Raw genomic sequence first — 265,335 nt, forward strand, 5'->3', positions numbered from 1 at the left:
ATCTGTAAAATCTACAGAGATGGAAACCGATTAACATATATTTGCTATGGTAAAGTGATAATTATGATCCGTTGGCACCAGTTGTAAACCAGTACACCAATGCAGAATCACTCATTACGTCTACTAAACTTTTGTCCACGGGCGAATTTCCCTCTATTGCAATTCCCTTTAGCCCTTCGCTACTAACAATATGCAGCAGGATGTTACTTGACCCGGGAGACTGGTGATGTATGATGGTCGCAGGTTCGCCAAGTCTTAGTTTCGGGACCCAACAAAGCAAGGCTTGGGCTGTACCCTCGAGATCCGGGAACAGGTACCCGGACCCCTCGTCTTACATTACCCCTCTTTGTGGTAAGGGACCACGGTCATTCAATTGTTCATTCAGTCAGGTTTTTAAATAAATATTTGTTCCTATCTCAATAAATATGCACTAACAATTGAAATCTTTGTCTTTTGAGCAGCGTTTATAATTTTTAATCGAAATTCTACGATAAATATTAACTTATATCTCCATTTCAGTATAAGCATCAACATGGAAATTGTTGCTGCATTAAATGTGTGATATTGCCAGTAGAGCTTCATTCAGAATTTGATAATTATCAGAATAAAATGAGGAATTCAATTGGAAGTCTGCAATTTACATGGAAGCAACAATTGTTGAAATAGGTAATTCATATAAACAAAGCATGATTGACCGCAAACCAATGCTGCTGGTAGGGTTATAAACCCCAAAAGGAGGGAGCCCTACTACCCTCAGAATCCGAGATAATGCAGAGTCTAGAGCTAGGAAGGGTCGAAAAAGGTTGGTGCTGAGAAAGCATGATTATCCACAAGACCCTTCTTAACAAATGTCCTGCAAAAATTTTCCGTACGGAGGAGACTGAAGAGTCTCTTGGGGCTCAGTCCAGCAGTGATGCTAAGGCGAGAAATCCAAGGGTTAAAATGTAGCCATTGTTAAGAAGGATTCATCAACCCCTTCTAAATTTTGAACTACTATATGACTCATTACCATTTAAAAAAGTATACAAATCAATTGGAGCGAATTTTACGACAAGTATAAAACAATAAATAGGACTTAAACAAAGGATTGAGCTGAAAAAATATTCAAATGGAAATATCCCATGATGGGGACCCGGCCTCTATCCCATTTCCTTCACCGAAGCACACGTTGCCCACTAAGCTACTGCAGTTATTTACAGAAGTTCTCTCAGAAAACGTCAAATGCAGACCAACAATGAAAACAGGGTGGAATATGTAGTAAATGCCTGGGGAATAATCTTCAAATCCAACAGGACTGGAAAAATAATGATAAATCTGTAACATAAATTATCTTTTCTGGAAAATGATTTTGCAATTCTCTGGGAGTATCTCTGCCGTAGCGTCAGCCCTTCAAGTGAGGCTGTCACGTCGCCTCATATCTGTCTAACCATGATATGGTATATCTGATGTCTCTCCAAGTCCCCTCGATGCTTCCACATGCGTCTCCTTCCCTTTTGATGATCCCTTAAAATATCTATCATCCCTTTCTCCATCTTCCTTTTCATATTTTTAAGCTTACCTGCCCTCATCATTGTCCTAACATTTCATGTCCCCATGTTCACTGCTGTCATCTTCTTCTCCATCTTCTTGGTAATTTTTCGAGCCTGCAGTGTGAACGGTACTGAAACTAACATGAATGGTTACAAGGAAAGAATTCCCCTGGACTGGGAATCGAACTACACGCCTTTGGCTTGCCAGACCACTATGTAGAACACTGTGTTATCTGGGTTCCTTAAATTCCAAATTCATTGGCATTGGTGTCCGTACCAGCAGTAATAGGGTGGTTTCCTATTATTTTTTATTGCCTAAATCAAAAGATTATTACTCCTGGAGTACGTATTTCATGCTTTTAGATTTTTTAATGACGATATCTATTTTTTGCGATTAAATGAAAAGTGAAAAATTTCAAGCGCACAAAAACGCGACGGCTAAGTATGAATGCTGGGAAAACTCCGTGTGACGTCATTGTGATTCCCGCTGATGCCTTTTGAGGTGACCTTGGGGCGAGACTTTGAGCGCTGACACGATGCAGGCTGCTAGCAGGTTAAATAAGGCAGGCTGCTTGGCTTAAATAAGGATTATTAATACCATATCAAACGGAGAAAACTTTCCGACCTTAGCCAGTTTTAATAGGTGATTATTAAGACAAGTCTCCCTGAGGTCTGTGCCTCATGTATGTATTGGTAATCTCAGACCATGCAAAACTCCTATCTACTCGTATAGAAACTAGGTCCCTGTGACGTCACGTGGAGTGGCATCGCATGGGTGCCAATCTGGATTTTAAAAATATTTTTTTTTTTTTTAAATAACAGAAGGAATTCTGGGCTTATAGCTTTATCACCTTTTATTTACTAACTTTGTTTTTATTAACACTAGAAATCTGTTTAAAATTCCACAATGCTTAAAAATGTTAGCAATTCTTTTAAAAGTGTAAATTATTTGAAATCAAATACAATTATTGGCTGAAAAAACATTGGTAACGCAATAAGTTGACCGTGGATTCGGGCTATGATAGTGTTAGAGGGTGAAGTCCAGTGACTGGGGTAAATGACAGTGCCCGTTGAGCTGAGTCCCAAATCTGAGGGACGAAAATACCAGCGTAACTCCACCCCAAAAAAGAGCTCCATACAGAGAGGTTTAAAATAACCTCATGCAACTCGTAGCACAGAAAACATTTTCCAATTATAGGCGCTGGCAGGAAAGGATTCAGGGACGGTTAAATGAAGCAAAATGGGGAATTCCTTGGCCTGTCCCTTATCCGTCTTTTATGCTTCCCTGATTAGGTAATTCCCAGAACACCCTAATTCCCTCCATTCCACCCATATTTCTTTTCCTTCCACCTACCCAACATCATTCTCTGCATCACGGAGTTCAGCATCCCCTCCTCGCTTGGTCTATCAGTCCAATCAAACCATCCATCTTTTGCCATCTCCTCCTCAAGTTTCCTCTCCTCACACATCACAGTGCAGCACTTCCTCTCCATCCATCTCAACCTACCCATTCTCCTCTGCACCTACCTCTCGACTGCCTTCTCTTTGCCTCCTCCTTCGCCAGCATTCAACTGCCGCATTGCTAAGTGCTATGCTTCATATCAGACATGCACCATAAACATCCTCTATAACCAACTCTTGACTAAATACACATACAAATTTTGATACAAGGGAGAAAAAGTAAAAAAAAAAAAAAACAAATCTCTCCAAAGAAAAAGTGGCACTTCAAGAGCCATCAGTAGAAAAAGAAAATAAACACTAAATAAAATAGGTATTTCAATCCTATGCAACCTGAAGCACCTCAACATCATTGGATCAGAATGGACACTGCTTGAAAATATTAACTATGTTTTTAAAAACTTTTATAGGTCCATTAAAAGTTCTGACAAATGAATTGGGAGGAGAAAATTAAGTCACCCTTCCACTCATACCATTCATTTCCACTTGCTGTTGGATAAGCTAGAAAAAATTATGGATACACTGGGCAACAAGCCTGGAAGGAATGAAGGTGATGAAAAACTGTTGCTTGCCCATCAAGCTGCTCAGGACAAGATGCTAAAGCACCACCCACTCACAAACTGGATTAATTGCGTGGTATTAATGTGGGATCCACATGATAAATGCGAAAATTTCTCCATGACACCATGGGGAAAAGAGATGCAGGAAAAGTCCTTATTGAAATTTGAGGAAATGTTCTAAGTCTTTTGCGAAAGGCATCCTACTCAGATACAGTCTCAGTCAATGGATTTAGACTCTCTGGAGGAGTTTGTTTTGGTAGAAAAAGATGAGGAAAACCTTCTACATGTCCACATACATGCCAGTCTTGACTGCTTCTCACCAGAAGCAGTCAAGACTGGCATGTATTTGCTTTTTTTCGACTAATTTCACTAACCTTAACTATTTTGACCTAAGAGAGAAGTTCAATTAGTCTCAGAACTTTTATTAATTTTTTCTTAATATTAGAATTTTAACCCTTTCTCTGTTAAGAGCTAATGATTTTCATATATTTGCTCCTAGTCAATAGGGTAGTTTCCGTCATCAAAGGAAACGAAAGGCATTGATTGCGATTCGTTACCCACCATTAGTGTATTCATAATAAACAAATTATTTGGTTTTTGAAATACCGGTTTAGACGAATGGCAAGGGTCAAATTTTATCCTCATTTGAAAAAGGCCAGATTGGCGCCCATGCGATTCCACTCCACGTGACGTCACAGGGACCTAGTTTCTACACGAGAGGATAGGAGTTATACATCGTCTGAGGTTACCAATGCATGCATGAGGCACAGAGCTCAGGGAAACATGTCTTAATAATCACCTATTAAAACTGGCTAAGGTCGGTAAGTTTTCTTCGTTTGATAAGGTATTAATAAACCTTTTTTAAGCCAAGCGCTACCAGCCAGCAAGGTACTCAGCTACCCGCTAGCATCCTGCATCCTATCAGCGCTCAGAGTCTCGATCAAGGTCACCTCACAAGGCGGGAGGGGGAACCAGAAATGCGTCGCACGGACTTTTTCCCATCATTCCTACTTACGCGTCGCGTTTTCGCGCGCTTGAATATATTCACTTTTCATTTAATCGCGAAAAATAGATATCGTCATTTAAAAATCTAAAAGCGTGAAATACGTACTCCAGGAGTAATAATCTTTCGATTTAGGCAATAAAAAAATAATAGGAAACCACCCTATTGTCCAAGCATGCAAGATGGAGGAACGTGGGAAGGTTGTTATCAAGAGCAGCCTTGAAAAAAAAGGAAGCATAGAAACCACAAGTGTTTTCCCACCACAAAGATCATCTAATCAGCAAGAAGCTTACTTTGTGTGAACATGTGGGTGACATGCAATTTGGCCAGTCAAATAAAAAACTTATGTTAATTAACTTTTTTAAATCTGAAAATTATTTAAACTACTTTATTAAAGTGAAAATTATCCCTTAAACCACTCACATTATTTTTGCAATTATTTTCTTAAACCTTATGTGGACCCCATGTGATTGCAAGCCTCAGTTGTGAGACTATGAGAGGCCCAAAAGTATCGAATTCAATCTTTTGTTTTCAAAATCAATTTCAAAATTCTCATCAAAATGCAAAAAAATAGCATGAGCATTCCAAAAGTTCTGAATGAAGAAGTATGCAAAATATAAAATCGCATTAATCTTAAAATTTTTGGAATGGTAATTATTCCAATCTGCAAACAACTGCTGTTATATGTGAATGAATGCAAATAGGGAAGACATTGATCCTGGATTTGACTGTACGTATGTATTACAACTTCAGGGCAATGGCTGAAACTTCTCCAATGATTTCCTTGAGACAAAAAGAGGTGAAATTTCACAGGTTTAGGGACAGAAACTTAAAATTTCAATACAACTATCAACAAAAATACTTTAGTGTGTTGAAAACTTTTTACTAAATAACAAAAAAGAATAGGAGTCGTCATTTTGCCATATTTTCGAACAACAGTCGCTGTTACTTTAAAAACATTGGTACAAACTATGCAAATTTTATTTTCATAATAAATTTACCATATACATGAACTTTTGTTTGTTGCTTTAAATCACTTAAAATTAGTATGAAAAAATCATCATTGTAAATTAGGCAATTATGGTTAAAATATTGAAAAAATTCTTCTTGACAGATACTTTTGATAAGTACAGCCAATTATTCAAAGACCACACAAATTTGAACAGGACAAAAACCAGACAAGACAATTTATGCTGTAAATGTAGGAAACGAACATTAAAAGCAGGTAGAAATTTTTGATACATTTCTATACGACAGACTGTAACATAAAATCAGATGATCCTCCATATATACATCAAAATATCTTCATGCAGTCATGAGCTGTATCTAAATTACTACTAACATAAAAGATCATCTAAACATATCCAGGTAGAAATAAATATTGGAAGAAACAGGTAGGGATGATGTAATGATTACAAATAAACTTCCTGAAATCTATAAAAATGTTTATGCTCAAAGCAATGAATTTTACATAAAAATGAAACAATGTCATGAAAAGGTTTAAAAAAATTGTTCATTCATGAAAACATAATTAATAGGTACGGCATTGTATGTACATGTGGATTTTTCTAACAGTAGTAATAAATGTTCATATTATGGCACGTGTCAAGTATTTCAGTCAGTGCATGGATGGGCTTCCATGCCCACGATTGAATTTAAGCACAACAGTATACAACTCACTCATTTAGCAGCACTGATTCCTTTGCAGAGAATTATTGTTGTTCTCACAGCTGTATCACTATCACACATTTTTGAGGACTCATTCAATGTGGCATCAAGGAAGTAAATGGCAAAGTTAATTCTTCTCCCAGACTCCTCCATCAGAACCATGGAAGCCAAACTTAAGAATCGTAAGAGGTGGTATTATGAAACACAGGATCTATAATAATCTGATTTTTCTGTTATGTCATTCAGATGTGCAGCCATTTCTGAGTTTAATCTCTGCACTTCTGCAGCCAAGGACTTCATTGCATTATCATGATCATTGTTTTCCATGCCTGAAAAATAGGAGAAATTTTTTTAGAGGACTGTTAGCCTAAAAATCAGTGAGTGAATAGTGCTACCTTGATTTTCATATTCTATTACATTATTTAATTATTATAGTGCTTCTGCTATTGTTAAGTTAATAAAACCAATGCGATGCAACGCTCATAACCTTCATAAAAACAACAAATACTTTAGATATGAAATAATTGTAACCATGTATAAGTAGTTTAGTTATGAAATAAATACAAAACATGCATAAAATAATTTCTATTAAAATGAGTGAGCCTCGGTAGGAGCAGGTTAACATATCTGTCTGTCAACCCTAAGGTCTCAGGGCATTTTCCACTTCTCTCTTCACATACACGGCAATGATTGCCCTACTCATGAACCATTTCGTTTAAAAGCTCTTGTAGCTCTTCACATAACTGGATTTCAGCCGCGGAAAATTTTAGGGCAAAATATTACAGGCACATAGCGTGAAACTTCCGAAGAGATAGAACAATCATGGGGGAGGCTCAGCGCTGTAAGATAATAACCACTACTAAAGTAACTATGTCGCAGATTTCACAAAACCACTAAACCCCCTTCCTCGACCTTCAATCAGCCCTCTGCCCATGCCTCTGATGGTTTATTTTCTCTTTGAGAGCGAACAGGCCATAAATCATTAGCTTTGAAGGAAAATATCAAGTTACAAGAGCAGTTCAAGAAAATATAAAGTTAGAAATGCATCTAATTTGGTCTCATTCTTTTCTGAATCTCGTTCATGTCATCCAATTGGCGAAAGCTATCGTTATAGACCTTTGTGTCCAATAGGTGACACACATACCAGTAGCCTCCAATAAATACAACGTTGGGATGAATTTGAAGCAGGTAGACTGAAAAAGGTCAGTTGGTGAGACAGGGGAGGGACGAGTAATGTTTCCATTGTTCTCACGAAACTTGATATTTTCCTTCAAAGCTGGTTCAAAGATTTATGATCTGTTCGGTCTCGGAGAGGAAAAAAACATCATAGGCATGGGCTTAGGGCTGAGGGAGGGACCAATTTATCCGATGAAGGGCAATATCCACGGATATTTGGATCCGACCATCCCTAGTATTTATCATTAATTCACTACAAAAAGTCACTAAGAATACCCCGCACAGTAATATTGATAAGAAAATTGCTGGGAAGCCTACCACCCACCACCTCATTAATTAGCTTGGAGCCATACTGCAAAATCTGCACCTTCAGAGCGAACAGCCATCAGCTGCCAACTGCAGCATGCACTGGGATGGCTAGAGTAGAGCTTACGCAAAGAGGTAAAGCAAGAATCATTCAAATTCCTGCAGCATTGCTAAACACAAAGTAATTTCACCGTCACTCAGGGCTCAAGCATTAACTTTGCAATCATTTTCTGGGATTTTTTTCAACTCCTGCATGCGGTCTGGTAGACTAATCAAATAAATATATACATAAAATGTTGCAACTCCATTTTTATGCCTTAGTTTAATGTTTCTTTAACTTATTAACTCTTCTACAACTTATTTTTAATTTTATGCATTACCAATACGAACCAATTTTTAGCAAAAATTATTATTTGAAACAGAACCAAAAAACTGATGTCGATAACAGTTGAGTTGTTATTATCGTTTTTCATAGTCAATATTCCGCCATATTTAAAAATAAGGCCTTAAATGTTAAAGTGAGAAGGCTAATTAATAAGAAAAAATTATATTTTTATCACTTATTCCTTTTCTTAATGCCAACTACAGGCAATTGAAATTACATTTTTTCACAACAGCTCTTGTATCTGTGTTTCCAGTCAGTCCATTGAAAGAACAAAATGCCTGATATTTCTGATAAAAACAGGATTTCATTTGTTTTGCTCTCTCCTTCAGCAACGACGTGAATAGTCATTTATTTTTGCATAATGTATTTTTTTAAAAATAAAGTACTTTATAATCCTGGTTGTGTAACTAAATATGCCTCCTAACAAATTATTAACTATTCTTATACTTAAAAAGTCACTACGAGTTGTTTATAACAACTTTTTGAATAATATCTGCCAGCATCACTTTTATTGATTTTTCGAATCTAGTGACGTGAGGTCTCTTGAACAGCTCATCGAATTCAATCGCAATTTGACAGAAATAAATAATAATAAAGTTAAATTTTACGAGTGCGATATCCTTCTGATACAAAAATATGAAGCTAACGAGAATTAACATTTTGAAATGGTATTTTTTTAAATATTCATAATTTTCAAAATACAGTAGTCTCTCAGATTGCACATCACTGGCTAAGGGTTAACAAGATGTAGACAACTGAGAAGCATGTGCAGGAGAAGAGCCACAGTCTTATTCACTTCTGTTTGCTTCTATTTTTCATTTTGTATTCCTACTCATCCCTTGTCGACCACCATAGGTAAATGTGCCTCCCTTTCCCCAGAAGCACAATGAAAATCTGTGCTTCCCAACATCACTCTCTGAAATGCCTGAAAATTGTTTCCACGTGACCACGTCACAATAGGTGTCAATGTAGTTGGGGCACTACAAAATGTATGAGAATTTAATTAGTGCAATGCCATTCTGTCACGTTTGTTCCCGGTCCTCTGCCAGACATTCTGTAATTTCCATATTCTAATCATTCCATCCAACGCGAGATGCAGTATGTAAAAATACACAAAATTAAGTGCCTTCCAAAATATGTTGTTATCAACAGTTTTGTAGACAAGTTTCTATCCTTCGTCGTAAAAATGAATACTATTTCTTCCTGGGACTGATGTTGCGGTTTGTAATTTCAAAGAATTTTGTATAATCCAAAATTTGTATTTTTACATGCTCCATGCAGGCTTTTCATTGGGACCAACAGTTCCACTTAGTATTATCGAAACTTCATATTATTCTGCCTAATAAAATTGAGAGTTTACTGTACAGAGATGAATCATATGAAAGAAGGACAACAGCTTTACAAGTTTGACCTATGGAAGAAATAAATTTATCAGCAATTAATAATTACCCCTTAATTCCTTCAATTTTCCCATTGTGCTGACAGACAGCTGACTGGCCTTTTGCAGCAGAGCCATTGCCCTCTTCTGAGCTTGATCAGATTGGCTTTTACGAAGGCTTAATTGGTCATTGGCTCTGGTGTAATTGTCGTGCAGGATATTGGCTCTCTCATGGGCTCTCTTGGCTGCAGAGGCCGCAGCTTTCCCTTCATCATCAACTTCTTTAGCGTCTCGCTCATTTTTCAAAGCTTGAGTTTGGAGTTTTCTCAGCCTGTCCTGAAGAATGTCCACTTCCTGAACTGTTTCGTTCGCCTTTTGATAAGCTGTGGTAGTTTCACTGGTGATCTGCAAAGATATAAACAAAAATAAGGGTGAATAAATTTAAATTGTGCCAAATGATACATAATTACACCAAAAATATAATTAACTACACATATTCCAACACAGCAAAAACATGGTACTCACTCCAAATTTTGAAAAGCTCAAACCAAGATATGTGCTCACATTATATACAAAATCTATGAACTGTATGAATTTAATGCTCTAAGGCTGTTATTATACATAACATAATAACATACCCTCATAATACCATATCTTGAGTGTTTTGTTCCCATAGAATATGTCCTCCATGATATTCATTCACTTCCAGAAAAACAAAACAGCAATTGGATATAGATATCTCATAAATTGGTACAGCATAAACACCTAACTAAAGCCTTGATTTAACAGCAGTTAAATTTACATAATTTCCTTAAATTTCTAATGATTTTTCTACCATTTCAGTTTGGTACCTCACCATTATTTGTGCTGGCAAAATTTTAAATAGCCCATTTTTTAAGCATGACAAGGCATGTACTTAAAATATCCATATACTTAGACAAGTTGACCATCATTGCTCACTTGTACTCTTCACCCATACAGCAACAGAGATTAAGATCAATTGAAAAATTTACAGTACATAATTATTGATGCTATACAAATTTAAGGATGGGTCGGATCATCTTTTTCATTGTTTCTGATTCTACTTTTGTTCCTGACAATATGGTCTTTATCAAGTATTTCATTTTCATTGCATAATTTTCTGGAGCCGTTAATGATTTTCAATATGGGATTAGGAAACCTGCCCAAAATAACAAATAATTTATCTCACAAGTGATTGGACGCTTTAAAAAAACAATTTAAAATGTATCATACATACATGCTAACCCTGAGAAAAGTCTTCAGCCTTGGGTTTAGTGCAAATTATTTTTGCGTCGATTCTTTTAAGCTTTGCCTCCAATACCAGTTCTAATGCAAAGAGCAGGAACAGGTGGAAGCAAGACCAAAGCACCAACCCCAAAAAAATCATTTCAAACTGTTGTTTTTTTAATTATTCAAAATTCAGTTTCAGTCATCTGTATCTCACTTCAACAAAGGCTGGATCCCTAGGCAGAATAAGAAGCAATTGTAACCTGTGTCAAATCCCTGTTGGCAGCATCAATGTCATCATTTGCTTTCTGGATGGCACGCTCCGCTTTGTCCTGCGCTTCTTTCGCTTCGTCCAACGCCTCCACCACTTTCTGCGCTGTGTCCAGGATCCTTTCAGCAGAATCCCTGCAGTGAACACAATCCGAGTTGTCATTTTCATTAATACTTATACCCTTTGTTACTCTGTCTTTGAAACATTAATTTAGTTGTAACTAATGATAATATGAACATTGAAGGAGAGTGAACTCATGCATGGATAATCTGCAACATGGATAAACCGCACCCGGAGTCTGCTGCATTGTGCTGAGGTCGAGTCATCCTGGTGTTGATGTGAAATGGAGGGTACTTTAAAAATAAATTATTCTTTTTAATTAATAGTAAATTATACAGAATAGACAGGGTTCTCACCAGAATTCAAGTGGTTAGGTTAAAGTCAGCTGACGCAGTGTTGCAGATGGCAGCACTGTCATTTAAAGGGGGGTTATTAGGTTAGCTAGTATTTGAATCTACAGGCGGCTTATCTAAAACCTATATCTGCTCTGTTGTTGACAACTTTTATGCTAAAATTGACGGTACTTTGCTGGGTGCTTGATGTCATTTTCCTAGCCGTACATTTAGTCCATAAATAGACATCACTCAGGGTTTTCACTCAAACTAGATTATAAAATTCACGGTTTTCCCAGCTTTTCATGGTCCAATTGCACAATGCAAAAAAATCAGTTCGGAAACAGGCAAAAGAAAAAGGAATAAAATGAGGGTCCATCAGAGGCATATGTAATTACTATTTGATCACACAAATAAAATTTTTCATGTCTTTAACAAGAAAACAAGATACTGGGGTACTTACTTGGCATCATCTGCATCCTTTTTCAGCTTGTTTGCCCGGGCCAAGTCATCGGCCGTCTCTTCCAGTATAGTGTCAATGTCTGTTAAAGATGCAATCGTGCTATTGATTTCTTGAGCCAACTCCATAATTTGGGCTGGTTCCAAATAAATTCCTTTCTCTATGACCTATATAAAAACATGAACGCATTCAATAATCCATTTTGATTTGAAAACTTGACTATGCTATCTCAGAAAATAAGAAGAAAAAGCAGAAATACCTTATTATAAACTTCAAAGATAATGAATTAAGAATGGTCTCATCAATGAAAATGTAGCAACAAAAACTTACCGATTCAGCCGACTCCCGAATTTCGGCTGGCCTCGCTCCTTCTTTGCCCATAAATTCTTCCAGCTGCATAAGAATAACTGATGCATTTTGCATGGCAGCCTCTGATGACATTTGAACTTCTGATATATCCTCGTAGCTCTCTTTGGCTTCAGCGTGAGCACGCATGGTCTCCAACTTGGCTTGTGCAATCTTAACAGATAGGAATCCACACAAACCAAATGTGAGAAAATCATTTTGAGATGCCATAAAAAAGTGGTAAAAATAACATGAAATCGAAACCTTCAAGTAAATACATTGTTAATGTTTTTAAGACACATGATTCTGTGGCTATTTTTTTGGAATCTTGATTTCAACCTTGTGAAATATGCTAGGTGGTTAATAATGAATATCCTTAAAAAATCAGCCTGATTGAGTAATATTTAGAGGCCACCCAACATCCAAATTCAAGTTGCCTCACTTGATGACAAAGCATAATTTATAGGGGTTAAATATGGCATCAAAGGTTTTTAAAGTCAAAATCCAACCAAGGAAACCATTTTCTTTACCTAATATTTTAATTTGGGAATCAGTCCCTCCCCCCCACCGCGATTGCCATGCTAGAGGCTCATGGGGCACACACACTGGATGAATAGAAGTGAGCAAATGCTTACACTCGTAGAATTTGGAGGAGTTGCTTCATTTTGTATGAATAAAAATCACGAGCATAAGTATTATCTCAGCTCTGCCCATGGAGCACAAGCAAATGCTCACTTAAATTGCAGAGCATAAGCAAATGCTCAATTTTCAAGTATTTAGTACAAATAAAGAGGAGTAAATGCTTCAGCAGGTGATCAAATACTCAGAAATTAATCACTCTCTTCAGACTAGATGCATCAAGGAAATATTTCATGGTGGAGAGATTATTTGACACGTGTGACTCTTAATTAGCATGGAATCTGTCTTTATCAATCTGGTAGTGATTTTGATTTTAAACTGTTTACAACCACGATTTTATGATAAATATACAAAAATATAAGAGGTGCTCTCATCAGAGGCACAAATTAAAACTTTCTGAAATGTTTCCAATGCCCAGATTTCCACAAAGGGATGGAAAACAACAAACTGCTTAAGCCTTCCTTAGCAGGAGCCAAGGGAGCAATATCCCATTGGCAACACTAACAGACTGCTAGTTCATGAGCTCCTGGCCTGGCAATCACAGAGGAGCAAGCTACCATATTCCCCACTACAATTTTTTTTTCGCGGACGACAGTCGCATGTACATAAAAATGGAGTGAGAGCTTGCTTTTAAGACTCTTAAATAGTGAAATTAAATATTTCCCGCTGAAGTTGTACAAAAAATGCTTAATTGTTTACCAAAATTTAAGAACTTTCTTTGAATTTGGTGTATTTATAACATGGCCTGCCACTACTAACTAGCCAGCACAAAATGCTACTGTCCAGAGGTAAATTACCCCTCTCAACACTTCCTCGGTTTTTTCTTCCTTGGTTGCAATGATGTCTCCAGCGTCCACAGCATACTTGAGGGCCGCCTCAGACTTGGACACAGCGCCATTCTCACAGGGGATAATGCCACCACATTTTCCACAGCCAGCACCGCCGCACAGCGGATCACACGGCTCACCTCGCTTGTCACACACCTGCCGAGAGGAAAGTCACCATGAGCACAACACACAACAAAAGCACGCAAATCAGTGGCCAAACTCAAGGGTAATCTAAGATGCTTTAAGGAGGCAACCAATGACAAGCAATTGTGTACTTTAACGTAGTCACCTGTAAGTGTAAGTACAGCAAAAAAATTGTTATAGACAAAATCATTAGTTTTTACAGGGACTGGAACCCAGATCTCCTGAGTGAATTTTTCTTTGTGGAATTAACAGAAACATGAGAGACTTAAAAAAGAAACTATGATATCAGTAAAGCATTCAATATGCACAATAGCTTACATATCCATTTTGTATATTTCAGAAACTGCGAAAAAAAGATATCCAACTAAAATTTTCATGTAGCTGGTTGTATCAAGGTTTACAGCGATTTCTGGGTAATTGCTATGCCTGGAAAGGCTAAAATACCTTTGAAGGCAGCAAAGAATATTTTATTAGATTTTTTCGAGCGACTAAGGAACTAGGGAGACACTTCTGCCAACAATGAAAACTGGCATTACAGAGGAGAGGTTGTAGTGGCTTAAAGCCACACACCAAATTAGCAGGTGATATAACATTGTCTACACTGCCTAAAAAAATATAAACCAGCATATAGCTACAGCCAGGGAGCATTTATTAATCTGTTCATAGTTATACACAGTTATACATAGTTATTGATTGTGACCTCTTCATTCCTCGTGGCCACTCTATCAGCAAAGTCGAGACAAAAATTTCGTTTAGACTGTGCTATCAGCACATATTCAAGTGTTCTTCTTCCTCGCCTAAATACTATTATGTTATCAATTATTTTGAATATTAATCACCAAATTCAACATATGTATTAGGGATCGAGCCTTGCTATAATTTTTCCTTAACATAGTTAATTTTGGCATGTGTACGTATTCGTATTTAAGCAGAAATTCCACAGAGAAATTGTCTATTGTATATGACTAACTTTTTCATTGTGTACCCTCAACTCTTATTCGCAGCTTTAAATATATCTTTATCCTTGATAAGTTAGATCATACATACTGAATGAGTGTGATTTTTGCCCCTTGCAATGCGCCAAACTGTAATCGATCATCAATTTGCAACTTGCTCTCGGACCTCTTGGATCAGCACGTAATATCATGAAATCTAAAATTGGCTGGCGCTGACCACTTTTTAGCAGTGAAAGAATTTAAAAAATATATTTTAATTATTATTACATCTAATAATTATATATTTATAAATAAATTTCTGAATTACTCGAATTGTATCATTTGCCCTACACTAATTTTCATACCGACAACAGATTTCACCAGGGTGATATATTACGCCCTCAAAATCAACATAATATAACATGGTGCAATTTACAGAATCAAAATTGATGCTATTTGAAAAAGGGAAATAGTGGTGGTGCAATATTGCACCCCAAAGATACAGAATAGCCCTGTGTATGTAGTGATTATGGACAACTAAGCAGAGTGATGACAGAGTACTATATTAAATCGTTATCGAAAAATTATATGTAATCTCCATTGACAACTACATATAATCACTACCGAGAACTACATATAATCGCTATAGAAAATTGCATGTAATCAATATATATATTTCTAAAGTAATTTCTTATGGGAAAGTCAAAATAATTAAACAAATTTTCTAAAGAAGAATTTTTAGGAAATATCTGTTCCATTTCAAACATTTGGAAAGCTTAAAAAATCTGGATTAAATCGATCCCACAAAATGCAAAATTTTTTATGATGATTGTGAAATTTCACACAATAATAAAAACACATTTATAAGAAATACGGAGTGATACCGAGGCAAGAGTGTCAAAGATAATTATTGCAGAATTCTGCGATAAAAATGCTGAGGATACTCACATGTTCATTTAAATCTGGAATCACATTTTCCAATTCTGCCAACTTATCACCAAGAGATGCCAATAATTGCTCATTCTCATTCAGATTGTCTTGGAATTGGTCCTGGTTCCGCGACAATAGTGCTTCTGTGCGTCGACACTGCCGCTCTGCATCTGTAATCACTAATTCTGCCTTTCCAATTTTGTCTTTAGCTTCCTCAGCTTTTTTAAAAGCCTCTTGAGTCAAATTTAGGGCTCCTGCAAATAAAAGATATTATCATGAATAGAAAAATCAAGCCTGGTTGGCTCACCACAAATACCATATAAACTGGTGCAAGAGATGCACCCTTATTTTAAGAATCAGAGCTAAAGAAAAAATAATATTTTCTGCCATTTTTCTTTCACCCATCATCAGGTGTTGCTAATATATGCCTAGACTTTCGGCCATTCCAAATTTTACACTTTCAATACTAAAAATTTACGCAGAATTTTTCAGCTAAAGTTACACGACATGCATGGTATATTCCTGTGGAGTCATGGTGACCCACTCATTTCTGCTTATATGATCATTTACAATCAATTATAATCATAATGTCCTCTTCTTACGAACAGTCTATTCACAAACTTTCAGATAACAAACATTATTGATAAATTTGTGGTAGTAGCGATGAAAACTACAAGGAATTTGCAATTTCTACTTGTTGAAAAATATAGTGAGGCAAAAAATTGATGTTCCTGTTGCAATGTAAACATTTTTTACCTTTCCATTGTTCCATTTACAGGTGATCTTCAGGTTTTAACTACCTTTGGGATTTAGGAACAAAAAACTTTTTCAAATGTTTGAATCTTTATGATCACATTTTTAATCATAAATTTTATGAATTTCATTGTGTTTTTCCTCAATGCTTTGCCCTTTACTCAACGATGCATCATTTCCACTGATGTCAATGCACGTTCGGGAAAAAAATCTGCGTTGCAGTGTTGCCTGCATCTAGGGTACTCATCAATTCACCTGAAATATCATTAATCGAGAAGGCGTCTAGTTCCACGCATTCAGGATTATCGATCCTCTACTGTTTTCAAAATTAATGAAATTATTTGTTAGATAACACTAATAGCATAATTATTACCTTCAACGTTCCCTTCTTGAAGTCTTGTAGCATTGTCCTTCAAGTTTTTGGCTAGGTTTTCCAGCTGATTTGATGTATTCTGGAACTCATTTAGGGCTAATTTGGCCAGGTAAATTCTCTGGGTAGTATTTTCCAAGAATTTCTCAACTTCATCAAGTTTTCCAGTTGACTGCGTAATATTTTCCCTGAGAAAATATACATGCTTTTGTATCAGTTTTTCACACAGTTTAGCCCAGATAGATCACCCTTGCTTTTTGCCTATGAGCACCATCAAAAGCAAAATAGGATTATGCCTGGACATTTGATTTTAAGTACTTCATGCCATTATCTCATGATAACAGGATAGCAAACCAAAGAGTTGTGCATCCCATAATATAATGTAATCTGGCTGTCTCCTGCATAGTGGTTACCCTAAAACTCGAGATATGGCCGGAAAACATCTGACTCTGCCCAAATTTTTGATAATTTCCCTGAAAATGTCATACACAGGCCTTGGAATTGAGGAAATCCAAAATTTTATGCAGAAAAACTTCAGATGCAGGAATGATATCCATGAGAATTGTAACAAAGAATACATAGAAATTTATAATTTGAACTGGTGACTAACCTCATAGGCAGGGAAACGTTATATGTATCAGGTGGATGTTACACCAGCATTATACTGTACTTGCATCTACATTTGAAAATGGTCAGCAGCTCACCTGAGTCCATCAATCAACTTCTGCATACTTTCAAGGTCCAGAGTGCTGACCGTAGTGTTCTTGAGCAGCTGCCTCACCTCCTCCAGCCGCTTCTCCATCTTCTCAAACTCGCGCGTGTACGCTCCCGTGGCCCCCGTTTGCTTTATCTTGGATGCCGCTTCAATCACCGCATTTGTTTCATCTAAAATTTAAGACTCGACTTTAATACAAGATGAGTAGCTCTATACAAACCATTTTACAAAGCAACCCGGCAGCATTTTAGTCTAGAAAGAGAAATTTTTGTGCCTCTTGTTAAAAGCAAAAAAATGACAAAAACAAAACATTTTATTAAAAATCATTAAAAAGACATATGAAGCAATTTGTTGTTGTTATCAATGCCATTTGTTAATTTTTACAGTAATTGTTCATCAATGTAAATTGCCTATTTTATTTCAAAACCTCTGGGCATTCAACAATACTTACAATTAGAGTGAGGATTATGAACATATTTATTTTCTACTATCTTAAAATGGTGTGCCATAATGAGGCACAACTTGCACCAGAGGCACTCCTACTTCATTTCATTCAAATTAAGAGTTTTGCTCAATTATCATCGTACAGATTTTATAATATCAAAATGGCTTTTGAGTAATGCAATAAGTGCATTTGCACAATATACATTATAGTACAGGGTGTTTAAAAAAGAATATGTACATGGATTACAAAGTATTTTTTTGTCCAAACTATCAATTATGGCACCTCAGAGCGGCTAATGGAGAAAAGAATTCATAGTCTAGTTTACATTAACAGACACCAAATGTTAGTTGCCTTCTGTTTCGATTTGTAATCATCATATGTTTGAAATAGCTACTCTGCAGCAGAAATCATTTTGTGTCCTCGAGTGTCTGAAGTGCAATTCCGTGATTACAGTGAAAAGACATTTCAGGCTGAGGTACCCAATTGGTACTCTAAATGGGTGGAACATCCGCAGATAGTATCAACAGTTTGTGGATACAAGATGTGTACAAAAAGGAAGGAGTCCTGGCCACTCTCGTGTTTCTTAAGAAAATGTTGCACAAATTCAAACTGCTTTCCAACGTAGTCCTTCAAAATCAACTCATCGTGCCAGTCGGGAGATAGAAATGCCAACAACAACACCCTGTGACATCTTCCTGTGGGGTTTCGTTATAGACAACGTTTATGTACCACCACTCCCACAACACCTTGAAGAGGTGAAAAACTCGATCTGTACTGCCATAACAACAGTGATGAAGGACATACCTGTTAGAGTAAGGGAGGAATTTGAGTATCGATGTGATATTGTTCATATTGCTAATGGAGGACGAATTGAACATCTGTAATCTGAACTTGAGAGCTTTGTAAATATGTGTGTGAATTTTCATATCTGTACGTCTTAAAAGTTTAATAATTAAATGCAATTGACATGCGTACATTCTTTTTGAAACACACTGTATAAACATGACGCACAAGAATTTCAATCACACTTTACCTCTGAGGCCATTCAAAATTCTGTCCCAGTTGTCGAAGCACTCTCCACAGGACTCACACGCTGGAGCACTGCCAATGTAACCCCTGGCACACTGGTCACAATTGTATCCACCGATACCAACTTCGCAAATACAGCTTCCATTTGTGCGATCACACTGAAGTGTTGCTGAGCCCTCTTCATTGCACTCACAAGCTGACAATAGAAGACATTAAAACACATTAGAAAAAATATTCTGGAACTTTATGAAGCAATTCAATTTATATTCCCAAATAAAGTTCATTTCCTGAGCATCTATTCTTACAGAATATACAATTGAACTACATTCTAGATGGCTCTCATAATCTCCCTGCTTTTATAGTAACTATCAGCATTAGATTCATGGTACCTAAAGCAATGCACATAAATTATCTGAATCTATATTCTCACTCATGTCAGCATCTTCAATGTCCAACAGAACCTTCAGCTAGATGAGCAAGAAAACAATTTTTCCTACACCAGTACACAACAACTGTTAATACCAAGGTTTATATGAAAATAGGAAGACATTTGGAGGAGGGGGCTGACAGCTTAAGAGAAGGGTAATGACAGAAGGAAATATAGAAACCCGGCTTCAGCATTAACTTGCCCACAATGAAAGGTGGCAAGGGGATCATGGTTTAACGTCCCATCCGATGGACAAAGTGCCCTAAAAAAACTCGAGCAAGGATCCGGCAGTCTCGGAAAAACTAACACTGCCATTTAAACACACTTCCATGGTGTGAGAGGTCAACATTAAAGTCAATACCTAGGTTTATATATGGTGGTGATTCATTAATGCTGGCAGCATGAGGATTTTTCCAACATGCTGGTAGATTTGGCAGACAACAGCACTACCAGCTTCCCTGCAAGGACTTCTAAGTTGTAGAGGCAAGAGACTTCCCAGCCAGCAAAGGTTGTCAGCTATCCAAAAAACCCAAGGTAGCATACTGTCATTGACAGCTTTTGGTGTAAAGAACAACATGCCTCCGATCCAGCACCAAAATTTGCTATCAGATCAGACCAATGCTGAACTAAACTATCCTGTTTGTATGATGGTTTCTATCATGGCTGTTAGAATAATGTTATTCATAGTACAGTAATTGGCATCGCAACTGCCCCAGTTTTGTATCCCAAACCTCACCTCTGACATTAAAAATTATAAATAATAAACAATATGAGTAGTTTCAAGTCCTTGAGTATTTTGTTTTAAAAATATCAGCCCTTCCAAAAATTTGTAAGAAACATTGACTGCAATGAATATACAAGCCAAATATAAATTGTAAGTCTTACGAAGAATACAACCCTAGCAAATTAATCAGATACTTTTTCGCACTAAAAGTATTCAAGACATTTACAAACCGCATAACCAAAGAAAGGCTGAAAATTACTTTACCTACAATGTGAATTTTTGAGCACAGTGTAAATATTATTGATATCCTTTGCCATCCCTGATGGATCCATGTTTTAGATCCCCACTCTACTCAATATATCTTCTGCAAGCTGGAATGGCTACGACTACAACTGTTGTCTGCAAAGCCAATCAGCAAGGTGAGGAATTCTGAGAGCCATGAGGCTTATTCATGTCCCCCCTCTTCCACATCCTCACCCCCCCCACCTACCCCTGCTGACCCCTATCACTCTCAAATTGCTGAGACACTCACCGTGGCACTCAACAGTTGGATTTCCCCAATGGTTGGCTTGACATTCATTGCACTGCCTACCCCCAAATCCAGGCTTGCATTCACACTGGCCATCATACTGTAATTACGACAATAAAACATTAATCGACTTGAAATTTTATATTCATCGTGAAAATCTAAAATAAACGTACACATAGAGCTCATTCAACAATATCACTATTACAGAGAATGTAACTTTAAAAAAGTAGTGGTATTTATATAAATTAGATAAATGGAAATAGATAACAAACAAATAGGAAAAGCAATAAGTGCAATACTCCTATGGCAATTAGAATATTTAAAGAGAGACCAATTAGTCCTTTAGTTGTTAACAGTGCTTTTACTTGAATTTACTTAATGACAGAGAGACTAATATTTTTGGATACATCGCTCCATGTTAGAACCGACCACTGACCCTGATTTATGATACAGTGTGAAAAAACATGGGCTCAAACTCATTATTATGAACAAAATTAATAAATATCCAAGCAGGCACGGAGCAACACAAGGGTAGGAAAGAAAGCAGCCATAGTGGAGGATGTACCACATGGCCCTGAATCTATTCCCCAGCCTTTTGTTCTGATTCTCTGACAAAAAAAGCAATATTTTAATGTTACACTTTTTCGAAGGCCCATTGAAAATTTGAGGACTATACTTGAGGTAGGTACCACATTCAGACAAGAGGGCGGGTGAGTGAGTCCAAGGAAATGCATACCTGATTGCACTGCTCATCATAAGAGCCCACGGGATCACAATCACACGCTTCACAACCTGCCCCGCTGGCAATCTTCCAGTGATTCTCCTTACATTTGTCACACGACAGCCCAACAACATTTGGTAGACAAGGGCATTGTCCTGTTTTGGCATTGCATGGACCACCTTTAGCATCAGTTCCAAGAATATCACAAACACACTCTGAAAAAGATGAATAAAGAGCACCATGATAAACCTGGGCACGATAAATTAATTATTATTAACACCCCTTAATGCCATAACAATTGCAGAGGACCAGAGGTTGCTAATATTAAAGCTACACAAACAAAAGTCACAAGTGAATGAGATTGAGTCACAAACAGTAAATAGCAATAATTTCATACCATAAACATATTTTGTATTGAATCCCCGATGAACTTAAACAGTCTCCCACTAGTGATTAATGTAAATACTAGGACCAAAAGACATTTAAGCTATTTTCTATCTTGTAGTTGAAGGATAGTGACATTTATACTCCACAGTATTTAAATACTAGCCATGTGCTCCTTATAAATTATTTTTTACCCTTCAAAACCAACACAGGGCATATTAGGGATTTACTCCAAAATGAGAAGGAATGAAAATAAAAATTAATGGCATCAAATTAACAAATTCTACAGCCATTAAAAAAACAAGAGTGCAAATAAGTTAGATAGAGTGGACAAAACATGCATTTATTGAGTGCAAATAAGTTAGATAGAGCGCACAAAACATACATTCATTGCAGACTATTTGACAAAACATATATTTCACACTTACCAATACATTGCTGATTGACAGCATCCCCGTAGTAATTTGCTTTGCAGACTTCACAGTTGAAACCCTCAGTGTTGAATAAACAATTCAAACATTCACCAGTACTAGTGTCACAATTTCCAGGATGAGAGATGTCAATGTTATTACTACAATTGCAAGGTCTGCATGAGCCTCCATGGATTTCGGGATTGCCGAAATAGTTGTCAGCACAAACATCGCATCTGGACCCTGTGGAAGTATGTTTCAATAGTAGCCCAAATGTAACCAATAATTATTAAATGGAGTGGTGACTTAATACATGTCAGGGGAAGAGTTCTCGCAGAATCATAGAATTTATTGGTGCCTTAATCTTAAACGGAATCTATGTATCTTGTAATGGAAATCTATAGTTTTTAAAACAAAATCTATGGCAACTTAAAATGCATTAAGCAAAATATATGCCACAAATCCCTACACTACTTTTAGTTCAATCAATGTTAAAAATACCAAGACAAAGGTCAAGTAATGCTTGTGTTTCTAGGAGTTACGGTGGCTGAGAGAAATTTGGTTCACATAAGACAAAACAAGCTTAAAATTTCATTAAACTCAAAATAATATTTATGACATCATGGTCCAGCAGTGGATATGATTACTACTTCCACGGCTTTGGTTTAGCCATCTGCTTTCATTTTAGAAGGATGCCAAGTAGGTCATGGCACAGGAAAAAGTATTCACTCCTATTCACCAAGTAAATTAAAATGGTAAGTAAAGGGATGTAAGGGAGCTGAGGGGCTTCATCCCTTGGATGCAATGAGCACTCAATATGGCGAGCGATTTCACAGGGATGGTGAGCACTCATTAAACTGAGCTTCACTGTATTTGGTGATGGAATTTAAAAAATGTTTTCAAGTTTGACCTCATTTGTAATCACAAAATTATGCAACATCAGAAATTTTCTACGCATACTTCTTTGTATGCCTATTTACTAAAGAGACTGCAAAAATAATTCATTATAGTCAAATTTTGTTACAGTAGAACTTCTTTAGTACATTCATGAAGGGTCCACAAAAAATGAACGTGCCACCCAGGAAAACGTGCTGACCAGGGAAGTAAATAGAAATTGGGGTAATTGCTTTGTAATTCCTTTGAAAAGTTGCCAATCCTTTGAAAAGTTGTCATCATTACAATTAGGTTCTGAAGTTCTTGTAGGATTGCCTACCTGAACTCTGTACACATTTGTTCTTGGAATGAAACCATATCGATGATTGATACGACAATTAATGAGACATTTAAAGATTATTATAAGCAGATATTTATAACCGACAGTGTAAAGTTTCTTAAAAATTTGTCCAATGTAGTCCACTCTCTACTTCTTGTACCGAAATAAAGTATTTTTGCGGTCAGTTTTGCGTGGAGATCCAAAGCATCGTCTGCTCCCACAACACTTTTCAAGTAATGATGCACGTACTCCTCGCAATGAGAAATGCATCACGGTCATAGAAGGAAAGATGTGGGATGAATGTGAGAAGGTCAATGGCTGATAATAATAAAATAACTAATGAATTTGGAAGTTTACACACTCAGAAGATACTAGGAAACAACTTGCGGCTTGCTTCATGGTAAATAATTGAGCTTACAACCGAGGAAAGCACCACCGTTTAAAGCGTACTAACCAAATAGTTTTACCTGTATTTTGCTCGAATGGTAGGTACCTGGACAAATCACCGTGCTAAGGAGGAATGTACTAACCACTGTACATGAAAGTATATTATATCACAATGCTTCTGCATTTGATTTTTGAGTAATTGAATTTGTTCATTCTGCTTCAATGTCTAAGAAGGATAAATGTGGTTGCTTTAACCATTACTTGACATTGGCAGAGTCAAAAGAGTAAAAATCCCTCATCATTAAAAAATATTATGAGTTACCATATCTTGTACTTTACAAACCCAGCATCGCATTTCATATGATATAACAACTACTACTTAAAATTTAAAACAAAGACAGTTGATACAGACATGCTTTTACCCTAATAAGGTGGACTCACCAGCATAGCCTGTGCTGCATTCACACACCACGTCTTGAGTATAGGAGTCAAGGGCACAGTGGGAGGCGTATGAGTGACCAGAATCTGCAGTGTCTGGGCATGGGCAAGGACGACATGGGATCCCTTCCTCAATCAATGGGTTGCCATAATGCCCTTCAATGCACCTGAGGGAATTTCAAATACCATGAGACCCAACGATCTCAAAGAAACACTTCAAGTGCTGGATAAGGAAAATAATAACCGCGCATTATCACAATAATAAACTAATTCCTTCATTTTCCTTCCTTCAAGATAAGAATCAATTCATTAAATCTGGATTCCCTCCGCTGCAACTCATCTGACTTCTTGACACGGTGGATACAACCTTGAGTATGAGAGGAAAATTTAAATTTGGTTAAGATGCGTTCTCTGGGGCCTTGAAGCAGGTAGTCTCAGGATGGGTGTGGAAAACCCTCCAAAGGGTCATTAATCCGCCACCCTTTCCTTGACTCGCTCACTCTCACTCGCCTCTCTCCTCGACCCTCCGAGCAGAGGGCCTCTCTCCCGAAAAGTAACCGCTCTGACTGCCAGTTTAAAACCAATCAATCAATTCAATCTTGAAAAAATTGTGGTCTCCAATGTACTCCTGCCAATTGTGCCATCAAGTACATCCTTGAACCATGTTTCTACGATGAAAAATAATGATTTTGTTCCCTTTGCTAAAAATGTGGCGGGGAAAATTTTGTAATATCCTGCTTTGTATAATTGAAAGTTTATTGTATTAACAAAGTTACAAAACTCATACTGACTCACTCAACCGACTAACTGGCATATTTCAACAATGCAAGTTTTCTTTCATTTTAAAAAAGACGATCAAGATTTTTGAAACTACAGAAAAAATTCTAAAATAACATATACAATTAAATAGGGTGTTTGCATTCTTTAATAATTTCCATATACCACCACAATCCATTGAATCAACTACATTCTAAGGGCGAAATGATGAACCATAACTAAGTAATCACTCACCGCTCACAATTGTAACCTTCAGTGAAATTTCTGCAGTCAATGCATGTGCCTGTTTTGGCGTCACAAACATCAGCATGACCATTGCAATCACAGCGCTGACAATTCGGGAAATTCCAGAAGCCAAGCTGACACTGGTCACACTGGCGTCCATAAGTGTTTGGTCGGCATTTGCACTGGCCCGTCTGAGCATCACAAAAGTTATCAAGAGCTCCGATAGAGTTGCAGTCGCAGGCTGAAAAAGGAAAGAGCTGACTACAATGGATGTGTTTCACTGGGATGAGATTCAACAGGCACTCGGATAAACAGTAAATAAACAATGCTAAGAATGAAAAAACTCTCAAGTACCTCGACAACCGTCTGGTCCAAATCCAAAGGTTCCAGGGGCGCAACGATCACATCGTCTCCCGACAACATTCGGCTTGCATTGACACTGCCCCCCCAGAGAACTGCACAAATTACTCACAGACCCAGTGGAATCACAGTAGCATTCTGAAAGAAACACAGAGCACAATTAGTACTTGAACTACCACTCCAAATAAATGATTACATATTTTAGTGCAAGCTGAAGCACTATTAAAATTAGATAAATCACTCTTGATCACTGTTACACATCTCTCCCTAAGTGTTTATTGAGTGTACGTCAATAATAAAATGTACTAATTTCAGCAACTTTAGATCCTCTTCACACCTGAGAATTTATTTACTAAACTGGGGAAAAAATCAAACCCAGAGTAATAGGGTGGTTTCCTATTATTTTTTTATTGCATAAATCGAAAGATTATTACTCCTGGAGTACGTATTTCACGCTTTTAGATTTTTAAATGACGATATCTATTTTTCGCGATTAAATGAAAAGTGAAAATTTTCAAGCGCGCGAAAACGCGACGCTTAAGTATGAATGTCGGGAAGTCTCTCCGCGTGACGTATTTCTGGTTCCCCCTCCCGCCCTGCGAGGTGACCTTGAGGCGAGGCTTAGCGCTGATACGACGCAGGCTGCTAGCGGCTAGCCTAGTACCCTGCTGACTGGTAGCGCTTGGCTTAAATAAGGATTATTAATAACTTATCAAACGAGGAAAACTTTCCGACCTTAGCCAGTTTTAATAAGTGATTGTTAAGACATGTTTCCCTGAGCTCTGCGCCTCATGCATGCAATGGTAACCTCAGACTACGTATAACTCCTATCTTCTCGTATAGAAACTAGGTCCCTGTGACGTCACGTGGAGTGGCATCGCATGGGCGCCAATCTGGCCCTTTTCAAATGAGGATAAAAATGGACCATTGCCATTCGTCTAACCCGGTATTTCTAAAACAAAATAATTTGCATATTATGAATACACTAATGGTGGGTAACGAATCGCAATCAATGCCTTTCGTTTTCTTTGATGAAGGAAACCACCCTATTGAACATGCATTAAAAAACAATTCATTAATGAAGCAATTGCTCTTATTATATAATCTATGTGCAAAAGCATAGCAGTTGGTTATTTCTGCTTCATAAATAAAAGTCACAGCCCAAAGAAGACAGTAAATTTGCTAATACATTGGCCAGGAATAAAATATAGATAATTATTTGACCAACAATAAAGAAAAATAAAAATAATAATTAGAGTTAAAATCTGCCATACCCTAGTTGTGATAATATACTTAAATTATAAGAAACAAAATTATTATTTCCATGAACCTGAAAACTGCTTTGATTGGTCATTCAGATCAAAGCCAAATGACAAATAACAACAGAAAATTACAAACACTCATGTCCTGGAGAGGAAAATCTTGGTCAGGCAGGACACCAACCTGCAACCTTCAGCTTGGCCAGCAAGGATTTAACCTCAATGTCACTGAGCTCAACTATGAATAAATGTTGAAATCTTGGAGATGTATGTTGAGATACTCACCATAGGCTCCCTCATACACATAAAGACCAATGCTGTGGTGGTATTTCTTGCACACATCCGGGATGTTGCCTTTCACTACAGTGTAAAATGCTTCCCCACAGTGATAACGCTCATACTCCTGCCTTTTATTCTCATTAGTCTGGGTATTACGGAAGAATGGCAAGCTGTCAATACGAGGCACCAATGCAATCTGAAAGAAAGCAAGAAAAATAATCAGTTCAGCCTTTGAGTTAATAAGAGTAATAATCACCGGATATAGAGAGCAAGTGATTTTATACAATTGTTTTCAATAATATGAAGACACCCATGAGTCTCACTTAACTGATGGGGTCAGGTCGGAGGAAATATGGGAAGGTTGGCACATGAAGCAACCTGCATTCTTTGTCTTCACGGCACTAAGAGCCAATGAGGACAGATGCAGACATGACTGAGCTACCAGAGCTGGAGTCAAACTCTAGAAGCAAAATCCCTATCAGAATTAAGATTAGCAGATGGAATGCACTGAGGAAACTCACATCCACACTCATGTTAGGCTATGGGAGTATTTTCTTTTGGGCCCTGTGGCAAGGTTTTCCTATATTTAGATCATATTATTACAGAATCTGAACTCCAATGGGGTATCTAAGTTCCAAATTATACATGTATTACGAAAAATTGTATTTATGTGTGGAATAAACATTTCATTATTATCACATTTGGACTCCTTTCAGTCTCACTGAAACATGGCTCTGTAGCCAAGTATGTAGGTCTATTCTGTGCAGTAGTTGCGGTGAAGTTCTGGCTTGGTCCACAATAATCACACTAATTTCATTTTTTAAAAGAAGCATTCTTTATATCAGCATAATCAATGCAGATGACTCAAAAATGTTTATAAAGATTGTTTTGAAATGACTTAAGTTATTCAAATGATGGCTCTATCTACATTAACACATTCATGTCCAAACAGATTCTTTCCAAGAAGGAAATGAGGAGGGGAGGTGGCAGCGGTTGTATCTTGGTGTCATCCATTGAGTAAAATTCCAACTCATAGTAACTACCATTCTCACTAAATAACCAGATGCACTCATGGTTGAAATCATTTTGATAGAGTAAGAAAAATAATTGTAATTAGATCGATAGTCAAGAGTTTCCAAATTTCTATCACTTGGCCACAAAAAAATGTGGGAAATTACAAGATTAAAAGCACCGATGCTTTCCTTTCAGTGTGTGCGTGAAACACAATTAGCTCTTAGGACTAAGTGAAAATGAATTAGTTTCTCCTATATAACTGATAACTTCAGCCTTTACTTTGTGAAACCTCTCCATATTGGAAATAAAGAAATAAAACTTTGTAAGGTTCACTATTATTTTAACAATATGGGCACGAACCTGGTTTCGTAACGTAGTTACATCTTCAGGTGATGTGACCACATTACGAAACCTGGGCCGTACCCATGTTAAAATACAGCAGACTCCCAATTATCCGGCTGCGGTTTATCTGGGTTGCGGATTATCCGTGCATGATTTTCACTTTCGCTCAATTTTTTCCACAATCTTTTTAAAAAATTGGACGAAAAATCATCGGAATTATGGCATTAATGCTAGGATACACCAGGCTTATTATTTGCGTTAGAATCCACATCGTAAAACGGAAGCGATCACGGGCTAGCTGCATTCACGGGAGCACCGTGTTCCTGTTTTCCAAGCCTCGTAGTGCACGATTGCGGTCCTTGATCGCCGATACACGTCGCGCAGCAGTTGCAACCAGGAAACTTGTGCGAGACGCGACTACGTGGCGTGGTGCCTGAAAGTGTAGTAGTTTCTGACCCCAAGCAGTGCTTTTGAAGCATTCTTGCTAACCACTTTTCTGAATCCATGATTACACAGCCATGGATGTGTGGTTTTCGAAACCAGGCCTTACATGGAGCATTAATAATACGAGTAAAACCATGCTATCACCGCTAAAAAGATTGCAAACTGGCGAAGAAAACTCTCAATGAGTCCGGGAACCCCCCTAAATAATAGAATAACTGCATAAATAATAATATATTGTTTGTTTTAGATAAATTTTGAACATTACTAGACATTTAAGAGAAAGTTAAGATTATCCGTATTTTCCGATTATTCGTGCCGTCTCTCGCCATCATTAGCCTGGATAAACAGGAGTGTACTGTAATTAAGAACCTTATGAAGTTTTATTACTTTATTTCCAATAGTTTCTCCTAATTTCACCCCTGGCAACTTAAGAACCACACTGTAGCCAGCTCATTCACCCCACCTCAATGCATCACAGCAAAATCATTGGTGAGCATGACTATTTTGTTTCCAGGTATGGGTGACAACTACTTCACTCATAAGTTAATAATTAATAATAGTATTTCATCACCCCTTTAATTCATCTACAGCTACATGCTACCCCAGAAGCCAACTCAATAGGCGTGTGGAGGGGACTGTTGGGACACCAGTCGTTAACACATAAAAAGGAGAGGCTCAAACTAAATTACGATTAGCATTTATTAACACATTCAATGCAGGCCCAATTTTCATTAAAGTCGTCAAAATCAGCCATTAAAATAAGAAAGAAAAATAGAGGGAGGTTTCCGTGCTATAACTTCTGTTCAAATACTGCTATTTACAAACGGCGCACACAGTTCGAAAGAGGGAAGGCCGTTGCTGAAGGCCCTTCACATGATCGGAAGACTCGAAAATGGGTATTAGTCACGTACGAAGGCAAAGAAAGGGCTCCCGTCCGACCGGCAGAGCATGTTAATTGACATGCTCCGTATCTCAGCTTGGACGGGACCACGTCAATTGACGTGCTCCACACTGAATGTGTTAAAGTCCTTTATTGTTCAGGGGAAAAATGAATTCCCATATCTATCCATGCAGCAAAACATCTCTCTAAATTTATCCTTTCTGCTGAACCTGGAAATGCAGCGAGGTTCTAATATGATGTTCTCCAAGTTTGCTCTGGTTTTATAGCAGGCAATTAAAAATACATTTGCAACAGAAAATATCTGAAGATCCGCCACCTGAAATCAAGTATTCGATCTGGATCCATCCATCCCTAGCAAGCATTGTAGACACACTGGTAAATATTTCGGAATTCATCTCGTGCTGCACCACATTGTTGGCTTCATTCCCAAAATGTAAACAACTTGCTTCCCATTATTAAGGCCTGTTTATTTCACCCTGTCAGACTTCACACCATGAAAATCGGAAGCAAATCATTCCCTGAAATGTCAGCAGGAATGAAACCAAGAATCTGGTGCAGAGCCCGAGAACATTTCCGTAATATAATCCACATATCATTCAATCCAGGAACAAATTGAATCCTAAATAGAGTGGTTTCCTATTATTATTTTATTGCCTAAATCGAAAGATTATTACTCCTGGAGTACGTATTTCACACTTTTAGATTTTTAAATGACGATATCTATTTTTTGCGATTGAATGAAAAGTGAAAAATTTCAAGTGCGAGAAAACGCGACGGCTAAGTATGAATGCTGGAAAAACCCCGTGTGACGTATTTCTGGTTCCTGCTGTCGCTGAGTGAGGTGACCTTGGGGCAAGGCTTTGAACGCTAATATGATGCAGGCTGTTAGCAGGTAGCAGAGAACCCTGCCAGAAGGTAGCGCTTGGCTTAAATAAGGATTATTAATACCCTATTAAACATAGAAAACTTTCCGACCATAGGCAGCTTTAATAGGTGATTATTAAGACATGTTTCCTGAACTCTGTGCCTCATGCATGCATTGGTAATCTCAAATGATGTAAAACTCCTATCTACTCGTATAGAAACTAGGTTTCTGTGACGTCACGTGGAGTGGCATCGCATGGGCGCCAATGTGGCCTTTTTCAAATGCAGTTAAAATTGACCACTGCCATTTGTCTAAACTGGGATTTCTAAAACCAAATAATTTGTATATTATCAATAAACTAATGGTGGGTAACGAATCACAATCAATGCCTTTCATTTTGTTTGATGAAGGAAACTACCCTATTGTTAATATGTATTTAATTATCATGCTATAGGCATAAAATAATATTGGTACCTAAGTTGAAATGCCACTGCCGGACAATTAGAAAATTTTGTTGTAATAATGTGTAAAAGGGCTCGAAAAAAATTGAATTTGTCCATTATTTTATATTGGTTGGTAGGAAAATAACGCTGCAAAGGAGTTAAGGGCAGTTAACTCTTTTTCAGGAAAATCACCTGAAAGAGGTGTAACCCATAGTACATATTTCAATTGAAGATGGTTAATCCACAAGAGAGGCTGAGGCAATCAAGGACTTTTGATTGGCAGGGAAAAAAATGCTTCAAAAATTCTCGACATCACATCCAAACACACAGCAAAAAATATTTCAAACAACAGACGAAGGCATTAAGATTATTCATGTGCATTTGGAATTTATTTATGACTGACAAGAGAAATAACTCACCGAATCCACCAGCACAGATGCCGAAGGAGTGTCAATTTGGCTGTCAGAACGTTTGAATTCAATGCGAATTTTGTATGTTTTCCCAGCTTCCAGGCAAACTGGTGGGTACACTGTGATTCCTCCAATTCCTAAAATATAAAATAGATGAATTCCATGGATCAAAAATGGCAAGACAATAACTAATACAAGTCATAAACTGACTTTCTTGGGAATAAGGGAACTTTACCTCCAGGAAAAGATTCAAATGGTGGAGATCTTGTAGCATGAACCCAAACGCAAATATGAATGAGGCTTATATAAGTATTTCATGGGTATATCCGTGTAGGGGGCTAAGCTTTCTTCCCTTTCCTAATGTTTGAAACTGATTGGTATTATTCAAATGGGTTGTCATTACCAGTGTTTGATTACAAGTGGTTGGCAACTTAATTGAAATTTTGACGCTTGAAATTTTTCATTTCAACAACTCATTAAGAGGGTTCATTAGAATGAAAATTTTCACACCACATTCCAACAGTAGATCCAACCACTTGGAATCAACAGATTGTAATGATAACCAATTGGAAAAATTAAGAATTGAAGGAAAATTCCTCGGGTTTCCCACAGGGTGCAGTATTGGGTTATTTCTGCCAACCACTAAAGTCGGCGGTAGTGGAGCATTGCTTGGACCTCTGTCATAGGATGGACTTCAAAAGCACAAACGTTTTGTGCCAAAATAATGACTATTGGGATCGAATTGTGAAGGAGGGAATTGAAATTAACCTTGAGGAGAGGAGCATAAATAGAGATAAAGCCTTCCAACTGAGCAGTGCCTGGAATTTCATAATAAATCGCTACATCCATAAACAACAATAAGGGCAACCAAGGGTATGAATAAAGAAATATATAAATAAAAATTACTTTAAGGAGTATACCCTTGAAGACGATGGCAGACTCAGCCGTTGAAACGTAAGGAGAAATTACCCAATTCTACACCTGGAGTGAAAACCAAAAAAATTTCCTTCAAAGTATACGCCAGGAAAAACTAAAATTCTACACAATTAAGAATTGTCAATCACATCCCTTACCCGCAAAAATTCCACATAGAACAAATCCTAAGCTGACTGGGATTGGAACCTGGATCTGCCTAATTTGCCACATGTTCCAGCTCATGAACTACCAAGGCATCTTACTCCATACAATTTTTTTGGCTTTTGAGGATAAATTAGGCTGCCAAAATGCTGCTAGGGTGCACTTGTGAGTATGGAGCCACAAACCTGAGGCTAAAGCCATAACTAGGGCATTCTCCATAGTGGTCATTCAAGGAAACAACCACCGACTAGCCAGTGGCATTCCAAAATGGAGTCACCCTGATGTGCACCTGTTTCGTGGGAAAATTCAAACTTTGGAAATTCCATGGAGGCAAAATCGTGGATTCCGAAGATCTGGATTTGTATTCCAGTCAAGGTGAATGACTTTTCCCCAGGGGAATATTTGCACTAGGCAGTTGACTCCATAAAACTACTGGTTGGCTAGTATGTGGTCATTTCCTTGTAAAATGCTCATGCTGGAAATGCAAATCCACCCCTCATGTACACAGGTGGAAAAAACTAATGCAAAGCTCATTGGCGTCTGGAAGCGGCCAGCTCAGGAACTACTTGAAGACGTAATTCTTCCAAACTTTGCCCACTTAGTTTTCTCATACAAGCAGGAATTTTCAAACCACAAACCCCTTGTGCATGGGAAATTAATCACATCCGTCTCAATTTGACATAAATACCCAGCTGCAAAATTCTTTCTCATATTTTCCAAGGTATGCTTCACCAATGAGCTTTGCATTAATTTTTTCCACCACTACATTATTATATTGGATATTTTGAAGGTAACCTTGCTTCAAAGAAGTCCTCTTGATGTCATCTTGCGGCCTTGTATTGATGCATGGTGAGTCAGTGCCAATGGGATCTTGTCTGTCCACAATCACATTGATATCATCCCACTTGCCTGGAAGCTGAAAGAGTAAAGAAGAGGATCAAGATCATGATTTCCTTCTAAGCAACTGTTAATAATAGCACATAAACTACACCCAAATACAGGAAAGAAATACATATTTTGAGGAGACCACAGCTAGAGCCAACTTTTCATAAAAAGCTGTTATATACAATCAGTTCAACAATTTTCACATCCATAATTGTAATCCAGACTTAAAACTATGTTAATTGACCTCATCACCTGCACTAGGGCTACAACTTCATCACTAGCCATCCCATCCCAAATAAAGATGCAGGCCGGCAGAGAAGCCTCTCTGCAAGATGCCCCCACAAAATGGGTTGCACACATGTCACTTCATGAGCTTGGCTCCTGAGCCATGAGGGCACAGGGAGCACTCGTTCTTAGACATGGCACACCACTGTCCTACCAAATTTGAACAATACGGGAGGGGGACACTGCGTGATTGCTCCTTGTCAGTCTATTTGAGGGCAATTTTGAGCATACACATCAAAGTGATTTTTGAAATACAGATTTAAATTTTTGATAGTGAAAATTTTTAACCACGAAAGACACCTAAGGAGATATGTGTGTCAACCAGAGATAGACTATTTTTTAGTACCACCTAGACTCCCCACTTTAAATCATCACAATGAATGTATCATAATCGGAGGATAGTTACCTGATTTTCATATCGAATCACAATATCATACTCCATACTTGTCTTAATGTCATTAACAAGGAACTCCAAATGTGAATCTTCAAAAACCCTCATAAAGCCAACACCAGTCCACGTCTTCTCACGTCCATCTCTGAAAGGTTCCCTGATGATAACTTGGCATTTCTGCAAATGAAAAAAAATTATTTTGATTTTATAGAAGAAAAACTGCATGATCACATTTTATTCACTCACCAATTACTAGAAAAGCACCCAACACCAAGGGAGCCACTACCACCTTCCATTAGAATAAGGCTGTAAGGGCTCTTTACACTAACCAGAGGAGAAAATAGATTAATGAAGGTTTCATGAATAAATCTATAATAATCTAAAATCTAAAGGCTAATAAATCATGTAAATGAAGCAGCATGGTAGCAATGCAATACCAGGAATCCAGTGCCTCAGATCATAAACTTTTGAACTACACTATGCATGCATAAGGAGTTATTGAACACGTGTAATTTCTTCTTTGAAACTTTGCATTGTTGTGCAAGGCCACAACGGCTGCCACTGCCAAGTATGCTTTCTGGAGTCCTTTAAATGCCTTATATATTTCGGAGGGTGGAATTATCTATGGTGGCATGTCAGGGTACACGACTGTGTATACAGCTGGAAATTCTTTTCCGGAAGCCTAGATAAACTCATTCAGATGTATGCAAAGTGGCTTAGTGGCTCTCATTCTTCTATTAAAAATTATTAAAGCTCTAAATTAAAAACAGTTTGTATTAAAATATCGGTGATCCCGTAAGGCTAAGATTTTCACTGCGTAGTTGCACATTAAGATATTTCTCCAGTTCTGCAATGGCAGCTTTCCAGCATCGGCATATACCTATACTGATCATCAGGCTGGTATGGAAGGCCCCAGCTGATATCCAGAGTCCTGCGTTATTCAGTGTTGTTAGTGTTCTTATAAGTGACTCGTGGCCATACCAGTAAATAAAACATCAGTAATCTAGTTTAGACCTCACAAGTGTGCGATACAATAAAAGCACAGCTGCGTTTGGCACCCCATGAGGAGAGAATTAAAAATGTTACAATATTTAGGGTCCGAAGACAACTATTTCTCAACGACTGAATATGTTGGTGTACCTCCACTGTCATTGAGATCTCATGCAGCAGCTTCAAAGAGTATTTTACGAATCAACAAAGGGGACAATTTCATCGATGTTTCCCCTTCCTTCTGGCATTTCATCAACCTGTTTGCCTTCATTTCTCCCCTTCCCGCGTCTGGGCAGAATCTGTTGGGTGGTGGAAGAGTACCACCAGCCATACTCCCTTTAGATTTCATCTCCCAAGCTCCACACCCACCATGAATCCACACATACAGGATGCCGCAGTGTGGGCTAATGCGATTGCCAGGGCTACCCCAAGAGATATTAGCATACTTGAGGAGGTTGCCTATTATGAGGTGCAAAGGCCCACCAAACCCATGCACCTCCGACCTCCCTACACATGACCCCTCCCCCCAAGCACTTGCCACCGACACAGATCGTCAATGTGAGAATCCATTGAAAGGACTGGTGCTGGTCACCTGACACCAGCTATACAGAGAAGCCAATTGATTAGACTGGCTAGATCATCACATCCTGTTCACAGTGAATCTAGGGCCGAAGTCGGGTTGTATAACTACAGTAAAACCTCTATGTAGTGAACCTCTTTACATCGCAAACCTCCATACTTCATACCACCCCTACGGTCCCGTCTGATTTACATGTAAATTTATAGGCAAACCTCTTTGTAGTGAACCTCTTTATATTGTAAGACCTCCACTTATCATACCAAGGAGATACCCTTGAGATGGCCAAACTACCTCCGCAAATTGTGCCGAGACAACAAGAGACCATTAATAAATGTTTCACGCTTATATTTTTTCTTTTACACCTTTAATATGCTGTAATTTTCACGTTAATCATTAGTTGTGGCCATTTGGTTCAATGCAAGAGCATACCTAACAGTAAATAAGAAAAAAGGTATCCAACTATCCTGATCATTTTAAGTGACTGTTGAATTGAGAGAGATCACATCGTTTCCTCTCGCATCATGGTAAAAATCATGCGATAGTGCTCGCTCTCTGTAATTATTAAATAATAAATATATGTTCACTGATGCATGCATGTTTGTTCAAACACATAAATATAATGGTTTAAAATACAGTAGTGCCTTTCATTTCCGAAGGATATGAAAAAATGGTGCCTATCACTAAAACCTCTCTATGGTGAACCTCCATACATCAAATTGCCTAAAGAGGTTTTACTGTACCAGGTATCCCAACCCATACCAGGTATCCAACGCCCAGGTGGGTGCTGGAGAGTTCACCCAGCAGGATCCCCCTCTCCCTCTTACAGTTATCAATACACGGCAAACATGTGGGTGAATCTGAATGCCAGGTGTTGTGGCTACTGAGAACAGCAGAGTCACATGCTGTCTGAACACAATGCAAGTGTACGACATATTTTTTAACAAGGTTGTCTCCCTGGTGGGCTTAGGTCCATGGGGATATGGCTCCCCGAAGAAAGAGATAACACTCTTCCCCCATGCGGGGTATCACACCAATTAGTTGCATTTGAAGCAAATATTTTTTCTTTAACAAATCGTGGCCATGAAAGTAGAGAGAAAATATTTTCCCTACCTATCCTAAAATGGAAAAGACTATCCCTACACACTACATTTTTAATTATGTACATGAAAACTGGTTACCAATTGATAATAACTAACTTTCTCCACTTTCCACCCATGTAAATTTTGAAACACTACTCAGAGTTGCAGGACTTGTCCATTGATCTTTTAGGTGAAAATTGTTTTAACTAGGGTGTTAATGAAGCATTTCTACAATAACATGAGCATGCATTCCTAAAAGTAATAAATATTTTGATTAATAGCCAAGCCCAATTAAATATATTATCTGAATTAACCAAAATAACAACAATTACAAAAAGAGGACAGTATATATAATACTTCGCAACACCCGCCACCAATCTAAAATCAATCCTTCTATCTTACATTTTCAGAAGATATTAATTCCTTTCCATCACTGCAGTTCTGCAAGAGAATATTTAATTATCAGAGACCACATAAGGCATTAAATCATTTCAATTTTTAAGCTCATCAAAAGCTACGGTTTTCTAATATTTTGTGAGAAAAAATAAGTAGATAACATAAAAAAATTGTCAAAATTCTCTTTCTTCCTCCAACGACTGATCATGAAAATGAAAAAAAAAATGATGACTGCAGCTGTGGATAACAATATATAAATTATCATTCAGCTACAGATGACTCATTTCAATGAACAACTTCAATATGAATTTTCTATAATTACAAAGTAAACTCATGATCCCGACCAAAGGGCTAAGTTTACATTTGGTAAAAGGTAATAATACAAAATTTTTGATGCTACCAAATCACGAAACTTAGTAGCAGTCCAAACAGTATCAGAAATAAACATTTTATATAGTTTGACGTGCACACTAAGGCATCTAAAACGTTTGCTCAACTACAAATCACAAAGTTTTTCCACATGACAGGGGTTCCACAGAGGTCAGAAGATTATTCTTCAATGCATTCAACGTCTGAGGATCCTATGAATAACTACCCTCTAAAGATACCAAGAGATGTCATGTGATAAATATAGGCTTGGAAAATGAGAATGTGTCTTCCTCAACTTCACATCTTAGCAAATAAGGATTCTCAGACGACTTTAAACCAAAAAGTATCTAGTAGAAGATCAATAATCAGGAATGCTTGGAGCCACACGCATTCTGGAAAAATGTTATTTTTGGTGAATAGATCAGTAGGATATAGTCACCCTGTAGTACCAGGATGTAAGCAACACTACAACATGATAAATATTTTTTTTCCAGAATGTGCGTTGGCATTCACAAAAATGATAAATGGTTGAGTAAAGGGTCACGTAATAAGAAAACCCCAATCAAATTCATAATATTCATGATTAAACATGATTAAAAATTATTCCAAACATTTGATAAAGTTCTTGGCCCATAAATCATAAGGTAGATAAGCCGAGAAAGTAATCTTTAAAAGACCACTCGTAAATGGAAGTGAAATGCCACAACAATTTTAAAATGCAACTATAAAACAAATATTTCAGCCCTCCATAATTTTCAACGAGTAAATGTTGCAAATTCTATGTCATTTTCATGACTACTAACATAAACTTATCTGAAAAAATCAAATCCTACTTTCAGACGAAATCCCACTTAAAATACGTTACCTTAAATAACACTGATTGTGAATTTTAACATGTAAATTTAATATTAGTAGTCACAGCTAACCTTATATGTGCAGAGAACTCAAGTAATTTGAAAAAAGCTATTCGGCATTAGCTTCATAAACAATCTTTGACTAGTCCGCATGACTCGTTTGGAGAGAAGCCCTACAGGCTGAGGTCTTTGTGGCGGGGGCTGTCCGCTTAACAACTAGCGCGAGATGTAATGCAGGGTGGCCTTTCACTCCTCTCATGGAACTGCTTGTCTCAACCCCAGGTGTCAGGAAGGGTTAAAACTGTTTTGAGAACATCCACTTATGAAAAGGGATTGACCCATCTGATATGAAAACTACTGTAAAGCTCCCATGCTTGAAACAACTGGCTTTTCCCCTCATGAATTTAAAAAAAAGATGAACTTCTGATAAGAAAAGAGTGCTTTCACCCGGGAAAATGGAATCTGAAGAAACGTGCTTTAAACAAAATGTTGATTCTCACGGCTGCAAAATGAGAGCATTTTGTTAGAAGATGTCGAAGATGTAGAATGAAAGTCTTCATGAAGATAGAAGCTAAATGAATGAAAAAGTAGGCAAGCATTATTCAAGGAGGAAAATAAACAACCTGCTCTGAAAGAATTTATGTAATATTGGGTGAGCTTCGCACACAATGTGAACTTCAACATAGCACACGCTCTGAGACAACAATTACACCACATATTAGCCATATTTTCAGCCATGTACTTTAAAAAAATAGAAAGTTTGAAAAACACCGGAAAATCTACCATTGTTTACATCACTCTGCTATTTACATTTCTGGATCATCAATCATCTACTGTATGTGATTTTTTTCAATGTTTCCATTAGCTTGATAAAACGAATTTCCAAAGTTTTGGTTTGGCGAACCTCATAATAACGAGAGACTACTCTTTGCAGTATAACTTGGTTATAACGTCATTTGAGGGAAACACAATTATTGACGCAACATGAGAGTGACACTATAAAAAGGCTATGTATTTAGCCAACTGAAAAATAACACATGAGAAATAAAAAGTTACAATTTTTCGTGAAATACGTATTTTAATGAGATTATTGGTGTAAATATTTACAGCTTAATTTATGAATAATAGTGTTGTGCTATTTACATTTTATGTAAAAAGTCATCCAAAAGAAGTGTTTTTATTAGAGATGGGTCGAATAGCAGATTTCTCGAATTCGAATATCGAATTCGAATATTAAATCATTGCTCGAATATTCGAATACCTCGAATTTCGAATACCTCGAATACTAAATGATGAATGCTGGAATGTTTGACTCGGTTACCTATGCAGCAGGCAACACAAGATTTTGGGGAGTAATTTTGATTTCCTTTAAATGATTCGAACAGGAATTTAGCTGATTAATGAATATTTTAATTTTATGGAAACAATTGGGCATATCATTAATTCAACTAACATCGCTTTACCCCCACTTCTGCTGCCAAGTGCTAGCTGACAATCTGAGGCATTTTGCAAAATACAAGCTCTATTCCACCGGATTTTCTTCAATTATTTTCAGTCCATCTTTGGGAGTTCTCACGAGATAAGAAGATGAATTGGAATTGCTATCAGGGAGAAACCAAATATTCTGAGAAAATATCCCTTTGTCTGGGACTGTAACAATAAAGATTTATAGCACCACTCATTAATTGTAACTTGATATATGCTTTCGGAAAAAAATACCGCATCAACTTCCGAGAAGCTCTGCTGCTCATATCGAGTTTCGCCAGAATGCTAAGTCTCCGTCGTATTTTGAGATTTATTTCTTTGCGTAAAATGCTTAAATAAACTCAGAAATACGTCGTGTTTGGTCTTATTCTTTTTGAAATTACGCGCACATTACTAATATTTCAATTCAATAAAGGTGTAACATCAATCGACGAAAGTCATTCTTAGACACCTTTTGTGCTAATAGATGACTCATGCAGCGGTTGACCTCCACAGAAATGGGGAACTTCGAAGCTGGTAGGAAAAAAAAGGTCAGTGGGGGAGAAAAGGGAGGGCCGGAAACACGTTTCTATTGTTCTCGTGTAACTTGGTATTTTTTCGAAGCTAAGGTCTTCGTAATATGATCCCTGCGCGAGCTGTGACCTTTTTTTTTATTTCGAAGAAGAGGAAAGCCTCAGAGGGGGGGGGCTAGTGCTGAATGGAGAGGGATACCGGATCTTGGGAAATGCGCTAATGTAAGTATCCCACGGTACTCGCACAGCAGTTGACCTCCAGAAATGGGGAACTTCGAAGCAGGTAGCCAGAAAAAGGTCAGTGGGTGAGAAAAGGGGGGAGGGCGTGAAACACGTTTTTATTGTTCTCGTAACTCGATATTTTTTTCGAAGCAGGGGTCTTCGTAATGCGATCCCTGCGCGAGCTGGGACCTTTTGTTTGATTTCGGAGAAGAGGAAAGCGTCAGAGTGGGTGAGGCGAGTGCTGAATGGAGGGGGATAGCGGATCGTGGGAAATGCTCTAAGGTTGCTATCCCACGGCACTGAGGTTCTCCTGGTGGGGGGAATCGGGGATTTTCGGATTTTTTCACCCGACCATTTTCGGTTCCCCTCTTCGAACTCTTTTCACCGCTAAAATCCACGAATTTGATGTAATTCGTCAACTTGCGTAAAACGGCGCTGCGAGCACTAAATGAATAGTTCTCTACATTTTTCCGAGTCAACTACCAACGACGTGCGTGCGACAGTGTATGACGCGAAATTCAAAGTATTCGAGGTATTCGAGGCGGTACTTTTCGCATAACTATTCGAAACCTCGAATATCGAATACTTTCTAATATTCGAGGTATTCGAGTATTCGCGGATACTATTCGCACATCTCTAGTTTTTATGCAACAAATACAGTATTGTGTTTAAGTAAATGCACAATACTGCATCAATGTCTCAATGAAGTCCTATAGCTGAAAGAAGTCAGTAATTTTCTTATGGACAGTCCTCTGTTGCGTGGAGCTGGATTTTGTTGATGTTATATACGAGATTTAGGATTCTATTGCCGATAAATCAAATGTTTTATCAAAGCTGGCATTTAAGTTTGGTGGGACTTAGGAACGAATGATATTATATCCATGAATTAGTCTTGGCCGAGGCCATAATAACCAGGCTTCACGGTAGTTGAGAGACATTTCTTTAGACTTGTGTGCAACTCCATGCAGAGAAAAACAGAGTAAATTGATTAGTTATTAAAAATCCGCAAAATTTTCCCCCTCTAAACATCAATCGAATTGAATATTTTTGCCAGTTTAAGTAAAAAACGTTTGAATGTGAAATATTAATAAGAAAACCAATAATACCTTACAAGAGATTTTTACTCCACCAAAGAATAAGATCCATACTAGAAAAAGGGAAATTCCAAGCAGATAACTATGAATAGAAACTATGCGTATAGAGCCATTATTAAGAGTTGACGGCAATTTGCTACTACAATGTAATCCATTTTTATTTTTCTCATTACATACATAAGGCACAATTTTTTAAGCAATTATTCTTGAAATATTTTTGGTTGCCAACACCATTCTCTTTTGCTGATATACCTATTTTAATATAAAGTACAGTAAAATCGGGTTATAATGTGGATCTCGGTGGATGGAGTGTACACCCACATCATGGGGAATCTGCTTTATTACACAACTCATTTTGGGAAGCACTGAAAAAACTGCTATTACTGAATTTTACCAAAAATTTGTTTGCATTGTACAATTTAAAAAATTGTATTTTGTTGTTAAAGGTATCATCCACAACCTGCTTTTATGGGAGATGCTAAAATAATTTGATATTTTCTTTCAGAAAGGCAGCCCGATGACTTTAGCCAAAATGTCACCCAGAAAATGGTATCAAATCATACTGTGATGACTTTCGGGGACACAGTGAGACCAGCAGTGTATCCAAAACCACTGTTTAATTTTTAAGCAGCTCTTTCTGTGAGCACCATTTTAAGCTGTTCTTTCTGTAGTTGACAATGTAACTACTAGCACAACTCAATGTGGCAAAACATTTTCCATTCTCCTTGTGCCAATGCCTAAAAACTAACGTCTCCGTGATTCTGGGAGTAATGAGGTTTAACTACCAACCCTAATCTAAGACATCATCTTCCAAGTCAATCATGATAAGGGGTGCATGAAGGAAGGTCATCGGGGGTAAGCTCCTCTTCAAAATGAGGACAATAATGAAAAAATAACCTACCATACTTAGTTGGAATGAAATGAACATTATGGAAGCTATTTAGAACAATTACAAAATTTAAAATCAAAAGGCATCTGAAGCCATTCATATATTTCCATTAACTCCTTGTCATCGTCATCTACTTTATCTGCTCTGGGCCATTCAAGGAGCCAATCTCAGAATATTGGCCACTGATGAACTTTGTAAATCTCAGAAAATTTATACTTTGGGACTGTGTAAAATAGGCTTGACAAAATAAGGAAAAGTGCAGCAAAAACACGAGAAGTGTGACTTTATTTGATAGGTAATTAAATAATTAATGCTACTTTATTTTAAACGGATTCTGATCAGAATTATATTTAAAATATAACCATATGAGGCAGTTGCGGGTTAACCTTATACCATTTGCCTAGGCCAATTTTTTAAAAGACTTATGCTGTACTGAAAGCCCCGAAACTATGAGCGCTGCATAAAATCAAGACTGTTTTTATACTTTCAATTGGAGTTGTTAAATGCACGCAAGAACGAAACTGAATAAAATAGGTTAAACCAAAAACCATTACATGAAAACAAGAAATAGGAGGTATCAGAATGAGTCAAATCAAATTTGCACTGCACTATATTTATTGGTACTTAAAAGAGCACACTCCCTCAGTGGAAACCTTAACTCTTGAAAAGTAATTGCGGCAATAATTACACTTTCTTAGAGTCTCTGTATTCACTGGGTGGAGAAAATTTGTCACCAGGATATTTGATGCCAGTTGGAACCAAAATTACTAATGGTGTATTGGTCGAAAACTCACCATTTTCAAACGACAGAAACTTTGAGCCAATCACTCCGATTGGTCACAAGTTTGCCGGATGCTTTGGATGCATTGCGATCTCTGGCAGACAAAGCATTTGAAGGCGTGAGTTGTCCAGAGCATCTGGTAACAGGGCAAACTCACAGCCAACCAGAGCGCTTGACTCACAGTTTCTGTAGTTAAAAAATGGTGCACTTTCGACCGAAGCATCACGAGTGATTTTGATTCCCACTAGCATCAGCTATCCAAGGGTCTATCAGCTATCGTAACGTAATTTTTTTCCACCCCGTACAATCTTACCTTTTGCATACTACCCACTGCAGTTTATATCCATAAATACATTGGTATATCTTTCATACAAGAATAAAGACCTTTGCATCTATTGAGAGGTATCTTGAATAAATGTTAGGAAACAAAGAAAAACGTTAAAAGAGCATTTTACCTCAGCAACAATGCAAAACTGACCAATGCCCATTAAAGACGGCAGAAATCTATCCTTTCCTTCAGTACCTTGAACATTTTAAGAGAACCAGAGCCTTGGCTAAGCTAAAGAAAGTAAGTTGTGAAAGTGTGAGGTGACACTTTCCGAAGGTGTAACGCTTCCCCTTACAAGATCAGTGACAATGCAGTATGTAAGGACTAGGGTGCATTTTGCAACTCAAAGATTACATACCTCACTTCCTCGAGCAAGTTCAGCTTCGTAAAGTAAGAAATCAAGATGGCCAGTGAAGTAACCCTGCTCCGGCTGATTACATGTCCGCCCAACAACATGTGGACGACATCTGAAAAAGGAAAAAAATGAGAGATATGAAAATGATATTCTAAAACATGATACATAATTGTCAACCTTTTGCGGTCCAATGTCGTGACTGGATCAACAGGCCTTGTGAAAGCATGAGGTCCAACGTCTAGTTGAGCTCAACATCACGAGGTTATATAAGGAGATTATACAAGGGCAATGTTTCAAGAGATGCCACACACAGATAATTTTTAAATAATAAACTCTTTAATTGAACCAATAGCATAATATTACAGTCACTAGAATCTTACTTTAAACAACAGAATAAAAATTTTAAAAGGCACCAATGAATCCTATAAATTCCTTTTCTCCTAAAAATTAATTTGGACCAGACTATTTGAATCTAAAAAAATGGACCGCAAAGGCTTGAGGCTCTAAATGGTTACAACTCTATGCAGTTAATATTAGAATAAATAGATCTGCTACATAAATTCAAATTCACATTCACAATCAAAAATATAATAAATAACAAGTAAATTACTACTCACTCATTTTAAATTATAATATTGAATTGAAGATAAATTATACCAATCAATGCTGTCATTACTAATTCAAGGGTTCAAAACAAAATAATTGATTGCATAGTTAAACAGTTACTCTTAAATAACTGATAATAAATACCAACCTGCACTGTCCAGTGATCACGTCACAGTTGCTATCATATGAGCCACCTGGGTCACAATCACAAGGCTTGCAGCCATCCCGATCTTCGGAGAGCCCAAAATACTCAGGAAGACATTGGTTGCAATCACGGCCAGTAACATAGCGTTTGCAAGTGCACTCACCCGTTAGCATGTTACAACCCTGATTTCCAATTGTGCCTGATGTATTGCAAGTGCACGCTGTTGGTGAAAATGAGGAAGTATTGCACAAAATGAACACAACACATTTACTTAGAATAATACACATAATTATGAAAGATAAATACGGGCACAGTTTGTGGAAAGAATTTTTTACCTTGGCAACCATCAGGGTTATCCTCACTGAAATTCCAAAATCCATTTTTACATCTGTCACAGCGACGGCCATCCACATTGGTTTTACAGTGACATCGGCCAGATTCCAACCCGTTGATAAGATCAGTTCGGGAGTCACAAATGCCTTCGTCCAAGGATCCACTGGGGTCACAATCACAAGCTAAGAATGAAAAAGAGGTTGTTTCAGAAATTTGCAGAAACAATTTACCAAAGAGCTTTGCCAAACCAAAGTTACGATGGAAAAAGAGATCAAAAAGCTGTCAGTTAGCATTTCCCACAGTTGTTATTCTGACTTTTTCAAACAAAAACATCAATAGATCCGTATCTGATGATTACCTAGTACAAAGCAGTAAAGAAAATTTATCATGAAATTGTATGCACTGAGCAAACTAGTATAAGGTCAATGAGGGATACTAATGCTAACTCTGACCACTATTAGCGAGTTAAACTGCTAAGTCAGTTAATGTTTCAGCATTATTCATCATAATCTATATTTAATAGAAAAAAAATTCCACACTAGTCATACTCATCAATGATACATGAACTATCATTTCCAAAAGTCTGTGTGCATCTATGCTCCACACAGTAGTTGAATGGATCAGGTGAATTTCTGATAGAAGCTCTATAGGGTTGGCACACAATGCACAAGAACTTTGACCCTCCCTGGAAGGGGTGTGTGTCGCGGTGAGCCAATGAGGTTGGTTTGTGATGGAGCTAGAACACGTGCAGTCAAACAGAAGGACTGGGAGCCCCAAATGAAGGATCTGGAACTGAGGAACCTTATGCCCATGCTCGCACCAATTGGACCTTATTGAGTAAAAATCAATGCCAACACACAATCATCAAAGAACGAACAAATGTTTTAAAAAATCAGCATTCATGTAGCTTTGATCCAGAGTCACAATAATCACCAAAGATTTGCAGTGTCCGCAGCATCAGTCATCTTATCCGAAGTGTCAATTGTCCTTCATTGATGAGAAATTCAATTTGATTATGAAGATGGAGTGAGCCATTGTAAAGCCACTGAGGTAAAACTCCGATTGGTGTGAGCATGGGCCTCAGCTCCACATCCTCCATCCTATGTGGCAGGCACCAGAGAAAAAATCACGAGACTCCTCAGAAAATTCGACGTTACAACACTCTTCAACTGTGGTAAGAAGATTGGAGAACTTCTTCCGACTCCTAAGGACCGTATCTCACCTCACGCCCACGAAGGAGTTTATGAAATTGAATGCAGTTGCGGTATGTCATACATCGGACAGACCGGGAGAGCCGTGAAGTGCCGCATACAAGAACGTAGAAGAGTGGTGAAAAATAAACAATTCCATCTGTCGGCTGTGGCTGAGCACACTCTGAGTGAACCTGGACACGACATCAACTGGGAAGAAACAAAAGTTATCGCCAGAGAATCCCGATATTTTCCGAGGATCATCCGAGAGGCGATTGAAATATCCAAACATCCTCATAATTTCAATCGAGAGGATAGCTACCAACTCCACAGTACATGGAAGAGACTCTTCGCCCCATACCCCTACGCTATTGGCCGCAAGGCGACCAATCAGGGAGAACCTACACCACTGGGCTGCCTATATAACGACGGCCAAAACACGGCATAATCACTTCGACCTGAAGACGCCTGCTGGAATGCAGGAGAAACTGTTGTCCCCAACGCAACCATGATGCGGTGAAACCCAGAAAATGCAGCCTACATTACCAGCGCACCGCAGAAGCCTTCGCACCAACTTCCTCCACAGAAGTTGGGGCTCCCACTAGTGCTATTTGACTCTTGGTGTACTAGCCCCATCCCAAGCCTTCACTGTTGGTCCTTGGAAATGCAGTCTCTTCCAGCGAGGGCCAAAGTTCTTGTGCATTGTGTGCCAACCCTTTAGTTTTTACCAGAAATTCACCAAATTCATTCAACCACTGAGTGGAGTATTGATACCCACAGACTTTTGGAAATTATAGCTCACGTGTTTCACTAAGTGCATAAACACTCACTTGCATTGAGCATAATGAGCGTTGAATTACAATTAGCCAAAAACCATGCATTTCAATCAACATTTTAGTCTAAACTTACATTCCTAAATGATGCTTATTTTTTTAATTAGGAGCATGATAAAAATATTAAAAAATTTTAAATATTCAAAGTCACTAATTTCACTAAATCTGACAATGGAAAATTAAAAAGAAAAGTTGTGATGCACAGTTTTATTCTTTTAAAGTGTTCAGCAGGGTTAAATGAGATAAATTATAAAAATAAACTTACGTTGACATATTTCAGGATCAGTAATATCTCGTCCAGGATCTTGGTAGTAGAATGACTTGCACTGCTCGCAATTTTGCCCCATAGTGTTGTGCATGCATCCGTCACACACTCCACCGCTCACGTTGCCACTCAGCCGATAGACAGCCTCATCAAAGTGACACCTCGTGGCATGCTTGTTACAGTTACAGGCTGTAAATGCAAACAAATAGAGAGGGCTTAAACTCAGTCACTGCAACTGAAGATCAACTGTGTCAGAAACAGGAAAAATGAAAAGTATATCCACACTTCACCGCAGCTTCGTACTTTGTGCTTGGGGTGCTTGGAGATATGCTGCGGGCAAAGTCATTAACTTGAGTACGTAATGAAAATAAAAATTGTGATAGTATTTTTTTTACTTACACATGGTATTTTTTAAATTGTTTCAGTTGAAATGGGTGGCAGCGATAAAAAATTTTTACACTGTCTGAAAATAAATTTAATGATTGCAGGATCATAAAATTCAACACTGGAATTGGTAAAAAAAAACAATAAATCAGCCTGCCACACAAAAAGGGTTTACAGTAAATATGTATGTATGTACTCATAGGCGTATCCAGAATCAAAACTAGGGGGGGGGGGGGGGGCAAAACTAGCTGTGGTCGTTCAAGTTGTAACTTTTTTGCACAGGAAAGGTTAATGAAACCAAAATTTTAAGGAAATTATGTCAGCATCCATGTCTTATACTATTATCAGTTTTCTTCAAAACAAAAATTTGTTCATTTCTTTTGAACTGAATTTATTTTCGCAGGTGCCCCTCCCCCAGTCCCCCACTGGGCATACCCATGTATGTACTAATGGAGTAATTTATTTAGAATGACAAAGAAGAAGGGCAAAAAAAAGGGAAAATACCAGACTTTCAATAGCATAATTCAGATGACACAAGTAATAGCAAAATAATTGAGGTTATTAGTTCCAAGTTCATAGCAATCTACAACTCCATTTAAAAAGAAAGGAAATTAAAGATCAATTGTATTGAACGTAAAAGATAATAGTTTATCATCTTAGAAAAAGCATGACATGAACATGATATTTTGGTCATTGATTTTTCTGGTGCCTGTTTTTTATGCATACATTTGACAGAGATACTGATCAAATTGACGTACACAGCACGTCAATTGAAAATATAGCCTAAATAAAGGGGCATAAATCCATTCAGGTATTTGGACAAATGTACTCAGACACAAGAATACCCAAAAATCTGCAGAAGAAGCACATTACACATCCTGAAAGAGAATCGCAATAGACATGTAAACATAATATAAAATTGAACATTGACTGTCATGTCAATGAGTATGTCTTTGCTTCCCTTGTGCCCACGTCCTGTTCTTATTCTGTAGGTGAGTGGTGAGCTACCCTAGTGCCATCTATTGGTCACTTGTGTGGGCCCAAGCAAGAAGAGCTTTCTGTTCCATACCCACCAATATCAAGGTATTGTACTGTGGTATGTATGTATGGTGGTATGTATCATGGTAAGGTATACATATGAGTGGCCTGGAAGTGCTGCTGCTAGAGCATCCACCCAGTCATTTACAAGTTCTGGGATTGAGTCCCAGTCATCCATGTTCTGAAATGTGATCCTATTCCCTACTTTTGCCTTCTGTGAATTCAAATTAATGTACACTATCCTTATCATGTATTCAGGCAATGAAATCTGACAAGCCCGCAAATATTCACGCTTTCATAATGTTGGTGTTGTTTCCCTTACCCGACAATATTTTGGAGTCATGGTGGCATTCCTGTTACTTTCGATGATTGAGAGTCATAAAGCAGCAAGCACTGCTCTCTTCCAGAGGCAGAAATATGTCACAGAAAGAATGCTGCCACAACAAAGAATAACATACCTTTACAAGCATTTGTTTGCTTGAGAAATGCTGGTTTCCAGGGTAGGTCGTTGTAGAAATCTTCACAATTCTCACAGTTCAAGCCTTTGGTGTTGTGCTTGCATTCACAACGGCCATGGACCATTCCTTCCCGTGACTCTGCGTTGGGCATCGGGATACATTTGGAGGCATGCCCATAGCATGAACATGACCCACGCACTATCATCTTGTAAATTGCATAGTAATACTTTTCCTAAAGAAATAATGGACAAAAATTAATCATAAATACTTATTACTAGGACTAGAAATAATCCAGGTGCAAAAAACTTAAGTGTAAGACCTTAAGTGTAAGTGCTATCAGATTAATTTAATATTAACCATAAATTTTTTTAACCCATAGAAATTAAACTAAAAATAATTTTCCACAAGATAATTACAGAACTATGGGATTTCTAAGTTGTATTTTGAAACTAGCTTGCTTCAATCCATGCCTATAGAACATGCATGTTTTAGAGGTAGGTAAAGTCTCCCTATATTTTTTTTTTTAAATACAAATATCTTCTGCACTGGCATGCCATAGTCCGATGGGCAGATGTTGAATGATTTACAGAGTTACTTATGCCTAGGGATGGGTGAGTACATAATACTTTTTGATCTCGACTCAAGTTAAAAACTACTCCTGAGTATCGAGTCAAGTCGAGTTTGAGTATGGTAATTTCTGGATTAGGCAATATAACAATGCATGCACCAACATATTCTCATTTCTCCAATCTCCTAGTGAATTTTCTCTTCTGAACCCTTCACTTGATGTAAAAACGATAAGACGATGTGGAACGTAAATGATAATTTTTTCAGAATTAGGAGATGAATGAAATTGATGTGTCTTAAACAGTTCCATAAGCAAAATTGAAATGAATTAACCTCTAGTAATATGTTGACATTTCAATTTAAATAGCATCCAAAATGATGAGATTAGTTCCTGAGATCGTATAATTTCATTTGCATAGTCATAATAAAGATTATATATATAAATGAATCATTTAATCTTTCAAGTTGTCATACATAAAAACCATACATTCTAATACATAAAAACATCAAGAAAGGAATGAACAACAATTAACATCTGACATATGTAGTACTCAAATAGGCTCATAGATGACACCATTTGTGCCATCAGATACAGGAAAACCAGCAATGTCCGCAAAAACCTAAAAGTTACATATTTTTTTTATAAAAACCATAACAAATTTTACATATTCTCTTGGCATTTGAGTAAAGTATATACCGTTGGGCAAAAAATCATCACATAACAAAGTATGAGCAATGCAGCGGTCCACTCCCAATATGCCGCCAGATCAGAAGATCAGATCGGCCACTGCCGCTGACAAAAAGGGATTTGGCACCCACGTCTAGTGCTATAGAAGTCGACTGCAAAGTATAAAGCAAGCTAAAACTTCCAGGCATAGGCAAAAGAACAATTCATCAACTTTACAAACGACATTCTTGCATGAGATTGAAAATAGTGCCTCCTACCGGCAGATTTATGAACCTACTGGTCTCGACAGCTCTGCAACTGAAACTCCTCAACTTAACTTGATATTCCTAATGGTACTCAACTCAATCGAGTCAAGTACCAACTACTCGACTCAATTTGAATTTTCGAGTGGTCGCACATCCCTACTATCAGTGACTTTTGATTGCATCTCCCATTAATTGATATGTGTGGTATCTATCATCAAAGCTTTCACTGGTCATTTAGAATTTTGTTTTCAATGAAAACTCTTACTTTTAATAATTACATACATTTTTTTTCAAGGAACACAAGGATGATTAACTGACCTTGATTTCTTGCCTGTTGTCTAGATGATCATCTCCCAGAGTATGAAGCTTGGTGAAGTTTATTCTCAATGTAGTCATTTTCAAAAGATTCTGGACTTCTTCAGAGTATGGGTCATCAATTCGCAGATTTGGGGGTAGCACCCTGAAAATTACCTAGGCCCAAGGATAAAAGTAAAAAATTAGTTCATCTTCACAAATCAATCTGAAATATTGGCCAGGAAAGGGGGAAAATAAAAGACATTGTACATAAGATAGAAAGTAAATCTAGATTCCATGGCGTTTTGGAGTGTTTCCTTAAGAAATTAAGTAAATAAAAATTATGCTTAGCAAAAATTTCAAAATATGTATGTACCTCTTGCTTCACTCAACCAACTGTGAATAAAAAAGTTGGACTTTCCATGAAGTTTAAAAAATGCAAATATGACCAGAGATTATGGCTGTGCTTGCATAGGCACAGAGGACATAAGGTTTAAACTCAAAATAAACATTTTATTTACAAAAACTGACATACATAATAACCTAAGACCAAACCAAATTGTTAATTGAGGAATATATTAATGAAACAAACCACTTTGTATGTGCCTCATTTTTTATTTATACATTGAGAAATTCTAAAACGATGTTGTCTCAGGCATGACTCAGTGGAATTAGCTATTCACATTGAAATAGAAAAGTCGGGAATTTTTCAACACAAATTTGCAAAAAAATTATATGGCATAAGAAGTGCTCAAAAATATTTTTTTGCAAAATGATCTCGGGAGATTAAGTTTAACGTGGATGTAGACCAATACAGAAATTCCCGACTTTGGTTTTTTTATAAAGTTTTACATTTTATACTAGATTGTTTGGGTTTTCAAGACTACTTTTGCACCCTTTGGAGATCGCACTGCATCCTCTATGGGCACACCTAAGCCAATGAAACTGCGTTTCATTAACTTTGCACACCAAAATAAGTAAGATTTATCACATAATTAAGCATAAAAATATTGTGTCTTTGAGTTCATCTCTCTACATAAATAAGTCAAAGAGAAATCAGGGTTCTTACCTCTCCCTCTGTTGAAGGAGCCACATTGGAGTATCGAGATTCACACACAACATCTGTTAAGGATCTTGGGCTATGCTTCGGCACGTGAGGAAAAGACTCCTCACAATTGTGAGCAAAGTATCGGTATACCTGAAAAAAAATTCAGAATTCGACATATGTACTTCAAAGGAATTTTTAAAAGACATGTTATACTTCACTTTTATAGGAGTAAAGTTCTTGAATTACTTCATTTGAGTGATAAAGGAATTTTTTAAATGAAATTCATTCTCAATATGTGGTGAATATCAATATACTGAGGAAAAGGTGTGTGAAGCATGAGAAATTGATGATTTTAAGTCCAAAACAAACATTACAAGGTCCAAATGATCCTTTAAATGGAGATGAATATATGGCAATTTGATCTTGACATCATTTTCTCCAAATGTTAGGACAACATATTCTCTTTCCAGAAGTGCTGTCTATATTTATTGGAATCCACAACTGTTGTCAGGTGCCTAGACACTTAGGACCTTTCTTGGCCCACTGTGTGAACCCCATGCTTACCCTGCCTGTTACTAGCGGGCAGCAGACAGGAAGACCACTGTTGGGCCCAGCAATGCTTAATTTTGGTAACCTTTTTGGAATAGGAGTGTGTCAATTTGTCTAGCACTTGCAATGAATGTCTTTATAGTTAATGGGCTAATATTTGCTTAGTGACCATCTTAACTCATACTCTGAAAATTTTCAAGCATCACTGATCTAAATTTGGCACCATTGAACAAGCAATGAGTGATGATGGCCCACCATTTGATTCCCATGCTCCAGAAAAATTTTGCACAAAGCATAGTTCTGCCATGGCTTAAATTATTGACGAGAGATTTCTGATCAGGTGCCACACAGAAGAAAAATAATTCAAGCCATACATTTTCAAGAAGATCTTTCAACAAATATTAACTGAGGACTTTACAGCAGAGTTCCAAATTGACTCACCTGCCAAGTTGCGCCAAAGTCATAAGACCTCTCGATGAGCATAGCAGCTGGACGGAATGTCTTAAATGTAATAATAAGATGAGTAAAATGAAACTCAGCACCGAGGTCTAGCTGAATGGTCACATTTTCCACTCCATTCTCGGACTGCCACCATGTCTTGGCTTCCCTATTGAAACAAAAAAAATAGCACGAACATACGTAAAAATTTATCTTAAATCACACCAATTACTCAGATTTTACTTTAGCACTCACAATCTTGAAGCTGGAAGCTCCAACTTTTCATGGAGAGGAAATGGTTTGAATATCAATATTCTGCACACTTGTGACAAAAAATGCTTTCAATAACCACCGGTGAGAATACTACAATCCTCATGGGCAGATTCAGAGTTCATGGGAAGTTTTCCTTATGAACAGTAGAGAGGAAATAGAAAATGCTTCCTTAGGTCATTGGAAGACAAAAAATGGGTGATTGGCACAGCAAAGAGCAAGAATAAAAAGATAAGTCTTACATATCCAATGAGTATGGCCCGACAACAAGTAACATCATTTTACTATTACAAGTAAGCACAAAATAGCAAGAACAGAGATATTCGTGGCTGTACTTCTCTAAGGTGTGCACAGATGCAGGTATCCATTGTTCAAGTTTTTATTTGCTTTGTTGGTATTGCTGCCTTGCAGCTAACACTTGCAATATGAAAATGTGAGATATTACTTAACAATCAAAGAGGAGAAATAATCCTCCATACACGAGATACTGACTAGGCAAATCTGCCAATGAGTATTTTGTACGGAGGTTTTCTAACCTAAGGTTATTGAAAGCATATTTGTCATAAACATGCAGATTGTCAATATTCAAACCATTTTCTCTCTTACAGAAATTAATGAGGGAAAGTTGTAGATAGAATTTGAAGGTCAAAAGCCCGAAAGATGGTGAGCAGGGTAGCCAAGTAGGTAAAATAAAAGAATATTTTGCTCTTTAAGCATTGTTCCCTGCAGTCACTGACCAATATTCAATTAGCTACCATCTCCATCATCATAAGTCAACAATCATAAGATTGGTACCAAGTAGCTCTCTATTCGGCTCTCTTATCCACTAGCCTTTTCATACTAACATAAATATTCTCTTTTACATTCTTAATAACCTGCTCAATGTAACTTCTTCAGGGCTGTCTCTTGCCCTTTTCCCCATTCACCTCTCCTTCAACAACTGTCTTCATAAGGCCGTCATGTCTCATGATGTACCCAGGTTGTCCCAATTTTCTTCTTAGGGTTCATACAGTATGGTATTTCAAGGAGGCGACCCCAAGCAGACGTCATTTGTGGAATTAGGAAGGGTGAGTAAGGAAGGGTGGAGAGAAACCTGGCATCGCTCTTAGATTGCTCTTAATGAAAAGCACCAAGGGGACCACTGCTTAACGTCCCATCTAATGGATAGAAAATTGTACTTGAAGTGCCCTCAACAAAGGATTCAAGTAGGGAACAGGCAGTATATGAAAATTCACCGCCACCACAGGGATATGAACCTAGGTCCACAGGGTGGGAAGCCAAAACTCCAGCCCCCACACTAACCCAACCCCTAGAGTGTTTTCACAAGGCTTCTATTTACTCCCACTCTCCTCAGCATTTCTCATTACAAACATTATTATTACTTAGTCGATCCATTTTATCTTCATCATTCTTTGAGTATTACATGAGGTTACCTACCAAAGTTTTCCTAATAAACAGCAGAAACTAGCGTTATTTTAATAAATGCCTAGACATAAAAAGAAGAAAACAATTTTCCTATATTTAACTTAAAACTTATGAAATTTTATCAAATTTTATTCATGCCTCATTCCTTATCACCATATACATTAGTACAGAAAGGTCTTTTTCTGTAATTCTGAGCATGCTTCTTTAATACTGCACTTATAGTGATAAATGAGGTATCATTTCCCAGACGGCACAGGAATTTTACGTATCTGAATACGAAGGTTGACCATCAAGATATAAGTGGATACAAGAAATCGCGATTAGGAAGTTACTAAAAAAGTTTTGTTTCTTATTTCCTTTAATGAAGAAAAAAGATACAAGAGGACTGGCAAAATCATATGCACCTACAAAATTGTATCTCATCGATAAAACTGTATTCAGTCTGGGACTGTTTTCTTTCGCGGGTGGTGCCATATCCTCCTAAAGAAGCCAGAAGATCACAAGCCAGCACAAGCCTTTGGGGGTCGCGTCGTTTAAGTTACGTCTCACCACATTTCAGGGATTTTTGTGGTTAAGTTGGTGAAAAATAGAGTGTCTCGTAATGGTGAAGTTTATCTTATTCTTTAGTTTCATTCACTGGGCTTCAGAAACGTGTTTGTGAGATATTTTTGTTAAAAATGCCTTTCGTGTGTGTATTGCCGGGATGTAAAGGCAACTCCGGGACATGGTTCAAGTTTTTAGCTTTCCAAAAGATCCTGAGTTGAAGAAGAAGTGCATTTGGGCGATAAGAAGAAAACATTTCACCCCTACGAAAAACAGTAAGGTATGTACTCTTTCTCGCTGTAATTAAAGTTAGTGGCGTCGGGATGTTGATGCATAACTTCAGTACTGAAAATGGTGATTCAAAATTTTATAGCAGCAATTCATTCGAAAATTCTTGCATTTTAGTTGTCTTTTTTGCATTAATTCATTCGTTAAACGTGTGGCTAAAGGAGAAAATAGGAATTAGCAGCCAAGTTTATAGAATCGAAAATTGTTTCTTAGCCCAATGGCACAGTCTAAACATAACTTGTTTGTTTAGACTGTGCCAATGGTTTGTTATATGTCGGCTTTCATCATTTCAAATTATCTTATGCTATAGTTTGAAAAAAATATTCAGATATACAACTATTTACTAAATTTACGAGCCTAGTAATTTGATTTCTCATGCAGAAATACCAAAAATTGGAAATGATGTTGTTGGAAAGTATTTTAGGTTGGCAATAACCTCAGTGGATAATTTTGTATAAGTAGGGTTGGTAGCACTATTCTAGTGTGTGTTTTGTTTTACAATGTTTATCAGTGCGTGTTTTCTAATAAAGGAAGTACACTAGTGAGTTGTTCTCTATAAGTGTGTTGTGACTATTGCCCTACCTTTATACAATAACTGTGACAATTATCAATAATACGACAGATGTGACCTAGTAAGTTACATTGTATTTTATTATTTATTAGTTTCAGGTGTGCGAGCTTCACATCACACCTTGTGATATCAGAAAATAATCTGTGGTCTTGGACGAGAAGACGGGGAGAAAATTCTTGTTGAAATGAAGGCGCCCAGATTGGAGGAAGGTGCCATTGCTTCGCAGTAACCTGTCGTCAAGAAGAAAGACATCGTGGCAGAAGTGACATATAGATCTAAAGTGGGTGTGGATTTGTTTTTGTGCAAGTGGATGCTGTGATAGTGAACGTTCATCGGAGAAGGTATTGAAGGTAGTTATTGTGTATCGGCCGGTCCTCTTGTAAATAATTTTCTTTTCGAAAGAGAATATGAGTACATAATTGTTTCGCCAAATTAGATGTGGGTTGGAAGAGAAAATTGGAAATATTATTGTGATTGACTAAAGAAAATAAATAATATCGGTAATGTATTTCTGTGGTTTTTTTCTTTCCTGCCTCATAAAAGGGCCAAGGGTGTAAAAGGGCCATGGTAGGTAGTTATCGATTGTGCTGAGTTCGACAAATTTTTCGATTGTGCCAGTTACAATATATATAATTTTCGACCTAATCGATTGAGATTAGCCTAAGTGCTGTGTTCCTGCGTGCTTCGTATCCTTTCGAACGCGCTTCGTAGCGGACATTCACATGCTACGTACGCCCTTCGTCGACAGGCCGGGAATGAATATTATCCATTACCGAAAAGTGACGGAGCAGCCTAGTATCCCCGTAGTCAATGGGTACCTACATACGAATTAGATACTAGTTCTGTGCCGTCTGGGTTTAAACGTTGACTCACCGGCTTCAGACGAAAAATACAATTTCAATCTCAAATTTCACTGTTTACCGATTAAACTTAAATGTTTCTATGAAATACATGTAAAGTTAGTTATTAATGCTTGCAGACCTTTTTCTTTTGTATATTTAAATTAGCGATAATGGTCACATAGAGTTGAAACATATACCATTGGAAAGAAAAATACACATTCTAATCCTTGCATTCAAATTTTGTTTTCCATGTGGTTTGCAGTGAATTTTGAAAAAAAACATACATTAAAATGCTGAAATTTCAGTGTTTTTGGCTTATTGTTCCCTTGACGACTGTTAGTATAGTTTATGTTGTTTGACGTCTCTTTTCAATCACAAAAGAAATCCTTTATACCTATATTTCAACAGAAAGGTCTTTTTTGTCATACCTAATACCTACATACATATTTCTGTTTAAATGTGATAAAAGGATTAAGGTTTAAAAACATATTAAATCCATATTTAAACCAAAGAAACGTAACATAAGCAGGCAAAAATATTTGAAATAAAATCTAAGAAGTATGAAGAAAGTTTAATATTCTCTAAAAGAGACATCGTGCGTAAGAAACTTGAAAGATAATGTGTACATATCACGAATAAATAAAACTATTGTGTTAAAAGTATTCAAGAATTACCAGCATGGATTGACAAATAAAATTATAATAGTACCAGATGCAAATAGAGATTGTACATGGGTGAACGGTATAAAATTGTTATGAATAAGAGTGAGAGACATGTTTTTTCGCATGAACAATTGTACATACCATTTTCTATAGTTTGCATTTTCCTTGATATTTGTGTGTGTGTTAAAGAAACTCATAACAACTAAATTACAAACGACAACATTGTAGCTTCTAATATTGTATTTAAAGAAGTTCCATTTAGGCGTGCCATTATTCAGCAGCAGACGTCAAAATTGTTCCTGCTAGTACCAGACTCTCTTGCCTGTATTTTATTCATATGTTTTGTATATTTTTGCAAGAAAAGTATAAAGAAAGTACTTTATGATACACCTTCTTCTTTATCTAAAATCCAATTACAGCATATCCTCAACATCACTGTATCCCTGATAGCGTGAAAGTGCAAAATTTTCGCATGGGTTACCTTGTCAACACCATATTCACAAAACAATTTTAGTAATATAAAATAGCAATTAAGCAAAGTAAATAAATTATGCATGGGCACCCATTTTGGCAGGGAAGGCCACTTTTTCAAACAGTTGCCAAATTTTTACTTTTTATCTTCAATTCTATCTCTATCTAGCATTTCACAAGTTCTCAAGTTTTTTTAAGGCTCACTCGCAATATCTAAAGGTAAATGTCAATTAATAAAATCCAGTATATCAATTCCAATAAAAGGTTGCAAAATATGATACATACCCACGAGTAGGGACCCTATCAACAATGTTTTCCACACGGTGACTTTGAAGCGGATATCTAGACTCTGGCCTCGAATCACACCAAAAACACTTCTTCCTGTTTTCCAGGTGAGATACAATACAAAAGCGTTCCTGCAAAGAATTCAAATAAGATCCATAAAAATCATGATAATGCTCATCATAAAAGCTTAAAATACTTTCTTTCATTGAAAATATAACTAAATGGCCTCAAGTAATATCAATGTGTGTAACTTAGTTGAGGGCAATAAATATAATCAGCATATTTTCCTCTGGTCCATTAATTCCAACATAGACTTATCCTCAAAAGTTAGGAAAATTTACTGTATTAAGAAAAAAATGTTATACATTATGATCATAAAATTCTATTAACGTTGCAATGGACAGAGATGTAGCAGATTGAAAATTTTTAATACTAACAAAAGTTGAAAAAAGAAATATTTTACACAAATACCAATCATTTGCCTTATCATAACATTACAAGGATGTCAATATGGATGCAAATCATCAACCTAATCATGAGCCTGATAGAGGTGTGGTGATACTTTTTTTTACACTTATTAGGTGTAAGGTCAAGTAACACATCCTTGAAACATAACCAGGTAACTCATCTCCACTATGATGAACAAGGTAACAATAGTGATAGGACCATGTTCTGATAGTTTACACAGTAAGTCACCATTAAATTGTACGTATTGCATTAAAATGTGTACATGAATATATAAAAAAATAGAGCTAATACTGAAATTGCCAAGAGGAACAAAGTGAGATCAAACATGGATGTGCATCGACTCGGACATTTCTTCACATAAACAAAAACCACAAGACATATCAGTAAATTTTCTTACTTTTGCATGCAAACCACACGTTGAAGATGCAGTAAGACTGGCTTCTCTACCAATTAGTAAGTCTCCAGTGGCTGGGTAACAAGAACTATCCTCACAGGGGTGCTGCCGAGTGTAAGTATAACCTTTTGGATAATAAATACAAGGAAATAAATGTAAATGTATCATTAACCCACAAATGTAAACATACCACCTCTAGTAAACATATATTTATTGTTATTTCAATTTCAATGTTAACAGAACCCACAATTAAAGGAGCATTAAAACAGCTTCAGTGTTTTTTTCAGCATGTTAATATACACCAATACACTAATGGAGAGGAAAAATGAGCCAAAATTAAGTAAAGATTATAAATACATCCCTAGCAGTAAAGGCATGCATGCAACATCAAGGAAATGTTAGCATGGGAACAGATACTTCAGTTCACACCACACCAACATCAGCTTTAGCAACATTGTATTTCAGTTGCTTCAACAACCACTTTATGCTAAAATAATGATGCAGCAAGTTTTCATCAATCCATGACAGATCGTCAATAACAAGTTATCATGGTTTTCGTGCAATAATTTTGACTTTAGACAAAAGAACACAAGCAATAAAAATTCAATCACAGTACATTCCAGACATTTATGCCATCAAATACTAAGGGCAGCTGCTCATTTGGGACAAAACTCCAAGAGCAGAACCCAACTGAGGAATGAGCTGACATCTTACCAGTGAATTGGGGCTAAAGTCATCTACACAGGCTACACATTGTAGCATTCATCTCATTAGAGGTGGGTTAAACTGTTCATTTTGATGAACCGTTCACTTTGAACATATTCAGTAAAATGAACAGTTCAAAATATCTGCTCATGGCGAAAAGTCAGGGTCATTCAGGTAGAAAATACTATTTATCGGTCATTTAGAGTAAATGAAAGCTTAGCGTGGTATCATATGGTGTGTGCAGCTTGTCATTGTAATTTCACGCAAATTCTGTCCCAGGCCTTTACTTAGCTATCTGTGTGCAGGACAATATCTGCTGTCCACTCGTAGAATAAGCCAGAATTGATATTTATCAACCCAGCTTCTGATGTTATTCGCATATTTAGCACCAGAAAAGTTTTTAAATGCTACTTATATGAACAATTTAGACTTTCAAACACAGCTAACTGTTCTTTATAAATATTTTTAGCATAAACATAATTTGTGAATCTCTCTCTTAGACTCCTTGGTAAGATATCGATTTTTTTCTCCTCATTACAGCCTGTGTCAGGTATCTATCCACTCCAACAATGCAATTAACTGTCATTAATAGCATGCGTGAGACGGAGGGAAATAATCAGTTTCATTGCTACATTAGTACTTTCGGTAAAATGTAAAAAAATAGTAAAATATGTTACAGGTGTGGTGTGGTGTGCCCCCACAAGGGCGGCGTCAACGAAGAGTGAACAAAGGGCTGCGGCAAAGGACGGCGATCTGGGCGGGAATATTTGTGAGTGAACCAAGAGTCACTTACATTAGAGAGCTCAAGGAGTAAGTTATGCGCAAAGACAACAGATTCCACACAGGGAAAGACATTCTTAAGCGCACATCATAGAAGGAATGGTAAATGACAGGCTTTCGTTAGAGTTAACCCACAAATACATGACAGAAAAATCGGCTACACGAGAAAGTCGATCCCGGTTTTCACGCTCAGGATTCGCCCACTGTAACACTTGGGTTGCGGTGGACATTGATTATACTGTACTCTAAAGAGAATTCGTTGCACCTTTAAGTACTGCAGCACCTTCATAGGATTTTGGTAGTCATTTTAGGAGCTTATCTCCATATTGAATTTTCTTTCTGTATATTACTCGAGATACTGCTCCCATCACAATAAAATCATAAGAATATTGCATTGCCATCTAGTTGTAAGCTATCCTGAAAATTTTAGCACTCTAGCTAATGAGTAAGTGGTCAAAAAATTTATTGCAAAATTTTGACGGAACAGTAAGACAAACCCCAAGTAAAGTTGAGAAATAAAAATGTAAACAATCCATTTAATCTACCCGAACCATGTGGACATGATTGTGAAGATTGATATTTTTAAGTGCCAACTTCAATAACGAAATGTAATACCCCATATTTGTTACCCTTGATAGTGAATTTCTCAGAAATTGATAAATATTTCATGCAAATGGCGTTTCTAGAAGAAAGCTCCATAAATGATGAGGTCCAGTGACTCCGACGCCAGCACTGAGTACACCCATACAGTGGCATAACTAGAGATATGCTTTGGGAGGGATGAGGGGGATTTTGGGGGGGGGGGGCTGAGGGGAATTAGTGGGGGCTACCCCCCCCCCCCCCACGAAACGGGGAGTTCAGGAAAATTTTGGAAACATAACATTTCTGAAAATGCATTTTACATCATTTTGGCACTTACAATTTACCCTTAAGCAGAGGAAGTTATTATGCATCAAATCCAGACAAGATTTTTAAACAATTTTTGTATTTCTCTGAGGCTTTAGGAGGCGGATAGATCCTCTTGTCCCCCCCATAGTTACACCACTGCACCCATATTTACGCTGAAGAATTGGGCGATATCATCCACCACATTCCACCAAGAATGATGGAAAAATGATTATTTTAATAATTGACCACCATGGGCCGTTCGTTGGTTTGGAATAATAGAAATATGATATAGGAAGGCAGGCTTTCCGGGCAGACTAATTGAAGCATTCCTTCTCAGGTTCTCTCCAGGTCAAGTTTTCCAAGGCCGACGATTGGTTGTTCTACTGGTGAAGATAAGACTCAATCACTCATCTGCCCTGATGAAAATGCGCGAGTCAAGCATCGAATCGTCAGCCATGAAAACTTGACCCGGAAAAGAACGAGCATTTTTTCAGTATTTAGAAGAACTTCTTCAGTAAATGCTGTTACACTAATTGGAATACACATGGGATGTATACAATAATAAAATTAGAATATAAGGTTACGGACATGTGGGACAGAAAATTTTTTAATTCACGGCTAAGTGTATACATGTTAGTATACTTTAAAATTGAAGATTTTTAAGCGCTTAATGTTTATTTGCAACCATCAACATTGGGTAAACACTTGAATAGCCTGACAGGATAGTATTAATACATAACGCTATAGAATACCACAGGAATACACATGAAATTTTCAACCAAAATCAGAGACGAAACTAATCGGCACCAATACTTGTCTCCCATTAATTATCCACCACCTACATACGAATATCCAGCGTTAGTGAAACTACTCTCTTAACTTATTCAAGTACTGCACTCAATAGCATTAGTGATGTTATCCACTCAAGATGTTAGCACAAAGGTTTCTCCATCGTTGGCTAGTACTCGCAGCATGTTTGAGGGTATCTGTCCTCGTATATAAGCTTCCGTGGGCAACAACAGTGAGTCTCATTCCACAACAATGACACACAAATATACAGCATACCATTCCAAAGAATTTAGATGGACAAGTTTTATTTTTAATGTACGCTGTACAAAATTGGAGATGTTATGGTCAGCAATACATCTCATTTAAGTTAAGCCAATAACAGGGAAGTTTCCTATTTTTTTGTTGCTTTAATCGAAACATTATTACTGCTGGAGTACGTATTTCACACTTTTAGATTTTTAAATGACAATATCTATTTTTTGCGATTAAATGAAAAGTGAAAATTTTCAAGCGCGTGAAAACACCACGGGTAAGTATGAATGCTGGGAAAAGCCCGTGTGACATCTTTCTGGTTCCGGCTTCCGCTGTGTGAGGCCACTTTGGTGTGAGGCTATGAGTGCCGCTACGATGCAGGCTGCTAGCAGGTAGCAGAGTACCCTGCTAGCAGATAGTGCTTGGCTTAATTAAGGATTATTAATACCCCATCAAACGAAGGAAACTTTCAGACTATAGGCAATTTTAATAGGTGATTATTAAGAAAATTTTCCCTGAGCTCTGTGTCTCATGCATGCATTGGTAATCTCAGACGATGTAAAACTCCCGAATACTCGTATGGCATCTAGGTCCCTGTGACATCACGTGGAGTGGCATCGCATGGGCACCTATCTGGCCCTTTTCAAATGAGGTTAAGATTGACCATTAACATTCGTCTAAACTGGGATTTCTAAAACCATATCATTTGTATATTATGAATACACTAATGGTGGGTAATGAATCGCAATCAATGCCTTTCGTTTTCTTTGATGAAGGAAACTACCCTATTAACTACTTGAGACAGTAATCCACATGGCTGACAGCAGGCATTAAACATTCAATATGAAGAAGTAATTATGAAGGTTCAGCCCACTTCATCCGTTGAAATAGAAATCCCATGATATGTGATCAGATGCCCGCCAGGGTTCCGGCAGCGTGAGAAGCCAACGTGAGGTTGTGGTTTATCAAGGTTCTTAGAGTACACTTACTTACTTACGTAAGGTTCTTACAGTGCTTAGAGTTCTTAGAGTATCAAGGTTCTTACAGTCTAAGAACCTTGGTGGTTAATAAGGGCATTAATAATCTATAATTAAGCCAAGCACTACCTCCTAGCAGGGTACTCTGCTACCTGCTAGCAGCCTCCACCTAGCGGCGCACACATCCTCGCCCCAAGGTCATCTCACTTTGCGGCAGCGGGAACCAGAATGACGTCACACGGGCTTTTCCTGGCATTCATATTTAGCCGTCACGTTTTCGCGCGCTTGAAAATTTTCACTTTTTATTTAATCTCGAAAAATAGATATCGTCATTTAAAAATCTAAAAGTGTGAAATGCGTACTCCAGGAGTAATAATCTTTCGATTTAGGCAATAAAAAAATAAAAGGAAACCACCCTATTGTCGAACCCAATCCCACCCGTGAAAACTATGCAGTACACTTCAACAGATAGGACGGGTACCTTAGCGCCTCAGATATAATTGTCAACGAATCAGTGCAACACCTACACTGTCGCGGTGTTAAGGAAGTTAGCTCCGAAGGACCGAGTGGGCACATTAAAGTATCTATGTTCCACAATCCAAAAGAAAAAATGACATATTAGCTTTGAAAAAAATTACACCCAGTGGTACAAAAGAATAATCAAACTTTGCGCTGAGTCACTTTATCTCTTTGGTGGCCGTCCTTGTCGGGCACGCAAAATGGGAGGGGGTGTTGGCGTGGAGGGCACTTGACTTAATTGCGTGCGCCATTACGACTGGCCTCTCCTCACCCGCACGCACACTGCGAGACCCCGCTCCTCCCGAGATTTGCCAAGACATTGAGGGGTTTTACAGGTGCAAGAACTACAATTATAACGCCTTACTCCGAAACATGGTACCTTTTTCTGGGCTTTCTTCGCGCGCTTAAGCTTTCTTTTGGAACCAGTCGGTGTTGCCCTCACGCCAATCGAAATGGCTTCGCCTCAAGTTTTCCTCTTCGCCCAATCAACAGACCTTCGCTAAAAAAAATCCACTGGATGGTAAAATAATACTAGATTTAGGTAACTTTCAGAAAAAAAACGCATTTTTCGCGGCACTGACTAAAAATATACCATAATAAAAAACTTAGATTAGATTATTTGTACTGAATGATTATGCTATTTACATTAAAAGATGAATAACCACCATTTGGAGCAGTGACGTGATATCTCTATTTTCGAGGTCGATACGGCATGAAATCATATAAATTTACTGGATAATAGCGTTTATTTTAGGCCTAATTTTTGTCAATATAAACTCTAAAATCAAAAATGTCTCGTGTTGAGTGGACTAATTCATAGGATATCCTTAACTAAGAATATACCGAATCACTCAGGTGCGCCAACGCCAATTTAAGAACCGGGAAATGGTTACGGTCAGCAGCACAGTGAGTCCCCTGAGAAAAGGGTAGGGATATCGACACCAAAACCTACGACGCACACACGCCGCGGCGTGTGTACGCATAGCCGACAGCATAACCAGCGACACAGTTATCTCCCTAAGCCAACATACGCGGAGGAATACCCGCAAACATGCAGTACCATCGACTCAAGATCTCCGACTGCTGCTCTCAGTGTTAGCCCGAGGCCCACCACCAAGGGAAGAGCTCCCCCTACCTCTGCGCCTATACGCCGGCTGGCTCAATGGGTGCGGCTGCGCTGCACCTCCCCTTTCGCCCGTGGCTGCCCGCCGCGCCGCCGCATCCGCTGTGGAGATGGTCGCCAGTGTCAACCCGGGTGCAGAACCTTCCGGGCACCACTGGGCCACATTGGCACCGCGCTTCCAGTGGCCGCGCGAGCCTCTGGCATTGCACCATGGGAGGACGGGTGCCCTCCCCCCACCAACCCAATCGACGTACTTGAGCCAATCGCGAAATCTCACCCACGACCGCAATCGGGCACTGCCCGCAAGTGCGACCGTCATGTCACTTCGCAAACAACCTCTGAACCCAAGGTCCCTTTGTCGCATTGTCTATCTCTTCCACACGCACTTACAACTTATGTCATCACCTTGAAATTTCTAGGATTATACTACCTACCAACTACATCTTGTGTTGGTCCAAATATATTTTCAGTCCCTAATTTTCATCAACTGAAAGATTTTACCATTTTTTATTGCGCCCAAGTTTCAGGTTCATAAAATAGTACAGGAAGGATTATTGAGTGATATATGTTGACTCACGTGTTTTTTGAAAGTAGTTTTGACTTCAGCACATTATCTACGGACCAGTATGTTGCTGAAGCTATAACTATTTTGGATTTACTTTCCCGCCTTGTTGTCATTAGTTATTGTGATACCTAGATATCATTTAAATTCATCAGCATGTTGATATTCATAATTCTACACTTAATGATTCACTGCCAGGTCATCTGCTCATTTAGTTCTCCAGACTCACGTATATTTTGTTTTATCTCCGTTATTTTTTATTTAACCTTGTTTGCTAATTGTAACCTTTGCTAAGCTCAGCAGATCGTTAATGTTCCCAGCCAGAAGTTCCACATCATCAGCATATGCCACATTTACTTAGGTATCAGTAGTTATCCCAGCTGATTGCTGTTTTGTTTCAAACACTACTATCTCTACCCTGAAATTTTCAACACGAGGACATAAGTTTGAAGCGAGTACTTCGTCACCAAATATTCGGTCGAGAGGGTGGAGTGCGATACGTGGGGTTCAATTCAATGGAGGCGAGTGTCTTCGCACAGTAATTAATTAAATAATTAATTAAATCTACCTCAACATAGGGAAAATAAGTTAAAAATTGAGTGATAAATAAATGCGCGGTGTCTACAACGATCACTTAAATGAAAGGTGAATCAACTGTAAACCAAGATGGTCAGTGAATGGAGGGCGTTAGAGAACGATGGGTAAGCCAACAAGCATTAGGGAGGCACTAAATAAACCCACGTAACACGGCGTCATTTCGAGAAATATGACTGGAACATGAAATGGACATTGACTGAGAAATTAAGTTCTAGAAACTTGATAAAGATGGTCCATAGACTCCGAGTAGCTGCAGTCAAATATATAGCGTCTTTACGGGGACGACCCACGACCCCTCCCCCAGAATGAGGAAAAGTTTTTGCGTTTAAGCTGGCTATAACACCATCTGTAACAACGAGGACTGTTAAATATTGAACAGTTGTATTTCCAGGATTTCTGAAGTTCAGATTTAATGTCGTGACTCTAAATGTAAAAAGTGTTGTGTTATTTCCTTCATTCGGAGGAAACTCTGTCGTCATTTTAGATATGTAATGTAATGAAATAATTCCAAGAGCTTCAACAGTGAAAGACCTGGGGGTTTATTTTGACAAAGCTCAGTCATTCAATGCTCACATTGAGCATGTCGTATCTAAGCCGCAGCTGGGTTGGCTACTTAATGTCACAAAAAAACATTATTTGCTTTTAGTTTGGAACTCGGCACTGGTACGATCTATTCGTAAATATAACAGTGTTAAATGGCATCCTTATTACCAAGGGTACACTAAGGATTTTTAAGAGCAATGAACTACTTTTAAATCCATATGCCGGCCTCGGTGGCGGCGGGGTAAAGTCCTCGCCCGCCAAACTTCGAGTCCCGCCTGGGTAGTTTTCCCCAATCCAGGGCATAGTTGTTCGTGTACGTTAGATTGCTACAATTTGTTGAATAACCCGATCTAAAATCGCCAATATGAGCTGTATTCGGCGATTTAGGAATAAAATAAAAAAATTAAAAAAATAAAATAAAAATATTCAACATAGCCTAAACAGTGAAACAACGCAAATATTGGGTATTCAATCGCTGTTACTTAGGAGGAAAATGACTGGTCTGAAATTTTTATATAAATTATGTCGTTACTCAAAAGAGCGTCACATGAAATTAGTACTCATATTTTCCATGATTCTTTTGATTCATTTAAGCAAAATATGATAGCTAACATTTTTGCTGTTAAATTGATGCTACAGTTTTACTGCTCTAGACCAGAGGCCTTCAAGTTGATAATGAAAAATAACTCTTCACTTTCACCCATTCTCTAAGAAACCATCCCGCTCTTAATGCTGTCCCTCAATAATAACAACCACCTTGGTATGTCCCCTTACGCTCTGCCCCTTTGCTAACATTCTGCACGGACAGCGAAACGTTAGCCCTCCGCTTTACCTTGATCCCCCACTTAGCACGAAAAAAATACCTCTTTCTACCCTGGTTTTCCCACTTCTTCCATATTCTTGTCTTAACTTCGTTCTGCGAGGTTTTCCCATCGTTCAGCCTTGCACACCCTGGCCAAAACGAAAAAAGACCTCACTTTCTTCTTTACAATGATTTCCCGTTTGAAATCCTCACCTCCTCCCTTAACTTGCCCTGGCCTATTCGCCTTTCGTTCCACCCACCATTGAGCTCATTACAAAGACCCAAAAAGAATCGTTGCCGCTGAACCTTACTAATCCCTCAATGGAAAACGGAAACAAAAAAAAACCAACGGTCCCCATTTCCTTACATGCATCTCCTTTTTATATAGTCGGAGAACAGTTTTCCCTTCCCTACTCACCCCTCTCCTCTCTCTCTCTTATACCCCGAAATGCTATACATATAACGACTGCTGTAAAGTTGGCATTTTCAAAATAGTCTTGCACCAAATGTGAAATCAGAAAGAAGAGTGCGTGCGAAAATGTCCACTTGAGAAGTGCAACTGAATTATACAAGTGATATAGCGAGTTGCTTCTGCAGTCAGACGTTAGCGAGTTTGCATCATGGAAGACCTGCGCTGGATATCATTCAACATTTGTTGACCTTCAGTGAAACCGCTCCCGATGTAAAATAAGACACCTGCACCGCGGTACTCAAAGTTTGGAGAATAAGTTGACAAATTTCCGGCTATAAATTCGTTATTAGCGGCTCATAGGTATCCTATTAAGAATTTATAGGTCTCAACTTTGCGTTTCCAACGACGTCAGATGACACTAAAATTCATTTATTAAATATGTTTTGTTACATGGGATGGCGGTATTCCCAATACTAATAAAAGCCATCAATGCCCGTTGTTTTTCCGATGATAATACCACCAAACTTCTGAGAGCAATTAAGTATGTAAAACATAGAAGTATTGATGGTTTCGGTAATGCGTTTGACCTGATATTTTGATGTAATATATTGATGGATTATTTTCTCCTTCGCTACTTTATTAAAAAAAATAATTTTCTTACCTTCAACTTCTTACCTGAATGGCATCGAATATTTTCACATATCACACCACGAAGCAGACTTTTTTCCAAGTACGCGAAAAAGGTAAAAAATTAATTTCTTAGCATTATTAAGAATATATTTAATACTAAATATTCAAATGGGATGCATTGGTTGGAGAACGGCTTCCATTGCCGCAATCATTTCTTCTAACACGACCTCTGAAGATTTTTTACATTGGGCATTCAATATAATTTTACCCCAATTTTTAATACTACTGGCCTATCCATTACCGTCTGCTTAGTCCCGTCCTAGAGCAACATCCGGAGCTTGGGCGGCTTTCATGTTTTAGAGACATTGTAAAAAATTGGGGGATGAGAGCTCAAAAGTTTTGAAGTCGGAAAATATGAGACACCCTACCGTGCATGAGCAGATGCAATCCACGCACACAATTACAGCGGGAAGCCAGGCTCGAGTGCATTAGACAAAGACAGTGACTCGAGATACGTAAGCACCTCAGTGACATGTTGCCTTCGACGTGAAAATGTAGCTTTCTCCTCGAGTAAATACCCACCCCAACAATAACCATTCATTGAGAGAAAATACGTATTAAACCGATGGTTGCCCAAAAGATGACACGCATAACACCCTCTACTGTCCGTAAAAAAAAGGAAGACCCCCGAGTTTAACGAGGAGGAGATTAGGCGGACTCCTCCTGGCAAATATCAATGAAAGCATACGCGCCTGTCTTTCGTTTATTTTGTGAGCAATTCGCGTAGCGCCTTAAGGTGAGGGGAGGTCCATAGCACTTCTCTTTAACAATATTTGCCCCAGGTTTTCAGTTATTCTCTTTACTATGGGAAAGATACGCGGTTGGGGTATTTTTTGAATCTTGCCTCTGTCCACATTGTAAGTAGGTACCGCCCAAGGCCTCGAGAAAACTTATCTCGGTAGACATGACCCCTTCTTGTAGCTACATTACGAGAGCCGCGTCAGTCTCAGAACCCCGTGTCGCGCGGGCTTTTCCCAACCCTTCTCTGAAGCCCTACTGTTACCTACGACGCACAGTGGTCCCAAATCGAAAAAAGCTGGCCAAAATTAATAACGTTGTAATTTTACCCAAATCAGAGACAAAAGTGGTAACACCTTACCGATTTTGATCGTCTGAATCTGATCTTGGCATTATTTTTACGATATCTCATCATTTTAGCATTTTTTGAGCTGTTATTATTTCAACAATTTTTAGAAAATCTCGATATAGATGCCATTGCGATTGGCGATAACTTGGCGTTCATGGAGAGCATGAAACAGTATAATTTCAAGGTAAAAGATATGAAAATTGTTGTTAAAATCCATGATAGAACTTACGACAAGAAATTGACGAGATTCGAACCTGCGACCATCAGCATAGTGGGTTAGATACCAAAATCGGGAAAAATACTCAACACTTATTCATTTTTGCCTTCCATGTATTTGATAAGTCACATTAGATGAAATAAAATGACTGGCGCAACGCCAGTCACTTTACCCTAACGAGTATTTTCGTACCTTCTGGTTCGAACCCATACGAAGCGAAAATAAAGTGAATGTGATCTGTAACTTTAAAAGCGAAGAGTTTCGTACCGGCCTGATCCGAAATGATTCGCAATGTTTGTTTTTTTAGGATCGGGTACGAAACACTAAGTTTCGGATCGTATCACATCCCTGCTGTCCACGTACTATCAAAACGATACCTAACTAATTAATGTGCTTTCTGAGAGGTATACAAAAGAAAGTTATCAGTTTTCAGTATTTTATAATTATCTTATTATTATAATTAAAAATAATTTTCCAACGCAGGTAAATTCTGATGTAATTGTACTGAAATTTTTTGAAATTGCTCTTTTTTTCTAATTTCTGTCAATTTAATTTTGTAAATTGCGTTAACCCCTGTAAAAATAAATTTATATTATTTCCTTGCAGAACTCATTTGTACGAGGCCTAATGGCTAGAACAGTTATGATGAAAAAATCTACTTGATAAACTTTTAGTTAAGATTATATCAAACCAGATTTTCATTGTGTTACGCTCATTATAAAAGTACAAAAATGACGAATGTGAGCACTCATTCTAATATATTGCTTATAAGAGCCGTACATTGTAAATTATCACTGCAGAAGCTATTTAATTAAGTTCGGAATCATTCATGAGAATTTTCTGTCGATAGGGTCTCACTGTTAAATAATATATACTTGGTGGCCGTATTCCACTGAAAATGAAATATACGTAGAATGCGTATCACAGACGGTTCTTTATCATGAAGGTGAAGCTATGGAATCTAAGGAACGAGTCTATTCATCCTTCTTGCTATTAATACATAACGTCCATCTTGAGGTACATTCAGCACCTTTAGGTAAAATGTTCAACATCATGTCGCGCCCAGAAAAAAATTATCAGAACCACACGGGCAAATACCATCCCATTAATAATCATGGAAATGAAAGAATTAATTAATTAGGTATATTGATTAGAATAATTAGAATTATTAGGTATTAGGTAAACTTAAATAGGTATATTATATCGTAAATCACAAAAACCACGATCACGGATACCTGGAAGCATTGAATATCAGCAATTTTTCTACTGTTGTTCTCCGTAAGCTTAACACATGAACGATTTTAAATTGAAAAAGCACTATTTTCATTGCTGTAACATGAAAAACCACCGTATCTCCATCAAAATCGTCCTAAGCAAGACCTTTCTGCTCCTACCTACGTGCGGAAACAACAGCCATAGCCTTGCTTTGTTGGCGAATCAATCGTGCTGTAGTGAATACAAAATTCGTAGAATGAAAACATAGTTAACATTAAGCAACGTCAGCACTTGCTCTGAGTAGGCATAAGTAGGCATCTCCCCGTAACTAGTTGATAAATCAGTGTAAAGATCTCATATACCTATTACACCGTTCCTCATAGCATTCGTACGTAATGATCATTGTTCTTCTGTTTCGAGCGTTCTGCGCCAGGTAGTCTCTCCCTTGGCTGGAATTGCGAATTTTGCTGGTTGGCAGGCAAGCAGTTTGTTGACTATTTGTGTTGTTCTTTCCTAATTATTTTCATTGACAACGTTCCGTGCGCAACGTTCATTATTTGATACCTTCAATGCTTGTGATATTTACAAAATAGAGATAATGAGTGACGAATTTCGTGATACATTAAACATAAGGGTGTTCATTATTTGGGACAAAATTGTCGCGGCAATTCTTGCTCTCACCCCCTAATTTAATCTTTTGATTATATGAAACCACAAATGAGTTTTTATTTCCATCCAATGACGATAACCCCAATAACGCCGAATAGAACGGTGAATTTAAGAGGGGATTAAAATGGAAAATTGGGAGTGAAAAGTTTTTTTTTGCTTAAGCATGGATGAAATTCAGTAACTAAAATTTTTCAACCTATTTTACAGGAAAAAAACAATTTACGTTGATTATAGCACAAATGATGCACTGTTAACAGCAGAAAACGTTTAAATTATGTTTTCCAGCGTGCGAAATAGTTATACTTCCAAGGCCTTGTCAACGTCACCAAGGAATCTGACTTCACCCTTCGTATTAAGATAAAAGTAAAAAAGCATTTTATATCTACTACTTCAGCAGATTAATTTAAACGTTTTTTTCCTTCTCCATATCATTTAGTGTGCTATATCCACTTCATGTACTGGCCAATAATGTCGAATGAAATCCATGAAGCAAACTCTTGCTCGTCAATGGGCGAGAAAATAGACCTCCTTTCCACTATCCCAGCAACTCTATTACTTGTTTTACGACAGGATGTCCCGGTTAATTGAAAATAGCATTCAGAAAAACAAATAAATTAAGATATGCAATAAAGGTTTGAAGAATAGTTGGAAGCACCACCGAGGAGTAAATACTTACATGCGGTAGAACTCAATTGTGCGCTAAGATCCTCCATCCAAAAGTTATCGACGAGGAAAATTCAATTGAATATCTCTTCCGAAAATTGTTCAAATATGGTAGAGTTAAAAATACCTAAGGTTTTAGGCATTATCAATAATCAAAAAAGGGCGATACCACCTCATATGGGTGTAACACACATTGAATTATTACTTTTAAACTATCACTGTAATCGTGAAAATCCTATTTCAAGTATTTTACAACTTTCCTACGCGTATGTCTTAAGGTCAACTGAAACCATCGTTATTTAGACTTGATTATCATTAGCGGATAGTATTCTATTGCATCCTTACATGAAATTTACTCAAGCTGTGAACTTGGCAGACACTCAATTAAGGCTTCCTTCCAAGGAATCAATGGTAACCTTCGTAACTTTTTTTTCAAAAATAGTTACGAAGGTTACCATTAATTCTCGTAATCAACTCCATTCGCATTATCAGGCTTTACGGCATTCTCATTGCATGCAGGTTTTCCTTAATTTTTGATTTACTGTTTCAAATATTTAGGGAAAATATACTAACGGATATTATAACTTCCTGCAAAATATGTAATACGGGAATGTTTAATAGTTTTTATATCAACTTTAGCAGAATGCGGCCCCGGAGTTATCACCTTAAAATTGTGATGGAATCTTCCACACACAACAAGAAAGGTGAACAGGAGCGGAAAAATGAAAATTTCTCCGATTTTCTGTTTTTCCTTCGTGCATCTATTTCTTCGAGGAGTTTAAGCAGTAGTCCCGCTTATATGCCCTTGTTTGTTAAAAATATTCGTGCAATGCAATATTCGTTTTCATACCTTTGTTGGAACGCCTTTTTCCGATGCTGTTTCAGACATTCCTCTATTTGGCGCCTATTGCAGTTTTAGCCAACGAAACTGCGCCTCAATTACTTCCCACGGATTACTTCCCTTAGCATAAATTCTACGCGGTTTTTTACGATATTATTATGAATAATTCACCATCAAAAATCATAACACAAATATACTATGGCCATTTTTTATTCCGTATGTTATAAAAAGATATTCCATCACTTTGACGATTTGTGGTATTTTCTCCAGTTTTCTGACCTTTCGTACAACATTTACAATTCCAAAATTTACATTCTTTGTGACAATTCCGAATTAATGTACATGATTAGCTTACCAAATAAGCATGGAAACAATTTAGCGCTACAAATGAACTAATCGTAACGTCCCTCCATCGGCAAGCCCAAGTGTGATTCAGGGTGGCACATACGAGCATGTTTTTCGCGCTAATTCGCGCACGAATCGGCGCAAGGAGGAATACTCCGATCTCTTTGAAAATTTGCATACGCATGTTTTAGAGACATTGTAAAAAAATTGGGGAGATGAGAGCTCAAAAGTTTTGAAGTCGGAAAATATGAGACACCCTACCGTGCATGAGCAGATGCAATCCACGCACATAATTACAGCGGGAAGCCAGGCTCGAGTGCATTAGACAAAGACAGTGACTCGAGATACGTAAGCACCTCAGTGACATGTTGCCTTCGACATGAAAATTTAGCTTTCTCCTCGCGTAGATACCCACTTCATCAATAACCATTCATTGAGAGAAAATACGCATTAAACCGATGGTCGCCACAAATTTGACACGCATTTCACCCTCTACTGTCTGTAAAAAAAAAAGGAAGACACCCGAGTTTGAGGAGCTCTGTTGGTGTTATTTTGTAATTTTTCGCGACAAAATATTCGTTAAAACCTTACACTATCATCTAGAGATGCTCAGTCTCCCCTTTCAAGGGATGGAAAATTAAAAATCAATGATTAATGTAAAATTTCAGCTCAATTCAGAGTGGGCCTTCGTCAACGCTTGTGCTTCAAACATTAAAAGTTTAAATTTGAGAAAATACTGAAGTGAAATTTCCAGATTTGAGATAAAGGTATGGCTACGACTATCGACTCTACCTAGGGGAGACTGGGGTAATGGCGGTCACTATTATTTATCCAAAAGTGGACAACGCAGAGTCAAACTGATTGGTGCTGTCAACTCAAGACAATTTAGGGATATACTTATGGAGCACTCGCCGTATCGCCAATCGTAAATTGCGTATTGTCTAAGAAAAACTGTTTTGACGTTTCGCCTTACCAGAAAGGCAATAGTTTAATCCACTATCAGCTCTTACCGTTTACTTTTCATAGGACGAGACTGATCTCGCAAAAACGAGGTAAGCCATATTGTTTGTATTACGTAGCGTTTCATTAAGATTTTAAGCAATGATATTTATTTTTTAGCCGCTGAATGAAAACATGCTGTTGGGGTAATGGCAGTCGCTTTGGCAACTGACCGGCATTACCCCATTAGTACTCATATATTTTTTTATTCTATGCTCCAGAAGTCCAGAAAATATTAAGGAAAATAAATAAAACTAGTTGCGTGTGGCAGAGATCTTCAATAAAAAATCATAGGAAAACGGCTACTATTGCTAAAAGAAAAGCACAAAAAGAGAAGCAAAGAAAATGAGCAGGAAACTCATTGAATCTGACTCAGACTCTTCAATTGATGAGAAAAAGACTTGTCAAGCACAATCAGAAAGTGAGTTACTTTTAACGGAAATGATTAAAGAAACCTCTTTCTCTTGCGAAGACACCGGAAAAGATGGAGAAATGTGGTATCGGTGCACTACTTGTGCATTATGGGCACATCAAGAATGTTCTAGATAGAACACTCCTGAGATGTGACATCTGCTCCGGAATGTAAAATTAACTTAAGCCTCTAATAGCTCATCAACTTATGTAAGCACACTGGAAGTGCCCTTAAATTTTTCAGCCCTTTTTTACCATGGAAAGATATTTTTTTTTAACCATTGACAAAGTATCCATCCAAAAACCTTAACAGAAAACCTGCATCGCGATTAGAAATAATGGCACGTGCAAAGAACCGCTTCAATAAAGGGAGAACAAAGAGGGCTGCGTATGGACACTTACCACCGCGATGGCCAGGGTATCGTCCTCGCTCCCTCACGCCTTGCCCGCTCACAGCGCCTGCAAAGATCACACCAGTATCAGCATGGATGGCACAAAGATAACAAACCATTGTCATTGAAATTGCAAAACATGGAAAAGGCGAGAGGTGTGACGCGGAGACGGAGATGTCATCCACTTGTCTGCGATCGGTTGATTTGTCATCGCAATTAACTCGAGACGCACTCCAGGGATAGAGAAACGAAAATTACGGATCTCACTTTTTTCTCAAATTAGCCATTACATTCGACGTAAAATAATAATGGGTGAACAAGGCCACTACCAGAATACCAAAAGGGAGGACTGGGAAAAGAGGTCACGTGATCACGAGGGCGACTGACAGCTGCAGATTGTGCGCCCTTGGATCCATCTCTCGAGGTCTATCAAAAAGGGTGACGGGATGCTTAAATGCGAAGAATGCAGTGATCGCACTCACGCAATTTGCGTGGAACGAGGGGAAAGAAACATTTGTGTCCACTACGCGTCTCAATTGAAAACCACCACACAAAAGTTCGCTAGAGTAACACACGCCATCTTAAATACGGCATGTAACCTAACCTGTACTGACTGTCATTACTGGTACATAATTCCGGACATACAACTACACAACACAGCAAATTCATTCACACAGGGACAATTTCTATGCTAGAGCCGCGAAAAAAAGCGAACGCAATGACGTTCAAAGACAATTTGACGAAATTAACCGCTAAGTACCCTAGGTTAAATCCTCAATGAGCCATCATAGAGTGCTCACTAATGGCGAAAATTCCATATGAAAAATATTTATCCAAGACTTGGATTCGAACCACGGCCCAAATAATCGAAATTTCAATCTCTTGATTTTCACCAACTATCCACCCATGCCTTTCCCCTTGGGCAACAACCTTGTCGCGGTGGAAAGTCTAGCGCGTTCCTATGACCCCTGGAGCTGCACTGGAGGGATTACGTTTAAATTACTCCCGGGCCACTAACGCCAGACTGGTCAAAGGGTGGGAGACAAACGAAGGACAGTCCACGTGATGGTGTCACGTAATAGAACTGTTGGAATGGAAGTAGGAACCCTACCAACTGTCTCTTCCCTGAAATCATGGAGTACAGCCAAATGAGCTTCGGAAGCTCATCGAAAGGGATCCGTCTGCAAAGGGCGGGTGTCGTTCACGGCATTGAGGTCGGCAAGGTCCTCATGGTCGTCAGCATGCGAAATCCTTGCCAACACTTATCATCATCATCATCAACATCATCAGAAGCAGCAATGAAGAAGACAGAAATGCACACAGGGACGTGGAATGTGACGACAATGAGGGGGGGGGGGGATGTTTGACGGAGGATTTCGTGAAGACGGTTATGATTCCGAAAAAGAAGAAAAGAAGAAAACTGTGGAATGCGGGGATAATAGGACTATTATCCTAATATCACACGCAGCGAAAGTGGTACTGAGGATACTTAACACACAAATGGAGGCGATGGCAAAGGAGTATTTGGGCGAAGATCAGTCTGATTTTACATAAGGAAAGTCAACTCGTGACGTAATAGCTAAAATGAGGTCCCTCGTGGAGAGGAACCTAGAATATGACCAGGACGTGAATACATGCTTCGTGGATTTCTAAAAAGCATTCGATAGAGTGAACTGGGTAAAGTTAATGGACATTATAAAGAAAATTGGTGCAAATTGGAGGGATAGGAGACTGATTCCTAATCTGTATATGGCCCAGACTGCACAAGTGAGGGTAGCGGACGGAGAATCTGGGAGGGCAAGCATTGGCCGAGGTGCGAGGCAAGGATGCCCTCTATCGCCGCTGCTTTTTAACGTTTATGCTGATAAGATGGTAAGAGAATCGTGGGATGAGTTGGAAGCTAGGGTAAAAGTGGGATGAATGACGCTTAAATAAGTGACGTTCGCGGATGATCAGGCGTTGATTAGCCAGTCAGTGAGGGGACTGCAGGTTCTTTTAGATGTGTTAGAGAAGCGATGCGAGGAGTATAGGATGAGAGTTAATCACAGGAAGACCAAGGCCGTGCGGTTTTTTTAAGCATCACGAGCGAGGAATGTGAGACTCAAAAGTAAGTAAGTAAGGACAAACTTGAGCTTGCATAGCAATTCAACTATTCAGGCTGCACGTTAGAGGAAAACGGATACATAAGTAAGGACACCAGGAAAGGAATTGCATTAGCAACAAAGGCGTTCATGAGCAGAAAGGAGCTTATACAAGGATAATTATGTAAGAGTTTAAAGAAAAGGTTAGTGAAGATTCTGATTAGGAGTGTATTATTAGGAATAGTAGGTATAGGAGTGTAGTAGCTATTTACGGTGCGGAAACGTGGACACTTAAGAAGAAGGACGAGAGAAGACTGGAGATGATTCGAAATGTGGGTGTGGCGAAGAATGTAGAAGGTGAAGTGAACTGAAAGGAGGAGGAACGACGAAGTGGTGAGTGAGGAGAGGCAGCTTTTAGATGAGATAAGGAGGAGACAGAAGGTATGTATTACTTAGCGGGGAGGAAATGTGGAAGAAAGTGTTAGAGGGTAGAAGGTTGAGTAAACGAGGGAGAGGAAGGAAGAGAATAGGGTTACTAGATAGAATGAAAGGGAGTAGGCCTTATAATGAATTGAAGAGGAAAGGGCTTGAAGGAAAGGGAGACTCCCAGGATGCTTCTTAAGTACTCCATGGAAACTTACCTCAATCGGTAGAATAATTCAACAATAACACATCTACGGTTTAAAAAATTTCGTCCTCTTTTTAGTAATTGTTCCCGTTTTTTGTGAAGACTTGTTTCACCACAAGTCAGTGTTCAAATAATTAAGTTGATCTGCTGATTGGCTAAATACAAAAAATCTAAAGACAATATCCGAATGTCAACGTTAGAAAAATAAATACCTCAAAAACCAATTTTTCAATGAAAGCAGAATATTTTGTGACATATACTGGGAAAATCACATTCGAATATTCTACTCCATTAAAAACAGAGCCCATCTGGAATACAATTAAATCTTTGAAAAAACTCTGATACAAATTTCTCTCCCCCGCTTTCTTTCAATTCAACTTAAATATTTGATCCTTTTCAAAATTTCGAAATCCAAGCTGTTCATTTACAAAAAACATACCTCTCAATTCTTTTTCTTCGTCAATAGAAGAATCAATTAACTTTTTTCCGATATTTTGCCGCCTATTCCTTCTCCATTTCCAATTTCAACCCACTCAGTATTCAATAAATTTTTTTTCCTCCAGCAGTTAAAAAAGGTCCCCGCTTGGATAATATTTAAAACTCTTATTTTTAACAGTTGAGACATTCCATCCGATCTTCACACTTTCTCTTATTTATTTCCAACCTTTAAAATCATTGCTTTTCTTTCCCATATACCCTTGCGTTTGTAAAAAACCAAAAGTCATTTCAAAATCAAAAGTTTTTCCCAAACCCGGGAAAGACCCGAAAGTTTCCGGAAACTGTCGTCCAATTTCTCTTCTTTCTAATCTTTTTAAAGTCCTTGAAATCCATGTTCTTCACCGACTTCAATTATTTTTAACTAATAACAATCTCATACGGGCTGCATATCTTGGATTTCTACGAAAAATGTCCGCTATTCATCAGGTTTTCTGTATTGTATAAAACATTGGCCTATTCACGACGGACGCGCTAATTTCTGGTCATTGCACCGTCGTTTGATAGTTTGCGGCACCGGGGCTTCATCTGCTAACTCCAGCCATAAAAATACCCTCCTTCCGAAATCCTCTCCATAACTAATACCACCAATTGCTACGACGCATAGGGGCAGGAAATCGGAAAAAGCAGGTCAAATTCACAAAATAGCCTTCTTAGCGATAAAAACTCGCAACTTTGCATGTATACACAAAAATGATTGAACTTGATGGAAATCTACTCGATATTAACATGTTTCTCACCCGTTATTGTGATACAGAGGCTCAAATGTGAGAAAAGTTCCATTAAAATGCCCGCGTTCAATTTTCACTGAAAATCTTCTGAAGTAAGTAGATGAAGAAGTTCATTAACATGTTTCTCACCCGTTATTGTGATACAGAGGCTCAAATGTGAGAAAAGTTCCATTAAAATGCCCGCGTTCAATTTTCACTGAAAATCTTCTGAAGTAAGTAGATGAAGAAGTTCGAAGCTAGCGAATATGTTCTGTTGGCGTTTGTAGTGTTGTTTGCGTGACAATGAAACTTAAAAACTAAATAGTTAACAAGAATTTTGCTCGCAAATTTAAATAGGAATTATGTAACATAAGGTTAAAAGTAGGATAGAATTTAACCAATCAATTTGAAAAGAATACGGTTTCACAAAAACACACATCGGTTCTTGAAAAGTAAAGTAAAGCAAGTGGTGAATTACAGATTCCGGAAATTATATAGATTCCGCGAAACAAAACTGTTATACAATATTAATAAACATTTTTTCCCCAATTTGGAGGGTTTTTAAATATTTTAAGTTATTACTAACCACAGATATGTATAAAATGGCGGAGCCTGTGTTCAGCCAATTTTTTAGTCAAACGTAGAGAAAAAGTGGACACTTACGCCGAGTTCCCCCTTGGGACTAATACCACCTCGTTCTATGAAGCTTCTACATTGTGAATCTAAAGTAAAATCTTGCTACAACTTGCAACCGCGAATTGTACATTGTTTTTTCTGCCGTGTGGTCAACTACGGTTCTGGCCGGCAGCGGCGGAGAGTACCGCGACACGGCAAGCGAGTGGATGTGATATGACCAAATTAATTGGATAATCTACATCATAGAGATAGAAAATAGTCACCACAAAGTAAAATATATAAAAATAGCTACGAATGACACTTATAATGTAATCGCGGCAGTAGCATGCATCCGCGACGTGGAGACGCAAACATTAATAAACTCAATAAAAATTCGGTCGCAAACACGGAAAATAAACATCGATGCTTCTAAAAGTACACACATTCACGCACACGCCGGTTTTCTCTCTACATACCGAACTCATACATACAGTTATACTGCGCTATTTGGTAATAATAAGACAAAAAATAAAAACATCGCACCGCACATTTCAATAAGCAAAGAATGCCACGAGCAACCTCTCACAATTTCTTCGGCGTCTATTTAGATGGTAAATTAAGTTTCCATAATCGCTTAAAATACTGCACCACCAAAGCTTTATCGGTAAGGCAGGCAATCTTTTCATTATCTTCGCGCACATCCCCAATATCCCGCAGCTCCAGAATAAAATTATATACCTCCATTGCCTGACATTCACTCCTCCACGGCAGCGAAATTATTGCTCATAATAAATTAATTCGTAAGAAACTTGAAATTGTTCGAAATAAATCCCGGCGTCTTCTCCTGAATCTTCCCAAACTAACTAGAATCCATAATATCCTTTCCGCTCATGAACTCCCCACAGTCAACCAGTTTATCTCCTTGTTAGTAATAATTCTAAGTCCAAGCTTAGGGAAACAAATAACATATTACTAAAAGACATTTGGAATTACGATCATTCAATCTCAACGACAACCACTCCGCCTCATCACACTACTCTTCGATGAGTCTTTGCTGTGTATTTTCTTCCTCTGGTTGTATTAAGTTTTCAATTGTTTTATAAGAGCATTGTTTAATGAATTATACCCAAAAATACAAAAAAGATAACTAAAAATTATATACTAATAGATAAAATTGCTGATTGCAATTAAAAAAAAAGAATTTTAAAAAGACATAAAAGAAAAATTGCAAAAACAATGTTGTTATTCGTGTTTATAAGAAAAATATTTCAATCAATGTTCTCAACAATAGAGAATAAGCTTCTGCTAACACAAAAAACACAATATACCCACAACAAAAACAAATGCGCTCACAAATTTTTATATGGTGCACTGGCTGGTTGTGGCAATCATGGTTTACCGGTACAGCTTTAACAAGCCTGCGGCGCGCCAAATAGTGACGTGAGTTTTCCAACGGCTTAATATGATAAACACCTCTTTAACCGTATAAAAGACAGGAAAGAGGCGAGTAGATTTATAACTACATGAATAATGAACACTATTGAGCAGGCATGGATCGAAAAACGAAGATGTGTGAGACCGGGAGGAGGATAGAGGTTAGAAGCACTTCGATAAGAACGAGTTCCAAAAGCCAAAATGTGCTCAAATAATGCGTAATAATTTTCATTGTCCTTTTCAAAATTAAAACGACACTCACATTTTCACGTGGTAGTACATATTCACGGCTTTTGAGTCGCCCAAGAATACATAAAAATCACCCCGCATCCTGCAGGAGTTCAGTGGATGACCAAAAGACTCGGGCCTGTCGTGGCAGGGGATCGGGTTTGGGGTGGAGGCTAGAATAAGCGTCCCCAGAATTTGGCTTCCTAATCTGTGGTCCCGGGTTCAAATCCAGGCAGTAGGAGAGATTGGGGCAGCAGTGGTGGCAAGAGCATTGGCTTCACACTCCATGGGCCACGGGTTCATATGGTATAGTATTTTTGTAGGAGGCGACCGACTGGCGAGGTAATTTGTGCCATGAGGGAAGGGTAAGGTAAGGAAGGATGGAGAGAAACCCGGCGTCGGCATTAGCCGGCTCTTAATGAACGGGGCCAAGGGGACCACGGCTTAACGTCCCATCCGACGGACAGAGTGTTGCTGCTTGAAATGTCCTCCACACAACATTCAAGCAGGGATCGCGCATTATCTGAAAAATCTCTGCCACGGGGTGGGAAGCCAACACTCTAGCCACCACATCAACCCGATCCCCACGGGTTCGTGGGATCCATTGATCAGAGGTTGCCCGCTCCCGGCTTGAACGCCTTGTGTTGGGCATTTCAAGTTCAGAACACCGACCATCGGATGTCAAGTTAAATCGTCGCACTCTAGCTGCCTTTCGGTTGGAGTAAGCTAATGTCAACGACGGGTTTCTCTCCATCCTAACCCTTTCTCATGTCGCAGATAGCCTAAGCTGTAGGAGGCCATTTCCAAATACCACCCTACATGCATATAAAACTATATGATGCACCGATAAGCACCTATAGGGTAACATGGGGTATTTCTCCCCAGCATGTGTCGGCGTCTACATGTAGCAGCTACCGCAATTGAACGAGCAATTACGAGACAAGGTTTAGCTCTTACTGAGCATCCACCATCCATCCTCCGTCGCATTTAGGCCCAGATGGACATTTATCCCGGCGTGGGCTAATGCCTATGCCGGGTTTCTCTCTACACACCGAACATACTGCGATACTGGGTATAATATTTGGTAATAATAAGACAAAAGATAAGAAATATCACGAAAGACCAAGCCTACCATCGTGCAGAAACTTGCTCCGCCATTCGACCCGGGGACAAGAGTGGGATTTGTGCGCGGGTGGCGTCAGCGGCCACAGTGGCGTCCAAGAGAATGGGATCGCTTTAATTGCGCTGCTTGTGCAGCTGCGGTGACGCAAGGGGAGCGGCAGCTGCCGGCCGTGGGTGTTGGAAATTGGAGAGGAGCGGAAGCAGCCGCGCCGCCATTTCCTACGATGAGGATGATGACCACGGATCGGCAGCTGACGGCCGACGCCACGTGGCCATGCGCGACCTCGTGGCCCACGCCTCGCCGATGTCTCACACTGTACATATAAATGTATAAAATATATGTTTTTATACCGGGTTTTTTTCCGGAAGATAATATTGCATTTTGCCCATCCCCAAACCTCTTGTAGGGGTCTCTAACATCCATCCGACTTAGGCGCGCTTTTAGGCCACCACAAGTATTGTTTAGTACGTAGACAGGGATGAAGAATACATTCTTCGATCCTGAAGTCAACTATCCGACTGACTTATCGCAATACTATATTAAAAGGTTTCACAAAAACCAACGCCGCAACAAAAGCTTTCAGTGCCATATTGTCGGATTGTAGGCGTTGCAATCTCCATGGTGTAACTTTGCCTTGGCAACGCGTCACATTATACGGAGGTTTACGGATAACTTATGAACCAGGGCCTTCATTCGTGCAATAGCATTTCATTCACAACGAGAAATTTACGGACAAATTAACTTGAACTTATATCGGAGCATTACTAACGCTTCCCAGCAAGAGGAAAGTATGATTTACACATCAAATTTGACCGCCATGATAAATCCTCAAAAACGATCTTTCACAACTATTATCAACACAGAAGTACCATTCGCTTCGTGTCGGCGGAAATCGCATAAGAAAAGAAATTCTGCATGCGAATGGGAAAATATTTCCATCCCCTCTTGGCTCGTCAGAAAATAACACAGACATTTAGCTCATTCACTAATGTCGTAGGTCATGAGGCCTTGTGGTACCCCACTCGCCTCTTTGAATAGTAATGAACTAACATCGATGGGCGATTTTCAGAAAAATAAAATTAAAAAGAACTTGGAGAGTTAGTAGGATTTAACAGTGAGAGTAAACCCTGTAACACGTTGAAGTTCACTGCTATGATAGTACCTCAAAAACGATATCTCGCAACTATCGCCGACACACAAGTGTCGCATGAAACGCTCCGTAGTAGGACAAATGGAAAAATATGCCTACGGAGACAGAGAAAAATTTTGATCTCCTCAGTTTGCGAGAAATACGAATACATTTTGGCATACGACAACTCCAAAATTCGTACATTGGTAATAAAATCACATGATAAAAAATATATGGACACACGTTGAAATCTTAATTTATATACATACATGACTAATAAGGGCTGGGAAACAGTATTAAAGACAGCCGTGCTTCACAATCAGTGCTAAGAAATTTCGCATATGCTGCAAGTAGTGAGCCATTGCTGGGCTATGATACTAGCAGAAGAAAAGATGAAATCCGAGCGTGGTGAGAAAGATAGCAATCTGAGCTGTATTTACGCCGTTCCCGTGAACAAATGGAAACAGTGTGGAATTCTCCGACCGTTTGCGGAGAGGACTGGGATCACTTATGAGCCGGCTCGAAGCCCCATGGCTCCTTCTCTGGACACTTTTCGCAGTGGTCGGCTTGCATTCGATCGGCAGCTCCTTTTGATGCCAATAGCTTTCGACGCCTCACTTCCGGCTCCATCCGCTACGCGACGGAACACTCATGGACACAGAAGCAAGGTTGTCGCCTTATTGAATGATTCGGTCACCTTTCTACCGTCGATGGCTTATCGTCTCAGCTAATATACCAGCCAAAAAAACATACCATATACTATCACATAATAGACGAGAAAAAAGAATGAAGTAGGTGTGCTGCTTACAAGGTGGGCTTCTTAACCCTTGATTCCGGGTTCAAATCTCAACGATGGCAGGGATTATTCAGAGCCTGCCTACATTACGGTCCGTTTGATTGGACGCTGAGCAATGGTCCTGTTGGCAACCTTTCGTTCAGCGCGAGCTAATGCCCACGCCGGTTTCTCCCCACCCTACCAGCATGGTATCGATTAGCGAGTAAAAATATAAATTGTTCATAAAATAAAAATTATGTCCGAAAAAAACTGAGAGTGGCAGAGAATTTCCAAATGCCCCGCTGCGGCCAATGCCTATTGTATCTTTCACACCTTGGGGACCACATTTCTTACACTGCTATTGGTTTACCAGGGATGTCCTCCACACTCATGCCCTAGAATCGAATCTATTCACTAACCACTCGGAGTAAAGGGATGCGTCCGGCAGACCTCTCCCGGGAAGCTGTTTTGGCGACAGGCCAGGACCCATTGGCTCATTCTTCCTCGCGGCCAGTCAGTCCGCAATCAACTAGGTCCTAGTTACGAGCAGGGACGAGGTCACCAAGATTTACTTAACAGAGCACTGTTCCTGTATTAAATGTAGGTGTCATGGAGCACCGAAAAGATAGAATAACCAGAGAATAAAGGACTTAGATAACTTTTAAGTGAAACACGGGCAGCAAATCTCTCAGGCATCGCAAATATTTTTTTTGTACTCATCGATAGGGACACGACATGTGTTACGACACCAACGTGCATACGTCCTCATATATATGGACCTTGCCCGCTACAAGACTACTGGGGCGGCAGACGGGGTACTATGATGATGCTTACACCCCTACGCAATAATGCAGATAAGCAGAAACTTTGTACGCGGTAGGAAATTCCGAGCTGTGGATGGGAAAGTTTCTCGAGCCAGATAGAGACCTTAATCCATTTTAAACAATTCCCACCTTCACATTATTTAACCATGAAGTTTGAATTCCCTGCATAAATTGCAGAGAAAGTTTTATAAAAAACTATTTCAAAACTCAATTTTTGTGTTTTATGAGTTGCATCTCAAAACCGCACCGAGTCCACACTCGACAGACACGTCCAAATATGACACATATATTTTCCCGATTCATGGATGGATTACAGGATTTTTCCACCCCAAACGAATGAACAGGAATTTGGAAATGCTACGCCGATCTCAGGCAGTCTTCTCTCACACACCGCGCACGTTCCTCTCTTTGCATTCCCGTGCAGGTGATAGGCTGGAGTCCTTCTTCCTCCCTCCACACGCCTATTGAGGCGGCTATATATGCACATGCATCTACAATGCATCCGTGGGATATTTTTCAGCACGAGAGTGTTCAATATTCCCCTCAAAACAGATCAAAGCGGTGAGATTGACAGCAAAGAACTCGTTGCGCGCGAAGTTTCGTTAACGCGCTATTTTGTGGTTGTGTCGCTGCATTCTCGTGCTGAGCCATTGTCAGCAAATTAAAAAAGTCTACCGTCTTGAGACGCAATTTCTCTCCGCACACAAATCACCCTTGCACCGCTGCACCACGCTCCGCTCACACTCCCTGCCGCACCAAGGAATGGAATCAATGCATAACAACGCCCCTCTCCATTTCGGTCCAACTCTCCACCACCAACATGGAAGCTTTTTTAGGTCGGCCTCCAGAACAAATCATATGAAGTACTTACATAAAATTAGCGTCTCAGCTCTGGTGTGACAATAAAAAATAACGCTCCATGGGCATCTATCATTCTCCTAAGAGATGGCAATTTTCAGCACACTTTCTTTTGAGTTATTTCGTATCTGTCTTGATGGCTTGTCCCGAGCTTAATTTTATAATATCCATGTTATATTTCACCCCAAAATGTCTTATTCCATGATTCACGGATTGTGTTACCAAAAATTGAAGGCAAGTACCATAACAAATGACTATTAGGGCACTGCTATTTCACGATGTTACAGATACGGCCAAACCTAGGGTCACTTAATCCCTTTTCCCCAGGTTTCGCAGCAGGGAAAGAGTAGTATACGGCCAACCCCTCCACAATTCCTGGATAAATATACAACATGGTAATCATTGAGGTGGTTCTTCTATGCAAGTTATTATTTCGTCAGAAAAACAACAAACGTTCAAAGATAATTGGATCATAGCGAACAGACACCCGCGTGAGCGGAGTCCTATCCGCTGAGCTGCATTGCAATGCGTCGTGGGATCAGCGAACCTCCCACCATTGACATTCATCATTGACCTCCGGGCAATTAAATTACCCTTAAGGATTCTTGATTATGAACAGATGGGAGTGAATCTTCGCGCGAGTGCTTCATCCTGCGATATTCCACTATAAAACCAAATACTATCCACCGTTTAGTATTATATCTGTTCAATGCAACTTTAACACGTTGTCTCATGGATTATATACTAATGAGAATTGTGCCTAATTAGCTATCCTCATTTGTAAATCAAACCAAATGAGAATTGTGCCTATTTAGCTATCCTCATTTGTAAATCAAACCAAATGCTTCATGGATGCGATGGTGATAAGGGTCTCGCACAACAATTATCACTTCCGCCGCCTTAAGTTGCGTCCAAATCCATGAGAGAGGCGCCTAATTTGGGGAGTAAGCCACCTTCAGGCAAGTTCTATCCCCAAGCGGTCGTCTGCCAATTGAGAGAAAACAAAGAGTCACATTCTCCTATCGCCTGATTTAGGAGGCCCTTTTATATCCCTTTCAGCTTTATCCAAACCAAACTATGAGGAAGAAACTAGAATAATAGCCGTTATTAACAACTTGCTTTCCTCATCTCGAGCAAGAAAAAATTACTTCTTAGTATGTTCTTCAAAAATACAAGCCGAAGAGCAGGTTGATTTTCGACGGGAAGGAAAAGATTACATGACTTTACAACGCAGAGCAGAAGTGCGTTTTCAGCCTGCTACATTTGCAGTGCTGTGAAAAAGACCCTTCGTTGATAAGCGAGAAAGTGGAGTCACTCTGTGACACTGACGCTTGGTCAGCACGAACCCCCTTCCAGCACCATCTTCAATGCACTTCAAATGCGATGCGAAACACCATGCTCCGTAAATCCCTTCAGAAATACTAAACACGCGGGAAAGGAGTGCGCACTTGCAGGATAAGGGTGCGATTCCTTTGCCAAGGCCTTCTGACAACGCGAGGGTTTTCACTGGGACCAAGGATTCCCTCAAATTCGAACCCTTCAGCCAGCAGCTACACGCTCATGCCCCCAATCCTTAAGGATATAACGGTGTACTAGCTAAACCCGGAAGATTACTACACCTCAGAATATACGTTAAAACAAAATAAAAAAATAATCTAAACGTAAAGCACAGAATGCATTACGAATTCTTTTACATTTCGAATTCACTCACCGATTACTAGTCAGTAACGTAATTCGTTATTTTTGGACCATTTTGACATTTTATTACGACAGTTTTCCTAGGAATTTACTCATGCCGTAGGCTATTGCAGATTTCTAAGAAAAGTATGAGCTTTTTCAGCTAAAAACATGATTTTCAGTCAATTAAGAATCCTGAAAGAAAATCGCCCGAGTAAATCAGAGACGCATTTTAAACTCTATAAAAACATATTTTATACTTCAACTCATTCCGCCACCAAGCCCTCTATCTTGAGAGGAAATACTTTTGAGTAGCACAAGAAGAACCCGCTCCTCCTGACCGAATGACTAGTAAATGGACCAACGAGGGAGTACCCTAAGGGCCAATTACAACCTATTGGGTAGTGTACAAACCTTTTTCGTTGGAAAATACAAAAAAATGTCTTTTTCATGGCGATCGGAGACACTATCTAGGGGTCTTTAGAGCTAGGATATCCATTTGTATGCGCACAATCCGCGCTCCCGCCTCCAGCATCACCTGGCTCGGCGTGGCGCTGCTGAATTCACGGGGCAGTGATACGCACTCGTCAAAGAATGCATCTGCCACACGGCCAGAGGGCCCCACGCAGCCTCCACTTGGTCGTGTGAACGCAGACTGGCGCTATCTCAGGCACATTTTTTTCGCCCAAGACTCATCCCCTTTGGTTGCAGTTTGGTTGGCACGTAACTTGCAGACATTTGATCATTTGCTTCGGGAGGGGGTGTTTGGAGGGTATATGGGTAGCTAATACCGATATTTCGCTCGCATCGGAAAAGCATAAATTTCCTTAAGTCAACTATACATTTCGTTTGCATGACGCTGAAAGTTGAATTCATCGTTTGTTTTTGGCACACATTATAAAATGAAAATATCTCGAAAAACGAAGCCTCAGATAATGGATGCTCCTGGGCTAATGGTTCTCTAAGAATGGGTATTCACCGTAAGAGAAAATATTCGGGGGGTGGGGGGGGTGCCGGAAGCCCCCCTGGTTCCAGTAACTGGCATTAGGACTGCATGGAACCGCAATGCTTTCCCTAAAACGATAAAGGAGGTTAACAAGCATATTGGAGCCGTTTACCCTCACCCTTTATTTCAATTCGTTCAAAAAATTATAGAAATGGAGGGGAAAGACACCACGAGGAAATTCTTCACATTCCTCCATTCTCTCGTGAGTTTCAGATCATAAGAATGCTACGAATGCGGCCCACCTTTTCTGAATTGGTGGTGTCATTGGAGTCCTCGTTCACGTATTCGTCGAGAGAGACGCTTACGTCGGGATCGCTCAAAGAGTGCGCACAACAATGAAAGGCGAGTGCGACGCGAGGGGGGAAGGAGGGGGAGCGTGCAGAAGATCGGAGGGAGCTTGTGACGCCATCAAATTACTCGTGAAAGGGTTGAGACCGTCGATTTTCCGTCGCGAAGAGCTCGAGGAGGCGACGCATTTAAACTCGGTCTACGATTTAAAAACTGGCCCTTCGTCAGCGGCAGCGCAGCTACTTCGTTTATTTGCGAATCAATTTCTACCAAAACAAGTTTCCAGAGGTATTCCTTGCGTGTACAAATTTTCCGTGTTTTAGGTCACGGGATATTGGGATCCACAGGATCTCTACTCCCGTAACGGACAAAATGATGCATGATTTGTGAATGCTAGCCCATGGCACATTTTGCACGGGTCTTTGTAGTGGTTCCCACTACAACTACGTGGCATGTAGTTTATTGATTATTTGGTCAACAAAATCACCTCCGTCATTTTCAATCACAAACTATCGTCACTTCCCTATCACATGATAGGAGAAAAGACAGAACGTCGCAATGATTTTAGCACAACTAGGTGGGGAGGCGAAAGAGTCGGAGGCTAAGCACACACTCTTTGAGCAATAAACCCACTATAACCCTATTTTGCCTCTAAGTAACATCAAAAATGTATACATTTTCAGCTCTATTCAGGAAAGATTACGTGTTATTTTGTGCTGTAACGTTTAATGGCGAATTGTGTGGCTACCACAATAATTAGGATTGAGTAGAAAATTTTCGCATTTTTACAATGAGAAATCTTGAAATTTAATTTCATCGAAAAGCAGCTCTGCGTTATAGAGGATCAAGAACAGATATAATCCTACCAGAGGGGTACGTAGGAAAGAGCACAATATGTCCAGGTCCGAAAGAGACGATACAGTGAGAGTAATATCTGGGCGAAAAGACAGGTACAGTAATTCCTTCCCAAAAATTACTAGTTGTAGAGGAGCACTTCTTAGATGACACTGAGGCAGCGCATCCTTTCACCCTGGATCAATCTTGTCCAGTGGCTGAAGTCTTAACATCCCCCGCCACGCGCCTATGGAGGCGAATCTCAGGGTAGCAGGTAGATGTAGTTATTAGAGGTGGTCAATAAATCAAAATTGGTAAGCTTAAAGCGCATGCGGACAAGCGGGAAAGTAAGCAAGTATACCTGTACATTGAATGAAAAGTTGAATAATTACGTAGACTGACGTATATAAGGAAGAAAATGGCCCATCTACCCTGCAACCGTGTGCCTCCAGGATGCCCTGCAGACGGTGACCAATCATCAGCACGCAGAGTGATATTGGTTCCCGACATGCACACTACAAGGTCATAAAAAGAAAATGATTGAAATAACACGAGCAAATTCGTAGAGGCGTTGAGAGCTCTCACCAAGCATACGTCAGTCCATGCGACCCGAGACTATAAATCGAATAATTTAGAAAGCTCAAATTTGCAAACGTCCAGTAACTAACGAACGTAAGTCCAATGCAAGGTTTATAATCAGTCGAAGGGTTTAATTCACAGAAATAAGTGTCAAACAATGCTCGATGATGACAAATAGTGGAGCCCTAATCACTCGTCTCGGCCGGAGGCTGAAAACGTGGCGAGTGGGCGGGATGCGAACGCAGCCGACGCGCTCCTCAAAGGGCGGCTGGGTAAAGGGCGGCTGGGAGCGATGCTGACGATGCGGGAGACGATCGCGTGTGCGCTGCAATTAGGGGGTGGTGCGCCGCGAGAGACGTCACCTCGGATCATCATTCAAGGATTCTACCGTTTCCAAGCAAAACGGCAGAAAAGACTTAAAAATTAGTCCCATTTAAACGCGAACGAAAAGCGCACTTTTAAAATTTGCAAAACCTTTTTTTCCTAAACAAACAATAGACCCCTAGAAAACCTTTGGGAGTACGAGCCTCCCATTAATCCTAAACAAACATTCCCTGAAATTGCCCAATACATTCCACGCATTCCAAACCACACTTAACACCCACCTTAATTGCAATATCATGACCGCCTGTATCCACAGCAAGTGATCATAAAACAGGGGTGCAAGACTTTTCTTTTCCGACTAATGAATTAGACTTCAGTCTAACCCCTGGTGTAAATATCCCAGGAGCGGCAAGCGTCGGTAACTACTTTCATCCTAGCATTAGGCAAATAAATAGCGAAAAACGGTGATATTTTAAACAAATTATGAAGTGAACACATAAGGGATTGATTATGACAAAATTTCGCTCATATTTAACAAAACGATTAGTATCAATAAATGATCTTTCATATTATGAATTATTAATTTTATTTCATACCTTGGGAAACACATACTGAAATATTTCTTAAATATTTCGCGTCGGGCGGTTGGACACTGGCGCAAATAACTTGATAGAGGGTGGCAGGTTGTGACAGGATTTTTATTTTGAGAATTAAAGTTGACACTTTGCTTTAAAATGCGGAGAAAACATTTTCCGAAGCAAAGTGGATAACAGAGTTTTCCTCTTCAATATGTTAAAAATACGTTAAAAAGTAGGACATTTTAATAATTTTTTACCTAATGCTAGAATAGCAGTAGTTACCGACCCTTGCCGCTCCTGAAATATTTACACCAGGAGTCAATTCTTAAGTCATTCCTCGAAAAATAGGGAATAAATTGAGATCCTTTTATATTAACCTGACAAACGTCTCCAGCTCTCCAAGAAAATACTTAGAAATAAACTGATTTCTCTAATGTCTTCACTGATTAAGCTATAATTAGAAAATACATTCGTTTTTTTTCCAAAATTAAAAGTGAAAAAATCATTTGGCCAGCTTTATTCGATTTCAGTACAGTGTGAGTCCCAAAAATTATCCGCAGAATATCATCATCTTTTTGCTGATCTAATTTAAAACCGTGCTGAATTTTCATCGCTAAAATTTCACCTCAAAAAAGTTAATATTTTGAGGAAAAAAAGCTCAAAAATAGAGAATCACTAAATTAATTTCGATACGTACGCAAAATATGTCCCGAAGTCCATTGACTCTATTACCATTCGGGAATTTAGAGAGAGACGAGAGAGCTTGTCAGCAGGCGGCGGTCACATGCTCGCCATTGGCCGCGGCCACATGCCTCCTGTGTACATTGAACAATTTTCCATTGAGCCTATCTTAACTGGATGCTTGGGATATCCCTTGGACCGACCCTACTCAAACAGAAACTTCTGGAGTGCTAGGAACTACTCAGCATAGAGGGGAGCGAGTGCGCTCATCACACACGTTCAAAACGCCGCAATATTCCCTCGCTTGTGTGGTCAGTGTAATCAGCATGTGTCTTTTGTTAGAGACAGGACGCAAACTAAGAGGATATTTTGGGTTGAGTTGATGTGTATTAAAGGCGCATTCATTACTTATTACTCGGACATCGCCGCCTTACGAAACACCGCTTATAAAAAGAAAACGAAAGTAAACGAATTTATCAACAATATACCTGGAGATTTTTTCCCAGAAAAGTACAGTTCCTATTAGTTCAAATATTTTTAATGGCTGGTGTTCCAACATCTTCCGCCACACGTCTATTGAGTCGGCTTGCGGGCAAGTAAGTATGGAGATGTAGAATTATTCTTAACGATCAGCTAATTTGGCAAGGGTAGGCATAATCACGTCTCATAGCCGATACCGATAAGGTAGACTTAACCCATTATAGCCCAATGTTGCTCCTAGGCAACATCAAAAATGAATAAATTTTCTTCTCTATTTATATATATAGTATATAAATAGAGAAGATATATCTAATCTACGCATTATTTCGTGGCGTAAATTGTAATGACAAAATATTTAGCTTCCACGATAATTATGATTGAGTGCAAAATTTTCATGTTTTCAAAATGAAAAATCTTGAAGATAGATTTCTCCCAGGAGGAGCTCTGGGTTAGAAAGGGTTAAAGACGGCCTGGATTACCGGCCTAGATTTGGGCTTCATGGACGTACTTAACAATGAAGTACGCAAAAATCTCCATTTATTGGAGGCTGCTCCACGGAAGACCAATTCAGCGTTCAAGTTGGCTCAATCATGGAACAAACACGGCTACAAACAAATCGCTCGGGAGATAGAAATTATGGATAGAAATAATAAGAGGAATAGATTTTAGCGATAAAAACTCCAAATAAATTTTTTCAGGACTTTTACAGGATTGTTTTGTATTGTACCGTAGACACAGATATCGAAATACTGCTGTGACGGGTATTTTCGCTACTACCGCTTGAGATTTAGGAAGAGCCCGGGTCAAATAAGGATAACTATTCCGACCGATGTGGTCAATGAAATCTCGATAGCACTAACAATAAGCTTCCGGTAAATAGTGTCATACGGATATTATAATATTTATCAGTTCAAATACAAGGTAATTATCATGTAAATAACTTCCAAATACTTCAGCACTCCTCAAATCCATACAAAAAAAAGTCGCCTCCTCGCACTTAAGCTTCGATATTCTCTCAAAATAGCTGACGCTCTTTCCGAAAATTCCCATTCCTTCAATGCTATGCAAATGCTGAACTCACCGTCGCACTATGCTCTGGGCTATTGATAATATATGGTCGGTGTGTCATTTCTCACTTCAAATAAAACGGAATTACTCTGTTATTCAATTCCACCTAGATCGGCGCTTATCCAAACCTCCTCCATTCCGCACACCTTGAAAGCGTCAAAGCCCTCCACTAAATCTCATTTTCCGTCGCCATCGCTGCTGCCAGAGGTGTCACCCAACACTCCGACGCTGTGCAGACGCCGGGTCGGCTGCAAATAATCTTGGGAATCTCCCAGAATACACTCAATACCCGGATGCGCACCCATTATATTTTCTTAGTTCTGCACTTGTCAATTCAGTGCAGTCAATTATTTAACGCGAGTGGCGTCTTGAAGGTCGTCGACGAGGACGCCGCGGCGCGGGCGTCAATCGTCCAGCGGAAGCTCTTTCCCTAAATGGGACGAGGACTCAAAGGGAAGCCGCCGCTCACTGGCCCTACAGATAGTTTCAAACGCACCATCCCAACATCCCGAACTTTTTCCGTGGACGCCCCTGCAACCGTTCCCTTCCCCCCCCCTCTCTCTTTCCCCCTCCCCATACCTCCGCCCACGCAGCCATCCCAAGTCGAGAAGAGCGACGCGACGCGGCAACTTCGACTCTTTTACGCGCTCTGGGGAATGAAAATGAAAACCGTTAGCTTCACGAAAAACCATCACTCACGCACGACTGTTCGCATTTTACCCTTATTCGCAAAGTTGTACAAGTTTAAATATGATGCTACCATACGGAAAATGTAAGGGTGTGACAGAAGAAAACTCAATCAACGTTTGCCTCTATTTACCTCAAAAAACAAACATTTTAAATTTGAGAAGACAGAGTTGCAAAACGTTAAATACTAGACATACGCCAGTGCTAAATACGATCAACTGTATATAAGCCGAAAACTTTAAGACCATAGCGTTAAGTATTAAGCTGGTTTCGCCGCGAAAAGAGACACCTATCGAGCGAGTGTGATACGTCCCCTTAAAACTAAATCCACGCGCTTTTCATGAAAATAACCGACAGTCCATGGAAAACAAAAAAAAGCAGGAAAAGAACGGAAAGTAGGGTATAAAAACCACTGATAAGAAAATGGGTATCAATTCATCTTTCCACGAAAGCTCTTTATCCTTACATTCTTGTCGGGAGTGGAAAATTCTAAAAACGATAAGGAAAAAAAACTTGGGGAAGAGGGAACAATTGAATTGGCCATATCATGAGAGGTGATGGACTGATTAAAACAATCGTCGAAGGACAAGTGGAAGAGAAGAAAGGCAAATGCAGGAGGAGAGGCAAGCGACGAAGGAAGTAAAACAAAAGAATTCTTTGAAAGACAGGAAAGGTGAGTGGAGAGTAGCGTAAAACCAATCTTAATGCCTCGTTCACATTACGATTGTGCGTGCGATCGTCCCAACGATATTTGGCCGAACTAGCCTTGTGAATGCGTGTCCTGACAATAGTTGACGTAGTTCCAAACATTGCCACTTTACGATGGTTGGGCGCTGGGAGACCGGGAACGGAAGCGACAAGAGAAAGACGAAATCTCGTGAAGCTCTATTTTTTTCATGGATTTGTCTTAGGAAGGAAGAATATGGGCGGAAGAAAATTTATTCGGTAAATACACGTTGAACACAGTAATATCTTGTCCGTGCATACCTCAACAGCTTTGCTAACCGTCAATTTCCCGTTCACTTTAGATGTCAGCACTAGAGGGCAGCACAGGTTTTAACAATCGTCGTGTGAATGCTAGTGATGATAGTTCCGACAACCGCTGGAACAATCGTAATGTGAATGAGGCATTCGGGTTGATGAAGGAAGGGGGTACTTGTTCGACCAAGGATACACCCCCACGGCCTTGGCGGCGGCTCCACTATTACATCTACACACTACCCTGCAAGCCGCCTAAAAGGCGTGTGGCAGGGGGTATTAGGACACCAGCCATTTGCACATAAAAAGGAAAACGCTCCAACGAAAGGCATTTATTGAAGACCTTTATGGTTCGGGGAAAAAAGGAATTCGCATGTCTATCTGTTCAACAAAATCTCTCTCTTAAGTTATCGCTTCTGTCGGACCTGGAAATATAGTGGGGCTCTAATTTTATGCTCTCCGTTTCGCTCTTAAAGATATCCATTTTCAATTGTTCAAGCAATCCAAGCCTAGCGCGCAGCTCCTCCCCGTTCTCTCCACAAGACCACGACAACCGAGAGTATAACCTCCCCACCTGCAACTGGGATTCCCAGGCCATTCTACCAATGCCACTCAATTTTTAAGCCCCAGGGGATGCCTTGACAAATACTAGGTTCATCAGGGTGAGCGTTGGCGTCTTCAGTTGGCCGGTAATACTATAAAGCTGAATAGCAACAATACTTTAGCAGCATACTTCAGAAAAACCGACACGAAATGCCGTTTCCTACAAAAGGTAGCGTATAGATTACATATTTGAATCGGTATTCAAATTAAGGTTCTACTTTCGTTAATTTTTATTTAATGAGAATACCTCATGATATTTCACATAACGATAATACTAGCTAATGGTGATGAACCAATGCGATATCTCTTAGCGGTGGCAGGTAGAAAAACTTCAACACAAAAAACTTCCCTCGTTTCGGGTCAGGGGCGGATTAAGGTCGTTTTTGGCTCCTTACCGCCTAGGTAGTATGCAATACCTCTCAGAAGCAATGCGTTTCCTTACAGACAAATAGCAAATAGATACTCGTCAATTATCTTAAAATATAATTTGTCGAGCTGGTGAAATAAACTATTGCATAAGAGGGCCAATTTAAAGGATTTCATATTTAATATTTTTATGGCTCCTGCCCATTTTCTAAGGTACGTATGTCCCTGTTTTTAAAGTACATTGACATAAATGAATTGCGAAAAATAATAGAACTCGTGCCATCAGACGGTTAACTCGCCAAGTTATGTAAGAAATATACATCTACATAATACCCTTCGAGCCACCTCTAGGGAGTTTGGCGGGGGGTGATCAATCACCAGCATGCAGCATACAGTAGGATACCCACATGGTACAAAAAAGGTAACGCATACTAATAAATTATACTACCACATTCATGCAAAGGTGAACTTGTCAACTTGAGGTAATATGCCAAAAATCTAGAACACACAAAACATGCTGTTAGAAACATTAAGAAAATTCAGAAACATGCATTTAGGTATACATAAGTTAGTAGGCTACACTACAAGTCATATTTATGAGTTCTAACACTGCCATTATAGTCTCTTATCGATCGTGAGAAAACGACATTCTGAATACATTTGTTTTACAGTCTATCTCTCTTATTTCATTTATACGATTTGATCTACCGTAGCATGTTGGCGTTCGTAAAATATGGCTAACTTCGTCGGAAAACTCACTGCTTTTGATTTGACCAAATAAGTTTAGTCTATTTTTCAGTATAGGGTCTGACATAGATTCCCATCCGAGTTTACCTAAGAGGTCAGTAACACTAACAAGACTATCGTAACGACTTTTCACGTAGCTGGCAGCTCTTCTCTGCACGTGTTCTATCTCTGTTTTTCAGCCTATTTCATGAGGATCCCAAACACTGGCAGCGTATTCTAAATGGAGTCTAACGATGGAGAAGTAGCTAATTTCTTTCACTTTGTCGTCGCACTTTCCTCATATTATTTTAACAAAACCCAATTTACGATAAACTTGACCTTTTATTTCCTGAATATTTTTATTCCACGATAGATCATTATTGAGTCCAACTCCTAGATATTTCACGGATTTTACAGTCTTTAATTGGGTACCCTGAATGATATAGCTATGTTGTGGCGAGTTATTTTTTTCCTAAATTCATTACTACTTCATTACTAATTTTTTTTAAATTGAATTCTAACTGCCATGCGTCGCACCACGCTTGGCAAGGTCGTTTATTAGTTCATCCCTATCTTTACTGGAAAGGATTTTCCTGTAAAGTACAGCGTCGTCTGCAAAAAAACGTAGCTTACCGTGTACTATTTCACCAATATCGTTGATATAAAGAAGGAATAGGAGTGGGCCTATGACTCTAACCTGAGGGTTGCCAGAAGTGACTCATATCTCGTTGGTGACTGCACCGTCTAATACTACTCTTTGCACGCAGTCACTCACAAGTTCTCTCATCCAAGTATGACATATTCATCTAAGCCGTAACATTTCAGTTTTAATTTTCCGCGGGCACTTAATCCTATGCCTTTTTGAGCTCAAGAAAAATCGCGTCCACTGGAATGTAGTCTCTTCGGAGATTAAAATATCGTGGGCGAAAAGCGCTTACTGGATTTCGCATGATCTACTTCTCCTTAATCCATGTTGAGTTCTCATTCACAAGTTCTTCGTATCTAGGAGTTGCATTACTGAGCTGACAACAATGTATCCAAGGACTTTGCAAGATATGAATGGATATACTGAATAGTAACTGCAAGTGCGGGGCAATTTCTTTGGTTAGTTCTCGTCTGGACCAGGTGATTTATTTGGACCGAGCGATCTCAATAAATATTTTATTCCGCGAGCACTAATGTCAAGAGGCGGCATCTTCCGTACGCAGAGATTGTCAATTGTCTCGGATTTTACTTTGATGTCAACATGCATACATAACGATTTCAATGCTAGAGACTATTCTCGCGGAAAGAGGTGCTGTGCGCTCAAAACCGAGACAGTGCTCCTTTTTACATGACTCCTCGATTAGCTCACGGAAACGAAAAGAATGCTCAGGAAAAAGCTTCAACAACCCACGCAGAATCACAAGCAATATTCCGAAACGCAGAGTGATTTTATGATCAGTGGACGCTCCAAAACGTATCGTTAATTCGATATGTCTAAGCATGACCTTCGATACATAATTAATGGCACAGAGGATTTTCACTGCAAGTCATACTCATGGTATGGGGAGTGAAAGGTGGGGCGGTTAACGTCCAGTTTCTCCATATTGTCATCTTGCGAGCCTGGCTCTCTCATTTTGCTTCTTGCAGTGGAATGCGCCACCTCGACACATCTTTCGCTCGCTCCTCCCTCGCCTTGCTTAGGGTGGCCTAGGTACAGGGTGGCAATGCTCTTTGTCCGGCAGCGGAAGCGGGCCTCGTTTATTGCCTTGGACGGCGGCGACGCCTCACTACTAGGAAAAGGAGTTGGATGTATCCCAAGTTAGAGACGGCCTCTTATTTTGACCGCATGCGCGAATTTGTCGAATTTTATCAAATATTTATGAAAGGAAGGGAGGATTTGTTGACTAATGTCAAGAGCAAAAGAAAATACAGAGAAGGAGACGTTTCACATGTCTAATAATCAGATATGATTAATAGGTATGATTTTTACAGAATTATTTCAACTATCAATAAAGGCGGTGGCACTACAGAAATTATACAATTATTTTTTTTACCCTGATGACTATGATACGGAGCTTGTCATCGACGCCAGAGTAGAGTGAAGTGCCATGAACGTTTAAAGCCTTACCGAGTCATTGTTTATCGAGAAAAAAATTCACACAGACTGAATTCCTAGAGTTTTCGAGCTATTACTTTCAAGAGCTCCGTCCACTTAAGAGGGCGCATCACTTCCACTCAACCTCGCGCAATTTATGCTCATTCATGAAGTATTGCTAGCATGAGACTTGAGCTATAATCTTGAAATTTTCGGGGTCTTTAGTGAGTCCACGATTTCCAGTATCTCAAGTATAAACAATTATTTTCGAAAAAAGGACCATTGTCATATATTCAAAGTTGAGATCCGGGGAAAGTTGATCAGGCTGTATCTTCTATACCCTGAAAATTTCAAGGGAGTAGCTAAAATTTTAAGCAAGTAATACGACATGAAAAAGTATTACTTACTATTAAGCCACGAAATAACGGTAGAACCAAGTCGGGAGATAATCCGTTCCATATGTAATTGCAAATGTACGTTCTTTGGTTGGAGTACTTGGTTATCCACACTAATTTATTACACATATGTTAGCAGATGGTGGTGTTACCTCATCCTCTGCCTAACATTGATCTCTGTCAGCATAATATTCCTCCATTACGAAATACACACTTCGGTCCAGAGGAAGCCCACTAAAAGCAACCTACTTAAAATAATACTTACCGACTCTCTACCCGAATATCAATAGGTCCCTTCCAAATTCACTCTCCACTCATATTCAGTATGTTTTTCCGCTCAATATCGCGACTATCCTCGAGCACGAAAAACTCACCCGCAGCCAAACGTGCTAGGGGTGGCCCGAGGGCCATTCAGTGATTGGCTAGCAAGCGACCGTGCATCTACACCGTGCATCCATGCGGGCAAGGCAGCAGCAAGGTCCACACACACGGACGGCTTACAACCCTCCCACTCCCAGCATTCCTACTTCCCCCACCACCCCCAAGCTACAAGCACATCCGCCCCTCATTTTCATCTTCAAAGCATTACTGATCTCGATCACACAGGAAGTGGTTGCAAGGCCCATCATAAAGTGGCCAACAGAGTCTTTTCCCATAATGATAGACGGGACATGCAGAATAAACAGCTGCACCTATCCGTCATCGCGGAGCAAACCTGAAGAGAAAGCGGCGGCAATGTTCTGCCTGACAGAGGAGCTATAGTAGTTAAACAAGGGTCAAACATAAAATCGAGGTAAATCAAGGAAGCTCTTAAGACTATCACGACGCCGAATGATATGCACAGAAAGGGTCGAGCTCTTCACAGCTCGAGGAAAAGGGTTCTACGCGAAAGAATCAAGCGACGAATCATTTTCACGCATGAAAAATTGGCGCCAAAAATGATACATATCATTTCCAAAGACCTAAAATGGCGTTCGACCGGAAGACACTGGTAGGGACACAAGCGACGCTGTCGTCACAAAATAAGTTCCACGCGAAAGCATAGACACAAACCCTTGAAATATATATGTAAATAAAACGCCGCAGACTACTACGAGTCAATTGATTTGAAGTAAATTAATTTACTTTTTCAATTAAGAGTACCTACTAATGCGTGACTCTCCATATCATTTTTTCCGCCCCTTTCCATAGTATGCCAAACGATCGCGTAGAAATTACCGTTTAAGGCGAACTTTTTCAAGGATGGCTCCAGCGATATCAATACCCATCGCCTTTTCCAATCAACTTGCACGAGTCTGAAAAGGCCATGCCGCATGTCCGAGCTTCAAGATCGCAAAGACAAGTTGTAATGCCGCGTAGGGCTTTGAATGGAATGAATGCGATGAACACTGAGGGGGCCGAGCAAGTGGTTGGAAAGGGGACAGCTAAAATGGCCGTTTTATCTGGACAATGCTATCTCGAACAAACACTATCACGATCCCTGTAAAATTATCGCGGATCCCTCAGATAGAAAAATTATCGCTAGATTCAGGCGTGGAAAGAGCGTTTTCTTGATTGCATTATATATATTCGTGAAAAATACTTCGCATAAGCGTAAGTTTTGCGATACTCCAGGATAAAAGAGTAAGGAAACATGCATAGCGCAATGAAATTTGCATAAATCCAATGAAATATTCGCAAACAGACTTATAAATCATGACGTACAGTGCTCTGTTCATCAATTGTGAACGAGTACAATTCTTCTTCTTTGACATGTATGATACTAAGATTTGATTACTAAGGATCCCTAGACAAATGGCGGAACCCTACCGATAACATGCATCGAGAGAATGCGTTTTTCACATTTTCATGACGTCACAGTAGTATTCGAATCACATATAAAAGAAGTATTGTGAGAGAAAATTATTTTTCGGTCCCTACTATGTCTAAATTATTTGTCCTTCTATGTTACCTTTAAGAACAGTGGCTCTCAAAGGCCCGTGATTACAGTTTCAAACACCTTCCCTGGCAACGTGGAGTATGGCCAGTTTGAAAATTCTCGGGCTTTGCGCAGAAACCAATTTCCGGTGTGGGCGATTTTGCTTCAAGGCTAATGAGTACTGTATATTCGTGCAATATATAATACTAAGATAAAACTTCGTTTCGGGACCTAGATGGTGTCTGATAGGAAACCCATTCCTCTCCCCACCACAACAATAGGGTACTTTCCTTCATCAAAGATAACGAAAGGCATTGATTGCGATTCGTTACCCACCATTAGTGTATTCATAATATACAAATTATTTGGTTTTAGAAATACTGGATTAGACGAATGGCAATGTTCAATTTTATCCTCATTTGAAAAAGGCCAGATTGGCGCCCATGCGATGCCACTCCACGTGACGTAACAGGGACCTAGTTTCTATACGAGTAGATAGGAGTTTTATATGGTCTGAGATTGCCAATGAATGCATGAGGCACAGAGCTCAGGGAAACATGTCTTAATAATCACCTATTAAAACTACCTAAGGTCGGAAAGTTTCCTTCGTTTGATAAGGTATTAATAATCCTTATTTAAGCCAAGCGCTACCAGCTAGTAGGGTACTCTGCTACCTGCTAGCATCCTGCGTCGTATCAGCGCTCAAAGCCTCGCCCCAGGGTCACCTCACTTGCGGTAGCGGGAACTAGAACGACGTCACACGGAGTTTTCCCAGCATTTATACTTAGCCGTCGCGTTTTCGCGCACTTGAAAATTTTCCCTTTTCATTTAATCGCGAAAAATAGATATCGTCATTTAAAAATCTAAAAGCGTGAAATGCGTACTCCAGGAATAATAATCTTTCGATTTAGGCAATAAAAAAAATAATACTCAACCACCCTATTCAACTTATCCTCCCTCACATACCCACTACTTTTGATAGCGCATCCAACCAGGTCAAATCGTCTTTATTTGTTAGCATTCATTCATTTGTAAAATCCACAATGCGAATGCAAAATTTTGTAAGGTGAGTAATTTCAAATTTGCCGCGTGACCCATGTTCACATTCGTACTCATTTCCACGGGAAACAACGCCCTTGGGCAGGGATACAAAATCGGACCTTGGCTTACACTGGCGGACCACACACCACTCCGTTCTCTGCATTCCGAAATGTCCATGGCAAAAGGCTCGACGTACCACGGTCCATCCAAGGGAGCAACGCAATGGAGAAAGCACAAGACTCGTGGTTCGATTCCAGGTGCAGAGGAATTTTCATCCAAGGCAATTAATGTGTGCCTTTTCTCATCAAGGCATCTCCAAACTGGCTCGCGGTCCAAATGCGAGCAAGGCCTTCTCATGCGGCCCGTGGAGGCCTAGTAATCGAAGGGAAAAAATACGGAAATGCACGCGTATCCTCCCAAGAATTCCCAAACTGCCGTCTGACTGCACCCTTCGGGCAGAAATATATGGATACCCCTAGTTTACTTGACAAGAGATACACTCGATGAATATATGTGAGATAAGGGCGCAGGCATTCCAGGATGGGCGGCGTTGCATCGAAAAGCCAGTCACTTTCAAATCAGCCGTGAGCGGATGAGACAAAGGATTCGATCCCTCAAACCAAAACTCGCTACTCATTACAAGAATTCGGAGCAATGGAAGGAAAAGTTAGGTTTGCAGGAAAAAATACTTTTCCGAACAGCCACTCCATCGTAAGTATACATACGAGAATTTTGCCGCCCACTTTTCGCGAGTTGGTGACGTCAAGCGTTACGCCTCATTCAGGCAAAACCCTTCCTTTATGGGAAGAATCGCTCACAAGAGTGTAAATAACAAAGAACCATGCGACGTCTGTCAACAATGCCGAGGGCGAGCTGGGAAGTGGTTACTCGCGCGATATGACCTCATGACGTCATCAACTCGTCTGCGAAAGGGTTACGACCGTCGTTTTTTCGTCTCGAATGACTCGAGAAAAAGGCGACGGATTGAAAAACGGAACATAACGGTCTCTTTCCTTTTCCAACACTATCAAAACCAAGAATAAATAGAAAAATGGTCGGGCCGTTGCATGCATTACTCACCGAGCGTGGCAAGACAGGCGAGAAGCAGGGCGGCGCAGTGGACGGCCGCCATGGTTCGCGGTGGGCGCGGCGGGTGCGGCGGCAGCTTCCTGCAGCTGTGTGAAGACGCGCTCGGCCCTCACCACCACATGTGCTGCGGAGAGACAGAAGGGGGGGGGCGTGAGGACAGCGCCCCAAGCGGCAGCCGCCCGAGGCTCCGCCCCCCAGCCAAGAAGAGAGCAGTGGGCGGACCTCACGCCAAGCAGACAGGGGCGACCCACACGAGAACGCCACCGTCAGCCTAGGCTTCACTGGACGCGTTAGGGCCCAACGTCACGCACGGAATGAACTGCAGGTCTCATAATGCAGCATGGAGAACGTTGGGCTGCTACTTAAGGGCCCCGTCTTCAAATCCCAGACGTATTCGGACACCCGAAACAAATCGCCTCGAATTTCCCAGGAAAAGGAACCCTACTTCAATGTGAAGGGGGTGAGGTCGACCCTCACCTATCCAATGTAACCAACGGGTTGAGACACTAAGTGAGTGAGGTTTAATATATGAAGTGGCTAGATCAACCACAACCCCTTGCGAGGACCTTAGTCTACATCTACTGGCCACCTTCAAAATAACGTAACTTAATTCTGCAGGGATATTGCCTCCTTCTCCAAAACATATCAACACTGATATCACTTCTGAGTGGCTGGTATGACGTTTCAGACTGGTATTGTATTTATCAGACTGGTAATGTATCTATCACGTTGGGCTCATGTACCCTTACTGGTCCTAATAATCCAGGTACACTGAACTCAATTGACTTAAGGGCCGGTTATTCCTTTATGCTTGGCAGTTAGAATTAAATTTGGAAAAATGCGTCGTAATGAATTTCTGGAAGAAGAATAACTCCCTACAGCGTAACTATGTCATTCGGGGCGCGCAGTTAAAGGCAGTTGAATCTGTGAAATATCTAGGGGTTAGACTCAATAATGATCTATCGTGGAATAAACATATTCGAGAAATAACCGGTCAAGCTAATCGTAAAATGGGTTTTGTTAAAAGAATATTAGGAAAGTGCGACGACAAAGTGAGAGAAATTAGCTACTTTTCCCTCGTTAGACCACATTTGGAATACGCTGCCAGTGTTTGGGACCCTCATGAAAAAGGCTTAATAACAGAGTTAGAACGCGTGCAAAGAAGAGCTGCCAGGTATGAGAAAGGTCGTTACGATAGTCTTGTTAGTGTAACTGACCTCTTACATAAACTCGGATGGGAATCTCTGTCGGACCGTAGATTGAAAAATAGACTAAACCTTTTAGATAAATTCAAGAGCAGTGTCTTTTCTGACGAAGTTAACCATATCTTGCGGACGCCAACGTACTACGGAAGATCAGATCATATAAATAAAATAAGAGAGATAGATTGCAGAACAGACAGATTCCGAATGTCATTTTTTCCACGATCATTAAGAGATTATAACGGCAGCAATAGAACGCGTAAATAGATTGCATGACTTGTAGTGTAGCCTACTAACCTATGTAAAACTTACTGCATGTTTCTGAATTTCTATTCTATATTCTATTTCTAACAGCATATAGTAGTATAGTTTGTTATTATACGGGACGTTTCTTGGACGGTGTGGTGTGCATGTGGGAGTCCAAATGCATGCTGCATGCTGGTGATTGATCACCCCCTGCCAAACACCCTAGAGGTGGCTCGCAGGGTAATTTGTAGATGTAGATGTAGATGTAGACTTCATACTATTTTAGAATATTAGCACACCCGAGCTAATTGGTGAATAGTATCCTTTTAGATTCTGCGCGTTGAAGAATAAATGTTGAAAATAAAAGTTGAAGAATACATGCTCGGTAAGATCATAACCCCTCACACATACGAGGAAGTTTCAATGAGGTTGCACATACAGCTATGCAATACTTACCAGTAGGTATGTGCACGCTGGGCAGCTAGAATAGCACAAGGTTTCAGGGTGGTACAGTACCAGAAATATCAAATTAAACCCAAATATATTCCAAATCATACGTATTTCTTCAAAAACAATTCTAAAAAACTTCACAGAACGCTTCCAAAATCTCATTTTACATCTTGTCAATTGAATACATCGTCGTTTTGACGGACCATAAGAATTTGCCTTGCCACAAATAAAGTAAGAATATTAAGCTAAAGGTTCGGGATTCAAGAATTTTAATGGAGATATATAGTAATTCCTTCCAAAAATCAATGCTAAAAATGTGTTATTCCACCTTGATTATAAGTATTAAGCATTATACAATAGCAAACTTCTCATCAAATGCGTAGCTTCGCGGCTCAATCTAAAGACCAGGTTACATGTCACACACAAGGAGTAAATGCATGTGCGCGAGAATGAACGCATAATTGTAACAATCTATTTCTTCATGTGACCTTTTTTAAAAATTATGTTCATTAACTGTAAAAACGAGCAAATTTAGTCGACTGCATCATGATTGGCTAGCTCTGTGATGCTAGATGGCGTTGTTAACAGATTTTCGTCTTCACGAACTTTCCTTCACTGCTAATATGTTAGGTAAAACGGGTTTCCGGGTAATAACGTTGGCTATAACGGATAAATTAACCCGGTAGGAATCCCGAGAAGAGTTCACCCACATTATTCGCCGGGAAAGCATCAAATCATATTATTGGGAATCCTCATCACTGGAGCTATCGCGAAAAACAATCGCGCGCGACGATCATTCCGAATAATCACTAGAGTGATCGCTAGAGTGATCACTCGAAAATGACAAAAAAAAGTGATCGTGCGATTCAGGCTTAAGGGACCTACGGGATGTCACTATGATAGCCTCCTGCCTCCTCTCATTCCCTCAACGAGCGGAATCAATGCTTATATTCTTATCACAGTTAATAGAAACAATCTAGATTTATGTGGCTACGTTGTAAACGACTGCTGACGTTAACAGTGAGAAATGAAAAATGTTAGCAAACGAAATACGTTAGATTCCAGCAAAATCCTCACATTCTTCTTCTTAGTGAGTCTTGCATTACATTAAAATGCAATCGAAATAAAAAGCAAGACAACGCACGGTATCGTCGTAGTCAGCCAATTAGAGCCATCGCGTGATCGCGGCAGCTGCTGTTTTCATCTGGGCGGCATGCGCAGAGGCAGAAAATCGCTCCAGTGTATTCACTCTCTGGAGTTTCGGTAGAGCCAATTCGCGCAAATGCCAATATAATTAGCAAACAATTTGCTCTTGCCCGGCATAACGCTTAATTCCTTCCCGTTCCCTACTCCAAGAGTGTTTGACTTCTCAGCTATTAGGATGTTGTGCTTCCTCGCTGTGAGGAGGCTCCGAAACCCCTCCAGCTTCCCTTCCATCCGCAATTGTTTTTCACGTGGGTTGCGTCATACGCATCCGGGTGAGGCGATGTCACATTTATACAGGGATTTAGCTGTTAGCTTTTTTTACACAGATGCACGCGAAATTTTTCGAAATTCGCAAATGTCGCAGACTTCATTGACCATTTCGTCAACAACGCTTAAGAATGGTACAAAACCTGAAATTTCAAACTCTACCCATGCATATAGGAAATTATGCGATATCCTTGATTCCCTTAATTATGCGATTTTCCTGATTACCATAACTTCAACTACAGCTCACATAAGCTTATTTTACGGATCCAATGTAAAATACGTTGTCGTTTCGATAGACTCGACAACTCCGAAATTACCCGGACAGTTTAATATAAGGCTTTATCTCTCATACCCCTCAGCCCCTGATTCATATAAATTTACATTCAATAGCATTAACCTAAAATTTTTCGACTACTGCCCATCCAAGCATCACGTTTCCCTACCCCATCCGGTCAATCTCAGCTCCATTCCAGATTTCCATTCCTTTGACTAATTTCTTCTGTAAAGTACAATATGCCGACAGTTGTTTTTTCTTCTGCAGGCATGACCACTTTCACTGTAAGTTGGCAAGTATGATTCAGGAGGCCAATATTAATAAATTAATAGCTTTTAGCCTGATTAACCTAAATTGGCAGTTACCCGCATTCGGTTACCATTTACATGGCTAAGCCTCTTCCAATCGATATCCTCCTCACCATCTCACCAGATAACCTCACGGACAAGCCCACGCGCCTACGCGGAGGAGTCATTGCTTACAATCTTGCAAATGCAATGATTTGATAATCAAACAATACACCGTCGGCGCCTGCCAGTGAGGCTAGAATTTTCAAACAATCACAATGCCTAGTTTTTTTCGTGCAGTATCATCAAGAAGCAGCGCCTAACTACGGTAAGTAATAAACTATAAATAGTCACCATAAATAAACAAGAAGCTGCTTAAGAACACACCAGTCGATTTGGAAAAGAATAATAGATGATGGAGAAAACTGATGAGTATTATTTTAGCAGTGGATTTATTTACTGTTTTTAAGATATGCCATAATATATTTCCATGAAGAACGATCCATAAAATAAAATAAGGCGGATATAAGTGTAAATAAGCGTGCACATTCAAGAATTCAACAGTCGTCGATGGAAGAATATCGGCAACTTTTGGTGCATTATGTATCGTAATTTTCAAGTGCAATTATCTTGAAAAGGACTTTGTCTGCTACTTACTCGTTCACCTACGCCTACAATAATTTTACTCTCGTGATTAGTAGAGACAAAATTATTTCTATTATAACTGATAACATCAGGCTTGACTTGTTGAAACCTCTCCATATCCCCTTACAAAGTTTATTCCTTTATTTTTATTAGTATTGTAACAATGTAAATTTCGGAGTGCATCTTCAGCCACGGCTTTGCCTTATTGTTCGCTAAAAGTCCACAACTTCCACAGTTTTAATTATTCAATTAGAAAACCTTATTGACGCTTTCTTCATATTTTGGTCTATTTGAAATAAATTCGTTGATAAAAAATACCGAGATTACGCGTATGTTATGGAATCATCGTGAGTGTTGTGATTGTGAACTCGTGTCACATACTTTACGCTTTCTGGTGTCAATTTCTTGAGTAATGATTACGGAAGTGTTAATGTTTTTTGTGTTGTTGAAACTTACAATTCTATTCTACGCAAAGCGAAGACAGGCATAATAAAGTAAACATAGAAAAAAGGTGTATTTAAGGAAGTTATATAAATGTTTCAGGCATCGACTTATTGATTAAACTCATACAAAAACCAAACGTAGCATAGGTTAATCGTTGATAGCCACAATTAGGCGTATAAAATCACTGTAATCAGAAACTGCAAATCATACTAAAATAAGTTTATGCATGTACCATCAAAACATATTTTTATAGGCATATTTGATTACCTTCCTACCTAAAAAATGTCGCCTTCGGTGGCGGCGGGGTACCGTGCTTGCCTGCCAAACAAGAGGTCGCGGGTTCGCGTCCCGCCTGGGTAGGTTTCCCCGGTCCAGGGCATGATTGTTTGTGTACGTTTACTTGTTACATTTGTTGAACACACCGGTGTAAAATGGCAAATAAGAGCTGTATCCGGTGGTTTGAAAATAAAATAAAATAAAGAAATCGAGCCGAAAGAAACTGCCGACTGTAAAAATAAGCGAAGCGCCATAATTAGAACGCTTAAATATTATCTTCACACCAATTTTCACAAGATAAATGACTTTCTTAAATCTACTTAAAAACATCATGTCCGCTCACCCTCAAAAACTAATTTCTCTATTGCCACTTTTTAAAATCATTGATTACCGAAAAACGTTTTAATAATTTCCACCCCCTTTGCAAAATTGTTCCTACAATTATACAAGCAGAAATACCTTTATCGCTTTGTTGTAGCAGAATTAAAACTGCACCACGTACTGAGCAACCGATAACGAAAAACATTATGGCGGGCGTCGACAAGTTTAAGACGTGCTCTCAAGCACCCGGATAGGCTATCGACATTTTTCGTTCGTGCTATCGAGAAAATATCGTTTAGCGAGCATTGAGAAACCCGTCGTTAGTTAAGATTTTCGATAAGCTAACGACGAAGCAACGTCAATAAGACTTGCTATCGAGATAGAGAAAGCCCCTACTGGTCGCATTCTTAGCGACGAGGGTATACACTACCCCGCCCTTCCATTCCTATCCCTACCCTGGAGGCGTCGACGGGCTCCTATCGCGGCGGCGCGGCGCCCCATCCTTTTTTCTTCCCATTCCCCTCCCCTCCCAGGGTGCGTGGGCGTATCAGTTGTATTACTGGGTCCCGGACCCGGTGCGTTGTAACCTTCTAAGGACCCCCCTTGGGTCCTCATCCCTTGCTTACAAAGCTCACCGTAATGGCCTCGCTCGCAACAGTTTGTAAAAGTGAAATCCCTAAATTTGATCGAAAATCCTTCAGAAGGTGTATTCTTTTGCAGAACGATCGGGCAGTCCCTGGAAACTCTCTGTTATCTAAGAAAGCAAACACACTAGCCACCAAATCAAAGGCATCCCCGCCACTGGGATCACACCAGAGAAATTAGCGGTTGAAATCAGCGTCAGTAAAATAGAGCAAAATTATACCAAGACCAAGAACTAGGTCCGAAGTTAAAGCATCACCATGAAATTTCGTGGTAGTTCATGAAAACCTGAATTTCTACGAGAAATAAAGGTATGCATCACAAGAAAGAACGGTAAAGAGATTATTAAGTCCATGAAAAATCTTATACACGCAAAATTTGGTAAGGGCAGCAAGTTAAAACAGAAATTTAACAGCACTGGGAACATATAACTGATAAATAATATGGAACAGAGATGACGACAGAAGAAGATCGAACAGCAGTCGATAAAGTCAAATTCTCCCACAAGCTCGCTCATGTGCGACAATGGCATGTTCCGCCTGAGTGTGGCCTGAAAAATCAGACAGCGACGCCAGCAAAACATGTTATCATCGCAACGTGGATGAGGACCAAGAAAACTATATTTAACTACAATGGTTGCTTCGAAGACGTGAAGCCCAGTAATTTTAAGTGATTAATGCCATTCCACGGGAAATTTTATATTTTGTTGGTTTTGCTGAGTACGCGGTGATACGTATAAACATATACATTACATATTAGAGTTAACGTTATGTTACTTTAAGATATATGACGGTTGATTTGCTTGGAAAACTCGAGGATATTATTGTTTGCCGGCGGTTCGTTCATGCATAATGTTACGCGCACAAGAGTGATTACGGGTGGTTAGGTTTCTACATCTATTACAAGTCGACCATGAACTATATATATGAGTAATGATCCATAACCAACCAAATTTGAATTTTCCCTTGATTAAACTCAGCATTGAGATTAATAAATTAAATTCATTTCGAAGCATCAAGAAGATTTATTTCGCCCACCATCTATTTAAAACAGCTGAAAAACAACACTGAAGCAAATTTTCTGCGCAAACAATTCGGAATAAGTAAATTTATGAGTATAATTAATATCAATAGCAGAATTAGATAATACAAGGAATTAAAGTCGTGATTAGTACGTTTTTAGCCGATATTAGAAAAATTGATCAAAATATGTGAAAGGCTGTATTGGTATAAGATAAAATTATTGAATATTACTTATTGAAAGCATTAGAGAATAGCAAACTCATCATACATAAAAAAGAAGTAATGATATATTTTTCCGGAAGAAATGTCTGCTGTCGATAATTTATGCTAACTTTCACTGCGGGTTGAACATTCGACATAGTGGTGGTCTGGGTTTTCAACACGCTGCATAGACGACTGATAGGCCAACTGCAATGCCGGCGAAGCATCACGAATGACAACACGAGCGCCACGTGGATCTCTTGCTTGCAAGAAAAGACACTGATCCTCCCCTAGAAAGCAACCCTAACTTCGGATGGAACACAAATAAAGGATAAGGAAGGTCCGAAGAGGATTTCCACGGAGCCGGAAATGTCTTCCCATTAAGCGTCGTAACCACTTCCGTTGATAACAACTATCTGCTACCGATGAGATAGACTTGATTCTTGATTATCAACGTCTATCTCGGCGATTGACTTGAAAGATAGGTGCTCACCCAAGTCCTTTGGAATATGGTTACCACTGACTAAACCTGATTCCACCAAATGGTGGGATGCATCTACATAATACCTTTAGGGTGTTTGGCACGGGGCAAATCAAAGAAAATTATAATGGCATTCGTTAACTCAGGCATTTCATAGGTATTTTCATTGTGATTGATTATTACCTCATTACGCCACGAAAGGGGCCACGAAACTATCAAAGAAAAATTTATAAGCTTGTATTAATTGATAATGAATTAATACAGGCTTTCTCGGTGGTCGGTGATGTTTATTTCGGGTAACCTTCCGGGGCAGTATCTCCATCTTATTCCGACACGTCGTGTCCTTTCGAAAACAGAGTTTTTGTGATAATGAAATCCTTGAGGATGACAAGAAAACTTAGGTTGTGGAAACGCTCGAAGAAGAAGGATGTCATCAAGTACCTTCGGTAAGCGCGGCAGCCTTGTGGGTAGATCACTTGCCTTCGCACTAATAAAGGGCCTAGTACAAATCTCGTTTGGATACTCCTTGCAAAAATCCTTCAATTGACATACTTACCCTGAATCTGAAAGAATTTTACACGCCTTCGTCTTAGTCAGGGGTGAGCTCTAACCTCACTATTCCAACCAATGTTCGGAGCTTTCGAAGGAGCCCGCAACATATCGGCCAAAATAAGGCGTTTCAAGGCAATGGCAGTATAGAGAATCGCTGTTAATGCAAGCAGGGTTTTTAACAAGCCGATTGCTTGACGAGAAGACGGCGAGAAGACAATTTCGAAGAGAAATCCGTTAGTGAAAGAGGATGTTGGCATGTTGGTACAGTGATGAAAATTAAAAGGCGCTAAAATAAATGCATGAAAATTAAAGCTGATGTCGAATTTTGCACCCTTCCAAGACGTCGACAGTCGCCAAGGGGAAACGTATGGGTGGCAGAGTTTGCGACCGTGGAACATTACTCCTTTTTGCTTTGTTCACAATCATGGTATTCATCGCAAACTAATATCCAGTCATAATAAAATTGCAAATTACGTTCAATGAAAAGAGAGGATCTCAGTCACTATATGCTTAGGCATAATTTAGTCTAATAATAAGAATACTTCGACAATTCAAGTAACTACATACCCTTGAATACAGAGTTAACCGTGCTGCAACGCGTTGCTTTGTTTGGATCGGTGAAGAGAGAGCTCACCCCAGACTAGGCCACGGGCTTGTGAATTCATTAATTCAGGGTTATGGGGGTCATTTCGGTTCCACCTCGCACCGAGGATTGCGAATTGCGGTATCCTAAGGCTTCACCTGGGGCGCGAACCTTCCATCACTGAACTAGTGCTTCAATCACTAGACTGCCGTGCCCCGACAAAGGGAGCGAGCGAAGGTGGGAGGGGGGACAAGGGTGAGATGGTTTGGAGCAGAGCTGAGCCGTTCATGAAAGAAATGCTCATGTTGAACGATTCATCGAGATGAACCGAATGAATTGAATCACTTTTCCCTGGTAAAGTCTTTCAAAATGAACGAAAGCTTTTATCTCGTCCGAAACGAACGACTAATCCATGAATCTGAAGAATCTGTAAAAATTAAATGATAGCAATCCAATTGCTGCGATGATATTTCAAACTGTAAGCCACAAAAAAACAGCACCAATGTTGGCTGAAGTGTAAACTCATTCCGAAATACGTTGTTCTGTTGTTCTCAAAGTGTGCTGAAGTCATGCCTAAGAATCGCATGTGTAATCCAAATGGAGGGATGGACATAGAGGAGACCATAGAGTTTATATTACTAGAGTATTTATGGAGGAGCCCCAATTCCATACAAAGCTGATTTCTGTTCCCACGTTAAAGCATTTTAATCAGTTTTCAAAAATATCCGCGGCGCGGTGATGTGTGCCATGCGGTCCACTTTTTTCGATATTTTGCATCATAACGTATGTAATTCCAAGGAATATCATTGAAAAGTTATGAATTTGAAAAATCACATCATCATGTACATAAATTTCGGTTAACACCTCTAATTATTCAATTCCCCGTGAAACTCGGATCACTTTATCAGTCAGCGACGCGAGTGGCGACTTTTGTAAACCATTTAAATGCGCGGCAGGTGGCAACACATTTAGAGGCACACTTGAGGATCCTCTTTAGTAATGCTCTTGACCTAAATAGTTGTGAATTTCTACGATTACGTTCATTATGAACGATTTTAAGAAAGAAATCACTGTCACCAATCAAATAACGCGAATCAAATCCTCAAAAATGAAGCGAAATTCCAACCTCTATTTTGAAGGCAGGAGGATTAAGGACATTGACCAGATGCAAGCTTGCTACAAAGCGTTTGATTTTGTCATTGATGATTTGCGTGGAGGGAGGCAAGAATTAAACTTTATAGCGATTTAGCGTGGAATCATAATTTGTGGAATTTTTCACGAGAAGTGGGGGGAAAAGAGTCACTTTTGGAGGATGGGGAGCACCGAGACTATTAAAGTGGCGGATATTAATAGTGATGTGGGGCACATTCCAATCTAGAAGGCAGAGAACATTGGGCAAGGAAGAGCGCATGTTGCTTGGCCGTCGGCTCAAGGAGGAGGTTGTAATGGGGGATCTGGACAACTGCAAACAGTTTTAGGATGAAGAATAGAAATAAGGATGAAGCATAAAAATACTTCAGGTCGTGTTGCGGGATATTGATGGGACGTTGGCTTCCATAAGACCTGCATGACACAAAAAACTTTGCACTCATTCGCGTGCCAATTCATTACTAAGTAATTTTCACCATGAATCCACTATGAAAAATCTACTCCTCCTCCCATCAATTTCGGACTACCTCACCAGAATTCAACTTAGATGAAGCTGGCTTGGAGCTGTAACTGGTAGGATACCTGATTGGCAATTGGGGTTCGTATTTTGGCTAAGCTAATTACGGCTAAATGATTTCCCAATGGTGTATTTCACCCTCTGATTAAAGAAGGTATTTGGAAAGATTTTGCCGGCCAACCATCATAGTACAGTAGATTCCGGTTAATGGGTCCACCGGTTACTTGGGGCAGCCGCTTAATTGGGGCAAATCTTGAAGAACCGAATCCAATTGAAGAATATCCCAGAGTTTTCTCCGCTTAATTGGGACAGCATGCCGCTTTATTGGGCCATGAGTCGGCGACATTGACTCTATGCTCGCGACGAAATTAAAATTTTTTCGTATCAGAATACTGTTTTTTATATTTTCCTTCTTTAATTTAGTCGTATTTTTCTCAAGTGTACCTATTCTTGCCTTAATCTTAAAACTCTTGTTCTTATATCATCCGTGTGAGGAATCGGATTCCGTTCCCCGACCATGAAACCTCATTCAACGTAGTGATGTGTTCAAGAGGAGAGGACTCCTGTGGCAGGCTATAGGTAATAGAATGAGCCCGGGATAGTTAGAAAGAACTAATGACACCCGTGGTGAGGGTGTAAGAGCGAGTACGGGCCAATTTCTAGGAATTACTGGCTGTTTTTGAATATAGGAGACGGTACGAGGCGAACAATTTCGCTTACAAAGAGCTTTTTGTTTGCAGCATCTTGAACAAAATTCAACTTACTCATGAAATCTATCCTTTTAATTCCTTTTCCTCTATACAACTGAGTAGTCACTATTGGAAAATTACGTTTCTTCGTTCCTTTCTCTTTTTCCCATCACTCTCCCAGTAGTCTATGCATCCACAAAAGACACTTTTCTCTTCACTTGTACCTAGTCATCTGTGAACTAACAGTCTAAAACCAGTTTAAATGGTGCGCATATTTGGTGGGATTTATCTCGTGCTCTACGATCTAAGTGAACCTAGGATAAGTGACATTTTTTTAGTTCTGAGATTCAGTGACGCTCCATTTCTTGAACAATATGCCACGTTAAGACCTTTTACTCGCTGAAATTTGCAATAGGTACGCGACAGAAATAAAGATAATTCCTCAATCCAGTCATCTCCGTTTGGCTGAGATTACCGGGAGGCCAAAATTGACGATAGCTCAGTTATTGAAGCAACAGGATAAACTAAGAGAGGAATGGAGTCAAAAAGGAAAGCAAGCATCGTCTATGAAACGCAAGCGTCAACGTAAGGATCCAGATGTTGAGGACGCTTTTGATCAATGGTATTCCATTGTAAGCGATCGAGGGATTTGTGTAAGCGGTCCAATATTAAATAAGAAGTCGGAGGAACTAGCTTTGAAACTTGGTCATGACCATTTTAAGGCAACAGATGGTTGGCATCTCGATGGAAGACCAAAAACGAAATAAAATTCAAGAGAGCTAACGGAGAAAAAAGTGCTAATGTCGTGAGTGCAGAGGAGTGGAAATTGAACAAACTGCCCAAGTTACTCCTGAATTTTTGCGCTGATGGCATTTACAATGCCAATGAAACGGGGCTGTAATACCGAGCAACACCAAATGGCTCTTCTTATTACAGTCATGTAGGACCAAAGGGCTTCAAAAAATCGATGAATCGCGTCACTGTTTAGTATTGTTTAAATGTTTCGGGAACTGACAAAAAACTCTTCTGGCAATTCTGGAAAGTGCTAAGCCTCAATGCTTTAAAGGGTTAAGAATAAGCAGTTTACCATCAGAGTGCCAAGTCAATAGCAAGGTAGCGATGACAGTGAGTCTCTTTACGCAATGATTGACCAGTGGGGATATAGAATTAGCATGGAAATCAAGAAAGGTTCTTCTTGTACTTGAAAACTGTACGGCACATGCTAATTGCCAAAATGTGTGTTAAAAAATTATCAGTTGGAATTTCTGCTTGGAAACATAACGTCCTTAGAGCAACCAATGGATATGGGGATCATAAAAAAATTTGAGAACACTTTACCGTGGGAAATAAGTAGATAATATTCTAGAATCTATAGAATATAACCTTCTGATATCATCATCCACCGCCAACGCGCTAAGCTCAAAGGTGAACATTCAGCAAGCAATATTGTTTCTGGCTAAAAGATGGCCCGATGTCAAATGTCAAAAAATTCAACATTGTTTTTTCATTGCGATTTCTAAAGTTTCAGTGCAGTGTACAACATTACAGCAGAATCTGAAAATGTATTCAACTCAAAACTGTGCCACATAACAAGCCATGAAGAGCTCGATTATATTCACTGCAATTTGGACCAATGAAAACTGTGAACTTGATATTGCTGAAACCATATTACACAGGCAACATTGAAGCTGAAGGTGAGGATGGTGATGGAGATGAAATCGCACCTGAACGTAGCTAAGTGATAACTCTGGATGCAAGAAGGTTCATTGAGGGTTTGCGACTCTTCTTCATGTGAAAGGCAATGAAGATAGCCCAAGGTCGTCATTGGATTTCTGTGCCGACTTGGGTCGTACGACGAGGATGACGAGAATGCTGCAGAGAACATTAGAAAAATTCCTTGAGCGAGGAGATACGATTTGAAATGAAAGTACTTGCATGTTTAGGAATTTATGGAATCACATATTATTAACTAATTAACCGTGAATTTGTCTTAAATAGAAGTTAATAAATGACTTTCATCCAGCATCGCCTGAGACTGTGAAAAATATTTTCAACTAAGATTACTTACTATCATTCTTAAAAATGTTAATAAATTAACTAATCTCGCTGATTTATTAAACAAATTAATAGTTTAATAAACATTGTTTGCATTATAACTTACTTTCTTCTTTAGTCTTCTTTCTATCATTTCAAAGTTTGTTTATGAACATGTATGGGATAGTTCGCTTAATTGGGGCAGCCGCTTAATTGGGGCAAAGTGTGCCTGTCCCGATGTGTCCCAATTAACCGGAATCTACTGTAATTGCCCTGAACTACGCACTATGGTTCACGTCTCCTGAGAGAGCCTGCCACTACACGGTGTTGCTAACATATTTCATCGAGAGAGGGCCACCATTTCTTTTCGCAGCCCACCCCTTGGACGACATTTGGCCTTCACCAAGATGAGCGCGCGAGTCGTAGAGTCCACGTGCCAAAGGAAAGGCAAAGCATGGATACGGCAAGAGAAGCACAATGTTAAACCCTTCCTCGGGAGTGCCAAGTGAAGTTCAAAAGACACGGCACACCATTCACGACGCCCAAGGAGCCTCCTGCGCTGAAATGTCGACACCATCCTATAAGCAACTATTGCTAATACCGAAGACTGCAGCGACTAGGGCCATCGCACGTTAAGGGCAGCCGTTCACCGAGCCTAATATACAGGTTCATAACCCAAATTGAGCCTATCACTATGCTTTCTACCGTTCTCTGGGTCATTTTAACGGACCCTTAATAGGTGATATTTGCCCGACAGAAGAAAAAAATGCCATTTCCTACGCATGGGACACCTCGCACTTCGAGGACTCTGATCTGTGGTTTCAAAGGCTTCATCAGGGAATTGAACCCACTGCTTTCCGATGAGAGATCCAATCCAATATTCACTGGGCCACCCACGCTGTCTTGCGGACGACTCTTTTCCACACATTACGAATATGGAGAAAGTAAATCACAATGAGGCGGCATTAGTCTGTGATAAAGTTGGAATGGCGGCTGGAGCCCAGTAGACGCATGGGGCAAATATGGTGGCGCCAAGTGGGCCCGGAAGTGCGTCACGGGGGCGATAGCAAGCAAGCGTGGACTCCGACCCCGGCAAAAAAAAGACATCGGCCGGGACGGCGACGATAACCGAAATGGAGCGACGCTTCCTTTGGAGTCTGCGCACATCGGACGAGGCAAAGCAGTGTTACGAAGCGCAGGGGGGTCACATATCACACCCCCCAGAATAAAGAATAAAGAAAAAAATCATTACCGTAGCCTGAATTAGTTTAAATAATCATGCGCGAGAGCATGACTGCGGTGTGCAGAGATACTTAGTCATATTAATATTATTCGTGTGTATGCAAATAGCAAATATCATGGGTTTCTCTCATTTAAATAAGTTAACCTACGCTTAAATTGGTCTAACTATATGCGACTCATTATCTAATGCAGGGTAAACGAGGGAGGGGAAGGAAGAGAATAGGATTCTTCGATAGATTGAAGGGGAGTAGGCCTTAGAGTGAATTGAAGATGGCAGTGCAGGAAGCAAAAGGGTGGCTCCCAGATTACTTCATTAGTACTCCATGGAAATTTACCTAAATCGGTAGAATACTACAATGTGCCATTTCATGCAAGCGCATCTGAGAGTGTAGTAAAGCCGTGTTTAGAGTTGCCTACGTTAGAAGGATAAGGAAGTGAAGGAGCATTGATACGCCATCGAGGGATTTCATGATATTAACCGAACCTACGGCCATCTCTTCTCAACGCCTATCAATATAAGCGGAAACTTTTCCTGGAACCGGATGTTCTTCCCAATGTAGATTCTACCTCATTTCAGCGAACACTTCATTCAATTCCCAGCGGTCATATTTTTTCCGGACATCGGCGACTAGCCACCGATTTTACTTCCGCAAAAGACTTAGCAATATCGATTAGAATATGATGTTTCCTCAGCCTTACGCCCTAAAGAGCATCTTAAGGGAATACTTCAGAGCTCAACTTTTATAAGACTTCCAACTCGACCTTTCGCTTTCAGATCGAACGCTTAACCACAGAGCAACATAAAGCAATATAACGTAATAAATACATGTCGTGAGAGCATTACGTGTTGCACGTTAAAGGGTAAACAATAGCCACTGGTTTTTACTTTTCATGATATCAGCCGTGAATTTGGACCTTTGGCGTGGGGTGGTGATTTAAGGGTAGAGCGAAGACGGGAGAGAGGTGGGGGGGGGGGGCAAGGATGGGCGCCGCCGACAACGGACACGTATTCCACGCCCACAAATATTACAAAAGAGGATCCTCAATTCGGCGTTTAAATGTGTCGTCACCCACCGCGCATTTAAATTGGTTTACAAAAGTCTCCACTCGCGTCGCTGATAGACAAATTGATCCGAGTTTCAGGGCATAATAAGGTAAAATTAGGGGTATTAACCGAAATTTATACACCTGATGGTGTGATCTATCAAATTCATAGCTTTTCAAAGCTATTCCTCGCGACGACAAATATTATACAGCAAAATATTGGAAAGAAGTGGATCGCATTGCACTCATCACCACGCCGCGGACACTTTTGAAAACTGATTAAAATGCGACCAAAAGGGGCAACAGAAATCTATCTTATATGGGTTGGAATTGGGCCTCCTCTATGCAGTCACCTTGTCCACGCCGCACAGCGGTCCCAAATCGAAAAAAGCTGGCCAAAATTAATAACGCTGTTATTATTTCGTTTATATTTCATGCATGGATTTATTACCATAACATTTGATCCGATAGTTCTGAATTTTTAACTATTTTTACGTATTATCAATCTTAATCCTTCAATTCCAATTTTGTTTAAACAATTAATACTGCAAAAAATCAAATGGAATTTTCAACTATTTCAGCGATACCAAATATAAATGATGCATCTTATAAAACTGAATTAGACATTTAAAAGCATAAATTAAACGAATTTTATTGTTTATTTTTGGACAATTTTTGAACAATTAATTATGAATGAACCAAGAGAAATATTCAACTTTCTCAAACGTTTGGTTGTACTTGGAACTTTGTATTATAATTCCATGAAAAATATTACTGTACTACATTAATTAAAAAATACAATAACTAGTTCTAATAAAGTAGACGCATTCAATTTCACAGTTCCTTGAGACGGGCCAATGGATTTGGAAGGACTTGAAAACTGGGTCCTTTCTTTCACAATACTCAAATAAGACATTAATACAAGCATTGAAATGTTGTAGACAATATTTTTTAAACTGCTATGAACTCAAGTTAAAAACCAAATTTAATGGTTCAATTGCAACAAGCTCTTGTCGCTGTGAGGGATCAAATTACCGGGCACATCATTTGGTGCTATAACTTTAATGAGATTTTCCATTCACTTGGGGTAATTTAACCGTCAAAGAAATAAATCAACAATTTTCCTTATCTTTCACATCTATTGTAGAGAAATAATTCTAAATACATTAATAACCATTATCTGGCAAACCCAAACTGCACTCCTCAAATAGTTTTTTGATCGAACCATTTCAACTAACTCTGTTTGACCTTCAGGAGTGCCGTTTTTATTTAAATACTGAAGTAAGTAATATGGATATAACTATAAACTTATCACAAATCCAGCATCATTTACTAACCGCATGTACTGGGAAGACATTTAAACACTTTTCCACAAAGCTTTTTAAGTTAATTGTAGCATTCGCATCAACATCTAACTTCAACTTGTCGCTTAAGTAGTCCAATAAGTATTGTTTTATAAACAACGTGGATCCTTTTCCACTTCCAAGAATTTTTTTCTGACAACGCGCGAAATTTCTCATATCCACTAAAATTTTAGCCGAAGAGTTATAAGGTAAAACATTGATAACTAAATAAAATGCCATTAATGCGCCGAAAATAATCAATATCTATCTTTTCTTTAGGCAAACTCTGAGTAAAACTTTTAGTGCCAAATTTTCGGACAAGCGATGTCTAAAAATAACTTGGATTTTCCACAGGAAGAGGTTCGTAATTCTTTCATCTTCACTTTCCAATAAAATTCGTATGTGGAGGGTAAAAAGGCTTACTCCGTTCATCCCCAGTTGCAAAAGTGCAATTTATTAATAGTGTACAGATAGCTTAATGCATTATAGTTATTGTAGCTCGTTTCGAAATTATTTCTTTCCGCAGAGTTCTTATGAGAGTATTTTTAGGAGGGCATCGGCACACGTAAATTATGAGTAACGTCAACTGGATACCATTTATAGACGCAAAATTGTCCTAATTAAGAGAAGAGATGTTTATTTATGAGGTATATATTTGTTACGGAAAATAAAATTGCAAAGACGTAAAAATAAGCAACAACGTGGAATGATACCCATTAGTATTGGATTTCCTTGAACCCTACCACGCGCCACCCCTGCCGCCGCCGCGTCAGCGCATTGCATTATTGTAGTTAAATCAATGCTGAGGTCAGGGTAGCAAATAGTAGCAAACATTTTATTTACTGAGGCGTTGCATATAATGTACCCTTTGTATTCATACAAAAGACACCGCGACGGAAAGTGACGCTCTAAACGATATAATACATTTTATTTTCAAAAATTCGGGTGGACACGCTTAAAGCTTTAAAATATATATATAATAGTAAACACGGTAGGATCGAATGAAATATATTTTACACTTTGCGCTAGTGTTTATATTTATAGGCAAAAATGTTTTTGGCTAAATATATTGTGTCAAGTTTGTCCTCCAAGAAGCTGAATGTCTCTGAAATAGTCCGATTTCACGCAATTGTAATTTTTACGCTGAATGATTCAAGCTTGACGGGTCCCTGTAGCCTCTCTGATCACCAAAAATTTCAAATAAGTGGTGTAATTTGTAGACCATATCCTGTAGAATCAGAATACAAAATTAAAAAATTCCTTGTAATAATTCGAAAAATTTACTTTTTGCCAGCTATTTCCGATTTGGGACCACTGTGCGCTGTGAGGTCGGCGCCGGGGCGTCTGATCGCGAATCTCCCAGAATACACACTTTACAATTGTACAATTAACGAAAACTTCTCGGCTTCTTTTAATCAGCACATGTCAGGAAGTCATCGGGAATAGGTGAATATGGCCTTTCAAAAACCAATTATCTAGCTGAAAGCTTCTCAATTTTCATTTTTGCATTATCGGCACTTGAGAATTTCTATGGATTAGCACATGACTACAAAGAATCTTAATCCTTCACCAAACTTGAAATGTTGATATTGACCAATCTCAAATAAGTTCGGTTACCTCAGTTTTGCACGTCTTCGTCCTAGGAGCTCAATTACAAGCCGTCAATGAGCAATTCGCGTCGCAGACACCACCGGTGTGTCGCGAGGTGCAATCCACGAAAATGGCGGACGGGCGCGTTGCCCATAGAGTCGTCAAAGGGTGGCCGCGCACGCGTGGACTAACATTCCAGCGGATTGAGGACTTCCGCGGGTCGGGAACCATTGACCTCGAGATAACCAGGGTTGGAGTACGACATCATCGCGACGCCATCACCATTCGCCAGCTTCCGCGACTGCATTTGGGTCCAGAGTTTTGAGGCTGACACACTACTCAACACATATTTGAGAGCGAGGGAGGGGGGAGGGGAGGAGAGGAAGGGGGCGTGGTCAAAGACCCGCAAGAAATTATACTCGGCCAATTTACTTCGATGACTCCTATGCTATGACCATTGGACGGTGTAATTCCTCAAATTAAAGCACTTTAACGTTGAAAATACCCTTTCTTTACTTAACGCCAAATATTTTCAATAGCTTAACTTAAGAGAATTTAAGTCAGCACGAATATGAAACTTTCCTGTAGTAAGTGAAGCTGTGACTATTTACCTGTGGAAACATGATCAGCGAGTTACGACAACAAAGGTCGCTTGAGAACAATATCCTTTGTTTTTCCCTTGTTGAGGTACAAAAATTACGGCAAGGATTCAAAATCTCCCGGCAATGCGATGAAAAGGTTTCTCGGCAGTCCAATATTACGGAGGCATTGAGGCAAATAATGTGGCGTAGCGCATGCGCCACAAACGAGATTAGGTGTTATGTGAACCACGCCAGATTTCCACGATCTTTTCATTTCATTTTTAAATTTTACATACTCTTCTATTTTGGCGATAAAGATGTCGCAATGTCGCGTATATTCGGTAAAGCAATGTCTACTACATAAGTTGAGGTAAGTACTATTTTTGGTCTGGAGAACCATATGTGGTCCATTGTTTTCCATTGCATTGTCGTTGGACCCCGAGGGGCCCGTTCAACTGTGCATGGGGCGCACGTGGGCCGAGGCGAGGGCGCGGATGGCCGGCTCCCTCCTCCCCTTTCTTTCGCCGCAGCCGCCAATGTGCTGCACATGTGGTCACCAAGGTTACCAACCCTCCCGATTTACCCCCCCCTTCCCACCCAGGGCTCCAAAGCAGAGGGTGGTTTTGACGGGTGAGGGTAGAGCTCAACACAGACTGAGCACCAGGCGTGTGAATTTCGCACATTCCTGGTACGGGAGGTCAGTTTTTTGCCCTAGGAGTGTGCCCCACGCTGATAGGAATTATTCCGATCGGCCATCAATGTGAGCTGTTGATATCGAACTGAAGATGTACTGAATATTCGATGGCGGCGCCCGCGTCCACGCCGATGCCCCCCCCCCCCCCCCCCCCCCCGCGCCAATTACTCACGATAAGTTGAATTCCAAAAGTTAAATTAAATTATACATAGAATATGCAACTTGGTGCTGGGTATATTCTGGCGCCGCGGCATGGACTGGTATTCGATGTCGCTTCTAATTCCGAGTGTTTGGCCACACAATTGGAATTTGAGCATTTGAAACTTTATTTTTCGACCCGTTGGGGGGCTATAGCCCCCTTTGATCCCCCTCCAAATAGATCCGCCAATGAATGCTGGCCTCTTATTTCCGGAAAGACTTGCAGAAATATTTCTCAGGCCTTTCTTTTCATAATAGATACGGGGGGTGTAAAGCGAAGACATTACAGAGGAGGTGGTCCACAACCAGCCTTTTCTTCTGGAAGTGACTGATATCTGAACTCTAGAATCCACTTTTTTGCGACCATCGCCATTTCCACAGATTAAATAAGAATTTTAACGACCCTAAGTCCATGTGACTTCAGTCCAAAGACACGGCTTTCATTGATGAACATGCTGCAACAGAAAAAAAAGAGAAAAACTCATCCCTTCGCTACTACGGATGAACGGGCGGCCACCATTTTTTGTCCCAGCCGGATCCCCATGACGGGCAAGAGACGGAGCCGACTTCTCTCCAATTCAATGGCCAGCCTGACTGCATACTTCGACATAAGGAAAGGGCTAAAAGCGATCAAATACACTAGCCGCTCCATGATTTCCATAACTACTCAAGTCCACTAGGCAAGAGAGTGGGAAAAAAGTTTTCATGTATATCTTTGAGGGCTATTGAAGCTGTTGCAACTTTTCTTCTTTCTAATAACGAATATTACATGTAACGCTGCATCAATTCGTCGGGAAAATTGAGGTGAATGGTTTTCTGCTGCTTTGAAATTCACGACTTTAATTGACAGCGACACAATAAATCTTCAAATTGACCATTTTACTAAAAATAGCGATAAAGAATGACAATAGATTGCACCTATCAAAGAAATAAAATAATAATTAGGTTCAATTTCGGATTAAAATGCACAATAAAATACGCAAGATAAAACACTTTACTTCATAGCAACAGCTTTTAATTAATCTCCAAGTAATAAATATAATTACCTTAGTGATTACTAGGGTATGACAAAGCTAATAATCCTACTATCCATATAAAAATATGGTTACATTCCAAGAGCAATGACTAAGAACACGAAATAATCTTACATAATAAACACTGTTCTGTTATTGCCTTTCTTTATACGGTGGGTTGCTTCATAATTCAACTTGTAACGGTGAATATCTTCGAATGGGTTACAGAAATACCCCCCTCACAGATATTGCGGAAAATAGCTCACGCGAAACCGCTTAAGATACTCAACAGTAAAATTCAACATTACTATATCAACTGATGAATAAATAATTGCAAAAATAGTTTACGGAACGCCAGAACGAACGGCTTTATTGTTGAATTGAAAGTTTTTTCTCGCTTGTGTAGCCTCTCCATTACGAAAAAAGTCATACTGTGTAATTCGGTTGCGGGCAAATAACTCGACAAAGAGAACATAAAAGAAATTTTATTTTTTGCAGACTAAGAGGCTGAGACCAAGTCAGACCATTTACCAGTAAAAAAACATTTACCCGCATCATCGATGATAAATTTTCCTCCGTGCAAACATCCGCCCCATGGTCTTAGTCTCTTATCTTCTGATTAGCCATGAGATTAAGTGGCGGACCAAACATACTCACTAACCCGAAGAGATTCAACAACACCCACCTTCATGTTATGCATGACAATTACAACCAACAATTTCTTCGAGTGGAGAGCGCTTTAAGAGTTTACATGTTTAAGGTGATCAACTGTTTAATAAAAAAATAATTAACGGACGAAAATAACGATTTTTAAGACGCATTCTTATTTTCACAGGAGTTACATAAAGCGGAACTCGATATGGATTAATAACCTCACTTGCGTATTATGAAACAGGCCCGATACGGTCCACAACAGGCCCACAACGTACAAATCTTTGATTGGATACGACAGGCAACTTTCGACCCTAACAGTGATAGTTAAATATTGGGAACGGTTATAAAAGAAACACAAGAAATTTAAGCATATTACTATGAATCCCTCAAAACTTAAATACACATACCCACGTCAATTTATCAAAAGCCTCAGCATAATAAATATGCACCTGTTATAACGATGCTATGACTGGCGAAAATGGCGGTGCTCACCATAGAAAAACATAATTACCTTCCACGAAGTATCGACTGAAACCATTAAATTCAATAATATTCAGAGTTCGTTTTACGAACCATCTTGCTAACAAAAAGGGTAGCAGTTCACAAATATAAAATATGATAACAAGGAGAATCGAGCAGATAAGGAAGTCGTAATGACGGGCGCTGTGCTCGTTATTAAACAACACGCTGGTGGAAAGCTGCAATAAATATCAATATAACAGTACACATTTATATATACTTTGAATAGACATTATGTTCCTCATTAACGTGACCTACAACAAAACAGCCGAGAAAGATGTTTACATCGTGACATTTGCTGCATGCATCACTGCGCTACGGCTCGCATATTCTACACACAGATTCCCACCGGAGCTGGCGGTGATGGAAGAATGTGACTACGCAGGCTTCCGCGGTGTTGGGGTTCCAATGTCTCCATTCTTCCGGTGCTACCGCGTCGGTTGTTGGTTTAAGACAACCGTTTCGCTGGCACTGCTGCCAGCGTCTACAGGTAGACGATTCTCGTCCTCGTTATATATGGGCCCAGTCCCGCAAGTTGTGGCTGCTGCTCTCTCATTGGCCCGTTCAATCAGTCTATTCTAATTGGCATCCAAGTGGTAGCCATCGTCCCTATTGAAAGTATCCGTCCGAGCTATCTCAATTGATTCTCGGATAAGTCTGGGATAATATCTGCCATCTTTTACTATTATCCTCGCTTCGTCAAATTTAATGTCATGTCCCGGGGTCCAGGCATGTTCTGATTCGGCCGACAGATGGAATGACCGATTCTTCGGTGGTGGGAGGAGTCAATCCATAAAGTCAGTCATCCGTAGTCGTTCAAGTTCATTGCAGCTTTCATAAAATCCGAAAAAGCCCATTACACTTCAACAGTTGTTGTCCCTTCAATGTCATTGAGCTTTCCTTCCGAGCCGACAAAAAACAAGTCTCCCCCGTCTTACCCCTCCCCCTCTTAAGCCAACATCCTCCCTAGAGCCGCCCACTCCACAATTCCCCTAAAGACCGTTCGAATGTCTCCGTTTTGGCCTTATATAACGCAAGGCTGCATCATTAGCTCTTCGCAATGCCACTTCACACCACTTCTACACAACGCATCCCACATCATTTTCCTCCAATTGTAACCAGTAATACATATAATTACTTTTAGTGTCTCAATTACTATTGCTATTGTGTGACAATACACGTGCTTGTCTCTAGCCTGTTTCCTCCAAATATTTTATTTTTCACCGTACACAGTTGTAATAATTAACATTTGCAATCCTCTAGGCCTTTCTAAGCCCACTCCTCTGCTTTCCGACAACCCCAAACTAAAATCCTATAAGTGTGAGGTGGCCCACGGAAAGGAATTGCTCTCCCAACCCTTAATGCATGAAATTCGCATGCCTTTCAGCGCAATACATTGTTCTCAAGTCGAAATCAAAATTCAAACGCCTATGAAACGTCTCTCCTGGTGGCGCCAGACCTCTCAAAAACATGAGCGAGTTCCTTTAACACATAATTCATACGCGTAGATTGCCCCAATTTTTTTCCTTCCGCTATAATTATTTTCCAGCTACCAAACAGCTGTCATTTACCTCAGCCCTTAGGACACTAGAGAAGACTTCTGGCGAAACGTAGACCAACATGAATAATTAAATATGCTGTACAACCCTAGAAGAATGTATAAGCTATGCGCGGCGAAAGCCGGAGATATCAGACAGATTTTATATGAAGGTTCAATTTAGCTTTTGTCTCCCAAGAAAATGGTCCGAATGGCTTTAGTCTCGCAGGTTATCTACGCACCGAATTGTTTGCATTGCTTGACTATGAATGCATCAACAGCTGCCGGGGAACGACTAAGAAGAGTGTGGGAGAGTGCAACCACCCGCCCAGCCGCTCCGACTCTTCCCATGCCTCGGCCACACATTGAAGGACCAGCCATCATCCGCCACCATCACATTCACCATCATCTGCCAGCCTCGCTGCAGCCGAAAGGCGTCGAGACGAGTGCCCAACCGGCCCCAAACAACCAAATTCCACTCTCCAAGCCCACTTTTTTTGCTCACTCGTGACCCGGCTCCACACAGCTTCCCGGCGCAATGTTACCAGAGTATTGTTACGTAATGGTCCATGTTTAGAGTTCTTTGTAAACACGGGAGACCCCCGCTCTACGAGGGGTTTCACTTACGATAGATTAGCCATTCAAACTGAGCTGATTTTTCGAGCGCCTAAAAATTTCAAATGTTGCCGATTTTGTTTACACTCGCACCATGAGTCTTCAATTATGTACTTCTACGCTTTATTTGAGAACGAAACATATCTTTTTACCACGAGTCACACTGACATTGTCACATCGATACAGGCTGATGCTCTTTCAACTGATTACATACGATAACGATACGATACCATACGATAGAGTTTGCTTTGCGATCGGTCCGTATCAGGATTACTATCGTCAAGCGTAGGTCTACTGGATTTAATATGGTTTTGGTCTGCTACATCAATGTGCACTGCACCTGATCACTACAGGCCTATTTTCCATTTCTCCATGGCTTGCATTGGAATGGTAACACAAGTCCCTCACATTATTTGATGAGCCATGAACCCCGAGGGCATTTGAGCACAACCAGAGCTGTCATTGCAAAATTAGCAGTGCCCGAACGCATTTTCCCTAACTTTTTTTTACAAGTGAAATATTAAACTGCGTATTTTCTTATTGCAAGTTATTATTGAGTTTGAGGAGCTGCATCGTCCAAACGATTCAATGCAATTTTGATACCGCAGAAATTGCAAGAGGAACAATACATTTCTACGTTAAATGAAATAAATTATCCTCGTCAAATTCTCAACCTCTTAGAGATTCTTACACTTAATTTTAATCTAAGAATTCAGCTTCTTTGAGCGTAACGTATGTTGCCCAAATTGAGCGTTTGGTACTCCCGTAGTTTCCGTTCTAATGACTTGTAATTTTAAAAGCTGGGTCCACCTATAACTGAATATAGCAAACACATTGCTAATCCGACTAAACCGAAGCCTTTGTTGTAAATAACGAAAACCTAAAATAACTTCGTAAGTATTGGCCATATTGAAAATTGATTAGTACGCTTGTGTAATGTATAAAATACGAAATGCAGGTCCTCACAAAAGTTAAATTTAATAATATTAGCAAGGCCAATACCGTTTGTTATGTATCTGAATGTTTTGCTTAGAGTATTTTTGAATACTGCTGACTGGCTGATTCGCGGAAGCAATTTGTTCATACCGCTTGAATCCCACTTAAGGGTTTACGACTCTGTGAGTCAAAACAAACAATTTTCGCCAATTTAGTTTAAAAATCCCTCTCTCCAATTGACGAAATTCATCTATTATAAAAAGCAACATGACGAGACATAATTTAATCCCTACATTTTTCAATCAACAGTTTTGCCAGCTGTTTCATTGTAATGCCATTTCCATGCCAACTACGTGATTAGGCTTGAAGTAAAGAATTCACCACCTAATTACTCAAGACGTTGCTCGGAGACGAGCATCAAATTTATTCTTATCATGACGAACATTACATATTTTTTTTTAAATGATACATCTATTAATTCTATCGTAAATCAACATTAGTCGCATGCTTAGACATGTATTGCCAGAAGAACCGGCGTCAACATGCGAATTTGGGAATTCTATTTCCATCAAATACAGACGAGAGAGCCCATTTTTGGTGGCCATTCGTCGACGAAGAATAAATCGTAGAACATATTTTGAAATGCTAATGAGAATGACATATACTTTTCGGGCCAACTCCCATAAATATACTTTTGGTTGGGGATGAAGTAACGATCTCTGAATATAATTTAAGAAAGGACTTTTATTTCACCATATTTTTACAGTTTCCACGATAAAATCGTCATTTCCCCGAAACAACGTTGCCTCAAAGCAAGCCTCAGATTCCAGATACTGCGCATACACTTTGAGGGTTTTACACGCACTCTCTTGCTCACGGAAAACACAGGTTAACTTAAAAAAAACCATCGCGAGAATACTTCATTCTATTGCTCATCAGCCAAAGCGCCAACTTGGCTTGTCCCCACTTTGCAATTATAACCTAGGAGACGTACAAATTCGAGTGTGGCAAAATGGTTTGTGGTAAAGACACAGCGACAAAGACAGCATTCAGATATCAAAAAGTTTCCCTCATTTTAAGGATTTTTTCAATCTGTATCCTTTACAAGGACAAGTTTTTTTACCCAAATGAGATCCACTACCTGCGATTTCCTTCAGATTCCATGTAATTTCCTGTTATTTCAGCCGCAGATGCCCTAATATTGAATTCGAGCACAAATTGCAGTAAAGTTTTCTCGGGTTTCGCACCGAGTCAGGTCCTCCCATATCTCCTTCCAACGTTTCGATGAACAACTCGCCCATCGTCATTAGGGATTCAGGAATCCAAATCCAAAATGGATGGATTCCTGAATCCCTGATGACAATGGGCGAGTTGTTCATCGAAACGTTGGAAGGAGATATGGAGGACCTGAGCCGGTGCGAAACCAGAGAAAACTTTACTGCAAGTGTTCGCCGGGGGAAAAAATAAAAATTATATCGAGTAAGAATTACTTTATTCGCATCACACTTTGTTCTAATAGCACACAAAGCCTATTTAAAGTGAACTTTTCGCGTGGCTGTCGCTGTGATGGCTATCGAAGACTTAAATCCCATTACTTACGGCGAGGACACTACCTTGGGAGCTTTCCGTTTCCTCACAACTCCCCCTCAAGGGTTTCCAATAATGCCCAAGTTCCACTCCGCCCCACTCCTCCACATTTCTCATATTCGAACGAAATTAATGTGCCCTCGCATTCCTTATCGTCTACGAATGCTCAGAGTTAATTCATCATGACCGCACCAAAAAATATTTCCTACTCAGTGATATTTCGTTTTAAAAGACATCTCTAGTCCACCAAGGGATCTAAAAAGTGATACATGAAGTCATTTAAACTCAACCACCCCACAATGGCCACATTCCTGATCAAGATAAACATGGGTGTCTTTCAGTGGACTTCTAACTGCACTGGCGCTCACACACTTGATTCTCTCAGGGCGGAAAAGCTGGAAAGCTTACTCGAAACAAATGAGCCATGGAGCAGAGTCGATGGAGTCAGACGGAACGATAAGTACCATAAGCATTTCAAGGATATTATGGGATTCGAATAAAAAATTAGGAGGCATAGACTAAAAAGTAATGGGATTTAAAATATTTTTATAAACCATGGTTTTCTCTAAAAACAAAAGATTACTTAAATAGGAAATATTTTAATGGGCAGTTAATCATAAATTGACTCTAAACATTCGTCAAAGGAAGCCAACTGGAGACAATTTTTTTCTTTGGTTCGACATTCCATGAGAAAAAGAATAGCGAATATCTACTAGGCATAGAGTCATGTATGGAACTTAGTCATTACGAAGTCATTTGAAATGATTACACTTGGTTTCCCAGCATTCCTTACAACACGCGACAACGGCAGAATCTAAGCCAGAAGCACTCGCATAAGTGTTCAATGAGAGATAAAAATCTTAGAAATAAGAACATGAAATGAATAGCGAAAGTATTACTACACGAGTCTCCAACAATGTTCTTTCAGCCAAAATCCGGAAGTACTTCGATAACCTTTTGAGCAAAAAAAAACTACTCTTTGCTCATTGAATAAAATTAAACTTTTGACGTATTTAATTTATCAAACCTTGGTGCGCTCCTAAGCTTCTTCGACACCCTGAAGCGTTTTCTAAAGCAAGCAAACACGTCCTCCCTCAACTAGCCTTCGCTCAAACCTTGCCCTACAATGCTCTTCCATGATATTCCTACAGTGAATTTGCCTCAAGTGATACACAACTAGGTTTTCTGCAGTCTTCGCAAATCGACGGCTTACTCTTTTTTGGTACAACAACTGGGCCATCATATCCGATGCAATCTGGCCACATTCCGTCATTTCTCATCATCAGGACAGCCAAAGAGCAGGATAGCATCACCCTCCATTCCGCTGTTAAGTCCGCAATTGCACTTCAATACTTCACCCGTTAGAACGCTGACCCACTACCCATCACCAGGTTTTCTCCATTCCAAATTTTATTCTTTCAGGTTCACGATTGTTCTTTTCCACACCAGCAGTTGCTAAGGCACCAGACGCCGATTCTGCTTCCCTCGAAACTCTGCGTCTTCTCTGGCTACGATCCTCCCCAAATCGATTACCATAAAGACTAATCTAGATCAGAAGATCTCATCCTAGAACAATATTAGCGGCACCGTTTACCCCATTGTCCCCTCGTTAGCCGCTCAAATTAAAAGGGCGCATCACTCCCGATCGACCGCTCATATTTCGTCTTTTTAGCAGGCTCATTTAAAAATCACATCGTCATCTTGAAATGATTCAAAGCACATACAGTAAACCTCAATTAACATTTTAAAAATTGAGACACAGTCAAATATTGACAAGGAACTATTTTCAACAGTCTGAAAATTTTAAGATGATAAAATTATGTTTACCAAAACCATATCACCAAAAGAGACGGTCAAGAGGGAGTGAAGCGTCCTCTTAAAATGCATAAAGTTGAACACGTTTCCCATAAAATGGCTGTCCAAAAGAGACATCAACGCTGGGTCGAACGAGCCTTTGAAAGGGAGAACAGAGTGGATGCATGCTATAAAATACAAACATGGACCGTATGCATTCATGGCCCACCATGGAGCCTTCGGATTTGCATAGCTTGAGTAAAACTGAAAATTACGGGATTCCCCACGGGTTAAAGAGTAACTTCACACGAACGAAGAATTTTAAAATGTTATCTCATATGTTAAATAAAAAAATAGCACCGATTTCAACATGTAGAACAACCATAAATACAAATCTACAGTTTCTATCCGAGGTAGCCGAAATTTTCACATCAATACTATATTTTATGAAATAACACCGAAGGGCATCGGCCGTTCAAAGCAGAGACATCGGCGACAGCTTCAATTTGAACAGTAACATAGATAATAATTTTATTCTTGGCCCACGATGATATTACCGTCGGCACTTATTATATCCAAGGATTTAGCGTATTGCGCACAATGATACTTCATTCTTCGGTTACTTAAACAATGGAGTATTACTCTGGTGACCACGAAATTGTGCGCAAGAAAAGGAGCTTAAGTCCAAGTAAAAACGGGAATATCATTGGGACTATACGTATTTTAGCTCTCGATTTCCCAAAATTTTCAGAATAAAGAAGTTTTTGCCGAGAATAAATAAAAACACGCAAGATAGTATCCGAAATAATTGGGACAATCTTCTTCTCAGAAATAATATAATGTATAGTCATCAAGGCTTTGCTAGCAACGGTTCTCCCCGCTATTGAATAACCAAATGACTCTCGCGCGGTAGATGGCTACTAAAAATTGTCACCAAGCAACCCTAAGGTGACCCTCTCAAAGTCTAAGCTCGCACCTCACTCACTCATCCATACGTTGTAACCAGGTATAAAAGCAAAATGCCGAAACATGAATGAAACCACTGATACAATTACCAATAACATTATGGCACAAGGGACAGCAATGCAATGAACTGGCAAACAAGGTAATCAGTTCACGAGCAAATGGGGATCAACATTTCCCAGACAGTACTCGATGCATATTTACTGCCCAGAAAGTGTTCTCACGTGCCCATATATTGCTGCCGATCTCAACAACACGCCAACCCATCCTTCGCGTCGATCAGTGGCGATCGGAGCACTCGCGCGATTAACTCATGCCGAGGGATGATCGCGTGTATGCGCGTTTTCGGATTCCATGGCATTTCCACTCAATGAGTACACCCACCGCATTACAACCCCAGGGACTGCTACACTGCAGTCCTCCGTATCTCCCGATCCTACGTCATGTATATCCACATCTATGTACCACCACGCAAGCTGCCTCAAGATATATACGCTATAAAGCTTTGTAATGCTTCTATTCGCTCGTACCAGTTTCTGACGACGCGAGACGAATGTGCTTCGACGGAAATTTTTACCTGCTTCAAAAATGGCCAATAACTTCAGGGCCGCCGAAGTTTCTCATCCTTCTGACTACTATGCGGTTTTTCCCTATCCAGTAACAAAACAATGTTTCACTACGGTCACTGGTTAAGCGCGTCACGTGCAAAGAGTGTAGCCGAGGAAGAGCATTGGAGAGATCTGGTAGAGTTGGAGGGCTGCGAGTTCGCTCTTCCAGCAAATATTCCGCATGTACGTCCGAACCTTCTCTTTCCAAATTCTTCGTTGATTGCAGATGACGCCCCAAATCCCACTTGCTCCAGTCCCTCCCGAACGTCGGCCACAATTCTCTTTCCTCCACGGAATTTAAGGAAATTTCTACGATTTTTCGTAGACATCGTGAAACAGCAATGTCCTGAGCAAAGACGCTTTTTAAAACAGCCTGACGCGGGGAATATGAATTAGGCACGCACATTCAACGAAACGAAGAACCACGTCGTACGTTATGTAGAGATAACGAGTACTGGGCAATCAAAACATTAGCGTTGCTGCAACCTCATAACTACGTGAATACATTCATCTGCAGCCCTTCATATCTCTTCAGTTGCATTGCTCAAACGCTTTCAAATCTATTCAGTGAATTCTGAACGTACGCCTAACTGACCGCTGAAACTACGATATCATGCACGCACATGCTGAAATCTCCTCCATCGACACTTACTCATTCACTCTTTCTTCCCATGGCTCCAGGCCCGTGCTGGGCCACTGGGATATATCCCTGTGCGCCATCCAGCCTAGAAATCTACCCTGCTGTTCCGAAACTGACAAATTTTACAATCAGAATAACAGCATTGCGCAATTAACTTGACTTCAACAATGTTTCATTTAACAGCATAATAAACACCATCTTGAGTAAGCAAAATTATAATTTAAAATAATATGATTCAATCGGGAAAGATTCATTTCAATCCGAAGAGGGTAAGGATTAAAATTTCGAAATTTACTTATTATACTCCGCACCCCCAGAGTCCTCCCCCTGGTTCGCTCTGGCGCCCTCTCGCCATGGCCGTCCATCGCCGTAAGAAGGGCTCTAGCAGGGGCCTACATAAATCCCCCACAATATAGAATAATGATAGGTTACATCGCTTATTGCTTTGTAAAGTTTGCCAAAGTGTTTCTTCCTTCCTTGCTGTAGTGTAACCCAGTACAGTACATGTATATGATTATTCTATCACGGCAAAGCAAGCTAAGTTTGCCTATCTTACTTCACTTGGCCATATCGAATTCTTTCCCGAATAAGGGCTCGAGGAGTAAATATAAGGTTTTCCCACGAGGGTCTTTTTCTCTAAAAGTAGTCTCGATTATAACATTGCCCCATATCGTGAAACAGCAGTGGATACGAAATCCTAGGGCGGGCTCGCGGGGTTACTCTCCTGGGCCGAAGTCTGAAGCATTAAAGCTTATCACCTCTGCACCGCAGAAAGGGGAGGACAAGGCAGGAAAAAGGTGGGAGGCGCCGCCGCGATAGGAGCCCGACGACGCCTCCTGGAACAGGATAGGATTGGAAGGGAAGAGGAGTCCCGCACCGTCTCAGAGGCGGGCGGGTCCTACTGCTAGCGAAATCATAATTTAATTTTTCGACAGAAATGAAAAAAATTCCTATAGGAAGGAAATTTCTACGATTTTTCGTAGATATCGTGAAACAGCAATGTCCTGAGCAAAGACGCTCTTTAAAACAGCCTGACGCGGGGCATGTGAATTAGGCACGCACATTCAACGAAACGAAGAACCACGTCATACGTTACGTAGAGATAACAAGTACTGGGCAGTCAAAACATTAGCGTTGCTGCAACCTCATGACTACGTGAATACATTCATCTGTCTAAGTCAAGTCTAAATTAACGTGGCCATTTTCTTCAATATGCGAGAAGACTTTCCGGTGTTCCCACCGGTTTAATTCGTTTAATATCACCAACGTTTCCACGGACGACCCCGCCATCGTCATCAGGGTCAAGATTCACCCTGATGACGATGGACGAGTCGTCCGTTGAAACGTCGGTTATATAATACGAATTAAGCCGGTTGAAATCCCGAGTAGACTTCATGCAAATAATTCACCCTGAAAGAATTACTTCATACTCCAATATACATGAAAACGGTCTTAAATTCCCAACTAAGGACTTCTTGCATGTTCAGGTAGGCGTTAGAAAGCTAATCCACAATGATGAGCGGAAATCATACGGTCAGGAAATCAAAATCTTCATCAAGCGAAGGATCGGTTTACAAAAATCCCGGTAATCCTTTCTTCATTAAAGGTGTACTTCACGTTGTCGAGTAGATTATCGGGAGACCAGTTTTTATAATGTAAATCTTAACCGCCGATTGGCTGATAGTTTGATTGATCGAGGGGGGAGCTGATCCGCACTAATCGCGACGACAGCATTACAAATTGCGTCGGAATAGCTTCGAGAGTGCTAATCTTTCTATTACTAATGTGAAATCACCAATGTCCTCAATTTAGAATATAAGTTTCTGTAATAACAAACAGTACAACACACGACGCAAACAGATGCGCACAAATATTATCCTAAAGTAAAGCGACTGGTTGTGGTGAACTTGGTGTAGGTACCGGTACGGCTGAAAGGCACACACGGTGCGCCAAATGGTGAGTCTCTTAATAAAAATGAAAAAAAAATAGAAGCGCATAACTTTCATAGTGAGAATGCGTAAGGCTATGCGAGGCAGCAAGAGAAAAATAGCTGCGGCACAGGAGACGTTAAGGGAGAACAAATACGCACGCAACACATGCACAGAAATGCGCACGAAAGACGACACTGGAAATATTCCCCATTTCATCCACGTGGAGCCCTCACCTAGAAATTCTTTTCAGAATAATCCGGAGGTGTCGAAACCATTGCAAACTCCGAATCGTAAAATTGCGAAAAGGAATATGGTTATCGTTATTTCGATCATCACATTGCATCAATAGGGTTCACAGCATTCATTTGACATAGTATTTATACTTGCCAGAGGGATCCAAAAGCAACGAAACCACAATGAATATCTTCTCTTGGCTCCGCAAAAATAGACCAAATTACAGCCCTTCCACAATGACCTGAGGATGAGGATAACGAACGAAGGCAAGGTAGTCGACAAGCAGACTCCACATTGGCAAGCGATAGCTCCATTGTGCCACCCTTCCCCTTACATCAGGGCTCATTGCATCCCTCACTTATGGCCTGCTTACATGGTACATTAGCCAGTACGAGTTAATGTCTAAAAGTATGAACGCGAGAATGAACACGAAAATTCACCGTGTAGCCACCCAACTTGTGCGAATGCATGAACTGAAAATACAACATGTTCTAATTTGGTTCATGCATTCGAAGATTTTCCGTTCCGGTCCACAAAAATCATTCATGCAAACAGACATTAACTCGTACTTGTTAATGTATCGTGTAAACAGGCCTTTAGACAACTGAGACAGTGAATACAACATTTATCTTCCTCTCGGCTACTTCTTCCCCACGAACACCTCCGCATTACTTTCCCAAAATGGAAACAGCGCAACTCAAGAAAAACAGGCCACAAGAATGTAAACAAATAGATGATGATGAAGAAGTTATAGACGAGGATAAGGAAGAAGCTAACGACCTGAGTTCCGAAGAGAGTATAGGGCTCAAGGAAGAGAATCCTCCTAGCTAACAAAATAAGAAATTCAACAAATGGTGCAGTCACTGCAGGGTGTAAAATAAGTATATTTCCAGCAAATATTTTTGTGATGTTATTCATGTATGCTTTACGAGCACCATTTCACATTAATTTTACGCATAATGCACGAAAAATTGAAATAGCACAGCAATTTTTGAGGCACTACTTTGTCAATATAAATGAACCTGACAGCAGTAAGTAGAGGAAATAATTGGAAACGATGGCTGTTTGTCAACTAGACGAGGAAATATCGCAAAATCCCATGGTGACTGTCGATGTCAATATTTCGCACGCGTATTGATTGATAAGATGAGCAATTGGCACCGCATTGATTCCCGCCTCACGGATGGCTGCGCAGAAACCAAAACTGTGGCGAATGCAATTAGCCCAACATCACTATTGCCATAGGAAACGGTTAAAAAGTTATCAAATGGCATACTTATAAATAGAATTCATAAAAACGCAGATACTTCTCTAGCTCAGAGAGAATTAAATTCATTCGCAATAAAATTTCAAATCGAAATAAACAACACGTAAACTAACGCTACTTAGCCAGTCAATCAGATCCTCAAATTCACCATGCAATCGAGGATCTTGTCCAGTCAACCTTGGTCGCACGCACTGCGGCCAAAATTTGCTCTCGTTGAGAAAGAAGCGAGTACGGAGGATCTCAAAAATTAATAAAAGCGGTTAAAAGTAACCAAACATTTATTGACGTTAATTATCCGACGAAATAGAGAAGGAGTGAGTCAAACAATATCTAATTGAAGACCGATAATATGATTCAGGTCTAGCGATTATTAGTGAACCGAAATTTTCCCTTATCTCTTATCTTTTACAGTATTTTACGGGTTGAGTTATAAATATTCATTATCATTTATCAAAGATAATGGCTAAAACGCCACTTCCACGCTAAAACTCCCGGACATTACTTAAGCGGCCAACGGGAACGCGGAATAAAATGGTAGATGTTGAAAACTTTTTAAAAAACTATTTATGAGTTGCCACAAAATTTTATTTTAGGAACAGTACCGTGGCTTCATCCACACTATATTATTATTAAATTAAGTTCACATTAAATTAAGTTTAGGTCGAATCCAAGGTGAAATATTTGAGAAAAGTCAATACACAGTCTATTAAAAATTAAAATTAAATAATATGTACAAGGAACGAGATATAAACCAATTACTCGGTGATAGTGCGATAATTTCGCACTTTCACGCTCTAACGGAATTTAATTTATGGAACGGAGAAATTGGGTTTGAAATAGAGAAGGTGTCATAAAGTACTTCCTTTATACTTGTTTTCTTGCAAAAATACACGAGGCATATGAATACAATACAGGCAAGAGAGTCTGGTACCAGAAGGAACAATCATGAGGTCTGTTACTCAATAATGGCACGCAATTTACAAAACTTTTTTAAAGACAATATTAGGAGTAAAAATGTTATCGACTTTTACTCTTTGGTCATGAGTTTCTTTAACAAAAATACAAATATTTTCATTTATTCCAGAAACACGTTATCTTTGAACTTTTGACTTACACAAGATGTTTCTTTTAGAGAACGTTTAACATTCTTCATACATCTTAGAGTTTATTTTTGATATTTTTGGCTGCATATGCTACGTTATTTTTGGTTTAGTTATGGATTTAACGGAGTTTTAAACCTTATTTTCAAGTTTAGAATAAAAAAAATATGTGGAGTCGATATGCCTCGAGCGAGTAATCAACATGGAAAAATCAAAACATTTAAGTCAAATTAATGTGTGAAGAGTGAAATTTAAGATTGAGATTGTATTTTTCACGAGAAGTCAAGGATTCAACGTTTATAACTATGCCTCATCTATCACTGTATGTACAGTATTAATGGAGCATATATGGAATGACAGAAAAAGACCTTTCTGCAATAACATATACGATATTGGTGTTAAATATCTTCTACAAAGTCAAAGCTTAAAAATCAGCCAAAATACACATAAATACGAAGATTGGGTAGAGGGATTTAACTAACTGTATTATTCAAGTTTTCTTGGCCAAAAATGTGAAAAAATGAGTCAGGCATAAATTTATATATTTTCGCACTAATCTCTTGAGGTATTTAGTCTGAGTTGAATACGCAATCATAGAGGAATTTCGATCACAATCTAAGATCTATTAGGACTGACCGTCCGTTGAAATAGCGCGGAATAACCCATTGAGCACCTCTTAATGAGGATACAAATTTGCTGCCCTGCCGACGGTTATGCACAAATGATACTATATCGCCATTTAGCAAACTCTGATAGCTTTTATGTTTACCGTCCGTACACTTATTTAAATATATTACGGTATCACCAAAGAAACGTTAACAGAGTTTTCAAAATGCATAAATGTCAAACCAAAAAAGGATTCAACGGTTTCGCATTAACTCTCTAGTGTTAAAACCAATGGAGCTGCATTGAGGAGGCCCTATTCCATCCCATAGAAGGCTGATTTCTGTTGCCACTTCGGTCGCATTTTATTCAGCTTCAAAAAATGTCCGCGGCGCGGAGTGCAACGCGATCCATTTTTTTCTAAAATGTTGCATTTTAATGTTCGCAATCGTGATTAATAGCATTGAAAAGTTATGAATTTGATAGATCACATCATCATGTATATCAATTTATGCTAACACCCCTGACTTCACCTTATTTCCCGGAGAAACTCAATTCTATTTGTCCGTCAGCGACGCGAGAGGCGACTTTTGTACCCTATTTAAATGCGCGGGGGGTTACAACACATTGAAGAGGCCGTCTTGAGGATCCTCTTCAGTAATATTCGGGGTTAAAACTCCGAGTGATGGGAGGTCCCGAGTGGCCCTTCCATTGCTTCCAATCGGAAAAATGATGATAGGCCAAAACTAAAGACCTACATCTAGAAGATAAAATGCGAATCACCTCCAGGGTGTGTGGCAGGGGTTATCACCTCAACATGCAAAGGCTACCACAATTGCCTCCGCAATCGCGCATGGCAGGTATCAGGTCATACAAAGGTTATTTCGCAGTATACAACAGCACTTGGGCCAAGATGTAGGAAGTGCATCACAAACTTAGAATATGCATCGAATAATAAGTACAACTGGGTATGTTATTCGGCAACAAAAGGTAAAAAATAAATATGTCACTAAACTGTCCAATGGAAGGCTATTTTTGATTTCGCGGTGAATTCTGTTGCGGTCTGTTTGCGCTAATCGTCTAATATACTGTAGTAGCCAGGATCATTGGCGGATCCAAGATAGGGGCAAGGGGGGCAACCTCCTTGCAGTAAAGGGGGTCCGAACAAAATACCATTCTATCTAGTGTAAATTGGACATCCAAGGGGGGGCAATGGCCACTGGGCAGGATCTCTCAGAGTATCCTTGAAATTCTCTACATATTTCATCCCAACACTGTCTCAAAAGATTAATTCTAAGATTCAATTGACGTTTAGACGATTGACTAGAAACTATATGCGTCAAAGGTTTTCTAGGACTGCTAGATCACTGGCCGTGATATGGTGTAAGCATGGAATGAAATTAATAAAGCATGGAGGAAAACTATTTCGAATACTTGATCACCCTATCATATTCCTCTCCTTCGAAAAAGGTCCACCGGCTTAGGGAACATAGCCGGTGACATTATGAGAAATCAGGCAAAATCTAGAGTGACTGTTTTAACACACCTAACAACGTGCTACTTCACATCAACACATTTTTTAAAAAGTTTCGTACATACGAAAAATAAATACAGAACCCAACATTAAATTCCCTCAATAAGAGCGCACGGCAGAATTTGTATTAGAGGCAGCTCGTGAAAGACTTCAATGGTATTTCCTATTTCCAAAATCCGGTGAATATCGTCTTCCCTCATACCAGTGATAACTCATTCTTAGAACATTTATGATTCTACCAAACAATTGTGAGCTCCCAATATACTGCATTGAAAAAAATATCTCAAATGAGCCACAACTTTGTGTTTTCCTATTAAGGAAAACCACACGAAATCGCCATGAGGTCCCTCCACGAGGGGTCGATGGAATGTAACGTCATTTACCAGAAATTTTCGGGTGAATGGTGGATTTCAAGCATTACTAAAGAAATTATCACTTGATATGTACATTTTTATTCTACTGATAAGGGTAGGTCACGATTCCGTGTTACCCAAGAAACTGTTCCCCACATATAGGTGATTGAACGATCTACGGCCGTTTAAAAATTGAAAGAAAAGAAATTCCCCAAGGCCATACTCTTTGCTGGGAAAAAAAGGTGGGGGTGGGAAGTTAAAAGGAAGACAGTGGGATGATACACCAAAAATAAGAGTAATTACTTCACCTTTTTGCCCAGGAAAGATTACGGCCTTGGGGAATTTATTTTCTTTCAACTGCTGCCCACATTTTTAGCTGTTTGAAGTAACTAATACACGAACCACAGGATCATAATGATAGTTACATGTTGAACGTTGAGTGTAGTGTAGGAAGCAAAGAGTCAGTAGGACACCCGATCAATGTTAACCCTAAGTCGCCCTAGGTGGGTAAGTAGCTGTCTAGCCATCACTCCCTGAGAACGAGGAACGTGACAGATCTTGAAATGTCCGATATAACGGATTCTCTCGACCGGCAGGAAGCCCGCGAGAACTTTATCCAAGGATTCTTTGCTTTAGGGAAGAAAGCGTTAATGTCTTTAGGGGGATGGACACCCCTGATCAACAAGGGAATCTGATTTTTCTATTGACAACCACTGAACACTACTGGTTCGCTCTTCCCTCCGAAAAGATGTCCTTGACACTGATTGCAATTATTCTTACTGGTTGATCCCTACTGGTTGCAAAGCGATCAGAATTTGCTGTACTTGAAAAATTTCACGACGACGACTCACTGCAGGGACCCAAATCGCCGTAGGAGAGAAAATTTTCAAACACAATTCCCATAGCAATGTGAGCCAATCGCTATCAAACGTTCGGAATCAAAACTAATCGCAATGATTCCGATCAACTGTCAAGAAAACCATCCACGGAAAATGCGTAGTAACCGGTGCGGCTGTCTGGTGGGAGATACCCTTCGTGTATGTAAAAAGATGATTCGTAGCCAAGGAAAAATATTGAACCCAACAGGAAGAATTTCTCATTAGGAGCTTACCCTGAACTACTAGTGCCACTCTGCGCATGCGCAAGCCAAAACAACTAACTAAAAACCCTGGAGATCATGTGAACCTAGGACTCCTCAGATGAAACTCCGAACGCTACAAACGATGTGGCATGAGTGGAATGTTGGGGCCAACTACCACAGTGGTCCATTGTATAACAAGGCGTACCAGTTTGTGTGCATGATCAAATTTACGGGGTTACTAGAATGGTGGGACGTAGCTTGCCAGGCGGTGGAAGTGGATTCAACCGATGAACCCTGAAGGGTGCCTAGCCGTCAATGGCCAAGAATCTCTCTCAGAAGAACGAGAATTAGACCGTGCAGGAGCTACAACAATTTCATTTCTCTCAATTTCGATAAATCAAATTTTACCACCAGGAAAGCCTTCGTGAATGGTTAATTGGACCGCTTTTTATTGACCCATTGCAATAAAGTTTGGGGCTCTACTGCTTGCCAGAGGCAAGAATCGCATAGATCCTAATCGATGTAAGCGGCATTTAAAATGCATAATCTCAACGTATGAAATTAATTAGGACCCCGCAATTCCACAGCAATACTCCACCAATTATATCAGAGTCGGCAGAAGAGAGATCAACTGACTGAGGTTGAGCGAAATTCCATGAAATACGATAAAATTACGCCCTCTGCTTATTACCACTAAGCTCCTTGATCGTTTTCTAGTGTTAATGGCAACCCTGCAAAGGAAGAGATGCCTTTATAATACAATCCAGTGGCGCCGACTCCATGGGGCCTGAGGGGGCCCGAGCCCCCTCCAAAATTCGTTATGGGTGTGAGGAAAAAATGTGCCAGGCTTGTCGATTTTCACCTGAGTGTTCAGATATCGACATTGGAGTTATCAGGGTTCTAATGTTGATCATATGACTCTTCTAAAATGCTTAAAAAACTTAAAGCTCACAACTTACAAAATTTCCCGGGGCAAGATCCCCGGTTTGCCCCCCCCCCCCCCAATATTTTTCGTAAGTCGGCGTCCCTGATAAAATCATTAATTTCGAAGCTACAATTAGGAGTGAGAATATTTTTGCTCAATACAATTTTACAACCAACTCTGCTTCAGTATCAATGATTGTAACCGGTCGACCTCAGATGCAGAAGTGATTAATGGATTGCTTGCCGCGGCATGAAGTCTAAATGTAACAAGCGGTTGAATGTCACCACTAGAATGAACTCCTTCACAGAAAACCCTCGCAGTAAGCAAGCACGCCAGAGTGCAACTTTGAGTCATTGCCCTGGACCACTTAAGTCACGCTCCTTGAAGCAACAACTTCCTCTTACTAGTTCACTCAACTCTTACTAGTAGATCCCTATCAGCTGATGGGCAAGAGATACTGGTCCTGCTAAGGAAGCTGAGAGCTAAAAAGATGGGAGAACTCCAACAGGATTGCTTAAAAATGCAACAACACAGCAACAGGTTATAAAAAGTGCTTCCATTTAATAGATTTAAATTCCACAGCGAACCCAGGGGAGGTAATATTTTGAATAAAACCACAATTCTATCGAGATTGTCCAAAAATAAACTTTCTTTGTTTTCATACATTCAAGCTCTATTGGTGCCAATGTGACATGTCAGCATCGTAGGAACCATAACTTCGATAATTAAGGGGTTGAATTTCATGACGAAGACAAAAGGGCTTTTACAGTTCCTTTTTTCAGTAAATTGTGTGGAAAGTACAACGAGCATGTTTACAACAACGGCATTGCTCCAATCATCGCCTGATTCCACCAAAGTAATCGGCCTCTGTCACAAGATACATGCAGTTTGTAGGGGCTCGAGTATCAACCCATGCACCGAGGAATGAACGAAATTAGATCAAGTTATACTCAATCCCCCAATTCGTAAGCACATCAAGTTGCTGCCGCTGGGAGAATAAATTTTGACAAGGCATACTTTCATGAATGGACTCGCATAGATCAGCCTACAATGTGATTATGAATGGCCAATGAAAAGCGAAGAAACGTTTACTTAACAAAATCCTTCAGAGAACATAAAATACGAGTGCTATACAGAAAACACAAGAAATGTACACATCAATAACACGCAAGATTGAAATACAAGAAAACTCGAAAACAACACCAGAATTTCACCCAATGAAGTTCAACACTTCCCGCTAAGAACCAATACAAATATTTAGACAAAGAAAGCAGTTTCCAGTCACAAACTCAACAATCCTAAAGAATAGATAAGTCACAGAATGAAGGTAAATACACCTACCATGAACTGGCAAAAGTTGAATTCTTACTACGTTATAATTTTTAACGCATTGGCCTCCGCACGCCGGATCTGTCGACTCCAACAATCCCTCAAGAGATTTAAAGCGATGTTAAATCCAGCGATTTACTATGGAACAGAACAATCCCAGCCAGACATGCACTCCCGTCTCCGTCCACAACTCCACACTTCACTATCTCCACGAGAACGACGCGCGCTGAGAGCTGCGAGAGTTCTGAGAAGTTCCGTAAGGAGGCGATTACCATCAGCGGCAGCGCTACTGGCGCCTAAACTTCTTGCTAAAACGGATATACGTCAACAAGAATGATTTTATTTTTATATAAATGCCTTGATTTTATTTAAAATTGAAATTTATTGCTTCAACATAATTATTACAAATAGGCTCAGCTCGAGGCAAACTTTAAAAAGGGGGGGTTACGGGAAGAGCCACTGATGTCTTTCCAAACCGCGAAATTCTAATGCTTTAGCCAAATGCACATTAACATTTCCTACGGTAGCAAGCATTTTCGAGGTGAGACTGTATATATTAAAGATTACTTACTTCTTTTACCCCGAGTTGACTCGATAATTTCATCGTTTCTCCAATAAAAGTTTGCGATTGCTGGAGCTTACCAAATAGGTAACAAAGTATTTATTTGTTTTTTTATTTTATTTTCGAACCACCGTATACAGCTCATATTGGCCATTTTACATCGGGGAATTCAACAAATTTAACAATTAAACGTACACGAACAGCAATGCCCTGGGCAGGGGAAACCTACCCAGGCGGGACTCGAACCCGCGGCCTCTTGTTTGGCAGGCGAGGACTTTACCCCGCCGCCACCGAGGCCGGCATCACGGGAACTTGCTCTTAATAGACGCAATAAAAATGAGCGAAATAAATTGGGCTAATCCATGAGATATAGGCTAAAAATCCGTAAAAAAGTATAGTGTTTCTGCACTGAATACGTTTATATCACCTAAGAAAATAAATTTCACATGAGAAATCAGTGAGGACATTAAATATCTATCTCACTGGAGTTTGATTATCAAATTAATTAGCCAAGTCATTATTACTTTAAATAATAGAAAATTAATTTCGAGAAATAAATAGCATGATACAAGGTTTAAATTTAGCAAAAGGTAGCATTTATAATGCCTCAAATAATTACATGGATGACTATGCATTCCAGGTAAGTTAGAAAACTATTTGAGGATTAGTTTTCGTAGGTTTTTATTATTTTATTATATTATTTTACTAACGCTATCGAAATTATAGGTAATTTTTTTAGAAGAGAGAGAAAATTAGAAGTATTTTTTAACGGCAGTGTTGGCAACAACTCACTGCCACCTACTCCTACCAATCTAAACTTAAATACAACCAACTGATACACCTTCTTCCATCGCCATACAACCAATTTTCTATATCTCAAAACACCTGTTGCGTCGTCTGAGGTGGTGATACTAGCGTGGTAACCGTGGTAACGCTTGAGAAAAAGGTTCGCCGGGAAACCTGTCCTGCAGCTGCGTGGGTCGCTATCCCGCCCCCACAGCTCGAATGTAGCGCTCTTATCCTTGGTGCGGTTCAGAGGATAACTACTTGCGATTAGTACGACGGTTGGGAGGGAGACTCAAAAATGATAACTTTTGATCTACATTGACATTGAATTACCTCCAATAATCGCACCCGCAACCGGTCGCGTAGCCAGGGGGGTCCGCACACCCCCGAAATATAAAAGCACAATTATTTTCCTTCATAAAAGAAAACAATATTGAAAATTCATGAATTTACAAAATATTTCTCCAATAACGAAGTTTAAAACCCTCTCCTTGGTACCCTGTTTTTCAAAAATTTCCCCCCTGGTTTCAGAGCCCCCGAACGAAAATCCCGGCTACGCCACTGCCCGTAACTGTCACATATTTCTTTGCACTAACCAAAAGATATCTTCCACCATTATTGGGCGTTGTATACATTTTCTATAGCCTTTTCTTAAGTTAAATGCTATTTTATCCTAATTAGTTCGCTCATGAATGACGGACTTTTCATACTCAATTGAACTAAATATTCTGTCCCCAAACTTAACCATATTTTTCAAAGACTAATACATTTCTACTTCTGACTTCTTTTGTTGCTTCCGACCGGACCACAACAAAATTAGCTTGCAAAAATTTAAAAAATATAGTTTTACATTCTATAAGTTTACGCATAGTTCACGTTACCGTTTATTTTTATAAATCTTAATGTTTATGGCATTATCAAATGGAATGTCTATGTGATAATGGCATAAACATTAACAGTACTGCGCGACTAGCATTGGCTCATATTTCAATGGGGGTGCGATTCATAGACGACACTGAAATTGCTCACTTTACAAAGTCTCTCTTTACGGTAAAGTGAGACTTTAGCTAAAGTTCGTTTCAAAGTCGTCCCAAGGATCTCACTTTATATAGTGGAACCTCAGCTACTAAAGTCTCGATCAGGCATTGAAATTTTGAGTGTTGGCTATCAACGTTGCGAAAAAGTCAAGAAAAATTTGACATAGGATATTAATTGCGAAGTTGGTTACAGGTTTTTGGCGACTGGGTTTCTGAATTGTATAGTACAAAGATATTATTAAGCTGCATTTTCTCGTTCTCTCATTTTGTGTGAAAATGCAAATGAATATTGCGTCATTGAAAGCTTTTCTCCACTAACCTTTTTGTACGTTAATGACTGAGGCTGAATAAAACCTCACTTTTAATTAGCTTCGTGCATTGGAAATGCTCTTCGATGTTTCCAGCGAAGTAAAGATTCAAATGCTAATATTTTCACGTCATTTTATGATCATCTTGTATGTTTAACTGCATACGGTTTTTGGACTACATGTTAGTCGAAGTTTGATGGTGTACGTTCATTGAAGGTGGGTGGAATAGTGAAATTCTCTCGCGTTCTCTTGAAACTGTACCAATTAATTTGAAGATTTACTGATTAGTGGGTGTCTCAGGTGGATGCATATTTCGAGGGAGGTATGGGTGTGTATTGAATTCTTTTGTGCTTACCTATACTTTAATTCTTGGAATTTTGGCGTACGGGGCTGTATATACTAGAGGAATGGACACATAAGAATACCTATATCATCAAAACGAATGAATGCATGAACACGCAATGAAACATGTTGAATGTGAGAATGGATTTATATCAATAAATATCTGTGTCTACCCCAAATCCTCTACATATGTGAATACATAACGCCAAGTACCCATTCACGAACTTTGTAGTAGAAAAGTTCAATGAAGTCTGTGATGCTGCATAAAGAAAATTTCATAACAATCCTACATCCTCGAGAAAATATTGCTTTGCTACACATAATATGACTATCAAGGAAAGTATGTTTTACTTTTTTATTGATGGCTTTCATGACGAGATCCTATATCATAATTGTAAACATTCAAATACGTAGTCGAAAAACGAAACAAAAACTCTTTAGTTTAAAAATGACAGAAACAAGAAAATGTTAAACGTGATATGAAGGCATGTGTAAAGAGTACATTAAGCAATTATGGAATGAAAACGCTAAAAATACAATGCAACGTATAGAAACTAGCATTTGGCCGGCCAAAACGACATGAAAATCAAGTCTTTGCTTTCGAAGACCATTGACGCCAATATAAACAGAATTTCGATATTATATCAAGTATCTTAAAGGGAATTTCTAGAATATAAACACATAAATACCATAAGAACTTAATAATTAGCTTGTATTCAAAATCAACATAAATTATGCTAATCTGTCCAACCTGTGCTATATCACATCATCATAAATATTTCGGTATTATAACACCGATACAGTTCAACTGCAGCATTGTAATGGGTCATCTCCATCAATACTGACTCGATATATTTTCAGGGAAAAGAGACATATTAGGTATCTGGTTATTTCTTGAATCGCGCCTGTTTGCTGGTGTGTTCTCACCAAAAAATTAATTCCTATTAAGTTCCGCAACCCAAATATCTTCATGTTTCAACTTCAACAACAGCCGTTGCGGCCATATTTATTCATCTGTAAAGGACACTTTAGCCCTAAAGTGAGCTCCGGTTGGGCACTTTACGGTAAAGTTACGATTCGGCCATTTTTCGTCTAAAGTGGCGTTTATGAAACGGAGAAAGCAGACTTAAGCCCATTTAAAGTATACTTTGGCCTAAAGTCCCGTCTATGAATCGCGCCCTAAAGTGCAGTCCAAAATATGTTTTCGATAATAATGGAATCAACGATAATACTCTCAATTGTGAGTCATTTGACGGGAAGGTAAAGAATTAAAACTTAAGAACGAATTCGAAGACCAAATAGGGTGGTTTCCTATTATTTTTTTTATTGCCTAAATCGAAAGATTATTACTCCTGGAGTACGCATTTTACGCTTCTAGATTTTTAAATGACGATATATATATTTTTCGCGATTAAATGAAATGTGAAAAATTTCAAGCGCGCGAAAACGCGACGGCTAAGTATGAATGCCGGGAAAAACCCGTGTGACGTCATTCTGGTTCCCGCTGCCGCAAAGTGAGATGACCTTGGGGCAGGGATGTGTGCGCCGCTAGGTGGAGGCTGCTAGCAGGTAGCAGAGTACCCTGCTAGCAGCCTCCATATTAATAATAATATGTATAATAATAGTATAATTTAAACCTTATCAAACGAAGAAAACTTTCCGTCCATAGGCAGTTTTAATAGGTGATTATTAAGACATGTTTATCTGAGCTCTTTGCCTTATGCATGCATTGGAGATCTCAGACCATGTAAAACTCCTATCTACTTGTATAGAAACTAGGTCCCTGTGACGTCACGTGCAGTGGCATCGCATGGGCGCCAATCTGGCCTTTTTCAAATGCGGTTAAAATTGACCATTGCCATTCGCTTGAGCTGTGATTTCTAAAACCAAATAATTAGTACATTATGAATACGCTAATGGTGGGTAAGGAATCGCAATCAATGCCTTTCGTTTTCTTTGATGAAGGAAACTACCCTATTGTTACAAAATTTTTGGACCAAAACTTTTGATCCGATAGCATTTATAGCAATCAATACAAATTTGGTCAAAAATTTGTACATAACAGGGCAGTGTCTCCCACGATGCATTTCATTTGGACCAAAAGATAGATAACGAACGAGAGACGATATTAATGTAAATGGATATGGAAGCTTCTAATGCGAAGGATTCTGTCTTTTTTAGCAGTCGAAATCGCTTGCGCAATCCTCGTAAATATTAAAGAGGCGAAGAAAAGAAAGCGGACACAGTGGTGGACTCGGCATTGGCCAAAAAGGGGTGAAGGCGTCGGAAGGGGCGTTCTAACCATGTTAGAGAGGGAGTGAGTAGCCGATGTTCCCGAAACTTATCGAAATTACTTTACGATGAGCGAAGATATTTTCATGCCCCTTCACATCAAGGTTGAGGGCCGAATAAAACGCCCAGATTCAAACATGTGACAGTGTATTACCGCATGGAAAATGTTATTAACGAACGATGAACATTTTATTTTGAATATGTGTTAATAATAAACCGCCGTAGTGCTGTAAACGTTCGTTGGAATCACATTTTTTCTCTCCGAATCGAGCAGTTGCAAAAAAGTCCTCAGCCTATAATCATGGTGATCGAAACAGGCGTCTCCAGTGTTTCAAGGTAGTCATTAATCCAGCTGCTCTACGGAATCGCATGCCCTCTACAAAGCAATGGGGGACACCACGGATACATACGGGGGGCGCGCACCACAATCGCAACTTTTTTTATATCACAATATGGCGTTGTATTTTATGTGTATATAATCAATGCATGAGGGCTCGGGAGATCCCTTCGAGGATACAACACACCGGGGCCAGGAGCCAAGCCCGTGGCTTATACGCCCGGTCACCCGGGGAGGGGCTGGAGAGGAAGGAAAAAGGATGGAGGCGCTGCCGCGATATGTATATACATAATCAGTTTGAATAAAACTTTCTTCAAATTTGCATGCGACTTCTTTTTCTTTACGATAAAAGTTAAGTTATCTCAAGAAATATTTCGCACGCCCTCTTGAGTTTTTATTGTACCCGCTACAGCCACAAAGCTATAGGTTATAACCAGTAGAATTCGGTCTCGATGCCTCAAGTAAATCTTTTATTCTCTCCACAACACCTCTTCTTGCATTTCGATCATTATGCATCGCTTCCATCTTATTGAACATGGACTCATTATTACGCATTTCCTCGATGAGAGTTATCATCGCCTCAACTGACCAATTTTTGCTCATTTTTAGTTTTAGGACGTACCAGGCGATGCAGTAGATTATCTTGAACATGTGAACTTTGTGGAGTGGTGATATCAAAGATTCAAAAAAACATTGGTTATTCTACACAGTATTAATGAAGAAACCCAACCTGTTTCGACCTTTTCAGGTCATTATCAATAGTTGATCGATAATGAAAATGACCTGAAACCGGTTGAGTTTTCAATGCATACTGTGAGAAATACAAAAAAGTTTATTTTTAAGGTGAGCGCTTTTTCTAAGACCGTGGCTGAGCCTACGTGTTGGCGATGCTTTTTTGTCATGGGCCCCGTGATTGGCTGGTTTCACCCAATGGGATGGAAATTTAGATCCTGTCCTATCCTTTAGGACCAAACTGTATTTGATTCAAGAGATTGGACCATAAGGTAGTGGGATACAAATCTGACCGGGTGAGACAGTGTCCGTCCGAAAATTGATGGAAGTATTACGCGGCAAATGCGTTTTTTTATTGCCTAAATTAGAAGCATACCATAATAAAAACTAACATTTTTAGAATCAGTTGTAGTAAAAAAATTTATTCCATAAAAAGTTTTAATTACTCTTATTAAAAGATTAAAAATTCCTATTTTTCACATATTTATAGCATAGAGTAGAGGATTACTTCATGTTTTTCATTTTGCCACGCAAAATACTTGCACCACATTATAAATAAAAGTGTAAACATCAATCCTCGAAATAAAAATTCTCGTTATCCAACCGCCCGACACAAAATATCTTTTATTTGTTCCCCAGGACATGAAATATAATTAATAATTTGGAATTTGTAAAGATATTTATTGATATTACTATCCATACTTTAATTATGAGCAAAATTTCGTTAGAGTCAATCATTTTTTGTTAGCTTTATGATTTTTTTAATTTTCGCTAATTTTTTACTTAATGCTAAGATGAAAGTAGTTCTCGATGCTTGCTGCTCCTGAGATACTTACACCAGGAGTTAGACTCAAGTCTATTTCATGAGACGGAAAAAAATCTTCCACCAACTTACACCCCTCCGTTTTTTTCGTTGTAAATCATAATGATGTTCTCGACCCCGTGACCTGCTATACACGGGGTAGGCACTCGGGAACTAGGCGTGATATGCGTAGCAGTATGTTTGAGAGACTGGATTTTCCCTGAATCTTGAGTGCCTTGAGCTCTATTACTTATATTTGGTCTTAATGCTACGTATCCTCTTCTAAAAGTTTTACAAATGGGTCTTTACGCAAAAGCCGCGTGCGAACGGCAATAAAATTAAAGGCTCGCGCCACCTCCCCCCAAGCCCCGCGCACAACAGTCCCAAATCGAAAAAAGCTGGTCAAAATTAATAACGCTGTTGTTTTTACGTAAATATATGATGCAAAGGTGTGCTTACATCGTTTTTCATTCCGCTATTTCTTTATTTTGTCACTATTTTAAAATGTATTTTCGATAATATTATAGTTATTCCACATTTTTTTTAAATTAATGATTCAAAAAACCCAATAGAGTAAAATATTAGTTTCCGAGATTGTAAATACTAGTGATGCATCTTATAGACTACATCAGAGCGTATTATTATCATTAAAGTATTCTATAGATTAAGGTAGGTTTCAATGGAGTACTTGAAGCATTCTGGGAGCCTAACTTTCCTTCAAGCACTTCCCTCTTCAATTCACTGTAAGGCCTACTCCCTTTCATTCCATCTAAAAATCCTATTCTCTTCCTTCCTCTCCCTCGTTTACCTAACATTCTACCGTGTAGCACTGTCTTCAACATTCCCTCCCCTATAAGTACCCCCTCCATCCATACCTTCTGCCTCCTCCTTATATCATCTAAAAGCTGCCTCTCCTCACCCACCATATCCAGCACTTCGTCGATCCTCTTCCTTTCCGTCTACTTCACCTTCTCCATTATTCGCCAACCCACATCTGGCACGCCCCCAGTCTTCTCTCGTTCTCCTTCCTAAGTGCCCACGTTTCCGCACCGTAAATAGCTACACTCCAGATAAGGCTCTTCATGCCTTCGCCTGCCATGCGGGAGACCGGGGTTCAATTCCCCGCTAGGGAGGAATATTTTTTCCGGCTTCGGTGGTGGTGGGGTAACATCCTCGCCTGCCAAACAAGAGGTCGGGGGTTCGAGTCCCGCCTGGGGTCGTATTCTGTATTTCGTCGGTACCGCACCGATCGGTTTCCCTTTCAAGCCCACCGACTGGACATCATTCCATACCGACAACGGTTTCCGTACCGACGACGGCACTTTCAGCGATTCTGTAAGGTCGTCGGTTTCAAACCAGTCGGTACGGTTCCCCCTCCTTCCCAAACTGGGAAAATCCGAATATATCCGAAGTTAGCAATCATCTAACGTGTCTCCACCAATGAAAGAAGGGTAAATCAAGTGAAGACTCATTGGCACAGTTTGTTGTCATCGTTTTAAATCTTTTTATTTGCATAAATTACGACTTATTGTTAGATTAAGATAATTGATATTGGATAAGTTGTTAACAATGCTTATATAATGTGTTGTAGTAATGCTGTACCTACAGAATCGAGGGAAACAATATTACAACATCACAATATAGTTTGTATGTGATGGAGATTGTTGTTGCTGGAATGAATTATTGAAACTATCCTTGAGATCGTAGTTTCTTTTTTATGTATTGGTTCCGTATATTGCTATTTATTCATGATTTGGTAATATAGTTGTCATTAAGTAAGTTCCGTCTAATTGTTATCAATGGTTATGCCATTGGCACCACAGTAGACGAAAATCACATACCATGGAACGTGAACGTAGGATTCAAAAGCATATGTAAATGTTATATTAGAGGAACAAGTAAGGACATTGTAATAAAAATATGGAGCTGGGTGTAATTAAAAGAAGTGTAATGACGAGGAAGTAAAGAAATTGTGATCGGGTGAAATACATATGTATAAGTTGCGCATTCCAAGTGAGAGAAATTGATAATATAGCGGCAAACCTCATAATAATTAATTATTAACAAATATCTTCTTTTATCGTCAAGTGAATATATGGCTGACGATAAAATGAAATATAGTTGCCTATTACAAATGAAAGAAACTGATACCCTTGCGGCAAACTTCATATTTAAATAAAAAGATCTTATTTCTATGTCGAGAGAAACGCCAAATGACGATTGAGAGAAATAATAGTTGCCTATTCAGAGTGAGATAAAGTGATAACATTGCGGCAAAACTCATATTTAATCAAAATATCTTTTTTATGTCAAAGGAGCAAATAAATGAAGATAGAGTGAAATAAATCCTATTACAAGCAAGTGAAAGTGGTAACATAAATGAGAAAAAATCATTATATGTTAACAAACCTCATGTTTATTAACCATTATCTTATATTTCTGTCGAGGTAATTAATATAGATGATGACACAGTGAATTATAGAGGCGTATTCGAAGGGACAGAAAAAGATAACATTGCAGAAAACCTCATTGTTTACTCGGTGATGAGGTAAAAACAAAATAAAACGTACAATGCGCACTGGGGAGTTCATGAAACCCACTAGTCGGTGGCCGTACCGACACCTTTTTGCTGTCGGTACGGCTACCGACGATCTCCCGTCCTCACGTCGGTGCCGCACCAATCGGGTTCGTACAGGATCGCACCGCTGCTTGCCGGGAGTCGGTGTGACGTCGCACCCGACGAATCGGTGCCGCACCGATCGGTTTGGAGTTACAGAATACGGCCCCTGATCAGACACTTTTCTTTAAACTCTTACATAATTATTAGAGATACGTGAAAATCGCACTTTCATTTTTATTTTATCGCACTTTCATTAACAGTTTATCGCATTTCGTAGCGTCTATTTTTTATTTTCATAATGAGGTAGATGGCGATAAGATGTAGTGAAACACATGATAAAATACAAAATATTTTAAATAATTATGTTGTAGAACAATAATAAATTAAGGAATAAGAAATAAAGTGGCGGAGGTGTAGCTTGCCCGCGCCCACTTGTAGTTCGCGGCCACGTAGAGTCCCAGCCACCTAGCAGCTGGCCAGTCGCTCACATGCTTCAAGCGGTGAGTGTCGGCGGAGCATTTTAACTGCACTCGGCACAAAATGTACGAATTTTACCATCGAAAAGGCAAATTTGCGTAAAAAGATCATAAAAGTCCAGTCATCGCATCTATGTCGCATTTATTTGCGCACATCGCATCTATACCGCCTTTATCGCATTTGCGATTTTCACGCATCCATAAATTAATTATCCTTGTATAAGCTCCTTCCTGTTCATGAACGCCTCCGTTTCTAATGCAATTCCTTTCCTGATGTGCTTATTAATGTATCCGTTTTCCTTTAATGCGCGGCCTAAATAGTTGAAAGGCTGTACCTGCTCAAGTTTTATCTTGAGTCTCACATTCCTAGCTCGCAATGCTTAAAAAAAACCGCATAACCTTGGTCTTCCTGAGATTAATCCTCATCCCATACTCCTCGCAACTCTCGTCTAGTGCATCCACTAGAGCCTGCAGTCGCCTCGCTGACTGGCTAATCAACGCCTGATCATCTGCGAACCTAACTCATTTAAACATCATTGCTCCCACTTTAACTTTGCATTTGCAAACTCATTACTCCCACTCTGACGCCCTCGGAGGCGGCGGGGTAAAATCCTCACCTCCAAAACAGGAGGTTGGGGGTTCGAGTCCCGCCTGGCTAAGTTACCCATATCCAGGGCATGGTTGTTAGTGTACGTTAAAATGTTAACTTGTTAATAACCCCGATGCAGAATGCTGTGTAGAGCTGTTTTTGGTGGTACGAAAAAAATAAATAAACTCCAGCTTCCAACTCATCCCACGCTTCTCTTACCATCCCCTCCCCAACCCCTGCCTCACTTCTCGGCCAATCCTTGCACACCCAGATTACCATCCGCTACCCTGCTTTTACAGTATGGGCCTTATACAGATTATGAATCAGTCGCCTATCCCTCCAATCTACACCTATTTTCGTTAGAATATCCATATACTTTGCCCAGTTCACTCTACCAAATGCTTTTTCGAAATTCACGAAGCAGGTATACACGTCCTTCTCATCAGGGGCGCAGCTAGGAATTAAGGCTGGAGAGGGTTTAGGAGCACCTAATACGGGGGTGTGTGGGGGTATGGTATACCCACCAGGATAAGTGGTAGGTGCGAGATTAATAAATTGCGGAATTTTAAGATAAATGGTTCAAAATGGTGAGTTTTACGGCTTTCTGAGGGATATTTTCTTAATCCTTACATTATTCTATTAGTAATATCAATCCAATTAGGTAAAATGGATTAAACTTAAAATTTCCCTGAGCTCTGGGGGGGGGGGGTTTTATCCCCCAAAACCCCCCCTCGCTGTGCCACTGCTTCTCATATTCTAGGTTCCTCCCCACGAGAAACCTCATTATCGCTATGGCATCACGAGTTCATTTTCTCAATCACTCAATCCTTTTCTAAAACCAAACCGATCTTCGCCCAAATACTGTGTTGCCCTCGCCTCCATTCGTCTGTTTACTCAGTACCATTTTCGACGCGTGTGATATTAGGATAATATCTCCGCATTCCACAGCTTTCTTCTTTCTCGGTAGCGAACATAGAACCGTCTTCACGAAATACTCCAGCCAACATCCCTCCTCATAGATCCTGCGTACTAGTTCGAAAAACCTTCTCATACTATCTCTCCCTAGATTCTTCAGAAGCTCACATAGGATATTGTCCACGCCCACTACTTTCCCAGCCTTCATATCACGAAGGGCTCTCTCGATTTCCGCATCTAGGATCCCCGGCCCAGGATTATCCTCATCCACTGCACTTTCCTCCTCTAAAGTCAATCTCTCCAGCCTGTTCCTTCCGTCATACAGATACTCCACGTATTCCTTCCATCTACTCCGTGCCTCTTCCCTTTCGGTTAGCATCCTTCCATCTTTAGCCTTAATTTTGGACATAGCTTGTCCTCCTTTGCCGCCGGATAACGACTTAATTTTGGCGTACATCGAGCCTACCTCTCCCTCTTTCTGAAAATTTTCCATATCCTAGCAGACTTTTCCACCAAGCCTCCTTTGGCCTCTTCGTTGCACGCCGTAATCGATTATTTATTTGCCTATACATTCTTTTTCCCTGCTCTGTGTCCACGTTCTTCCACTTCCTTCTCTCCTCCATTTCTTTTACCATTGCCTCCGTAATCCACGGGTTCTTTATCCTTTTACAGTCACCGTAGCCAATTGACTTCTACGCCGATTTGACTATTCCCCGTTTTAATACATCCCACCCTTCTTTTACTGTCTGTGAATTTTCAATCTCCCGGATACTATTTTCTACAATTTCCTGATATTCTCTCCTCATACTCCCCTTCAGAGCCTCTACATTCCATTTCTTCGCCTTGCTAGTTTTCACAAGTTTTTTAATACTTACGTTACATTTAATGAGCACTAGGGTGTGATCTTAATCCGCATCCAATGCAGGGAAGCTGGGAGAGTTCTTCAGACTACTCCTAAACCTCTGTTTTACCATGATGTAGTCTATCTGATATCTCCCCATATCCCCTGTACTTTTCCGTATACATTTTCTCCCTTTTTGATGGTTGAACCAAGTGTTTGTTATCAATAATTTGTTTCTCCTGCAAAATTCTGCTGCTTTCTCTCCCCGGTCCTTCCGCATGCCTAGTCCAAAATCTCCTATTTCGTGTCCATCCCCTCTCCCCGACTGAGTCGTTCCAGTCCCCAATCACTACTAGATTTTTTTTACCCGATGTTTATCTAATTATTTCCTCGAGCCGTTCATACACCTCATCTACTTCTTCCTCCCTATCTTTACTATTGGGCATGCAAACCTGAACCACCACAAGGTTGGTGGTTAGCGCCTCAATTTCTACCACGAGAATCCTATCGCTTACCTGGTCTATACCTACCACACGCTTACCCATCTTCCCGTTTAATACCAAAGCTGCCCCTCGCTGGCTATCCTCCCCACCACTATATATAACTCTATAACCATCACTCCAATAGTCCCCCCATCCCTCCACTTCACCTCGCATAATCCTAAGATCCCTTTATCCATTTCCCTTTCGATATTTTCTAACTTCCCCTCCCTCATCATTGTCCTCACATTCCACGTCCCCACGTTTATTGCTGCCTTCTTCGTCTCCACCTTCTAGGTCTACTTTGCTTCTTTCTTGGTTGCTGCTGCTGATGATAATGATAAGTGTTTGCAAGGATTTCGCATGTTGACGACTCCGAGGACTTTGCCGATCTCGATGCCGTGAACGACACCCGCCCTTTGCGGACGGGTGCCGTTTGATGAGTTTCCGAGGCTCATTTGGTTGTACTCCATGTTTTCAAGGAAGAGACAGTTGGTAGGGTTCCTACTTCCATTCCAACAGCTTTTCTTACGTGACACCATCACTTGGACTACCTTTAGTCTGGCTCCTACCCTTCGACCTATCTGGCCCTACCGGGAATAATTTAGAATTAATCCCGCCTGCAGCTCTTAGGGGTCGTAGGAACGGGCAAGCATTTCCTCCGCGATAAAGTTGCAGTCCAAGGGAAAGTCCACAGCATATATTTAATGAATTTTATTGCTTATTATTGGACAATCTTTGAGCAATTAATTGTGAATGAATCAAGAAAACACTTTCTACTTTGTGATTGTAAAAAAACTTCGGCCGATTCTGAGATGGAGAAATTACGATACGTTATCGAACGATTTTTTAGCATAATTTAACGATAATGGGGAATGGCCTAAATCCATTGAACTTTTAAAATATTTCAAACAATTAATATGCTTATAAAAGGTTCAAAAATAATTACTTTAACAGTAGAGACACTTTTGAGCAATCGCGCAATCTAAGGTCCGTTTTTTTCCTTGGTGATAAAACATTTAGATTCTTTAAAATGGTATCAATTTCCTCATTTTTTGGTGTTTTGTTAGAGGTGGGCATATATCGATTCAGAAACCTTGATTGAACTCATTTTTCCGACATCACTCCATACAAGCATCAGTGATGTACGGATAAAGGGATTTGACGATTGCACCCGGCGTCGGAGCGTGGCATGGTGCATCAATGTAACCGATAATGCTCTTAGTAATGTGTAATTATTTTTGGCGAGTTGCAGGCTCGCCGCCTTTCACCTTGCCTCCATCCCTCGGTTGGAGTTGGCGGAAAGGAAGTCGTTGATCAAGCTTATCGATCCTGGAGAGAAGCTTCCGGCGGGATGTTGCTTCCGGCGATAATAAAAAGCTCGCACAAGGCATCCACTTTGATGCCGCTCACCACTCTCAAGCCACCGCTCGCCAAGCTTATGCATGTCATATCCCCGAGAAATATTTTTTTATGACATTGAAGTTAAAAATGTTGTGTTTTTAGTCAATAAAAATTATTGCCAACGCATTTTAGCTCAAGATTGCATAATAAAAAATAATTGAGTGCGATAAAATTGTCTGCAACTCAAAAGTTAGCACTAGACTAAAGGAAGATGAACATTATGCAAAACCGTAATTCTCTCCTCGTTTTATTGAAAAAAATATTTTTATTATTGATAATGCTACCCTGTTTTATTTCCGGCGATATCAAGGCTTGAAAGGAACGGAATTGCATACGTCCTCTTTTTCCATGCCGCTAGATACTCTGTCGCAAAGGTATTGTGCGGCATCGACCAGGAAAAATACTTTTCACAAATGGAAGTTCAAAATACTGGACATTAGAGTGAGCCGAAAAGAGTCATTTTCGTCCGCTCAAAAACATGTATGACAAGTTGTGTACTAGCAGAAGAATAAACTGCATGAAATATTGGGTCCAACGGATAATATCTTTAGGCAGCACAAACGCCTTGAAATTTCATATTTTTAGGAAAAAATTGAAATTTTCAGTATTTTCAAAAATATGTTTAATTATGTCATACCAAAAACATGTATATCTTAAAAGTTTCTTATTAAGTCCAGTATCAATAATAGAAATATTAGGCCTGCGGCACAGCAAATTCAGTTGATGAATTAGTGTAAATATAGCTTTTTGCGAGGAAATTACAAAAATTTTAAAATTATTTCTATGGGCCAATAGTTTTGGAGATTGTTTAAAACATTCAACAAAACTTAAATTTTATAGCATGTAATACATTAAAATACGAGTATTTAATAAATTCATGTAACATATGTATACATACAATAAAATAGTACTTCTGGAAGATGCAAAGTCGTAGAAGCTGCTGTAGCTCTGAACGTCTGTATCTACTGGTAATTATGAAAGTATGCTACTCATTAATATAGTATGCCTGTATAGAACTACCCACGACTCACCATGGGGAGGTGGTTGCATTCCGAGTCCCACCCGTGCCCTCCCAACCACCCGACCATGAGAGCACTAAATGTCCGTGTCTGTACCTCAGTTCTTATAAACACGTTATGCCTTAAACTCTTTTTTGATTCAAATTTTGGTCTGATTGCTCGTCTGGTACACTGGTCTAATTATTTCATCTCTTTTAGTTTGATGACATACCTGCTGTTATGACTTTGTTATTTCTTTGATGGCCTGTTCCACTGCTTGCGTATGAATGGGTCAATTGAAAGCAATTCCTCCTGAGTGAATGTGAGCATCATTAATAAACTCCAAAATTCTGTGAAGATCAGCCTCAGATAAGTGCATGGTAGTTGGCGGTTCTGTTTCAGTTTCATCACGCCATACAATTAAATCGATGTAGTCTTTTGCTAAAAAGTTTATTTTCGGTATATCAAATTTCCTAACGCAAGCTGTTTCACCATTGTTTGCCTGGTTTCGAGCATTCATACTTCGCCTGATAGCGAGTTGGCGAATGTGCTTCCTGCTATCTGTTAACATCCCAACTAGGATATTTTCTGGGTGGGCAAAACAGCCATTATTTTGCTAGCATCTATTTATAACTTGTTTGCGCTCATCATTCATGTAGCTTGTGAACTGTATAATTTTCCACGATTTTTTGACTCCCGCTTGTAGCTTTGGGTTGCATTTTATTGTAAACCAACTTGGTGCGTACACATTTATAATGTATTTAGCCAATTCCTCTAATGCCTTGCAAGGTGAATTTGAAGAAATTTAGAGCCGTAAAATACGGTTATAGCAGTAGTAACCCATCTAGCATGATTTAGCGTGCCTGGATTTCTGTCTCCAAATCCAGGAGGGCTCTCACCCGTTGAAACTACTCCATAAATATCAAACAAGTACTTTTGATCAATACTTAGGTCTTTTCTTAAATCAGGAAATAGTACTTCAAGAGAGGTCTTCAAACTTAACGGGAGGCAGTTTATGACAATGAGATAGGGCTTTCCCAACTGGACCACTGTATCCTTCAGGACTTGTTGTTTTGCCATCTTAAATTTCAAAAAGATGTCTTAAAGGAAGCTCATTTGTGTGTAAAAGGCATATTACCCACTGAAGTGGCTATCCAACTCTCTCTTCTAGGATTCTTATAACACCTTTGTGACTCCCTGTATTTGTGAGGCAACCATCACAACTTACACAAATAAGTTCACATATCCTGACGCTTTTTTCCGACATATAATTTACGATGGCGTAGAGTGTCCACTGCTTTTCCTGATAAGGGAATGACATGGCCTACGCATTTAGAGCCAGGTTCTTGAATAAGCTATATGTGGTCTTCTTGACGTTCTCGTCGGTGCTTTTTACTATATTCACTCGCCTCAACGTATAAGGTCTGGTCAATTCTTCCATCAAAATATATAGCTTGTATCACGGTATCACCATTAAAATAACTTTTAACAATCGATTTACGATTTTTCCCTATCTCGCCTCACGTTCTTTTTGTCAAAAATTGCTATATATGAAGTTGAAGGTCCAGCATCTGAGTTCACATCCCTCAATAATGCTGAAGCCGAAGCTGCTGTTGGCCGGTCTTATATACCATACCTGTCGCATGTTCTCGCAAAAGTGCTTAAGTTTAATCTTGTTTGCTCATTTGATCCTAGTATCTGAGGATGGTTGTAACTTTAATCGACAAATTCATCACTACATTTATCTGATCAAACACCTGACAAATTATCACTATATTCATCAAATTTCCCCCGGAAACTCCCCGCGCTTTCCAATATATCCAATGTGGAGTGGGCGAGTGGTACAGATGTTTAAAGGAACATGCGCCCGCATAAACAATTATATAACATCCATAATATGTTTTCTTCGGTTATCAAAGCTTTCTAAACAATCTTAACAACTACTTGGGCGATTGAAAACAATATTAAATTATAAAAAATTTGATTAAATTTCGAAAATTTTCACGGAAATCGCTGTTTTAGCCCCGTTTCGCAGTCTAAAATTGTTGTGCCTCAGGCATGATATTATTTTATTGTTGATACTGGACCTAATACGAAAATTATAAGATATACATGTTTTTGGTACGACATAATTAAAAATATTTTTGAAAATACAGAAAATTTCAATTTTTTCCTAAAAATATGAAATTTCAAGGCGTTTGCGCAGTCTAAAGATGTTATCCGTTACACCTAATATTTTATGCCGTTTATCCTACTGCTACTACACAACTTTTATGACATACATGTTTTTGATCGGACGAAAATGAATTTTTCGGTCCACTCTACTGGACATTCTACACATTTAAGCAAATAATGAAATAATGCAAATGAAAATTGACTGTAGCTAAGTGATATGAATATCTCGCAAATGCTAGCACTAGAGCAAAAGAAGATGAACATTAAGAAAAATCATGATGCAATCTTTGTTTTATTGATGATTATTAACTGTTTTTGTTGATAGCGCTACCTTTATTTCAATCCGGAAGTAATAATTTACCCTGGAAAGTCGAGGAAAATTGCTCAAGAAGAATCCAAAAGGCCTTGAAATCAGTTATATTTGAATAACTGTAGAATTTTCTTAATTGTTTTATTTATTATGGTATGCAAACAGAGTCCAGCCGTCAGTATTATGTATTTGAAACTTTGTTGCCGAGTACCCTCTTTTACGGCGCAGTCCCTGTCAAGAGCCGAAATGAACTGACAGGACTTAGAATGAGCAGGGCAGATTCCGCACCCCCGGCTCACTCATACTCACTAAGGGAATGAGTTGGCTAGGCAAGGCTTCGCCGGAGGGTTGGAAGATCACAAGCTGGAAGATGCACAAAATATACTTGTGATTCTTGTGCCTCGTGCAGTGCGATATATTTTTGAAAATATATCGTGCTACCTTTTTAAACATAATTTAACGATAATGTTGAATGGCCTAAATCCGTACAGCTTATAAAATATTTCAAATAATGAATATGCTTATAAACGGTTGAAAAATAATCACTTTAACAGCTCACAACACGTGCTTCGAATACCTTACAATCATCATCAGTCATTGCACGGGTACTGTATAAACCAAATCGGAACACATGTTGTGAGCTCTTTAATTGGTGGGCAATACGATATATTTGTTGATCATTCGATATGTTATTCCACGATATCTCCTCGGAAAAAGTTGGCTTTTTTCTTTTAGGAGATGATTTCATGTAAACATATTTATAAGTACTTTGGAAATTTAGTTGATCCATTCTGTAAATAAGGTTCGATTTCAGTGATTGAGTAAGTTAAATTTGCTTGTCCATTATTTTACGTGACGTATCACATTCGAGTCTACTGCACCGACGAGCCGAGATAATAGGGTAGTTTTCTTCATAGAAGAAAACGAAATGCATTTATTGCGATTCCTTGCCCACCATTAGTTTATTCATAGTATACAAATTATTTGGATTTAGAAATCTCAGTTTAGACGAATGGCAACGGTCAATTTTATCCTCATTTGAAAAAGGCCAGATTGGTGGCCATGCGATACCACTCCACGTGACGTCACAGGGACCTAGTTTCTACACGAGTATAAGTAGTTTCACGTTGTCTGAGATTACTAATGCATGCATGAGGCACACAGATCAGGGGAATATCTCTTAATAATCACCTATTAAAACTGCCTAAGGTCGGAAAGTTTCCTTCGTTTGATAGGGGAATAATAATCCTTATTTAAGCCAAGCGCTACCTGCTAGCAGGGTACTCAACAACCTGCTAGCAGCCTGCGTCGTATCAGCGCTCAAGCCTCGCCCCAAGGCCACCTCACACGCCGACAGCTGGAACCAGAAATACGTCACACGGACTTTTCCCAGCATTCCTACTTAGCCGTCGCGTTTCCGCGCGCTTGAAATATTTCACTTTTTGTTTTAATCGCGAAAAATAGATATCGTCATTCGAAAACCTAAGAGCGTGAAATGCGCACTCCAGGAGTTATAATCTTTCGATTTAGGCAATAAAAAAATAATACGAAACCACCCTATTGTGGAAGGGGTGCGAGCGGTGACCATCAGAGGGCAGAACCGGAACTGCTTCCCCTTCGCATTTTTGCGATAACTCTGATCATTAAAGTTGATCCAAAAGTCTAGATTATACGAAAATTTTAAACGTACAAATATGGGGATCATTTTAGCGTGTTAATGTCGAATCCATCGTGATCCACCCGCACGGCCATTCGATGTCCGTGACCTAACTCTTGCTTTAACCTAAAACTACATTTTCGGAATTTTCAGCTTTTATGGAACAGGTCTCAGTCAACATTGAAAGCATCCCAAATTTGAAAATTTAATTTTATAAAAGAATTAATTTTAAATTTTTATTTAATTTAAGTAAGTATTTTCTCATATGTAAAACTTTCATGCTTGAGATAAAGGCCTTCTCTATCCCACACAGTAAAAAATATCTTCTAGATATCTAGAGCATGTCTACAATGACTTGGACATCTTAAATATCTACTAGATGTCTAGAAAATGTCTTTTTTGAGCGGATACTCTTGTTGCATATGTCCAGTGAAATAAGCCAAAAAACACCGAATCTAGAAAAAAAAGTGTAACCGCTGTGCTTTTTGGTGGATATATAGATAAAGTCATTACACGCACGAGCAGGAGCGGATCCAGGATTTTTTTCTGGGAGGGGCACAAGCAAGGCCGTATCCAGCATTTTGTTCTGGGTGGGGCACAAGGATACCTCGTAATACAAAACGAACGCAATGATAATGGGACCGTATTAAAAATCTTGCATATTTTTGAGGGTCTGGGGGGGGCACGTGCCCCCCCCCTGGATCCGCCTATGCGCACGAGCACTAAAAAGGTATAGGCAACTCCTCTGGCAAATGTTTACAAAAGCTATTTAATGATAAGAATACTTGTTTTTTAAATATCTACTATATGTGTCTATAATATGTCTATCCTATGAAAGTATGGGTATCGCTTAGCCTTCAAAAATACCGGAATTTTAGACACTGAAAATAATTTAACAAAAAGACTATTTCAAGAAATGATATATATTTAATAAAATATTCGTGATAAAAGAGTAGACATCGAAAATTTAAAAAAAATTATAATTATTTAATTAATAAAAATTGATAGGTAACCATGAAATTTCTCAGCTTAATTACCATCAGTAAACAAATCCAATTCAGTGGGATTAAAGATGTGTCAAAATATTCTTGTCTCTTATTTTTAATTAATTTACAGCTAAATTCTTTTTTTACTGTCTTAAAAAACTTTGCAATAGCCTTTTATATATCACAGTAATGTTTTCATATTTACTCATAGCCCTGATGAAGGTGTTTAAATACGTTGGCAAAAACTTGCATTAATAATTCTTCAAGACCTATACTGCAAGACAAGACTGAATGTATATTCGTTGATAATGTTGCAGACTCCTTTTGAGAAATTTACTATGACATTGTAAGCTGCTTTGGAAACGTCAAATTTGGAATCGGAGGAGGAAGAAACGAAAGCCAAAGAGGATCCAATATTCAGGAAGAATCTGCAGAAGACACCCTGCCATCACCTCCTGCTCCACCAGCAGGCTGTCAGTTGAAGAAAAAACTCTTGTTATACCGATGCATATTATATTTGAGCCATTCATCCTGAACTTTCCTAGTGGGCCCAATTTTAATATGAATATCTAGAAAATATCTTCTCAAGTTATCTTCTAGATATCAGGAAAGCGGACTTACAGATACCTACAAAATGTCCAGAAGATGTCTACAAGTTATAAGCTGAAGCTGTCCAAGATATTTTGTAGACATTTTGCAGATATTTGGTGCTTCATGGAATGTAACAAGATGATGACTTTTTCCACGGCTTATGCAAGCGACACATCGCGAAATTTTTCAAAATATGACCGGTGAAGCGGGATTGACGCGACCTCTTGATAATCGCTGTTGATATTCTCAGGCCTCGAAAGGACGGTTCCACTAGATCCATATCTGACTGAGCGATACCATAGAGTAAGTATATACTAACTATATGGTACCACTCAATCATTTATGGCGCGAGTGGAGCCGCCCTTTTGAGGCCTGAGATTCAGATATTTAGAAACAGGCGGATGTAGTCATTAGTCGAGGCGTCACTTGGTAAAGTTGCTTCATTTTAAATAAACGCTTTGAAAATTTATGATAATACATACTGTAGATGTGAAATATGCACAGTTTTTTTTATATTTTAAAAATGGGCTGTTACATAATTAGCTGGTTTGCATTGATTTTGACAAAGGATTTCACATGGGTGTTAGGACACGCCACGGCACTAATAGTCATTGCAATAATGCTACAAGTGACCGTGATCCCTATTACGGAAATTGATCGAGGGAAATTGTGCGATTCGGACCTCAGGTGGGAGTGTGATGGGTTGCCAATGCGGGTGGCTTGCCATGCTGTCTCTTCCGCGTGAAAAAAGGAAAGAGAATTTCACGCACAATCAGTCCCTCTCGGCATGAGCACAAGGAGCCGCCGCAGAGTGGGCGGAAATCGGAAAAAGCCGGACAAAATTACAAAATGACTTTTTTTGAGTTATAAACGTGAAACTTTGAAATTATACTAAAAAATGATTGAAATTTATGGATATGTACTTCATTTGACATAGATCCCACCCGTTACTGAGATACAGAGGCTCCAGCGTGAACAAATTTCCATAAAAACGCCCGTCTTCAATTTTCTCTGAAAATCTTCCAAAGTAAGTAGTTGGTGAAGTTATAGGTGGATTCTTGCGGAATAAAAAACCACATAATCTGTTGGCATAGGGTTTTTTCTTTAATTTTCCGTAATCTTAAAGAATATCATCGACAAATTGTTTCCGTGCAGTTACAAAATGGCGGACACTGTTTTTCGACAAAGTTTTACATTTAGGTACAGTTTCAAATGGGTTTTCGGCAAAGTCACGCGGAGTAACTTATATGAGAGCATTTTTTGAAGATTTCTTGAGGTGCTTATGCAGTTATCTTTGAAATAAGTTTGCGTCGCCGGAAATTACACCGATTTTTCGAACGCGCGGCAGGGTTCGTCTCCGCGCGTCGGGAGTTGGATTAGCCGCGACGCGGTAAGGTTATTGAAGCTTTAAGGGTTTTAACGCTCAGCATTCACCGTTTTTATGTTTTGCTTTAAGACACCGATTCTCAAATGGTCTATGGTGAAGACGTTGGAGGTTTTTCAGCCGAGGTAAGGGCACGTTTCATTGAAGTTCATTTCGTTTTCTTTGGATACGGTCGAAGACCATGCTTCTATTAAAAGCGTTCAAATCTCGAAAAAGTGAGTTTTTTTCCTTCTTTACTCTCCGATCCCTGACCCCCCGGATTCTACCGCGAAAACGATCGTTTTATGACACCGCGGAGCGGAGCCTTTGACCGTCTTAACGGGGTATTTCCACGGGAACTTCTAGGTTTTTAAAACGTGTATCATACCCTCCGTTCCACTTTGGCTTATATATTACTCGTGTCTGTTACACATTTACCACACGTTCTTCCCCGTGTACTCATTAGGACATTGGATAACCATGGGTTCTATAAATTAATTGTTTATTTTTCAATTCTACTTAGCCTCCTTCTGCCATTCATATGAAAATGCCTCCTCACATTATTACACGAATTGATATCTATAAAGTAATATTTAAATTGGGGAAAAAACCATTCACTCAGAAATAAAATATTCTGCATTATTTATTGCGGGGGCTGAATTTAAGACTAGACCCTTATGCTCTGAAATTTCTCAATGACTTCCTCACTATACTTCCTTCCTTACAATACCTACTCATCTTATGGCCATACCTTAAGAAATGGGCAGAGAGTTCGCGAAACAATGAACGATTTTTGTGTCGATACAAAAATTGACTAGTTGAATCCATAACATTTCCAGAATTTGCTATGCATCACTTTGCTGATACTTCAACGACAGCCGGTTGGTATTGTATTTTTGTAAAAATCTATTCCTCTCAAATTGATTGATTAAATAAAATTCTCCCTTCAGCTTTATGCTACAAAATTCATATTTTATTTGCCAGGCACTCCCGGGTGGCAAAAAACAATTTCGCACCTCATATGTTCGATCACTTAGAAGAAAAATTGAAACTTTAGAACTACTACTACTACTACTGCTGAGCTTGCTCTCGTTGCATCTGTGAGTTTGGGAGAGAAGGGAGATACTGCAGCAGCTCAGCTAATTGTAGAAATAACAACTACGACCCCTACTCGGGCTAAGAGAGTTCTTTCAAAGTGGAGGGCGAGTGAAAAGGTCCACACTGAGGTGACAGTGGAAGAGGCACTGTCATTGATGATGGCCTCTGAGTTGACCAAGAGTCAATATCTGTCTTTCCGTAGGACAGCTCTGAGCCATGGACACGAATTGTATCCCAGCTATGACAGAATTGCGCTAGCAAAAGAGGCTGCTTATAACGAAGGAATTAAAATAACTGAGACCATGTGCGAAGTAAACCTTCAAGCACTACTGAACCACACTATATCGCGAATAATAGCTTGCTTAGCCACCACTTCCACCACTCAAGAATTAAAATGTGCGGTGAAATGCGTATTAGTCTCTACGTACGGTTTTGATAGAAGTTCGGGCCACTCTCAATATAAGGAAATGTTGCAACAAGTGGATGCTTCAGACGAATTCCTAGTCATGAGTTCCCATTTACCTCTGAGTTTGATTAACGGCTGAAGTTATATTTAACGCTATAGATAACGGCTGAAGTTTTATTTCAAATTTCTCTTGGTTAATTACATTTATCTATAAACTTTTGATAAAGAATTTAACTTGCATCGGAGGCACTTCTCACATCTAGGCACCACAATTTTAGGTGACACTATCTGGAAAAATCCATGGCCGTCGTCGACACGATTTTTTCGTCCCATCCGCTTTAAGTGAAAAAAGAGACAAAAGAAGTTACAAAATCAGATGAACATTATATTGAAAGGCAGGTGGTTGACCTTAATGATTTCAACTGTGGAATTTACACGACCAAGTTCTGTTTACTACTGACAATGATCAACGGAAAGATAATAATTATATTTCTTACCTTTTTTTCCTAATTTTTTTCTTAATCTTAATGTAAATATAAATTATTATCCTACAGGAAAGTATAGTCATTTCGAAATCAAGAAAAACGATTGTTTTTAGTTTGCAACACACTGACGGACAGCTGAATCATGAGATGCTAAATCTGCGGAGCAAGAGGGTCGGGTATGAAAAACTTAGGAGATGTAAAGTATCGTACACCTGATATCGATAAATATTTTGTTGGTTTGTCTTCGCTGCACTGCCACATACGATTTTTTGAATGCATATTGGATATATTGTATCGATTAGAATTTAACAAGTGGCATTTGATAATTTAAATTTTAACTTATTTTTGTTTAGAAAGGAATAAGAAATTTTCATATAAATTAGTAATATAAATTAAAATAACTAATTTAAAAATATGTTCAGGAATTTATACAAAAACGTACTTACAGGCACCTGGAAGTTTGAAATTTCTACGATCCACAAACCAATTCAAATCACTTTCACAAATCCTGCGCACTTAAGAAAACTTAACTTTCCTTTACCACAATCAAAGTAGAATTGAGGGTATGATACACGTTTTAAAAACCTAGAAGTTCCCGTGGAAATACCCCGTTAAGACGGTCAAAGGCTCCGCTCCGCGGTGTCATAAAACGATCGTTTTCGCGGTAGAATCCGGGATCGGAGACCGCGGTAGAGTCAGGGATCGGAGAGTAAAGAAGGTATAAGAGTCTCAGCTGGTGTCTTTCTGGTAGGTCTTTTTGTATGAGTCCCAGGAAAAAAACTCACTTTTTCGAGATTTGAACGCTTTTAATAGAAGCATGGTCTTCGACCGTATCCAAAGAAAACGAAATGAACTTCAATGAAACGTGCCCTTACCTCGGCTGAAAACCCTCCAACGTCTTCACCATAGACCATTTGAGAATCGGTGTCTTAAAGCAAAACATAAAAACGGTGAATGCTGAGCGTTAAAACCCTTAAAGCTTCAATAACCTTACCGCGTCGCGGCTAATCCAACTCCCGACGCGCGGAGACGAACCCTGCCGCGCGTTCGAAAAATCGATGTAATTTCCGGCGACGCAAACTTATTTCAAAGATAACTGCATAAGCACCTCAAGAAATCTTCAAAAAATGCTCTCATATAAGTTACTCCGCGTGACTTTGCCGAAAACCCATTTGAAACTGTACCTAAATGTAAAACTTTGTCGAAAAACAGTGTCCGCCATTTTGTAACTGCACGGAAACAATTTGTCGATGATATTCTTTAAGATTACGGAAAATTAAAGAAAAAACCCTATGCCAACAGATTATGTGGTTTTTTATTCCGCAAGAATCCACCCATAACTTCACCATCTACTTACTTCGGAAGATTTTCAGAGAAAATTGAAGACGGGCGTTTTTATGGAAATTTGTTCACGCTGGAGCCTCTGTATCTCAGTAACGGGTGGGATCTATGTCAAATGAAGTACATATCCATAAATTTCAATCATTTTTTAGTATAATTTCAAAGTTTCAAGTTTATAACTCAAAAAAAGTCATTTTGTAATTTTGTCCGGCTTTTTCCGATTTTCGCCCCCTGTGCGCCGTAGCATAGGTCATGTGGCGCCTGCCACGGAGGGGACGAAAACCATGCCCATCGGATCGCTCTCTTCATCGCGGATGTCGAAGGAGGCTAGAATGAAGTTGGAAGAAACTATGCTCATCATTAAGCGGAAATGTTGTTTAGGGGCTAATATCGAAAAAAGCTGGCCAAAAATCGCGGTAGTCTTAAGTATTGCTAAGTTAATGAAAACGTTTGCGATTAGTTTATTGCGAATATGCAATGAAACTTATTTATGATGACGTAGTACACTATATTGTTCAAGAGGCCAATAAAAATTAAAAAATAGGTAAAAGTTATGCGTGAAGCATAGTTGCCAGGATCAAGTCGAAATTTTGATACGGGAACATCTGGGGAAAGATAGAATTTCTTCTAATGTAAACAACGTTAAATATATCAAATTGCTGCGCATAAGGTAAATGATGTTAAAAACGCCACTTCAGAAAGCTGTCCAATAGGAAGAATGGCATGTATCACAATTCCCGCTCCGTGTATTAATACTTTGTAAATAGCTGGCGGCATGTGATACCATGGATAAAAGCTTACTGTTAAAGGTTTAGATTTTTTTAGGCATTTAGCTCAGAAACCCGTACAATATCCTTGAAGTCCAGTGGATAGAGCTCTCAAAATTACTGAGAAGCGGGTAATTAGGTCTTCCACAATTCCTTGAAAAGCATTTTACCCTCTGTTAGGATTGTCGATTAATAATTTTTGACCAGCTCGAAGATATTTGGGAGATAATTTAGCACAGAGGTAGGAAGTGTTAATGGCCGTTTTAACCAAATTTTATCCAACTTCAGAAATCAACCACCCATTCACTCTGAAGCAGGCCCGTGCTGGGCCGCCGGGACACCCGCTGCGCCCTCCAGCCTGGAGATCTTTGGCGCCCTCCCTTTCCGAAACTCACACATTTTTGCAGTCAGAATACCAACATTGAGCAGTTTACTTGATTTCAATGATGTCCCACTTAACAGAATAATTAACACCGTCTTTAGTGAACAAAACAATAATTTAAATCAATATAATTCGATCTGGATCATTCCGTTGAATGTTGCGACTCTAGGCAACTATAGAATGGACAATAAGTCTTCTAGAAGGTATCTCAGCCATGGGCGTACCCAGGATAAAAACTAAGAGGGGGGGGGGCAACCCGTGGTCATTCAAGTTCATTTTAGCACAGAAAAGGTAAATGAAAATAAAATTTTAAGAAAATTATGACAAGGCTTTATTTGTTTATAAAATGATTTGCTTGAAAAAAATTGTTATTTTCATTTTAGTTCCATATCTTACACTAAAATCATTTTTCTTCAAAATAAAATGTGTACAAACTTTTATAATTCGCTTAAATGCTTTAATTATAAACGTGGGATTCTCTTCTTAATTATTATTAATTGGAGGTATGACAATATTTATATCTGGATTGGGTGCTAATTTTGAAATTGATTTTTTTTTAAATTGCTCTGTCTACGTTGAGTCAACTTGGTTTAATAAATAATAATTTTGCCTATAGAACTAAATTTATTTTTACTTCTTGGGGGGCAGCTGCCCCCTCCTGCCCCCCGCTGGGTACACCCATGGTCTCTGCAAGTGATGGGAGGGGGGGGTAGAACGAGACGTCTGCCGAGGCCGTCTTTATTTCGTCTGCCTGCAGTGCAGCAAAGAAAATATTCGTCAGAATAGATGATTGGAACTCTTCTGAAGAAGTCTTCAAACACAGCCAAAGTTAAACACATTTATCTGGAGTAGATATTGGTTCTGTTCAAAATTTCACATTCAGCTGACTTCAACGCCAAAGTGAGATATGGAGCAACTGCTTTACTTAGCAAGTATCTGGATTTCGAAACAATAGTCGTTGCCGTGAAGTTCTTTCAAGTGTTCAACATCACTTCGCCACCATCGGATTATCTCCAAACAAAGAATATAGGCTACGCCCTAGCATGGACAAATATTGAGTCTTCTCTCAGTAGTTAAAACTCCTAAGAGACAAGTTTGCTGAAACTTTGAAAGCTGCACAACGCTTAGTTATGAAAATGACGCAGAAACTCGAAGAAAGAGTAAAGAATAAAAAGCTTTTTCGTGGATAGAGCTGTTCAAACTATGGAAAGCCGTTTAGTGAAGCAGAAATCGCTCTATTTGTCTCTGGCCTGTTGCGACCCGAAGTATTCATATCTCATGAAACTCTTCCTCAAAAAAATTGAAGAAAATATGAGAATTATTTTTGAACGTTGATGAAGAAAAGTTGAAAGAAGAATCACGTTCATGAATGTATGGTCCCAGATTTCAAATGCAGGTATGAACGCCGACTATGAGTATGAAGATGTTTCAGACGAGAAAATCGATGAATCGATGAATGAGACGAGAGAATCAACGATGAAGACGATGATCAAAAAGGAGATCATGATGGTGAATACTGCAAGATCCAGAGCAAAGCTAAGGTTTCTTGGATAGTTAACTTCTACCACTACTAAGAGACGCAGCTAAGAATTAAGGATGGGGGTTTTAGGCGTAACTACAATATTATAAAAATACTTATAATACTAAGGGGTATAAGGGTATTACATACCCGCCAGGGTAAGCAGGAGTTGCGGGGGCCCTCCTCCAGAAAAGTTTTAAGAATAATGGTTCAAAATGGCGAGTTTTACGGCTTTCTGAGGGATTTAATGGATTAATTCTAACACTATGCTATAAGTAATACTGATCCAATTAAGTAAAATGGATTAAACTTAAAAATTTCTCTGAGCTCCGGGGGGGGTTTATCCCCCAGAACACCCCTCGCTGCGCCACTGCCACTATAGTATACTATCTAATACTACATATCGACCCGGGTGTCAATGAGTAATCATCATCAGGCGTAAATTATTGCATATTTGTCTTATTACTGTAACCTAGTTACCTAACGTTGAAAGAGTTAAATTTTGAAACACGCCAGAATAGTGGAAAATAATGGGTAGAAATATTCGTTCATCAGAGTATTGTCCTAATTTTCAATAATTTTTAAAATTTCCAACTGCTCTATAGAATCTAATTCGCGGCGGTCGTTGTATAGATTTAAAATATTCATTTTAAAATCACTCATATTATTACTATATACATATACACACATATATTAATAAGTAATTACGTATTGAATGTTTAGCAAAATTACTTTTACTATCTTTGTTATTTATGTAAGCACTTAATGTCCTTTCGTTGTGACATCGAAACTTCTTCCTGTCGCCCCACGTAGACGCACCATTGCAATCGCCTCATTTCAACGAATTCTCTCTCCTAACTCCGTGCAGTGCAGATCGCTCTCAAGCTAGCAGTGTTGCCAAACCGAATCTGTGGAGATCGCTCAGCGTTCGTCCGAGAATCTTCCGGCGCCCCCGAAAGTACCGTTTTTCCCAAGGCTGGCAACGCCGGTTGGCCGGATGAAGGGGAGCGGAGGGGAAGAGGGAATGGGGTGGAGGGGAACGAAGAGGTGGAAGGGGCAGCGCTTCTGATTGGCCACTTGCTATTTTCCACCCAGCCGCCGTCAGTTCGGAAAAAGGGTTATAGGTATTAGGCCCTCGCGGTCCATCAAGCATGGCAATGCGAAGGGGAAAGGACTTCCAAGAAGCCACAGAAGGTTTGAGGCTCTCAACCGGCTGTGGCCTCTTGGAAGTCCTTTCCCCCTCGCGTTGCCATCCTTGATGGACCTCGAGGGCCTAACACCTAGTACCTTGAGCCTCGGTATAATTGCCATGGGAATTAAAGAACCTGGGTAGCGTAGTGGTCTGCGCAGTGGGCCGGAAAGCCATAGGTCCGTGGTCCGATTCCCGGTCCAGTGGAATTTTTTCTCATGGCAATTCTTGTATATTTTACCGCCGTTCACGCGGCAGGATTAAAAATATTACACATTTGACTATCAGTTGCTAAAAAATCACAGGGGTTCTGACACATGCTACTGCAGTCCCTTCCAGCATCCTTTGAAATTTCCTTCGAGTTGAAGACAATAGGGTGGTTTCCTATTATTTTTTTTATTGCCTTAATCGAAAGATTACTCCTGGAGTACGTATTTCACGCTTTTAGATTTTTAAATGACGATATCTATTTTTCGCGATGAAATGAAAAGTGAAAAATTTCAACCGCGCGAAAACGCGACGCGTAAGTATGAATGTCAGGAAATCTCTCCGTGTGACGTATTTCTGGTTCCCGCTGCCGCCTTGTGAGGTGACCTTGAGGCGAGTTGAGCGCTGATACGACGCAGGCTGCTAGCGGGTAGCTGAGTACCCTGCTGGCTGGTAGCGCTTGGCTTAAATAAGGATTATTAATACCTTATCAAATGAAGAAAACTTTCCGACCTTAGCCAGTTTTAATAAGTGATTATTAAGACATGCTTCCCTGAGCTCTGCGCCTCATGCATGCATTGGTAACCTCAGACGACGTATAACTCCTATCTTCTCGTATAGAAACTAGGTCCCTGTGACGTCACGTGGAGTGGCATCGCATGGGCGCCAATATGGCCCTTTTTAAATGAGGATAAAAATGGACCATTGCCATTCGTCAAAACCGGTATTTCTAAAACGAAATAATTTGTATATTATGAATACAGTAATGGTGGGTAACGAATCGCAATTAATGACTTTCGTTTTCTTTGATGAAGGAAACTACCCTATTCAGGAGGAGGGGGAAATCATTGGCAACTCTAAACATTATAGTTTGGTTCCAATAAAAAGCTTAACCTTGGTAATGAGAGATGATTGTGGTAGCCAGGAAACTTCAGCAATATTCTTGAAATTCAGCGAGACGATTTCAACCTTTCGGGTTTATCTCTCTCTATATATGTATAGTGTTTAGCAAGAGTTTGAGATGATGCATAAGACAATTCCAAAGTCAGTTTAGGTTGCATCATTTCCAATAAGGACACTGCATAACAGTAATATTAAAATATAAACAAATATTAAACATGCTCAATGGAGGATCACTGCAAGCTGTAGCTTGACTCAAGCACATGATTCATTGCACTAATGCATGCTACAGGACTTTTTTCCTTTATTTTGGGGTGGAGGGGACCCTGACCCCTTGTGCTCCCCCCTAAATACACCCCTAACTCTCCGAGCATGGGGCTTTGATGGGCCTTTCTTACACAATATACTGCTAGTCAACCTTAATGGCTAGGATCAATTCTTGGAATTGTGGGTCCCATTGACCAAAGCTAATGGACAAATCCATGGCAGTTTGGCAGGTTAAGGGAAAATTATGAGAAATGGGAGTAAACAAATAATACACGGTGAGAAGTAGGGCCCATTAGATGAGTTATCAAAGCTTTTAAGCATTATTGAAGTTTACTCATTACTAATATGGTGCAATATATTTTTAGTGCAACAGTCACTTAGGGATGTATATGAGGTGGGAGAGGCCCAACCCCTCCAGAATTAATGGAAGTTTTTCAGGTTTAGGCCACCTGTCACTTAGCGCTATTGTAGAGCTGCAACATGCCACCAACAAGGAAATCAGAAAATACTAGAGATGGGTCGAATGGCAGATTTCTCGAATTCGAATATTAAATCATTGCTCGAATATTCGAATACCTCGAATTTCGAATACCTCGAATACTAAATGATGAATGCTGGTATGTTTGACTCGGTTGCCTATGCAGCAGGCAACACAAGATTTTGGGGAGTAATTTTGATTTCCTTTAAATGATTCGAACAGGAATTTAGCTGATTAATGAATATTTTAATTTTATGGAAACAATTGGGCATATAATTAATTCAACTAACATCGCATTACCCTCACTCCTGCTGCCAAGCGCTAGCTGACAATCTGAGGCAATTTGCAAAATACAAGCTCTTTTCCTCCGGATTTTCTTCAATTATTTTGTTAGTTATTATTATTAGTCCACCTTTGGGAGTTCTCACGAGATAAGAAGATGAATTGGAATTGCTATCAGGGAGAAACCAAATATCCTGAGAAAATATCCCTTCCTCTGGGACTGTAACAATAAAGATTTTTAGCACCACTCATAAATTGTAACTTTATATATGTTTTCGGAAAAAAATACGGCATCAACTCCCGAGAAGCTCTGCTGCTCATATCGAGTTTCGCCAGAATTCTAAGTCTCCGTCGTATTTTGATATTTATTTCTTTGCGTAAAATGCTTAAATAAACTCAGAAATACGTCGTGTTTGGTCTTATTCTTTTTGAAATTACGCGCACATTACTAATATTTCAATTCAATAAAGGTGTAACATCAATTGACGAAAGTCATTCTTAGACACCTTTTGTGCTAATAGATGACTCATGCAGCGCTTGACCTCCACAGAAATGGGGAACTTCGAAGCTGGTAGGAAAAAAAAGGTCAGTGGGGGAGAAAAGGGTGGGGCCCGAAAGACGTTTCTATTGTTCTCGTGTAACTCGGTATTTTTTCGAAGCTAAGGTCTTCGTAATATGATCCCTGCGCGAGCTGTGACCTTTTTTTTTTATTTCGAAGAAGAGGAAAGCCTTAGAGGGGGGGCTAGTGCTGAATGGAGAGGGATACCGGATCTAGGGAAATGCGCTAATGTAAGTATCCCACGTTACTCACACAGCTGTTGACCTCCAGAAATGGGGAACTTCGAAGCAGGTAGCCAGAAAAAGGTCAGTGGGTGAGAAAAGGGGGGAGGGCGTGATACACGTTTTTATTGTTCTCGTAACTCGATATTTTTTTCGAAGCAGGGGTCTTCGTAATGCGATCCCTGCGCGATCTGGGACCTTTTGTTTGATTTCGGAGAAGAGGAAAGCGTCAGAGTGGTTGAGGCAAGTGCTGAATGGAGGGGGATAGCGGATCGTGGGAAATGACCTAAGGTTGCTATCCCACGGCACTGAGGTTCTCCTGGTGGGGGAATCGGGGATTTTCGGATTTTTTCACCCGACCATTTTCGGTTCCCCTCGTCGAACTCTTTTCACCGCTAAAATCCACGAATTTGATGTAATTCGTCAACTTGCGTAAAACGGCGCTGCGAGAACTAAACGACTAGAGTTCTCTACATTTTTCCGAGTCAACTACCAACGACGTGCGTGCGACAGTGTATGACGCGAAATTCAAAGTATTCGAGGCGGTACTTTTCGCATAACTATTCGAAACCTCGAATATCGAATACTTTCTAATATTCGAGGTATTCGAGTATTCGCGGATACTATTCGCACATCTCTAGAAAATACATTAGTTCTACACACAAATTGTCCACATTCTTTGTTTATAACTTCTTTCATTTAAAGCAGCCTTTTTATTGCCAATCGTTTTCCATTAAAATTTAAGAAGGATCATTAAGTGAGGAGCCATATTTGATTTTATTGCCATTGGTTTATTTTTAAACATATGGATTGCTGCCCTGGAAGCTTTCTCAATTTTCCTTGATAGGTTAGAAATTTTCATAGTTTATTTTTTAAAGTTAGGGTCTGAGTTCTACCACGGCAATGCATAGATTGACGGAGAGAGTAAAACTTATTGAGCTTAGTAGCTACTAGTGTCAGAGGCAACTGATTAGCACTGAGAACACAAAATTATCAGCGCAGCAAGCCATAGTCTTATAGGCACGCGGCAAAGGTTTGTACAGAATTGCAGTGACTTTGTGACTGGTGGTGTATACTCCACAACCCACAACCAGAAGCAGCAAATGCATCTTCACATCAATTGTTAAGAACATGAAGGTACACTGTTTAACTTGCCAGAGATGTCTCGTCAGGCTTGATATAAGGTAATTAGCTTATTGCATAGCTTCAGAAATAGTGATCACTAGGAGTCACCACATTAGGGCACAGGCATCTAATCCCACATAGTATATTCCATGACATTAGAATGATGATTTACAACAGTACAGTGGAGTGCAATATGGAAATGGAATTACAATAATATTGCCTGAAAATTGCGATTGAAAAAAATGCTCTTCAAAATGAGCATGTGATGGTGCATACACCCCATATCCTCCATTTAGGACAGTTGTTCTACAAATACACGGTGTCCACTTATTGCTCGTAAAAAAATTCCAAATATTTCCAGGTTTTAGCAGGGAATTGCTCTGCTTTCCATGATGCTATCTAGTCCTAAACACTACCATTTTTGGCTTTACAGTGCCTAGGTAGACTAAACAGGTCTGCTAACTCATTTCCAAAGATGAATTACAATTACATGAATAAGTGGAGAATATCAAGCAAGCAACTGTCCAAATAGAAAATTCTTTTCATGGAAAGTTGCTGAAAGAGGAGCTTCCATGAAAGTGATTTAGATTTCTAGGAAAATAAAAATACCTAATATAAGCTATGTCTTTTATTTCTGTCAGATGCTGCATGCGCAGAAAAAATTTCATTTAGCCATTTTCCAAATTCCCTGAGTTCTTCCAGAAGATAGGAATTTCAAGAGCATTCCAAGTCAGTGAACACCCTGAATAATAATTGAAAAATAAGCTTGTATCACATTTCCAAGTAATGTCTTGTAGGAAAATTTCATAGATGTTACTTCAAGAATAGGATGGTTTCCTATTTTTTTATTGCCTGAATCAAATAATTATTACCCCAGGAGTGCGTATTTCACACTTTTAGATTATTAAATGACGAAATCTATTTTTTCCCATTAAATGAAAAGTGGAAATTTTCAAGTGCACAAAACCACGAAGGCTAAGTATGAATGCTGGGAAAAGCCCATGTGACATCTGGCCGCTGCAATGTGAGGCCACCAGGGTGCAAGGCTAGGAACGCCACTACAATGCAGGCTGCTTGCTGCCAAGCATGGCGGTAGCGTAGAGTAACCAGCTAGCAAGTAGGGCTTGGCTTAAATAAGGATTATTAATACCCTATCAAACGAAGGAAACTTTCCGAACTTAGGTATTTTAAATGTGTGATTATTAAGAGATGTTCCCCTGATCTCTGTGCCTCATGCATGCATTGGTTATCTCAGATAATGTAATACTCCTGACTACTCATATAGTATCTGGGTCCCTGTGATGTCACGTGGAGTAGCATCGCATGGACGCCAATCTGGCCTTTTTCAAATGAGGTTAAAATTGACCATTGACATTCGTCTAAACTGGGATTTCTAAAACCAAACAATTTGTATATTATGAATACACTAATGGTGGGTAACGAATGGCAATCAATGCCTTACGTTTTCTTTGATGAAGGAAACTACCCTATTTGGTAGAAAGTAGGTTGTGCAATAAATTCTGTATTTTAAACCAAACTCTTCAATCACACCTTGAAAATAAAATTTGGAGCAATCATTCATAAACAGTAATATAAAAAGTTGTGAATAAATTTCCTTGAATTGGATTTCTAACACTCATTGGCAAATATTGCTTCCTAGTAATATCAACCCAGTTATGTAATAGATTTCACTATCTCAAGCTCCATCATTAGCACTATATTAGATAATTCAGCTAACTATTTCCCCACACACTGAGGAAGCCACAAAAAAGGCTGCCAGAGGTGACTGATGAAAAGCAATGAAGGTGAAATGACAAAGGAAAATTTAAAAACTTCATTCAGACAATGAAATGCATAGCAAGCAAAGCCCATGATTCATAGCAGGCAAGTAATAATATTAATAAAACTTAATAGCCCTTTATAAAGAACCATTCTGGGAAACTTGATAAACAAAGTTACTACTGTTACGTATTATCTATCTTGGTCATAATAAAACAAAAATAAAAGTGAGGAGACCAAACTTTTTTCCTAAATAGAGTAGACCCCAGCAGTGGGGCTGCTTTACCTCAATAACAAACCCAAATTTTTAAAATTCCTGTTTATTTCTCTGAGCAGGTTAACACCATAAAGGCAAGATGCCAGCTTTGATTCAATCATCTAGTGCATTTGGCTATTCTGACATCCTTCCCCAGTTTTTTAATCCCATAAAAAGTCTTGACATAAAAATTCAAGCAAAGAAAAAATACCATTCACTCAGCTATCTCTCCACTGTCAAAATAAGGAACGATAAAAGTATATCACTTACAAAGTGCAAGATTACTCTTCCATTACAGAGAAGCCACTAAAGTATTAATGGTTAGTGAAAGTGATCAACAGATACCCACATGAAACAGTGCAACTTCGAGGGAAAACAAATATTATACGTAAGAATCACTACTGAGAGAAACCCCTATCAACTTACTTGCTAAAACTTTGGTAGACTAGGGTTTTTTAGTCATATTTCTCATGAGAGGAATAGGAGTTATACCTCATTAAGATGCAAACATGAAAATATATTTTAAACTACAAATGCCTTTTGTATACAATAAATGCAAATTAAAACAGCAAGGGGACATTCACTTTAGGGCTGAGCCAGTCATAAGCACCACAATGAAAAATTATAAATGCACAAAAATATAATCATTTCACATAATAGATTATATTTGGAAAAGTCCAAGGGCATACAAACTGAGCGCAATCTTCTTCATGTCACAAATATGTATCACATTGAGAGGACAAGTTATATCATACTTATACCATTACTCAAATAAAGGAGCACTTAGTACCATACAGCAAATATGCTGATTCAATTTCCATGCCAACCAAGGCATATTTTAATGCCCTTTTCACACATTGATCACCATCATTGCAAAATCTTAATGGAAAACCCCACCACTGCTAGTAAAAAAGTCACATTGTTTAGCAAGTGCAATGGAATAATATTTAACATCAGCCATTGAATGAGGAAGCACCCAAGGTAGATTTTCTAAAAATACCACTGATGCTGGCCCCAGTTCACATAGCAGTATCTGTGCATTTCTCAAAAATCATTTTAAATACATAGCAATTTACAATAATAATCTCTTAACAAAATTATTGCTTACGCTAGCTCATAGTAAGATGACCTTAGATAATCAACATTTCAAAAAAAACAGCATTCTTTCATACAAACAAAAAGGTCAACAAAACAGGGACTTCATGTGCCCAAATCAAAGCTTCTTTCCTAATCGAAGCCAAGCAATCATCGCGTGTCTTTGGATGAAAGTTTCTCAATGAGTTCCTGCAAGGGGGCTAGTTCCTTTCGGTCAATGAGGTTGAACTCCTGCACACAGAGAAACACAATATAAGCTCATTATCAGACAATATCATATAACAAGAATTAAATAGAATAAAACTAACAATGAAAGCAATAGAGTACAGCTAATTAGGGCAGAAAATTTTAGGACATTTAACTTAAGGCAAGTGAAATGAAGCAAATTTGAGTCTTTTTATACCAGCTGGTGAATCCTACCTTTTCCTACCACTTGATGTTCGACATGATAAAATTCCTTTAAAACAAATGTTATAAAAAAAAACACCACTAGAATCAACAGCATATTTTGCTTCAAAGGCTTATAATATGCTGACTTGGAAGCTTTAACAGTGATGATTCATTGTATGGATGCCTGAAGCCTATATACTTGGTGTATATTCCCACAAATGATTACTGATCACCAAACTCTAAGTTATTTTTGATAGTTCTTACTGGTTTGTAAAATAGTCTTGAAAATGGCCAAAAATTTCAAGGGATTTTATTGAAAAAAGACTAAAACCAGTAGTATTTTAAATATACTGTTTTTCATGACCATGCAAAACACAGAACACAACCATAGACCATTAGAGTACACTCTCGTTATTACAGAGTTCAAACGACTGAAAAACTGGATGTTTGTAATAATAAAGTTTGTAAGAATGGCTCTTTTTGGAATCGTAGCAAAAGGACATACCTAGCCACAATTTCTTGACTCTTCAATCTCCTGTATGTACTTATGGATGCCCTACGGAATAGCTCCAGGGACATGTGTGTGATATATGCAATTAAATTACACACAAATATATGAAAAACAAGCACACTTTTTTGATCTTATCAATAGAAGAATGAGGCAGAATGCAGGAGATTGTCATTGACCCCAGCACTCCCTCAATTATAACATGTCATTTATAAAAAAATTGAATAATATGCAACTGTAATTTAACTGTAGAATGAGTGCATCTACCAGTCATAGGTCAATGGAAATCAAACTGACGAAAGTTGTAAAGGTCGGTTACACAGTTCATTTTGATGAGCCGTTCACTTTGAGGTGTATTTATGTGCAATAAAGCTATGTGGTCACAATATAATACGTAAAATGTCGCGACATGAAAAAACTAATGTCATAAAATAAAATCGCCGTAGATAACACATTGTTTACATTCTTTCGAAAACGATGGATATATGCCTCCATAGATTCTCCGGAAGAGAACAGAGTACTTCCCCTTCGATATCTGATTACACTGCAAACAAGTTGGAGCCAGATTTTTGTTTCCCAAAACCATCACTTCAGACCTCTTAAAGCATTGCAAGGTAAAATATAGATTAATCCAGTCAAAAGTTAATATCATCACAAAAAATTTAATAATGCAAAATATAGTACATATACAATAATTAAACAATTTAAGTTTAATTTTTCCATTTGCTGAAACGGATTTATTGCATTTATATAACTGTTCAAAATAATGTTTTAAACTAATTTTTAAATTAACTTTGAACCATAGCACAAATTACAAACAGATACCAACATGTAAATTGCCCGCGAACCTGAAACATTGCATCCTGTTCATCAAACGCAAATGTTCAAAAGAACAGGAAATCAAAATGGATGCAGGATCCCAAATGCACAGCCAGAGGAAACGAACAGCCTCCAAAAATTGAACGCCCTGCGGACATGAACAGCTTCCGCAAAATGAATGCCATGTGGCAACAAATGGCCTCCGAGAAATGAGCACCCTGAGAAAACAAACGGCTGAAACGAAAGTAATATTCTGAGCACCTGTCCAAAATATTAGGGCATTTGGACCGTTTAGCAGAGTAAACTGTTTGTACTCGTGGATGGAGGGGAATGATACAGATGGAAGGAGAAGGGCTTGGTTGTCTATGACGCACTTTGGTGGCCTTGGATGGTCTGCATTGTAACCGCCATCTCATGTATCCACAATGCACTAGCTGGAGTAAGCTGCAGTTCAAAACACCTCTTGGTGAGGATACCTGTTGGACTAAATACACTGCACCTGTGCAGTGCAGACATGAACAGTGAACAGGGAGTTTTAGAGAACTGCTCATTTTCGAACAGGTTCATTTCAGTGGACAGTTTGTTTTGGAAGTTCGGTTCTTTATGACCCATCTCGAGAAAGTTGGCTCTGTAATGACAATAGCTTCTTAACATTTATCAAAATTAAGCATTAATGGCGGTCTCCAGTGGTGTAACTATGGAGGGGAATGGGGGAGGACAAATCCCCCCAAAGCCTCAAAGTTAACGATCATTTATTCATATCATGGCAGTGAGACAAGTGACGATGACCCAGATGTTGCCTGGAGGTTAGGGGGAGGGGGGTGAGTCATCCCCCCCTAGGCCTCCCCTTATCTAAACGGTTCTTTCTTCGGTATTCAAGCAACATCATATAATAAGCTTCAATCCCGTGGAATTATGGTGACTTACTCATTACCACTTGTAAATTGGCCGTACAATAAGTCCTCTTCTTATGAACTTTCAGAGATACTAACATCAAAAAAATTCAAGTGTGCCAAATATTTTGAATTTGGTGGCTTTGGAGTTGACTGATGCAATGCGGTGTGGCATCGAGAAACTTGCATTTAGGGCACAGTCTGAACAAAGTATAAAATGATCCTTTGTGAAATCAGGAACTGCTCAGCGTTTCGCTCATTCTTCCTTCCTGTGAACTGCAAATTTTTTTCAGCTCCAACCATATTGCACGCACAGCTAGATCAGTTTGTCACAACCTTGAGTTAACACATTCAATGCCGGCATGATTTTCATTAAGTTGTCAAAATGGGCCGTTAAAATAAGAAAGAAAAATAGAGGGAGGTTTCTGTGCTTTAACTGCTGTTCAAATACTGCTTTTTACAAACGGCGCACACAGTTCGAAAGAGGGAAGCTTGCTGAAGGCCATACACACAATCAGAAGACTCGGAAGTGGACATTAGACACATACGAAGGCAGAGAAAGGACTCCCGGCCCGACCGGCAGAGTACGTCAATTGAAGTGCTCCGTATCTTGGCTTGGACGGGACCACGTCAATTGACATGCTCCGCACTGAATGTGTTAATGCAAAAATGTAATGCAGCATTACATTCTGTAGGATAACCACACCTTTCCATGCCTTGCATAGTTTTATCAGCTCACAAACAAGGTCTCAGCATGCATCTTGTTCTTAGGTCAAGGACTTACGGTAATTGGGAAGATATCAACCCTTGATTGCGTCATGCAGCAGCCAAATGAATTCAGAGGGCGGGAGCCGGGTAGATGAAAATAATGTTTTCTCTAAGATCACTTCTCAAGCAGATGACTTCAAAGTCAAACAAGAAAATTCTAAGATATTATTTCATAAAAAATTCACCTCTTGAGCTGCAAAAAATTCTAGATTAATGCTTAATTTTGTTTAAATAATAAGAAGCTACTGTCATTTCAGATCCATATTCTGTCAATTTGATTTGGGTTAAGCTATCCCGGGTAGATGTGATTTTTCTACAGTTTAATTACAGTTATGTATTATTACGCTTTTTTGTAAATGATTTGTTATGACTGAGTAAGTGCTGGGATTAATGACACTCGCCTGTAATCTTCTGAATATAATAAAATCAAATGAGTGTGCTTCATTTTATATATTTGCGTGTAATTTAATCATTTATCATACAAATGACTCTGAAGCTATTCCACACTGTGACTATAAGTACAGGAAATTGAAAAGATCACACATGGAAAAGGTTTGTTTTTTTGTGATGATTCCTAAAAGAAACATTATTTCGAACAACTGGTAATTCAGTCCTGTGAATTTTGTAATAACGAGAGTAATGTAACAGAGGAAAATGTCCATAAAAGCTTGTATGGAGAGAAGTAACAAGACTTTGGGGTTCTAGGTAGGCATCTCCTATCACTAGGGCTCTTTGATTTTCTTCATTTGGTTTTATTTTTAAGTTTTTGCACATGGTCGTTATAATTTGATATTTGTGCACAGTAGTTGTACAATTAGCCAGTTGAAAACTGATGCGCTCTGTTGGATAATGATGTTATGGCATCCCATAATATTGCTGAAGTTATTATTCTTCGCTTGCAATGTAAATTTAATACTTTAATGAAGAGAGATGCTAGGGATTAGGAAATTACCTCATTGTCCTATGGTCCAGGTCCAGCAGACAATGAAAAGAATTATCGAAATTCGCTCAAGCTCTAATTTCTAGGGAGGACAAATTTCTCGTAATTAACCCTGAAACTCGTTGATGGTTAAAGGGGGTGGCAGCAGGAAATAAAATAGTCATGATTGTACATACACATATGGGTCAATACTGAGTACATACCTGTACAAAAAAAATGAAATGCTTGAATGATGTATTCAAATGAGCTTCTTCACCTAACTGCACCACTTCAGAAAAATGCTGATGATATATGTGTGCATACACTCTAAACAAGCGCTTTAGTATAGTTTTAGCAATGGAAAGAAAATTCTTTGGAAAAGGGACACCTGTGAAATGAAAAAATGTATCAAAAATATAAATTAGTATCTACATTGAGGATTACCAGTCTAATTCTAAAAATCACTACATATTTTGCTATACAATGAATAACAAACAAAGGTGTTGCAACCTATCAAACATCATGCTATACGTAAAGGCAAAGCTTGAGACAAACTCTGGGTTAGATAATAAACCTATTTGCTATATATGTAATTAGCAACTGACACTCTGCAACCCATACACATATGCAAGTAGCTTCTATAACTCTAAGCTCCTAAGATGTTGCCACAGTTAATGGATTTGGAGTGACACTTTCCGAACTAATGGTCTGTACAATACACTCAGTGAGTAGAACTTACAATTACATATTCCCATTGGTGTAATACCAAGAAATTACTTATACTATAATACCCAATAATCTAATGCATGTTATTCCAGGAATCTCCTAGTTTCATAGAAATATTATCCATTATTAATAGAGCTGTTATTAAAGTTTGAGAATCCTTTTTTTAAAGATGAAATCACTCTCTTCTTCTCATTGACTCATCCTGAAATTAGCCCACACACGAATAATCTACGAGGAAGGCTGAACCGTACCAACCACAATTGATTAAAAATGATAAATAATAAGTGAAACAGAGCATAATAAATATTAAGCATTGTAACAAGAAACTGGGTCAATTAACATTGTCGTCCATTTATGCTAATACATTATGCTGCATTATATGCCAGATCCATTGTTTGCATTCAGTATGAATTATGACTTCCATGACCACTTCACAGAGAGAACAGAACAACAGCATATTAAGCAAGATATTTTAATTCACAATTGCAATCCTAACGGGCATAAAGTTCCATAATATAATCCCACAATGCAAAAAAAACATGGAAAACTTTTATTCTTTCAAAAGAAACTTAATTTACTGCCAAAGAGCAGTACCTACAAATAGGATGACTTGCTTATAACTTATGAGACTTCATTACGTATTAATTTGGTATCTAATTACACATTCCATGCTATGTCTCAAGACAAACATCACTAAGTTTTATTGAAATTACACTAAAGCAAATTTTACTTCCTCTTGAGCTAAACTATTTTACTTGAGATGAGGCTCAGCCCTTATAACCTCAGGCAAGAGCCACTTCTTTTCAGTTGATTCCTTGATGTGCGCACAAGATGGAGTGCTGCATCACCTCCGAAAAGTCGGCCAGGTATGTATGTGAACAGTGACCACTCAACACGGCTTCACCCCAAAGACCAAAATTGTGCAGAGATTAAGTTTAAGCGTAGAAGCTTGCCTTTTAAAATTAGGGACTCCAAAAAATGTTGGACTCCAGGTAGAATGGCAATGCCCTTATGCTTTGTCTGCCCTTTTTGACCACTATAGTATTTTATGTTGAGCTATCACCTATCTAAGTGGTCTGCGACATACCCATTTCTATTCCAAAGGATTCAATACGCCAAGGGTATGCCAAAGTGCATATTTCAAAATATGGTTCTCAAGCTTATTTTATAGCCTCTGTCTATAATTGATGGTTTTTATCTTAAATAAAAATTCGAATGAAAAATAAATCATTACACAATCATTATAAATAGCTTCCATTATATTAAGTGCTAGTAGCATAATAATGCATTGCAAATACATATTCATTTTTTTTAAAACCAGAAGCTATTTGCATTCAACTGTAAAAAATTTTAAGATCAGACCACAACTACTAACAATTGTTAAGTAAATTTACTGTAATCTCTGATCAGTTATCGTATATTTCACTTTTATAAAAGTAACATTTTGATTTTCATTCGAGAGCTAAATATTTCTCAAACAACTTAATCTTCTGCTTCAAAGGAGACATCGTGAGATTGATGTCCGGGATCTGAGTGTTGATGTCATTTTTTGAAACAGTACAGGTAATGCAGAAAAAGTGTCATGCCTTTCTTCCCCTTAGGCCCTGCTTCGAGAGATAATGGCAAGTAAAGATTTGGTGCAGCATGACTTCCCTCAGGTAATCTCTTCTCTTCAGCTAGTGGCATGGCTGAGTGGTTTAAGGTGCATGTCTTGTGATTTTTGCCATGGGCATCCTGCGTTCCAGTTATGATGGAGTCAATTTTTTCCATATTAGAATATTAGAAATCACTCTTACAACCCATCCCCTTACCAAGATATTTGAAAATAGCAAGTAAAACTACTACCTAACTAATTGCAGAGGTATAATTTCTATTTTCCATGCATTAAGTATGCTGTATTTGCAAATGAATATGCTAATGGTACATGTTAATTTTTTCCAAATGTGAGGCTAGAGAGTTAGGGGGGAGGGGCCTTAAACAATTTGCATGGGGCAAGCAATATTCGGGCAAACACAGCATTGTTTTTGAAGTGAATGATTTAGTACATCAAATCTAGAACTAGAACTACCCCCTAGTACAGCCTCCAGCAGATAACTTAAATACCTCCATATGACTCCTAAAATGCTCATCATGGTAAGTGAAAGACTGACTCTGTAACTGACCGGCTCTGATAAGAGTTCAAATTCAATCGAACTAAGTCCTCGAAAGAAAAAACTGAACTAGAAAGTAAAAAGGACCTCTTAGCAAGAATAGATAATATTCTCACAAGTAAGGAATAGACCTAAAGCTTCCACCTACAGCCTGAAAACATGGTCACACCTCCCATTCCATCCTCCTCATATTCCCTGTCTCAGACCAATGACAAAGAGAGGCTCTCCAATTTGCACACTCAAGTCAGCCCTAAGCAGCACCAGTGCTTTTTTATACTAGGACTGCAAGCATGAATCTTAAAACATTGATCTGACAAGAATGCAGAGTTATCAGGACAAAACGCTAGCCATAGATATGGACCCCAAGAGAAAAAAAAACAAATGGCAGACAGTCGTAAAATAGATATTGCATAAGTATCTACAAAAAAAACAACAAAAATAGGTTTGCACAGTATGAATGAACTTCATACAACGCGACGTGCTTGTAAAAAGGGGAGAGGATGTCGTACTCACCAATTTTGGAAGGAAACAAAGTCTCATCATCCAACTGATCTTGAACCCATGTCATGAGGTAATCTATGTATTTTGGTGCAGAACATTTGATGGGCTTTTTAACGGTATGACCATCAGCCCAGTGATATTCATATTTTGGTCCTGCAGACATGATAGGACAGCTTTCCTCAGTACAGAATTCTGTGATGGTGCCATAAAGCATATTTATTTGATTGAAGAAATCAACAGCTGGAAACAAACCCACCAGATCAGCACATTATCAAGGAAATCAAGTTGGATTTTGTCAACTCAATTTCATCATGTCAAGACTCACTATTTACAGCAACCCACTCGTTCAAATCCTCTCCTTCCGGCAGCATTACAGCCAACCTAAGGTTACCTGAACCCAAGGTGGCAGCTGCATGCTTCATCAAATCATACTGGTGTGTTCCCTCTGGAATATTTTTCTTGGGTTTGAATGTCTTTGATGATCTACTTCCACTAGAAAAACAAGTTAAAAAGTCAATCAAAACAATAGAACAGGTAAGGTGAAGTCTACAGCCTCACTAGTGAAACAAAAAAGTAGTCTCTAAAAGCCATAATGTTGAGGATCACATCACAAAACAAATGAATGCGTTGGTTTGCTGGAACAGAAGGATTTACAGCAGTGACCAACCCCAACCTCTTAACCAGAAATCCTTCACTCAACACAAAGGGAACTTAGTGAGGGTTGAAGGGGCCACGCTCAGGTGGCCTAGGTTGAGATACACTCACACACACACTCACATACAACACGTACTCCTTCAGCATGACTCAAGGATAAAATGCTAATTAAGAGTAATTTACATTAAAAAAATAATTTATTTGTCCATTGGAATTTATTTAAGACATTGAGAGAGTATTTACAAAGGTTTATTAGACAATAGTTGACTAATTGTTGTTCATTTTGATTGTTATACAATGGTCAGCGAAGACTCTGTATTAGTGTACAGAGGTGCCAGTCCCTTTACTATTCATGGCCAAAGGACTTCATCAAAGAGGGAAAAGAAATCATCATCTGCAAATTGTGGGTACACTGAAATAATATCTCATCTTTAAAAAGCAATGAATAATATCTTCCTTAACCATTATGGGATGAGTTGTTGATTATGTTGTGAACTTGAAAATTAAGTCATATTAGCTGCTTGTCTCATCCAAATCTTCATTAGAGGCCTTGCACAGAGTTCATCATATGCACATTGTTAATAATACAGATAATAAAAGCCTATGGTAAATAAATTGGCAGAAAAAATTAACACAAAGCTCATTGGTGTCTGAAAGCGGCTAGCTCAGGAACTATTTGAGGACATCAACCTTCCAAATTTTTGTCCTAGAAATATTTTCATCTGGGTCTCATGGTTGAGCTTAAAGCCACCAAGTGTGTTCACTTGGCAGCGGATGATGGGTCGACCTCTAGATATAGATGTTAAGTACAAGATAAGTGAGCTCTCTTGTTGAATAAGCAGTCACGGACAAAAAGTGATGATGTTCTAAGGGGGTACTGGTCTATCCTTGGGTAAGGTAGACCATTTAAATGATACCAAAACCTGTGAAGATGCTGTGACCTGGCAACTAGGGGCCACCAACAATTTTGCCTCTCATTACCCATGGGAGAGGGCAGCAGCTCTTCTTCATATGAGGGAAGGTGGAGACCATATTGGTAGGTACAGGGACAAGTATTTCTCTACAGGCATGGTAACATTTACTTTAACGGCTGTAGTACTGCAATGTGGAAGGCAAGGGGCAACCTACAAATTATCCCGAGGAGTCGCAACAACTCCATTCACTTTCTTTCATGACATGATGGAATTCTCAGGAGTAAAATACTCCAGAGGATACTAGTCCCCCATTTAGATCTCTGGGTAGGGACCACTCGAGAGGGTACATCGGTCAAAGGTGATAGAATGTTCAGAATAGGATCATGGAATGTTAGATCACTTCGTGCCTGGAGTAGGCTGGCGAACTTGAAGGTGGAGATGCGAAGAATGAACCTCGACGTATTAGGCATCAGCAAAATGAAGTGGCCCCAGGAAGGAGACTCTTGGAGTGGAAGCTACAGAATGATACACACAGGATCGCTAAATGGTAATGCTGGAGTAGGCGTAATGCTTAGAAAGAGCGCCGGGATGCATGTTAAAAGATGCCTGCAGTTTAATGAATTTGTATGTGTTTAGGGTGCCTCGACAACTAAGGTCATTTGCACCAGCAGTTTAATGAAAGGATAGTAATGGTGAAGATAGGAACTAAACCTGTAGCTACTGTAGTGGTGCAGGTTTACATGCGTAAATCAGATAATGAAGATGACGAAGTAGAAGATGTCTCCCAGATATAAGGGAAGTTATCAAGTAGGTAAGAGAGGAAGAAAATCTTATTATTTTAGGAGACTGAAATACCGTCGTCGGCAAAGGTCAAGACGGAATGATAACTGGGAAATATGGTTTAGGAAACCGAAATGAAAGAGGAGAAAGGCTACTTCAATTCTACACTGAACACAGGCTGGTGGTTGCAAACACTTAATTCAAAAATCCCTTGCGAAGAAGATACACATGGAAGATACCAGGAGACCTTAGAAGATTCCAAATCGACAACATTTTAGTGAAACACAGATTCAGGAACCAGGTGAAGGACTGCAAAAACTATCCAGGGGCAGATATTGACAGTGACCACAACTTACCTAGTTACGATGAAATGCCACCTAAAATCCAAACAAATTAAGAAAGCCGTGAAAAACATGTGCCAGGTTGAAAAATGGAATGAGGTAAAGATTTAACTGGCTTTTAAAGATGCTGAAGAAAAGAGAATAGGGGAGGATACAACCAATAAATCAGTGGAAGCGAGTTGGAAAACCATCAGAAGTGGTCTGCAGGCAGCCGCTGAGGAAGTTCTTGGTAAAAGAAAAGTCGTTATGAAAAAACCATGGATCACGCAGAAAGTATTGGATCTCATTGAGGAAAGAAGAAAATACAAGGCTGCGAAAACATAGGAAAGCAGAATTGTTACAAGAGAATAAGAAATGAAATATGCCGTAAAGCGAGGAATGCTAGAGAAGCGTGGATGAAAAATATGTGTGAAGACGCACAAAACAACCTTGAGCATGGAAAAGTAGAGGCTGCTAATAGGATAGTAAGGAACCACTTTAAGGAAAGGGGCGTAAGATCCCTAAGGGGCAAAAACGGAGAACTAACGATTGAAAATGAAGACAAAGGAAAGAGATGGAAGGGTTATCTGGAAGATTTATACTGAGGAATCAGCCCAAGAACAAATGCTATTGAAAACGAGAAGGAAGTGGATGAGGATGGTATAGGAGCCCCAATTTTAAGATCAGAATTTGATGCGGCTGTGAAAGACCTTCCAATTAATAAAGCATCTGGAATTGATGCTTTTCCCGTAGAGCTTATTAAAAATGCAGGAGAAAAGATGTTGAACCAGCTGTACAAAATTATTAGTGAAATGTATTCCACTGGTGAGACACCAAAGAACTTCGAGAGGAACATTATAATCCCAATTCCCAAGAGGAAAAAGAGCGGAGATGTGCGAAGATTTGAGGACCATCAGCCTGACTACCCATGCATTGAAGATACTGGCAAGGATCATCTATAGAAGAATAGAACGAAGAGCAGAGGAGTATTTGGATGAGGACCAATTTGGATTCAGAAAAAGGAAAGGCACAAGAGAAGCAATATTGGCCATTAGGCTGCTCATAGAGAAGAGAATGGAAAAGAATAAGCCTACGTTCGTTGCATTCGTGGACTTAAAGAAGGCATTTGACAATGTGGACTGGAACTCAATGCTTGGGATCCTAAAAGATATTTGAGTTCTTTAATTGTATTGTATAAAAGTAGAATCATCCATAGTTTGCTCAAAAACCAAGTGAGTAGCGGTGATAAAATTAGGGCCTAGCTGTGAAGAAGCAAGAATTAGGAAAGGAGTGAGACAAGGCTGAGCTTTTTTACCCATAATTTTCAATGTTTACCTCAAGAAGCAATTAATGAAATCCAAGAAAAGGCTTTGGGAATATCCATGGAGAAAAAATTAGCATGCTAAGATTTGCCGATGGCATAGCCATCATGGCAGAAACAGAGAAAGATTTGAAAATATTCTGGTTAACAAGAGTAGGATAATGGGTAAATATCAACTGAAAATAAACGAAAAGAAAATCAAGATATTAGTATGCAGCAGCAGAGAAGAAATCAAGACCAACATTAAAATAGGGAAGCAAACACTGGTAGAGGTGGAAGAATTCTGTTTTTTGGGAAGCAGGATCGCAATGGGATAATCAACAAATAAATTATAAGCAGAATAGCAAGCAAAGAGTTCATTCCAGCGAAAGAGAGACCTGCTTAAAGCGGAAAACTTAAGTTTGGAAGTAAAGAAACCTTACATGAAAACCTATATTTGGAGTAAGCTCCTACATGGATGTGAGGCATGGACAATGACAGCAGCGAAGAAAGCAAGGATAGAGGCCTTCGAAATGTGGTGCTACAGAAGAATGATGAAGAACAAATGGATATGGATCAACTGAGGTAGTAATGGGGAAGTCCTAAGAAAAGTAGGAGAAGAGAGAAGCCTCATGATAACCTTAATAAGAAGGTGGAACAGCTGTATGGGCCACATCTTGAGACATGATGTCCTGATGAAGACAATCGTTGAGAGAGAAGTGGATGGTAGAAAAGAAAGAAATGGTAAAAGTAGACCTCAAACAAAATATATGGAACAGGTAAAGAAAGACGTGAACGAGAAGAAATACATAGGTGTGAAAAGATAAGCTGATAGGAGAATTGAGTGGAGAGCTGATTCTAACAAATCTTAGGATTGACCTTTGATGTTGATGAATGCTTTCATACGACAGCCAATTTTAAAAACTGTATTCGCCTTATACCTGGGAAATCAATCATACCCGCCACAGTTTGAAAACATGTAAAAGACCCAACTATGAATTCTTCCCCATATTCTCCAAAGTGTGCTTTGCCAATGTCTCACCTAAAATTGAGTTAACTCTCATCAGGACATTTGTGAACACAGCTGCCATATTGGGAATCAAAACTGCTTAAAAGCATTGTCTTTTCAGGGGTGTAGTGGGTTAAATGTCATGCTACTGATCCTGAGATTCTATGGATACATTCTCAGTGATAGTTTAATGCTACTTATAAAATGTGGAAAATTTTCTGATCTCAAAAACTGAAGACACCTAGTGTGGGGCCCAGGGAAAGTACAAGCATAACTATTTAATTCTTAAGAGCTTATTTAGTTGTTGATATTTAACTCAGACCTTACATAACCATTTGGGAAGTACACTGTAAGGTAAAATTTGACTTTCTTTTCTGCATCGTCCAGCCCCGCTTCAGTGACCCTAACCATTAGCCCTACCAGATAGAAGCAGTAACCTGAAAATTTCATTTATCTAGCTCTGGACACTAGGATTCCTACACCTTATCTTGGCCATGATATTCACACAAAGTCAAGACTAGCATGCCTGAAAGGCTCATGGCCAGTTTATACAAAGAATTAGCAATTTTTAAATTAGCACTCCCTGAAAAATTAGCTTAAAACAAAAAAAAATATCTAGGAATGTATGCCATCCATTATTGTTCTGAGGAAATAACAGCAAACCATAAATAATGTTGTGAAATTGAGTGGTTTCTACTCCACATTAATGTCTTTTCTGGTGTTTACTTCTGCATAACGTAACATACTTTTGTAACGTAGTTACATCTTCAAGTGACTGGTTTTACATGCATCTTATATTTATACATATTGAATGTGACAGTAATCTACTCCCTTCCTATAGATGTCCTTACTGCTGCATTCAAAATGTATAAATATAAGATGCATGTAATATCAGTCACCTGAAGATGTAACTATGTTACAAAACCCGGGTCATGCCTATTTAATTACAGAATTAAACCTTACAATGTTTTATTCTTTTATTCCCAATTTCACAAGGTTTGGCACGAATTTTTTCCATGAATGCATTGAAGCATGGGCACTGGAGTTTCATGCAGAGTGCTCCTTACTGATGCTACTTATTGATATTTGCTTCTATTGACCAGCCTTCTGTACAGAGCCATACCACCTAATCCAAAGGTTATTGGACACAGGCCAAATGCATGGGCACATTTTTTGATATTAAAATGTATTTTCATCAAATTCAACCACGATTTATGGTTAAAAGAAGGTATTAATATGCAATGCACTATTGCCCAAGGCCCTGAAAGAAAACTTATCGCCTTATTTATCACCCATATGTTTAGCTGGTTCATTTGTTTAATTCCACTCATGTTTTTTGTGTTCTCCCCTTTCTGATCATTCAAAATACTCAGCGCTTCAATATTAACACTTTCCTGCTGGAGCCTAGGATAGGAAAATGTTTTTGTGATATGAGTGGCATTAGAATGTTTTAAACCTCTCTTTACAGAGCTCTTTTTTGGGGGTGAGTAGCCTGGGTATTTTCGTCCAGCACCCGTCCCTTACCCCAGCCACTGGACCATAGCCTCTAACCCTATCATAGCACCAATCCACGGTCAACTTATTGCATTACCAGTGTTTTCTCAACCAAACACTGTATTTGATTTCCAATAATTTACTCTTCTAAAAGAATTAGTAACATTTTTTAAGCATTGTGGAATTGTAAAGCTGTTTCTAGTGTAAATAACAACAAAGTTAGCAAATACAAGGTAATAAGGTTATAAATCCAGAAGCCTGTTATTTTTAACGCTAAAATTTCATTAAAAAATCGCTTATGCACAGAACAAATCGAAGAATTAATTTCAAAGTATAAAAACATTGTAGTATGCACAAATTATATCATTGAAAAAACTATTTACGAAGTAACCACCTCACAACGGATTCCTGCGGTGAGGATGATCATAAATGAGTGGGAGGGTCGGGCTTAATTGCCGAGGAATGGCTCTAAGGATTCGCTAAGCTGGGTCTTTGGACGGGCCTGAATGCATCCGACAATTGCTACCTCAGCGGTCACTTCCCTTCCCTCATGTCATCCAGAGCTGACATCCGCTCGTTTGCATTGAAAACTCTGCGACAGCTATACCCAACGTCAAGTCACCTACGTATGTAAATGCCAGTCGGCTCCACCTGAAGTCGGGAGTGAAAGGGTTCAAGTGAAGATAGCTTCCTTCAGTATGCTTCTCAATTAATGCAATGTGATCTACAACTTGAAAAGTGAAGTTGTTTGTCAGTAGATTTCAACCTCCATCCCATAATCTAATTAATTTCTCCAAAATTCCTTCGGACAAAATGACTCTCGGGATAATGCTAAAATCTATTACCACAGTAATATTAAAATCAATACTTTTATGCATACATGCAAAGCAGACTGCACCATCATGATACACTTAATATCATGTTTTTGTGATGGATTGTTGACTGCTGCATTGGTGTATGGGTACTATAGTCACACATAGGTAGGGTCTAGCTGCTTAGTACATCCCAAAGTTGTGCTAAGTTCTCATACATTTCACTAACCAAGGGGATATATGTGCAAGCATTGGGATCAGGCCATAAGTATGAAATGCAGAGATGGGGGATGAGCAAGTGGTGAGCGTTTTGGTGCAATAGATGAGGGAGTGAGAGGGGTTGGTGTGGTGGCTAGAGTGTTCACTTCCCACCCCGTGAGTGCGAGTTCACATCCCAGTCCCAGGCTGATCTCCTGATCTCTGCTCGAGAGTTGAGTGGAGAGGGCACTTCCACTTCAGCACTTTACCTGAAGTGATAAAATGGTGAGATGTGGTCCTCCTGGCACCTTCGATTAAGAGCAAGCTAATACCAACACCGGGTTTTTCTCCACCTTTCCTTCCCCACCCTTCTCTATGACAACAATGGCCTGAGCTCACGGTTGCCTCCTCAAATACCAAACAACCTGACAGTGGGACGAAGTAACTGATGTATCGATAGGATGCTGGTACAGGATGAGAATGTGGGGCTTGCATGTGGAAGAGTGTATGTGCACAGTACCACCGAATGAAAAGCATGTTGGGTGTGGGACACATGGAAAGTGAGATCAGAGTACCATTGTGGATTAATGTAGCATATAGTATTAATATATTAGATTAATATAGTATATACATGGGGATTAATGTAGTATAATGTAGATTAATAATTTACATTAATGTAGAAAATAAATTCCCAGAAACTTTCGACACATGCCAGAACAAAATTGCCATTTACCAGACATTTTTCACTAAACAGAATGATACTAAGTGAAATTAATAACAGGAAGATTACAATTCAAATGGAAAGTAAAGTTGAGATAACGCATAATTTACTCGTAAAGTTTATTGCAAAGTTATGAATAAAGGCAAATAAAAAGACATGCTTATCTTTTTGAAAAGTAAAAATACATCAGTGACAGGGTAATTCATCAATCTTTGCATTTCTTCAATATTTCCCTGAGAGCTCACAGATTTTCTCTGACACTTCCCTGTTTTCCCTGAATTGTAAAATCCCTCTCTATAGCATTCATACAGATACAAAACAAAATATTGGATAAAAACTTGAATCCCTAGAGAAAGCGACCAGCATCAGTCAGGAAACGTTGGGGCCACCCAAGAATTGATGCGGCCACATGGCCCAAAAGTTTTTTATTCATAATGACAAGCAACTGCGAAAGTTTTAACGAAGAATTAAAGCATTGGATAGTCTAAACCTGGACTATTATAGCTTCACATACTATTTTCTAACCATGGTTGCCAAAGTCAACTGAAAAAACTGATTTTTATCACTTGTGTTCAATTTGTATCAGACTTTTATTCATGCTTAGAAGAGGACTCTCAGAACAGCAGGGTGAAACCAACAGTTACGAACATTGAAAGGCTTTAATGCCTTTCAATAGCATTCAAAACAATCGTCTCTCTCCTTTGAATGTGTAAGATATAACATATTTAATGTTAGAGGAAATAGCCTATTTACTTTTCAATTGCATGTTAAAGTATCAAATTTTTCATGACCCTGTACTAAGTAACGTTTACAGGAGATGCCTATGTAAATAGAAAATATGTGGGTCGTCCTGAACGATGGGCAGGCTGAGCTAGAATGAATGGAAGATCATGAAGGGCAATTGAAGATGTGGATTGTTATCGTAGACATGAGCAACTATGTAAGCTACACTTAGGAAAAAATTATAGCATGAAGTGTGGTGTGAAGATCTTATTTTTTCAATACCAACAAGAAACAGTAAAATCGTTAATAAAATGTACCCATCTAACAAACAAAAATTCAGTACTAGCCAAGACGTCATTAACTTAAGAGGTACAAACGAAGCAAGAAAATATAAATGGAGCACTTTCAACGGCCACAAGAGAAAACCCTAAATAGTGGGCGTGGATGTCACTTCTCAACAAATTCTGTACACTTACACTACATTGAGCCACTATTTTGTTTACCTCGTTAAATGACACGCCAGTTCAAAAGTAGAGAAAAAATTTTTGTTGCAAGGACCAAAATAAAATTACAAGAGGCCGCAATGTCGTTAACAACGAAGTATTTTATGACGATTTCACCATGAACTCGCCGAACTAAAAGGGCTTATGTTATCCCAATCACAGTCCAGACATTCCTTACTAGCACCGATTAGAAGGTAAGAGACCTATGGCCATAAGACATTCAGATTTGGCTCATATATTGGGAATATCATAAGGTCACACTTTAAAAAGCTCACCACGTACCTATTTAACAAAATTATAACCACCAACCCTCTAACCAAACGGTATATTTATTTTTAGTCCTTTGGCACCTATGAGCTACAGCACATAGACAAAGTGAAAGGGAGACATAACCAAAAATTGTAAAACAATGATTCATCAACTTAATACGGCCTGTTTTCACCTTGATAATACCACAAAATCATATAAGTATACAGGCCCGATTTCACACGCATTCTTTCAATGAAAGAATTTATCATTGGTATGCCCACACCATATCTAAAACTAAGTATATTTTGGAAAACAATACTAGGGCACCATAATGAGTTAAGGCAGACCTTGGGTAGACCTGACGACATCCGCCGGCCTTAACTCTAGGGAAATGGACACATTATCCAACTGGAAATGTGCAACCTCACACTTACAAAAGGAAGCTCATTCTTGGAACTTCTTTCTTCCGGGTGCAAAACAATAGTGCACTGACTATCTTGTCACTGTCAACATTGCCCAGGCTGGGTTTACCTACAAACACCGTGAAATGACTGAATTAAGACTACTGAATGTTTTTCCAAAACTCTATAGGAACTGAAAACATACCTCAGCTTATATGACTAAGATTCACAGGAAGTAAACATACATACAACGGCAAACTCGTATAACTAACTTCCTTAATCCATCAAAACGAAGTGATTAATTCGTCATTTACTTCTTAGATGGCATGACGACTCCACGAAGCGCGATATTCAAAAGTGGATAACAGAACGGCATTCATAAAACATGGTCAAAAACGCGGCGTTAAAGCGAAAGTACCAGTATAAAAACCTTCAACTGTATGCAATTCAACTAGAAATATTTATAATAAATAATAATAATGATAATATAATAATAAATGAAAAATATATAATTAAAAACCCAAATTTATTGGATGACAGATGCAGAAAATGTGGCAATGCCTCTGAGACGATACAGCACAGCACAAGTGGATGCACTAACTTATCCCAAAAAGACTATCTGCACCGACACAATCAAATATGCAACATCATCCATCAGAAATTAGCTCTAAAGTATAAACTCATAGAAAATGCAGTTCCTTATTATAAACACAAACCTAAAACCATCCTTGAAAACGATCACTGTAGGATTAATTATGACCGATCAATTATTACCGATAAAACAGTCCATAGCAATAGACCTGATCTAGTAGTGCAAGATAAAACTCACAATGAAACGTACTTGATAGATATTGCCGTACCTAATTCGCATAACATCTCGACAGCCTAAACCAACAAAATGGAAAATTATGAAGAACTTAAAGATGAATTTAAGAGATTATGGAAATCAGATAAGACACACATAATACCAATAATTATCTCTGCCACAGGAGTAGTCCCTCGTCCAATGCATCAAGGTCTTAAAACTATTGACTGCCGAAAAACTTGTTCATTACAATACAAAAAGCAGCAATTTTAAATACATGTCGGATTGTCAGAAAACTTTTCAACACAGAGTAAAAAGACGAGAGTGCTTGGTGATACCCGTACCTGGACTAAAACCAGCAAAAATGCTGTGAAAAAATAAAAATAATTTAAAATAACAATAATAATAAAGCCCATTACTCCATATTATTCACAAACAAAGTTATAAACAAAATATTAGGAGTTTAAGTAACCTAGAAGGGAAAAACCTGTTTTTAGGACAACCATTGTATAATAATCTTCCATGTATTGGTTTAAGTAGCGGAAAAAGAACATCAAAATTAACAAAAATAATATGTTTGTTAAAATATATTATTATGATTATCAAATTTGAATTAACAAAGTATTTATTCGATTGTAGGATAAGTAAACAGCCAATTTGTTTCACCGTCTTTAAGAAACATATGAAGATCTACCGCCCTTTTGTGTTCGACGGTAAACATTATTTTTAATTCACTACAGTTTAAATTTTAGGCTTTTAATCTAATGTATAAGAAACTTTTTCTGAACTGTGTCAATTTGGGCCTCAGAAAGGCTCTCTACACCACACACGAAAATGCCACATGCCGGGCCTATTTCACTCCGGTGCTTTTGCTCCACTCCTCAAAAAACTGAGTCTAGTACTTTATACTCATACAAATATCTGAGATGGTGTCACACTGTCACATACAAGAGTACGTTTCCTCTTAGACAATAGGGTAGTTTCCTTCATCAAAGAAAACGAAAGGCATTGGTTGCGATTCGTTACCCACCATTAGTGTATTCATAATACACAAATTATTTGGTTTTAGAAATCCCATTTTAGACGAATGTTAATGGCCAATTTTAACCGCATTTGAAAAAGGCCAGATTGGCGCCCGTGCGATGCCACTCCACGTGACGTCACAGGAACATAGTTTCTATACGAGTAGATAGGAGTTTTACATAATCTGAGATTACCAATGCATGCATGAGGCACAGAGTTCAGGGAAACATCTCTTAACGATCACCTATTGAAATACCTATGGTCGGAAAGTTTCCTTCGTTTGATAAGGCATTAATTATCCTTATTCAAGCCAAGCGCTACCTGCTAGCGGCCTGCATCGCAGCGGCGCACATATCCTCGCCCAAAGGTCACCGAACACGGCGGCAGCGGGAACCAGAATGACGTCACACGGGATTTTCCCAGCATTCATACTTCGCCGTCGCGTTTTCACGCGCTTGAAAATTTTCACTTTTCATTTTATCGCGAAAAATAGATATCGTCGTTTAAAAATCTAAAAGTGTGAATTTCGTACTCAAGGCGTAATAATCTTTCGATTTAGGCAATTAAAAAAATAGGAAACCACCCTATTGCATGTGCATATGGGGTACTTAGACTCTGTTTTGTGAGGAGTGGAAGCAGTGGCGGATACAGAAAAAACTCAAGGGGGGGGCGCAACATATCTTGAGTTGTCTTTACTTTTATCGTAATAATAGATGATCAAGTCACAGGCAAAGTATATGAAAATTTTATTTAAAGTGATTATAAACATGTAAAAGACAATGCCATCTTATGATATAAAAAAGTTACAATTGTGGTTTTGCAATGCTCGGCAATACAGGTGGACCCGCAAGGGGGGGGGCGCGCGCCCCCTGCGCCCCCCATCTGTATCCGCCACTGAGTGGAAGTGAGGTTTTTCATAGGATGTAGATAGCCTAACCGAGGCCCAAATTGACAGTATTCAGAAAAGATTTCTCATAATTAGGGCCAAAAGTCCACAACTTACTATCAATATTAAAATGTTGAAGAGCGGAAAGGACGACTTATAGTAATTTTTTAGCATCACAGGAATAAGCCTCTTTTGTAGGGTTATAGCTGGTTAATAGAGATGTTCTGAGCGCAAGGGGCGGTATATACGAATACCGTTTGCCAAAAAGAGACAGAGAGAGAGCATTAGTCTAAGAAACCTATTTTCACACCTTAACCTTAAATACAAATTTGTTTTAACAGCTATTTCCCTTTTGCCTCTCCCCCGCAACCCCGTAGGATTCCGTTACTTTCAGTCATGATGTGCCATTTCTAACTTCTTCTCTCGGTTCTAATCTTATTGTTAGAGGGGTGGACGCCTAACGGAAACCCTCTCCTTCCAGCTCGGGCCACGCAGAATAAAAGGGAAATACACAGAAGGACATGGGCAGTTCATGGATATGAAAGCCCTCTCGCCCGACGCTCAACAATGGCAAACCCTCTTCTGACCTGGGAATTGGAAAATGTTATGCGTATTAACTTGAATACAGGTGGTGATTTCAACATACCTTATTTGGATTGGGAGACTTACAGTTTTATTCCTGGGGGGAGAGATAAAGTGATTTGCGAAGCGTTTTTGCAGACATTATGCAAAGAAAAAACTTAGCAACTGCTCATGCAGGCATGATGAGAAGGCATAAGGAAAAAGGAAAATTTCTGAAACATGAATTTTCCCGAACGGATTGGTATGGGAATTCATTTTTCACTCGCACAATAAAGGACCTTAATAAATGCTAAGCTTTATTTCGTTTGAGCATTTGCCTTTTCTATGTAAACTGATGGTGTCCTAACATCCCCCGCCAAACACATATTAAGGCAGTTGCAGAGTATTATGTAGTTGTTAATGAATTAAAATTATGATGAAATACTACTAATAATTTTACTCTCATGAACGCATTTGATATCACCCGTATTTTCAAACTTATTACAAATAATGTACGTATGCATGTAATTGTTATGCGTTTCTAAAAGCGGTTTGTTACCATGTGTATCAGCATTGTGTGCAAGTAGTACATTACTGGAATATCACAATTGAATGCAGACGATAAGAAAAAAATATATCACTGAATTCATCTTCAAGAAATTTGCTTGTCATGTACTGATAGAACCAGTCCTGTATGAACAGTGTATGATGGTACCGCCAAAACAATTTCACAAGGGGCACCTATATATTTCACCATTCTTAAAGGTTTTCTGCAATAATGTAATTACATATTAGTGGAGTAAAGTTATATTATTATTATTATAAAAATTAATATAAATCGCGCTCACCCCGGAGTTTTCTGTGATTATTTAGGTGGGGTGAAGGAGCCGACTTTGGTGTTTTGCTTAAGTTTCCAGGGGTAAAATGAGAAGAAACCAATTTATTTCCACCTGGTCCTTATACTAATTGTGGTTCGCATACCCACTGAAATGAAAGCGTCAGTGCTTTTAATCACGTTATTTCCCACATTTTTTGTGACAAAGGAATAGAAATTAAAAAATATGATTATCGATTGAATTACAATTATTTTTCTTACTCCAGGGCAGTGGCCGGCAAACTTGTCAGCCAAAGAGCTAAATATGAACAAAACAACAATTAAAAACAATTGGGAGCCACATCTGCTTGTTTAGTAAACTTTTATTACAATAAATAAGTAGTACACAAAATAAAACTAAGTTTCATACTTGATAAATATGTATTAATGCGAACAATGTGCTTGCATCTCCTAGGAAATATTGAGTAAGCCAGGTTTGTATGTTGCTGTTTTTAATTTTAGGCATGATTCCAAGTTCTCATCTATAAGACAACTTCTCAGTTTACTATTGATAATGTTCATGCTTGAAAAAGATTGTTCGCATATATATGCAGAACCGGAAAAAGAAAGAACAGCAAAAGCGAGCTTTTTCAGCTGATCATAAGTCAGGAATACTATTCCAAGCGTTGAAAATGAGCGTTGAAAGCGTCTGACCTTTGAGTGGCAATAATCCTAAAAGTTCTTCTTTAGGGCCTGAGTGAGACATAAATTTTACACAAAGTGAAACTTGCGCTGTATCGCTACCCATAAAGCCGAACCATAAGCCGAATAGGTCCACTCAACTTTAAATTCGCGGTTTTCATCTTCCATTTTTCTTTGCTTTTTTGGTAGCAATGTTAATTGGGATGCCTATAGAAGTTATCGAAACATCGATTACAAATTTTGTACCGGAACCACAAGCATATATAGCAGGTATAATACAATCGTATAAAAATACCTCTAAGATAAGCAGATAAATTGAAAAATACAACAACTTTTTAATTAGACAGGACAACGTCAGACACGGTAGATAAGACAAAACTGTTCACATTGCAACTGCTGGTCTGAGATGCCAATTTGTACCCGCACTACTTTAGAAAAAGTATGTGCGCGTATGCTTGTGGTATCTTTATATCACATCGGAGTACGCCGAAAACATACGGACAATTTCAGCCGGTAGCTTGTACATGGTTTGTGCTTACGTTTACGAAAACTGATAAAATTAAAGTCGATTTTCGTAACGTATTTAAAAAAATGTAAATTTTTAAATTTACCTATCTACTTTTAACTTAAACAAAAAATTATAAATGTTCTCAATTTATCAAAATAAGATGTATTTTTTTTCTTACCAAGTTTTTTAAACGAAAATATTGTTGTGCCTTTCGTAGATGTTTGTGCCAGAGCCGCACTTGAGGAGCCGAAGAGCCACATGCGGCTCTGGAGCCACGATTTGCCGACCGCTGGCGTTGGATATTTAAATTAGTCCTTGTCTCAGTAAAGGGTTGCCGCAATATTTGTTAGTTTTTAGTGTGTTTTCTGTGTTAGCGTGTGTGAGTGAGTGAACCTCCTGATTTCCTTTGATCCCGGTTCCTGCGCCGTGTGATTCTAGAGTGCCTGCTTGTAGTGATGAGTAGAAACCTTACGTATACCTCAACTTTTTCTGTTCCCTTTTTGTATTATTTTTTGTATTGCTAGTTACGTTATCTTCATTGTGTGTCGTTGCGCCGTTTACTAATCTAGTGATACGGTCGTTGAATAGAATCTATATTTAGCTGCTTCAGAGTTAATTATTTTATGGGAACAGTATCTTTAAAATTGTATAAAAAATTTTGTGGTATTAATCCTCTTTCTGTTACACCAGGTGTTACATTTCAACTTATTACTACCAAATTTATATATAAAAAACTTATTTTATTACATGTAAAACCCTCTGTGCCTACTGATGGTTATTAAATCTGTTGACTGGATAGTAATATTTTTGTTATCATCGCTGTTGCGTAATCTATTTTTTGCTGCTAGGTTTTTTGTTATAAATTGGGTGGCTCAGAACTCTCATTGTAGGCTTGAAAACCCACGTTCCGTTTCCTAGCAGCGGTCATTTTAGTATATCTCTCCCCTTTGGTACAGCCTACATCCTTCGCTGGTCGTTGGATAGTTAACCGTCTCCCCTCGAAACTTAGGTCCCTTCTTTAGCCCCTTGTTTGTTGTTAGTCAGTGACCCACCCCACACTCCTAGCTCTCTACAAAACATCACTAGCGTCCTTGAAGGGCAAGACACCTTCCCCCCGCCGGCAATCCCTTTTTACTAATCCCACTAATCCGTTTCTCCCATTTGCGTTTGACTCCAGTGAAGATTTAGAGAGTGGGAGGTTGACCTTTTCCTTCTTCAGTTATTTCCCGTTGTACCTTCGAGTTTGTTTTCGATATTTTTGCCTTGTTAGCGATTTCCGGGAGTGAAATTATGCATTTTTCAAGCTAACACATTGTAACTGATTACTCTTGCCAAGTCTATTTATTCTGAGTCTTATTAAGTTTTTGCTAGTCTATGACTCCTTCTATAGCTTAGCTCTTTTTAGGAGGCTATACAGCAAGTAATTAATATTCAATCTAGTTAGTTTAGTTTTTCGCTCTCTTGTTGATTATTATCGCTAATATTACCCTGGTTGTTCCATGTTACCTAAGTTCTATCTTTCTTAATGCATTTCCTTATTCACGTTTGATAAGAGGCAAAGCTAGTAAGTTTCTCGCTTTTTTCACTCTCACTTAAATCTCTATTAAGCGTAGCTCCCGTCAGGTTAGCTTTTTTGAATTCAAAAGGTGCGATAGTGATAGGATGTCTTCTACTAGGTCACCCGAGTGGCAGTGTTCCTCAGGTGACGCGGGCGGTTGGTGTGACGGTACGGGGAACGAAGTGCTCCAGGTTGCAGATCGTAGGGCATGTTAGCGTCAACGACGACATGGACCATGGATCCGAGGAGATCCTGCATTCCTTCAGAGAATTGGACTCGGAAGTGAAACGGATAAGAGGTGCCGAGAGGTTCGATATGTCGCTGGCGAGTTGTAGCCTTGTCCAGAGGATCGATCGTGTCGTCAGATCTCACACTGCTATGCTGATCGATGCACTGTTATTGAAATATTTTCGTGCACATTTTTTCACTATCTACGTAACTTCAATACCTTTTGTGAGAAAGAGTGAGTAGGATTTATAGTGAAAATACCTTCCCTACCTTTGTTCTGCAAATAAATACCCTGGCGAGAATTCGTTCATGGGCACACACATCAGCGCCCCAATTGAAAATGCATCTTGCATCATTACGAAAGAATGCAAATGGCAACACATACACCCTCACATTCATCTACGCTGATAAACTTGCTCATGAATTTCGTTTCAAGCAATGCTGTATTTATTTCATCATACTAACCAAACACCTTACAGGACTTAAAAATTGTTTTCTGCATTATAAGATCACCAAGCGCGTAACGTGTTTTCCGACGGAAGAAAGGGGCAAATTAACAGACTGATTACTCGAAACAAAGAAAACTTTCGTTCAATGGTATTAGGCTCAACTATGTGGAAGTTAATATTCGAAAATGAAAGTCAACGAGGTGTCCTTTTCATTTTCGAAAGAAAAATGTACTGAATTATTCATCATAAAATATTATATATCTTATTTCAACACGGGAAAATCTTCACACTTTCAGCGATATATCACAAATTCATACTGATCCAGTGCATTCAGTCCAAGTCATATCATCGCACAGTTGGTTGAAGATATTTAAGTATACAAGGACTAGCCAACTGTGAAAACTTTACGGGATCACCCGCAATGCACAAATTGTGAGAAAATTCCACAGAGATAAAAATCATTCGCCTTGACAGGGATTTGAATCCGGATCCTCCCCTTACCGGCCGAGTGCTTTAGCCAGTTAAGCTGATATAGTCCACACACAAATTTCCGTAGCGGGGAAAAGATGTCTCGGTAACTTAACTAGCTAAAGCACTCGACCGGAAATAGGAGAATCCGGGTTCGAATCTCGATCAAGGCGAATAATATTTCTCTGTGGAATTTTCGCACAGTTGATTGAAGAAACATACAAATGGTATCAAAATGCAAATATTCACTCTTCCATAATCGTTACTCAACAAATAGACTTATCAAGTGCAAATACTTATAGTCACTTAAGTATGTCACAAGAGTTACCAATTACAACACTCGCGATTTTTTCCAATACATCCGCATAATCTGTGTGTTTTTTGCGCTGCCACGAGACTCTAGACTTTTTCGACTCGATTTCGAGACTACTATAGTAGACCGTTGGGTAGAATTCGAGACGAGACCACCTCCAATAGACTCTCGAAATACAGATAGATATATGCCCTTTATCCCTAAAACTATGTCCTTCTGTTAAGACTAAGAAAATTTTACGTTTTTCTTTATTAATTAAGTATTTTAATAATTTAATTAAGTATTAGGGGAGAGCGGGGTGATAACGTACGGCGGGGCAATACCGCGCACCATAATATTAAATCCACTGGAGTATGTAGTGAACGCTGGAAAGTACTGCTGCATAGCAGAAGGATAGCGAACCTGATAAAGACAATCTGGGAGCTTCTGCCTTTACACACGTGCATGTGACGAAAGTTTTTCTGTTTTGTCAACTTTTCTTATAATTTTAAAGACTAACTCGAACTAAGGTTAGGGAAACATGTTATTAGTTACTATATTCAACTAGTGGTTATGAGCGCCTATTGAGTTATTGCTATGAGTGGTTAGTAGCCCATATCATGGGCTATTTTTAATACCAAACACAAGTCCTATATTGTTCTTAATTAAGGTTAGGGTTGAAAATGCTGCGTCATTTAGTTATGGCGCTATTCCGTACACCTTGCATGGGGCAAAACGCACGTGCAAGGCGCATGGTGTACTGTATTGCCCCGTGCTGAACGATAATGCCCCATATTGTATCATAATTTTTATGAGCAACTTGGAAATTAAAATGATCATGTGAATTATGAAGGACCTTTGAATGCGTGAGTTGCCAATCCTCCCAAGTACAGGCGAACCTCGATAGTCCGAACGCACGATAGTCGGAACACCTCAATATTCCGAACGACCTTCCTCCGTCGTGTCGACAATTTTTCTGTACTTATTATGGATTTTAATATTTTGATGCTACAATAAAATATTTAATCGTTATTAGAAAGAGATTTTATTAATTTTTGTTTTATGTTAGCTCACTTTTATTACAACTAAAATAGGGGGTTGGTGTTATGTTAATTTTAATATCAGCTAATATGCTATGTTTTACTCATTTCGACGATGGGATAAAACTTTAGATTACATTCTCCATCTTTGTTTTTCCTCCACAGTCTTTGCAATATCGTTCATCATCACCAGTTAGGGGCAATACCGCGCAGCGCAGCCCCAACTGTTGTACGGTATTTCCCCGGCACTCTGGACAATACCGTGCAGGTTAAGGGTTTTGTAAAACAGTTGTAACACTCAAAGTAAGTTATATTTTTCAAATATGAAGCAAAGAATTGATGGGAAATCGAATTTCCTTCAAAATAATATGGTTGCCTCTTTCGTTGAAGTTTTCAATAGAAAGATATGAAATAAAATGCTTAGGTGTACGTTATTACCCCGCTCTCCTTTAAATTTGAAATATAATTCAATAATAACATTTCCATAAATTATCTGGCTATAAAAATTAATAATTCCGGAAAAATCAATTTCTAAATGCACAACCGTGACTTCCGCAATCAAGTACGAAATTCGAAAAAGGCTATTCGGGCTTCCAGCCGGGTGGTCTCTCTCCGCAAGGCTAGTCAAGCTAATCAAGTTTTTTAATCAAGTTTCAAGCTGGAAGCCCGAATAGCCTTTTTCCAATATATTCGCCGGAAAAGCTTCAGATCTTACTGAAGTACGAAATTGTTACGGCTGCCCTCTTTTCCTTGATTCCTGCGATAATTACCATGGAAAAAATTTTCAGCAAAAATTGGACTATTTTATTAAGTGGTAATTTTCAGTGCCATTTCGAATTGCGCAGTGCACATCACCATGCAAAAATACGAATGATAATTGAAATAACTATGTACCTCTTCCCGCATGATATATCTTCCGAAGTTAGTGAGGAAATTTAGTATAATGTCGCTAAAATGTGTCGAGGATGTTACAATAAAAAGGATAACCACAGTTGGCTTTCCTTTGATTTTATTTCTTTCATTTGCTGGCCAAAAATCCATTTAATGAAAACGTCTATTACTGGATCATCTAGCCGGCATTTATTCATTGTCCACTTATTCTAACTCCATTCATCATATTATATCCAGAAGCAATTGTTAGCGGAAGGTAATCTTATTTCAGCAGCATGGAGTCCATTCTAAAAGGGGCCAGAAACCTCTCGAAAAAGTCTATTTGCAAGTTCTGAGAGGAAAAACAATTCGCAAAGTATTTAAAGAGATAAGCAATCTCAAAATATGCTACAGGATGCCGTAACAAATACCACAGAGTGCTGCAGTCTCCGGAGGCTGAAATTGAACTTAAACAAGTGCACCACAATTACAACATCTGTGAGGAAGACACTCATCCATTTTGATTATGCAATTTACCCCTTAATCGTGTACCAGCCATGAAAGATCTTGGTATTATTTTATCGATATTATTATTTCCAGTTATATACCAAACATATATAACTGGAAAAATACTAAGATTGCGGCCACGGTAGTTTGCTGTTTCGTTTTTTGATTGGTTTAAAATTGTAACCAATAATTTATTTAATTTTTAGTTGTTATAAGTGCATTCTAAATTTTCAGTCTCGCGGTACGTTCACCATTTTATTAAAATAAAATATGGAGAGCACCTCTACGAGGCGACTTCTTCTTCGAGGAGTCAGGAGTACCCAATGGAATGAGATCATCTTGCCGCAAAATCTATACTATGAGGAGATACTTTGTTATCAACTTACTCCAGCGGTTTGGAAAATATGTCGACACTGGTCACATTTACGCTGAAGAAGTTCAAGATAGCCCTTCTTAAATTGTAATATGACATTTTGTTAACGGCAAAAATGTGCCGGCTCAACTTTTGAGAGCCACAGTCTCGACAGTGTTGGGTTGCGCTGCGGAAGATTCGGAAGGAGGCGGGCTAAGTATCGCATTTTGTCTCATAGGCTTTTTCTTTTTCATCAACGCAAGATAGAGAGGCCGAGACCGCCCTCCACGGAGTAATTCCTGCAGGCCAAGGCACCACCGTCAATCCGATTGCTTCCTGCTGTGAAGATGGTACGGTGCATTGGCGAGACATAACTCCATTCGTTACCTTTGTAGCCACTATAATCGGAAAATTATTAAAACTACACTATTTAAGTGAAAAAAATCTCTTATATCACTCACATTATTTTCAAAATTATTTTCTTAAACCTTCAGTGGATTTCTTTGCTGTAAATTTGTTTCTACATTCCATTTTTAGAATTTTCTGTTTTGTGTCACTAATTTATTCATTGAGATACAATAAAATCAATGACTTTACTGGTAGTTTAATTCAACTGGCGTCCATATCAATATATATTTAAAATTTATATTAATAGGACGAGACTTGACTGGGGTACACGACACGATACCCGAGTTACGAAAACGAGACTGGCTCCAGTCTCGTCTCGCGCCAACACCAGTTTTTTTTCTGCACAAACCCATAAATGATTCCAAATGTAATTTCCTGCGTTTGAAGGTTTTCTAATTAAATAATTACCCTCGCAGAAGTCGAGGACTTATGGCGAACATTGGGGCAAACATTTAAACATGAGCAGTGGCTGAAGGCTTACGGAAATTTGAAGAGAATTAAATCGACTTTTAACACATTTGGAAAGCAATGCATAACATGTTTACGCGTGTTTAAATGTGGCTACTTAGGTTGATTTATATAGATGCTACGAAAGAAAAATGGATTATTTTGGAAATAAAAACAAAACTAACGGAATAAAACAAAGGAAAGAGAAAGATTTTATAAACGGCATTCCTTTTAACAAGCAATGATATAAATTTCCATAAAACATCTTGAGCGTAAGTATCTTCAAAGAGTGAAAGAAGAAATGTCTGCACTCAATGATTCAATGCTTAACTTAAGGGAATCAAAAAGTTACCACTAATGGTTATAGTTGACAAAAAAGCAAAAATAGTTAAAGAGCAAAATATCCATTACACTGAGCCCCAGACTGTTTCGTGCTTGCTTTCTGTTCTTACCTATCGAGACCATGGTGGCATGATAATTGTGGACATTGCCAATTACAAGGAAGAACAGGTTGCCTGGAGGTCACAGAGGAGGAACACTCATCTTTGAATTCATCAAAGTAACAGCAGCAAACTACTTGGGAAAGCTGTTCAGATGAAACATGCCTCCCGCTTGATTGGTCGTGGTGGAAATAATTTACAAAATCAAAAGAAAAATGCTCCACATGGAATTGAATGCGTTTCTAATGGAAATAAAAAAGTGGTAAAAAGAATAAATGGGGTGAAAACTACCCCAAAATGGTTTTTCACAAAAATCCTTTTTCAGTGTACCAACACATGGCATAAGGAATATTTTTGGAAAATTTCAATGTTGCATCTTTCGTAGCTTGGACTATGTGCTGATGAATGAGCAAATCAATCAGTCAGGACGCGTTGTGCTCTGCCGGTCGGTCCGGGAGCCCACTATTCCGCCTCCGTACGTGACTCTAATATCCACTTCCAAGTCTTCCGATCGTGTGTATGGCCATCCAGTGGCGCAGCGAGGGGGGGTTTTGGGGGATAAACCCCCCCCCAGAGCCCAGAAAAATTTTACAGTTTAACTTAATTGGATTGATATTACTAATAAAATAGAGTAAGGATTAATAAATTATCCCTCAGAAAGCCTTAAAACTCACCATTTATCTTAAAATTCCGCAATTTATTAATCTCGCACCTATTGCTTATCCTGGTGGGTATTCCATACCCTCACACACCCCGGTATTAGTTGCATCTAAACCCCCCCCAGACTCAATTCCTGGCTGCGCCCCTGTGGCCATCCTCTCAGCCAGGCTTCCCTCTTTCATACGGTGTGCGCCGTTCGTGAATAGCAGTATCTGAACGGAAGTTATGGCATCGAAACATCCCTCTATTTTTCGTCCACATTTGGCACTGCATAAGCGTGCCATTATTTTTTATCAATATTTATGGATGAGATACTTATAATATTGTAGTTTTTAGGTACTATTTGTTTAATTGTTTCCATTTTTCACGCCAAATTACGTTAAACATATTTTTAAACCATAATTTTGCATGGTATATAAATATTTTTAATAATTTTCTAATTATTGCTTATTTTATTTGTAAAATTTAAAGAATCATAAATTTAAAGAACCATAAAGAGGGACATCTCTCCATTTTTTGAGCCCCATAAGCATTAATTTTGTATTGCTGCCTATGTTGACATATTGGGATATTTTATTTTCTACAAAAAATTCTTTCAGAGAAAGAAAATATTCTTCGTAGCACTTGGCAAGGGTGGCAGGAAATTTCCATTCCCACTTTGTGTAAAAATTATGTAATTTATTTTAATAAGTCGATTGCCTTCATATTTATAGTGATGTAACGAAAGGTGACAAAAAAGAAGTAAATTTAGAAGTACGTGCTACATCAAAAGAATTGTACGTAACGAAGATTTATCGTGCATGTCTGTTCACGAAAAATTGGCAAACGTAAGTGTTATCTTTATTACCATGACCTAAGTGTGTGATCTGACTTTCGATGTCGTAAATTATTCAGTAGCCATAACATCTGCCTATTTCCGTCTATCTACGTGCGCGTAGTATCCAGCAAGCCACCTGAAAGATGACACGAATTCAATTACCATGAAACATAACAGTACCGCTGCTATGCATTGTTATTATGTATTACTATGACTAACTATTGAAATATATCCGTAATTTTCTACGATTTAATACTAGGGGTGTAAATCTTTTTGAATTCTAGGAATTTTCAATAAACACAATTTTTTTAGGCTCTCAACATTTTTTCTTAAAAAAATATATGCACTTTCTCCTTCTCTACACTGCAGTAACATTCTTTACTTCTCAGATCGGTTTCCTTTGGAAAATGAGACCTAATTGGTGACACAGATAGACTGAGGATATTTTTTCTCTCCTCAATGCGGCGAGTGAGGGAAAAACGGGATGTGAAGAGCGGTTCTGAGGATGAGGGAGAGGAAAATGTAAGGGACCCATCACGGATGGAGACAATAGTTATTGCAAATCTATCTTTGGGCCCTTTGAGCCAGCGGTTCCAGTGTTCCACCCCTAACCTCTACCTTTGCTTCTTCCTCCCCTCCCTATCCCATCTCCCACGCCCTACCCCGAACCACAGAGTATACTGGAGTATACTCTGTGCCCGAATCTTCAACACCCTCTCAACCAAGCAGTGGTGTGAGGGTTGATAATCTGGTGGACCCTCCAAAAATCTCTTTTGGGTGGGGGACAGGCCGCAAGGTTATTGTGACCTTCTATTTACGGGTAGGTTAATTTTTCAGTCAGTTGTTGAGGAAACAAACATATTTGTGGAGGAACTCTTTCTTAGAGGCGTCTCTTAAGAGCTCGCATGACGGACTGGAAAAACCCTCTCAGCAGAGAAGTACAAAGTTTACCTGAGACTTATATTCCACATGGAGATTACTTCTCCACACCAGCTAGCCGACTACTGTAGTACTGATGCGAAATTTGTGCATCATTATTTCTCTTGAAATACGTCCCGTGATCCGGGACATGATGGTGAGACATGTTCTGCATTTCGCCAGAAATCCGGGGGATGGAACATATAAGAACTCCATTTTCAAGATAAGGCCTATTGTGTAGCACTTTCACCATATCACTGAAACAGAGCATTACACTCGGAAGAATCTGTGAATAGTTGAATCCATGGTGGCTAGGAGAGGAAGGTTTTCGTTCGGCCAGTACATAAAATTGAAGCTTGTAATTTATTTGTTTCCTTCGACTAATTCCGAATCCTCTGATTAAATTTTGTGGAAAAGTTTTAAGTACTTGTAAATCAAGGTTACAGCGGTGGAAATAAATTTATTCTCATACCTAACGAAACCATATATTATCGTTAGTTCAGCATAAGTTATACTTGCCGAAAAAACTTAGTTTCATTTGATCCGGGTTGCGTCGTCGTACGTTGATTTTATAACTCAGAGCAGTGCGGCCCTAAAGCACAGTCAATATATTTTCTTTTAATTATTATAATCCCCGACACCAATGACAAAAACCCAGCGCCAAAGCAACACAAATAGCTGTACTGCAAACTTCGTGAGCATTTGTACTTATCCTGAAAGATAGTCAACACGCTAATTTTTTAAGCCTGGCGATATCGAGTTACGAAACACGTCAATTGATGCGGTGCCAATTTTTGCAAAAATAATTAAAAATTTTGCTCAAATCATACATAAACATGCATAAGGAACTATAATAAACACAAATTAAGCAAAAATATTTCTTCATCGGCCGATTATTACGACTTTCATGATAATCAGGCCTGCATTGAATGTGTTAACACAAGAGATGACTAACAAAAGAACTTAATGCACGGAAAAGTAGAAGCTGCGAAAGGGGTAGCGGCGAACCACTTCAAGGAAAGGGGCATGAGATGTTATGACCCAAGGGGCAAAAAGGAAGAGCTCATTACTGAAAATGAAGACAGTGGGAAGATGAATACACCAAAGGATGAAGTTCGCCATGAAAAAATATTTGACTTAGCCGGGAGTTCCGGGTTCGAATCCCGGCTAAGTCAAATATTTTTTCATGATGAACTTCATCCTTCGGTGTATTTAACTTTACACCCGTGCGCGTGACTGCGTACAAAGTCACTTGTTCCTGCAATCACCTCTAGTAGAGAAAACACAGCAACATTGCTTTGTGTCTCTGCTAATTGTAAGATGCTCCCTTTATTGTGTGTTTTGAAAGGAAAATCTGCAAGGTCTCCGTTACCGTCCTAAAACAACGGCCTTAACATTCATAATGATAAAAAAGCTGCTTTCACCAATATTTTTTCTGATCATTTAAAATACTTTGATAGATCCAAATATCGAAAATAGTAATGGCAGTGCTCGAATGGGATTTGCCATGGGGTGATCCAGTTACCCCTAAGTCGTGGGCAAGGGGTGCAGCTAGGAATTAAGGCTAGGAGGGGTTTTAGGGTAACTAATACTTAGGGGTGTGGGGGTATTGCATATCTGCCAGGGTAAGCAGGAGTTGTGGGTGCCCTCCTCCAGAAAATTTTTAAGATTAATAGTTTCAAATGGTGAGTTTTACGGCTTTCTAAGGGATATTTGATAAATCCTAACTCTATTCTATGGTTAATACTGATCCAAATGAGTAAAATGGATTAAACTTAAAAATTTCTCTGAGCTCTGGGGGGGGTTTTATCCCCCAAAACCCACCCCTTGCTGCACCACTGGCCGTGGGGTAACTGGGGCCAACTAAGATGTGAAAATAATATTAATATAAATACTGTTAATTGGTAGAAATTACATTCAAGTCACACGATTTGCTAGTTCGATTGTTGATTAATCATAATGTGTTTTTTCTCAGCCATTCACTGGGGTTATCTGTACAAAAAATACTTGAAAATGATATTGTACCATCACATTGAAAAACTATGCCCCAGTTACCCCGGAGCACCTTATAAGGAAAGAAATGGGGCATGGTTCGGCTCTGCCTGCTCTAACTTTTAACATTTGCACAGAGAAACCATTTATCAAATTGAAGAAAAGGCTTCAGGAGTGAAAATCCATGGAAAAAAGTTAGTACCATGATTTGCTAATGATGTAGCCATCACAGCATTCAAGTGAATACAATGGACAAGTATCAGCCGACAATCACTATTATGAAAACTAAGGTACATATTAGGATATTGCAGAAGAAAATAAGTCAAGACTAACATTAAAATAGAGAATGAGAAACTGGAAGAGATGAATGAATTCTGTAATTTCAAAGCATTATAACTAGCGTTGGATGAAGCAAGAAAGAAATTAGATGTAGATTAGCCAAGGTGAAGAGAGCAATAAATGAAAGGAAGGATCTATCAACAGCAGGAAAAATACATACTTATCTAAGGAAACAACTAATTAGAACTTACATCTGAAGTATGCTTTTCCAAGACAACGAGCCATTGACAATCAGCAATGGAGAAATCAAGTGTGGAAGTATTTCAAATATGATGCAACAGAAGAAGGATGAAAATGGAATGGATTGAATGAGTGAGTAATGAGGAAGACTTAAGAAGATTAGGAGAGGAGTCTCATGAAAACTTTAGGAGGAGGACAGAACAACCTGATTGGCCATAGTTAAAGTATGATGGTCGGATTAAGACAATCTTCAAGTGACAACAGGATGATGATAGAATAACACATAAACTTATGTAATTTTCCACACTTAAGTCAACCTTACACAAACCAAAGTTTCAACAAATGATAATCATTCTTAAGCTTATCAGTTGAAACTTACATTGGCGTAGGTTTGATTAAAGTGTAGAAAATTAGTTTGTATTCGTCTCTTATCATGATTGAAAAATATATGGAGCATGTAGATTGAGTGGAGGGATGAGTCGAATCAATCTTAGGATAGCTGACCACTGATGATGATGCATAATTCCTCACATACTTCACGTGACGTGAGGGAATTGTGAGGAAAAAATATTAAAAGCTGCTTCCGAAGTCATCAATGCAGAGACCTATGATCCCTTCAAACATTTTCAATAGACTTTATTACAATCCTTTCTTTCACAGAAGTAGCATTCATTCCTTCACTTGGCTTACACAGCATTTTTTCACAGCCACTTCAGAAATGTAAGAAGCCATTTGGCTTGTTTATAAATTGAATGTTTAGTCAAATTGCACTGCTCACATTTGAGGAGAAAATAAAACTCTTATTGGTACAATTATTATCATCAACCCAAGGAAGTAAAACTGAGTGAAATATTTTAAGTAAAAATTATTATTTAACCACAATATAAGACAGAGCTTGACACAAAGGGTCACATATGGATTTTGTGACTGGAGTAATTTTAACTTCATGTAAAACACTTTTTTGGGCAGTGTCATTGTTAAAAATACATTAATTGCCTGCAGCCATGTACAGTCCACTTCAAACTTGGAGGCCCTGTGTGGATATTGGTTTTCGGCAAGTCCATTTTGGAGAAGCACCATCACACAGGAGTGTTGGTTAAAATTTCTGTTTTTCCTTGGAACTCAACTCCATTCAAGGTCTATGCTTCACTCCGTCTGAAGCGCTTTGCCCCCCTTCGAAGTCCCCCTGCCACAGTCACTTTCCCCTCCACTTGCTGGAGTTCTGCACATTCAGGGGCCACGATGATTTGATTGAATGATGGCATGTTGAAAAATTAACACAAGACAAATAACGAGAAAAGGCTGTGCCATTCCTCAAGTGCCACAACTTTCCAAGTCCCCCCAGACTTGTTCTACTCCAACTTCATACATATCCAGCTGGTTTTGTGTAGCAGGCAAACATCCATTCAATGGGTTTCCTGCAATCCCAACAAACTCAAGATTTTTCTCTAATCTTGTCCTACAAATCCAATCTCTTTACCCTGTGCATTACCTTTATGGGGACATATTGCTTATTCCGATGATAGCTGGCAGCTACATTCCCTTTCCCAAGGAGGAATGCACTGAAGGTCTTCCCAATCACACTCTTCTAAATTACATGATTACATTTCTTTTCATAGGATATTCAAGAAAAAGTACAAAGCTGGAGAGTTAAAATCAATAAATAACACCTTACAACCTCCCCTACTTTAAAATTTGCATAATTAACATAATTTGCGTTAATAAATTCAAACCAAAAACTATCATTCCAACAGCATCAAAAAGTTTTGAATGCACACACATTAAAATTCTTAAGCTCACAGAGTCTCGTGTCTTTTGCATGCTTTTAAGGAACCTTAGCAGCGTCAAAAAACTGCAAAAAAGAGCAATGAGGGCCAGGCAATGATTGACATTAATTTTCTCCAAGAATATCTTAATCCAATTCCATTGAAACTATTTGTGAAAAATACCTGGTGGTTCAGCAGCTATCTTAAAAATCGTTTAACTTATCATGCCATTGTACAGACTTGGCAAAAAATTCATTTATTTTCATTTACATCCTGAGTATTCTACAGCGCAAGCTCAATGAGTGACTTATTCTGATCTCTATCTGATCTGATCATGATCCATGATGACTTATTCAGATCTGATATTCCATCAGTCCTTAGGAGTAAAAACGCCAAAAAAAGAGGTACATACTTCGACTAATGCATCTACTTCAATGTAAGAAGTACAACTACATGACTTCCATCAGGTGATTAAAAGGAGAACAGATGAAATTACTAACCTTAGGCACAAATAGCGATAAAATTTTCTTAAAATGCAAAAAGGTCAAAAAAATTTCAATATAAGCTCCAATTCCATTTCAATACCACCCTCAAACCTAATAAAAATGAGGTATTAGTGCCTCTAATGCAGATATACAAGTAAATACTTGTATATACTACACGGCAGAAAGCATTTACCACCTCTTTATTGGTAATAAAATAATAAATATCATTCACTCGTTAATTATTCATAAACAAAAATGTTTAAAGAATTTAAAATTTTAAGAGCTAGAAATCATACCATTGAGCACACAGAGGGACATAAAACTATTATGTCAAGTAATGGCAATTCGTCAATGCCAAAATAGAATATAACAACTTCTAATTTGGTGAACACATCATTAGCCCAAATTATTTTAAAAACAAGCCACAAAGGCAATAATTAACACAATGCCAAGTCCAAACATACATGATCATACTTATACATACATCCCATGTATAATCTCCATGTACGCATATTAAAGCTTAACAATTTCATCATGTCCACTGCTTTGATACATCACGAGCACACTCGAGAGATGGACTGATGGGATTTGAAACACATAATCTGAATTCCACACTTGTACCACATGGTACCTTCTTTTGCGATGACCTATAGGAAAACATAAGAAAGAATATTCAGCAAAAACAACATTAACATAATAGCACCAATTCTACACTCAAACACCATCACACACACAAAACCACAATATGGATCACTAAATGCACAATCAGAAATCTTAAACAAAGCTACAAAATGCAGAGGTATGAAAGTATATTGCATTTTTATTTTCTGCAATCTGAGCTGAGGTCTCTGACGAGAAAGTGTACAGACTAGGTCAAAATAAATTAATCGCTTGTGCATGAAATGGGCTCTCCCCTTTAGAAAGTGGTCTTGACTTCACAGTGCTGCATTCCCATATCCTCAGGGAACTCATTCATTGCAGTCGCATCCTAGCAATCTCTTTGCAAGGAAAAGGCTTACTTGAGAATTAGAATATCACCCTTCCAAAGAGAAGATGCTTGGAAATTTTCTGAGTGAGAGGAGTTGGCAATGAAGAAAAAGAAAAGGCTTGGGCAGCATTTGGGGCACACAATGGCTTTTTTTTCATCAGAAATCAATTCAAACGACTCACTACTATTTTTGTACTAGCACGCTTGTTATTTAAAATCTACCAACAAAGTAAATTGCCTATTTTGTATTGTTGTTTGAAATAAATTACAGGGACGACTTCATTAGAGAACTTTGATTTATAGTGATATATTTTTTACGTTAACAAGGGGGTGAGTTTGCAGATGAAAACAATGTTTGATATTAAACAACCTCTAAATATAAATACATAGCTGTCTGTATATGAGGAAAAGTTTCAGTAAACATTCGGCGGCTTATTGGAAATATTTTCTTCTTAAGACATTGGCAAGATTCGAGCAAATAAAACACTTCAAAGAATGGCAAAAAAAATTCTATCACAACTCTTCATTGAATAGAGAATATTGGAAATTCAGCCAGAAAATGAATATGTCGCAATGAATGGTCTTTCATGTAATCACAAGAATAAAATCTCTTTATTGATAGGTAAAGGTAATGAGAAACTCATTTTATATTTGCTACATTTTGGTTTTTAACTGAGTCATTTGAACTTATAATGACAAAAATTACCAAATTAGTGGATTTTTAAAATTAGTATGCAAATTGACGTAACTGTCTCACAACCGCATTTCTGAAGTGAAATTCCCACCCATATTTAAGCTCTATTCTATTCCTAAACCTATGCTGAATGTTAAAAGTCATTATGAACTGAAAGTAGTGACTAAATAAACAGCAGAGAACACTAACGTCGGCTCCTGATAATGATGAAACTTTTTTTTTTAAATGTATGTGTAATTAATATTTTAATGGTAAATTTAAGGCTTTGCAAAGTTTTAAGAAGAGAGTAAAATCGATTCTAGGTGAGTTGTGGGCGAAGCATACTTCCGAGAATATGGGGAAGAATTCATAGCTGGATCTTCTGCGTGTTCTCATAATGTGACTGACATGATTATTTCCAGAGGAATACTACTTTTAAGATGATTGATGAGGAGCATTTAACACACTAAAGTCATTAGCATCAATAACAAAGGAAAATTGGAAAGAGCGTGTTAAGCATGAGCATGAGAAATTTCAAGGGAAAGACTACAAAATGTGTCCGTGATGAAGTGCCTAAGTTATTATTCTACTTGGTGATCAAGAATCATGCGATCAAGATGTACATATATGTACATCTTGATTGCATGCAGAGCTCCACAAACCTGAGTGAGTGAGTGCGTGTGTCCTTAGCAGAAATTTGTTCCTTGGAGCAAATCCACGAGGTGCGTGAGTGAGTTTCGCGTTTGTATAATCTGCTAGTGTTTTATCTTGTTTTCGTTTATTACTCCCCTTGTTAGCATTATAACTTCTCACCCCCATCTGCCCACCAAAGAGTCCGGCCCTGGGGAATTAATTTTCTTTCAACTGTTTAACGGTCGTAGTTCGTTCAATCACTTATAGGATAATTTTTTTCTGAGACTTCACGCATTTTGAGAGCCATACAAAACCATCTGGCAGAATGCACCATGGAGCTCACCATGGGGGCAAGTGAGTTTTCACCTTCTCCGAGGCATACTTTCTGGGAGCCTTTCACTTCACAAAGATGGTTCATTTTTTAACAGGGCTGTACCAGTATCTCCATCAAAAACCACACATACAGCAAGTAAACAAATATTTTTTAAGTAACGGCATTCATACTCTTTCAACAATATTAACTATGTCACAATCCAGAAGGGACCTTCAAATATTTAAGCACTTCAAACTTCATTTAGCTATGAAATAGCAACATATAAGAGAAAACTTAAAGATTTAGAAAGATTTCAAATGACCAAAACTTAAATAGCTCTCATATGAATTGCAACTGCAAAACAATTTCCAGGATTGGTACAAGAATAACATCTTGAAGAGCCCTTCAATTATGTTGGGCCAAATAGGAAAAGATTTGATGCTAATCTAAACACTAAGGCATTGAAAGAATACCATTTAACTTCTGAAAGGAAACCACAAGGAAATGTAATCTTTTATCTGGACCCAGTCTCTAATGAAAAATCAATATTGGAAATATTAAAGCTGGGGCTTCATGATTTCAACCATCAAATGGGTAGCTCTATAATATTAAGTAATGAAATTTGATACCAAAAATACAAAATGTGAATATACAGCTGAAAATTACTAAACCTAAAACTTTAAAATATGCACTTGCAAAACAAATACTTATCTTACCGTACATGTCTGAATATAGTCCCCCCTTTTTTTTTCCAAAAATGGCCGTGGTAAAAGTAAAGGGGGGGACTATACTCAAATGCATTTTTTTTTAATTTTTCCCGAGACTAAAGCCTCAAAATTAGGGGGGGGACTATATTCAGAGGGGGACTATATTCAGAGGGGGACTATATTCAGAGGGGGACTATATTCAGAGGGGGACTATATTCGGAGAAATACGGTATTCAAGGAACAATTGTGCATCCTAAATTGAAGCAAGACATTTACAAAATCAAAATTACTGTTTAAAAAAAAAGTGAGGATATAAAATGACTTACATTTGTAAATGAGATGGTGGAAATTACAAATTGCTCCGAGGGCAGCTCGTTGCAAAGAAGACAACCCTCGAGACATAAAAGTGTCACGTGGATTATTGGTAAAAAATGTCACTAGCTTGTCCTCAAGTTCCTTCACCAAGTCCTGAAAACATACAAAGAGCCACATCTCAAGCTTGCAGACTCATTTGAGTCGTGAATACATGTACTCAATCCAAACTTTGAATCCCATAACTATTTCCATTTAGAACCCATGTTTGTGTTGAATGGAATTCTTGATTTGCGCGGGCGTAGCAGCGATGGTGCCGTGGGAGAGTGTGCCCGTGGCGACCTCATTAAATAAAATGTGACGCACTTAGCATTTGAGTGCTCAATGTTATGCGCATTCCCTGGAGGAAGAGCTACACGACCACCACATGCTCTCGCAGCCGAGTCTTCACATGCAGTGAAGAATGACCATTTGTCCTCAGTGTCACCCATATCATTGTCTGAGGTCTGCTAAGGGTAACAGTATGCTATCCAGCAGAGTCAAGGGATTCCAAGGCCATGCAGGAAGGCCTTGCAGGAAGGCCAGCGGCCCTCTTGTAAATTGTAAGGTAAGCAAAAGGGGAAAACCCTGTGGTCGGCGATGGGCAATAGTCACCTACCCCACTAGGCCGGCTCTTATCTTTTTCAAAATGATCAGATTTAAAAATTTGTGGTCTCAAAAAGTGCGAAATGGTGAGAAAAATATTATTAAAAGTTTAAGCTTCATGCAACGTTGCATATCTGTGCCTGAGGCGCCTATATGGCCTAGGTGCAGATATTTTGAATGTTGAGTTTTTCGACCCAGATAAAATGCTTACTTAGGTAAACATGATATTTTAGAGCAATTTCGACAAAAATTTCAACTTCTTAGTTGCATCTCAATTCCTTCATGCCGAAATGCTGCCTCAAAGGTGCCTGCCGCAAGCTCCCCTCCTCCCAGCCACCAGGAGTGCCGTGTGTATCTTGATTCGCAAGTAGCAATAATTTAACGACTTCCTCACGACGGACATTTCTCATGGAGGTCTGCCATGCAGTTATTACAATCTTAATTTCCCGAAGTTCGTTTATTTAAATATTTTTTTCTCACCATTTCGCACATTTTGAGACCACTTATTTTTAAATGGATCGTTTTGAAAAAATTAGCGCTGACCTACTACCTACTTCATGCTCCTACTGCCCAAACCAGAAGATTTGATCAAATCTGAAATTCATGAGTATTCAAATCTCCGCCCTCTCTATAGAATGCAAAACAATCACAAGTTGAGTTTCTACAACATTAGCTAAAAAATAGGTACAAATATGTGCAAGATAATAGTACAAATACATGACGAAAAGTGCAATGTGACCATCAAAATTTAAAGAACCAATGGATAACAAAAATTTGAAAAGTAAAAATCATTTGCCTTAACCTGGATTCTAAATTTTGGCACACGATTTTCCCTAGGATAAATGTATTGCAGTTTGTGTACACCTATGGGTAGCTCCATAAAAATAAACAGATAACTATTCTATGGTCATTTCTCAAAAGTACTGATACATGTACTATCATCACATATGGGTCAAAACTTCTCATCTCAATAGATGATGGTTCCTTAGGGTGTCAGATGAAATATGCTCCCACAGAAAGTAACTGATACACTCTAGGTTAGACAAATAGAAACAAAACAATTGCTAGCATGGCTAATTCACAAATTTTGATTTTTGTTATTGAAAATGAGAGATACATTAAATAACTTAAGCCATTACCTGAGATATTTCCCCACTAATCAAAGAACTACGCAGGGATTCCTCAATCTTTAAAAGGTATTTTTTCTCCAAAAAAGAATTTTCTGATGGCATTAAAGCAGTCTTTGAATTGAAACTTCTCACATTTCCCCATCTACCACTCCTTTCCTTTTCATCTTTCCTGTAACTTTGACCAATTTTTTCAAAGAAGTCTTCACAACCATAGCTAAAAGCCTAAGGGAAACAAAAGAAGAAAGATTAAGACACAAAACTGAGAAAAAATGCCATATTCTTGAAAAGGGTAGAGAACATACTATAAAAATTAATATGCATGACCAGATTTGAAACTTGACATGAAAGCCTTTGTAAGGTGGTTGTGAAAACAATTGAAGGAATGAATTTAAAAGCCAATACAAGAAATGATTAAGTTTAAAAATTAAAGAGAATGGTGATAGCATTCAAAATAACTTAGTGAACTCTGTTTCCTTTCACTACACCAAATTTTCAATGTTATTTAAGAGCTGTGATAATTATTTAACAAGCTTAAAATGACTGAATGAAGTGAAAGTTTTATGCCAAGATTTTAGGCAAAAAATAATTTTAAGGAACTGCAATGATAAACCAACTTTAATGTTCTCAAATACAACAATTGAAAGCAGGGGGCAGTTCACCCTCTCCACCATGAGGGAACTGCAAGAGACTTAAACCTACAATAATAAGCCTTACAAACATGAATGTTATACATATATTTATATATATATATATATCTATACATTTTTAAAAAGCAGATATCACGACAATTGACATATGTGAACCTTACATTAGTCATTTCAAACCATGAAATACAAGACCATATAATGTCTTACCTCAAAAATTGAGCATTCATCTAATAATTTTAAAATGGATCTGTGGCCCATGGGGAGAAAGTCATGGATAGTAGGGATGTGCAACTCCACAGGACCTCTGCTGAGCAATTCAGCAACTGAAAGAGTACAAATGCATCAGCTTCATTCAATACCAACTACTTTGACCAAAGTTTACCATTTTAATTGAGACCATATACAAATTTGTATGCATAGTTAACACAAGATAGCACGTACAAATTATTTCACAACTTCTTGTAGATGGAAGAGGGGTATCACGGAATGCAAAAGATAAGTTTACAACAGCTCTTGAGACAAATTTGAGGATTACGTAAACAAGTGGCTTTGTGTGCATCCAAATGTGTTGTATTTGTGTACACACAAATAGGTTAAGGATGTAACCACCAAAGGAAGAAATTCCATATACACACATATAATAATAATAATAATAATAATAATAATAAAATGCCTTTATTCGGGCGAGGTTGAGAGACGCACTCCTATTTTGAGCATTGGAGGTAAAGAAAAAAAAATTTGCAGCATTTTTTTAATCCTATCATGCAATGCTGCAGATGTATGCCTGGACTTTTGACAGATATAAAAATTACCACTTTCAATGCTAATTTGAATTGGAATTGGAAAACTGGAAACTTCCTCTTGGAATGCTAACTGGAATTTTTCAGCTAAATTTTCACGATATGTAAGGCGCTCTGAGATAAGTAGGTATTCACTTGTAGTCTTAAACTTTTGAAGCTAACTAGGGATGGTCAGATCGGATACCCTGGATCCAAATATTCGCAGATAACGCCCTTTGCCCTATATTTCGGATCCAAATTTGTTGAAGAAATTGAATCTGCATCTGGAATACAGGAAGGCAACAAGCATTTCGGGAACAATAGTGAACAAACTCTTAGCAGGCAGGGGCTGGTTGGTTGCATGTTTCAAAACACAGGGAACAAACAGGCAACAGTGAACAGACTCTCAACAGACAGGGACTGGCTGGCTGTCTGCTTCTCCCAACCAGTGGCAGATTTAGGGGGGATCACAAGGGTCATGATTCCTCCTCAAAATTTAATCAAAAATGCTTTAATTTTAATAGTTCAATCGCTTTTTGCTATTCATTTTTCCCCATTGTTCATTTATACTTCTTAAATTGTTCAATTTCATTGATTGTTAAGAATAAAAATTAAATTTTAAGCTTCAAATGCATAAAAAAATGGGTATTATAAAAATGTTTACACGGGAGAACGCCCCCCTTGTCCCAGATCACGAAAAAATTTTTGAATCTGAATCCACCCCTGCTCTTAACTGGGAACGAACAGACAACAGTGAACAGGCTCTCATCAGGCAGAGGCAGGTTGGTTGTATGCTTCTCCAAACAAGGAATGAACAGACAACAGTGAACAGGCATTAAACACCCTATCGATTTCTGTAACAATAATGCCTGTTCACTCAGTTTGAAGCCTGTTGGAGATTTAGTGAACAGAGTATGAACAGCCTACAAGCAATCTCAATTTAATTGAGTACAAGGGAGTTAAATTGAATCCAATGTAAATATTATCAGCTTAAAGAAATTATATCTGCTTGAATTCATTAATACGATTATCACCAACCACGGATGACGGCTAATGAAGTGAGCACGTAAATTAAAACAGCTATCATGGCTCATGCACGTTAAATACTTTGCTTTGCCTATTGCAGGCTGGGGCGGTCGGTTGTGAGTTTCACTGCTCAGGAAACGAACAGACAACAGTGAACCGGCACTCAACAGGCAGGGGCCAGTTCATCATCCATTTCACACATAGAATACAAACAGAAAACAGTGAACAGGTTCTCAACAAGAAGGGAAGTTAGGGGGCATGGTGCTGCCACCTACCTATGGAAGATAGCAAATGCAAACAACAATGCCGATACCATTATCCATACATGTTTATGTGCACATGGTCAGCTGTATTGCGGTAAAGTTGTCGGTTGTGGAGAAAAATTTTTTTTACATGAGTATTATTTAACCTGTGCTAAATCTCCGCAGAATGAAATTGAAAGTCATTCCAGTATTTTTGTCTTTGCCTTATGTTCATGTTGCACTCCTGTAGAACTTGATCCAATGCATTTGGTAACTTTTGAAGATAATCTCAGCTTCCTGCCACAACAGTAATGCTGCATGCAAAGTGGAGCATGTTTATATCTTTCCCATTCAATTTCTAATGCAGATTGGTTTTCTGAGAGGTCCCACCCATCCTTCAGCTTTTCTTCTCTATTTGCATAAGTATTTTTGATGCATATGACTCTAGAGTCAAGGTTTGGTGCACCGCACATTTCTCAGTCCTCATCCCCTTTGGTATCACCATCATCACACTTTTTTGAAAGTCCTCTCTAAGTCTTCCGCTTCAGTAGTTACCTTTCATTACGTCATGGAGGGAATCCTTGGCTTTATTTGCGAGAGCTTTGATCATTTCTCCATTGATGTTATCTACTCCAGGTGCGTCCTCATCTAAAGATCCTTCATAGCTCTCTCTAATTCCCTCCTGAATATGTGTGGGCTCCAGTCTTCCTCGGCAAACTCGCTCTCATCCCTCATTAGGTCCAGGGGCCTCAGCTCTTGGTAGGGTTCTCAGCAGTGTTGCCTCCATCTGTTCCCAATGTCTTCCCTCTCAAGCAGTATATTCCTGTTTGCACCTCTGATGTTATTGCTTTTCATTTCCCTTTCCCTGAGGAGTTTTTAAACCAGTTAAAAGCCTGTTTCCGTATTCCCTTTCTCCATGTTTTTCTATTTCTTTGCAGCAGCTTTCTATCTAATACTCCCCAACCTGCTTGCATTCTCGATTGACTTGGTTCCCAAGCTTCTTGTTGCGATTTGCCTCATCCTCACTTCTGGCATACTTGTACTTTCTTCTCCCTTCTATCCGACTCTGTTGTACATATTTGAGGTGGGAGTGAGGAATACAACTGATAACTTACCCTCACTCAGTAATTCGACCCAGAAATTAGTTTGGCATGAGGCAGTAGAGCTCTCCCCAGACTTGGCCACAAGTAAATGAGTTTCACCCATGCAAGGGAGAGGGTCCAGTCCTTTCCCTAGGCCACCTCGCTCTTCAAGGATTTTAGTTTAGGGTTGTACAAAGACTTCATCTGAGATTTGAACCCAGTACCAGTTGATTAGCAGCCAAGCACTTTACCAACATATGTAGCTACTCAGCTTCTCCATTCCTCATTCACCATTCCTAATAATTTGGCCATAGATAATTCATCAGCAGTGAACATACCATGGTTTAGGTAAAATGTGACCCTATAAGGATTTTGAATAGGTAAGGAGCCAAAGGGACATCATAGTATGTCAGAGTAAAATAAATTATGAAAATGATAACATTGATTAGTTGATGAGGGGTAGTTCAAGCAGACATAAAATCTTAATCTTATTAAAAACTTGGTGAATGGAAGGGAAAAATAATCTAACTGGAAAAAAATCTTCCCTATCAGCTATTCTCTCATAAGTTAAAAATAAGAAAATGCAAAAGTAGTCACCCACTTTTCACACGTTGGTGATGTCATTACAGTTCTGGGTAATTACCTCCTGCAGGGAAAACCTTTGATTGAGGGAAGGAATGGCTCAAAACAGTGTAAACAACCGTTGAGGCCCAAGGCCTGGAAGCAGCTCGCCTAGCTTGGTTTGAGCTGATGATATCATCAATTTATCAGCAAAAGGGTTAAGACTATCACTTTTTCTTTTCAAATGATTCGAGAAATAGGCAATGGATCGCAAAATGCAGTTGTCATCATTTCTCAAACTCTTTCACAGCTGATAATAAAACAAAATCGATGACCAAGTCCCTTCAGCTGCATCACTGAAAGCATTTATAAATATGCATAGACCAGGAGAAAAACAATTAACGGCCTGAAACAATTAATTTTTACAATTGTTATCAGAAACTGAAAACATTAAAAATTACCTCAGTTTAAACTTCACGCCAAAACATCTTATGTATTCATTTTAAATACCTAACTCCTACTATTTCTGATTCTACAATCACATATTTTCCAACACCATTTCCCTACAAATGAAAATTTAAATTTCATATCACCTTTGCTTAAGCTGTATACTAGATATTTTGAAATGCCTTCTTTTGCTTATGTTGCAAGGTATAAAATTCATAATGTCCTCTTAGAAGATACTGATGAATCATTCATCAAAACAACACATTAATTTCAAGGAAATGAAATACTTTCAAAGCCGCTGATAATCCCCCATGAAGAAATTTACTACATTTAAGAAGGAAATACATATTTGGTCTAATGTCAAGATGCTACCACACATTAAAAGGTACAAGACTAAGGAAAAAACAAATAGAAAATGCATCAAGCATGTATTCAATATTATTACACAACGTAAAATAAAACGTCATTAGCAGCCTACAGGAAGAGAAACTGAATAATATTGCATTTATCAGCAAATTTTGCTAAAATACATAGTGACTATGTTGGTTCCTATGGCATGTTCCTGATCATAATATTTACCCAGGGGATGGTAGCAACATTATTTGTACAACATTAGGCTTAGGAAAAATGATACAAAATTTCAATTTTCATTGGTAGGGATAATTTAGTGGAAAATATGCAGTGCTGATAGCAGTAGAAATACAGGGTTATTCTAATTGATGGACCATTTTCAAAACTTCCTATTCATTCAAGTATAAATCAAAAATCAACAAGATTTATACCAATGAAAAGAGGAAGTTTCAAAGTTGTATATTGTCTAATATCAATTCAATGTAATAAGTTGTAATACATCATTAAATAAGATTTTTTTTATACTAAGAAATGTGACCTGGCTCTGCACTTCTGGCCACTGAGATCTCCAGATCTCACACCCTGCAGCTATTTCTATGGGGTTTTGTGAAAGACACTGCTGTGTGCGCATCTACCAATCACTCTGAACAATCTGCCACCATGCAGGCCCACTGCAAAAAGTCAATATGGCCCACTGCTAGGCCTCTGAGTTCCTCATTTACAAGAACTCATTGCCACATATTGACAAAGATACACACAACTTCATTTCAGATTGTGCTTTCTGGAGAGAGGAGTTTTCTTTCTGGAGAGACATTTCATTGAAATTTGCCACTTACAAAAAAGCTCTTATTTAAAGTAGATTCTTATTATAAGCATATTTAAGAGATGAACGAGTTTGATATTTTAGTAACACTGTATTATTACTTTTCGTAGTTTCTTTCTTGAAATGCCATTCCTGGGCCTCGATCCAATTCACATCATTATCATAGTCTCCTACGCACTTTCAATGTTCTTATATAGTGATCTAAGATGTAAAGAGCATAAAAATATACTAGTTAGATGGCAAATTGAAAAATAAAAATAATCAATTTCACTTGACTGATCAAACAGGCTTACGTTCCAAAACAAATGGTAAAATTGCCCCCGCAAGAGGTGAAATTTTTGTGCTATCACCCATGAGAACGTCACACAGTGGCAAATATGACGTAGCCTTGGATGAGTTTTATCTACCAGTATAAAACTTGAGCTGTTAATCCTGCCTCTTACACATAATCAAATACAATATGTGAACCAGGCTGAGAAATATTATCACTGATTAAACTTGATGCAAGTAGATTCATGGCCAAAGGACATATTAATAGAAAAGTAAGACATACCCCACATTAATTGAATAAATAGTCATCACAAAAAACAAATTAATTCAAATAGGTTATCATACACAAAAATCTCATGCTTCCCCTTCAGAGGGTCACATAAAAAAATGCATCTACAAAAGGACACAATTGTCAATTTAGAGACATGATAAAATGAAAGGGGAGACTCACTTCCTGAAAAAGACAGCCAAAGGTCCGTGGTTTGATTCCTGGTCCAGGGAAATATTTTCCAAGGCAATTATTGAGGATTAAAACATATGTACATAGTTATCCAGTCTCTGAGAAATTTCTAAAAGGAATTCGTAAAGTCTTCTGACAGTAGGACCATTTGATCTAAATCTCTCCCTTGATTTCCAGTTTCAAATGCTCAGCTGGCCACCACAGAGCTCCAGTAGAATAGAACTCTACCCATTCCAGTTTCAATGGACAATTTATAATCTTCTAGAAATTAATGTTGCTATTGCTGCCTCAGTGCTTGCCACAAAGAGTGACCACATAAAAAAAACCTAATTTACTAGCACTTAAGATAGGTACACAGCAGCCTAAGTTAATATGATGGAATACAAATGTCTTAGATTCAGTGACTTGGTAATTTCAATCTTAGTTGTTGGTAATTTCTCGCTAAAAATTCAATCCAGTCAAGAGTTTTAAAAGAGATCAACAACACTTGAGAATAAGTATTTTATTATGACCACTACTTTACAATTACTTGGACAAAAATATACAATCAATGAAAACATGCAAAGTCTAGGATAATGACTCCATATCTAGAAGCAACCCTCCATTAAAAAGTCCTTGTGCTTTTCCCATAATCCCAACTGCAACTCATTTTCACAACAATATAGAAAAAACAAACTGTAAAAACACCAAAAATGAGTTACAAAAATTTGCTAAATGGCAGCACGAGCTCTTTGCCCAGTCATGTAACACGGTATAAAAAAGCTTGTTAACTAGGGATGGACGGATCCAGGATTTTTTGGATCCAGATCCGGACTAGATACTTGATTCCAGGTGTCGGATCTTTGGATATTTTTGGATCCAAATACATTTTTAATTTCCTGTGGTAAAATGAAGTAATTACTCAAGTTTCTTCTGAATACATGCAATAAAAGGAATGCTATTTAGATCATCAGATTTACTGATTAAAAATCATTTTTCTAAGCTTTCAAGTTATTTAAAAAAAATCTTTAAACGTTTAGGATCTAAACTGTTACGCTTGCATTTGGAAATGGAAATATGTAAAGGTTTCCATTTTAGGATAAAACATCAACTGAATTCAAATTTTCCTCATGAACGTTTCCCCCAAAATTTCTTTCAAAAAAACTTTCTCATCTCATACTAACTTGTGTTTTTCCCGCAAATGCTTCAGTGGCAGTGACGTGGATTTTGGATTTTCTCACGATAGTTACACACCATAGGGCACAAACATAGAATACATTGAGTTCTCCTAATCTCAATAAAAATGTTTCTACTCAATGAAAGACATTTTTATCAGTATATCAATAAATTAAATTGCCACTGAGTAATCTGCAACACAATTAACAATGTTTAGAACCATTAATGCCACTTGCAACGAGGTCCGGGAATAGAACAAGACAACCGCTCAGCGAGAGGAAGGGGTGGGCAGCACAAGCACATAAAGGAGAGGTGAAGGGGAAGAGGTACACTCCCTCCGTCTTCCATGCAATGAGGCTACGAATGAGGAAGTCAAGGATGAACATGTCAGATCTTACATTTTGTGATGTTGTTGCCTTCAAAGAGAATCCAGAGGGGTATGTGATACATGCAGTTGTCGTTTCCAGTCCCACTCCTCTTGTTTGAAGCTACGCTTGTTTCTTTGAGAATTGTGCTGTTTGGACAATGTTGAATATTGGCATAGTTTTGTCGTAACTAAAAAAATTGGGTCCATGGATTAGAGCTTAAAAAACCTAAATACTGTCAGAAATGCATCGCGTCTGGTCTTATTCTTTTTTAAATCTCGTGCATGCCATCTGATATCTGATTGCTATCAAGACATCTTCGGGCCCAGTAAGTCACTCACCCAGCATTTGCCCTCCAGAAGTGGAGAATTGAAGCAGGTGGGACGAAAATGGTTGGTGGGTGAGATGGGGTAGGGATGAAACACATTTCCATTGTTCTCGTGTAACTTGATATTTTCCGACGAAGATTTATGGTCTGGGTGGTCTCCAAAAGGTAAAAAAAAACATCTGAGGCACAGGCTGATGGAGGGCCTAGGGTGTTTTTTTGAAATTGCGATGCCATTATTTTCAACTTGGCTTTATCTGACAGCGCTGAGATTCCCCCAGTGGTAGCCTCTTGAGAAGATTCACACTATGTTCCTGTTGTATTTTGCCTTAAAATTTTCCACAAAATGTGCTTGAAATTCTGTTGCATAATCCCTATGAGAGCTTATAAACAAAATGGTTCATGAGTATGATAAGTATAGCAACACAACGGCGCATGCAAAGAGAGGATCAGAACTCATTCCACTGCCTCTTATTGGACGCTGCATTCACTGAAGCATAAGTATAAAATTTCGGATCCAGATCCCATGTTTTCAGCGAATTTTGATCCGAAGTATCCAATGAAGGGCAATATCCATGGATATTTGGATCTGAGGTATCTGATACGACCATCCCTAACGTTAACACTAGAAACCTTGAACTTGTCTGCCAATTTAACATGCCTTATGCAGTCATTTAGATTGCAGCAAATAAATTATTACACAATGAGTTCAAGCTTGTTAAACAATGCTTGGCGGTTAATATTCTAAGAAAGGCTATATAGCTTCAATGATCAATTCATTACAAATTTAGAACATTTTCTATTGTTACAGAAAAGATTATAGCAGTACAATTGTACATAGGTCATTCCTCATGAATGTAGTGAAAGATCACCTTTGTGGTCTCAGATTTTGATGAAAAAAATTTTTTTTTCCTGCATTTAGGTGTCCTTCAAAAATTAAATTTTAGAATGCCTGATCGCTAATTTTTTTATTTTATCCTTTGATCAATAAAAGATTACATGTGAAATTTTTAATGAATTAACTAATACTTACCATGTCACCAAATTCTTGAATATTTGCACGGAGTGAGTGAAATACAGAAATTATAGACGTTAGTCTAAATTAGCTCTGTTGGATAAAAATTTACAAAATCCTTAAAATAACTCATATATCCTTATTACACTTCATTGAAATTAAAGGACTATAATTTCATTTGAATTTTTTTCTCTTTTTGATCAAATTTTGAGAATGAAATATCACAAAAAATATGCATTTCGGATTTCCAAAACCTGCATTTTTTTGGTCATATTCTCCCGTCAAAATTTTAATGAGTATGAAACATGGCAAATCATACCATATTCCTTATAATTCAGTTATTTTTGCTTTATTTTAGGGATTTTTTCAATGTTTAACCCAACAATGCAACTTTGGACTAATGACCATGATTTCTTGATTTCATTCACTTAGAGCAAATTTTCAATGGGTTTGTGACACAGGTAAATAGTAATTAAATCGTTCAAAATTTTACAGATAATCTTGAATAGGTGAAAGGAAAAAATAAAAAAAAGGCTGCGATCCAGAATTCCAAAATTGCATTTTTATAATACTTCCTAAACTGCACTCAAAATGACCATTCTAGGCAATATAGGCAGAATTAATTTCTTTAAACAAACTAATTGACCTATTCAGAGACCTTCCTACCATAATAATGCCTACATCCAGTTACAATATGTCAGAGGCTTTTCTAGGCTTTTATTAGGTTTTCAGTTCTCTGCTCAAGAACCAATACAGCCACGAACCTAACTATCCCAACCCATAACAAATAAACAAGAAAGGAAGAACTTTGTCCTTTGTATTTGCCTGTGAGCCATTTATGAGGGACGTGGCAAGTTCATCCCAGTCCTTGCCCTCCACATTAGCCACGATATTCTACTCATTCTTCTCCTTACTACCTACATGAAAGATAAGCAGGGAAGGTCCTATTTTGAATCAAGTCCCAGGCCACAGAGTAGGAGGGTGTCATGAGCACTGCTCAAGGCCATATGCAATCTCATCTAAATGGTCATGAATACCTAAACTCACATTCTACCGTTTCCCACCTCCTTCTTTTTGCAAGTACATACGTATTGGGTTTCCCCCAGCCTCCATTCCATTCCATTTCCCCTCCTTCCATGCAGCACTTCACCCAAATGTATCTCCTGGTCCAAATTGGAAAATTAAGTATGTACTGGGTGGTCCCCAAATTTTAATGTGAAATATTTTTACCGGCCCGATCCAAAATCAAATGGATTATTTTGTAACTTTATGTATGCACTACTTGTAATTTTTGTACTTGACCACATCCTTGATTTGGTAACCTGATGAACTAAAAAAACCATTGGATCAGACAACAAAAAATTTAATTCTGGGAAAAGGATTTTTAAAAACTGTTCAGTGGGATGCAACATCAGAGCTCAAAGGGTTTAAGTGATAAGCAAGGACCGCATAGGATGAAGACGGACTCCATTCCGTTAGGAAAGAGAGGTTTTCAGATATACTACGTGAATAGGATACTTAATTTCTAACACAATAGATCAAAGCTACTGCAGTAGGTAAATGGAGTCAAGGCTATTACATCAATGCCGAAAAAAAAATTATAAAAAATTCATTGCCAATTCCTTCTCATGGCAGTTCATACATTTTTCTTTTTTGAAATTTCAAAGGCAATAATTTATCCATAAGTTTCATGAAAATTTTCTCTCCACAAACTTAGAAAGTTACTGAGAGCTATCGCCTTAGAAATGTTGACTTCAAGCGAGGCAATTAAATTGATTCAATTAGAATCATAGAATGATAATAAAACTTCAAAAAACAATTGAACAAATATACATGATTGAAAATTTCAATTAGATTCAAACCTGCATTTCCATTAACAATAAAATAATATCTCAAGTATATATGAGCCACTCCTAATATAAAATAATGTAGTATAACAATGAAATTTTCTCCTACCTATATATGGTGTGTATAATCAAAGGGCATATCCCATTATGCAATTTCAATTATCCCATGGTCAAATGCGACCACGAAGTAACATGAATACCCATGACGATGTGCATAAGTTAGGTATAAGGAAAAATTCAGCTAAAATACGTTGGCATTATCTTTAAGTGCACAGAAAACCAAAGCAATTGGCCTCACAGTTTTCATACTGCCTTCTTTTCCGCCTGCCACACCCTTTGGCACAAACAACTGATGATGTACTGACTAAGGCATAATCTCCTATTCTCTTATGAGTAGTGCGAGGGATAGGCAGGATGTCCTCATCGACGCTCTCTGTCTCTGATACTGGAATGCTGAAATAAAAAGTTTAAATAAAAGTCAGATATAAATACAATTGTTAATACATTATCATCAGTCAACTTTGAATTAAATTTGATCATATACACATTTTTCTGCTTTATAAAAGAGTGTAAGGTATTATTTTCAGATGTACACCTAATCTCTGTCTCATTAAAGTCATCTGATCATAACCACGGGTAACAAAAGAATAAAATGTCCTTCCCATTAGGGCCCCCCACCGCCATATAAGGGAGCCCAAAAAATTTTTCATCACACCCCCTTTCACTGACCCCTCTTCTTAAATCTTAAATGATACTGAGTAATTTTAGGTGGGGTGAGTCTCAAGACGAGTGTGTATTTCTCCTCACTCCCTAATTAACACCTCTATATGTGTAATATTTGTGTATGCTTTGTACCTCATTGACTATGTTGTATTTTACAAATAACACGACTTTAGCTTTCACTCAGTAGGTTTTCGCAGGTTTTTCACGCCCCCCTTCTTGATACTACACCCTTATCCTCATGTTTTTTCCCACAAACAGAAATCTTTTTTCCACAAAATTTTCACATACAGTTGTTCATATTTTTGACATTTCACAAATATTGTATGACATTTGTATTGTAAACATTTGCCTATTATTTTTTAATATGTTCACAATGACGCAATCGAGGGGTTAGGTGGAAGAGGGGAATTCTTAGTCTCAACCTCACCCTTATAAAGGCATTTTATTATTATTATTAGCTCTTATTAAGCCCAGCATTACTCTCGTGCAATTTTCAATCAGGTTTACACGCCTGGGGTGTTCCTGTCACCTAAACAATATCTTACGGTACACAAATTTTTACACAAAATTTTTGTTTGCGTTGTTTTCATGTAGCAGAGGAGGAATGCCATACTACTTTCCCATGCCATGTCTGCACAGAGATAACTACAGTGTTCAGGAGACCCTGCAAAAGTAAAGACTGAAGCAAAAGAGACGAAAATGATATGTGAAGCATTTTCCAGCAGATGATAGTGAAATATGAGATCAGATGTCATATTGCAAAGTTGTCGCGGAGCACAATAAGGTTTGGAGAAAAATTGGCTGAGGGTGATTGAATGATGTGAGCATGATCACCTTTCAAGGCTTCTAAGAAGGCAGCTAACATTTAGTGCTTGAGATTATTGCTTTTATTTGAATGAAAACAGCATATTACAGCTGGGGGGGTGTCATGACCTGGGTCTGGGGCGTATGGAATACGGAGTATAGGAGAGAGGGGCTTTCTCCTGCATAAAATATTTTAAAGACCTATGCTATAGGATAAATACAACTAAAACTTCTCTCATGTTTGGGACTTGCAGACATGCACTTATATGTACACTCCTTTTACAAGAATACAAAAATTATTAAACCATAAAACATTTTAAAAAATTTGGGATTAGGGGGGTCATGACCCCTGTGATTCATCCCTAAATCCGCCACTAATCTGAAACAATCAGCTGAATACCATGTCATAGATGGACTTCTCATGTAATTCACTGTAATTGTATATATATCAAATAAGCAACAATATCTTCACCACAGCAGTTGTCTTCCTTCCCACACTAAATGCTGTCTGCCCTTTCCATTCGAGGCCACCACAAATGTTATAACCCTGATGCCCGCAATGACTTCCTCCACAACCTTCACCATTCCCTCCTCCAGAGAAGCCAATCAGAGTCCCTCCTGAACAAAAAAATTTATCAACCATACACATCCCCCAAAATTTTGAAAATGAACTAAAACACACTGATATAACAACTTACTTTCCTGGAATAAAATCCCTGCAATATATTCTTAAAGACTTTTTCCCAATCCAAAAAAATAATAAGCCTAATGCCAACCTTTTTGTCAAACCTCCCTGCACCACCTTCAGATGACCAGCAAACCTTTCAAATGTATTCCACTCGACAAACCGACGAGGGTCACCTGCTACTTCCGACAGTACAGTGCCCTGTGGTCATCCCGGACTTAAAACTTGCCCAATTTTCACCCCCACCTGCTATCCCCAGTCATCTCATCTCCCAACCCCCTGGGCGGCCTCATGCACATCCAGAAATGTAATATATCATATTCGATGCAAGCACTGTCCCTCCTCTATTGGCAAATCATCAACTCCCCCCAACCTTCAAATCAAAAACCACTGGGCATCATGCACCTCTCCCCACTTTGAGTGGCAAAACATACGGCCGCTCATCAATTGGCATTTAATGATTGTTACAATGTTTCTGTTTTGCCTCCCTTCCCCCACCCCTCCATAGACAACCCACTTAAACCGAATTCACTTAAATTAACATACATTTAGCTATTAAAAGCATTTCATCCTCCTAAATGTAACATTAATCACTTAAATTACTTCAGCCCACTCCCAACCCACCCCCTTCCCTGCCTCCCCCCTCCATCAATTCTCCTCTTGTTCCTAACTTTGAGGAAGGTGGTAGGGCCACCAAAAATTTTAACTCATGTGAGACTATTTTTATTGTCTTTTATACTGTGTCTTATCCAACCTGGGTTATACATGGGTAATACCTCTTCGAGGAATGTCAAGAAGTATCCATATAAACATGGTGTGATGCAAGTGGTCTAGTTTGATGTTGGAACCAACCACCAGTATGGTACCCAGTGTATAGAGGTATAAATCTATTTATACACATGATTGAACATGCCAACCATAAACAGCTGAGGTAACACAATAAATTATACTGAAAATAGTCAATTGAATCGCATGCCTTCCACTTTAAGAGGATAGCATGCAATCTGATAATAAAAAAATGTAACTACCCCTCCCCACAGGTATTGCTCATAAGTTATAGAAAGAGAGCAAATACAACAATGAACCGTACATCACACTAGGTATGCAATATTATACAATTAGATTGCCGAAGCCTTAGGAGCATTTTTGTGTTTAACTTGTGGATAGAGTCTGTTCTACAACAACAACAAATTCCATGGTTAATCACTGGGTCAACCAAAACAAACCATAGAAAATCTACGCTACACACAGAGATGGAATCAGATGAAAAGAGGCCCTAGGCTATTCCACTTTTAAGGTCCTTAGAGCCATACACGTAGATCTTAACTAATACATTTTTTGTTTGTTTAATAGTCATTTACATAGAATTTCTCCTATTTTTTGGTCCAGTGTTTTAGTGTTCAATGTTTTCTGAGAAGTGCAACTTTAATTTTGCTAAAAATTTGATTGTAGACACATATTTATCTTAAGGCCCAAATTATCTTTTTATTAGACTGAAGCCTAGGCAGCCTAATGGAAAATCCGGCCCTGGCTACATATCATTCCCTTGCTAGTTTTTGACAGCATAAAAATGCCCCAGGTAAACAATAATCAATCATAGTGGCAGAGGAGGAAAGACTTGATGATACACCTCTCACTTTCCAGATTAAGCATTTTTTGCAGGAGCGTACGCGCCTTTCACTTAATCAGACATGAATGCAAAACTTGGCCTAGATGGAGTTTTCATACATACACTTGTTGAACGATATAAGTAACTCAAAGGAAGAGATGCTATCCAATTTCAAATAAAAATTATATCTTCATTATTACTATCGATTAAATTCTTCAATTACGAGACACCTTAGCGAGAAATTCATACCAAAATAATATGAAATAGAAAAATGAGAGATTGATTGTGGTAATTTCTTATTCCTCTAACCAAGAAATAGGATGAGTTCCGTCCACCTGATTTGAAATTACGATCAATTTGTCACACTAGTAATCAAGTAAACATTAAAAAATTAAAATAATTTTTTGAATGGATGAATAATTTTATTCAGCAATACATATGATAATGTTAAGTAAGATTTCTCAAGTCTTTGAACAATTAAAGCAATTTAGGATTACAAAACAAACCTGAAAACAGATTATTCACTACAACATACGGTTACTATCATTTCAAGGTGAATATATAATTGGAAGAAGTTCAACGTACTTAAAACAGATACCGCTGTCTAAATGAAGTGATAGGCAAAATATTGTGCAATAACAGTCAGATCAATTAAAAATCTAGTATTTTAAGTAATAACTCTGACTTACACCAAAAGATCCTCAATGGAGTCACTAGTCGGAGTGAGCTTAGATTCACTTTTTCTTACGACCACCATATCTAACAATTTCAAAACTGGTACGAAGAAAAGGCAAACTCAAGAGCTTAACGCAAACCACCTTCACTAAATTTATACAAACATCTAACCTTACATTTGGCATCAGTGGAATCCACTGTTGCGGGGTTGCGGTTTCGCAAGCGTATTGTTCCCGCAGGCGCGGGAGAACGACAACCATTTGAATGAATTTTCTCTCTTACATCTCATTTTGGACGGAAGAAATACTGGAAAGCTGTCCCTTCTAGAAGCAAAAGTAAATTTAGGTAAAAAAGAAGGTATTTTTTATATCTAAGAAAAGTGTTGTTTGAGTAAAAGATTAAATTAAAATAAAATTGTTTTCTTCAAGCAAAAAAATTCAAAAACTAATAATGTGCTGATATAATTTTCTTGATGTTTTGGTTTCCTTAACCTTTTCTGTATTACAACATGAATGACCACGGCTTGTCCTCATCTAGTTTTGATCCTGGGTACGCCCTTGAGTTGGCTGATACTTTGCACACATTTTTAGTCAAACTTTGAATAAGATTTTGCAGTCGGAGCTATTTCAAACTGCAAACCTAGGCAGAATTTCTTAAAAATGAACTAAATAAACCTCTGGTAAGGATTTCATTATTTACATAGTAGCCATTTTTACCTTAGAACACGTATTTTTCGTCAGTATTGTTATTAGTTTTATTATTATTGTATATGTTTTAAAAATCTCCTTTCATGGTTTTGACTTCATGCCACTATGCATCTTATTCCTCCCGAAGAATTTAACTGTCTCTCTCTTAGATATCCAAAGATATATTCTTTTGGCAATCTATGATCGTGTCAAATAAATTTCCTGAGCGAAATTCTCCCGTTTCCATGGATCTGACATTGCAATTGAAGAATTAACCCCTTCTGAACAACATTTTTTTAACTTATGGAAAAAAATGTTTTCCCTCCATATTTCAACCAAGGGAGTTCATAGGAAGCACATCCACCCATTAAAAAAAAGTTTTCTCAAAAATGATTAAAAACAATGTATGTGCCAAATTCGGCACAATGCGCATACCCGTCACAATTTGGCTTTACCAGAAGGTAGGCAACATGTCTACGGCCTTAAAATTCCATATTAGTCTTATTGTTCTAATTTTTCATTGGATTTCCTTCACAAGAAATATATAATGGACTCAACTATTGCGCCGGCAAGTCAGAAGCTTGTCTCGGGAAGCGGGCGGCCGCAAAGAAATATATTCTAATTCTTGAAAACCAAAATTCTAACCTTTATACTCTCGCATATTCTGTTATTCGTACTCACCTAGGCCTTTTATAGCTCCCATCAGCTGAAGCACTGGAAAGGCAGAACAGCGAAACCAAACGGACAGACGGCTATTGCAGAAGGAGGGTGCGACATCGACAAGCGGAGGGGCAAGCAGAGGAAGCGCATGGATGGAGCGGGTCAGAGGTCAGCCAGAATCGAGGCCCTTTGAATTGGAGACCTGCGACTTCCATCAGGTCATGTAAAGTTATTCCGACCACAGTGTGCTACAGTCCCAAAGTGTCCATGCAATTCGCCATTCTTTCTGTCGCGGCGTCCCGCAGATTGTGTGGTAATCTCAGTGACTTATTACGCTTCTTACTCTATTTCCAACTGAAAGCAAGTGTAGTTTAAAGTGTAAAGGGGATAAACTATGTTACCTCCAATACTAATAAAAGAAGAAGCTGCTCATATTTTCGAATATTTACCATAATTATGATTTTGAGAGGTCCGCTTTGCGGCAATAATAACTGTTAATCATCAAATTTTTATTGATCACCAATATAGTCAGTAAATCAATTCTGTGAACTTTCATTTTCACCCTCGCCTAACGCACGTCAAATAATAAGCATTTCATTCACCAGAGTTATATTATCTTATGTAAATTGTCAATGATGGTGTTAAATATAACTTGTTTTAGCGCAAAATGAAATAAAATCCAGTAATGGCAACGTTGTTACCAAATGTTAGGATCGTAATTAGCTCTCATTATGGAAAAATGATTGTGCTATTGACCCAAAACATTTATTTACAAAGTAACATGGACAAATGTGAAGAATTTTTCCAGCCTTAAATTTAAGTGACTGTTTTTGTGCCAACTAATGCCAAAGAAATTAGCTGCATCAAAGAATTTTAAACCAAAAAAATCTAAAGGTGTTGATAATATTTCTGCATATGTTATTAAAGCCGTTAATGAAAATATTTCGCCAGTTCTTGCTCACATTGTTAATTTAGGAATATTTTCTAAACAGTTGAAAACTACGATAGTGGTACTTATTTTTAAAAAGTGATAAAATGAATGTAGATAATTACAGACATCTTCATTACCTGTAATAATAGAAAAAATCGTTTAAGTTCGGCGTCTTAAATTTCTAAAAAAGCTTAATTTTTCCAATTCCGGTTTTTTTAAAACCTTGTTAAAATTCTGTTCATTAAGCTCTCCATTTCTGTCGACGGTTCGATGGACGTCTAACCTGGTCGGAAGTCCGAGTAAAATTCATAACATATTAATTGCAACGTAAATATTGCGGCGCGAAAATTTTACTCTTGGGCAAGATTTAGCTGCAGGGAATTGATGTGGCCGATTTACCTGAGGAAAACTTCATATTCACTTAAATGTAACCCACTTTCCCTCTACTTTCAACTATTGAGGTGTCAGACCTATTTACTATTCAGTAATAGTAGCGTAAATATGGGAGGATGAGGGGATAGATCCTCCCCAAAGCATCAGAGAAATAAAAAAGTTATTTAAAAATATTGCCTTGTCTTGAAATGTAATCTGCATTTGCTTCAATTTAAATTTTTAGTGCCAAAATTATGTAAAATGTATATCCAGGCATGTCATTTTACAAAAATTTTCCCGCCCTTGGCCATCCCACCCCCCCAAAGCATTTTCGCCACAGATCAGTAACGTTCCACGTGTTGATAGAACCCGCTTCCCATTGCCTCTTCTTGGTGCCAATCAGGGCCTGTACACTAGGGACAGATCGGAAAAATCGATTTTTTTCAAATCCATCTGGCCCAATGTAAAAAAGTTGTGGGACCGATCAAAAATAAGGCCTGAAAAATTTGAGACCTCTAGGTGAACCCCTGATCCTCGCTCAAATGCAATTTAGGGGGGATGGTCGAAAATCGAAAAATATGGTATTTTATGGTCATTTCCTATAGATTTTGCCGAGATACTGCCCATTGGCCTGGTGTGCGAACTATGGTGACGCTTCCCTTCCATTATGTGTGTGACTACATGGATTTAGCGGTACAACAGGAAGTACTAAAACTTATGGAAAATGCGAATAGGCCAAAATTAGGTTTTTTTTGCAGTACAAAACTCAAGCACTTTTGAAGGAACATTTGAAATTATGTGATACTTTTGCGTGTAAGTGCAAGAGGGAGCATAAGGTTCCCCCCAATGAAAATGAAGAAGTATATTGAGAGACCAGCGGACGATACTAAAGATGATGGCTGCTGGATTGAGTCCTAAAGAAACTCGACAACAGAGAAAAAAAGGGAATCGTCGAAGAGCGTTTAGTCGACATCGTCAATTTTTGTATGGGAAAATAGTATCAAAAATTTTCTTCATCATTTCATCCGATTCTTATCTCTACGTTCATTATCAAATAAAAATTCAGGACTAAACTCAAACTGGAACTTCTGCGTGGAAAATGCGTCTGCCAAATGTGATAGAGGTATATGCAAGAACCATGAAACAGCAATGATCGTCCCCGCAACTTTAGTTGACACAAAAATCATAACTTCGCAAGATACATCCAAGATAGTGTGCAAGAATTACTTACGTAGACAGAAAAAGATGCTAATTATTGTGAATACGAAAAGAGAGGTATCAAAGGGTGTCATCCAAGGGCTACATTTTGATGGAGTGAAAGACTATACATTTGTCTGATGAAAAAAGGCAAGAGGACTTATCAATTCAAGTTTAGAGGGGAATGTGTGATGTTAGTTGAAGAAACAGGGTCCCACTTTTGGGGGTTTGCCTCCCCCGTCGGAGGATTAGCAAAAGCCTGCGATTCTCGATTCCTTTTCGAGTGAAAATTAGGTACACAAAATTAAAAAGGATTTCAATGCGATGGTACCAAGTGAATACCGCTCAAAAAGGAGGCATCATCCCTATGCTACAAGCATAATTCCAACATCCCTTGCTATGCGAGTAAGCTCTTCTCGGGATTCCCACCGGGTTAATTTTTCCATAATGGCAAACGTTTCAAGCTCCGACTCGGGGCTCATCATCAGGGATAAATTTCGATGAATCCCGAGAAGAGTGTACCCACATCATTCGCCGGGAAAGCATCAAATCATATTTCATCCCTTACAGAGGTCTATTTGCTAATTGCACTAAGTTGACTTAGATTTGCGACATAAACATTGGGAGGGCAATCTAAGGACCGAATTTGCGTTGTTGCAAGGATGCGTTTGACGGCGGATCCGAGATTTTTTAAACTGCTGGATTTTAATATCAACTTTAAGGATTACTCGCTGATGTCATATTGGAGGGAGACCACAGTACCCCCGGGTATGTCTGACCTTAGTGCTGTGGATTTTCAAAAATTTCTTGATGAACGTTCAAATTTGAAGTTAAATATTTCTTTTTATTATACATACTTACGGACGAGAGATTCGTGAAGAAATTCACCAAAACTGTTGACAACAGCGGAAGACGAGGAGTGACACCGACATAAGAAATACAGATTGGAAAGCAGGTAATTGAGTAATTATTTCGTGATTGTTCCTCCACAGACGATGCTGAAACATTAAATATTAGTTTGAAAAACGAATAAAGACACACTTGGTGTAAATTTTGGTGCATTTGGCGTGTGGGAGAGACTTGCGGGGAGGGCACGCGAGCGGCTTTCGCACAAATTCCATTTAATCACATCTGTCGGACAATGCCGAAATTGGAGCGCATATACGAAGTTCGCACACCTTTATAGTCACTCGAGAGGCCTTTTCATGGACCGGAGGGTCCTTTCCTGCGTTCTCGGATCTAAAACTATTTCATCACTTCTCTAAAAGTTGGTAACATCGATTTGTTTAACCCCGACGGGGTGCCTAATAAGGGACAAGTCGTCTCACTAGGCTTCCTTTATTACCTTCTACCATCTTCCGATTTATATTATCAAAGATAAACGACCTCCTAGCAGCATACGCGGGATGAATTTTGCTGTATTGGAGGCGTGGGAGGGGTAGAAGCCAGCGGGGAGGGGAGGGGATCGGCCTGCGGCTCTTATATCCGCGACGCTGCGTGGGTGTTGGAATATTTTCTTCGCGGACGCGGACTCAAATTAGGCATTTTGTGGCTAAACGGTGGCAGATACATCAAAATGCACGAAATTTTTGGTCAAAGGGCTGTATCTCGGCAAAATCTATGGGAAATGGCCATATTATACCACATTTTTCGATTTTCGATCATCCCCCCCTAAATTGCATTTGAGCGAGGGTCAGGGGTTCACCTAGAGGTTTCAAATTTTTCAGGCCTTATTTTTGATTGGTCCCACAACTTTTTTCATTGGGCCAGATGGATTTGAAAAAAATCGATTTTTCCGATCCGATTACTGTACACTCAACTGGATCGAAACTTCTCTGCTCGAGTAAGGTCCCCATCCACCAATACATAATATTTTACATCCTAAATTTTAACCCTTTCACTGCTGTGAACGTACCTAGTACGTTCGCACGGCAGACTGCTGTGAACGTACTTTTTCTTCCTCCCTGCCATGAACTTTCGCAAAAGCACTTCGACGGGTCACTAATCCAGGACCCTTTCCTCGACGAGCTCACCCACGCAGGACCATCTCATCGACCCTACCAGCCTCCCTTCCGAAAAGTGACCGCTCTGACTGCAGTTTGAAAATCAATCAATCAATCCGATCATCAAAAAATTATTGTTTTCATCGCACTCCTGCCAATCAAGCAATCAAGTTCGTCTTTGAACCGTGTTTCTGTGATGAAAAATAACGATTTTGTTAACTTTGCTAAAGTGGCCATTTTCCTGTGGTCCGCAGCCACGTTTTTGCCCGCAGCAAACAATCATTTTTTGATGATCAGGTTGATTGGTTGATTTTCAAATTGAAGTCAGAGCGGTTACTTTTCGGGAGGGAGGCAACCCCCCCCCCCCCCGCTAGTAGGGTCCATGAGACGGTCCTGCGTGGGTGAGCTCGTCGAGGATAGGGTCCCAGATTAGCGACCCTTTGAAGGGTCGCTAATCTGGGACCATTATTGAAGTACCTGCTCCATAGGCCCACGAAACGCATTTTAACCTTTTCGCCGCATGTGAAGAGAAGGTTTTCGGAGACTGAACAGCAGCGAAAGGGACCTCCACCTCTTGGGAGATTCCTTGCCCTTTCTTCGGCCTGCACCAAGTGCCTTGCATGTAACCAAGATATGTTGATGGCAGCCTCCGACAATATATGAACATTTCGGCCCGAGCTTGACTCTCATCTTCGAATAATTCCTATCTTTTGAGTCTACTTTCCTTTTGTCTCTAGGCAGACTTGTTATCCTAATCGAACATTCACCAAGCAGCTACGGTCTCCGGCAGCTCCTTCCACACCTCATGCCGTGGCGTCGTCTCGCCACAACGCCGATGCCCATCAGTTGCGAGCCCAAGTTGATCGCTTCCATCAGTTGTGCGGAAAAAATATGCTCGTGCAAAACTTGTCCCGTCACTTTCAGTCCCCAACATCTGCTCTGACATTTACTTTTTCTTTTAAGAGGATGCATACCTCCAGCTCGACCGGTCTTTTTTGCGACGGATTACTCTTGAAACTCATTCTACCATCTTGGAATTTTCAGGGCATAGTAAGTCGATCGTGAACAACATTATTCTGCATATCAAAATAGATCACTTTGCTTTTTAATTTTTTTATTTGATGAAATATTTCAGTATTTGAGATACAGGAAAATGTTGAACAGAGTTCACTCTGGTCACGCTAAAAATTTCGAGACGGCAGCAAATATTTGCGCAAGTAATCCGTCATTAAAAATGACGACTGAGAGAAGGTATGCGCCCTTGAGTGACCTCTGACGTCTTCTCTGACGGCGTCCTTATTTACATTCCATAAAGTTAGAAAAACTTCAATTTTTCTCTGTTCAATAAGATGTGCTCACTTCATTTCTCATTGGGTCACTTTGTGACGAATATTAAATGCATTTTATGTAAAATTACCTTCTCTATCTTATTTGGCCTTAAATTAATGTTTCATTCCCTGCCTTCATTATTGCAGCAGCTGAGTTGCAATTCGTAAAATTGAGAGCCACAGCTTTAGTTTAACCCACCTCAAAATGACTCCATTTTAAGGAATTCCATTTTAATGGTGAATTTTTATTTACCAGGCGTGAAACAAATTCAGTAGGCTCAAAACAAATTCAAACAAATTCCAATGAGGCTCTGATAACATGGGCACAGGAAGGCAAAATAACAGCTCAGGCTGAACTCCCCAAGAACATTGGAACTCTCTTTATGAAATCAGTGGCTGATTGACTGGGGAAGGGGGAGAGTAGTTACACCTATTAACGTCTCAGTATCCAGCTATGTTCCATGCCGTCTGCCATAATGCCCCCTCCCTAATTTCTGGAATAGTGGAAATTATGACAATCATTAAGGTGGCCATCTCAATGAAAGTATATCTTTCATAATCGCTAAAAATAATGTTTAAATATATATGAATATCAATGCATCTAGAAGCCACTCGTCATCATACGCCCCCGTGTCGAATGAGTGTGATTTTCAGTGCAAACCTGTGATTAATATTTTAATGAAGCTACACGGCTAGCATTAAATACCTTTTGTGGTTAGAATTCCGATCCGGAGGTCTTTTTTGCAATGGCTATTAATTTAATTTCAGCCAAGGGACAGATTTAAATTTATAACATTTATCGTTATGAGCGACTTTAACGCTGGTTGGAGGTCCTAAACTGGTTTACACATCTTGAAAGTCCTATCTTTCTTGAACTGCCATTTTGATCGAACCATGAGGGGCTGAAACCTGCTTAACCTTGGTAAATTGCCAACGAATTCAAGGAACAGGCAGTGCTCTGCTCATTTTCCCTCGAAGTTCGTGGTTCGATTTCTGAACCAAAGGATTTTTCCATTGCATTTTATGTTTTCACCGCCGTTCTCGTGGCAGATTCGTATTCAATACAATAAAAATGTTTCGTAGCAAACTCGCGCTCCCCCAACCAACGAGGGAGCCAACTGAGGGGCCTGGCGGACAAGGAAGGCCTAACGGTGCTGGGTCCAATCACGCCATAGATCAAGCGTTTCACGCCTATCGTATGAACACTTCTCGCATGTTTACTCATCTTCAAATATTCATGAAACCAATGAGGGCCTATTTTCATTCTGTTAATTAGACAAATTATACGTGATCAAAAGCAACTACATAAGTCACTATGCGATTAACTAACCCAGCAAAGAAAAACTGATTTCCATCAGATTTTACACTGATTTCCAACAGGTTTGACGCACTGATTTCCTCTTCCTTTGAATCTGTTTTGATAATTGAAACAGCTGGAAATCAGTTGAAAGACAGTTGGAAAGCAGTTGTGAAGGTCCAATATGGCGGCTGTTTTCCTACTCATTTCCATGAATGTGGTTTGACTCTGTTTTCCACTGTTCAACAGATTTGAATCCGGGTTCCCCATTCTTGCTATTTCGAATCTGTTTTCCACCTTCATACCGATCTGAATCTTGTTTGCGACTCGATTCTCACCTCCTTCGACCCACTGATGAGTAATTTTCGCCAATAGGGTGGTTTCCTATTATTTTTTTATTGCCTAAATCGAAAGATTATTACTCCTGGAGTACGCATTTCACACTTTTAGATTTTTAAGTGACGATGTATATTTTTTTCGCGATTAAGTGAAATGTGAAAATTTTCAAGCGCGCGAAAACGCGACGGCTAAGTATGCTAGCAGGTAGCAGAGTACCCTGCTAGCTGGTAGCGCTTGGCTTAAATAAGGATTATTAATACCTTATCAAACGAAGGAAACTTTCCGACCTTAGCCAGTTTTAATAGGTGATTATTAAGACATGTTTCCCTGATCTCTGTGCCTCATGCATGCATTGGTAATCTCAGACGATGTAAAACTCCTATCTACTCGTATAGAAACTAGGCCCCTGTGACGTCACGTGGAGTGGCATCGCATGGACGCCAATCTGGCCTTTTTCAAACGAGGATAAAATTGACCATTGCCATTTGTCTAAACTGGCATTTCTAAAACCAAATAATTTGTATATTATGAATACACTAATGGTGGGTAACGAATCGCAATCAATGGCTTTCGTTTTCTTTGATGAAGGAAACTACCTATTCGAAGTTTCGCAGATTATCTGAGCTGTACTCACCCAACGTTTCAACTTCACATATCTATCAACAATCTGGATGTACACGCGGCAGAAAAACAAGTTTACAAAACGCAACCCAACAAAATGAACATCATGCAAGTCTCCCATCACAATAAAATAACGTCCCTTTTACGTCATCGTTTTATTTCTGACCATGATTTTGAACAAAATATTCATTGAAACCTCATAAAAAAGTAATTTTCCAATCAATGCAGTAGTAAAGCCTGTGTGAGAAAGGTTTCCACATGATACCCAATTCAGGAGAATTTCAAATTCATTCTACAATTCAACTCTGTTGGAAAGCACTTGTGGAAAACACTTTCAAGTCAGTTAATAAGGAAAAGTGTTTCAAATGACATTCAATTCAGTGTCAATACAGTCCATGTGGAAGACAGCTGGAAACCTTGTACAATGGAAATGTGATTCAAATCACTTCCTACCATTTCCTGTCTGCTGGGAAACAGTGGAAATCAGTGTCAAGACAAAGTCAAATCAGATTTTAAGGATTCAGATCATATTCATATGAGGTTCAAAAGTGTTGGAAATCAGTTTTTCTTTCCTGGGTACAGTAACCGCTAGATGCTTTTATCCGCAAAACCTTCCTTATTTTTATAGAGGGGAGATACCTTACATGCTGGCCAGCGTTGTCAGCACATCATTCTCAAATACGGTCTCGGCGCTAGGAGAAATAAATGCTCCGCAATCCCCATTGCCGCCCCAGTGCCACCAAGAATTCACAGGATCATTTCAACAGCCCGTACACATTAATATGATGGGATGAGGAGGGAAAAATTCTACCAAGCCCACCAAGGGTGCGTGCATCTTGATATTGCATTTTTTCTTATATAATAAGGGAATTAGGATAAGCTCACTCACCATGACTATTGCATGGATGTGGTGAATATTTCCAACTCAATTTTATTTAATGATTTGTTTAATGAAAAAGTGCTGTGCTCCGAACTGTCTAACTCTGCCAACTCGAGAAGCTTCTCCTATCCCGATAATTGAAGCAATTGGTTTGCCTTGGCATTCAAATTTCAGAATACGCCGGAAACTCAGAGGTAAGTCTATATAAGCTTGAATATCTTTTATTCAGTTTAAACTCATAATTTCTGATTTTTTATCGGTTAAAATGGATAACTCTTTGAAATCACATTCATCGTTTCAGTCGTAAATACACCTGTTAAATTTGAATTATTAGTGCCGCAAATGTTACGTTCCTTGCGGTGTAAAATAAATACACAGAGGGATAAGAATAATATTGTGCCAGCTGCCAGCTTTATTTAACGTGTTGAACTTTCATCATATAATGCCTGAATCTGTTGAACTTAGAGAAAAGAATATTTTTTAGCGAAGAAGAAGGAATACATCGTGAAATATTTGGTAACAAGATTTCGACTGAATGAAATCAAGTATGCCAAAAATATTCTGACGCGCTTGACGCGAAGAATTTTTTCCCCGAAATACCTGAGAAAGTGGAATCAAAGCTCGAGAAAAAATGAGCATTTAAAAGAGACGCTCAAAAGCTGGTTGCATAAGGAATTGAAATTCCCTCCAGAAGTAAACCCATATATCCCACTCACATCTTGTGTGTGCAATTGACGAACATGCACAATTTGCGAATATATGCAGTTTGTAAATATAATCATCAATTAATCTCAATCATCGAACTTTTAAAGGCGGTGTTTTAATTCAGGATTTTATTTCAGACAAAATAAAATTACGTATAAGTATACAATTATAATAAATAAGAAGTGTTAGACCTGTTTCCATAGACAATCTACGAAGATATGCTTTAGATGCATAAAATGTAATTGATAGTGCGATTTGCAATTTACACGATCGATGAAAGACTTATCTATCGGATTTCAGTGATATTAAAATCCCTATCCTGCGGCTTCGAGCTGTTTAATGAAGCCTTCAGCCAATATTGCATGGAAATAGCTGAGCTGTACATCGAGCTTTATGGTTGGTCTACATGCCTCCCATGGTACATAAAGTACTGATACATGGAACAGCAATTGCCAAAGAATCCTTTCTTCCAATTGGAGGTTTAACGGAGGAAGCATCGGAGGCCAGGAATATAGTCATGACGAAATTCCAAAAGCAACGTGCAAAAAATCCTCAAGAGTGTTAAATAATTAAGGTATCTTTCGAAGACTCATTTTAATATATGAACCATACAATTTAATTACATCAGAAGTTGCAAAAAAAGGGGTCGGTCAAGTGAGGCGAAAATCTGCTGATTTTAAGTGATTTGCAGAGAGGCAATGAGTCAGATGGGGTGACGTCGAACGATAATTATTTTAAAATATGTTTTTTTTGCGATGCATAAAAGTGATTTCATTGAAATTTAAACAATATTCATGAAAGTGAGGCATGGACAATGACAGCAGCGAAAAAAGCAAGGATAGAGGCGTGCGAAATGTGGTGCTACAGAAGAATGATGAGGATCACATGGATCGACTGAGCTAGTAATGGGGAAATCCTAATAAAAGTAAGAGAGAAGAGAAGCTTCATGATAACGCTAATAAGAGGGCGGAAGAACTGTACAGGCCACATCTTGAGACATGAAGACAATCGTCGAGGGAGAAGTGGATGACGGAAAACAAAGAAATGGTAAAAGAAGACCTCGAACAAAATAAATGGAACTGGTAAAAACAGAAGAGAAAGAGAAGAAATACATAGATGTGAAAAGACGAGCTGATAGGAAAATAGGGTAGTTTCCTTCATCAAAGAAAACGAAAGCCATTGATTGCGATTCGTTACCCACCATTAGTGTATTCATAATATACAAATTATTTGGTTTCAGAAATACCGGTTTAGACGAATGGCAATGGTCAATTTTATCCTCATTTGAAAAAGGCCAGATTGGCGTCCATGCGATGCCACTCCATGTGACGTCACAGGGGCCTAGTTTCTATACGAGTAGATAGGAGTTTTACATCGTCTGAGATTACCAATGCATGCATGAGGCACAGAGATCAGGGAAACATGTCTTAAAAATCACCTATTAAAACTGTCTAAGGTCGGAAAGTTTCCTTCGTTTGATAAGGTATTATTAATCCTTATTTAAGCCAAGCGCTACTAGCTAGCAAGGTACTCTGCTACCTGCTAGCATCGTGCGTCGTATCAGCGCTCAAAGCCTCGCCCCAAGGTCACCTCACTTGCGGCAGCGGGAACCAGAACGACGTCACACGGAGTTTTCCCAGCATTCATAGTTAGCCGTCGCGTTTTCGCGCGCTTGAAAATTTTCAATTTTCATTTAATCGCGAAAAATAGATATCGTCATTTAAAAATCTAAAAGCGTGAAATACGTTATCCAGGAGTAATAATCTTTCGATTTAGACAATAAAAAAATAATAGGAAACCACCCTATTGAGTGGAGAGCTGCGTCAAACCAATCTTAGGATTGTTGATCAGTGATGATGATGATGACGACTGGTGTTTAATCATAAATGCTTCTGAATCCGCATTGGAGTGATTCAGGAATTCGTGTGTTAAGATTATGGGTCCTACTATTTGTTGGTTTCCGTTGTCCTAGAATCTTCCGTTGACCTCAATCATTACAGGCCATCCAACATAGTTTACTTCAAATGCATTCAATAATTTTCTGAAGACATTTAGCTTCAAATAATTTATTTTCGAATTAATAATGTTGTTGATCATGAAACAGATGCTAATGATACCTACCTTCAGCAAACACTGGTTATCAGCCCTCGATGGTCATTTTTAATTTTTTAATTATTTACACTCTTTCGATGAATTTACGCTCTAATGTTGACCTTTTTAGAGGTCAGCAGCAATTTTTTGAGTATTCGCAGTATTATGGAACGACTACTTTGGATTGTCAATACCCTATGAGAGGCCTTGTTAATATCGTGCGAACCCTACCCCAATTGGAGTTGGGTCTGCCCAATAAACGAGTTTTTATGCTATTCCGTGTTCCAAATGTAACTCAGTTTTTCTGTGTGCGATTTGAATTGCCCGTTTCATTGGTGCGGACCTGCGTACCTTCCATGATTCAACCTTTGCTCAGGTGTCTGTGTCTAAAAATTTAAATTTTAATTAAATAATAAATTGTAATTTTTAGTATTCCGAGTATTTTCATTTTAGAGTGACCGATTTCGGATTAAAAGTTCAGTGTTATGGGTACCTTTTAATTGAACTTGTTGCTAATCATGCGAGAGATATATTGTCATATGTCATAATGTCATTTAAGTCCTTGTCTGGGAATCAAAATCATTAATTACGTTAGTTTCACCGATAAGAGATTTAAATTGGGCCTGAAAGTACAGGAGTGAATGTTATTTATCCATTTCACTGTTTTTTTAAAGGATTGTGATATCGCACCGTTATGTACTGTTATGAGTTCCGTTAATCCGAACCAATTAGAACGGAACCCTATTCGAAATACTTGATTGTTCGGATTAGCCGAAAGAATAGTAAAAAACCGGCTTGAAACGGAATTACGAAACACAAACGTAAGAAGTGCATAGGACCGCGATACTGGACAAGACTGTACTCGCCGTACTTCTTCTTCGACGCATCATACTAATGACCAATAGGCGCGCCAGTCTCGCTCGGCAACTCAATTATGCAAATTAAAGCTAGTGCGAAAAATCTCATACATTCTGTGTTTGCAATGCATTAGATGATCGCGTGGAGCAGTATGCACTTACAAGAAAAAGCTTATATCAATTCTTATTTTGAATGATTTTCTTCAAACGCAGTATCATTCTAGTCAACATCCGAACCACTATCGCAACCTTCGTCTTTCAGTGACCGCGTCCCTTCTATATATCGCGATTGCCCTCACGCTTTCAATGACTTTAACTTGTATATGCAAAGGTCTTTTTCGTGGTTTACGGTGAAAAATGGAACCCATAAATCGGAGACTAAAGGCTTTGAGTGACATAGATAGTGCGTATTTGGCACAGATTTCATTGTATCCTGAGCAACAAATGAATTGAAAAAAAATCCGTGTATAGGATTAAATTATTCTACTTTTTGTCATATGGCAATATTATTTCTCAACACTGAATTTTTAAGTATTCAATAGGGTGGTTTCCTATTATTTTTTTATTGCCTAAATCGAAAGATTATTACTCCTGGAATACGTATTTCACGCTTTTAGATTTTTAAATGGCGATAAAATTGACCATTGCCATTCGTCTAAACCGGTATTTCTAAAACTAAAAAATTTGTCTATTATGAATACATTAATGGTGGGTAACGAATCGCAATCAATGCCTCTCGTATTCTTTGATGAAGGAAACTACCCTATTATTACGGATTTCCATTTAAAACAAGGATTGTAGCATGCGGTCCGAGAGTGCAATACTTGGAAACAATCCGCTATTGTTCCTCAATTATTGTCTCACCTTTGGTGGGTGTTTTACTTTCCCATAACGACCATCTGGGCCAAGGGATAGTAAAATTCACCAAATAAACCACTAGGGAATGCCTTTTTTTCCAACATGGAAGATTAAATGGTTCAATTTGAAGTAAAAAGCCCTTTCCAGTATGAACATTTTTATGAGGCCAAAATTTTATACATAACACTTCAATACTTGGTTATAAATCGTCATATTATAAAGCCATTTAGAATATCAGGTACATCATTGCCCGATAGTGGGAAATCTCGGAGAGGGAAAAGTTCATAATTTACATTTCCAAATTCTACCATGCCGGCACTACATATACAAGCTGGTTTCAAAAAGTGTTTTCGACGCGAAGATCGGGAAGTCGTCGGACACTAATGTTCCTCTGGTTTCATAGTTCAAAACTAACTTCATATTTCAAAACCTATGAAAAATAAATCACCAAGTCCAAATAATAGCCCGTTTTGGCAATGAAGAGTGATAAATATAGCATTAAAGGTTATATTGACGAATTTTAAAGTTTATCTAAAGAATTTTATGGTTTTACGATGAGTGAGAATGAGCAACAAATGTTGAGCGTATGCAACCCGCGTGCCACCAAAAATGTCTGCCTGGGGTGGGGTGCGCTCACTCTTGTGGCCGTATCTCGGGAACCATTGGTCACAATTGGAAAATATTTTAGGAGCAGCATTCCAAATGTCCAGTGTAACGTTAGTTACCATATAAAATGAGTTGAAAAATACCAGCGCCTTCCTATCACCATTCATATCCGAAAAACAGCCGAAAATACCAAAATTTCTCAAATTCGAGTGCGATGCAGCACGTTTTCCTGTTATCCAATTGCAATAATATTTTGCAGGATATGTTTTTACACCATTTGGTATAAAATGAGGGGGTGTCCCGAAAGAAATTCGAAAAATCGAAAAATAAGGACCACCTAGGAGACACTGTCTCCTTGACAGTCTGCCTCTTACAAATAGCCAGCGAAATTACGTGAAAAGGAGGCTGGGGGGCAATATTTGGATCAATTCCCACTATAACCAAACCGAACACATAATTCATAGCTATCACATTTGCGTTAGACAATTATTGGCGCTCACCAAGAAGAATCCTATGAAGTAAATCCATGCCCAATAACATTTCCACAGGGGCCGGACTATCGAACTCAGGATCTGCGAGACGCAAATGAGAAAACTTTTTGAAAATATAGTGCGGGAGAGGAGCTGTAGGAAGTTCATTTAGGACCTCTGATACTACCACCGACTTCGTAGTGAGTACTGAGGTTGACATATGTCTTGGAGACAAAGAGCATAAAACTTGACCATTGGGCTGCTGCAGTGGATCATGAGCTAATCCAAATAGCTCGCCCTCGTAAGCATATACGGGTAAGGACAATCGCCTTACAGCCGAGGATGAGATAATAGATAACTGCTCGATTCAAAACTCGAGCGGCCAAGCGGAATAAAATAAATTCTCCCAAATCTGGAATATTCAAGGTCCCTAAGGCTGCATACATTTCTGCAAACGTTATCACGAATTGCTGTAACTCTGCTTGATTATTAGAAATTTCCGGAAACGACAGCATTTTGTCTAAAAATGAAAACCCAAGAATGCGAGGATTATCATAAAAATCGTTTAATTCTCTCCAGGCGGATGGATAATGAACTTCGCCAAAAGGAACAGAAGCAATTATTGCCAATGCTTTGCAGAGATGATTTAAGATGGGAAAACTTTTCAATTGCGGATATATCATTCCGGTAATGTACCACCGATTTAAATATATCACGAAAAGCTGACCATTCAGAAAGCAACTCCGAAAACTTCGGAGCATCAATGGCTGGGAGCTTATATTTTTGAAATGGCACAGGGGCTTCCCCGTCCACATCACTCGTGGACGCCCTCAATTCATCAAAAACAGACAAAATAAAATAATACTTCTCCTCGAACCCCTTGCCAAAACGGAATCTATCTTATACACGTCCGTGCGATTGCAATTATTGCAGTGCTCAAAGATTGCCGGATTTTCATCTAAGAAGCTACGATAAACCTCCTTTAGACTAAAACACCTGACAGAAAATGCGCCAAAATTAGGGCGTTCTCGGACTCGCCCCTGGTATTCACTCAACTGAACGTGCCAAATCATACGCTACCGAAGGAGTGGCCTTAGACTGGTCCCGTTTGAATCGCAGAAAGGATAGACGCGATTCAAAATTCTGTCTCGTGGTTATTTCACTTTCTGGCATGATTGCGTTGAACGATCGAAATAAATGAAAATAAAATGAAGCCTAATGATTTCCTAATGTGTCGGGTTTCGGCACCAAAAAATGTCGCGTCACTAGGCCGTTGTGTCCCGCCCGAAATACAAGTAATGCAGGGCCGGAGCTTAGCCTTACGTTTGCAACGAAATAAAAATAATAAAGAAAAGAAAGAATGAGGTACTGGAAACTAAATCTTGAATATACTGAAAAAAAGGAAGAAGTGAAGGGGGTGGAAAAGAAAATAAGGAAGGAAATTCCCGCCAAACCTTGGCTTCCGCCAAACTCTGCACCCTATCTGTGTGTTGTCCGTCTTGCCATCGACGAGTTGTTCCTCGCCCGAGCTTCGGCGAGATAAAAAACAAAACATTCCTCTTCGCCTTGACACAGGCGAACGAATGCGCTGGTGCAAGGCATGCACGAATTCTTCCTGGGCTTCTAGAGCTCTCTAGAGGCGAAGAGGAACAAAAGACACAAAAACCAAGGCAGGCGGGAAAAATGAAAGAAGGGAAATTCAACTTAAAAGAATTCCAAAACATAAGGATGTTCCGGTCCGAACAAATCGTTTGTAAATTTAACCACTTCACCACCGGAACGATTGTATCCTAAGGCAGTCTCAATCGGCTGTGTTCACGGATTTCCCGGCGAGAGTATACTCCATTCTAGGTGAGACGTGGGCGAAGCATACTTCGGAGAATATGGGGAAGAATTCCTAGCTGGATCTTTTGCGTGTTGCCAAAATGCGTTGGGTATGATTATTTCCCCGGCATGAGGGATATGTAGCTTTTAAAATTCCCGGTTGTATGAGAGGATTACGAGGAAAAAACTTAGGAAGACGGACATCTTCAGGCAGTTCCTGAACTGGCCGATCTCTGACGCCAATGAGCTTTGCGTCAATTTTTCCGCCACTGTACCTTGATGTTGGGACGAGACCCGATATTACCCACGCAGTTAGGCTACTAAGCCAATTCGGTGACTGTTTTAAAGAACAGAATTAGGGGTAAGCAAAAAGAGTTTTACGATAATTACATGGCAATCCTAATTTTTGTCTCTCATTTAGACAGCCTCACCAGCCGCTGAGAGCCTTTGTGGATGCTGATTGGTCCGGATGCAGCTTAGATCGCCATCTTCGATCTTTCACCCGATATGCATTCTCGCCGGGAGAAGCAGCCATTAGCTGCGAGTCCAGAAAACATAGGACCATGGTTTTGTCATCGACAGAGACGGAGTACATGGCGTTGTCAGACGTAGCCAAGGAGGCATCTACTTAAGGAAATTCCTGAAGGAGCTGGGGTTCAACGAGATGGCAGACTAGGCGGCCAAGCATGGCGACGACAGTGGGTGCTTTCCATTCATGCGACTCACGCGTCGACTTGTGTCAGCTCGCGGCATTTGTTTATAACTCTCCTATTCCTGTACGTTACCGTTTGTTGACTTGTGTCTCAACAGTCGGCGACACACACTGAATGGAACACAAAAACCGCGACGCAAGTCGACTTGTGTCGACGTGTGTCAATGAATGGAAAGCACCCAGTGGAGCTATTCAACTAGCCGAGAATCCAGTACCTCACAAAAGGACCAAGCCCATTGACCTGCGGTACCGCTTCATCAGAGACGCCGCACAGTGGGCTGAACTCGAAAAAAGCTGGCCAAAAATCATATCTTCCATATTTTTATAAGTAGCTCGTTTAAATCACTTCAACTATTTTTGTTTTGCCTATATTACATGAATCTAACGACATTTTGCCGTAAAATTGAACCGGAGAGTTTTTTAACAAAGTCGCGGAGATTGAAAAAAATCGACTATTCGGACCGCTTCAGCAGGGATGAAACATTTCATTGAAAGTAATAGTTAGCAATAAGAAAGTAAGTAGTTTAGCATTAAATCAAATAATTTAAATAAAAAGTTCATAAATAATACATCAAATAAATTTTTAAAAGATTATTAATGATTTTGTCTATTAACAGTTGAACTTTGTGTCAACATTTTTTCTGAAAGAACACATAAGAAATCACCTAGCTAACAATTTATATTTTGAAAAAAATGTAATCAAAAACACAACACATAAAATTATTTATGGACCACAATAAATTAACATAAATATATAAAACATAAGAGAACATAATGAAAAATTTACTAGCCCACTACCAGTTCTCATCGGATTCACAGCCGTCACTGTCCTCAGCAGAAGTATGCTCCTTCAGTAAAAGTAAGTTTCATATATTCTTTGCATCATTTCTTTTAACTTTTATTTCCACGTGCATATCTATTGATATAAGAGGATTCGAAGAAAGGAGAAGCCTTCGGAAAAGATCTCCCATTTTAGCTAAGGGCAACATTTTTTGCGTGTGGTTAAGTCAATACGAATACGCTGAACAATACAGCTACCAACCTGAGCAAGGAGTCTCAAGAAGAGATTTATGCGTGTCTGTTGGGAACGGAATATCCTCTTTAGCCAACATCGAAATTTTATTTTAAAGCTGTCGCTAGTTCTCTTGCATTCTTCCAATTACTGAAAATACCTATTGAAAAATTATTTGTTCATGACATTCTTTAACATTTTCTTTGTTTTCACGTCTTTATCCAAGTTTAACTTATGTTGAAGATATTGTAAGGCCAATTTACGTTTTGAAGACAACGATTTCCCAATTCCATTAACAATAACGTCATGAATTTCTTTGATGTTAAATGTTTAATTAAAAGTAATAAAAATTATATTTAGAAGTAAAATTTCACTATTATAGATTCTAAAAATATTAATTTTTACTATGGAATGATTTGAATTTAGGGATTTTAAAATATAACGCAACAGTAGCAAAAAACTTCAGTCATTAAAAAAAATAGAAATTTCTTTCTAGATTATTTTATATTAAATTGACAGATTTAAAAGTCTCCTGGTTCAAAAAATTACTTAAAAATAAAATTATTTTCGTGTCGTGGTAACTGATTATTCTATTCTTAGAAAATCTAATCGTTCTTTCCAAATTTAAAAGTGAAAAGAATAATTTTTGGCCAGCTTTTTTCGATTGTTTACCAGTGTTAAAGAAAATTGTAAACGCACATGGGAAAGAGGCCCATTACGAAGGGAGGAGGGTTGTAGACTCATAAAAGGCGCTATTCCGCACCTCTCGTTTAATTGTAGTTAACCATGCTGTCATTGCGCATCCGTGCTAGAGGGGACTGCATACAGGAGGCCCAATTCCATTCCATAGAAGGTTGATTGCTGTTGCCACTTCGGTCGCATTTTAATTGGCTTTCAAAAACGCCCGCTGCGCGGTGATGAGTGCAATGCGATCCACTTTTTTCCAATACTTTGCAGTATGATGTTTGTTATTGCAAGGAATGGCATTGAAAATTTATTAATTTGATAGATCATATAATCTTCTGTATAAGTTTTGGCTAATACCCCTAATTATACCTTATTTCCCCGTGAAACCCGGATCACTTTGTTCGTCAGCGATGCGAGTGGCGACTCTTATAAAACCATCTAAATGCGCGGTGGGTGACAACATATTTAGAGAGAACCGTCCGGCCGTCTTGAGAACTCTTTCTTGTAATATACGTGGGTATATTGTTCCGGATTGCTAGCATGGATCGACCAGGTAAGTAATAAGGAAGTGCTAAGAAGAGTGGGAGAAAAGAGAAGTCTTCTAAAAACCTTAAGGAGTAGACGATAAGGGGGCGACTTATTGTTAGTAGGCCGCATTACGATTCACGATGGCCTGATGAAGACAATCATAGAAGGACGGATGGAAGGCAAGAAGGGCAAGGGACGGCTTTGACGGACCTACGCAGGACAGTTTATAAATGACGTAAAATATAAGAAGTACGTTACAACGAAAGGGCTAGCGGATAGGAGAGCGGAACGGAGAGCTGCGTCAAATCAATCTTAGGATTGTTGACTAAAGACTTCTGCCCCTCACCAATGGTATTCCATGTCACCATCTATTCAAAATATATTGCTGTATCAAGGTGTGTAATATATATGCAGCATTTTTACGAACCTGATCATTCTTCAAGAAAATGCATATACTCGGAATAGACTCCTTATTTTTCAGATAACTCTACTCCCGAAATCTATCAAAAGATGAGTTTGCAACGTATCTGCCGAGGGGGAGGAGAGTACACGGAATCCACAACTATATACTCATTATCTGTGTGATTATCTATTAAATTTAAATTATTTACAATGTTTATTTTAATAAATCAGTCACGGGGTAGTTGTGTCCCGCCCGAAATGTAAGTAATGCATGATCGGAATTTAGCGTTTAATAACGAAAAAAATAATAAAGACAAAAGAATGAGGGACAAGAAACCAAATCTGGCGATATTGAAGAAAGGAAGAGGATGTACAGAAAATGAGGAAGGGAATTCCCACCTTACCTTGGCTTCCGCCAACTTGTGCTTCCCGTGTGGTGTCCGTCTTTCAGTCGACGTTAGTGAAGTTCCTCGCCTGAGCTTCGGCGAGATAGAGAAATCGTCCTCTTCGCCTTCACATCGGCGAACGAATGCCTTGGTGCGAGGCATGCAAGAGCTGTTCCTGAGCTTCTAGAGCCCTCTATAGGCGAAGAGGAACAAAAGAAACAAAAAGCAAGGCAGGCGGGAAAAAGGAAGAAAGGAGGGAAATTCAACTAAAAGAATAGAAAACCACAAGGCAGTTCCGGCCCAAGCATCTATGTAATTTTATATAAACTTTAAATAATTTACAATGTTTATTTAAATAAATCAGTTGATGTTGAGATTCTCTTATGGTGTTATTAACGTGTTTTTGATCTCATTTCTATAATCAAAAATAGAATGTTACCTTTTTAAATTGACTCTACAACAGTATGTCTTGATTCACTGGATTCGAAGATACAACAATGTAAACTTCTGAATTTCTCTTCGAAAAAATTTCACTGCCTTTCACTCTTAACTCGTGTGTGGAATTAATAAACTCATGATGAATGTGTTTCATTCAAGTCAACGTTAACTAAAACGTATACAAGTCTAAAGTTTGAGTACGACATGTGTTCATTGGCGTAGGCAGAGGGGTGTCCGGACCCCCCTAAATATAAAAACACTTTTTATTTTCCTTCATAAAATAAAACAAAATATTGAAAATTCATGAGTTTACAAAATATTTCTTTAGCAAATGAAGGTTTTCGAGTATAGAAAGCTTTAAAATTTGTTTAAAACCCTGTACCCTGTTTTAGTAACCGGCTTTTTAAAAATTTTCCTTTCTGGTTTTGGACCCCCCCCCTCCCCCCCGAAAGAAATTCCTGGCTACGCCACTGCATGTGTTACTCGTCATTTCATATTGAATCGGACAGCGTGCCCACATCTCCCCATCTTAAGTCGACCAAAATATCTATAACTTATAGAGGTTTTCTTTCCTTCAATTATTGAGGCTTTCAAGGGTACAAATGACGGAACCTGGCAATAAGTCTCTCTCATAGAGGTTTCTCACTTATCCAGTTATATATATCGCATATCGAGGTTCGACTGTCTATACATATTTTATTTTCATTTTCTGTGTCTTTCGAATCGTTTATTTTATAATGACTTTTCGCCTGACGAACACACTGTACTCATGATCACGAGAGACGGAAAGAGACTTCAATGCTACTCAAAATTCGAGCCACAAATCGGTTAAGAGCATGTGAGTCACGCTAGATAATTGATTTTTCTTTCAATCCTACACGTTTATACTAATCTGCAAGACCCAAATGTATGTCAACTGCATAAACTCAAGGATACAGAAATATCCTCTTCAACTTTTCCAGGTAGAATACAGGTAATGGGAACCGTCATAGTGCCAGTAAGGCAATGTATCAACCAATTGAAGAATGAGCTTATTTTTCAGTGGATGGATGATTATATGAATTTTAAACAATTTAATATTGCTCATAACAATTAAAAACTTTCAAATCGATTTTTGACGATGCAGCGATAGAGTTCCAAATTTAGTTGACAATACAGGCCTAACGGAAAACAGTGTTACCAAACCCCCCACTTATCCAGGTGGTAAGGCCTAGTTAGGCCACCATGACACACTGTGCTGAAATGACAAATTCAAACTAAATAGCGAGCCATTGACTCATATCGCTGCAATCACTGTCGTTTGATTATATGTAGCTTTGTAAATGGCATTCAGTACATTTGAAAATTCAACATGTATGGCCAATTATCATAATTTTAACATTTTCACAGCATAGGTCTACATCAATCATCTTATAAGAAGCCATTTAAATACATTTCTCAGGGAAAAAAGGAGTAAAAACGATGAGGGAATCAGTTAATCAACCACTTGTAAATACATAACTGCATTTGAATGATCGCAACGATATTGCTCTATTTCACATAGTTTCAATTCACAGAGTGCATCGTAAGCACGCATCTCTGACGTCAATCGGGAATTGGGCTCCAATCAAGATCAAGAAGAAGAATGATAAAGAGGAATGAAGAATAATGACATGCTACTTGTCAATTATTAATTATTTTTACATTTTTAAATATCATATTTTTATTTCAATGCAGCACGTGCTTGCATATTAGCAAAATAGAAAAATTTGTTACTCAGTCTCATGTGTAGATTCATTGTTCGCATGCCAAAATGCTTTAAAGTGTAGTAATATCAAACTAGACCATTTTTTGATGCATGATGTTCCATGAAATTTTGTCTCTTGCATGAGTTGTGAACTTGATGAGACATAAAATATATACTTCTTAATTACCATTCACACCTCAGTATGGAGCATTTTTCAAGAGATTGCACTCAAATTGACCTACAAATGTAAGAACGACAAACTAACACCTAGTCTGTCAAGAGTTAAGCAGAGCCCAAACAATTTATTTTACCTGAACTCCATTCAAAAGATACAATCACAGTGATACTGTAGCCCCTATATAGGATATTTTACACATGGCCTGTAAGCAATGGCTGTGATTGCCCACTGATGTTTTGGGTTATTCCAAATTTCTCAGATGCTGGATTTCCAAACTGGATAACCACCAGCCCATCTGAAATTCTTTTCCCACAGTTTGGCTTGTTCATCACATTTATTCTAACTCCCAATCACCAGTACTACATGTAAATTCATAGCACTCCATTGTCATAACACTGAGATTATGCACCTAATCTATGCTTTTGGTGATCATAATGTACATACACAATTCATTA

At 38.9% G+C, this 265,335-nt stretch overlaps 3 protein-coding genes across 7 annotated transcripts; all 3 read right to left on the reverse strand.

The window, feature by feature from the left end:
• Nucleotides 1-5,513: 5,513 nt before the first annotated feature.
• On the reverse strand, nucleotides 5,514-145,801 carry LOC124171833 (laminin subunit beta-1). Of its 3 annotated transcripts, XM_046551185.1 has the most exons (35): nucleotides 145,582-145,801; nucleotides 104,158-104,290; nucleotides 75,879-75,935; nucleotides 65,436-65,525; nucleotides 59,394-59,515; nucleotides 58,529-58,659; nucleotides 53,175-53,340; nucleotides 52,206-52,334; nucleotides 51,161-51,313; nucleotides 49,343-49,574; nucleotides 47,463-47,651; nucleotides 45,177-45,356; nucleotides 44,845-45,061; nucleotides 44,094-44,202; nucleotides 37,208-37,246; nucleotides 34,172-34,333; nucleotides 33,391-33,511; nucleotides 31,528-31,655; nucleotides 27,106-27,295; nucleotides 25,556-25,699; nucleotides 25,211-25,442; nucleotides 24,203-24,366; nucleotides 22,180-22,404; nucleotides 21,383-21,582; nucleotides 20,650-20,746; nucleotides 18,971-19,162; nucleotides 17,482-17,662; nucleotides 16,781-16,965; nucleotides 15,673-15,908; nucleotides 13,616-13,801; nucleotides 12,165-12,353; nucleotides 11,838-12,001; nucleotides 10,975-11,116; nucleotides 9,535-9,868; nucleotides 5,514-6,547 (listed from the first exon to the last, which is right to left on the reverse strand). In XM_046551185.1, exons 2-35 carry the CDS (start codon nucleotides 104,207-104,209, stop codon nucleotides 6,414-6,416), a joined length of 5,472 nt encoding a protein of 1,823 aa, XP_046407141.1. In that variant the 5' UTR covers nucleotides 104,210-104,290; nucleotides 145,582-145,801; the 3' UTR covers nucleotides 5,514-6,413. The 3 variants fall into 3 exon arrangements, with proteins under 3 accessions (XP_046407141.1, XP_046407143.1, XP_046407142.1); XM_046551187.1 differs by lacking the exon at nucleotides 65,436-65,525; XM_046551186.1 differs by lacking the exon at nucleotides 37,208-37,246.
• Nucleotides 145,802-181,928: 36,127 nt separating this feature from the next.
• On the reverse strand, nucleotides 181,929-200,593 carry LOC124170837 (MOB kinase activator 1B). Of its 3 annotated transcripts, none has more exons than XM_046549827.1 (6): nucleotides 200,485-200,593; nucleotides 200,313-200,409; nucleotides 190,527-190,693; nucleotides 190,214-190,441; nucleotides 187,049-187,212; nucleotides 181,929-182,758 (listed from the first exon to the last, which is right to left on the reverse strand). In XM_046549827.1, the coding sequence occupies exons 2-6, from the start codon at nucleotides 200,324-200,326 to the stop codon at nucleotides 182,678-182,680; spliced, it is 654 nt and encodes a 217-aa protein (XP_046405783.1). In that variant the 5' UTR covers nucleotides 200,327-200,409; nucleotides 200,485-200,593; the 3' UTR covers nucleotides 181,929-182,677. The 3 variants fall into 3 exon arrangements, with proteins under 3 accessions (XP_046405783.1, XP_046405785.1, XP_046405784.1); XM_046549829.1 differs by having other exon boundaries at nucleotides 200,529-200,569; XM_046549828.1 differs by having other exon boundaries at nucleotides 200,525-200,549.
• Nucleotides 200,594-218,162: 17,569 nt separating this feature from the next.
• Nucleotides 218,163-241,261, reverse strand: LOC124170791. Its single transcript, XM_046549754.1, has 6 exons — nucleotides 241,101-241,261; nucleotides 236,889-237,043; nucleotides 226,050-226,165; nucleotides 225,205-225,417; nucleotides 223,435-223,576; nucleotides 218,163-220,441 (listed from the first exon to the last, which is right to left on the reverse strand). Exons 1-6 carry the CDS (start codon nucleotides 241,166-241,168, stop codon nucleotides 220,308-220,310), a joined length of 828 nt encoding a protein of 275 aa, XP_046405710.1. The 5' UTR covers nucleotides 241,169-241,261; the 3' UTR covers nucleotides 218,163-220,307.
• Nucleotides 241,262-265,335: the final 24,074 nt, after the last annotated feature.

This window comes from Ischnura elegans, chromosome X, assembly GCF_921293095.1.
Source record: "Ischnura elegans chromosome X, ioIscEleg1.1, whole genome shotgun sequence".
NCBI lineage: Eukaryota > Metazoa > Arthropoda > Insecta > Odonata > Coenagrionidae > Ischnura > Ischnura elegans.

Coding starts and splice junctions, on each gene's coding strand:
- LOC124170791 (XM_046549754.1), bottom strand. CDS start 241,168: ATGGTGGTCGTAAGAAAAAGTGAATCTAAGCTCACTCCGACTAGTGAC. Junction 237,044..241,100: donor TCCATTGAGGATCTTTTGGT/GTAAGTCAGAGT, acceptor TTTTTATTTCAG/CATTCCAGTATCAGAGACAG. Junction 223,577..225,204: donor TTAGTGGGGAAATATCTCAG/GTAATGGCTTAA, acceptor GTATGTTTTCAG/GACTTGGTGAAGGAACTTGA.
- LOC124171833 (XM_046551185.1), bottom strand. CDS start 104,209: ATGGCGGCCGTCCACTGCGCCGCCCTGCTTCTCGCCTGTCTTGCCACG. Junction 31,656..33,390: donor GAGGACTTCTTTGAAGCAAG/GTTACCTTCAAA, acceptor TTTATATTTTAG/GAATTGGAGGAATCACAGTG. Junction 9,869..10,974: donor CCAACAGGGATTTGACACAG/GTTACAATTGCT, acceptor ATATCTTTGCAG/ATCACCAGTGAAACTACCAC.
- LOC124170837 (XM_046549827.1), bottom strand. Junction 190,442..190,526: donor CGAGTGGGTTGCTGTAAATA/GTGAGTCTTGAC, acceptor GTTTGTTTCCAG/CTGTTGATTTCTTCAATCAA. Junction 187,213..190,213: donor TTTGTTTCCTTCCAAAATTG/GTGAGTACGACA, acceptor TTCATTTCACAG/GTGTCCCTTTTCCAAAGAAT.